Source organism: Aplidium turbinatum, chromosome 18, assembly GCF_918807975.1.
Source record: "Aplidium turbinatum chromosome 18, kaAplTurb1.1, whole genome shotgun sequence".
Lineage (NCBI taxonomy): Eukaryota > Metazoa > Chordata > Ascidiacea > Aplousobranchia > Polyclinidae > Aplidium > Aplidium turbinatum.
The window spans coordinates 8834327-9067345 of NC_137489.1; the positions used below are offsets into that span (position 1 = coordinate 8834327).

The 233019-nt window shown below is 37.3% G+C and overlaps 8 protein-coding genes, 1 long non-coding RNA gene and 1 pseudogene across 19 annotated transcripts; 4 read left to right on the forward strand and 6 right to left on the reverse strand.

Annotated features, from left to right (window-relative positions):
• Positions 1–439: 439 nt before the first annotated feature.
• LOC145787647 (zinc metalloproteinase-disintegrin-like NaMP) lies at positions 440–18136 on the reverse strand. 2 transcript variants are annotated; one of them, XM_082599431.1, is made up of 18 exons: positions 17978–18136; positions 17591–17733; positions 17319–17480; positions 16180–16262; positions 15366–15565; positions 14596–14687; positions 13485–13652; positions 12748–12924; positions 11723–11859; positions 11019–11207; positions 10316–10478; positions 7024–7138; positions 5192–5297; positions 4520–4712; positions 4163–4231; positions 3527–3818; positions 2251–2356; positions 440–647 (listed from the first exon to the last, which is right to left on the reverse strand). In XM_082599431.1, exons 1-18 carry the CDS (start codon positions 18069–18071, stop codon positions 623–625), a joined length of 2514 nt encoding a protein of 837 aa, XP_082455557.1. In that variant the 5' UTR covers positions 18072–18136; the 3' UTR covers positions 440–622. The 2 variants fall into 2 exon arrangements, with proteins under 2 accessions (XP_082455557.1, XP_082455558.1); XM_082599432.1 differs by lacking the exon at positions 10316–10478 and having other exon boundaries at positions 7020–7138.
• A 29-nt stretch (positions 18137–18165) lies between these two features.
• Positions 18166–49818, reverse strand: LOC145787648 (zinc metalloproteinase-disintegrin-like NaMP). 4 transcript variants are annotated; one of them, XR_014291423.1, is made up of 19 exons: positions 49664–49818; positions 49218–49360; positions 48265–48426; positions 46271–46353; positions 45867–46066; positions 44732–44823; positions 42903–43070; positions 42047–42223; positions 40872–41005; positions 40175–40363; positions 39521–39683; positions 30494–30608; positions 27494–27599; positions 26616–26805; positions 25394–25462; positions 23985–24237; positions 23686–23791; positions 22812–22962; positions 18166–22166 (listed from the first exon to the last, which is right to left on the reverse strand). XR_014291423.1 is itself a non-coding variant. In XM_082599435.1 (19 exons), exons 1-18 carry the CDS (start codon positions 49755–49757, stop codon positions 22911–22913), a joined length of 2496 nt encoding a protein of 831 aa, XP_082455561.1. In that variant the 5' UTR covers positions 49758–49818; the 3' UTR covers positions 18166–22166; positions 22907–22910. The 4 variants fall into 4 exon arrangements, 2 of the variants coding, with proteins under 2 accessions (XP_082455561.1, XP_082455559.1); XM_082599435.1 differs by having other exon boundaries at positions 22907–22962; XR_014291424.1 differs by lacking the exon at positions 42047–42223.
• LOC145787151 (zinc finger BED domain-containing protein 5-like) lies at positions 19706–20882 on the forward strand (annotated as a pseudogene).
• On the forward strand, positions 20976–21461 carry LOC145787649 (zinc finger BED domain-containing protein 5-like). The gene has a single exon (XM_082599436.1). The coding sequence runs from the start codon at positions 20976–20978 to the stop codon at positions 21459–21461; it is 486 nt and encodes a 161-aa protein (XP_082455562.1).
• A 6325-nt stretch (positions 49819–56143) lies between the features above and the next one.
• On the reverse strand, positions 56144–84586 carry LOC145787645 (zinc metalloproteinase-disintegrin-like batroxstatin-1). Of its 6 annotated transcripts, none has more exons than XR_014291422.1 (22): positions 84474–84586; positions 83072–83217; positions 80943–81049; positions 80322–80464; positions 79438–79599; positions 70540–70622; positions 70071–70270; positions 69218–69309; positions 68753–68920; positions 68230–68406; positions 67664–67797; positions 66111–66305; positions 65532–65694; positions 64219–64333; positions 63391–63490; positions 61543–61735; positions 60712–60783; positions 59639–59801; positions 59166–59273; positions 58923–59031; positions 57620–57870; positions 56144–56367 (listed from the first exon to the last, which is right to left on the reverse strand). XR_014291422.1 is itself a non-coding variant. In XM_082599427.1 (21 exons), the coding sequence occupies exons 2-21, from the start codon at positions 83176–83178 to the stop codon at positions 57735–57737; spliced, it is 2727 nt and encodes a 908-aa protein (XP_082455553.1). In that variant the 5' UTR covers positions 83179–83217; positions 84474–84586; the 3' UTR covers positions 56144–57734. The 6 variants fall into 6 exon arrangements, 4 of the variants coding, with proteins under 4 accessions (XP_082455553.1, XP_082455554.1, XP_082455556.1 ...); XR_014291421.1 differs by having other exon boundaries at positions 56144–57125; XM_082599427.1 differs by having other exon boundaries at positions 56144–57870.
• A 171-nt stretch (positions 84587–84757) lies between these two features.
• On the reverse strand, positions 84758–148887 carry LOC145787399 (disintegrin and metalloproteinase domain-containing protein 9-like). 2 transcript variants are annotated; one of them, XM_082599139.1, is made up of 21 exons: positions 148769–148887; positions 137256–137400; positions 127339–127475; positions 124604–124765; positions 124431–124513; positions 122004–122194; positions 121121–121209; positions 120292–120453; positions 114905–115081; positions 107966–108099; positions 107353–107541; positions 98096–98258; positions 97367–97481; positions 94232–94343; positions 92915–93113; positions 92241–92309; positions 91502–91613; positions 89651–89777; positions 89198–89337; positions 88517–88776; positions 84758–88098 (listed from the first exon to the last, which is right to left on the reverse strand). In XM_082599139.1, exons 2-21 carry the CDS (start codon positions 137335–137337, stop codon positions 87934–87936), a joined length of 2868 nt encoding a protein of 955 aa, XP_082455265.1. In that variant the 5' UTR covers positions 137338–137400; positions 148769–148887; the 3' UTR covers positions 84758–87933. The 2 variants fall into 2 exon arrangements, with proteins under 2 accessions (XP_082455265.1, XP_082455264.1); XM_082599138.1 differs by having other exon boundaries at positions 127339–127478.
• On the forward strand, positions 116274–118652 carry LOC145787846 (uncharacterized). The gene is made up of 4 exons (XR_014291457.1): positions 116274–116411; positions 116902–117021; positions 117343–117504; positions 118164–118652. It is a non-coding gene; the product is annotated as an uncharacterized LOC145787846 (long non-coding RNA).
• Positions 148888–153684: 4797 nt separating the features above from the next.
• LOC145787152 (zinc metalloproteinase-disintegrin-like berythractivase) lies at positions 153685–181193 on the reverse strand. Its single transcript, XM_082598881.1, has 20 exons — positions 181069–181193; positions 175272–175408; positions 174306–174467; positions 174138–174220; positions 171457–171656; positions 170363–170451; positions 169114–169275; positions 168594–168770; positions 167974–168113; positions 167299–167487; positions 166184–166346; positions 164262–164376; positions 162263–162374; positions 161462–161660; positions 160897–160965; positions 160189–160300; positions 159636–159762; positions 159155–159294; positions 158308–158567; positions 153685–157914 (listed from the first exon to the last, which is right to left on the reverse strand). The coding sequence occupies exons 1-20, from the start codon at positions 181148–181150 to the stop codon at positions 157753–157755; spliced, it is 2880 nt and encodes a 959-aa protein (XP_082455007.1). The 5' UTR covers positions 181151–181193; the 3' UTR covers positions 153685–157752.
• A 21452-nt stretch (positions 181194–202645) lies between these two features.
• Positions 202646–212729, forward strand: LOC145787408 (carbonic anhydrase-like). Its single transcript, XM_082599147.1, has 10 exons — positions 202646–202770; positions 203728–203791; positions 208075–208160; positions 208634–208739; positions 209277–209395; positions 209845–209937; positions 210217–210282; positions 210552–210606; positions 210747–210853; positions 211417–212729. Exons 1-10 carry the CDS (start codon positions 202663–202665, stop codon positions 211534–211536), a joined length of 924 nt encoding a protein of 307 aa, XP_082455273.1. The 5' UTR covers positions 202646–202662; the 3' UTR covers positions 211537–212729.
• A 5184-nt stretch (positions 212730–217913) lies between these two features.
• On the reverse strand, positions 217914–226522 carry LOC145787488 (GTP cyclohydrolase 1-like). Its single transcript, XM_082599238.1, has 6 exons — positions 226398–226522; positions 225668–225814; positions 224593–224702; positions 223600–223655; positions 219778–219894; positions 217914–218591 (listed from the first exon to the last, which is right to left on the reverse strand). Exons 1-6 carry the CDS (start codon positions 226483–226485, stop codon positions 218465–218467), a joined length of 645 nt encoding a protein of 214 aa, XP_082455364.1. The 5' UTR covers positions 226486–226522; the 3' UTR covers positions 217914–218464.
• Between the last annotated feature and the right edge of the window lie 6497 nt (positions 226523–233019).

Sequence of the window (233019 nt, forward strand, 5' to 3'; positions counted from 1 at the left end):
GGTGAGAATTGAATTCACGCCATCGAAATGACTAACTTTTAAAGTACGGTACCGTACCATAACGGATCTCCACTTCTGTTAGTATGTGCAGCGGGAGCCTAATAGTTCTAATCATAGAATCCTGGTTCGACTCCCGGCTCAAGCGGGTTGTTGAAAAACACCGCTTACCTCTATCCAGGGTGTAATAAAATGGGTGGAGAATGGAGATAGTTAGCCTACTGAAGGAAAGGCACCCGAGGGAAAGAAACTATAGCCACCTTACTTTCGTTAGTGCCGATGGCTTAGTACAATGAAAATCTTATCTTCTCGTGATGCTTGGATCAAGTATGGGACTCACAACCAGTCTGATAGCAGCCAGCAATTAAGTACGGTAAGTCAGTTTACTGCAAGCTCTAGTGGCAGGCCTACTTTTTATTACCGTACCTAAGACAGGCCCATGGACAGCTTTTTAAAATTTTATTTTTAAAACTCAGCAGCAACGATACTGTGATAAAAGGTAATCAGTGCAAGAATGAAACAATAATAAGCCTACACATTGCTAAAAAGTTACACTTAAAAACTGATGTGCTTCATAGTGGTTTAAGATTCCATGCGAGATTGAATTTAAGCTTCTCTTCGATCATCACGGATCTTGACGTCGAGAGGTTCTGAGAGTACAGTAAAGCAGTTAATAAAGTTCGAATGCTTACAGAACAAGTTGATTAATTTACCACTATGTTAATAACTATAAGTTGGATATGTTGCTGAGATGCATCTTTCAACAATGGAGCCTGTTTTCAGGCAGGGATGCATAGCTATTAGCTATGGAATAGAGGAAAAAACGAACAATTTTCTTAGTTTTGGGGTGGATAATGTTAATGTGAAATTTTCTATCTTTGTTAAAAGAAAGGAGGTATCCAACTTTCATGATGAGAATATCCACCGTGCCTGAGCATAAGATGGAAATCAGAAATCACCCTTATGGAAATGGACATTCATTGCACATCTCCCCCTATAACGGTGTCCGACGTTTTTTTCGTAAAGAGTTGTTCGTAAAACAATTGTTCGTAAACAATTGTTCGTAAACAATTGTTCGTAAACAATTGTTCGTAAAGTTAATTCTTCGTAAAACAATTCTTCGTAAAGCATTTCTTCGTCCGTGCAATTGACCGTAATACTAATTGTTCGTAAAACAGTTACAATTCTTTACGAACAATTAATTAGGGTAGCGTATATGCTAAAGATGTGACGTGCTGTAGACGAGCAGACAGAGTGTAGAGTCCCTGATTCACAATGGCAGCGAAAAGTGAAATCCAAAACTTTTGTATGGTGGCCAGCTTTACAAAGATTATAGTGCACTTAACGCACAAGGGCAAGAAACTACTTATTGAAAATTTGAGCATTTTCAAAGGAAATGTCCTGCACGAGTAACAACAAGGGCGCCGAAACAATTTTTGACTGAGGAGGGGGGGGGGCAGGATTATGAAAAAGGGTACTTTTGTTGCTGAAAGGCCAATTTTTTAAAACTTTTAAGATAAGATATAGCGATAATGCTCATCTATCAGCTCACTATCGAGTAATGATACAAGTGTCCGGTATACAAAGGACATCATGCTATTGCTATGTTATAATGATGTAACCTACTGTGTTGCAGAATTTATGCTGTGAATATTATTTTGAGCATTTGATTGAAAGCTTATGATTAACAATTTCAAAAATATTTTCATTGTCGAATATCTCGAAAACTAGAGCCAATTCGAAAAAACTAAGTGCATTTTCGGAGTCAGGGGCCTTGAAATACTTTAAAATGACTCTCATCTTTATTTGTGCCAACATTTTTTTGTTGGCCTGTGTTATATGTAGGCTAAAAGCGAATAGCAGAAATTGTTATATTGCAAAATGTGCAGTAGATTACATGACTTTAAAAGGGCACCATTGCCCCCTGTCCCTCCATGATGCTCCCCTGCCCCCGCTGCCGGCGCTCCTGAGTAACAACTGAAAATTTGTTCACAAACATTTGACCTATCACCTGTATACGAACAATTCACTATACGAACAATTGTTGTATACGAAAGAAATGATTAACGAAAAATTATTTTACGAAGAATTAATTTTTCGAACAACTTACTGTTTACGAACAATTCACCTATAACCCCCTATAACAGTGCAGGATCACTACGTCTATCTCTTTGTATTTTATTGTATGGCGGACGGCGGTAGGCTACAATTTAGGAATAACGTTTGTTTGATTTATTTTAATATAACTTTTACCTCGTTCTACAGGAATGGACTTTGATATACGTTAACACGCCTCCACCTAACGTTACAAGTGCACCAAATACGATGGACCCAGATATGATGGTGCTTCGTTGCCAAACTGATAATAAAAATACTGTAAGAGTTGTATCAAAATATACAATATTAGGCTACTACTGATAAGCCAATAAGAGATTCATGTTAAACTAATCAAAACATAAATACTAAATAGCCCAACATGTAGAATAGCCTACTAAACTCATGTTCTGCAAATGTTTCGAAAATTAAACTGTCATCTTCAGCGCTAAAAATGACAGTAGGCCTGTAGTTTTCGAAACTTACGCTGAACATGAGTTTACTATCAACAATTTGGGCTCTTTATATTTTGATTAGATTAACCAGACGTTCCAACCATTTTGCTCTTAAGTTTATGTTATTTTCAATTGGTAAATCGTCTCGTTTCAAATTCAAAGTGAAACAAAATTGGATTGAAATAAAGCGAAAAAATTAACCTTTTAAAATAAGATACTTGGTAGTCTAATAGGCACACAAACTGTCTTATATGAACATATTGCTGATGGACGCGTAAATTCGCTCGAGCAAATTTAACAAAACATTAAGTTTGAAAATCTTTAGTAAAATAACTTGTAATGGGTAGAAAGTCAACATATCCCTGACGATCTATTGAATGAACTTCGTCTCCCAGAGTTTAGAAATCACTGTTCTACACTACAGCAACATGCTTAACGCAACATCGCGTATGTGTTTGTGTATAAGCACATCTGCATATAATTTTGTTATTGGCACACTGTATGAAACTGCTGATCATCATAAATAGCGTCTGCAACACTTCAAATAAGAAGATTGTATGTGCATTTTTTCAGGTTATCCTAGCCTAATTTCAAACAGGTGGCAATTTCAGTTCAGTAGGCCATAGCCTTAAGAAGTACCGTAGGTATTTCTCTCTAGAGCAGTGTAGCCTACTGTACATAATCAAGAGAGGAATATAAGGCTACAGTCGCAGGGGCGCCACCCCACATTCCCACAATTGACGCGCGGCTTTAAGTGTCTAGCCAAAAACACAACCACATGCTCTTGAGCGCTGTCGAACTGGCGCCCTTTCGAACATCAAACTAGGGCCCTCACTTCTAGGCTATACAATTTCAGTTCACTGAACGAAAAACAAAACAATAATCTTGGTTTGTTTAAAAAATTCTGTACTGAGGTTATCGACTTTATGAGATAACATGTGATAAACCAATCTTCAATAAATCGCTTTATCTCTACTCACCAGAACTTGCAGATCCATTGTCGCTGTCTTTAAAATCTGTACCATTGTTGTCGTTTTCGCCATCTTTGGAGGATACATTAACGTCATTGGTTGCGTCACCTTCGTTATTATCATCGTTTGTGGTGTCTCCGGTTTTTCCATCTACGTCATCCTCTATATTTTCTTCTTTGTTTTTACTATCTACGGTTTCCGTTTGACTTCCATCACCTTTATTAGCCCCGTTGTCCACAGCTTTGCAGCCGGGTGACGAAAATCCAGCTGGACATTGACAATTTCCCAAAGTGTCACATTTCTGTAAAAATTGAAAAGTAGACTAAGTAGCCACCTATCACTAATCGTTCAATTAGATTATTTCTTCCGGCTAATGCTTGCTTTCTAGAATAGCACGATGTGCTTTTGAGAAAATAACTGATCATATAAGACAAATGGGCTACAAATCATACCATTTGTTACACCTGTAATCTTATTGTACTGTGTGCTGTTGCAATGGGCGCAAACTAAAAAAAGACAATTAGGCCTATTGTTATTGAACAAAAATTTAAGCTAAAATTGAATTTACGCAAGGCTGAGAGTGCTGTGGCTGCACTGCATAAAAACCTGAATATATTGAGCTAAAACCTTACGTTTCCAACTTACTTCATTTCCATTGCAAGAATCCGAGCACGTCAAAGGTTTTACTTGGCTACAAACTCCACTTTGGCAAACCTGAAAGTCATCAGAAAAATAAAACAAGCACCGAACAGTGTTAGTAAGTGTTGATACAAAAAAATGTGAAGAAGAAACAAAGTAAGTAAAAACAGAGTGAAACTGTTCACCAGGCATTTGATAAACGAAATGACTTACGTTCTTTTGGTTCTAATTACTATATTCTTCTAGGTTACTTCATGATGTTAAGGATGATGCCTAGCTTTTATTACTGACGTTTCGTCAGTCAGCACAGCCTTCAAAGTCACCATTTAACTGTTCAATACAAACTCGAAAAACTATAGTTACCTTTCCTGGACCACATTTCGTGCCACTTACAACTAGACCAGGCTCATCAATTGTCCCGATCGCTGAGCGTAATGTCTTGCATTTATAAACAACAGGATCGGTGCTTAGTTTGAGGTTGTTCAAAAAGAAACTTGCAGCAAACACTGGAAAATCACCTCCCCCAACACAAACAAGCTTTCCACAGATGGCATTTCTAAAACAATTAAACTTTTGATCAAAGAGTAATGAATAGAAGATGCAAAAGAAAGATTACCAAGCAGATCCAGCAAGTTCTTCAAGTTTCTGGATGGGAGTCGTTTGTTCGCACAAACAATCTGTCTAAAATTTAAATTCTGAAACAAAGTTTGCACTTTTGCTTTTCTGAAATGTCTGTTCTGAAATAACCAAGACATCGATAATAATTTACCACAATAAAACTTCGTCATTAAACTTTTCATTATTGTTTTTTGACTTCACTAGTAATCCAAAAGGGTGCATAATGTGATAAAATAATCAAAGAAGGAAAGACTGCCACACTAAATTCGCGAATTTCAGTTTGCTGTTCCAAAATAGACTGACGTCAGGAAACTTGATCGACGTCATCTGCTAAATCGGATCGCATGATTTTTTAAAAGTCTTGACTCAATAAAAGAGTTTGGAAGTCTTGATGTAACACTAACAAGAAAAACTCACGCCGCACTGCACTTGAGAAATGTCGATCCCGACTGACCGCAGTTGCCATTATCAGTCCCCGCCTTATTTATAGAATCGTAGCAAGCACTTGGACCAACTGTGGCCGCTGTACGTAAGATGATATATATAAGTGAATAAGGACCTTCTGATGATTCTCTTTTTAAGGTGAAATATATATTATTATCCCCTGACATAGCCGTACGAGACCAAACCATTTTGGGGGGACAGAACGTAAATTTGCCCAAACCTGCACGCTTTTATAGAAATTGCCCAAATATATCACCAGCTAGCTAGAATTTCTTACCCAAGTAATCAAGATAGAACAACTGAATTCATCTTTGAATATACCTTGCTTGTGCATTGCTCGATGCTTCTGCACTTTGACATGGTAGATAGGAGCAACATTTAGGAATATTATATACTTCAGCAGTAGCATTCTAAATGTTGGTGAAATTAACATGACACAGTTGCATATACAAACTAAATATTTATTTTTTATTTTGGGGCGCAACTGCATCATTTTAATTTGGGTAGTTTTATAAAAGTAACCAAACAAAGCTAAGCAACCCCACAACATTAACATTACATTTAACATGTACAGTATAACATTTTTTCGTTAAATGTTGTGGTGTTGCTTAGCTATGTCCGTTTATGGTTGAAAAAGTACTGTAACCTCTCCACCCGAATTGTTTTATAAAAGTATTCACCAGATTTATATAAATTCATATTTTGTAGTTGCCCAAATCAAGATGATGCATTTATGGATATTAGGCCTATGAAAAAAATTAAAGACTTTGTAAATTTGGATGCCGAGGCAACTGCATCATGCCAATTTGGGCAGTTTTATAAATAGACTATGATCAGATAATTTCATATTTTTTTGTTGCCCAAATCTAAACGATACAATTATGTAAATGGGAAAAATTAATGAATTTGTTCATTTTGGGGAAACGGCCTCACGCTAATTTGGGCAGTTGCATAAACAGACTAATCAGATAATGTCATGTTTTCAGCTGCCCAAATCAACACGATGCATTTGTGAAAATTAATAAAATTAGCTATATAGAAAATTTTGTGTTTTGATTTGGGCAGATTCATAAAAGTATTAGAGACATATTTTGGTGGCTGCCCAAATTGGCATGATGCAGTTGGTTAAATGCATTTCGTAGCCTACTACAGTTTGATCACCATACAATACATCAATACGGGTGTGCCAAATGAAAATTTTGCGGCGTATTTCTTGTGCAGATAAGAGGCTGTACCGTACTTAGTTTGATAGGTAAAAGATATTAATTTGTAGTTTTTCTTAATTCATGCAATTTTGAAGCTTTTCATATAGCAATTTTTGCCCTAATAATTGCAAGATTTTGCCCGAATTCGCGACGTTTTGAAACAACAGGGGGGGGGGGGCAGCTACCCCCCTGGCTCGTACGGCTATGTCCCCTGACATGTGCGTTTGAACTCATTATTACGAAACTGTAGCAACTCATTATGATTTAACAACCACATAGCTCAAATTCTAATTCACTTCACCGCGAGACAAATGAAGGCTGAAGACACAAACCAATAAAAATTACTGTAATTTCTATCGCTGGGTAGGCTACTATCAACTCCAGCAAACTTTTCCCAAAGACATCGCAAGGAAAAAAGTTTGAGAACCACTGCATAAACATTAGAACTCATGTCATGCAAAAACACTTTAATATATAGCCTACAGTAGTCGAAAGTAAAAGGTATCTTAAGACATTGTCAGTTGTTTTCACCGTGTTTAGTTTAAAAGCAATAATCTGGATTATAGCTGATAAATCTGTCAATAGCCTATAACTACCTACTTGGTCCCCAAATGGCCTGGCACTGTGATTCGTGGGTTCGACAGACTCCATCAGCGCAAAACGCTGTGTCATTTTGACAGGGAAGTCCGTTTTCCAAGTAAACGTTATCCGGGCACTGTAAGTAACCACAGAAAAAGTTTAAGTTAAAAAAATATTTTATGTCATGCTACTATTACGACAGCTCTACAACTGCTATTCCCAAGTTTGTGTTGAACGAAACAGCAGAGGAATAGCGAAAGCTTCGAGTTTAGCAGTGTGGGCACTACCTCTTCATCTAACGGTTAGACAACGGTAGCCTACTTCTCAGGATTGAGAATGAAACACTAAACTAGTGATCATACTGAATAAAGTTCATTCAGTTGAGGAATAAACTTCCTGTTTTGCAAATGAAAATGGAAGCAATGATAATTCAGCTTTTAGTGTGGGCAACTAAGCAAAGCACTCCAAGGACAAAGCTTCATTCACAGACACCTAAAAGATGGAATAATTTACAAGCCACAACAAGTGATAAGTTCGTCGTCTATCTCAAGTGACTATAGCCCTGCGTCATGGGTCAAACCATGGACTTCTTAATAGTAGGATCTGGACAGGAAACAGTGCATATACAGAGGCGCCAGAAGCGGGGGGTGGCAGAGGGGCGGATACCCCCATACCCTCAATTTTTCTGTGGATGGGGGCAGAGGAGGAAATGGTGCCCTTTTAAGGTCATGTAAGCTACTGTAGCCTACATTTTGCAATATAACAATTTCTGCTATTCACTTTTAGCCTAATTGTAATCTTTCATTATTTCCTCAAAATACTATTCACGACACAAAAGTCTGTATCACAGTAGGTTACATCATTACAACATAGCATGATGCCCTTCCGTGCCATTAATCTTTGTATACCGGACACGTATTAAATCATTACTCGATAATGAACATTATCGCTATCTTATCTTAAAACTTTAAAAAAATAGCCTTTCAGCAACAAAAGTGCCCTTTTTTCATAATCCTCCACCCCCCCAGTCAAAAATCGCTCCGGCGCCCCTGGGCATATACGAAAGCTTAGCAGAGCAAATTGTTTCATTTCCATGCGACAAATTTTTGAAAGTGATCATAAACTCCGAGCTATTTTTTTGTTGAAATATTCTGGAATTTCAATCACTAACATTGATGAAGCCTCCAAATCAAGCAGTGGTAGCCTACAAAGCTAGAAGAGGTGACATCTACATGGCATGTTACCCTGCAAGCTGAACTTCTTTTCAATGTCGCACCAACTGAAACTGGTGCAGTCATAATACATTACGTTACGGGCTACTGCTGTCAGTCGATAGTAAAGTCATACAAATGCAATTCCTGCAAAGAAGCGACTGTTGAAATTGTAGAAGAATTTAGAGAAAATCTTCCAGAACATATCAACTCCTTTTTTCGAGAAGTTTGTCGAGGCGGTCTCTGGCGACTAACTGAAAAAATATACAACATTGGCGTCCTTTGCTGGAAAATCGTTGCTGAGGTGTCACAGTCTGAAATGATGAACTTGTTTCTCTGCGGTTAAACCAACGAGAAATATTTAAAAAGCTTGTTTTATTAACTTTTTATGAAGAAACTCTTGTGCCACCTTTTTCAGTTCCAGCTATGTGCAACAGGAATCATAGCATTATTGAAGGAATCGCCGCACGCTTTTATAATTGCATGTGAAAAAATTTATGTCGAAAAATCACCGAAAAAGATGCGAATACTTCCAAAAGAAAATTAAAATGCTTTCGGCTAAGTAAAAAATGATAATCCGTACCAAAAAGTGTTATTTTGCAGCAGACTTGAAAGTTATTTATCAATTTGTCGTGTAAAATTTTTTCCGCACTTTGCGTGCCCACGTTTATTTTCATGCATCTTGTCTTCGAATCGAACCCAGTGCTACTGCTAATGAAAAATGCTCTTCCTCTTAAGTCTTAAACTTTAATGCAAACATCTGTATGCCAAACTTATTGAATTATTTAAGCTTACAGTTAAATTAACATAACATTGTACCCTACTATTTGACTTGCCAGGGAATCGAACGTAATTCACTAAATTTGAAACCAGCAGCACGATAATCCACAGAACGCCATCTTACTTTTCTTATATTAAATTTTTTCTATTGCATATGAATATTTGACTCTGCATTTCAACTTAGTGTGCGATAAACCTTTGGCCTCTGTTTGGTCACATCAGAAATTCAGTTTCCAGTCCAGATCCTACTATTAAGAAGTCTAGAGAAATAAAACATAGTAACTTTAGCGGGTTTAGCATACTTTATTTCACACAAAATATAACATAATTAAATAAAATAAACTCAAACGTTTTCGACACGTACGTGTGTCCTCATCAGGAATTAAATCTGCAATACATAAAATGAAAAATCGTAAGATAAATTTGACTATGCACTGTAACTGTAACGACACTCTGGACTGAAAGCACAAACTGAACAAATGATACGAGAATGATTGCGAGTAAATTATGCGATGGGAAACAGATCACGTGAGGTGTAGACTACAGGCATTGGACAAAACAATTAGAACACACACAAAAGGAACGATGAGCCACAGGCGAATAACTGCCGGTTGAGAGATGGATTGTTACGTTTGATTCTTAAGGCTTCCATGATCTTAGTCTGAAAATCAGATCTGCCTCGAGAGATGATTTTAAATTGGTCGATCGAGAGATGATTTTAAATTGGTCGATTTTGTGTGAAATAAAGTATGCTAAACCCGCTAAAGTTACTATGTTTTATTTCTCTATGGTTCAGCAAAGCAAACTCTCTACCAAAGCTTTATTAAGAAGTCCATGGACAAACTCTCTGCAACAAGTATATGGACAAAATTCTGTAGGTGGGTTTTGTGACCATGCTAATCAGTGGTCAACTGGTCATGTTATTCATATACGTTTTAAATCCTTTATGCTTCAGTCAGTGGCGCTGACCGGGTCCAGAGGGTCCTTTTCGACCCAGGCCCGGAATGATTTTAGAGCCCACAACCTTTCCACGGGGCCCGGGAACTTGAAGGAAACAGCCTATTCTTTGTATTTTGAGTGTTTTTCGAAGAAGTGCTTAATTTGGGGCCAGAAGATCATTGGTACCGGGCCAAAATTATCTTCTCAAAGGCCCTGGTTTTGGTTCCTCTTCTCTTCTTCTGGTGAGCGAAAATATTGTGCTTATTGCAATTATATAGTAGCCCACTCTAGTTTGTTCGGAGACGAAACCAAAAACAAATAAAATGATGGTGATAATATAATATCATAAAAAATCTAACTAACACATCAAACTGAACCCTTACGTCGGCAGATAGGCCAGTGCAAAGTTCTGGAAAATCACATTCGTTGCCCTTGGTTCCTCTGCACTCAGTACCAGCAGAGGTGTACTGACATTCTTTACAACAAAGCCCAAAGTCGCATGCAACTCCAGGTAAAAACTGGCAAGTAGATGCGTTGCAACAGAGACTAAAATGCAATGGGAAAGCGATAATCTGAGCAAAACTAGAAGCGATGTAGACCTACTGTATATCGTACAAGTTGCAACTACACAATGGTCTCCAAACGACAACCTGTTTAACGCAATCCAACGTAGTATTTCTAATGTGGTGCATTATGAAAGTTAAGGAGGCCGTCCAACATCTCGTATAGGGTTAAGGCGAAATAAGATGATAGTAAATCACAACTTTATGTTTTGTTGATTTAATTGTTGCAAAAATCTATTTTTAAATAAAATTTTACCACTTATAACTTTCAAACAACTTTTAACGATCAAGAAGTAAAAACAGAAAAGATAAGCGCAAAACTCATTAAAAATACAAAAAAATAAAAAATTGCTAGACCGAAAGCTTATCTTGGATGAAGCCAAGTTTGAATTTAAGACCCAAATTACACATAGGCCTACATGGGACTAACACATGATAGTCCTTTCCATTTGCTTTGTGTATGTGGTGAAAATCTTTAAAATAGACAATTGTAAGGCACGTGATAAAATCTAAGCAAATCTACCTTTTACAAAACTGTGGTGTTCCACAATCACATTCTTCGTTTTTTTCCACGATCCCATTTCCACATTGTGGTCCCAAGTATACCCGTGACGGAGAGGGAACGTTGTATAAACATTTTTGGGTGCCAGATTTCCGGTTTTGTTCTAAATAGCTCCGACTGCAATCGGACCAGTCTTTTTTTGGTTTCAATCTATTGAAGAGAATTGATTCGAAATTATGTCTTGGCAGCTGCAAGCAATAGCTACTTTAACGTGGGGGTCTCTTAGAAAGTGGCATGGAGTTGTTTTGTTAGGAGTATATAAACTCGTAAACACCAATTCGAAATGCTTGAAGGCCAAGGATATTATGTCGGAAAGAAGATGACATGGACAATGTGATAGAAATACAATATCCGCACTGTGATAGGGGAAAGAGGTGAGTGTGAAGTACTAAAAACGTGGTAAACTACTTAACAACTGATCGAAAGCTGAGAGAATCAAGTGTAAAAATCATTACATTTACAGTTGAGGTGTGAACTGAGCATCTTTAGACAATAATATAAACGACGATTGATGGCGAGTATTTGTGCTGCTTCATCCATCACTAGCTATATGAAAATAGGCGAATAAAATAAGAAGTAGTCAAAAGGAGCCTTTTCGTTTCCATTGCATTGCTTTTTATAATTTTTAATGAACTGCAACCCTAGCGATCTAAACTGCAACTTACCCGATTGCTGGGGCCATGATGCAATCAGCGTCTGTAGGGCAAGTGCACTGATCGGTGTCATGCATCAAGCCCAAGTTGTGCGCCATCTCATGAGCTACAGTGTTTGCAACATGAAGTACACCGTCGCTATCCGTGTCCTGTCTCAAAACAAAACATAATTTGATCAGTGAGACTCTCTACTACTGATGGTTGAAAACGTAATTTCTGCTATGTGTCTCACTACGAAAGTGATCCATGGTGCTTACGGGAAAACGAATTGGTGATTTTAAGAACTGAGAGAATGATGGTGAGGGCAATGTGTGGTGTGAAGCTAATGGACAAAAGAAATACCAAAGAACTTATGAACTTGATTGGGTTGAATGAGAATGTTGGTAATTTGACGAAGGCGAATGGAGTGAGGTGGTATGGGCATGTTTTGAGAAGGGATGAAGATGATGTTTTGAGAAGAGCGCTGGAGTTGCAAGAGGAGGGTCGTAGAAAACAAGGAAGACATAGAAAACGTGGAAAAGGCAAGTTGAGGAGGAAAGCAGCAAGGTGGGCTGGACAAGAGAGGACGCGTTAGACAGATCGATGTGGAGGCAAGGTGTGAAGGCGATTGCGGCACTTGGAGGTGAATCCGGCCACCCTCGGTAACGGAAACATCACCGGATTAAAACTGGACTACTACTACTACTACGGAAAGTAATAGTGCAATATATTTGAATCATCCCGCGGGCCGTATGTTGTGCAGGCCTGCTTTACAGACAATATCGTTCCAAGAAAAAAAGCTGAAACTTTATTCTGTCAGTCTCAGCGACCGGGCCTGCATTAGTGGTTCAAAGCTTCTATAGATGAAGTACAAGAAGTAAGGTTGAAGAGGGGTTCTCTCAATTCGAAGACGATTTTTCTCTGAAATCGATCAAAGAGCATGAAAAACTTTTCTACAAGTTTTATGATTTCACGAAGAAAAAATGTCCCGAAAGTGATTTTAAAATGAAACAATAACTTTTCAATGACTTGAAATGGAATGAACACTAGTTTTTTACCTCATTAACACCACAAGACGACTTGGTGCACATCGTGTCGACAGACGCCAAGCCTACCAGTGTTCCGTTAAAGAAACCTCCATGCAACAAATGCACGGTGTCAGCATAAACCCAAACAGAGGTTGACGGTTCTGTAGAACTTTGATTTTTTCGAAAATCTATTAAGTTGTTCAATGCCTGTAAAAAGTCAAGGATTATTGTCAGAGAAGTGGTTAAGCGGCCGAGTTCCGATAAACTCTGGGTCTCCGGCCGACGCTCCACGAACACTAGTTCGACACCTTTCCAGGGCACATGTCTTAGTAAGAGAATAAAATGCTTAAAGGTACACATAAAGATCTGTTTTCTTTTAATCCCATTGAAATGTTATGAACCTTCAACTACCAAACATGTAGGATTACGCCCAGACAGCCTTACTACAAAAATAGCAACAATTGTTTTTCATAGAAAATTTGTTGCAAAGCATTTGCATGTGACCATCTACGATAGGCCTACTGCAAGTTTTTTTAACATTGAAAAATGACGAAGTTTGCCATGATTGGTGTCAAAAAACAGCTTTTTTTTCTACCTCTTGCGTTTAGAATAAAAAAAGTTTTTTTACTATAAGTCAATAACTTAAATTAAGTAGGCCTAGCTCGGTTTTTGAAAAAAGCAACCCTTCAATTTGTCTATGAGGTTTGGCAAACAGGACAAATGAAAACAATACTAAGAAAGGCAATAAAACAAATTTTCGAACTCACATGATCAGCAATGCGTTCTACGTTTATTCTGTCTGCTTGAGACCAAACTTCAACACTAGAAAGCACGACTCTGATACCGGCACCTAACAATTGATAGAATCCGTCAACATAATTGGCAACTTCTTTTACATGAGATTCAATGACCGTTGAGTTTCCAAGTCTTGTAACCTAAAAAGTTAAAGACAAGTATCGAGTAGGCTAAGTACTTTGAACGGATGAAGTGAATTTAAAAGCTTGCAATAGAAAAACGCATGCTACTGTGGGTCTACAATTCCTCTTAGTTCACTAAAAAGTTTTTTTTTTAAGATGTGGTGTGCCTACTGTACATTCTTGCAATGTTAAGTCGAAATACAAAATTACCAAATCGCAATAAACCACAGTGAACAACAAACTATGACATGGATAACGAATGAAAAATAACATTTTTGGACGCTAAAGTATATGTTAGTGCAATTCAATGTTATTGTTAATCCTTTCGCATCCAACATCATTTTAAATTTATGCTCGTTAATGGGTGAGACAAAGCTTTGTTTTATAATAATAATAATGCTTGTTTTTATATAGCGCTGGGTCCATCGCAGAATGCGTTGCTCCTCAGCGCTTTATGAAACAGACAGTGTTAATGCAGACGTATAAAAGCGCAATTGAGTACGTTTTTACCCGAATCCATTCCATTGCTGAGTGCCAAGCAAAAATAAGACTGAGTACCGCTTTAAAAGGTCTTTGGTATGATCCGACAAGATATCGAACCCATGATTACCGATTACGGGGCAAACGCACCAACCACTAAGTTTCGTAACAAATTACCTCTACATTTATTGATCTCTTTCAAAATGCGTGTCACTAAGTAAAAAAAATTCAAGGTCATTGGAGAAAAAAAATTTGAAAGGTGTATGAGACATCAAGACCTGTAAGGAAACCCAACAAAACTGCTTGGATTCTTCGATCAAACTGCAGAAAAAATAACACTGGACGCCAAAGAGATAGAGCAGCATTCCTCACATTATCACATTTCATGCAAAATATCATTACACTTTACACCATTTCTGGTTTGCATATTCTTTCATGTTTACAACAATCAACGCTAAACAACCACCAGCACTTCACTCACAAGAGCAAAATCGACTACAAACAAAAGTTCAATGTATCTCTTTGGAAGAGTGGTATCACGATTCTTTCTTGATGATATTTCATCGGTAGATTCTGTGGAACAAGAATTCATACAAAAAGCGGAAAACACTTCAAACCAATTTAATTCAACACATGGATATAAATATTAAATCGAACCTATTCAGTCTTCAGACAATGTAAAATACAGTTAGAAAATGTTCAACGATAGCAGAAATTGCAAACAATCATCTTTTGAAACTAAGAATAACTCGATATTTAGGTTTTAGCTCAACATAGTCAGGTTTTCAAACACTACACTATGTAAAGAAATGAAGTGCATGGAGCAAACAGAGGATTGTTTGCTCTGTGGATGTGGTGCTATAGAAATGTTGTTATTACTATTATTATTACATGAGATGTAGGCTAAGTAATAAACAATACAAACAGTTTTATCCGCCAAGGACACATGTAGTAGTTGCTCGTTCAACGAGATTAATACTCTTAATTATTGACTTCAAGATCTTAGTTTGAAGGCTGGTTATATCTTACAAGTTACAATTAAAACCAAATAATCCCTTAGTGAAAAACTAGTTACATGTCAATGGTTTTACCATCATCAGAGCTTTTGATTATTGAAGGTTGTTTTTACGGGTTTTGCTGAGCATGTCCACCTCATGTGATAGATCCTTTTACGGAAGAGTATGACATCTGTCTCCAATTTTTACATGTTCAGTTTATTCGCAGCTTGAAAATGTTAATAAATGAAAGTACCTGGTGAGTGCTGCTTCAGGTTGTTAACAAATGAGTGAAGATCTGACTGAGAACCATTTTGTCCGCAAGTGCCATTTGGTTTGTTGCTTATCACATCTTTTGAACGATAAATGACGTGTGGGGTGTCTTGGTTTAGTTGGGCTGTCGTAACAGACAATGGTTCAAAGATGAAGAAATCGTCAGGTAGAATAATGCACCCCCTATAAGTAAAAAAAACGGAATTAGTCTCCAGCAAATGAAACGTAACTGCTAGCTGACTTGAAGAATTTTTATTTCGTATTTAAAGTAGACTAATAATATCTATGGAGAAAGATGTAGCATATCCAATATCCATAGCAAAAAAGATATATCATACTGTAGCTATTCTATGCCAGTTACACCGCCATACAGTAGCCGTTTACGTTTGTACGACAAATTCCGAGTGTGATAGTTTTTAGCTCTTATATCCCCTATTACTCAAAACGATAAATAAATGTAGACTATTGTACCAGTTACATCAAACTCAGCTCAATTACAAATAACTTAGATGAGTTATTTACTTATGACATTGCCAAATAATACGATGCTTCCTACAAGATTAAATTTCAGTATCAGGCGTTGATAAGAACAGAAACTGATAAGCTTTTTCTGAGGAATATCTATTGCTCAAAAGCTAATAGGACCCTGCACTGTTTCAACTATAAACTATGCTACACTTCCATGTACTTCAATCTACGACAAGTACTGAAAATAACTTGACAGTCAGAAACACCCCTTGCTTTTCCTTGCTACGCTACAATCAAACTTCACTGCACTAATCTAAATATCCACATACTTTAGTCCATGACAAGTACTCATGATAACTTGGCTGCCAGAAACATCTCTTATTTTTCCCTGGTAGTAGCAGTGATTTTGCTCCTGAAATTAAACAATTTTGAAACAATATATCATGGAAGGCTTAAAACATATTATAAGTAAATCTAAGTTTGAGAGGTTTGTGATAAACCTTGGCAGTTTTAATAAATCCTGCTTGGATTGTCGGTTTTTTTTTCTCTGGTATTTTGTGAGTTGTCGGAGTGGAAAGTTTTAAAACCCTTTGAGGACCGATGGGACATATGTGTCCCATGAAATTAGCCGATTACTCCCAAGCTAACTTTAAAAAATTTGCCACTGCTGATGTTCTAACGTAGTATTAGATATCTATGCTTAATTTTAGGATAGACATGCTTTTTAATTTTTTTTTTGCGTAGGTGTTGTTTATATGACATATGAAGTGTAAACAAACAAATTCTACATAAATATTTTTTTGGGGAAAATTAATGGTCCTCAAAGGGCTGGCTAAAGGCTAAAGAAGGTAGGCTAATGGTTTAACGCATGTTAACCCTTAGAAGGTTAGGCTCCTGGAGTCTTGCTCAGTTTGGGGGGGGGGGCTGTCGATTCTTCTTATGCTTTAGGAGTGATATCTCTGTTACTTTTTAAGGCACGGTTTCAAAATTTGGGATTCACTTTGTAAAATTATTCACACTGAGCATATCCAAAAATTAAAACTATGTGAATTTTAGAACTGCTCATATACGTTGAAATGTTGAGGTGACTTATGACTGTAATTGTAGCGTGAGTTTACACATTATTATTTGGTAGAGTAATGAAGAACATGCATTGCAATGTTGTGATTAAATTTTTTTTTTAATTTATTTTGATTAAAATTAATTACTTTCATCCAGCTGGTGGGAAAATTTTGAACAATAGAATATGAAGTATTTCAGAGGATGTGCTGAGAAATGCCTTATATCTCTCAATTTATAACCTTTATTCGCTCAAAATTTCAGCTCAATAGAGGTGAATAAAAGCAAGGAAAAATCAAGAAATCTCGTAGTCGCAGCCTCAGTAGTTTTAGAGATACAACTGTTGATACAAAAAAGTGGAATTGACAACCCCCCCAACCTTCAAAGGGTTAAGCCATTCGAAACTTACGTGAACGGTGGGTTTATGTACTGTGGATTTTCCAGTCCCTGAGATATCAATCACAGAGAATGATTGTGGAAGCAAAACCTGATTGATAGACGCATCAAGGTTGTGTGTTTTTCCTTGGAATTCAAAAGCAAAATACGCTATTTCAGCATGCAAGCCGATTTCCTGGAAACAATAGTTTTAAAATAAAGTCATAGAACTTCCGTATTCAGGCAATTGTAAACACTACAAAAAAACTATTATAGTGAAATTTTGCAAAAGTTCTTAAAACTTACGTTTGCTATTGCGGTTGAAACATTTGACTTCCTTCGCCTGTGCTGGTAATCTTCATACTGTCGAGGATGAAATACTTCGTATGTTTTTAAGGTTTGCAGTAAAGGATGATCGATTTTACTAGGTGACCACTGGTCAACCTGGCCTGGAACCAACAAGTATTTTAAACACAATTGAGATATTAACAATAATGCTACGTATGTAACAACACAGTTGTACGCAGCTTTTCTCGCTGAGACTATTCGTTTGAATTCGGGTATATCACTTAATCAACTTTTCTATCAGCATTAAGTTATTGTAGATTCAGTGAGTGGTTTTAATGCGTTTTTAACCAAGGTTAACTTTAAATTTCAAAACACTACTTTCTTGACTACTCAGCGACGGCTTACCTGTACTTGAATTAGTATATTGAAGATTTTCAAATGACAAACCTTTCCTGGCAAATGCCCATACAGCAGCAACAAGCACCGGCCATTGGTTCATAGTTAATGAAAAGAAATTCGCATTCTTAAACTCACTATCTAAAACTTAAACAGGAGGCAGAACATCTACAAAATGACAATATTTTTGCCTCGAATACTGGCTCTATCCGTGCATGCAAAACAAAAAGTAACTCATCACAGTGGGCTACTTCAACATACAGTAGGACTATTGTGTACAATTAGACAGTGCTGTTTTTATGACACTTATGACAGTGAGGTAAAATAAAGCAACAAAAAGTAAGAACAAGTATTTTCGGTAACAATGTCATGTCATCTTCCACATAAAACACATAGGATTTTCATCAACAACATGAAAGCTATAGCCTAATTATCATGCACAATGGCGTTCAAAAAGCAAATCAATTGATTCAAACGAAGGCAGCAGCAGGTTATCGATGGTAAGTAGAGGACCATGAGATTCGTTAGATTTGAGCGATTGATCTTTATATTACATTCATGGATGCTTTTAATCTGAAACGAGTGGGAACAATTTCTAGAAACGGAGAAAAATTACATACTTTTTTTAGAGGTTGGGTGGGTCATGTGACCAAGTGTCCCACTCCCCTAGACCCGCTACTGTTTGTACGATCAGTTTGAACAACATTAGTTCTAGAAATAAGCCTAGCCTCGCAGGAAAACATTAGAAATAGCATAAACTTATGCCTACATGAGGAAAATACAGAAACAACAAAGCGAAAAGTGATTCATCATACAAACAAAGGCAACTTTTTGGCGGATCGGCACAAACGTTGCCGATGTAAGAGGATAAAACCCGCCGATGTAATCTATTGGATATCAAGCTTCTGCAACAGTATTTTTTCAAATAATTATAATGGAAGAGCATTAAGCAGAGTAAAAATGAGTGGACCCCCTGTCCGAGGGTACAGAGAACGAATAAATTTCTACCAAACAAACAAGTGGCATGCATTTTAACGAAGACCAATTCCTATTGTACAACACGTTTTTATTTGGTAATTGGGTGTCCGGTAATTTCATCGTGGTAATATCGTCGTGGTAATTTCATCGCATGGTAATTACATCGCAGTATATCACATCGTCAGGTAATTACATCGCAGTATGAGAGCTGCGTAGGCTACCAGCTGCGTTCTTGCGTTATCTCACCAGCTGCGTTCTTGCCCAGCTGCGTTCTGCGGCTACCACCTACAAGGGTTAGGGCAGGGGTTCCCAACCGGTGGTACGCGTACCACTAGTGGTACGCGGGAGCTTTTCAGGTGGTACGCGAGCAGCTCTCCGTTGCATGCGATATGTAGTAGTATTGTCAAATAAAGTAGGCCTATTGCAACAATTGTTTAATTTTGAGTTTCTAAAATATGCGAACAACACTTTTATTTCTTTCCGTACTAAATTCTTTGCACTCAGTAAGCCACTTTTGTCGATCTTGCTCCCTGCTGTCATTGTTATTTATACAATTCTGCTGTGCGAACTTAATGGTGTCTGTGACGAAACTATTATGTGTGCAATGTGAATGGTGTCTGTGACGAAACTATTACGTGTGCAATGTAGTCTGTGCAATTGCAGAATTGCACAGACTACATTGCACATTCTGATGTTGGTTTTCCGACGTGTAGTGGCTGAATCCTGAACAGCATTACATTTTTGTCTAAATATTTGAAAATGTCGAAGCGAAAGTATAGCGCAGATTATATTAAGTATGGCTTTATTGCTATTCAACATCGTGGAGATAGCTTACCTCAGTGCGTGATCTGTATGAAAACCCTTTCAAATGCAGCTTTGAAACCAAGTTTGCTTAAGCGGCATCTTGAGTCCAATCATGCAGATAAGATGAATCGAGATAAGAGTTATTTTGAGCGACTTGGGGAGAACGTGAAGCGACAGCGCATGGATCCCACAGACCAGTTTAACCGAAATAATGCCGGAATTGTGAAGGCATCCTATGAAGTATCTCTTCTGGTGGCCCAAAACAAAAAAAGCTCATGTCATTGCGGAGTCACTTGTTTTGCCAGCAGCAAAGATATTAGTCAGAAACTTGATTGGAGAAGATTCAGTGGCAAAGTTGGATAGTGTATCGCTTTCTAACAATACTGTGAAACGACGCATCGAGGAAATGCCAGTTGATGTCACTGACCAAGTGATTGCAGGAGTAAGAGATTCGAAGTTTGGATTTGCCTTACAACTTGATGAATCCACAGATATCACAAACTGCTGCCAACTGCTTGTCTACGTCCGCTTTACACAGAACGATGCTGTAAAAACGGAATTATTGTTGAATCATGAGGTGTCCACTACATCAAAAGGAAAATATATTTTCAACACTTTAGATAATTTTTTCAAGGAAAATGAACTGGATTGGGGAAATTTTGTCGGATGTACGACAGATGGGGCTCCCTCTATGCTCGGTAGAAAGTCTGGATTTCAAGCCCATGTCAAAGCTGTGTCACCTCGCGTCATAAGTGTTCACTGTTTCATACACAGGTTTGCTCTTTGCACAAAGGTTCTTCCTGCAAAGTTGTTAATGTGCTTGAACAGGGTAGTCAAAATCGTAAATTTTGTTAAAACATCAGCTTTAAATACTCGATTGTTTAAAGTTCTTTGTGAAGATCTCGGCTCAGACCACACTTGTCTCCTCTATCACACAGAAGTGCGATGGCTCTCTCGAGGAAATACAACTAAGCGTCTTTTTGAAATGAGGAATGAATTACTTTTATTTTTCCAACAGAAAGACCATGAACTTCAAAACGATCTGGAAGACGAGGAATTCAATGCAAGATTGGCTTATTTGTCAGATATATTTGAAGCTTTCAATCATTTAAATCTGTCATTTCAAGGGTAAAACTGCACTGTCGTAAACTTTGTTTCAAAACTGGGAGCTTTTATCCGAAAGGTGGAATTATGGAGGAAAAATGTGGAAAACAAGCGCTATGGTATGTATAAATTTCTGTCAGCCCTTGAAATGGAAATCAGTGATGACTTTTCCAGAGAAATTACCCAGCACCTCTCGCTGCTAACTGCTGAATTGCAGCATTACTTTCCAGATATCACAAGCTGCCCATACATCACAGATCCTTTCTCAGTGGACCCAGCCGACCTACCTGTTGGTACAGGAGAACAAGAGGAACTGATAGACATGCAGGAGGATCAGACAGCAAAAAAACAACGCAAAGAATGTTCTGCAATAAACTTCTGGCTTAGTATGGCTTCTTCATACCCAACGCTAGCCTCCCACGCTATTCCACAACTACTGATTTTTCCTTCTACTTGGGAATGCGAGCAGGGATTTTCTATTCTTATGAACATCAAATCAAAAAATCGAAACCGACTAAGTGCCCCTGGACATGACTTCAGATGTGCTTTTAGCAAAGTTATGCCACGCATCGATCAACTGGTGAAAGATAAACAAAAATCTCATTAAATTTAGTTGTATTGTGTTTGTGTTTAGTTGTATCTTTTTCTTTGTTATTCTGATGCGTTCTGTGCTGTGTGGTGTAATGGACTCTGTGATATTTTGTTGGTAATTTTGCTACTTTCGCTGACTTTACATCCAGATTCATCATCTTGCAAATAATTTAATATTGGATCAAATTAGTTGTTCTGAAAATAGTGGTACGTGTCGACAATCCGTGGTGGCTAAGTGGTACGAGAACATAAAAAGGTTGGGAACCCCTGGGTTAGGGTTATGCGATGTAATTACAATGTCTGTCTTGCGATGTAATTACAATGTCTGTCTTGCGATGTAATTACAATGCGATGACAATGTATGCAATGTAATTACCATGTGATGAAATTACTGCGATGAAATTACCACGATGAAATTACCGCGATGAGATTACAGTGAATCGGTAATTGTAACCAAAATTAAGTTAGTCTATTGTAGGCTCGGAGTATAGGCCAACGTTGTTTTTTTTTACTAAAGACAAACCCCAGAGGCAGCTTTTTCAAAATTTATCAGAAACAATAATCAAAATGTAATCAGTGCAAAAATAAAACAATTATGCATGCTGCTAAAAAGTTACACATAAAAACCGATGTGCTTCACAGTAGTATAAGTATTAAGTTCCCATGCGGAATTGAATTTAAGCTACTCTTCGATCATCACTGGTTTTGACATTGAGAAGTTCTGAGAATACAGTAAAGCAGTTAATAAAGTTCGAATGCTGACAGAACAAATTCATTAACTCCAAATGCCTTGTCAGTTTAAGAAACGCAAATTATATGTAAAAGCAAATGCGAAAATGGCTGTTCGTAAAAATTATTGGTCTGACTACTTACTGTTTTCAGAAACGACTTGTGCATCGATACTTAGAAATCACTGCTAAGTTGCTCACCAATAGTAAATAGCCTACGAAAGGTTAAACGGAAATACGTAAGTTTGACGTTACTACGTATGTAACTTGACGTAAACACAAAACGTTAAACAAAAATACATAACTTTGACGTAAGTACGTACGTAACTTGACGTAAACATGAAACGTCGAACGAGAATACGTCACTGAAGTAAATACGAAACTTGTAATAAGCATAGGCCTATCATGTAAAATTTGCTTTCACAAAGCTTTGCAGCAGACTAAAGCTTATAGCATTGTTTCGGGAGAGAGTTCGACTTTTTGTACCACAGACAGGCAAGGCACAACAACACAACAGGGTTAGCCTAAGCATGATGGGGGCCTAAGTAAAGCCGAAAACGTTCGACTGTTAAAACTATTTGTACGTATGTAAAGCTTATAAGTTGGTTTAACAGCTGATAAAAGACCTACAAACTTACTTGATTTTTCTAGTCTTAAAATTATTTTGAAAACCAATGTTGGAAACTTTGCATTTGTGCTGCATCATAAACGTGTATTAGAAATGCTAGATTACGTTTTTATGTTTTTGCTCTTCTTGCAAGCCGCCGTTGTCGTCGTCGTTGTTGTCGCCTATGCAATTAAACTGGAATTAAACGTTATTTACCCATCACAAAACATTTTGTAAACTACAATGTGACAACGGTGTTGTTGAAACTAATCAGCTCGGCATCTTGTACCAATGAATAGAATATTTAGCAGTACAACGTGCTGCAAATTTGTAACATTGGGCTAAAAAGAATCCAGTGAAAATCTTTTTTTTGTTTCATTTTCTTCACACATATTCATCCTATTCCCCCAAAGTTCACCTACCTCCCCAAATTCAGCTTGCATATTTTCAATATATGCGCTACAAGGATAATAGGTATTTAAATAGCTTACTTGGACAGTGGATTATATTGGGAAAAAATGTTTACTGGAAAGGTAAAATTATCTTCCTTCATTGACCGAACGATCTCCTCTATATGAGCCTATATGATGGAAAGAAACTACTCCCAAGGATAGAAATTTGTGTTGTTTTAGGGTGAAAACATAGTAGTAGCCTACGATAATGTTATGCAGAAAGTTTCTATCTTTGTTGAAAGGAAGGAAAGATCCACCTTTTATGGCGGGAATATCCACCCTGCCCGAGTGTAGGGTGGAAATTAAAAATCACCCCTATGAAAGTGGACATTTGTTGCACATTTTCTCCATAACAATGCACGGTCATTACGTACTGTATGTCTCTTTGTAATTTTATTGTGCGGTGGTAGAACCAAGTACGTGTCTTTGATGTATTCCAACATAAGCTTTTACCTCGTTCTTCTACAGGATTGGACTTTGACATAAGTTAATCCGATTCCACCTAACGTTAGAAGTGTACCAACAGCTGTTCCAGCTATAATGCTAATCCGTTGCCAATCTAATAAGCAAAAAATGGTGTAAGTGACGATAAGTTGCATCAAGATACCCAATTTTAAACAAGTGGCAATTTCCGTTCACTGAACAAAAACATATCTTGGTTTGTTTCTAAAACTCCTACAGTTATCGACCTCATGAGATGACATGCGAAAAACCAGGCTTCAATATCAATAAATTGCTTTTTATTAACTTACCAAAATTTGCCACTCCATTGTCGCCGTCATCGGTAGGCCTATCTGTACTATCGTTGTCGTCTGCACCATCTTCGATGAACACATCAACGTCATCGACTGCGTCAATGTCATCGTTTGTCGTGGTTTTGTCGTTACTATCTACTGGTGTTACCGTTTGACCTCCATCACCTTTATTACCCCCGTTGTTCACAGCTTTGCAGCCGGGTGACGAAAATCCAGCTGGACATTGACAATTTCCCAAAGTGTCACATTTCTGTAAAAATTGAAAAGTAGCCACCTATCTCAAATCGTTCAATTCGGTTGTTCATCTAATTAGATACTTTAAATAATTTTTAAGCCAATTAAATTAGGACTTGTTTCGGCAGCAGTTTGTTTAAACATAATGTAATGGAAGACAGCTGCTTCAGTTTTTTGGACCTCACAAATACGCCAATCGTATTATGTCAGTTTTACTTTGCCCTATTCCACGCGTTGGAATCAGAACCACATTTTTCTTCAATTGCCTTGCTTGAACCAGGCATCGATAGCCGCGGATAAATTAGACCAAATATATCTATTATGTCATGTATGAATGATTGTTTCTGTCTTGTCGTTAAATTGTTTCAAATGAGTGTGGTTTGTTTGCCAGGTGCCCGCTTTTTAAAAATTTTACCAGTTAAAGAGAGATGCTCCAGCTTTTGCTGTCTTATTGCTTGGCCGAGAAATTTATATTGTCTGGTTTTAATACTTTTAAACAGAGATCTGGCTTGGTTCACTTGGTGTAAAATGTCTTTATTTGTCTTCTTTGCAAGCCATGAAATAAGTTGCATTCTTCCAAAGCAACACATCTCAAAAGCATTAATTTTTCAGCCATTTTTGTTGAGATATCCGGATTTCAGCAGCAAAAACAGCATAAATGTAGCAACTTAAAATTCTAAACCTTGTCTTAAAGGAGATACTTAAATTGCAAAGAATTGGTTTCATTTGTTGGAAGCTTGTTTTTGCTTGTGTTATCTTATGTTGACTTCTGTGTCGTCCGTTGCATCCCTATTCATCATTGTATCGAGGCATTTGAATTTTTAGACCCATTCAAGAATTGTTCCATAGCCTGATAAATTACAAATACGAGTTTCGGTTTCTTTTTTATAACCATTGTTTCGGTTTGGATATATTTTTTGTTTTTACAACATTTCAAACAAGAATGAACTGATGGGTTCTCATATTTTTGTAGGTTTTGTCCGCCTAAGATGTTTGCTTGCTATAATTGCATGCTCTTTTGAAAAAATAACTGATTAATCAAGACAAATCGTTTACTAATCAATCATATCACTGATGAATTTTTAAATAAAAGTTCAAGTGAAAAATGAATTCAAGTAAAGCCGCAGAGTGCTGTGGCTGCACTGCACGAAAACCTTACGCTTCCAACTTACTTCATTTCCATTGCAAGAATCCGAGCACGTCAAAGGTTTTACTTGGCTACAAACTCCACTTTGGCAAACCTGAAAGTTATCAGAAATAATAAAATAAGTACCGAAAAGTGTGTAGTAGGTCTTAGTACAAAAAGTACACTGAAGAAAATGCAAAGTAATTAAATTTAGTTCCTGCAAAAACGTCTACACAATAAATTGTCCACAAAAAGCCACATTTTATTGAAGAGGAGTTCTCTTTGAATCCTACCTTGCAAGAGCGTTTATACCTTTTAGTCAAATAAGGTTATGTCTGAATATGTCCGATAAAAGTTACAGGACCATTCTAAGCCGGTGTAACGGTCCAGGAGTGACCGCAGTCCAAGAGTTATCAGGGTTGCCAAATATAATTAATTTTTTTTTTTTATGAAAATAATTGAAATTCCTACTGCTCAAAAAGTTACATTGACAATTTTAAGCATTGGTTAATCTTAAATGAAAAGGTATGCATTAGCTTGAGAGCAACTAGTCAATTAAACTTAGTTGTAAATTTTTGTTTTTGTATTGCATTCGGAAGCGCCGGGCAGCATTGGTCATTTGTGGTCTGACGTTACTTCTAGACTGCCACGCTGCAGCAGCACGGTAACTTTTGGACCGCAGTAACTCCTGGACCGTTACACCAGTATATGCAGTATCTTTCCTCCAAATGCTTTTTAGGTTACATTTTCGGAAAAGAGCTATAGGCCTGATCCTTCCCTTTCACTGAATGCACTACAAAGCATTCTTGGCGGTGTAGGGTGGATCACGCCTGCTTTATTTCGGGCTCTATAACTGCTTCCAACCAGTCGGAAAATACAATCATTCACAAATTATCGCTCTTCTCCAATGGAGACGCCCAATGTAAGCAGTTTTCATACAAATTCAATTTTCTCTTGATTGTTGGTCAGTCACAGTTGTTTTAAGGCTGCCCCTTTACAGAGTAAAGGCTAATCCCGTTCGCATTAATGTTGGATGGCTGAAATTGAAACTTTCCATCAGTAGATTAGGATGCTCCTTGCTTAAACTTAAAACTATGATCAATGAACTGTGTCACGTGCAAATGGCCTGCAGTAGCTATAAGAAGAGCAGGCATTTTTTGCAGTTTTTACCCGTACGTTGAATCAATGTAAAATGACGGATTTTGCTGTCTGGGTAAAGTCACTATGGGCTATAATTGTTCAATAAAACCCCAAAAAAGTATAGTTACCTTTCCTGGACCACATTTTGTACCATTTATAACTAGACCGGGGTCATCAATTATCCCAAAATCTGAGCGTAATGTCTTGCAGCTATGGACGGCATTGTTGCTTAGTTTGACGTTGTTCGCAAAGAAATGGCCACCAACCACTGGGTCATCGGCTCCCCCAACACAAACAAGCTTTCCACAAATGGCATTTCTAGAACAATTAAACATTTGTGCTGCGTAATTTCTCAGTTATCATTTTGAGTGAGCTAGTTAAACAAGTTTCTCAAATGTTTAGATTTGACCATATTTTTGCTGTGATAGTGTATGATTCCTTAGTATTTCTTTTAGAATTTTTTTTTCTTATAGGCTTGAAAAGGGCTGTATGACTAGCCGAAAACGTTTGCTTATTGCTTTTTTGTTTTTATAATGTTAAATGTAGAGTTGTTGTTGAGTTATGTCGGTTTATAATTAAACATTTGATCACAAAAAAACAAAACAAAATTGATAAACGTTAGAGGACACAAAAGTAGATAACTAAGAGGACGAAGTGATTTTGTCATAGTCATAGGATTGTCACACGGACAATGAGCTATAGTATACCATCAGAGATACACAATGTCTTCTACGCCCGGGTAGGCTAAAAACAAAAGTTTTTTGACGCAGTTAATCAACAGTCAGCACTGATTAATAACAATATACAAAAGTGAGAATTTCCTAAGTTAGATGGTTCCACGTTTGTTGAGCTAAATCTTTTTTTAAGAGTTTGTTGTTCCAAAGTAGACTGACGTCAGAAAACTTGATCGACGTCATCTGCTAAATCGGATCGAATGATTTTTTGAAGTTTTGACTCAATAAAAGAGTTTGGAAGTCTTGATGTAACACTAACAAGAAAAACTCACGCTGCACTGCATTTGAGAAATGTCGATCCCGACTGACCGCAGTTGCCATTATTATTTCCCTCCGCGTTTACAGTTACGTAGCAAGCATTTGGACCAGTTGTGGCCGCTGCACATATGATATAAATAAACGGGTGAGTGTTTCAATATTATGAACATTTCATGCAAAAACACTTAGATTTACTCTACAGTATAGATCAGAGGTGGGCAAACTACGGCCCGCGGGCCGCATGCGGCCCGCAACAACTTTCTGTACGGCCCGCGAAAACCTGAAGCAATTACATAAAAAAATAATCCTAAAATTGCTTGAAAATTTTAATTACTACAATGACTTAATTAAACTTTTTCTTTATAAATTTCGTCTTGATAAAGATAAATTATAGTCTTTTTGTCGCATTGTAGTGGTTTGTTTCCCCAGCCACATAGTGATCTTGCATGAATGCATGGCTATTATTAGTGTCAAAGCAGCCATTGCTAAACAGTCGATGAGGCCTACGTCACAATCGAAGTTTCTGACTTCAGCCTGTCGCATCATGAAACTTTCTTTGTCGTTTTAGTCTTGGATCAAGGCCAAGACTCTTGGTGCTGGTAGAGAGAAAAGCGGCGATTGAGATAGTTTTTCTGATTATGTAAATTCGCTCACAGATGTATTCTGTTTAATTCGCTCAAAGTGCGTCTGGCGAAGTGTTATCTTGATGTGGGTTGTATTCAAATAAATAACTGAGACAAACATTTTTTTTAGATCTTTTATGTAATACATGTAGGCTACTGTATATAAAATCTCCTTTTCTTTCGTCACTTTAAAAATAAATAAAAGCTTGTGTTTTGACTAGTTTAGATTTGATGTTTTGGTTTATAATCTTAATTGTACTATACTGCGGCCCTCGAACAAATTCAGATTCTGAATGCGGCCCTCGAGATAAAAAGTTTGCCCACCCCTGGTATAGATTCATGGTAAAACATTTCTTTATTCATTATATCAGTTCTTTTCACTACGTCACAATTATTTAGTTCAGAAGACTGAAATTAACCAACATGTCGCACGATTCCATTAAATTACAAAACAACGCAGTCTGCGTTAGTGGTTATATTATATAGCGCAGTGTTTCTTAAACTATTTCGTTTTTTTCACCCCTACCTTCCACTGCTACAGTCCATTCACGCCAAAGAAATATTATTTTGAGCCCACAATAGTAATTTTCTCACTGTCTATTATATAGTAATTTTAGAGTTATGACACTTCAAATACCTTAGTCTAGGATAAAACTTAGGCTCAGAAAATGTCCCAATCGCAACTCTAATGTTTGTTTGTTTTTGTTTTTCGAAGAAAAGGTGTTGGTTTTTGTTACGTTTTGTTTCACATAGGCCTACTTTAGCAGCAAAAGTTTGCGATTTGAACAGATGTTTATCCTTTCCTTTAGATATTTGCTTTTAACGGGCCAATTCGTCAGCCTACCAACTGGTAAAGTTGTTTTTGTTTGTCGTATCCAGGCTTACGCCCGGTGATTGAAAATTTAGATTAAGTGGCTGGGAAGGCAAGAAAGTCAATCTTCGTGACCACCTTCAGGCATGCCTTTAAATGTCCTGCCAAAGACACAGCCGCATGCTCTTGAGCGGTGTCGAACCGGCACCCTTTCGAACGTCGTTCCAGGGCTTTCAACTCTCTGCAATGCAGCCGATTTGTAAAATTGATGACGATTCTATAACGTGTGCATGATCTAACTGACTAAAAAATCTTTGGGTTTGTAATTTATAACAACTGTGGGAGACAAAGGTATGATGACGATTGGATGCTGACTTTTGGCCAATAGAATCCAAGAGAGTCAATATTCTGGGATGATAAAAAGGGTAGTTGTCGTTTGACACAAAAATGAAACGACTGCACTATTCTCTTGAATTGGCCTGCCCCAATCTCGCACACTCTCAGAAAGAACAACAATGCCGAAATTGAAATGTTGCAGTTTACAAGAAATGATGGCAGTTCTTCATTATGTTTTGCCCTTGGTTTGTATGATTTCGTTGACGTCCAGGTATTCAAGGCTTCAAATTTCATGGAACGTGTTTCGACGAAATCAAAGCTATAATTCTCTGGACGTTTTTTTTTTCAGACAAGTTGATGTAAATCAGACTAGGCTTACGATACCTTTTCTAGTCCTTCTATAGCCAGAGAGAAAAGACTGGATCAACTTAACCCTATTCGGACTAACGGGTGGACGGGTTCCGTCCATACCTAAAACTTTCATCGATTACATAAAAGTTACTGGCTCAAATTAGCTGAAGTTTTATGACTTTTCCTAAAAATTATTCATCTTTGTTTTAGTAATAAAATGACATTTTTATGTGGTATAGTTGTTTAGTTATCAACAGTTTTTGACACCCTACTCCTAAAATTGCCAGGTCATCTGAAAAACTTTATCATCTTGTACAAGCAAGTTAGCAAACATTTGTATTGTTTTGTGCCTTCAAAGATTACTGCGTGACCTACATGACTACTGACCATTTCGGATTACATGCATGACTGGACCGTGTGCCTTTTACGAAGATAATAACGATTTCAGGAGATTATGGCGGAGACATCAGAAAAATTAAAAAAAAAATGACTACTTTTACCAAAAAAGCAATAGCAAATAACTGGTAGAGTATGTGTGTCCACTTAAAATTTTAACCAGTTTGTCAATAATTTTGCTTTAACTTTGCGAAAAAAGCAACCTCGTAACGTTTTTATATCAAAAGTTATTAGCAAATGAAAGTGTGGATGGAATAAGTCCACACGTCAGGCCATTACCTCACAAAAATAGCTTAGTCCGAATAGGGTTAAAAGGATTGCTCAGTAAAAACTACTGGTATCAAACATATCCAAAATCCATGCATCAAAATGTGATGACACAAACTGAGAAAATATATGTAAACTTGACTTATAAATGCAGGTTCCACGTAGAGTATATTTGAAAGGAAAAGTAGTAGGCTCAGCCTATTCAAAATTTTGTCAATATAAACACTTACTTGGTCCCCAAATGACCTGGCACTGTGCGTCGTGGTTATGACAGACTCCATCAGCGCAATACGCTGTGTCCTTTAGACAAGGAAGTCCGTTTTCAAAATAAGCGTTATCTGGGCACTATATGCAAAACAGAAGAGATTGAGGTTAAAACTGTTTTATGGAAAAACTACGATACCACTGCAACAGCTCTACAACAGTTACTGTATTATCAAGTTTGTGTTGAACGAAACCGCACAGGAATAGCACAAGTTTCAAGTTTTGTAGTTGAGCAGTGTGGGCTACCACCTTTTTCATCTAACTTTTCACTGTAGAGAATGAAACATTAAACCGATGATAATACTGAATGAAGTTCATTCAGCTGGGAAATAAATTTCTTGTTTTGCAAATAAAAAATTGAAACAACGATGGTTCAGCTTTTAGTGTGTGCAACTAAACAAAGCACTCCAAAGACAAAGCTCCATTCACCGTCACCTAAAAGATAGAATAATTTACAAACCACAACTACAGGCCTGCAGCAGTGGTCCTGCAACAAGAATGGACAAAATTATGTACGTGTGTTTTGTGGCCATAGCCGTACGAGCCAGGGGGGCAGTTGCCCCCTCCTGTTGTTTCAAAACGTCGCGAATTCGGGCAAAATCTTGCAATTATTAGGGCAAAATTGCTATATAAAAAGCTACAAAATTGCATGAATTAAGAAAAACTATAAATTAATATATTTTACCTATCAAACTAAGTACAGCCTCTTATTTGCACAAGAAATGTGCCACAAAATTTTCATTTGGCACACCCGTATTGATGTATTGTATTGCATGGTGATCAAACTGTAGTACGAAATGCATTCAACCAACTGCATCATGCCAATTTGGGCAGCCACCAAAATATGTCTCTAATACTTTTGTGAAACTGCCCAAATCAAAACACAAAATTTGCTATATAGCTAATTTTATTAGTTTTCACAAATGCATCGTGTTGATTTGGGCAGCTGAAAACATGAAATTATCTGATGAAACTGAATAGTCTGTTTATGCAACTGCCCAAATTAGCATGAGGCAGTTTCCCCAAAATCAACAAATTCATTAATTTTTCCCATTTACATAACTGTATGGTATAGATTTGGGCAACAAAAAAGTATAAAATTATCTGATCATAGTCTATTTATAAAACTGCCCAAATTGGCATGATGCATGTCTTTGGCATTGGCATGTCGGCAGCCGTGGCCGAGTGGTTAGCGCGTTGGGCTCGCAGTCGAGAGCCTGCATGTTCGATTCCAGCTACCCGCACTTGCTGTTGTTTCTCTGGGCAAGAAACTTTACGATAATTGCCTCTACCTAGTGATCGATTTCGAGTAATAGGTAGTACCAAATTTAAGTCATAAGTAGAGTAGACAACCGGAAACAGTCATTGCCGTCGGCTGCAGCGTGGGTCAGGTGTACGTCGGAAGGCGTACACCGATGCATAGCGCTCAAGTCCGCTTTCCCGCAATGCAGGATAAAGATAAACAAACAAACAAACAAACAGTTGCCTCGGCATCAAAATTTACAAAGTCTTTAATTTTTTTCATAATATCCATAAATGCATCATCTTGATTTGGGCAACTACAAAATATGAATTTATATAAATCTGGTGAACTTTTATAAAACAATTCGGGTGGAGAGGTTACAGTACTTTTTCAATCATAAACGGACATAGCTAAGCAACACCACAACATTTAACAAAAAAATGTTATACCTGTTAAATGTAATGTTAATGTTGTGGGGTTGCTTAGCTTTGTTTGATTACTTTTATAAAACTACTCAAACTAAAATGATGCAATTGCGCCCCCCCCCAAAAATAAAATATATATTTAGTTTGTTTATGCAACTGTGTCATGTTAATTTCACCAACATTTAAAATGCTACTGCTGAAATATATAATCTCAAACCAATCATAATATATTCATTTATTTCAAAGCTTTCCAAACTCAAAACCTGCCATGCAAGCTGGCAAAATATTTGTTTTGCAAGATCTTGTGTGAAACATGGCAGCTCCACCTTTTTTCATTAACATCTTGACTTCTGTTCTGTGGAGACAGATCCAGTTGTTTGCATTAACTTGACCTGCTTTTTCTGGTTGCAAAAAAATGTTGGCAAGCTGCATGCATAGAAAGTGTTTCTTGTGATGATGTAGAAAGCATATTTTTATAGTTTTTAGCTCAAGCATTCAACAGTTACTGCTGCACAGTGGCATGCATTTGTTATGTGTACCGTACGATAGTTTACTGCAGATGTATAGTCCCTTGGTTCTGATGTCAGCAGTTAGCAAGCGCCTGTAATACTGCAGAAATTTGACTATGAGAGCAACATACCTGTCACAATCAAGGTGCAATGCTTCGCGATGGCTTGCTTTGTATCTTCAACGAGCGTGTTATTTTCATTGTGGAATTCTGGTGCGTTGTGTTATTGTCGGTTATGACCTGAAGTAACCTCTGATGACGAAATCTGTATTATGTAACGTGTTTTCTGGAATCATTTTCCCTACGTGACCTTCTATAGACTTCTGTTGTTTACATTTAAATGCTACGTGACCGAACGATGGTTCTTTATGATGTAACCTTCTCGAAGTTATTGGACTGAACAGCCAACTATAAATAGTGGTGTAGTTTGTGTAATGTTTATTCTGAGATTCTGAGATTATTATTATGGGAGTTGTATTATGATGAGTTGGTGATGAGAGTTCATTATTGTAGTAGTAGCAGTTGTTAATAGACGCAAAGATTATTGTTGATCGAGAGTGGAAGTATTGAATACGAGTACTGTAAAGCAAAGTTGATGCTAATATAATTTCTGATTGAAATTAGAATCGTATGAGAAGCTGTGAGTGGATCACGTTAAACTCGATCAATAGTCGCAAGCATTGGAATCTATTGCTGTTTACTATTACTTTGATTAATTGTTGGAAGTGATGAACCATTCGTTGGAGTCCTTCAAGCGTTTTTATATATCATTTCACCAGTAGAACTATCCGTGAATTTAATTGACTGCTTTTCGGTTTGACCCATTAAACTACGTCATTGAATCTTTCCAAGTCTTTTTCCTGGTAAGAGATAGAAAGAAATCGTGACATTCTGGGGGCTCGTCCGGGAATAAACCGAAAAAATTTAACCGAAAAACCGAAGAATACCAAAGATTTATTGAAAGAATAATAAATTAATGTCAAGATGGCGGATACTGTCAAACATGAGATGATTGAAGACTTAGGGAGCATGGCTGAACGAATGGGGCTGACTGGTAATGAAAAGTCTCAGTTTGTGATGGAAGAGTATCACAAGATAATGGACCAAAAAGCTCAGCGAGAAGCTGACGAAAGAGAAGATAGAAGAGCTGCTCGTGAAATAAGGAAAGCAGAACTTGAAGCTGAAGCAGAGGAGAAGCGGGCGCAGCGCGAAGCTGAAGAAAAACAAGCTCAACGAGAAGCTGAAGAGAAACAAGCGCAGCGCGAAGCTGAAGCTGAAGAAAAACAAGCTCAACGAGAAGCTGAAGAGAAACAAGCGCAGCGCGAAGCTGAAGAAAAACGTGCTCAATGGCAGTACGAAACAGAAGCTGAAGAAAGAAGAGCGCAATATGAATTGGAAAAGTTAAAACTTGAATTAGAAAGACAAAAGCTGGACATTGGTGAGCGATCTAATTCTACTAATGATAATGCTCGAGATGTTATTTTGGCGCAAGTTAGACGTCCAGATTTGCCATCATTTGTTGAAGAAAAAGATGAGTTGGATAGTTATTTGTTAAGATTTGAAAGATATGCTACAATAGCCAAATTAGAGAAGTCGACGTGGGCTACCCAGCTAAGCATGTTATTATCGGGACAAGCTCTTGATGTATATTCAAGACTTTCGCAAGAAGAAGCCATGAACTACGACAGATTGAAGTTAGCTCTGTTAAAGCGATACAATTTTACCGAGCATGGATACCGTCAAAGATTCCGTGAGGCAAAGCCTGAAAAACACGAAAGTCCAGGTCAATTTATTGAACGTTTAAGAAACCTTTTGTTAAAATGGTTTGAACTTTCGGGGGCCGACCAATCATTGGACGGATTGGCAAACCTTATAGTTAAGGAACAATTCACAGATTCATGTTCAAAAGATCTGTCTGTTTATTTAATGGAGAGAAGTCCAAAGAATCTAGAAGAGATAGCCAGTGTGGCAGAACAGTACTTAGTTGCTCATGATGAGAAGTTGTCGACTGAAGAAACGTTGTCATGCGATAATGACGAGGAGCAAACAAATAATTTTAAAGGAGGTGCGGTTCCAAGAGAAGTACGTTGTTTTAATTGTAATGGCTTAGGTCATAAGTCTGTTAACTGACGGAGAAAGACTAACAGAAATCATCAGGAATCGAGAAAGTGGTGCAATCGTTGCAATAAGCAAGGACACGAAGCGAAGGAATGCAAGGACAAGTCGTTTTCCTTATCCAATCAGTCTGGAAAAGATAAAGACACGGACGTTTATCGAGGTGGTTGTGCGTTAATGATTCCTAAACCCACGCTTGAAAATGAGAGATCGGATGAAGATGATCAGTTGGAGAAGAAAACGGGAAAGAAGACAAAAGAAGATGCTTATAAAGAAATAAAACCTGAAGATTACCTACCAGTAGTGGATGGAACAGTTGGAAACAAAAAGGTAAAAGTTTTACGTGATTCTGGTTCTACGGGTATAATGGTGAGGAGAGATTTAGTAAATGACAATCAGTTAACGGGAAAAACTGGCCATGTGACAAGGATAGATACCACTTCAATCCAAGGACCGTTAGCGATGATATATATCGAAACTCCGTATTGTAGTGGGACTGTGAAAGCGTTATGTTTACAAAACTCTTTAGTTGATCTGATAATCGGAAATGTTTTTGAGAGAGATTCTGAAGTTACTTGTTATTCTTGTGGCAAGAATGGTCACTTTGCTCGAGATTGTTCTGTAGATAATCAGCAACGATCCCACGATGACGGATATTACGAGCGCGACGAACCGAGGAGAAGAGGCAGGCGACGACCATTTGGAGTTTGCTATAGATGCGGTAGACGCGGACACTTCGCCAGGGAGTGCGTTGCTGACGGCGGACATTCGGAAAATAGACGTTGCCGTGACAACCACTGCTACCGATGTGGGGAGATTGGACACATAGCCAGGAGCTGCCTTTTTGATGAAAAGGCTTGCTACAATTGTCATAAAGAAGGTCATCTCGCCAAGGACTGTCGGGAGAGGAGGTGTTTCCGATGTAAGAAGATGGGTCATCTCGCTCGCCGATGCACTGAAGATGTTGGGGACGTTGGAGACTTTCGCAGAAAACGTGACTATTGTTTTGAGAAAAGCTATCGTTGGTAGATCATGCAACGATAGACTTATGAGAACTGATTATTGAGTAATTAATTGTTTTATGGTGTGTTTTGTATTGATTGTGTTGTTATATTGTTTGCAACAATATTCTAAGGGGGGGCGTATGTCACAATCAAGGTGCAATGCTTCGCGATGGCTTGCTTTGTATCTTCAACGAGCGTGTTATTTTCATTGTGGAATTCTGGTGCGTTGTGTTATTGTCGGTTATGACCTGAAGTAACCTCTGATGACGAAATCTGTATTATGTAACGTGTTTTCTGGAATCATTTTCCCTACGTGACCTTCTATAGACTTCTGTTGTTTACATTTAAATGCTACGTGACCGAACGATGGTTCTTTATGATGTAACCTTCTCGAAGTTATTGGACTGAACAGCCAACTATAAATAGTGGTGTAGTTTGTGTAATGTTTATTCTGAGATTCTGAGATTATTATTATGGGAGTTGTATTATGATGAGTTGGTGATGAGAGTTCATTATTGTAGTAGTAGCAGTTGTTAATAGACGCAAAGATTATTGTTGATCGAGAGTGGAAGTATTGAATACGAGTACTGTAAAGCAAAGTTGATGCTAATATAATTTCTGATTGAAATTAGAATCGTATGAGAAGCTGTGAGTGGATCACGTTAAACTCGATCAATAGTCGCAAGCATTGGAATCTATTGCTGTTTACTATTACTTTGATTAATTGTTGGAAGTGATGAACCATTCGTTGGAGTCCTTCAAGCGTTTTTATATATCATTTCACCAGTAGAACTATCCGTGAATTTAATTGACTGCTTTTCGGTTTGACCCATTAAACTACGTCATTGAATCTTTCCAAGTCTTTTTCCTGGTAAGAGATAGAAAGAAATCGTGACAATACCTAAAACATTATATCTGGATGTGTATACCTATCTTAATTTCATTCAAAAAGATGCTTAATTAGGGTGAGACATCCTAGAATCTAAAGTAAAATGTGCAAACTTGGGTTTTATCATATTATCATGAGTGCATTTATATTGTCCAATTACAAATATAATCAATTTCAAAATTTCCTTTTAGAGAATGCTGGGTGTAATATTAGAAAATTAGGTAGGTATATTTTCTTGCCTGTAAGTGTAATTCTCATTATAGGATTCTTGTATGTATTCCTGCAGTAAATACAAACAACCATACAGTACATTTTAGTAAGTACTAATATATTTCCTGTTGCTGATTTTCCTGATATGATTTGTGTAATCATATAACTGCAGACAGGCTCCATTGTTTCAACTTTAAGGTCTATCAATCAGTGCACTTGGTCAATATAGGTCTAATTTTAACCAGTAGCCTACCTTATACTTTTTATACAGACTATTTAAGTGGGCTTGTTTTTTATTTGTGGTGTGTAAAACAATATTTGTTGCTCTTACCTACCATGCCAAAGTGCAGAAGCATCGAGCAATGCACAAGCAAGGTATCTTCAAAGATGAATTCAGTTGTTCTATCTTGATTACTTTGGTAAGAAACTCTAGCTAGCTGGTGATCTTGTTATGTTAGTTTTTCACTGTTATCATGCACCGCATACATTATATTTGGGCAATTTCTATAAAAGCGTGCAGATTTGGGCAAATTTACGTTCTGCCCCCCCCCCCCCAAATGGTTTGGTCTCGTACGGCTATGTTTGTGGCCATGTTATTCATGGACATTTTAAATCCCTTAATGTTTTGATTTTCCTTATCTTCTATTCTTCTTCTTGCGTTTGAGGCCGCCTCAGGTCACGTTGTTAAATCTAGGCACAGCAGCCAATGAATTGTGTGTTCATCGAGCGTTGTTAAGTTCACATATCTATCCTGGGGTCCGTATATATACAGGACATTGGTAGATAATGTGGTAGGAAATCTGAAAATCTGAGCCACATGCACAAGATGTTGAGTGGGCGAGGCCCCATTGAAGCATGTTGTTATTGAAACGGCCTACCCCAATCCGCAAGCAATTGAGCTTCACCTATTCTTTCAAAGGTAGTTCAGCTCCAGGTGGTGTACTGGTTTTGAAAAAGACTGCAAATTGAATTGGTCTCGTGACTTCTTTCCATTCACTGTTCCAAACTTCGAAAGTTGGAGTTGCAGGTAGCTGCAGCATGGTGGGGAAAAGTGTGTCGAGATTTCAAGCGCTAGGGCTTTTGGAAGTGTGAGTTTAAGACAATCTGGTTAAAGAGATGGTCATCGCTTGATAGAGCTTGCAAAACCAGACTACTTACGTGATTTTCCTTACGCAGACTAGCTGAGGCAATGCCTGTCTAGTAGTACCGGCAGAAAGTCATTGGGAGTTGGAAGCAAGCAACCAGTGATTATTCTCTTGGTGGTGTTGAGGGCAGTGTCAATTTTGTTGGTGTACGCCACGACACCAAGCGGAGAAATCCTATTTGGAGGTGCAGTAAACAAGTACAAGAGCACTTGTGCGGAGCGTGGAGGTACTAGCACCCCAGGATGTCCCAGCTAAGCATCTCAGCAAGTTGCTATCTCAGCGTGCTGATAACTTAGCGTGGAGGGCTTCAGCATGATGTTTGTAGGTAAATTGTCGGTCGAGCTTTAGTCCTAAGTAGGTGAGACACGGGTTGTGTGGGAGAGGGTCTTCGTTAAGAAAGACTGACAATTGGCGTGTGGATTCCATGTTGCAAAGGTCAAAGGGTGTGACAGTTGTCTTTGCCAGGCTCAATCTCAACCTCCACAACTTCAAATAATCTGCGATTTGGACCATCTCGTCTGTAAGTGCTTCCTCTACCACATGCCAATATTTGTCAGAATGGAGTAGTGCCAGATCATCAGCATAGCCGTACTGGCGTGACGTAATTTTTGGCATGTCACTGATGTAAATGGGAGGGGAGATAAACATGATCCTTGTGGAACACCGTTTCTTAAGCGGCGCGGCCTACTGCACTTCCCATCATTGGTTTTCAGCAAAAAGGTCCGCTTTTCCTGAATATTTGTGAGTGTTCCGGCGGGTCAATCGCCCTCTTAATTTGTAATTGTGATGAATTTTGTAACCTGGCTGGCTGATTTAAGTAACGTTGAATTTGCGTTGTTTCTTTGTTCTCCGTGACGTGGCTATAGCCTGATGACTAAGACGTTTCACCCTTCATTGTTGCTTTGCCGGGAGCCGTTGTGTCTAGAGACCATTTACCTTTTTGTGTTAACTCAGTATTGGTAAAGCAAGGGAGAGGAATGCCAGGACAACTTTGTGATATGTGTGTACTTTGGATTTGAGTTTAATCGTTGTGAAGAATCATAAGTGTGTGCAAAAATCAGGTTTTTATCCCGACTCAATTGATCGATTCAGACTCAATAAATCAAAACAAAAATAACGATTGCAAGTATGATTGAGGCAGACAGAGGAGGGATAGTAGGCAAGCAATAAACTCCTACTCTTGTAACCAGTGAGAAATCGCACTACATTTTTGTCGGGGATCATACGGAGGAATTTTAGTGCTAGCCCTTGGTGCCCCACAGTGTTATAAGCAGCAGTAAGGTCCACCAAGATCACTCCTGTTTTGTTGCCTTTCTCAAAACTTTCCTCAATAGTCAATGTCCTCGGTTAACTTGACAGCTTGATGAGTAGTACAGCGTCCGTGGAATCTTCTATTGATATATAAAATTATGATTTTAATAAAATATCGTAAGAAAATCAAATATAACTCTTACGTCGGCAGATTGGCCAGTACAATTTTCTGGAATATCACATTCGATGTCATTGGTTCCTCTGCACACAGTATCAGCAGAGGCATACTGGCACCCAGTGCAGCATTGTCCCACGTCGCATGCAGCTCCGGGTAGGAGCTTGCAAGTAGATGCGTCGCAACAAGCACTGATAGTAGAAAACGGTTAATCTTAGCAAGCATTGAAACCATAGGCCACCGCCTATGATACTCAATTTGCAACTACACAGTGGTCTCCAAACGACAAACCTATTCAAAACAATCCAATGTTGTATTTTTAAGCATTGTGAAAGTTAACGAGGCACAAATACCTCACAGCTGTTGTTGATTTAACCATTGCGAACTATTTAATTTCATCAAAATTGTCATTTTTTTACAACTTATATAAACTTCAAATTAACTTTTAATGATCATTCCAAGTGCAGAAAATGAAAGAAATTGCTCAAAACTAAAAAAAACATAAAATCGCTAGACTTACAGGTTACCTTGGATAAATTTAAGTTTGAATTTAGGATCTAAGTTGCACATACCCAGCATAACTCACGACAATCCTTCTGTTTACATTATCTATGCTTTAATGTGGTCAAAATCTTTAAAATAAACAATTGTACGGCACATGATAAAAGCTCAGCAAATCTACCTTTTACAAAGCTGTGGTGGCCCACAATCACATTCTTCGTTTTTCTCCACGATTCCATTTCCACATGCTAGCCCGAGGTATACCCGTGACGGAGAGGGAACGTTGTATAAACATCTTTGGGTGCCAGCATACCGTTTTTGTTCTAAATAATCACGACTGCAAGAGGACCAATCCTTTTTTGTTTTAGTTCTGTTGAAGACAATTGAATCGGAACTATGTCTTGGCAGCTGCAAGCATTAGCTACTTCCATATGGGGGTCTCTTAAAAAGTGATGTGGAGTTGTTTCAGTACTAAGCTCTTAAATATCAAATGAAACGCTTGAAGAGTATTGCGTTAGAGTAAAGATGACATGAACGATATAATTCGAAAATCTGCTCAGTGGTGGGAGGAGAGAGAGGTGAAAGTGCTAAAAAACGTATTTAAAACAGATGGAAAGCCTAGAGAAACAAACAGAGAACATACAACGTTTTCAGTTGACGGGTAAACCTGTCCTTTTTTAAAACCATATTTTAGATGGACCGATGAGAGGCATTTCTGTTGCTTCGTCTGTCACTAGACATGAGAGATACGTGAATAAGTTGGTAAGTAGTGAAGAGGAACCCTTCCGCATGATTCCATCGTCGACTTATAGAACAATTGGCTTTGTATGATTTGTAATGCACTGCAACCATAGCGATCTACACTAACTTCAACTTACCCGATTGCTGGGGCCATGATGCAATCAGCGTCTGTAGGGCAACTGCAGCTCGCCCTGTCATGATTCATACCCAAGTTGTGGCCAATCTCATGAGCTACAGCATTTGCAATATTAAATACATTGCTGTCCATGTCCTGTTTCAAAAAAAAAAACTCAATTGGTCAATGAGTTTATAGTTAAACGCATGATCAAACTGCCTCTTGGATTTTGTGCAAAGATTTCAACAACCAACATTCAAGAATAAACGGACACTAACATTTTGACACTGGTAAAAAGTAGAGTTTTAGTTGGGCAAATTTCTCTTGGCATCGATTTGTGATTATTCACGAGCACTTCAGCCCGGGACTACAAAGAAGGGAACTTCCGACTGAACAAATTTTGCTTCTGTCGTTGGGCTTTAAGAGGGTCGTTGTGCGCATGCGCGAACTTCTTAATGGGGTGTTCGATATTGGTTTGTCAGTTCAGTTGAAGACTGGAGCCTGGAAGTAAACTCATGAAGTGATGTAGTAGTCTAAGTTTGCTTTGCTTTAAAGGTAAGACAAGTGTGTAGAGTAATGGTGAGAAAGACTTGAACAAAAAGCAGTGTAGCAAGCAACATTATAAATGGTGATTTAGGCTAGGCTAAGCTTTTTGAGTTTTTTTTGACAGTTTAGCTGCAACTCCTGTGAGGCTATTGACAGAACATGTTTTTAACAATTTTGGCTGATCATCATATGATCATATCATCATCATCTGATGTATTCTACAAATTACCTCCAAACATATATGCTTTTCAGTGCTTATTGTATATTTGTACAACTTTTGTCAGAATTATCAGCAGTATGGTTAATATATACATTTAATGAAAATACATCAAGATATTATCTAAACATGAATAACGGTCTTTAACCACCGAGTATGTTGATTTTTGTTGAAACTTCATTCAAAAAATGAAAAAGGTATCAAAAAACAAAAAGGCCTCGGCAGCGGGAACTGCATTAGTGTTTCAAAACTAAAGTACAAGAATTTGCTTAAAAAGAGACTCTAGGTTTAGAGATGATTTTTTTTTCAAATTGAACAAAGAGCTTGAAAAACTTTTTAACATCTTTAACAATTTCATCAAAAATTAAGCTTCCAGAGACGTTTTGAAATGAACTAGTTAATGGTTTGAAAAGCAATAAAAACAAACTTTTTACCTCATTGACAGCGCAAGACGATGAGGTACACATCGTGGCGACAGGCGCATAGCCTGCGATCAAGTTTTTAAAGTAAGCACCATGCAACAAATGCACGGTATCAGCAAAAACCCACACAGAGTTTGAGGGTTCTGAAGCCATTAGATCATGTCGAAGGTCTATTAAGTTAAACAATGTCTGAAAATTAAAAGTCAAGTATCATTGGTAGAAAATTGGTCATGTACGTGGCCCAGTTCCGACAAACTTTGGTCAATGCTTCACGAAAGCTGGTTCGACATTTTAACAGTGTTTTAGTAAGAGGACAAACTGATTGGAAGTGCACATGAAAATTTTTGTTTCATTGCCATTCATTTACTATAAGTCTTCAACGACCATACACTGATATTACAAAAATAACAGCAATTATATCACACAGAAATCTTGTTGCAAACAAATAAACAAACCAACGTTTGCATGTGACCATCTGCAAACCGGCGAGTTTTGCAACATTTCAAAATGACGACGTTTGCCATAGCTGGCGTCAAAAAACAGCTTTTTAGCTCCTCTTTGCGTTTAAAAATACAGAAAAGTTGTTTACAGAAAGTCAATAATATGCCTAGACCAGTTTTTGAAAGAAAAAAATATTTAATTTATCAAAGAGGTTAAGCAAAAAGTACCAATAAATAAAATCCAACAATACTAAGAAAGAGCTTCGGTAGAGAGTGTCTTGTTGAACCATAGGTATACGAAGCCGAGCAACGTGATCAAGTTTAACATCTTCAACTTGAAGATGTTAAACTTGATCACGTTGCTCGGCTTCGTATGCCTATGGTTCAACAATACTAAGAAAATTAACAAAACAATTGCTCGAGCTCACCTCCTTAGCAACTCGTGATACGTTCATTCTGTTCGCTTGAGACCAAATTTCAACACCGGAAAGAACGACTCTGATACCGGCACCAAGTATTTGATAGGCTGCGTCAATATAATTGGCAAGTTCCTTTACATGAGATTCAACGGCCTTTGAGTTTCCAAGTCTTGTGACCTACAAAGATGAAGACAAACATAGGCTACTTTGAACGAAGAAAGTTTATTTAAAAGCTTGTTATAACAAACGTAGGCTACCGTATGTCTGCAAGATTCTCTAATCTCATTCTCAAAGTCATTTCTTTAAGTTCTCCCATTTTTTTGCTTCTGACGTGTAGGCTACTGTAGTTTACCTACTGTATACATTCCAGCAAGAATAAGATGAAACAAAAAATCGACCCATTGTAATATAACACACAAGACAACAAAATACAACGAGGCTGATAGACGAAAAGGACAGTTTTAGACGGTTGAAGTATGCTAGCGCAGTGGTTCCCAACCTATGGGTTACGAAGGGTTAAAATCAGGGACGTGCAGTCAGGGGAGGCAGGTGAGGCAGTGCCTCACCTGCCAACATCTGGCAAAGCAAAATTTATATCAAAGATATGGTTATCACAGAATAAATATTATTTGTTAAAAAGTAGTAAATATTGCACGTTTTTAAGTGCTTTTATTTGTGTGAATTGCTGTAGTCGTGCCCCCTTTCCCCCAAATTTTACGTTTCTACACCCAAACTGTGCTTTAATTTTTTTTGTTTCTGTGGCGATATTCATATCGAGCGTTCACGAGGTCAAAATCGTTGAAATACGCGAGGAGAGGCAACGCCAAGCTGTGCCTCACTTCAGATCAGAAAACTTCCATACACTGCATTATGCGTGCCTTTTTCTTTCGCAAAGTCGCTAGAAATCATCATGAACGATTTAGCTACGATTTGAGGCGCGCCTCAAATGTGACGTCACAGCTATGAAACCTTTTTCGTCAAGCTGGAATGCCCGCATAGTACGTGGTATGTGACTTCTTGCAGTGTAAAGGATTGTTTCTTATAAAATTTAACTAAAAAATGGAGGAAGATTTAGTATCAAATCTGAGAGATTTTTAAAAAATAAACTTTCAATCCAAAGTTGAAGTCATAAATAAAGGAAGAACAGTTCTAAATTTATAAGGTTTGCATCAGACGACTGAACAAAAAAAAATAATAACTTGCAACTTTCAAAGAGATTGCTACTCAAAAAAGAAGTGGCTATGCTTTAAAAATTGCCTTTTCTGCTTTCCCTGTCTCTTGTTTTTAATATCTAGTAATAATGTTAGGACTAAAGAAGGGTCTATACAACAAAGTCACAAATGTTTTAGTCCAAAAGAATAGGCGCATGGATTTTATTTTTAATAAATGTGAAAGCATGCTGCTAATTTTTTTGATTAGTATGATACCATTTTGGTTGTTAAAAAATTTTATTGTAAAAGTGACTTGAAAAAATTAGTGCCTCACCATCTAGGAACCTCACCGCACGTCACTGGTTAAAATATGAGTTATGCAAGGACAATCCAAATATGCCAAAATGAGATAGAAAAAAATAGATTGAAAAAATGGTAGCGTGCTAAATTTGTTTTTACAGGTTGCCCGTGTCTTGGATTGCAAAGTGTTTACCAAACTCAGATTTGGATCGCACTTAAAATAGTGTTTGGGAACCAATGTACTAAAGTACTTCTATTTCAAAAAGCAGCATTTTTTACATTTGAAGCAAGATATTATTACACTTTACATGATTTCTGGTTTGCATATTCCTTCATGTTTACAACAATGAAAGCTAAACAACCAGCAAGGTAAAACACTTCACTCACAAGAGCTAAATCGGCCACCAACAAAAGTTCAATGTATCTTTTTGGAAGAGTGGCATCACGCTTTTTTCTTGAAGCCGTTTTATCTGTAGATTCTATGAAGCATAATCGCATATAAAAAAAAAAGGGGGGCAGCACTACACACAAGGACACAAATAAATAAATGGAACCTATTTGGTCTTCAGAAATTTGTCAGAATTCTAAAGGTGTACCACAGAGATGTCAAGCCTTTTTTATAACATGGTTCACAAAAGAGTTCTCATATTTAAGCATAGCAGATAGAGGATGCTTGATTGTTAACACTTACGTTTGAAAATAAGGATTTGCATGAATATAAAGAACCAAACAAAACTATCGCAAATCTCTTTATGGTTTCAAACGAATTTGGCAGAAGTTTCACCTTGTATTGATTATACTTTCAGCATGGGATTAAACAGCAGGAAAGTCACAACCCTCCATCTCTGTTTTATTTCACTTTTATTTTAGATCACACTAATCCTAAGTAGCCAAACGGCGTGCAATCAAGGTTTGTACCAAAGAGTGTAACAATTTGCTAACAATTAAGCGCAGAATAGATTTGTTACATTATAAGCACCTATAGTTACTTGTGATAAACGCACCATTATGATTTTAGACTGTTTTGGGTTAGCAGTTCGCCATTCCTGGTAGCCTATACTGCAATTACAAAATATTCTAAGGATAGTAGAAATTGCGAACAATCATCTTTTGAAACCAAAAATAACTCGTTATCAGACAACAGGAACTGCAAACACTACAATGCTATGCAAAGAAATACATCACATCAGATGTAGACCAAGTAATACACAACACAAACAGTTAAAGCTATCACGTGCAGTATAATTGCTCATTCAAAGACATTGTATTTACGTTTAATTGTAGACTTCAAGATCAAGTTTAAAGGTTGGTTATATCTTACAAGCTATGAAATAAATCCAATAAGCCCTTAGTGAACAACCAATTACATTTGATTTTACATTTTCTGCGCGTGATGATTGTTGGGCTTGTTTTGCGGGTTTTATTGATCATTTGCACATCATGTGATCCTTTTACTTAACGACAAGTATGACAATTGCCATTTCCCATCTTTACGCAGCTTGAAAATATTAAAAGAAACTACCTGCTGAGTGTTGCTTTAGGTTGTTAACAAATGAGTGAAGGTCTGACTGAAAGCCATTTTGTCCGCAAGTGCCATTTGGTTTGTTGCTTATCACATCTTTTGAACGATAAATTACGTGTGGGGTGTCTCGGTTTGGTTGGGCTGTTGTAACAGACAATGGTTCAAAGATGAAGAAGTCGTCAGGTAGAATAATACACCCCCTAAGAAATTAAAAACGGAATTAGTTGATAAAACTGTTTCAAAACTGTTGATAAAACTGTTTTCATATACTATGCGACACCTTCACGCACTGTAGTCCATAACAAATAGGTCTTCTCATAACCACTTCTTGCTTATCTTTGCTATGCTACAACATTACGGTTGCACGCTACAAGCAAACTTCACTGCACTAGATATCCACATACTTTAGTCCATGACAAGTACTCATGATAACTTGGCTGCCAGGAACATCTCTTATTTTTCCCTGGTAGTAGCAGTGATTTTGCTCCTGAAATTAAAGTATTTAAACAGAAGAAAGTATCTTTAGTAGCCAAATGCCTTTCATAGTTAGACGACAAAAGTGATTTCCAATCATCCCACACTTCAAACCACTCTAAACTCGTTGTTACTGCAATTTTTCTGTGGCCAAACGAACTCTTCAACCTAGTAGCCAATAAGGCAGGGGTGTCCAAAGTCCGGCCCGCGGATCAAATCTGACCCCCGACACGTTTTTGTATGGCCGGCGCCTGTTGTTGCACAATGTGTTATTCTTCGCCTGCAGACACACAGAAATCATACCAACTTGTGTTTTTAAAATGTTAAGCAAGACAGCATTTTCTTACAGAATTGAGAAAAGCCCGGCGATAAAAGTTAGAATTACCATTGCTTCATAATTGCGAAATCAACCATTATTGTCCTGAAGAATATAGTGATGTGCAATACCCTGATACAATCGAGCATTCATTTATTTCCTTGCTAAGGAATTTAACGACCGTTTTCTGGATTTTGCCGCGCAATTGAAAAGGGCATCGCTATTCACTTCTTTCTGCGTGAACTCTGATGAGGTTCCTGAGTCCGGATAAGCTCCATTGCAACGTCGAGTGCCAACGCCGACAGCAGCATCTTTTCCTCGTGCTTTTTTACTATACCAGCCGGATAAAAAAAATTCCTGAAATGCGAACGTTTTGCAAAGAAAACGTTAAGCTTGTTCGACTCAACGTATTTGTGTGAGCGCTGAGCAGACGTTCTCGGTTACAGGCTCAACTTAAACAAGAACCACTTGAATCAAAACTGAACGACTCCCGCACACGTGATGTTTTACGCTTGATTTCTGGATGTTTTGATTTGTAAAAAAGCAGATTACTCAGCCACACTTACAACATCCGGTGATGTGTCTCATATAACAAGTCTATGGTTCATGTAACAAAATACTTGTATAATGCTTTGTCGTATACAATACTACTGTACATTGTTATGTAGTATATAAATATATATTATTATGCTATATTAATATGATATAATACTATATAATATATAACGGTGGGATGGCGCAGCGAGTAAGGCGCTCGCTTTCCAATCATGCAAACTTGGTTCGACTCCAGGCTTATGCTGGTTGTTGACAAACACCGCTCACCTCTACCCAGAGTGTAATAAATTGGGTGGGCGTAGTTGCTGAAGGAAAGGCGGCCGAGAGAAAGGAACTGGCCACCCCACTCTCGTTAGTGCCGAAGGCTTAGTATAATGAGAACCTTATCTTCTCATCCCCCGATGCTTGGATTCAAGTATAGGACTCACCTTTACCTTTATATATGTAATACAATATAAATACGCCCAGCACCTTTCTTCGTACAAAACAAGGTGATTAGAGATTGTTGGCCCGTGGGCACTCCCGTATTGTCAAATTTGGCCCACCTGGGGAAAAGTTTGGACACCCTTGCTAGGGTAATACCATGTAGCCTACGACTAAAAGTAGGTTACATGTTGTCACCCTTCACTGTCAGAACGTGACGACTCGTCAAAATTCTTTACTCATTCTCCAGCTAGCCTATTACGTAGGCTTACTACTATGCCTATGTTCAGGTTTTCAATTGTAACAAAATCGAAGAACCAAAAAAGTCTTAAAACTGATAATATTAATGAGCTACTGCATTTGAGATTGAATTTCTACCAAAGCTTAAGTTGATATTCTCAGACTGAACAATCAAGTTGTTAGTTTCCCATGATCAGTCTGCATTGCCAAGTAAAAAAGGATTACCGTATGATATGATTACTTTGGCAGTGTTAATAAACCACGAGAGTTGCTTAGAATTGTCACTTCTTTACTCATAGTAGCCTATTTATCAATTGAGTGTCGAAGTGGAAAGTTATAAGCACCCAAATGCTAAAGACGGTAACGCAAGTTAAGCAATTCGAAACTTACGTGAACGGTAGGTTTATGTACTCTGGATTTTCCAGTTCCTAAAATATCAATGACAGAGAATGATTGTGGAAGCAAAACTTGATTGATAGACGCATCAAGGTTGTGTGTTTTTCTTTGGAATTCAAAAGCAAAATACGCTATTTCAGCATGCAAGCCAATTTCCTGGTACAACGATCATAATAATAATAATAATGCTTTTTTATATAGCGCTGTATCCATCGCAGAATGTGTTGCTCCTCAGCGCTTTACAAAGCAGACAGTGTCAAGATCATATGTAAGACAAGCAGACAGATCATATGTAAAATAAAGTCATAGATTTTCTTACAGAATTCAGGCTCGGGTCTCGTCAAAAAAGGTTTCAAAAAAGTGTACCAAAGGCCAATATTTGTGTGACTTAGCCAATATACCACCAAACCGTAGCGACTTAACGCCAGATGCTCTTCAAATTTGTAGCACACGTGCTGAAACCGGGTCTGCTACTATTCGGTGAGTCCGATTCGGTGAGTCCGATTCGGTGAGTCTGATTCGGTGAGTTCCTAACCTCTAACCCTAACCTCTAACCCTAAAACGGCAATGATAATTAGGTTATGGTACCCAATAATTAAAAAAAAAAATTGAAAAATTCTTCCGTTAAGGGATCGGACTCACCGAAACGGGCCATTCCGGCTGAAACCTATAGTCCTTTATTTGCATAGTAATTATAGCACAAAAGTACCCAAAATCACAAAAAAAATATACTTCTGTTGACCAACGAATTAAGCCATAGGCTAAAATCATTACGCTTTGTACAAATGCGATCAAAAAAGTTATGATAATGTGTGGCAGAACCCGTTTCTGGGTCAAGTAGGCTACCAAAAATTAGTTTCCAACTTTTGATAGTCATTGGATTAAAGGCAGCTGGTGCATTCAAACTGCATGCGAGGATTCAAAAATAGAACGTTCTTAAAGCTTACGTTTGCTATTGCGGTTGAAACATTTGACTTTCTTCGCTTGTGCTGGTAATCTTCATACTGTCGAGGATGAAATACTTCGTATGTTGTTAAGGTTTGCAGTAAAGGATGATCGATTTTACTAGGTGACCACTGGTCAACCTGGCCTGGAATCAACAAGTATTTTGAACATAATTAAGATATTAACAAAAAAGCCACCTGGGCTGTATAACCTAGAAGGTGTAGGTTGCTTTTCTCACTCAGACTATTCATCTGAATTGGGTGTATCACTTATTTAACTTTTGTAACAGCATTATCATGTTTATACGATATCTCTGAAAAGTATTAAAGTAACAAAGTATATAAGCTAAGGTAAATTCACAGCAAAAAAGTTTTACAAAAACGTTTCTAGCCAAGGTGGGCTATAGATTTCTACACAAAGCTTTCTTGACTACTCAGCGACGGCTTACCTGTACTTGAATTAGTATATTGAAGATTTTCTAATGACAAACTTTCCCTGGCGAATGTCCATACAGCAGCAACAAGCACCGGCCATTGGTTCATGGTTAATAAAATAAAATTCGCATTATTAAACTCACTATCTAAAACTTAAACAGGAAGCAAAGCATCTAATGCAAGAAAAAGAACAAAAATGAAAATTTCGGATACTGACACTATACGTTTCATGCAAAACAAAAAATAACTTATCGCATTAGGTTACTTCAACATTAGGCTATTGTGTACATTCATTAGGCCACACTGCTGCAAAAGTAAGCAACAAAAATGTAAGAACAAATAGTTCGTTAACAACCGTCAGTGTCACATCATCATACACATAAAATACATGATATTTTTATCAACAACGTGAAAGCTGGCCTAATCATTTAAGAGGAAGAATGGCCATCAAAAAGCAGATTAATCGACTCGCATGAAAGTCAACGATATGGTAAGGAGAAGTGAGAGATAGATTGTGGGCCAGGTGTTTAATTAATCTGTGTATTACATTGTTTTGCATAAAAAATATAAGCAACATATATTGTGGCCTATATTGTGGCCTCTGTTTGGCTGAAAAGCTGGCCATTCTGAAGGCTGATAGTAACCATCTTCTGAACAAGCGTTCTGAATTGGTGGGTAAATGTCGCCATGGAAACAAATTTAACTCTTTCGCGCCCAGCGATTTTGCACGGTTTGACCGCAAAACCCAGCCATTTTCTCTTTTTTTTCTTTAACTTTAACGAGTTGACACGCGTAACACCGATTGTGTATTTTGACATGGAATATCTCATTGGAAAGATAATTTCAAGTTCTGACTATAAATGTTAGAACCTACTTTCCTAATACAACATATTTGAAGATACAGTGTTTTCAAAATGTGCACTTTTTTAACTTTTTTGTTTGTTGAAAATTTTGTGAAAATGAAGCATCTTACAAAAAAAATACTCCCACCTTTTCTGTAGAACCTAAAAAAGATTTTTTTTTTCAGTGGACTTCCTAATGATATGAAGTGTCAAGGAAAAATCAAACATGCCTTGTTCCTTTATATACATACTTTTATTTTAACTGTTGGTTAAAGTAAGCACACTTTGTCCAATTTGAGCATTTTTTTTTTTTGAAAAACACGAGAATATCAATAAAATAAGCATGTTACAAGGGACCAGTAAATTTATAGATATTTTGCTACAAACACAAAGTTTTATATCACGCATCAAACAGCATCATTTTAAAATGATGCTGGGCATTTCGCATTAAACCTCAGATCATTTTAAAATGATGCTGGGCGTTTCGCATTAAACCGCAAATCATTTTAAAATGATGCTGGGCGCGAAAGAGTTAAACTCAAGTACTTCAAAATAAAATAAATTCCTTTTAATTGCACAGGTTCTAAATTTAAATTTCATTTGATTTTTACAAGTTATAAATTTCAAACTAAATTTCATTTGATTTTTACAGGTTTTTATAAAAAATTAAATTTCATTTTGTTCAGGTTACTACAGGTTACTTTATCCTTATGGCATTTTGCTTCATTGTGATGTCACAGGTGTTGGCATCATTTTGCTTGGTTGCAAGCTGAACATTCTAATTGAGGCTTTGTAGTAACGGATGGAAGTAGCCCTTTGTAATTCTGAGGGTTTTTTTGCAAATTGGATTATGGTTATAATATTTAATATCTTTTCAGGAATTACAGGTTTAAAAGTTTTTTGCAGATTAAATTACAGTTAAAATATTTAATATCTCTTCAAGAATTACTGATTTATTGTTTTTGCATGTTTTTCAGATCTTCTGATGATTCGTTAAAGGTGAAACAGGCTGTTAAGGATTCAGATAGCAATAACTATATTTGATTTAATTCGCTCTGCTTTGCTTTTTTGCTTAGCATTGAGCACTTTTTGTAGTATTAATAGTTTTTATTGTTTTTTAAGCAACATATATATTTTGTGTTTTATTGTCATCCACAGTTAGCTTACAAGTGAATTAAATTCTAGCCTATCGCTTTGTCACTGTAAAATAGGCTATAGCAGTAGGATAGTTGTTACGAGCAATGAAATGCATATACTACAAAAACAAAAGAGATCTCAGGCAAAATCATCCCTCATCGAGATGCTATTTTTCGGCAGCCATGATATGTGTATTTGCAAGTCATGTCATTAGAGTAACCTAACAGTTTTACGATACGAAGTAGGTCGAAAGGCCAACCAACGGATAAAAAAACACAGAACACCATATATACCTTAAAAACATTTAACAAAACGATTAAAATCTAAGCGTGACCAACAACATAGCCCATTGATTCAACACACACCGTTACAATACACACCAATACACACAAAGTGATTTATACAGTATTTTAGGCTGCAAATCAACCACACGTAAGCCTACTTACACATAGGTAGGCCAATGGAAACATACAAACCATTGCATTATATCGCAGTGGAGTCAAAATGCACTCTTTCAAAAAAAATCATTCTCAAAAGTAGGCTACAAGCAGCAATAAACATTAAACCATAGGCAAGATCAACACAGTTCACGATATTAGAAAGTTACAGCTCAGTCAACGTACTTGAAATAATGTTAAACTCCACGAGGAATTACAGTGATCATTAGGGCAAGTTTTTGTTGCACTAAAAAAATGAGAAAGTTGCATTTATTTTTAACAAAAGTTGCAGTAAAAAGTTGCATTTATACACAAGCATTTCAAACATCAGTGGTTTACTCAAGCGATCTATTTACATATAACGCTAAATATTTCCAAACATTTTCTGGGGAGAAATGGCGATATTTTGCCAACAGTTTGTGCAGCATGCTAAAACTTCGTTCCGCATCAGTGCATGAAGTTGCTTGGCAATTTAACAATTTGGCATACAATTCTGGACTGATGTTTGGCCGGGTCATTTCTACAATTGCTTTTAGATCAGAATTCAGTTCGAATCTGTGAGCTAAATACAATTTTATTCCAGCTGGATCGCTGCCAAAATCAAATGTGTATCCTCTTTCATACGCTTGAGCGACGGTATATTTTGGGCTCTCTGCTCTTTGTATTTCATCAATGAGTTTAATATAACATTGATAAATTTCTCTTAGGCTTCTAGGAAGGCTTTCAGCTGCAACTGCTTTCTTTGCTTTCACCACTAACTGCCCTGTACCTTCGAAAGCATTAACTATCTCAAGAACTTGCGGAAAGTTTTTGGCATAGTATTCTGCTGCCTTCAGCCAACTTCCCCATCTGGTGACTACAGGTTGCGGGGGACTGTTGATTGCTGAAAACTTTCCTCTTCGATCTTTATTTTTCACCACTGAAGCTTTTACTGCGGCAATTAGCTTGTCAACATCCTCGTAGATAGCACGGATTCGTTCAGCTGCGTTATGCAAAGCATGAGCCACACAGGTTATGTGAAAGAGCCTGGGATACATTTGTTTAAGAACACGACCTGCTGCTGTCATGTACCTTGCGGCATCTGTGAGCAATAAAACAAAATTGTTTCTGTCTGTTTGGAGGGTGCGAATTGCATCATCTACGGCATGAATAACAGTTTGCTGATTTGGTGAAGCATCAATAATTTTACAATGCAACAGATAAGTTGTTTCTGGCTCTTCTATATCTCCCACTAGGGTGTTTACATATTTGCATCCTGAAAAATCGGCTTCATCCACGACTATGAAGATGACCTTATCTGAGAGAATTTTGCAAATTCGATCAACTTCCCATTTCCCCATATCATCGATTCGCTTTCGGCATGCTGACTCGGATGGAGCTTTTTGACCAAGATATTTGAACAGGGCCTGCAGATCAGGATTGTTAAGTTTGTAGAGGGGAATATCTGCTGAAAGGAAAGCACCTGTCACTTTGCCAACATAGTCATTCCAGTCAAAACTAGTTGTTGGTATGTTTAGTGGCTGCTGTCGTTGCTGCGATGTTGATGACAGACTTTTGTGGTGCTTTGTACTCTGACGATGTTTGTCTGCCGAAGATTTCCTGTCATGCGACACAGTTGTAGAGCATAGCGTACAGAATAGTTCTCCACGAGCAGTAACCATGAATTCCGCAGGGTAGCGTGCTACATAGGCTCGCACTTTGGAAAGTGACGATTGTGCTTCTTTTGGCATTCTTGTATAAATTTTACCAATTCTATTATCCACGAATTCTTTTAAACAATGTATCTAAAGATCAAAAGTTATTCTTTGTCAATTACTAACAGCTCGCAGAGCAACTTAAGGTAGCGGTAATCTAAAGTCGATTTTACTGACTGCTCTATTCCAAACACTGTCATCTTAATAGATATTATGGTTATTGTTTCTTACTTGCAAGATAACTAATGCTCTTTCATAAGCACACAGTTTAACTAACTAAGCTATACAACAACACTTGACCTGGAAAGACTAGACATGATCTATTTACTTTTGTGTGGGCTTGGCCAAAAGCCAAGTCATACTTTCACTTCTAATCGAGATTGGCAAGTGCTGTTCTTGGCTAAGGTTGTGCAACTTCTGCATTGCAAGCCACCTGTTGCGTCATAGATAACATTGAGACGCAGTTAATCCGTCACATAGCTCTTTGTTATGCAAATAAAGAAATTAGAACTATGCTTGAAATAGTTTTGTAGCATGTTTTTTAAGTCACACTTTACATGTTGCAAAATATTCATAAAAGTTGCAGTAAAAAGTTGCATGTAAAAAACAAAAAAGTTGCAAAAAGTTGCAATATAAAATTCCTGAAAACAGCTTAAAACATCGTATTATAAAAATTCTGAGTATTTCGGAAGCTGTTGGAAGCTGTAAAAAAAAGTTGCAAAAGTTGCAAAAACTTGCCTTAGTGATCATGAATGATTTAATTTGTGACCAAGGGTTTGATATTTGAGACTCGGTGATTCTGAAAATACAAAAGCAGACGGTTAGGTTTTAACCTTACTAAAACAATTTAACAAATTTAAGTGTTTGTACGTAAAACTTTGTAGCCTTTACAAATTTTATCAAAATTAATAAACCAGGCTATAGGCACAGACTAGAATAAACTAGACTAGGCACATGACTAGGAAACTGTGTTTCGCAAGCTGGTACAATTCCCTATTACCACAGCGAACTCGCAGCATAAGGCTAACACAGGTTGTTAATATCTACATTGTGAAGAAAGTTAATAAAGTTTGCATTCTCTTGTCATAATTGATTTTGAGGATAACTTACAACCAAAAATCCATTAGTTTACTTCGTTTCTTCTATTCTCGAAATTGTGCTAAAAATCCAATGCGAAGAACCTCGCAGGTGCAGTCATGCACGTGCTAGCAGTTTTGAAACCCATTTCGAAACCCTTGTGGTTGTTGATTGCCATCGTCGTTGTCGCGGTCGCTGCGTCTCCAATTGTACAAATCTGCTTGATGAGATAGTTTTCAAAATGTTTGACTCATATTGCTTGTTTTTTTTTCGTTTTGTCCATAAAACAAAATTAAAATGTCTGATCCCAAAACAGATGTTATTGCATGCAGGTAAATCCTAACTTGTCACTTTTTTGCTGGTAATTGGACTAAGGTAAAGTTAAAATCTGCCATTTCTTTACAATCCACTACTCGTAAGCCCACACGATTATGCTGTTACAGAAAAAAAAAAACAGTGGTATCAGAAGGCCAATAAATAAACAATGGTAGTCTACAAATAAGAAGTTTTGTTCTTTCTTTTGAACATTTTCAGGTCTGCAAAATTCATAATTCCTGACACAGTAGTAGCCTGAATGGCACAAGGCAACTATGAGCGTTTGGAGATGTAGTGTGTTTTAGGTTTCATTCAAGTGTTTCGAATCGAAAACAAAGCCGTACGTAATACTTTAGTTTTAAAATAATAGCAAACAAATTTTGGTCAAAACGTTTATTTGTTTAAAATATGCGCAGATGCACACAGGGCCGGATTTAGCTGATGGGGGGCCCGGGGCACTTTTAGATCGGGGGGCCCCCTGTAAAAAAAAATTTTGCGCCTACGGCGCGAAAACCCACCTCTGCGTCTACAGTAGCATCAATCCAGCACTGCACAGCATTTTGCAAAAACTTCAAAGGCTGAAAGGAAGAAAAAATAACACAAAATCACATTTTTTTCACGTAGGGGGGCCCTTCAAAAGTTGGGGGCCCGGGGCACCTGCCCCCCCCCCCCCCCCCCCCTAAATCCGGGCCTGGATGCACACGCGCTGGCTATATAGTTTTGATCTTCACATTACACAGTCGGTTTGTTTGTATTTCAAAGACTATTTCAATGGTCAAGATATAGCTTTATGCTACCAACTTTTTTCAGGATTCTCGGTCAGCTTACCCACCAAGACTTGTAAGTCTTTTATAATGAGAGTTTTCAAGTGATACAGCTTCCATGGCAGATGTTCCCAATGTGACAAAACCACGCTCGATCACTTCATTGTAAATACAATGAAATTACAATTATAAAAGTTCACTACTCAAGACTTAATCATTAAGCAAAACTTCTGAAAAGAAACGACAATATTAATACTTTGCATACCAGCAATAACTTCCTCGGGCGAAGCAAAACGCAACTGACGTATATAATTCAACGTCACATAGTGAACACTGAATGACGTAAAGGTGCACTTATTACAAAAAGAACAGAACAAACGCTTCCACAACGAATATGATAGTCCAAACTGGTCAGTTAAAAATCTCAATATGAGGGATAGCAGACCACATATCTGCATCATATTTTAAATAAAAGTTAAGGTGAAATACTGCTTCTAAAAATGTCGTCACAAAACTTCGCATAGTAAGTTACATTGAATTTCGAAGGTATACAATTCAATCATCACAGTGTACAATGAATTTGATTTTCTCAATCGTCTGCAGAAAAAAATAAGAACATTTGAATCCCTGATACATAGGGGTAAGCCTAAAATGATTTGATGAAAGTCCAACAATGAGAAGCCATTTGGTCTTTTCAATGTCTTGGATCCAATTGGAAGCCAGAAGTCATTTTAACTTGTCACAACCAACGACTTCGCCTATTGGTGTGGAAGCAACTGTTCTCTCTGATAGGTCTACATAATGTGCCTTTGCAAAACGCGGTGAAGTCAAAGATGGATTCTTGTATTCTGCTGTTTGGTTTATTTCTCTTTACATTCTCATCTTGTTTTTCACGGACGATGTTGCTGGTGAGCTTCGTGCTTGCAGCAACGACAAGTGTTTCAATTGCTATTGCATGAGCGCGTACGCTAAATTGTGCGCCTGACGGCGAGAGAGCTCCTTCATGTAACCGATGCTAAGTTTCGGTCACATAGCAAAAATTGTAGGAAGTGTGGGGTGACTTTGTTTGATATCATCCACAGAGTTTATAATACATTTATATACCGAAAATAACACTTAACTGGCTGTTCTCAAGAAACTTCCATTCTTTGGTGAATTGAAAGGTCAAAGGTACGTTGAAAAAGGGGACCTGTTCGCAAGGTTTTCATTCCTGCTTCAATTTAGCAGTAAATTAATAAGGGTCTGAAAACGCATTCCTTTTTGATCTCTAATAACAATGACTAAATCCACAGCGCTATACATTTTAAATCTTTTGAAGATTCGTTAGGTAGGCCTACTCATGTGCAAACCACTAATTTCTTAGATTTCGTCGAGTAACTGATATTTCACAAGCATACAAAACATTGTTTCCAATGCTCATCTTTAATACTCAACTGTAGGCTTGCAACTATTTTTGTTTTTACTTATCAATTTCAAGTATCTCCATTTCAAAATTTCTCTATAACGGTAATAAGCATTCCACAGTACACAGTGTTACAAAGTTGCAGCTAATAACAATAAAAATGTTATATTTTTATTAATTGTAACTCTACAACAGCTAAGGTATATTAGCGACAAGGCTGATTTTTACTTTTCATATCAAGTTTACCATGTCATCACATTATTACGCGACTTATTCTCACTGCGTTATGCAAGAAAGGATACAATTTGTACCAATTTTAAAGTCTTTGGTTTAACCCGACCTGCAATCGATCTCAGATCTACCAGCTCCACAACCGAATGCGATAACCACTTGGACACTGAACCGGTTAAATTGTAGTTAAGAATCAACCTTCTTCAGAATGGCGGAACTAAACTTGGCAAAAGAAAAAGTGGAAATAGCTGTCATAAATGATGCAGATGAAGAAGAAGTATCGTTCCTCATTAAGGATTTGACATTCAGATCCTCGATGGCTCTAAGAAAACAATACAACAATTAAATAGTAAAATTTACTAGCAACAAAACAGCTTCAAAAACCATTGGATTTCAAATTAACAAAACTCGTAATGCAGAATGAGACCATGTACCACCAGGCAGCTATTGAGAGATTTCTTGTGTTCTTCATGTGACTAGACCACAGTACCAATAGATGTATCTAGTCAACATTTAAACATCTTGTCATAGCTTACAGTTACAAAAAAACGGAAGTTGTTTTTGTTTTATAAAACTTGTAATGTTGTATTGAACCCTATACAGGAGGTCAAAGTTTAAGTTTACTCATCTAATTGAATTACCGATGCGACCTACCTAGACGCCATTGGTCTTTAGACTTAATATTGTATATGTATATTTTTTAAACATGGAAATTCTTCAAGAACTGAGCTCTGGTGACGTTTTATGAAGACGACATGAAAGCCGAAATCACTCAAACTTTTTTTGAATTTATTATTTTCTTGTACAAAGATTATGCCAAATTCTGTGTTTTAGCTTAGCTTCGTTTTGAGAAGTTACTGATAGAAAAGTTCGTCGATAACAAATTGAGGTTTACTGATATCGTTACAGTCAAGTTTCTTTAAATTTAAAAGTAAATAAATATCAGAGATAGCCTGTTTTTACTGAAAATTTCAAAACCTGCCCGTCTTGGCAAATACAACATTGTAATGAGTTGATTGATTGGTGTATTTTGTTGTGCAATTCCCTATTGAAAGGGCCACCATGACAAGGAAAGAAGACGACTTAAGTTAAATCGGAAAAGTGTTTTGAAAATATATGTAGCGTTGGGTTAATTATTACTAGAAAAAAAACTCATTAGTAAAAAAACAAAACTGAAACCGGAATTAAGAGCCATAAAAGCTTTCCAGTACCAGAAACTAACTTCTAGCATCCCATCTGCGCTCAGCAATTAGAAAACGTGTCCTTCGCAGAATTGTTATTTATCATAATGTTGAAGACCTTTGTAATTTCCATTTTATTGATTGATCTACATAGCAAAAGTGTTTCTAACCTTTATTTCAACATAACTTTTACCTTTTGTTTTTCCAGGCTTTCAGTTTGGGATATGTTAATAGGACGACTGCAGCTACAATTGGAAGTGCTACAATGACTGATACAGATGTAATGGTGAGCCGCCGCCAATCTGACAACACAAAATATTGTAAGTGTTTGATGAATTATAAAATTTTGCTTTTAGAATATTAAACAAAGCTGATACAAGAATTAAGACAATTTTTAAAATTCTTACTGGCTTTATCCATGCTGAACACCACTTACCAAAAGCACCCGATGTACTCTCATCGTCTTCAGTATCTTCACTGAACACATCAGTTGTGTTGTCTGTAAAATCTTCGCTGAACACATCAGTTGTGTTGTCTGTAACGTCTTCAATAAACACATCAGTCATATTGTTACGACTATCTTCAGTAAACATATCAGTTTTATTACTTGTACAGTACTATCTTCAATGAATGTATGAATTGTGTCGTTTGTAGCAGCTTCAATTACTCTATGAGTTTTGTCGTGTGTAGCAGCTTAAATTACTGTATGAGTTGTGTCGTATGCAGCATCTTCAATTACTGTATGAGTTGTGTCGTGTGTAGCAGCTTCAATTACTGTATGAGTTGTGTCGTGTGTAGCATCTTCAATTACTGTATGAGTTGTGTCGTGTGTAGCAGCTTCAATTACTGAATGAGTTGTGTCGTGTGTAGCATCTTCAAGAAACGCATTAGTTGTATTGTTGGTATCACCTGGAATAAATACATCAGTTGTGTTGCCTGAACCATCTTGACTGTATACAGCAGTTGTTTTGTTTCCATTTTCGTTGCCAATGCTACTTCGGTTGCTTTGTACTTTGCAGTCAGGTGGGGAAAATCCAGCATCACAGTGACAATTGTCCAAATTGTCGCACTTCTGTAACATTTGAAGAGTTGATCACCACATTGCAAATTTACCAGTATTGTTTATCACAATAATTCACTTTCAAGCAACTCTGAATTAAACTTGTTGCAATGTTGCATGCATTGAAACTGATAGAGAAAACTATAACACTGTATGTCGGATGGCGGCTGCTTTGAGATCTCAAGTCTTTTTACTGCTGTGCAAACTCTATTGAGTTAATACAAGCCAATTCCACGCGTCATAGCAACTCAAACTATGAGCGTTTGTTACAAAACAACCCACACAGCAAATCAACATTGTTTAAACATTATACATTTTTACAGACGTTGAATCAAGGTAAAAAGGTTGATTTTCTATGTGGCAAGTTGAAACAAACGTGCTATAAAGTTCAACATGAAATATAATTGCACTTCAATAGACATCCTGTGGCACTATAAAATCTGTATGTTGTGAAACAAAAATCGTACTTTGCATCCAAAGAAAAAACTTTTTCTGAGACCTCGAACATGATTTTTTGATGAAATATGACAAATAGGATTTCATTTTAAAGTTTTATTACAAACTTACAAAAAGTAAGTATATTTAGCAAGTTAGTTAATGAATACTTTAAATAATTTTAAACTAAAGTGAAAAATAAAAAGAACATTTTGTGTGTTCATGCTGCTGGTGCGGTCCCAGACAGCAAATTATGCTGTTTTACATTGATTCAATGTCTGCAGACGTTGAATCAATGTAAAATAACAATTTTGCTGTTGGGAGTGTTTTAAAATAGGAACCGGTGAAATGTCAGTAACAGGTGGTTCAAACGACAAGTGGTGTTTATTTTCCACTTGTTAACTTACTTTTTTTTAAACCAATCAAGTTAAAAAGAAAACCGTAAGTAGACAGACAAGGAATGAAAAGTCTCACAACCACAACTTACTCCATTTCCATTACAAGAAACTGATGAGCAATTGTTAGGCTTCAAGCGAAAGCAACCACCTTGCGAGCAAATCTGCAAGTTATCAAGTTGCTGAAGAGTTGGCATTACAAGTACATCACAAAAACGTAAAAAAAAAAACAATATAATAACAAACGCCATGCTTTCTATAGGACAGGTATGTTACAATCGATATGCGTTGCCCCATGGCAGGCTACATTATATGTTCTTTGAGCAAGTGTGTTAGATTATTGTGCCATTCTTACGAGGCGTTATTGCCCTAAAGTAGGCTAACCTTTAATTACGCCATTTTTATTGCGAAACTTGCTTCTAGAAGATTTTGCGTTCGTGCGATTCTCGAAACGTATTTGACTTGTTGACCAGAGAATGAGTTTTCTTGTGATGTAATATTACCATTGTTTCTGGAAGCTTCTGGTCAAAGCAAACTAGCTGTGCAAATAGCCGCGTGATTTGAGTATGATTTTGAGAGTTGTGTATTAGAAGTTGAGAAGTCGTAATGAAAAATATGCAGAAGACGAATGTAGAGTTCTAGCTGATATTCAATAGTTGGTAAAAGTGGAAGATTGACCTTTGTAAAGTTGCTATTGCAAGTGGTAGCATATATCTATTTTGAAGTCAACGAAAAAGTTTGCTGTATTTTTGAAAGCAATCAACAATCTCGAAAGTAGAACTGTTTGACATTTAATTGAATGTTCAACGTTTGATATCCCAATAAATTACATTATTAATCTTTCCAAAGTCTCTTTATGTGTATAAGACATAGAGCGAACTGTGACAACGTACTTCAGGAAAAGTTCAAGAAATTACGTTTACCTTGTTTGGACCACATTGTGCGCCTGTTTCAACGAGAAAACGGTTGTTAGTGACCCCGATAACTGACAGGGGTGTCTTGCATTGATACACACCGCTAGCTATTATTAGATTGGTAAAGAGAACACTTTCAATATCGAATCTCAATGGGCGGTCAGCTCCCCTAGTACACATCAGTTTTCCACACAACAGGTTTCTAAAAACAGAAAAAGAATAACTTTTGACAAATGCCACAATGGCGACAACACACACATGAACATCTGAATATCAAATATATTCTGCTTAGACAACTACGAAAATATTAAACTTTTCCTCAATATTTAAAATGCCTATTCAATATTCATGTATAAAGTTTCATTGCATATAACTTTTAAAGTTTCGACAGTCATTAGAAACCTTCGCTTTTTATAGGCAAGCATCAGCTTCAACAGGTGCTGGCTGCCGTCATTTTTACATTGCAAATAAAAGTCAATATGCGAAATTTTTATCATGCAAACGGATATCTTTATACACAGACTATGACAACATGCAAGCTTTAAATTTGACTGGAGGGCGATCTGCAACACATAGTAGCACTTAGAACCGTTTGTAGAATTTGATAAGCCTGAGTAGCAGTTGAAAAAGATAGTATTTGTATATAGTTAAGTGATTTTGAACAACCATTGTGCTATTGTTACCACGCAAATATTGAATTGAATTTTGGCACTTGTGCTGGTGGAAATCGGTTGAGAATCTGGCAACACTGATAAAAGGAAACCGTGTTATTGTTTTTAAAGTAAAAACAGGAGTTTTGCAGCGATTTGAGATTCAGTAAAGTAATCAGCAATTTGTTTCTAACAACTATAATTTCAAAGAGAAAAAATGTACATTTAACGAGTCCAAATCGAAATTACATCGGCCTCCAGTCATCATTCTACTTGTAGGTGCACACGTTGCCAAGGCCTGTGTATGTTGATCGCTATGGTCATGCGGTTTTCGAAGTGACCGGTTATTGGATATGCTTTACACAACTTTCTTTGCAAGGATAATTACTGATATTAAAACAAAATTGCAGTATGATCTTGGGTTAGAGTTATAAACTAACTAAAGGCAACTAAAGAAACTTCGAGTGACGTCATGACTACAGCTACCCGAAAAGACTCAGTAAAACCAAACCGCTTTGGCATTTGGACGCTTTAATAGCATTGATGGCAATGAGAGTTTTAATGTGGCTTTGCTGAACCAGCATCTTATGTATGTTGACCAGACCCCCATACCGCATAACACATCATCGATTAATGCTATATCTAATTGTCGAGATGAAATTTCAGTTATAATTTCAAAAGATTTGATGTTAAGCCAACCCAATGGTAACAACACCTAAGTGAAATAACATGACTGCTACTACGTCATACCAGAGTTGTTTTAATTACAATTGCAATTGAGACATTTGTTGAGTGTAATTGTAATTGCAAAAAACTTAGGTCCAAATTACAATTAGGCTACGTTTGATAAATTGCACGCACGATGTCAGTAGGCTTCTGTTGAGCCGCGAGTTGAGGTTTAAAAAGGACTTTTACATTGCAACCTAATCTTTATCTAATGCAATTCTACTTGTTTTTGATAAAATCAAAGTGAAAAAAATCATCGATGAACATATATGTTGAAACGTTTAATTTTTGTAATTGAAACGTGTAATTTCTGACATTTGAAAGTAATTGTAATTAAAAAATTTCAAAGCAATGTCATTGAAATGAAAACTGTGTAACTGTTCCAACTCTAGACAAGAAGTTGAAGCAAGAATAGACTTTCACTGTTTCAGGAGAATTCTACCAAATGTGGCAACATAAATCATTGAGCAGAACAACTCACTCTCGATTGCACCGCAAAAACACTCCTCCGACTTGGCCGCAATTGCCATTCCGATCTCCCAACTGATTTAAACGATAGCAAACTGGAGTTCCTTTGGCAGCTACGCACAAGATGACATGAGTAAGCCTTTGGTTTTTCATCAAAATGAGTAAAATTTCAAAAAGGTTTTAGTTGGCAATAAACTAAATTTTTAAAGCTTACTTTACCATGTCACAAGTACTTCAAGTTAATGGGCTTGGATAAGCCAAAATGTTGCCGCAATACAAACGCTAATTTAAAAAATTGACATCGTTTTTATTTATTAATAGTTATAATATTATTAATTATCATCATGACTCAGAATTTTAAGCAGGCTATACTGTATATTTTCGGTTACAGTAGTTGGAAAATCGATTTAAACCACAAGGTAGCCCCAAAGATAAAATATCCCGAACGAATCAAATCAGCAAAAGTAACCTACACAATCTGTGGAATTTTGTACAGAAACCCAAAAGCTCAACCGTATTAGTCACGAATCAGTCCTCTCATTGAAATAAGTTGGCATTCGTATTGCAACATCCTTTGTAATCATGGGTCCGATTTCAGATCTGTTCGGTTTTAAGTTGATCATCTCAGATAATTTTTCAAATGGATAGGTGTTTGGCTAATTTTACCTAATAAAACACGTTTTTCCCATTAAACCCGTTTTTTTTCGTACACAAAAAAACGTTTTTTCCTATAAAACCCCGGCTGAGTAATGTACGTGAATTGGATTTGCTATCTACGTTGAAGTTTTTAAGAAAAAGATAGAAATGCAAATTATATCTATAAAACCATGTGACCACTCACTCGGTCCCCACATTTTCTGACACTGGAAATCGTGGGTATAACAAAATCCTTTTATGCAGTAAGCCGTAGCATTTTGGCAAGGAATCCCATTTTTTAAATGCATGTCCTCGGGGCACTAATGCAATAACAAAAATGTTTAATTTTGAATTGAAAAAAGGATTGTAGAAAGTGTACAATGCCACGAATTTATTGATTATTATTATTATCTACAACCGTAGCTTTTTTCTTTATTTTGTGCTGAAAAAAAAAGAAAGAAAATAAATATTCATATGACATGTTTCAGGACATGAAGTTCATAGAAAAGCCTGTTCATCTAACAGCATTAAATTACATCATACTGTTACATTATACATTAAATTACATCATACATTAAATTACATTATACTGTTTTTATACTGTATACTATACTGTTAAACAGTTTGAATCAATGGGCCACAAACACAAGAGTTAAAATGAACGATTTTATAAGAATGACAAATGACAGAGAAGTTTGGAAGACCATGATTGCCAACGTCTGTATCAGATCAGGAAAATAATCATCATCATACTGTTTTGATACACGTCCTAAATTATCAAGCTGTCTACACGTTCATGGACCAGCCAAAACTAACTTTTAATAAACGCAAACAACGGCTTCATTACTTTAGAAATACACATGAAACAACAACACTTAACTTACAACACGCCAAAACACTTCTTCACAAAACTGTTCAGTCTTGATAATATTACGTTAAGTTTGTAGGTTCTGGATGTAAAACAACTGATCGTATGATAGTAATACACAATGTAGAGATAGAGAAATAAAACAAAGTAACTTCAGCGGGTTTAACATGATGTATTACATACACAAATATAACATAATTAAAATAAACTCAAACGTTTTCGACACGTACATGTGTCCTCATCAGGAATTACATATCTGCAATATAAATAAAATACAAATTGTAAGTCAAATTTACCTTACAATTTTCATTTTATTTATATTGCAGATATGTAATTCCTGATGAGGACACATGTACGTGTCGAAAACGTTTGAGTTTATTTTAATTATGTTATATTTGTGTATGTAATACATCATGTTAAACCCGCTGAAGTTACTTTGTTTTATTTCTCTATGGTTCAACAAAGCAAACTCTCTACAAAAGCTTTAACAATGTAGAGACTTCACAAAACTTAAAATCCTTAATATGAAAATCCACAAAAGAAACACGTCGACCATAAATGAGATCAAGTACTGAAGTAATCTACATAACATGAACTTTTTAGCAAATATAACTTTACCATAAATTGAATGTAATAATTAAATCTCTTACGTCAGCAGATAGGCCAGTACAATACTCTGGAAAATCGCATTCGTTGCCTTCGGTTCCTCTGCACTCAGTATCAGCAGAGGTGTACTGACACCCAATGCAGCATAGTCCCACGTCGCATTTAGCTCCGGGTAGGAGTTTACAAGTAGATGGGTCGCAACAAAAACTAAAAAATAATATATGTGAAAAACACATGCAAAACGAGTGAAATTTTTGCAAATTTCAGATAATCTTTTTTCACACAAGTATGCTTATTATTTTCTTGATGTTCATTAACAGATTGACAGACTTTAATAAATGGAAACATTAAAATTTACATTTTTTTTATTGATTTTCTTATTTTCTAGTCTGCTAGGATGATAGCCGTTGTTTTCATCAAAATTTTACTATTTAGGGTACTTAAAAATGTCAAACTAACTTCTAACATAGATTTGTAATGACACCAGTAAAGACTACAAAACTTTCAAGTCCAATGAGCATGAAAAGGCATTAAAAACTCGAAATTTGGACAAAGTTCTAACCATATGCATCAGATTTAAAAAAATATGGCACAAAATCCAATACACAAATAGAGGCCGGAACCTTTTACAAAACTCTGGTGTTCCACAATCACATTCTTCGTTTCCTTCTACGATGTCATTTCCGCACTCTGGCCCGAGATATACCCGTGACGGAGAGGGAACGTTATACAAACAGCTTTGGATGTGAGATTCCCGGTAATTTTCTAATACCCCTCGACTGCAGTTTGACCAATCTTTTATTGCTTTTGTCCGAGGTCTGTTGAAAATACCAGCACATAGGCCTACTTTTACGTGAATATTTCAGTCTCTCAGAGAACACAACCCAGAAAAACTAAATTGATTGACGAATTTCATTCCAAAAGTAGAGTTAAAAAATTAATAAACAATACAAGAATATTGAAAACATTTTTTTTTTAAATTCATATTTCAAATTGCTCACGAATGTTTTGCCCATAGATAGAATGATACAGCTGACTTATTCCTAACAATCAAGTTTAGTTCAGTTTAACACCACATTCGATTCAATGCACTATAGCAGAAAATAAAACATTACTTTAATTTATGTTGAACCTACAGTGTCGAGGCACGAAAAAATATGCGGTAACACATTTCTCTAAGTACCCCCATGAGATATTTTACTGTGTAGCTTACGGATATTGTTTATTTGGAACAAAATTAAATTTGTGAACAAAGGCGTTGAAGTCATCATCAACTGTGTTGTATAATTCCCAGTCAAGAAATGATTCATGCAATTTTGAGAGGTTACTTTTAACTGAACGGAACAAAAAGTCTATTTAAAAAAAACGGTGTTTTGTTTGTTAGGATAAGCTACTTAAACGTAATTTTGTCGAAAGGCTGGCAGTATAGTTAGAAACAAAAAGTAATGATGTCAGTAAACGCCCGTAGGTGTAGCCCAACATATATAGTGGTAGGCCTACTTCGTAACGAAAATTTATAGTTCTAAGTCATGTCATTTGCAGGCTCTTTAATGGCTAAAAAGTCCAATGCGCGACTAGCAGGCGCATGTCACGATATAACAGAATATAAGATGGGCCAATATAGTAACAATATATAATAAAAAGGTTCTGCTGGTAAAGACATTTCTGCACATGCTACCATTGAAACAAGTACTAAGTCGTCCATGTTTTCGGTCAAACAAGATGGCGAACAAGCAAGAGAATTGGCTTCATTTTCCGTAACTTCATGTGATCTCTCAATTATTATTATTCATACTCTGCTATCTAATTTCAATATGCAATCACATTTGAACAAATTTTATTTTCATGCTTTTCACTTCACTTTTTTCGCTTCACTTCACTTTTCTTTCACTTTACTTCTTCAACTTTTTCACTTCACTTGCGTTTCACTTCACTTTTCACTTCACAATGTCGGCTGCATAGCTGAGTGGTGAGAGCCTTGGAGCGGCAATCGAAAGGGCGCCGGTTCGACACCGCTCAAGAGCATGCGGCTGTGTCTTTGGCAGGACACTTAAAGGCATGCCTGAAGGTGGGCATGAAGATTGGCTTCCTTGCCTTCCCGTCCACTTAATCTAAATCTTCAACCACCGGGTGTAAGCCTGGATACGACAAACAAAAAAACTTCACTGCAACTCACCCAATAGATGCGGCCATAATGCAATGAGCGTCTGTAGGGCAGTCACATTGATCGGTGTCATGCAGGAAGCCGAAGTTGTGTCCCATTTCATGAGCTACAATAGTTGCTACACGAAAAGCATCGTTGCCTGGATCCTGTTTTCCAAACATGTGTAACTTGAATGAAAAGAATCTACAGGGCGTTTCAAAAAAATTTACATCATTGTAACCTACAGTCTTGTCATTTTGCCAATTATCGTTTATACGATGTCAAACTTTAACAGTATGTACAGATGGCCTACAACATGAAATTTTATCTTTTAAATTTCAGGCGTTTTTCTTTTTAGATGTATACAATAGCGTAGAAAAATCATTTTGTGTACTGGAGTATGCTAGAACACAGTCGAATATGACTGCAGCGCGTGTATTTGTGGAATGATTTGGAAGAAAAGGGCCAAATGGAACTGGACATGACATAAAAAGGTTCGAACAAGAAGGTTGCTTGTGCAGAATTTTTTGAATGATTTCACGAAAAAAAATCGAAAAAAGGTAATTTTTGCTTTTGGTATGAATGATGTTGTCATTTACCTCATTAACACCGCAGGATTGTACGGTGCACATCGTGCCGACAGGCGCCAGGCCTGCGGTCGTACCGTTGAAGGGAGCCCCATGCAACAAATGCACAGTATCAACATAAACCCAAGCAGAGGTTGACGGCTCTGAAGACATTTGATGTACTCGAAAAACAATTAAGTTATTCAATGTCTGAGAAATAGAAAGCAAAGCAATGTCAATAGAAAACAGAAACAAATACACTTGAAATTTATAGTAACAGTAAAAAAGATCAATTTTTATATGCGACAGTTGGTATATAGGCTACAACTTGGCACTGTTTTTGCTATCAAATAGACAACAAACAATATTGACGCCACATTATAAAAGTAAAGTAGGCTACAATAAAAGAAAACGTTTTTTTTTTTCATAACTAATCGACAGCTTCGGTGAAGTAGGCCTACTTGGTTTTTGAAACGACATTGATCTCGTTTGGGAATTCCAGCAAAAAATACAGTGGGCTGACAGTAAAAGCAACGATACAGGTTCTCCGACTTACAGTTGTGGCATCACTTGATATGTTTATTCTGTCTGCTTGGGACCAAACCTCAATACCAGAAAGCACAATTCTTATACCGACACCAAATATTTGATAGAATCCGTCAATATAATTGGCAAGTTCTTTCACATAAGACTCGATAACTGATGAGTTTCCGATTCTTGTGGCCTACCAAGGTAAACATAAAATAGATAAAAGAAAAAAGAATGACTAATTCCAAGGCAGAAAGTCAATCTACCACAGCTACGCCACAACAAACGAGAGGCAAACTGCATGCTTTCTTTTGCTAAGGACCTAAGGAGTTAAGGACCTTAGGTTCCTTAGGACCTAAGCAGCAGTTATGAAATAAGATTTTTACATCGTTGTTGACTTTCATGAGTTTCGTACTAACAACATATTACATAACCCAAGAATGCCTCAAAGTGCAAAAGCAATCACAGACGTACGCAAAGCAAAAATACTCACAAGAGCAAAATCGACCACCAACAAAAGCTCAACGTATCTCTTTGGAAGAGTGGCATTACGATTCTTGGTTGATATTGCTTTATTGGAAGTTGCTACACAAAAAATCCAACACATAAGTAAGAAAAAATCTAGCACGTAATAACAACATGTGGTTTATCTGCTTAGCAGTGTTATGATTGGAATAAAAATACTATAAAAAAGTTAATGTCTTCGGATCCCGTGAAACCCTCTGGAATAACTATCAAATAAATGCAAGCATTGAGCAAGGTTTCATTCCGTCCCCATTCGTGGTCATGGCATGGGTAGAATAAGATAAAGATTCAAGATTTTCTGAATTTTGGTTAAGTACGTTAAAGCAATGCAAACGCAACGTTTACTTGCCATTTACTGTAACACACCTCTGTCTAAAGTCTAAACAATACCGTTCCGTCAACGGTTTCAACAATACTGGGTTCTGTAAAGAAAACGCTTGAAACTGAACATAGTGATTGATTGATTGAATCTTTATCCTCGGACTGGGAAAGCTTCTTGCAGAGCTTAATCCTGGCAGTTTCGCATACTTGTAGACTAGAGGCTTTGAATCACTGACGCAGGCCCGGTCACCGAGATTGACAGAGTGAAGTTTCCGATTGTTGAAGTCTTGTTGCCGGGGAATTATTCCATCCATTAGATGCCGCTGAATGGAGAGCAGTCCTTAACGTGCGTTGCTCAAGCGCACACCCCAAGAGTCGAACCAGTGCCGCTTGATCTTGAAGCTTCTTCATTCCAGAAGTCACGCGCTAACCAATTGAGCTATCGGGGCGGACTAGTGCCTTGATTATCTTACATTATACAATCATAATAGCTAGCCTACCTCTAGAACGTGACTTTAGTTTGTCAAGAAATGTGTGAAAATCTGAATGGGAACCATTTTGTCCGCAAGTGGCATTTGGCTTGTTGCTCGTCATGTCTTGTGAACGATAAATCACGTGCTGTGTGGCTTGGTTAGGTTGGGCTGTTGTATCAGACAATGGTTCAAAAATAAAGGAGTCGTCAGGTAGTATAACACATCCCCTAAGAAGTTCAAAAGTATAGTTATGAATACAAGAAGATTGACAGCAAATAACGGAGAAACACTTATTTGTTGTTAACAGATGTAGGCTACAGGTAAAATTCCACAAACACAAATATATTTTTTGAAAGTTAATGCAATTCCTCAATTTAGTGATGTTTTCTGCACAATCTACAGCACACTTGAAATAGTAACATTGGCACTAAACATGGTTCGCTTGGTCACGCTAGCACAATTTCAACATCAGTAAGTTATGCTTTACTTGACCTACTTTAGTCCAAGACAAGTACTCATGATAACTTTGCTGTTCGAAACACCTCTTACTTCTCCCTGGTAGTAACAGTGATTTTGCTCCTAAAATTAAAGTACAAGCGTTTTCATTCTTGTGCCTTTGCTAGACCTATCTGGTGACTAAAAATTTAAATTAATCACACGGAAAGGCTAGGGTCCAATTGAGGCGTTCTTTTTCGAGCATTTGGTATCTTGCCAAATCAGACTTTCGTTAGAAACTATTATGATTGACAAAGCAAAGAGCCCACTTCCATTTGCAATGTTGTGGCTTATAGACTAGTACTTCATCCACCAGAATCCGTTATATTGAGAGCTGCCCTCAAACTTCGTCAGTCACTTGCAAAGGCCGGGAGATGCGAAGCATTGTTGTTTAATCTTAAGAGTTTCTTCATTCACATGTCATCAACTGACTCAAGAGAGTAGGGATAACATATATAGTTATTCCGTGTGATTTTATCCCAATCCAACCTTATGTAGGTGTTCCAGACAATTGTTCACCTAATCAAACGTCATATAAAAACCGTTCAAGTCTACTGAATATTACGTCATGGAAATTCCTAAAACATGTGCCAAAATTGCACCATCGTTCGTAAGACTTGTGTCAAACCTGTTTAAACCGGTTTAAACCTGTTTCAGTTTGAAACCTGTTTAAACATGAAATATTGCGTCACACTACTGCTGACGTGCCTTTGAGTTATCACAAATTTTTCTGATTCATTCTCGAAGTTGTTTGTTGGAAGTCGGTCGCACATTTAACTGGTTTATTTGGTGCTTGCTAGCTGGACAAATTCTCCGTCTTTTATCCAAGTAATCTGTATCGTAGTGACAGTTTTAGAGGTGTAAGGCGTTGCATCTCGATTTCGATAGCCGCGGGCTAATTTTACAGGAATACACTTATTGAATAGACGTTTCAAGGAGTGTTTCTTTTTCGGTCGAAACATACAGACGAACGGATTCGGGAATCTTATGTTACAATTTTCCCACGAAGAGATTATGGTTTACCGCTGTGACCATAAAAAATAAAAGACGAGTTCTTGTTAGCTGGTAGGCCAAGAAGCACTAGAAGCACACAAAAAATAAAAGACGAGTTCTTGTTAGCTGGTGGGCCAAGAAGCAGTTGAAGGCATAAAAAATAAAAGACGATTTTTGTTAGCTGGTAGGTCAAGAAGCACTTGAAGGCATAAAAAATAAACGACGTGTTTGTTGTCAGCTAGTGCAGAAGAACTACTTAGAAGTACAAGAAATAATAAAAGAAGATATGTTGGTTGGTAGTCTACACTCTTACAGAAGCAAAGAAAAGTAAAGACATTTCTTCTCAGTTTGGTACTGAAGAAAAAAAAATAACTTTGACATTCATTGGCAAGAAAGAAGATTAAAAGACAATCCATCTGTGCTTGTAGATTCAAGTGGAAGAATCCAAGCAAGTTTGTGGACTTTAGGACTTCATACCCGTACAGCTACGGTATCGTGCATTTAAATTCTTTTTTGTATTTTTACGGTCTTTGCAGTTAAGTTTTTTATAACTACTGTAGCCTAATAATTTTGTGTGTTTGTGTAACTTAATTTTTTTAATTGTTAATTTAGCCCCAACATTTAATATGTCTACACTCGGTGGCGACAAGGACTCGACCGCCGTAGACTCGACTGAGTTTAAGCCTGATGATGTTCTTTGCGGTCGGGCAGGCCATTCTGGGGAGGGACCCAGTAACGATGAGGCTAAGTCAGTTCGAGAGGCCCGGCATCTTAGAAGGGATATTTTGACTGAAATTGGGGAACTTTCTGTAGCCCTAGGTTCTTTGAGTGATAAGCAGGAACTGTTAATTTTTAGATCTAAGTTATCTACTTTAGAAGAGGAATTACGGCATTTCCATGCTCTTTTGACTAAAATCTTTAACTCTGCAATCTTGGCAGAACTTCGTGATAGGGTAGATCCCGAATTTAACTCGTTAAAAAATAACTTTGAACAAAAAGAAAGTGAGTTCTCAGATATGTTGGATGCTGACATACATCCTGAGGATAGCGCCTCAAATGTAAGCACTAGGATGTCTAGGACTTCGTCTCGGATAGTGGCACAAATTAACCTGCAGCTAAGACGAGAGGAGCTCCAGATACAAGCTGAGGCCGAAGCGAGAGCTGCTGAGGCTGCCGCGAGAGCTGAGGCTATTCGAGCTGAGGCTGCCGCGAGAGCTGAGGCCGAAGCGAGAGCAGCTGAGGCCGCCGCGAGAGCTGCTGAGTTCGCACTCAAAGACGCTCAGTTGAGGGCTGAACAACGTAAAGAGGTAGTTTTAGCTGAATATCGATCAGAGGTGGGCTCTCGGCGTAGCTCTAAGAAGGGCTCTTCTAGGCATTCCAGAAATGAACATCAATCGCAGTTTAATTTACATAACCTTTTCCAAACGCCCGTTCAACCTGTGAGTGGACCAGGGCAATCCACACGTTTTCCAGCTGTTTCAGGAGGTCTCGGGGCCGCGGCTAAGGGTCTTCCGAATGCTGTAGAGCCAAGGTCTGCGAATTACAACCGAACTCCTCCCCCAGAGCGTACAGGTCACGGGGCCGCCATTAGTAGTAATGCTTTGCCCCCTTCACAGTTTTCTGCGCCGCTAGGTTTTGATCGCCCAGCTACACGTAATTTGGGTGGTTGTGAGAGGCGTATCGCGTCTCCTGATTTTAACGTGTGTGAGGATCGTGATCGGGCTGTGCACGTGACTGAGCCCACTCAGCCCCTTAAGGGATATAGCTTGTCTTCTCCCGCTAAATCGAGTTCTCAACAGCAGGATTGCTTTTTTGAATACCAAAATAGTAGGACGTTTTTCGATAAGGCGGCCTTGATTGGTTACGATGGTAATAATATGCCATTTATCTTCTTTAAAAATCGTGTTACGGCCTTAATGGCAGCTTCGCCCTTTAAGGGGACTTGTTTGACTTTGTTACAAGCAGCTTGTGTTAGAACAGCTGCGCAAACGATTGCTAATTTGGTTTCTGACACCCCTGGCTTGTCAGAGGAAGACAGGATAGAAATGTCGTTAGCTCGCTTGTCCCAGCGTTTTGGGGTTCGTGGAGGTCTTTTTGCAGAACCGGAAATTAGAAAGTATCGCTATGGTAGCAAATTGACTTCGACCTCTTCCAGTGATCTGAAAGAGTTTAAAGATGAATTATCGCAGTGTTTGCTTTACGCGCAAGCTTATGGTCAGCGTGACAAATTGGAAGGACGTTTTGTTTTGGATTTGGCTAAGCGACTCCCGTTTGACGCTAAGCAGCGTTATCTTGACTTTTTAGGTGATCAGTATGGTGGCACTAATGAGCCTACTTTTCAGAGTTTGTTCGATTTTGTTGTACGAGAGGAAACGCGTAAGTCGACTGATTTTAGCATTATGCTAATGGGCGATTCTGGTGAGTCGCAGCATTTTAAAAAGTTTGGCAAAGGAAAATTGCCTTCATGTCCGGTTAGGCAGACGTCCGTAAAACCCCACGATGATGTGAAGTCAGGGAGTTCGCAGTACTCGACTGTTGTTGGCGCACCGCGCGGTGGTGAGGCTAGACGTAAAGACCTGCCGGCATGCATTTGTTGTTCGTCACGTGGTCAAGTTGAATATCATTTTTTGTCTAATTGTAAAGAATTTTTGCGCTTGACACCTAAAGATCGGAGAGATGTCATTGTGAAAGCTGGCAAATGAATGAATTGTTTGCGCCAGCATATGGTTAGAGATTGCGTTCATGCAAATAACTGTCGTAAGTGTGGGCCTAACAACGATAGGAAACACTATTTTCTTCTGCATGATTTTTATGTGACGTCACGTGATTCTCTGGATTCTTTTGGGAAAGATGATGCTCGTGCCAGAGTTCCTGTGCGTAATGTTAAGATTGGAAATGTTAAAGCAGCTTTTAACCGCGTTACTGCTGCTCGTGTTTTGAATCCAATGACTGGCAAATCGAAGTTGGTGTATTGTCAGCATGATCCTGGTTCGCAGTTGACGTTTGTTTCGAGTGATTTGGTGTGTGAACTTGATCTTAGACCGTACGATAAAGCGTCGTTTAAAATGGATACCCTGGCTGGTCAGAAACCTACTTGTGCTGACCTTGTCAAACTCAACATCCAGTCGTTAGAGACAGATGAACTGTTTTGTGATATAACTTCGGTGGTTAACCCAGCTTGGGCTGACGATGTTAAAACTTTACCGCATAAACAAGATTTAAATGGTTTCCGTCATTTTCATGACGTGAATATGTTTCATTTGAATGATTGTAGTACTGTAGATGTACTGATTGGCAACGACAACGCTTATTTGATGTGTGCAAATGAAGAGCGTGTTGGTGAAAATCGTAGTGAACCGCATGCTTTACTCACTCGTCTCGGCTGGTTGGCTTGTGGTGGTAGCCTAAGTCACCCTTAGATGAAAGCGTTGCTAACGTGTGCAGAGTGCAGACGTCTTCAGAGTCGGATGTCATCTCTGGCTTTCAGCGTAAAATTGAGTCTCGCGATATGGAAATAGCAGACCTGAATAAAGTCATTCAGGATTTGACCTTGCAAAATGAAACCTGTGAATTGTCTCGCAATGACATTTTGGCTAGAGAACTTGTTGAACCGAATATTGAGTTGAAAGATGGTCGATTTGAGATACCTGTTCCGTTGAAGGAAGATATTGATCTACCTAACAATTTTGTGTTGGCGTCAGATAGAGTTGCTGCTTTAAGGAAGAAGGCTTTAAAACAACCTGAACTTCGTGATTTCCTTACTGACACCATGAAAGATCTTAAATCAAATGGCTATATTGAGCGTACTGGTGAAGCAGGAAATGTCAAGGGATTTGAATGGTATTTACCATACTTTGTTACGTCACAATTAAAAAAGCGCATTGTTTACGATGGCAAGTCTGAATTTCGAGGAACTTGTGTTAATGATGTAATGTTTTCGGGTCCTGACTTGTTAAACCCTCTGGTAGATGTCTTGGCTAGATTTCGGCTTGGTAGATTTGGTCTCATGGCTGATGTGACTAAATGCTTCTTTCAAATAAAGTTACCTGAGTCGCAAAGGGATTTGTTTCGTATATTGTGGTTTGAAGATGATGACCTTGAAAATGGTAGGATGGTACCATTTCGTTTTTGTGTACACCCTTGGGGAATAAAGAGTAGCCCGTATATCGCTTGCTTGGCTATAAAGAAAATGATCGAGCAGAATCCCAGCAATGCTGGTGAATTGACTCTCTGCAATATTGCAATATTGACTCTCTGCAATATTGCACTCTGCAATATTGCAACTAATATGTACATTGTACATGGATGATTTTATATTTTTGGCTAATAGCTTAGAGGAAGCTCAGCAAATCACTCATGAATCAATTGCTTTGTTTGATAGCCGTGGGTTTAAACTTGGTAAGTGGAGTGCTAACAAGGAGGCTATGATTGTCTTGTCAAATTTGGATAATGAGATGCTTTCACCTTTGATTCGTGACATTGACTTTCAGACTGAAAATATGACTTTGCCATCAGCGAAGACATTGGGTTGTGTGTGGCAAACCGAGTCTGACGAGATGCGTATCGCATGTTCCTTAAAGCCCTTAGCTAAACACACGCGCCGAAGTATGCTCAGTCAGCTTGGACAAAATTTTGATCCGCTAGGCTTTGGAGCGCCATTTTTTCTAAAAGCACGCCTTATACTTCAGCAATTGGCGATAGACAAGTTTGATTGGGACACCGAGGTCCCTGATAGCTTTGTTAAAGAGTGCGAGTCGTGGCTTCGCTCTTTGGACCTGCTTAAGGATTTTTCGTTACCGAGATGGTATTTTGCAAACTCTGGTGTGTGCAGTCCGGATGATATTGTTTCATATCAATTGCATGGGTTTAGTGATGCTTCGAATCAAGCTTTCTCTTCTGTTGTTTACTTACGTAGACTGGTTAACGGAGTTCCGAGTGTGTCTTTCGTTCTGGGTAAATCTACCATTGTTGTAAAAAATCAGTTTTCTTGGCCGATAGCTAGGAAAGAGCTTGTTGCCGCTTTGAATACAGCAAGACTCGTGAAGCAGGCCTACGAGGCATTGAAGATGCCCGACTGCCTTAAGTATTTTTGGTGTGATTCTCGTACTGTGTTGCAGTGGGTTAAAAACCCTGATTTACGTTTGAATAAGTTTATTACGCGTCGAATTGAGCATATTTTATTGTTGTCTGGAGCCCAGGATTGGCGTTTTTGCCCTACTGATATGAACCCAGCTGATGTTGGCACACAGCCAAATCTTATTACAAAGAAGGAATTTCGAGAGTTGTGGTTGAATGGTTCTAGTCTTCTCTACCAGTGTGAGGAAATTCCATCTGTAGAAAATGCCACTCCAGTACCTGTCCATAGCCTATATCTTCGTGACGAAGAGGAGTCGCTTGACGTTGGACAGGGTGGCCTTCACAGATTGATCGAGGCCGCACCTTCTTTGTATGTTATGAAAAAGAGAATCGCTTATTTGGTTGCTTTTGTTGAATTTTTGTGCTGTAAAACGAGAAAGCGTAGCTTTGTGAAGCCAAAACTGGATGCATCTTATCTTAACAGTGCTTCAGAGTTGGCCGTGAAGTTTGTTCAGAAGAGCGTGTATGGCGATGTGGTACATTTAATGACCAAACGATCGCCGGATGCCCTTGAGGAAGTGATTTTGAACAAGCCTTCGAAGCACCCCTTCACTAGGCTTGTTGTACTGTCGCATCATAATGGAAATGCGCACTGTGGAGTACAGCACACTTTGTTGTCTACGCGACAGAAGTTTTGGATCGCTAATGGTAATGCCTCCGTGAAGAGGTATCTTAATGACTGTGGTGTATGCGCGATTGAGAAAGCTCGACCTATAAGGCAGCTCATGTCTGATTTACCTTTGTCTCGCACAACTGCGCATAGGAAACCCTTTTTTGATTGCGGCTTAGACTATCTTGGACCTTTAACTTTTGTTGAAGGTAGAAGTCACAAAAAAGCTTGGGGACTCTTGTTCACATGTATGGCATCTCGCGCTATTCATGTTGAGCTGGTTACGTCATTGTCGCTGAGTGATTTTTTACTTGCCTTTACAAGGTTTACAGATTTACGTGGGCAGGTTAATGCTATCTATTCCGACAATGGAAGTACCTTTCAGGCAGCATCTAAGAAGTTACCCGAGTTGATAGAATCAGCTGAATTTCACAACGCCCTGAGACAGAGAGAGATAAACTGGGAATTTATACCTCCGTATGCTCCGGCGCAAGGTGGCGCCTGGGAGGCAATGGTTAAACAATTTAAAATTGCATTTTTTCACATTTTGGACTCTTCAATTCGTAAGCCCAAATTTATTGAACTGCTTACGTACACAGGCAGTGCCGTTCGGATCGTGAACGAACGCCCTTTGGTACCTTTGAGTGACGACCCTAGGGATTTTACTGTCATCACCCCTGCCTCACTTTTGACCCCATACTTAGACCCATACTGTGCTGTTGGGCAACCACATGATCGTGACCAATTAAGAAGGGATTATCGGTTCAATTTGTCACTTTCTCATCAGTTTTGGAGTAAATGGATCGATTTTTACTTGCCAGGTCTTCAGGGCCGGAAAAAATGGCTAAAAATGGCCGAGAATTTGGAGCCTGGTCAACTTGTAGTGGTAGGTTCTCTCCAGGACATTGGTAAACGTGGGAAGTATCAACTTGGGAGGGTGCATGAGGTAGTTCCACAAATTAGGAAAGGGAAGCCTGTGGTTCGTAGAGCTAAAGTTGCCGTCTGCAACTATGATGAGAGTACGGGGAAAGTGAAAGTAGACTATGTGTTGAGGGATATTTCGTGTCCCGCCCCCGTAAAGAACACCTAAGTGTTAGGGTTTGAGCCTGGTTTTGTCTGCGGTGGCCGACACTTGTCTGAGCCCAGAACAGTCGGTTATTATCGCAACCATTGTATATAGCGTCATTTTTTGCGTGTACCTAATACCTATGGTACCAATTTCATGTATCGTCGTGTTTATTCTTATTGCTGTTCATTCTTTGCATGCCCTTTGTATTTGCGTATTAACTTAAACGTGAGTGATTCAAACAATTTGTGTATCATGTGTTTTTATTCATTGGCTCACAATTGTCGTCAATTCTTTTTTAGTTATGCCATGTCAGACTGTCATAACTAGGGGCCGCTATGTTCCAGACAATTGTTCACCTAATCAAACGTCATATAAAAACCGTTCAAGTCTACTGAATATTACGTCATGGAAATTCCTAAAACATGTGCTAAAATTGCACCATCGTTCGTAAGACTTGTGTCAAACCTGTTTAAACCGGTTTAAACCTGTTTCAGTTTGAAACCTGTTTAAACATGAAATATTGCGTCACACTACTGCTGACGTGCCTTTGAGTTATCACAAATTTTTCTGATTCATTCTCGAAGTTGTTTGTTGGAAGTCGGTCGCACATTTAACTGGTTTATTTGGTGCTTGCTAGCTGGACAAATTCTCCGTCTTTTATCCAAGTAATCTGTATCGTAGTGACAGTTTTTAGAGGTGTAAGGCGTTGCATCTCGATTTCGATAGCCGCGGGCTAATTTTACAGGAATACACTTATTGAATAGACGTTTCAAGGAGTGTTTCTTTTTCGGTCGATACATACAGACGAACGGATTCGGGAATCTTATGTTACAATTTTCCCACGAAGAGATTATGGTTTACCGCTGTGACCAGTAGGCTAAATGATTGGTAATTGTAGGCCAACTATACTTGCGATTTTCACTTATAAAAACATCAGCTTAAACTGTAAATACCGAGTCGTAGCATCATTGCTTAAACTTTCCGCTTTTTTATTCTTTATTAGACTACTTATGGCAAAATCGGAGTGGTCGATTTTGCAATTAGCAATAAAATTAAGGGACTTGATGCATTATAACTCAGTCCAAGCTTACATGTGCAGCAGGTTTGTGTACTTTTGATTCTCCAGTTTCTGAAATATCAGCAACAAAGAATGATTTTGGAAGCAAAACATCGTTGATGAACACATCGAGGTTGTACGTTTTCCCTTGGAATTCAAAAGCAAAATACGCCGCATCAGAATGCAAGCCTATTTCCTGGTCACAGAATAATGATTAAAAATGGAGTCACAAGATATTTATCCGCCACAAGATATGACTTAAGCCTTATCCTCTGACTGAGAAAGCATTTTTGAAACCTAAGCTTTAGCAGTTTTTACATACTTGTATAGAGCCTTTCAATCACTGACACAGGGTTAGCCACCAAGTTTGACACATTTGAAGTGTTGTTTCTGATAAACTTCTCTATCTCACGCAAATTCTCTTTAAAAAGTAGGCTATTAATGAAACACACACTCCGAGAAGTTGAACCATTCTTGCTTCAACTCACGATTTGTTTGTTCAGAAAGCTCGGTGTAGCCACCGAGGCATCAAACGAACGGAACTAGATCTATATCACAGCAACATAATTTTTTTCTGGCCATGCAGCCTATTTAATTCTTTGATTAGCAAACCCTCTGATCATTTCGATATTGCTCTCAGCTCGGACTACGATTCTGAAAAATAAGTAGACCTACAGTACATCGAATTCAAGATGCCCATTAAAAGAAAAGCTTGATACTGTTGGATCATATAACTTATTCAGTAACATCATTAGGCTGCTATACCGTAATGCATAGTTCTCACTGCTTCAATCTTTAGAAATACTTAACTACTTAACAATTGTAAATTTTCCTGCATGCTATTTTTGTAACTGCTAAGACTTCTAGCTAAAATGTCACTTGCAAAAACACAATCAAACATTAAATCTTAAGAGTTACATTTCGCATTTCAGTTGAAATATTCAATTTCCTTCGTTCGTGGCGATGATCTTCGTACTGACGAGGCTGAAAAACTTCATATGATCTCAAAGTTTCCAACAAAGGATGTTCAATGTTACTAGGTGACCTCAAGTCTACCTGGCCTGTAATTAATGTTTATCTCTCAAATGAACAAAAATGACACTGTTGTGAGATGGAAGGGTAGCCTACAATAAGGCTATCATCTTCTAATTGATCTAACATGTCTGAACGCTTTTCTTCGACATCATCCTGTCAAAACAAAGTGGCCATATAGGAGCTGTCGAATCTAGAACTGCTAATTACACTAGGTAGGCTAATAAAACTTTTGTTTAGTTACTGTTTTGGTGTCGTTTTGTGCACCGGTGTCAAAAGTTCAGTTATTTTTTTTATATCATTGATGCTTTTAGAGATATTCGTGATTTTTGAATTATCCGACACACACGTGGTGAAAAAGGTTGTTTCAAATTCGTAGGAGGTTGTCACTGCTTAGGCTAGTAACGTTTTCTTCTGGGTATTAAATGCAATAGGCTAAATACAGTATAAAAAAATGAATTACAAAGACGAACGTTCTGGAATATTTACTTGGATAGACTTACTCACCAAAACTTGTTCTTTTATAAAGTGGGTTTTCAGATGATACAACTTCCATGGCAAATGACATTGCAGCCAAGAGCACTGTCCATTGCTTCATTATTGTGTAAACTAAACTTTACAACTCATTATTTAGGCTAAGACTTAAACAGTAGGCAGAACTGGAAAGTAAAGAACTGCGGTCATCATATCCAAGCTTAGGCTACGTCCGGTGTTTGAAAATTTAAATTAAGTAGGCGAGGCTAGACTGTAATGCAACTAGGCAAGGAAGTCAATCTTCCTGTCCACCTTCAGGCGATGCCTTTAAATGTCCTGCCAAACACGCAGACGCAGCCACACGCTCGAGCGGTGTCGAACCGACGCCATTCTTCTGAATCTTATTCAAATATTTAGTACTTTATTCTTTTGGAATAAGATATCTACTAAAGAAGCCGCCGCTTTCACAGTGGCTAAAAGCTATACGGTATCAATAAGAGTTTCCAAACCTAACTGATTTTATCGACTTGTTAATGGGCCGATAAATAGGCTATAACTTATTATTATTTGTTGCAGTAATTTATCGACCTGAGTGGGTAAAGACAGCAGTGAGTGATCAACAATGAGAGAAAATACGTAGATCACGTTTGATGTAGGCCTAAGTGTTATAACCCAAAGCATAGTTTACAAGCTTTTTAACAAGTTATGTGCCGCGTTAACAAGTTTTAACAAGAGTCGCGGTTACTTCAAGTTCTTCTCTCGTGTTGTTATATATCAGGGCACCCGTCGATCAGCCACTGCCTGGTGTCATCGTCAAAGGAGATCAGACCCTCCATTCCACGAAGTGGTCGAAAATGAAACGACTTGATGAGGTAAGTCTAAAGAAACTGTGACCCAACTGGTTTTCAGACGTATATCCGAATACTTGACGAAGTGGAGATGTGCTGCTTGATCATTGTTCACACCACGCCTCATGGCACCACTGTTTACTACTCCACCAGAGGCAGCCAGAAGGTCGTGTGCAGCGCGTGCAAATAGCTTTCTTGATTTTAACCGCTGCTGTGAAGGTTTTGCCAGTGTGGTTGCATGTAACAGGTGGCCGGGGTTTAGGGATTTACTGCTTGGGGAAAGGATAGCACGCTGGCGCCCTAGTGTAGCTAGCTCAATGTCTGCAAGGGCAGGCAAACAGTCAGTTGGAGTTGGTAGGAGACATCCAGTGACAATTTTCAGGCGTTTGTTGATTGGCACATCGACAAGGTCAGTACGGGTGCTTCTGCACCAAGCAGCAGCACAGTATTCAGCAGGGGCGTAGACTAAACCACCTGTTCTTAGTACTAAGGGGCTAGCACCCCACCTTGTGCTTGCAAAACGTTTCAAACGTGCGGTGCGAGCTGAACTTTTCCGCGCAAGTGTTCAAGACGTTTGCAGTATGTAAGAAACTGGTCAAGTCGAACCCCAAGGTATGTGGGTGTGGCTTCAAAAGGAAGTGTCCGGCCGTTATTTTTTCTCTTTAAGTTTCTATTACATCAGTGGAAGGCAGAAGATAGCCTAGAATGTCCACATCCTTGGTCAAGGTGTTCTGTAGCCTACTGCTTCGATACCATTTGTGATGTGAATAAAGGGTGGTCAGGTCATCTGCCTACGTATTTATTAGAGGAAGTATTTGGAAGTTCATAGACATAAATGTTAAAAGTAAACTGCAACTGAAGTTAGGTTTTACTGTCTGTCTTGCACCACAGATTGTAGTTGTAGGCTACCATCGGGATTTAGTTGCAAGGGATTATCAAGGTTGAAATTTTTCATTTAGGTCTACACTAAGAATATTGATTGTGGACTCTCCATCTGGACTGGGCAGCACACATGTCACAGAGGAAATAAAACAGTCACATTCAAGGTGTAACAATTGTAAAATTATACGCTTATGATTTAAAAATTAAGGACTTAACAGGCCTACTCTGCATAAAACATAAATCTTTTAAAACTAAAAGTTCAACGTTATGATAGGCTACCACTGTATAAAAATAAAAGAATATTTCTCTCTACAAACAGGTAGGCCTACTGCGTAGCCTGTTTCCCGCTGAAATTATTATGCAAAGTAGGCCCTCATGGAATGCAAGCGAACATCCTGGTAAAACAATAACTTAAATAAGAGATTACATTACTTTTTTTTCAGATCCAAAGTGTTTGTTTTTTCGTTCCATAAACTGAAATATTTGACTCCTTCATTTGTGTTCAATATCTTCATACCGACTAGGCTCATACACTTCATATGATTTCAAGGTCTCCGACAAAGGATGATGCTACTGGTCTGCAATCAACAAGTCTTTCTCTAAAAGAGGATTAAGGCACCTGCAGCTAATAAGGCCCGCTAATTTTCAAAGCTCAATATTTTTCTAAATACTGCATAATTTTGAACGAAACTTGGAATGAGGATACTTTGGGTCTACCTAAACAACATATCTATGAAACAAGTTTCTAAGTAAAAGGGGTTGTAAAATATTTAAAAAAATCTCAAGCGGGCCTTATTAGATGCACGTGTTGTGAATAAGGCCCGGTTTGAATTAGCACCAAAAGTGATGGAAAATGTGTATTTTCACTATAACAACACCACAAAACAAGTTCTAATTGACAACACAGGCACATAACTAATAATTTTACACAGAGACAACTATTCCCTCCCCCGCCCCACGCTCCATTTTTTAAAAAAGCAACATGGTGTTTTTAGATATGGTAGGGATGATAAAGTATTTTGACTCTGAAATTATGATATTTCATTGCAATAACAAATTGGATTAATGGTGTAACAAGAATTGTTTAGGTCACTCAAGTCTTTAACCCTCACTTTCTTAACCAGGGGTGCACAACGTTACCCCAGGGGCCCATGGACCTCATTACCAAAATTAGCCTAGTCTGATCGTCATTATCAGTCTTGCTTTAATTAGAAAATAAGTTCAAATTTATTGGTTTTACTGCATTAGCATGCACATATCTTTCACATAAAATGCAAAAAAACGGAAGTCAAAGCGGTTTGTTAACTGCAAAACAGTCTAAAATATGTGAAAATTAATAAAACCACTCAATTTCAGTCCCCCCAAACTTCAACTTTCCGTAACTCAAAAAGTTCTCAACTTTAGGCTGTGAAACTTTACCAGTTAGTCTCAATTCACCATAGCAGCAATCAGAGCTTCCAATTTTGTTTAAAAGATTTGTAACAACGGAGATCCAGGGGGCGGGCCTTATTACTGGCCGGGCCTTATTAGCTGCAGGTGCCTTATCAAGGCGAATAAAATTGCTATTCTTGTAACATTTAATTTCTCCCTTTGCTTATTGAAGTTACAGCCGATACCTTAACTTTTGTAGCCTATAACTTCTTAACATTTGTAAAATTACTTCACTTTTCTCCTGTCAACTTCTTTTCAATCTGTGACTTCAATAAATAAAAAAACGCTATAGGCCTATCATGGTAAAAGAACAAAGCTAATACAATGCTTGTGAGATCACTTCCAGAATCAGAAAACAGCTTTTAAAAGCCAGATTTTTACTCATTTCTCTCAACTTACTCACCAAAGCTTGCATTTGTACAAGGGTTTTCAAACGATTAAACTTCCATGGCAAATGCTCACACTGCTGCTGACAGTTAGGCTTTAAAACTCTCTATTTAAGATTTAAACGAAAACATCTGAAATACAAAATGATAACGTTGATGCTTCTACCATTGGTGCTGTACTATTCTGTCAAGCAAAAACTATAAACAATATTCCCACATTAGTTAGTACATAATTATAACTATCGATGCTCTCCTACTGAAAACAAACGCAAGTTGTATATATTTCTGTTATGCTGCTCAGACTCCGAAAATCCCTAATTCGTACCCTGCTAAATGATGATATTTAACTACTATCGAAATTGTATGATGTTGCTTGTAAATTGTTGTAGTCTACAGTACAAGGAAGATTGATATCTACTCATTGTAGTAGTAAAGTGTCATCGTCCAAGCAATGTACTCTTGCACTGCCTATGCTTATGTTTGTAGTCTTTCCTTTATACGGTTTTTTGTTTCATGTAACTCCATATAGATGTGTAACATGTATGCACATCTCAAGCAACATAAATAACAATAATAATACTATAAAACGTAAAGATGAAAAAAAAATCGGCATTAACAAGCAATCGCAACAACAATATTCATCTTTTACGTCAACTTTCCATTGGTTTATTGTAACATAAAATTAGTGTTAAATAACAAATGTTTCTCAATGCAACTTGTCCAACGAAAAACAAAAATATTTTTAACTTGCAATTTAAATAATGAGATGATATTCTCGACCTAGAAAGTTTTAAACAGTTCTGAGAAACAAGGTAGAATTTATTAACATGAATTCAACGTTTACTGAAGTTGATGCGATGCAGTAAGCGAATATTTCGTTAGCTAGGTTCTGTTACATTTCACACAGGCTGGCATGCTTTGCCTGAAGCAAATGAAAATACGGAAAAACATCAAATAACAAAAAACAACATTGAGCGTTTAAAAGCAGTGATACGTGAAATGAACTATTGTTTCTACGATTTACTGATCTAATGCATATTTATATCATAACAGTAGGCTACTTGGTTTGTTTTATGATGACCAGATGTAACTGCTCCTGAAATAGATCATGATATACAGATGCTAAACACGTCGACCAGATATAATTTACACATTCTTAGATCAAGCACCAATCCTTCGCTGTTTGTAAACAGCTTTTTCTCCGAAACAGTGAATATTATCAACCCATGTTGTAGGGTACAAAAGCGTGCAGCACATTTTTTAGGTACCGTTTAGAATTTTGAACACGATAGAACAGTGCTTGCATTTTCGTTGATAGCAGGGTTAAAAATCTGATTGAAACAAAGAAATGGTTTTGTGAACATAAATTTTCATTTACAATCGAAAACAAAAACAAACAAAACAATCAAAGACATGGCGATTACATGAACAACACCTTGAACTTATGTGAACTTTGCTTAATGTTCAGTACCAAATTAAAAATTTTTGTATCGATATTTTCAAAGTTAAAATGAACTTAACTGTGATGTTAAATCAAGTTCAGGTAGCTGTGTAACGTGCCTGTTTGTTAACAGCAACATTTAGAATAGACCTACTGAGCAACTGAGTGTCGAACTCAAAAAGTCGGAAGTCCTTTCAGAGTGTGACAATAACATTCAGGAAACTCTGTTGATCATATTTTGCAATTTAGTGTGTAACAAGCAGTTGTTTGCCTTTTATCGGTTTGAGTGATTTATTTTCCAGCATCTCTAGTTGCGGAGCAATGCAAATCTTTTATTCATATGCTACGTTTGGCAAGCTTCAAACTGCGGATCAGTTGAATTTCATTTGCCCTTCAAATACGCACATTCATGTACAATCATAATAGCCTTGTTGGTTCTTTGTAAAACACCTTTTTTTTGGGATAAATGTTGTAAAATCACGGAGTTTTTACGTTTGTTGTAAGCCTTTTGAAAAGTGTTGGTGTGTCACAAGCTACAAACGGTTGAGAACCACTGCTCCATGCGGTCATTACAATATAATCCGCATGAAATAAGACAAGCTTTGAAAAGTATTTCAACAAAGCGAAAACGTAAACAGATGCCGTCAAACACTATTTGAGAATGCGTAACCTTGTTTGAACATGTCGAGTATAAAGCAAAATGCTTATGAGATGGATAATCATGCGAATGTAGAGTACATCTGAAGTGACGTATTTTCTACGTTACTGGCAAGCTGAATTTTAGGACAGTGCTAAAAATAAGTAGTACCTGGTGAGTTCTTTCGAGCATTAAAAACTTAACTGTGCTTGCGATAAACAAATAACATTTTTCACTGCTTGATGCCTTGCACATTGACTAAAAGCAATCTCATACAATTACACCAGCGAAACTCCTCATGAATCAATAACATCGAATAACAAGTAAACATCTAAAGCGCATTATTTAAACTGCATCGTATACATTTTTATAATATCTTTAACCTTTGAACTGAGCAAGTGATAGGCATTGCATGCAAGATGAATCCTTAGATAGAAGCGAAGGTAGCCATTAGTGACAAAAACAATACCGTAGGTCAACTCAGCTGAAGCCTTTCAGCAAAGAGAACTCAGGCAGTTAATATTTACAGTTAACACTATTTTCAATCAAGCAAACTTTCGTCAATGAGCTTAGTACAGCTTTAAAAGCAAACAAATCTTTACTCATTGAGTTTACAAAAGTTGATCATTATTACCTCATTTCAACTTCTGGTGACGATAAAACGATATAAAAATAGAAAATTTAGCAAACTTAAAACAGTTTTTCTCTTATGCAGTAGTTAAGGACTTACAGTCAAATTAACGAAAAAGGTAATTAATGTTTTTAGTTGACAAATAACAAGCAAGGAACCCTTTGGATACCAGAGGTAATAAACAAAAACAATTGAAACAATGATCAACGAAAAAAAAAAACGATTCATGATGATTCGATGGGAAGCGCATCTTGACGTTGACAGCTCATTTGAAACTGAGCAGGTGACGTCATGTCACGAACCGAAACACAAGAACCTAACCTTGTTAAATGCGGCGATCTTGCACACGAAACATTACTTCATAAACAACACTTCGACTGAAAGCTTACACGATGGTTTCGAAATCGGCTGAAAGATTGCTTAAAATAAAAGTGGATATTTGTTTGACTGCACGGCAAGACGGTTGACAATATTTGGAAACACAATAAAGAAACGAGATTTACAAGCAAGTGAAGACAGCCTTGCAGTCAAACCAAGCCGTCATACGACACCAATTTCTACAAAATTTTGATCTGAAGCAACAATAGCGCTTGCTTAGGAAATGGCAGTACCGAGAAAAAAACACTCCAGTTGTATTTCAAGACATTGTAGTATGGCACTCGAATAGAAAGATAAAGCTCTTCCTTGTTTAGAGTTAAAACTGATTTATCTGAAAACGTTAAAATGCTGAGATGAGCGCATGAAAATTCAAACAAAAAAGACCGGTTTCTATGTTGCAGCATTAAATTGCTTGACCCGTTGTAGAACTGAGGTTGATGATGAAGGTTCATCTGACTCGGAATCAGTGGTTAACACGGCACTATAGTAAGGCTGGAACAGAACAGACGATTCCGGCCATTTGGGTGAAGTAGGAGAAGTTCGAACGGAAATATTCTACAAAAAAAAGAAAAGCTTTCATGTAACTTATGAAGAAATGACGTCACGAAGAAAAAACCTGAAACGTTGAAGATGCAAGTCGAAGCGAGAACTGTTTCTCGCAATATGTGTAATGAAAGCTGTTGAGATATCATTGGCGGCTAGCGCCCTTGGGAGAGGGGTGTTAGAATTCGTCCTATTGCTATACAAACGATGAGGACAAAAATCATCTTTTGATGTCAAATGGTGGGAGAGGTTAAAGTAAAGTACTGACCCCATCCGATACTTGAACAACCTACAAACCTTTTTATCAGCTGAAAACAATACAATAGAACATTGTGTCATAACGAACCTTCCATTTTAACAAGAAATTTCACTCACTGACATTTAACAGAACAAAAGGTTTTTTAGCTGATAGTAATTAAAAAATTCAAACCTTTGATTTGTAAGCAAAAGGCGGGGGAGGTGCTGGGCGGGCTGGAATCTTTGGCTTTGATCTTATGGGAGGTTTCATTGGTGATGTTGGCTTTTGTACAAAACCAGGGTATGGTTTGACCGAGGATGGGGGTGGGGCAGGATATGAAGGCGTGAGGAGTGGTGCTGCTGGGGGCCAATACTTGGGGTTTGGTATGAAGTTCGATTTCGGAGCAGTAGGAGGGTTGAGTGGTCGGCTTGGTCTCGATTGGCCGGGGGGCTCTGAAACAAATCGTTGGTTTGAAGTTAAACTGACCTGACGTTAGATTCTCGGGACGACATAAAATAGATTTGTTGTTACGTTCTGTTGGAAACTTAGCAATTTGATTGCCAGACGTTTCGTCTTTGGACCAACCAAGTTGGGTTTTAGAATTCCCAAGACCACTTCAGACTGTGCTTACATTACCATAGTGTGACTCAATGTTTGAGTGAAAGGTTTGTTTTTGAAATGTGGTTTCTTAGCACATGGTTTTGAAAGACAACTAAGCATACAACGGTCATACATTTTCAAGTTTGAAAAGAACATACTAAAAAAAAACTACTGGGGTAAAAAAAGATTACAGCCATAAGCATTCACAATTTTTTGTTTTGTTGTAAAACGATAAATTTCTTTCATTCTCAAAAAATGTTGATTACTATTTACTTGGAACAATTGGCGCTGAATTAATATTACTGAATTTGACGTCAGGAACACTGCTTGAAGCTCTCGCAGTCAGTCTACCACCGGTATTCCTCCGCCTGGCAGCTCGCTTGTTTCGGCGCACGGCCTTCAGCCTTTCCTCTCTGAAGACGTGAAACGATTTGTTTAAGCAGACTTACTTCAAACATCAGTCACTTTTTCAAATATAATTAGCAATCAATTTATTTTTAACACAAATCATGGCAAAATGCAGGGTGAAGAAACCAGGGTGCACCGTTTAACATTAGTTCACAGCATTTAATGGCTATTCTATCATAAACGAAATGTGTTCAAAAAATTACGCTAAGATTTCGGTGCTGATCTCAACCCATGTATATTTTCAACAACACAAAAAGCACACAGCAGTCATACTCGTTAATAAACAATGTCCAAACGTATATGCACCATTCTACCAACCTATTTCTCTTCCATTTTTCAATTTCCATACTACCACCGCACCATCGATACCACACGTACGAACCTCCTCCCAGGACGATCGGGAAGACAACAAGGAACATCACCAAGAGCAAGATCACCTGAGTGCCTGTCGATGTTTACAATCGTCATCATTTCACTAAAAAGACTTAATGGAGTGCTACTCAACACTATGTGGGCAAAGACAAGACAAAAAGATATGTTTGAAAGTGATTCAATGCTTTTTCCCCCCATACGTGACTTATATTTTTCAGAGGTCATTGTAACCCAAGAACGTGCAATCAACGAAGCCACAATGCCAGAACAATTTTTTATCACTTCAAAACAATTTTCAGCAGTGAGCTAGATTGCATTTGATCATCAGTCTGTGACTATTCGGAGATACCCCAATTCGGAGACAGCCTTTTTCGAAGACGGCCGATTTGGTCATTTATTGAAAATCCAGCGATGGTTTCTGTTTATTTAGCAGTGGTTCCCAACCTGGGGTCGGTGAGAAAGCATTTGGAGGTCCGTGATTACCTTGATGAAATCACCTGGACGTTAAAGAAGACATGCGTGTTGCATTGTCAAAAACTCTACCATAGTTCAGTCGTTTAGTTCAGGAAAGGCAACAACAGCCCTCTCATTAAATTTGCTTACATTGAAAAAGTTTCGGCATGGCACTTTGGGTCACCTTAATATTCAAATACTGCTGACATTTCTTGAACAATTCATTCATTTTCTAATTTGAGCAACTGTTTAACCTGATATTTGCCGCAGGAGTCATAGCGGCAATGCAATATGACACAGTACAGTAGTTGAGTAGCATAATTATTACAATAGTCAATAGTATGTTATTTGAATTTCAGGCAAAATTTAGGTAGGGGTCCGCGGAATTAATGATTTGTCTAAAGGGGTCCGTGACAAAAAAAGGTTGGGAACCACTGACTGAGAATTTGTAGGGATCATATGGATGGGCGGTTTTTGTGTTTACCTTCCCATACCCAGGCAGACGATTCGAGTTATGTTGTAATTGTTTCACAGTGAGATAAATATAAATTAACCGATACCTTGCGGGTATATGTAGCAACAATCATTTTATAAATTAGGCAAGGGGTGTGCAAAACGTAACCCGCGGGACAAATGTGGCCAGCGAGCTTAAAGGTTTTGGCCCGCGGAAATGTTTAGATTTTAAATATTGTGTGGCCCGCTACACGATTTTCATTTATGTTTCAAGTTTGCAACGTTTAGCCAACATTATTTCTTGTTTGGCAACTCGATAAATTCAACCAGTGTGAAATTAGGCTAGCTAGAAGTGAGGTAGCGGCGTGGCATTTATTGCGCACACATTCGTCACAATATAGTAAACAACAGATACTTCCAGTGATCGCAAGTGCGGGCACTTGACAGCACAGTAGAATGGTTGGTTTCAAGGACATAGCCCAGTTGTGACGGAGCTGATGGTATGTCACCACACTTTGCCTACTTTGAGGCTACTTATGGATTTTACATAGTCATTACATAGTCTATCTATGTGTAAAACAGTTGTGGCCCGCGGACCAATATAATAGTTGATGTCACAGACGCTGTTTCTTTTCGACTGAGACCTTTGGCTGAGACTTTTCGGTCATTCTTTCAAAATCTCCAAAAAGAACTGTCTCCGAATCGGAGTCTCCGAAACGGGCCATTCCGTTCAATCATTGTCAGGTGAAGAATAATTTAAAATGTTTGTTTTGCGAAAATCGGTAGCAAAATTGATAAACTTCGACAAAGGAAGTGGCCTAAAACAGAATTCAGATGGGAAAATTACAATCTAAGAAACCTTTTGACCTCACTGCATTGGTGTGCACTCACTCATTCCTCCAGAGCTCGCTCCACTGTCCACACTCCCTCCATTTCCCGAGTTCTTGCAATAGGGAGGGGCGTAACCATAATCACAGTGGCAGTGGCCCAGGTTGTTGCATCTCTGCATTGAGGAAATCAAAAGCGTCAATTCGTACTTAACAAACTTTTTATTCGGTTTAAGATATCAAAATAAAGTGAAAAGTTAAGTTTTGCCAGAAAGGTTCTTAACATAAAGTTTTACTTACACTGAAAATTTTGTAAAAAGTGAAAATAGAAATTCAAATTTAAGAAAACTTGCATGATACTACACTGTGGACAATACATTGCAAGTTCTTCAATGCATGCTTCAAAAATTCTCTATTAATCAGAAACACTTTAGCAAATACCAAAACATTGCCTAGCTTAGATTTCTAAAAATGCTTTATTAGTGTAAAGATAAATATTAAAATTGATTAAAGAATAATTTAAGTTTTCAAAACACTGTTAATATTGTAACATTTACCACTTTCAACTTGATGTAAATTGTAGGTCAATAGAAAACATTCAGGACAACCATTTGGTTTGATAGCAATGTGGGTTGAGCTTGCGCATTCGGTGAAACAAACTCTTTGAAAAAATATCACAACTCTATGAAGTGTCATTTCTAATAAACAAAAGACTTTTAAAGATGTTGTTGGTACTATTGCCAACGTTGAAAACATGAAACAAATAGTAAGGTAGGGAATTTATACGTGTAACCTTTACATACCCCACGTCCATTACAGGATGATGAGCAAGTTAAATTGGCTGCATACCGACACTCGCCTTTGTAGCATATCTAAACAAAAGTGCGTCTTGTCTGGTAAACCATTCATCTCTAGCTTTATTAGTATGAAATTGTTGTCAATTTAAATCAAAATGTATTTTTATGTTAAATTAAAAGGATGCTAAACAGTGCTGTATAACCAATTTTGTTTTATCCTGTGTTTGTGGAAAAGATGAAGCACTCTCCATCAAAGCTTGAACCAATAATTATACCGCCATGCATGACAACATGGCAATGCTATAAGGCATGATGCATCGTCTTTCTAGACCATAAAATTTTACTTTTGTTTTGGCACAAACTTGAAAATGAGCTTTTAAATAACAAAATGAAGCTGAACACAGCAAAGAATATTCGTACGGAAAAGGAATCAAGTCAAACTTCAAAGATCAGCAATCACTTTTAAATGCCGCAATACTAACCAGTTACATTCGTTTAGGTTTCAACCAGTTATATATATTTGTTCTGGTTTCAACCAGTTGTATATATTTGTTCTGGTTTCAACCAGTTACATTCATTATGGTTTCAACCAGTTATAAACAAACGTAACTTTACGTGTTCAATTTGATCAATAGTGTTACCCTACTGGTAATTATTGAAAAAAAATATTTCGGATTTACCTTTTCAGGAACGCACATCGACCCGCTCCTAACCAAACCCGGGTCTTGCTCATCAGATGGGGTAACTTCAGAAGGGATTGTCTTGCACTCATATTTTTCTCCTTCAAAGGAAACATCATATGTAATTGAACCCCGGGAACTTCCTATCACCGGTCTGTCACTCCCACCGGAGCACAGTAGCTTGCCGCACCTGACATTCCTAGCAATAAAAGTGTCTTAAATAATCGATTTGTGAACTGTTGCGTTCAGTTAAGCCAAAACTAAGTAGGTAAGGTAGTTCCATAGGAGCTTTAGGGTATGAGAAAGTGGCCGTCAGCACTAACGAGAGTAGGGTAGCCAGTCCCTTCTCTCAGCCGCCTTTCCTTTACCAACTATGCCAACCAATTTATTATACCTTGGGTAGAGGTGAGCGGACCAGTTCAGTGGCCAAGTGGTTTCGCTTTGGGCTTTGGTGCTGATAGATCTGAGATCGATTCCAGGTCAGGTCAAACCAAAGACATTAAACACGATTGTGTTCTTTCTTGCATAACGCAGTGAGATGGTGTCGGGCATTAATGTGATGACATAGTAAACCTAATAAAAAAATTAAAAATGAGCCCCGTCGCTAAAAGACCTTAGCTGTTGTAGAGCGACAATAAATAAACCACAATATAATTATTACTCTTTGAGGTGAACGGTGTTCATTAACAACCAGCTTAAGCCGGATGTCCATGTCCAACAAGGTTCACATAATTGGAAAGCCAACGTCTTATCCAGTGGACCATCCAACCACAAAAAGTGAATCAAACAGAACTACACTTAGTTTTCTAATTAAGACTCAACTTGTTTTGACTGTTGTGAATTTGTTCGTTTTTAACTGGTATTGTGCTGTGCCTCTGGCTATAAAACCTTTCAAAGAACAACTTCATTTTTTACAATAAATTAATTTTACCGCATTTGCGAAATAATTTGCTGCACTGAACGTTGAAATACTGCTGCTTCGGAATACTCCATCAAAACATACAAATACCAACAAGTTCTTTATGAAGTAGTTTTAAATGTAACCTAAAGCAAAAGAATTGAAATATATAATCGTTGTTATCCTATTATTGAAGATCTGTATTTCAAATTTCACTTTGTAAAATATAATTCAACCTTATATCAAATTAATTATTGGAGCTGGTATACAAGTCTCCGCCATGATCATGAATGCTATGGCGTGAATATACGTCAAAGATTGGAAACGACTAAGATATACGGGTACAACTTTGATACAACATTAGTTTACATTGTAAGAGTGCATTACTTGGTGAACTTAGCACACTAAAACAAGCATACCGTTTATCGCATTTGAGAAAATCCGTTCTATTTGAGTTGCGACCGCAGTTACCGTTTTCATTTCCAAAAACATTGACCGTCTCGTAGCATAAATGTACACTGTTTGTTGCAGCTGTCAGAATAAAAACGAAAGTTACTACTACTATTACATTATTGTTATTGCTATTACGTTTATTACATTTATTGATGTAGGCTAGCTGGCCAGCATCAAATAATAACATAGTAATAGGCAAATTGGTACATTGCTTCGCTAGGTAATTTATAAATATGATAAAACTTTAAAGCACGACCAAGACATTACAGCGGAAGACCGGAAGTAGTTATATTATAGAAGACTACTAGGGGTGCCCAACTGCTCATAGTTTTGTAGCCACAGGCAGCATTTCGCTAGTCTTGGCGGGCCGTATTAAATTTTTCACTCATTTTTGTCCTTGAGGGCCTAAGCTTTAAGATTGTGTATATTGTAGGGAGACCAATCACGAAACGTTTTTGGTTGTATGTGCATTGTGCAACTTCAACTGCCTAACAAATATTATAGATTATGATTATGACGTAACAGAATGATTACAAACCAAGAGTCGAGCACGTGCTCATCTGTTACTTGGACTTCAGGCCTCGAAATTCGTTTTTGTTGACGGCGGACAAACGTGTCCGGTCTGAGCAGCTATCTCGGCGGACAAATTAAGTTTCACGGCGGACACACCAGTTTTAGCGTCGATCGTCATGCTTAATCACTTTATCTTGATAAATCTTCGCCATTTAAGAGCTATGGCTACGGTTTAGAAGTTTTGTTTTTTTTTAATTTCAGCGAAGGCTTTCATCAGACCACGAGGTGCGCTTGGAGAGTCAAAGCGCCGTGTAGCTGCAATACGCCGCATAACTGATTAACTTTCACCGAACAAGGTCGTGTGGATTTTTGCGTCACAATGCTCTGGGCACGAGTCGGAAAACTTCTACACTAGCGCTACTACTTTCTGCTGTGCAAAGTTTCACTAGGCATTTTTCTTTTCTTTAGGTATATTTTTGTGTGTTATGTGAGCGAAAGTGAATTTTCCAAGGGCCTTTTCTTTCTCACTGTACTACCAAAACTTAACAAATTTTGCTTCATCTTGCTGTAATAGCCTACTCGTATAATCTAATTTGGCAACCAACCTTTCCTTATCATTATTACTCGGAGATCAAAGCCAAACATTGTGACGTAAGACTTGAACTAAGTTGCGCGTGCTCCCATCGATTCTTAGCGAAAAATTCACCTTTGTTACGCTGATTTAATGTCATCAATCGTTAAAGCAACATAAAAATCGAAAGTTTTTCTGCTTGAAAGGAATCTAAGGAATACAGTATTCACATTTTCTAGATGCGCGCTAAAATGCGCGGAAAATTATATTCTCGCAATCGCAACAATTGTTCGTGCTATGCAATGACGATTTGTATCGCTAGTTCCTGTGTTATTTCTCGGCGGACAAATATGACCGATCTAGATAGTACTTCCGTGCTGTGCTGTGACGCGTGCTGTGACGGCGGACATGTCCGTCGTGAATATCGAGGCCTGGACTTGTTGGTCTTCATCGTCATCATGTGCAATCGTGCGCTCAAGCAAAAGGTTGGCTGTCATTTTCTTCCACACGTCACGTTCCTCAGCTTCTGCAATGCTTGACACGTCAACCCACTATTGTTCATCATCTCCCCAAGTTCGTCTCCTTCTTCCCACGCATCTTCCAACATACCTTCAAGAACCAATTGATGTAGGCTAGCTGACCTGCCGATCCTTTCCAAATTTGTCCTCCGAATTTCATCCTTTGATTTGCTAAAGTGTTTGCTCATCTGTCTTGTGCCGCAATTCTTTTTCAAATTACTTCATTTGTAATGTGTTTTTTCATATAATACTTCTGCTACTCTTCTGTAGCACTACAGTTGAAGGCTTTTTTATATGAATTTCTTTGGTGTAACTTAGTCCATGGCCACCTACAGATACGGCCTGATTTGTCACATTTTGCAGAAATTTCCAGGTTTTTCTAACTTTGGGCGAACATTTAAATAAATTTTTCTAAAAATTAGATTTTTACGCTTTCTTTATTCTTTTCCCCAGATGACACAATAGGTTTTAACATCCTTACATGTTGAAAAACAAAGAAAATTTGATTTTGTAGATTTTAGTCAGACTGTTAATTTTCAATAACAGTCTGATTTTGCGTTTTTCAACTTACTTTTTCTCATTTGCTACTGCTTCCCCAAGGCAACAAAAAAGTTTTTTGTCATTAGGAAACCGCAAAAAGTGAAAACATCTCAAAAAATGTCAGTTAAGCACTAGCAGTAGCTGTAATCAAAATCTGCAAAATATGACAAATCAGGCCGCATCTCCAGGTGGCCATGCTTAGTCCAACTTTCGCTTCCATATGACATAATTGATTTGATATAACATGATAATAAACTTAAGTCTCAATTGCATACCTATGCCTATAGTATATATGTTCTTAAAACTTCCTTACATCTCCAAAATGACGCGTTTGCACCACTGGTGCATCTTCCATCTTGCGTAATGAGAGACCAATTGTTCTCCTTACGGCTTGATTTTTATTTTTCTATTTTCATTGCTCGTTAATAAATGCCTTTATAATACTGTATTGTGTATTGGGCTACAAGTTTAGAAATTTATGCCGTTTCAACTACAAAAATTCAAAACAGTCCGAGAAATCTGTCCACAAGTACTAAGATTTCTTTATCATAAGCCATACAAGTACAACTTAACTAGGCTATGAGCTCAAACGGGGGCCGCAGATATTGTTCCAGAGGGAAGCGTGCGGCTCATGGGCTGCACTTTGGGCACCCCTGTGGAAGAGTGATAAGATTCGCTGTGTTCAAAAGCATTTAGAATTGTATTGGAGTCACAGTCATTCTGAATACTCATACACGCATATAAAAAATTGTTATTCAAGATGTAAAAACGAAGTCTATGCAGTGGCTGCGTGACAATTCTGAAGTTATACGCTGAAGAAGGTTTGATTAAGTTGTGAAGAAACTATCGTTGCAGATGAAAAAACTCTGGAATATTTTGTGGAAAGCAAACCATTTTTTTCAAAATGACAGATCACTAAATAATCCACATTGGTGTAAAATGATCAAACGATCGCTCACTTGGTCCCCAAATTGTCTGGCATTGCATGTCGTACGATAGACAAACTCCTTCCTGGCAGGTAGCTTCCTCATCACGACATGGCATGCCGTTTTCAAGAAACACATTGCTAGGGCACTGAAAGTTAACAGAAAAAGGGTAGAAATCCAGTCCAATGATTACAAATTTAAAAACATAGTAGTTCTTACATGAGTAATTTGTAAGTAGTCAGCTAGGTTACTTCCACTCAGCGTCATGGTGGGCTGCATAGCCAAGTGATGAGAGCTCTGGTACAGTACTCGAAAGGGCGCTGGTTCGACACTGCTCAAAAGCATGCGACTGTGGCTTTAGCAAGACACTTAATTAAAGGCTTTAAGATGGACACGAATATTGGCTCGCTTTCCTTTGCGTACACTTATTTAAATCTTTAAATACCGAACGTAATCCTGGATACGACAAAAAGCGGATATCCTTTGCAATGCTGCAGCTTGCGTTTGTTTCAGAATTTTAATAGCTGCATTTATACGAAGGATACTTGAGCGAAATCGTTTTGAAAATTGTCTTTCAACAGAGTAATTTTTCCGACTCAAATTTCAACGGCACTTAAGCATAGAATAGTGCTTTTTGCCTGCAAACAACATCAATGACAAGATATTGTGTCATTCAATTTTATCAATACAAACAATCAATTGCTAAAAACACGAAAATAGTTTTTATGAAAGGTGACCGCTTAATTTGTGCTTATTTCTTACATCTGGAGAATGGCCGGAGCAATATTCTGGTAAATCGCATTCGTTCCCACCAGTTCCTCTGCACTCACTACCAGACGATATGTACCGACACCCCCTGCAACACGATCCTCGGTCGCACTGAGCGTGAGCTAGCAGCTGGCATGTAGTTGCATTGCAGCAATTACTGGAAAAATGAAATGGAAATTGTCACGGTTTCTTTCTATCTCTTACCAGGAAAAAGACTTGGAAAGATTCAATGACGTAGTTTAATGGGTCAACCGAAAAGCAGTCAATTAAATGTCGAATAATTCTACTAGCGAAATGATAATCTGACTTCTTGAAGAACTTTAACGAACGGCTTCTCAAATAACTCTAATTTCTGCATCAACTACCGATCCACAACTCATAGCACAACTCTCATAACCAACTCAATAATAATCATCATAATAATCACCATAATAATAATCTCAGAATCATCATCAGAATAATCAGAATACAAACTACACCACTATTTATAGTTGGCTGTCCAGTCCAGTAACTTCGAGAAGGTTACATCATAAAGAACCATCGTTCGGTCACGTAGCATTTAAAAGGTAAACAACAGAAGTCTCTAGAAGGTCACGTTCGCAAGAAGATTCTTACATAATAACGATTTCGCAATCGGACATTTACTGATAAACAACCTTATGACGTCATGACAAACGACGCTCAGAAATCATGAAAAACAACAGAACCTTCTAGATTTGCATGCTTACAGATGATTCTAGAAATACGTTACATAATACAAATTTCTCAATCAGAGGTTACTTCAGGTCATAACCGATAATAACACATCGCTCAAGAATTCCATAATGAAAACAGCACATTCTGTCAAGACGCAAAGCAGCCCGACGCGAGGCTTTGCACATTGATTGTGACAGAAATCTTGGTCAAAAAGCTATTGAAAACTGCTGTGTTTCGGAGATTGCAACCTACCCAAACTACTGTAGTACTGTATATGGCTGGGGGAATGGCTTAACAGCGTAAACCAAGGGGTGCTCACAGTGCGGCCCGCAAAAACAATATCGTGGCCCTCATTTGGGTTCATAGCTTACTAAAATTATATTGCTTTCTAATAAAGAAACCCTATACTAGCCTATAATATACAATCTCAATAAAGCTAAGGCCGAATTTCAAACACAAAAATAAGTGAAAAATTTAATGCAGCCAGCCAAGACTCGAGAATAAGGAAATACGTCCAGTGGCTACTTGAACACTTCTGGTGGAAACACTAGTGCTCTCCAACCTGATATACTGTATGGCTAAGTATATACCAGATCACAAATGAAGTATACAACTGAGAAATACCAATCACTTCTGGGCTTCTAATACTTTTTGAATTTTAAATTCTGAGCGATTAGTTTTGAGTTGCTTCTTGTTCGGCTAAAGTTTGGCTATAGAATTATTTTTGGTCTGGCAACCCTGCGATATACTCAAAGTACAAAGTTCGGAAAACTTGTCAACTTTTTGAATTACTTTTGTGTGCTGTAAAGTTTAAACCTCCCTTGTTGCACTTGCAAGTGTTGATTATTGGCCTTTTTTACAACCGACAAAATAAAGGTTTTCTTTTTTTCTTCTAGGTTTGGAGGCTGTGTATTTTTAAGATATTGTCTTTCAAACACTGTTTCATGGATGCGTATTTTAAACCTTTTGATTTTTTCATCTTTTCCTTTTGTTGATGCCAAATTCGTGTGTTTACTTTATCGTTCTCGGCATGTTCGCGCCAGCAATAAAAAATAAAATCGAATCGACAAATGTTCTAAATGCAATAAGGGAATGACAAGCTGTTTGAGTTTTACTTTCCAAATTTTACAAACGTTTTGATGATATTACTTTGTTCCTCAATGTATGATGAAAGCAATAAAGGTGTTCAAAGCGCTGCTTTAGCAGCTAAACTTCATTCTAACGTCGTTTCAACATCGTGAAACGTTGCAAGGACATGAAATAACATTTGTAAAAGAGAGTTTAAAGGGAAACTAAGCGTAAGCCTACAAGAGAGAGCGAGAGAAACATCGTGAAACGTTGAAACGATATGAAATAAAGCGATAATTTTTCATACTAGAGGAAGTGGAAGAAAAAAAGGTTTGTTTAGGTCAAATTCTCTCGATTTTGTGTCTATCCATCAAAAATTTGCAAACTTGCGCATGTAGCAGTAGCCTATAGCACAGCGTTTCTCAACCTGGGGGTTGCGACCCCCAAGGGGGTCGCGAAGGTCATGTCATGGGGGTCGCAAAGATATTCATAAAAGTTTTTCTAAATCGCAAAAATCTCCGGATAAATGAAAAAATCTTTGCAGCAATCACTTTAGTATAGGCTACAGTAATGTCGTAGCAAGTGACTAATTGGTTGCACTGTTACGAAAGAGGACGCGTAGCTCGATTTTACGCCAATTTATCATCGTTTGTGCAAGTAGATAGAACGATATTTCTATGAGCTCAAAGAAAGAGATGCCGCATTTGAACGAAATCCGTTCTCTACTGCTTTGGATGTTGCTGATATTCCAGATGAATTACAAGACCAATTTTATGATCTTCAAAATGATTCTTCCGCATGTGACGTTTTTCATGAAATGCCACTCTCTCAGTTCTGGTGTGCTATGCGTCATAGGTGTACGGGAAGCATATTTTTTGGGGGTGCAAAAGAATTCTTGCCCAAATATAATCAACTGGCCTAAACAAAAGTACTACACATGTAAGAAAAAGCAATAATATAGCCTTAAAAAAACAGCATAAGGCATCAACTGACAAGGCTTCCACAAAGCCACTGGTATGATAAGTAGGACAGTGGCGGTAGGACAGTGGCAGCCTACGGTAGGACAGTGGCTGTGCCAGAAAAAAAATTTGGGGGGGGGGCAAATATTTGATGAAATGATGAGAACAACAAAGTGTTTGATTAAGCCATCGCCACCTGATGTGCAGTGGCGTATCCTGGTGGGTTGAGCAAGGGAAGCAATAAAGGTGGTGGGGGGGTTAGAGCGTGCCGAAGGCACGCGTATTCTAGAGGAGTCCGGGGGCATGCTCCCCCGGAACATTTTTGCAAATTTAAACTCAAATAATGGATTATAGCGCTTTCTGGAAACACTTTTAGGGTAATATTTGTATGAAATTTATTAGCAGAAAAACAGCTATTAACTTATTAAAGGTAGCTCTTACACACGAACGGGCAAAAACTGATTAGGCTAAAATTAGAAAACACCAAAAACTCAGCTACCCAAAAACTCAATAAATAGCCTACACAAAAACCCAACAGAGTAAGCCATTCTGAAATTGATCCACAAATTAGTTAAAAGAAACGTGAATCGCGTAAGTTTTGCGCGATTTACGATTTGCAAAATTTATTGGTGTCTTTCTGTGTGTCTAAAACAAATCCTTGGGGGTGTTAATAGCCAGATGTCTTGGAAAACTTTATAAATTTCTACAAATTTTGTTTACTATATTTTCAACAAAGGGCTCAACCTCGGAATCCAATTTTTGAAAAATTTGGGGGGGCATGGCCCCTTTTGCCCCCCCTCCTGGCTACGCCTATGCAGTACGGTATACCATTATAGGCTATGCAAATTTGCAAAACAACAAATTCATCAAAAGACAATTGAAGGGAGTAATTGACGCTACACTAACGAACCAGTAGAATGCTGTAGCCTACTACCAGTACATGGCTCTAAACCTGCAAAACTGAACTAGAAAGTATTGATTAGTGGTAGACTGGTGGTATAGGCTACACAAATTTAAAAGAAGTATTTGTTTCGCCCACTTCGCTGTCCAAATATATCTATAATGCGATTGACATCCACTTTATTTCTTGTTGGTCTTTCCAAGTGCAACAAAGCTAAATTTGACAGTTGTGTTTGGCCCATTGTTGATCTCAGATATGTTTTCAGTCGTCGTAATCCGGAAAAAGAACTCTCAGCTGAAGATGAAGTTGCAGGAACTGTTGCTAGAATTTTTGCAGCTTTGGCAAAGTGGGGCATAGTTTTATTTAATCCATTTGAAATCAGGAATTTTGTACATTGTAGGCTACAGCAGTTTTGATTTCTCTGTTGCGAGTGAGTTGGTGAAAAAGTTGATATTCTGATTCCAGGAAATCCTGTTCCACGGTGTAGAATTCAGATATCAACTTCAAGCTTTGTTGGTTGGCATTATTTGTATCTTCCGAAAATTCTCCTTTTGAAGACTAAGGAGGATAGATAGGTGTGAAATCTTGCCCAAATATGAAAAATTGCCCAAATTCTCGACAGATTGGAGGTGCGATTTCACCCCCTGCACCTCCGGCTCTACACCTATGCTATGCGTAAATCATACCCACAACTATCAACTAGCTTTTCGAATATTACCGCACTACCATTTGCTACGGATAAGGCGGTGGGATGGCGCAACGGATAAGGCGTTGGCTTTCAAATTATGCAAACCTGGTTCGACTCCCGGCTTCAGCTGGTTGTTGAAAAACACCGCTCACCTCTACCCAGGGTGTAATAAATTGGGTGGGCGTAGTTGCTGAAGTAAAGGCGGCCGAGAGAAAGGAACTGGCCACCCTACTCTCCTTAGTGCCGAAGGCTTAGTATAATGAGAACCTTATCTTCTCATTCCCCAAAGCTCAGTATCTGAGTTTGGGACCTTTACCTTACCATTTGCTACAACATACCTCTGTGAAAGTGGATTTTCAGCTCTTGTCCATGTCAAAACGAAGGCAAGACATCGAAAGAAAGTTGAAGATGATATGAGGTTGGCGTTATCAAGCACTCAACCACTAATTTCGAAGTTGGCTTAGCAGTTGCAGAGTCAACCGTCGCATTAAAAGTTGTGACATTCAGCAGTTCTTTGAAATTTATTGAATGTTCTTTAAATGTTATTGAAATGTATTTTTGTGGTAATTTGTATATCTATAGAAAACATAGCAGGAAGGGGGTCGCAGGCTGAATTAAATATCTAAAAGGGGTCATGAACCACAAAAGGTTGAGAAACACTGCTATAGCACCTGTCAAGGCCACAAACCCAGCCAGTGTTGGGCACGATAACTCATTTTTCAGTTAAGCGATAACGATAATTATCGTACTGCTACATTTTATCGTAACGCAACGATAATCATAACTGATATAATAACGATAAACGATAAATCAAAAAAAAGTTAGCGATAACGATAAACAATAAAATTATCGCCGATAATGTCCGATAACGATAATTTTTTTTCTTGATTAGCGCTGCCCCAATGCCCCATTCCATGCAGTACGAACTGTTTTCATCAACATGACGAAAAATCGAACATAATATACTGTAAAGGGACAAAACATTTTGTAAGTTATGCATGAATAGAATCGCAACAGAAGCAGTGGGTATCGAATCTTCAACCTCTTGATCCAGAATCAAACTACTGAGGTAACCGCCGTGCTTACATAGCCGTACGAGCCAGGAGGGCAGCTGCCCCCCCTGTTGTTTCAAATCGTCGCTAATTCGGGCAAAATCTTGAAATTATTAGGGCAAAAATTGCTATATAAAAAGCTACAAAATTGCATGAATTAAGAAAAACTATAAATTAATATCTTTTACCTATCAAACTAAGTACAGTCTCTTATTTACACAATAAATGTGCCGCAAAATTTTAATTTGGCACACCCGTATTGATGTAAGTTATTGTATTGCATGGTGATCAAACTGTAGTACGAAATGCATTTAACTAACTGCATCATGCCAATTTGGGCAGCCACCAAAATATGTCTCTAATACTTTTGTGAAACTGCCCAAATCAAAACGCAAAATTTGCTATATAGCTAATTTTATTAATTTTCACAAATGCATCGTGTTGATATGGGCAGCTGAAAACATGAAATTATTTGATGAAACTGATTAGTCTGTTTATGCAACTGCCCAAATTAGCGTGAGGCAGTTTCCTCAAAATGAACAAATTCATTAATTTTTCCCATTTACATAACTGTATCGTTTAGATTTGGGCAACAAAAAATATTAAATTATCTGATTATAATCTATTTATAAAACTGCCCAAATTGGCATGATGCAGTTGCCTCGGCATCAAAATTTACAAATTTTTTCATTTTTTTCATAATATCCATAAATGCATCATTTTGATTTGGGCAACTACAAAATATGAATTTATATAAATCTAGTGAATAGCCTACTTTTATAAAAACAATTCGGGTGGGGAGGTCACAGTACTTTTTCAACCATAAACAGACATAGCTAAGCAACACCACAACATTTAACAAAACCATGTTATACCTGTTAAAAGTAATGTTGTGGTGTTGCTTAGCTTTGTTTGGTTACTTTAATAAAAGGTTCTGCTACTATTCGACGAGTTCCTTATTCGGCGAGAGCCTTGTTTGGCGAGTTCCCTATTCGGCGATTTTTTGAAAATCCAACATCCTACGTCACCGTCTGTATGCAAACTTAGAATATATTAAACTTAGTTATTTTTGTCATCAAATTACCTAGCCTAACTATATTTTTAGAAGTAGTGCTGCCAGACCTTTTTATTTTTTGTACTTAAATTCGTATCATCAAAACTACTTTAATTGATTGAACAAGGTTTATTTGAACAGAAGTAGTATGTCTGTGTTTTATTACATTTAATTATAACTTCTCTATTGTTACGTACTTTTTTCTGAATCCGCATGGTCACCCTGAGCCGGTTTCCTGCAATGTTTATTTTTCTGAGTCTTTTATGACATCACAAATGAATATTTAAGTGGCGTTGTTCATTATTTGTGGTGTGGTAAAACAATATTTGTTACTCCTACTTACCATGCCAAAGTGCAGAAGCATCGAGCAATGCACAAGCAAGGTATCTTCAAAGATGAATTCAATTGTTCTATCTTGATTACTTTGATAAGAAATTCTAGCTAGGTGGTGATCAGTGGCGTAGCCAGGGGGGGGTTGGGTATTGCAAAGAGCGAGTTTTGCCATTACCAAACATTCAAATATCTCAGCCAGGAATTAGCAACAAGAAAACAGAAAATTGTAGCTTTATTTCCGAAAAATGCCGAAGAAAACATGATCTTATCCTTTTGCTATGCCACCGGACAGCACCATTTTACAGGAATATTCATAACCACATTTTTGTTGAAAATACTCTCAGAATGCACCAAACTCAAAGTAATTTTTCAAAATTTTCTGGGGGAGACCCCCCGCTGCTGGGTGTCGCTGTCGCCGCAAGCGAAACACGCCGTCAAAACCCCCCCCCTTTCAAAATTACTGGCTACGCCACTGCTGGTGATCTTGTTAGCTATATGTTAGTTTTTCACTGTAATCATGCACCACATACATTATATTTGGGAAATTTCAATAAAAGCGTGCACATTTGGGAAAATTTACGTTCTGCCCCCCCAAAATGGTTTGGTCTCGTACGGCTATGCGTGCTTATAATTATAATATACCTTCAGACACCAGTTGGATGCTTTCCAAACTTTGTATTTTGCTTTCTGCTTAAAGGGCTGTTTACAGCAAAGTCTGCAATAATTGAAAAAATTCCAAAAAACGCAAAATGCTTGAAAATTTATAAGTAATCTTAAGCGTTATTGGTAGTAAAAATGTGCATACAGTGAAACCCATCAAGCTTGTCAAATTAGTCGTGTTTATTTTAGAAAAATAACATAGTTATCGTAATTTACTGATAATTTTAGATAATCTTTTTGTTTTCTTTGTGAACACTATCATTAAAGCAATGGCAGAACGCTGAGTTGTTGAAAGAAGAATTACAATATAGGCACTGTATTAGTGGGAATAAAAATGTTTGATTGAGGTAGGCTATGTCGCATAGGTAAATGAGAAAGGTATTTAGCATAATTTTACCACGGAACTCGATGCGCCTATTGTCAAGCAAAAACTACTACAAGATGCAAAAAATGTGATGTCGGTCTGCATGTCAAATGCTTCAAGCAATATCATTATCCGCAATGACTTGTTTCAGTGATGTTGTGTTACTTTGCTAATTTTCATCTTCATATTTTTTTAACTTTCATTTCAATAAAATGCTCGATGACAATAATGTCACGACAAGACATGAACAAGACATTTTCCATTTATCACTTTGAGCGATAAGTAAAACGTAATAACGCTTACGCATTACGCACAAGAAACTGATGAAATTTGATAACGGATTTGCCTAGCGTCCTATATATATAGGACGGCTTTCTTCTTAAAAAGTACAAACATAATTAGGAAAAAAATAATTGTGATATGTTTTTTAGGTCATAATTATGCAATATTTAAATTTTCCGAAATTTTTTTTAAGTACTTTCACTTTCGGCACAAATGGGTTAACTTTTTAAGTTAAATGACAATTACGCATTTGGTTATTATTACTTTTCATGGTCTTTCCACTTGTGTGTTGAAACTGTTGATCCGAAATAAAATTTATCTGCGATTATCGGCGATAATCAAATATTGCCTTTGGCGATAACGATAAACGATAACTGAAAAAATAATGGAGCGATAACGATAGGCGATAAAAATTTATCGCCGATAATTATCGCCGGTAAATTATCGCCCATAATGCCCATCACTGGATCCAGCTATAAGTCAAATAGCAGCATTAGGCTTGTCGCGTTATTGAAAACCTGGGAGTGTAGCAGACTGCACGAAAGTAAGTCATTATTGGATGTAGTTAAAGGGACAGGAAGGCACTACCCAGTATCCAGTATCATAGTTGCAGGCGTGTCTAAGAACAGGACGGGGCACGCAAGACGTCATCCTGCTGCATCTTATGCTTCCCCAATTGTCCCGACCCTATCTTGCCATTGATTTTAAAGCTTGAGACGATGGAGTAAGATTGGAGTCCTTCCTTACTTATAACAAAATCACGTGCAACTCATGTTTCTGGATCGAGAAGTCCTATGGCGATGGAGGCATCATTATCATAACGTTGCGTCAAAACATACCGCTGAAGTGTGACAAAATTTGAAGTATTTACCAGACTGAGGACATGAATCCTAGTTTGTGACCATTTCGTAATTTAAAATGAGGCTTCTTGTAGCAATAAGCATAATTTCATAAACGATGACTAGACGACACAAAGCCTTACAGGCAAAACTCAAATCTAGCTACAATTCGTGAATTGCTGAGGTTACAACATCCCAGCATAGTTTCATGAGAGTTTCTATAACATTAACGCAACATCCCGTTTTATTTGAATTTGAGCACTTACAATTCTTATCAGAGGCTGCATAGAGTACTCACCACTCAGCCATCACAAAACAAAGCCGCAACAGTTGAAACTCAATGTTCTCAACTCACCTTTGACAATTCTCAGGAACGCCGCAATCGCATTCTTCTCCTTCTTCGATAATCTCATTTCCGCATTTTGCTCCGCCATATATACGCGACCGAGGGGGAACGTTCACTAAGCAGTTTAGTATGCCCAGGCGAGAGCTTTGAATCAAGTAATCTCGACTGCATTCAGTCCACTCCCGAATCTCAGAAAATCTGTGGAAGAGGCAAACAATGCCTTGCAAGTCACATGATAAGGTTGAATGGTGAGTGACCACGCAGAAGAAATTTATTAGAAATAATGGTTACACTATCTCTACAAAAAATACAAATACAAAATAATTTGTTAAAATGTCACTTAGCCCTCAATGAACAAATTAGCCTCCTGAACAAGTTAGTAGTGTCCGATTGTCGGAATATAGGCTCACTTGCAAGATACTCTCATAGTTCAGTTTATTTTACGCCATAAGAGCGTATCTTGAAGACTGGCGAAGCAGCAAATGACACCCCTGGGATAAGAAAGGAATGTGAGATTGATCGTTTAGGGTTATATGGATAAGCCAAAAACCTCCACGTATGTCATATGATATCTAAACGGGTGGTTCTAAAAAAATCAGTAAAATGTGTAGTTGTAACTAACCCACTTGTAGGATTCATGATGCAATCGGCAGATGCAGGACAATCACAGTCCGTGGTATCATGGCTCATCCCCAAGTTGTGACCCATTTCATGCGCCACAGTGGCTGCTGTCTTCATGACATTTTGAGTTGTGTCCTGGCAGTGTCAATAAATGCTGTAACGTTTTGCCTAAATTGCTGAATCATACAAGTAACCACGTTTGCATTCGCACAGCATTACTTGGCAGTTGAAGACTTTACTTGCAAGTTAAAAGTTTTTTTACGGGTGTTTCGAAAAACAAAGCTGCTGCCATCACACACACCATTTCTCCGATCACAATGAAACTATTATTGTAAGATATAAAGCGTAAAGATCGAGAGTAGTGACTAGTGATTTACTCTGCGTGCATGACACCTGTCATGAAATGACAGAGCAGCTCCAGCTGATTTGCACAATAAGATTGGTTAAATGTTTTCAACGTTTCCACCATGTGTGAACGCTGATTGGAAAATGCTTCATTGGATATTATCTGTCGTTCTTGTGTAGTTACTATGGACAAAGTTTTGTTTGCAATAAAAGTGTAATATTAGTAGTGGGCTAATATTAGTGAGTGGGCTATACAGTACATGGGTCAAAAATACTTTTTTTGTTAGTTTTCACTGGGGACAGTTTTTTTCTATTCCATTTAACCTATCTCAACATAAAGTGACAACATTTTTGATCTTGTATCCAAGAAAAAAGCGTGCCGAGCAAAAATCGAAAATGGCCGCTATTTTTCATGAAAAATCACATTTTTAGCCATAACTATGCTATTTTGGGGTTGTTTTCACTGGTTCTGGTGTCCAACCCTATGTTTGTGGGGTCAGGCCATCTGTTAGTGCATATCAGAAAAGCCACTGACGATTAGAGGTTGACTTAATACTAAATTTTACCAAATTTATCATTTTTTCACCTTTATTGGGTTATTTCTTTAAACACAGTTTCAATTTTAGCCTATAGGGGTATTGATTAAAATGTAACATGGTTTTCTCCGAGAAAAGACTTAAGTTCCTGAAACTGTCACAGTGACGGTCTGTTGCTCCATAGTGTCCTGAATGTTATCAGTGCCAGGTGGTCGCTGCCAAGTTTCATCTCCTGTGCCAGCACGCGTCAGATAGTCCACTCGAAATGTTCCACCCCCATTATTGTCAAGGGAAAACCCAGCGTACCATCTTTTGTTTTCTCCCACATCCCTAAGTGACTGGTTTGGCTGGAACACCAGGCCTTCCTTATCCTGACTCGCTGCCTTTTTAGCTCCTGTAAGTGTTTGCATTATTTCCTCTTCACAAGGGAAGACCACTGCTTCCTCAACTTGGAAATCACCTCCAAGGAGTACAGTGAGGTTCTCAATCATGTCCTCTTGGGATACCTTGTTGACCTGGTAAAGATCGCTGCTGACATCTGCATCATGTTGGTGGGTGACTCTCTGATATTGGATTTCTTGCCTTAAGAATGTCTTTAGCTCAGGTGGCGTTTTAGAAACAAGAGTTTTTACTTCATGGACAGATGTGAAAGGCCCCCCACGTTTTTTTCATTTCACAAGTATGGACATGTGATAAGGAGGGAGGAAGGAAATTTTCTTAGAAAGGCACTAGATCTAAAGGTGGATGGGAAGAGGAAACGCGGTTTGTCCAAGAAGAACGTGGAAACAACAAGTGAAGGATGAGTTTAAAAAAGTCGGACTGAAGGAGGAAGATGCAAGGGACAGGGTGAAATGGAGAAAAAGGATTAAAACAATTGCTGCGCGGAAACAATCGGCCACCCCCACTAGTGGGCAACAAACCGACGATGGATTATGATGATGATGACAAGGAGTTGGTAAATAAAATCACTCGCTCTCACTTTCTTTTGTAAATTCTCTTTCAACCTTTTCTTTTTCTTCTCTTTCTGCTTGTTGCTCCAGGTCACCTCCATTAAATCTAGTTGTGAGAATAGTAGTGGTTGACGGCTAAACTTCATTGATTTGTTTTTATTATAGGCTAGCTACAGGGGTGAGCAGAGTTGTTCAAAGAAAGAGTCGCTTGTGAATAAACCATTAACACCAGCGAGCCGCAAACTCAGTTGACACAAAATAACATAACAGCAATTGAAACACAATAATTGCTCAATGCTCATCCATATCAATTTTGTACTTGACTCGCTATTCTCTGAAAACTTGGACGATAAGTTGTAAATGCTGTTCGAATTAATTCTTCCAAGTGTTCATTTTTCAAGGTTGCACGATGTTTTGATTTTACAAAGTTCATTGCAGAGAATAAAGATTAACAATAAGTCGTAGTAAAAACAGAAATGAGTCGTGCACTGGTCTTTTTGAATTCTGGATATTTATTCTCTGGAACCTGCAGATTTTTTCAAATACTAATATTAATTAATTTAGTTTTTCTGCTAGCTAGCCAGATATTGAAGAAACTGATAGCGAATCATTCCCAACCCCAACGTTGGTGTGTTCTACTACAAATTGCGTTCATTTTATCCGTTTGATAACTTGATGAAGTTAGGTAAAAGTACGGTACCGAATATTCATAAAGCACAACTTGTAAAGTTGTGAATGAACCTCAAAACTTCAGTTCAGACTGCTAAGTGCTAAGCAGCGCCAGCACAGCACGTAAAAATAAATCATACCTATAGCCTAATTCTTGGTCTCAAAATTTCATTGTAATCATGCTTATAGGCTCAATAATACTTTAATGTTAATTTTCGCTGCTTCTTCCAATTGTTGCTGACTAATCGCAAAATGAGTCAGGAGAGGCACAATGTTCACAATTCCATTGTTTTACGATGATTACACAAAAAGAGAGACTAGTTTTTGATCTTTGTATTGTATTGGGCGCATATTAGATTTTGAAGAAAGTGTAAGACACAAACTTTAATTTTTACCAACCGATTTTCGCCCTATCAATGTGGTGCCCATGACTCGAGCCATGCCTACCATACCTTAGGTACACCACTGTTTGGTTGACAGCGCGAGTTAACATATTTATAAAGGATAAGCTTAATTTTTTGTAATATTACGATTCAATACAAGAGCCACAAAATTTATGTTGTCGAGCCGCAGTTTACCCACCGTTGGCTAGCATAAGGTCATCTTTGATCCTTTTTGCCTTGAACATCCTGTTTGAGTGTTTGGCCGATTGTGAAGCAAGATAACCAAACTTGGCCAAGTGCTGAATTCAAATGGTTTGTGTCGGCAAGTTTTTGGTTGGTCGAATGCCAGTGTATGGAGAAGAGTTGCTCGAGCAGCACTAAGATCAACATCCCAATACTTACGCTGGCACTGCAGTTCTACTTTTCTAGCCTGGATGCACAATTGCACATCTCTAAGAAGATGGTCGAGATCGCTTTGTGGAGCATTGTCTTCCATTTTCACATGTGTCCAACTGTCCATTCTACATAGTAGTCCCGTAGGGTGTGTACTGTGTATCTTTTTTCAACAAGGTCACTGCAGGGCTGTAGGATATCAATTAACAAATCCTGGTTTGCTCGTTGGCATTGTTACTTGGTATGTAAAAAATGCAAGTGCTTTGAATCCTGCTATGATGAAATCATTCTCAAGGTAAATTTTACAAGATACAACAAGATTATTACGCAGTGTCTTGGCAAGTAACTGCTTCATGTATGAATGTAATCATAGACTGGCCTGCCTGATATGCAAGTCGGGTAAAATGTCGCTCTTTGTAGAGGCTAAACGACTTATACTCCAGCTTCCTCTAAAATCAAATCAAAATGTACTGCTAAAGATGCGGGTCTGCTACTATTCGGCGAGTCCGATTCGACTAGTCCGATTCGGCGAGTTCCCTATTCGGTGAGAGCCTTTTTCGGCGAGTGCCCTATTCGGCGAGTTTTTGAAATTTTTAAAAGGAAATTATTGGGTACCGTAGCCTAATTATAATTGCCGTTTTTACATTGTTTTAACGTCGCTAAACGTTGAAATCGTGCAGAAAGGAATAAAAATAAAATGTTTGAACTATTAAATTAAAATTCGTCATGTCAGTTCAGTTGTTTTTATTTCTGACCATCATATGAAAAACAATACACGTCAACATAGCAAAGGTAGAAGCGACAAAACGCGAACGTTAAAACGTGCTTGAATTCGTCATGTCAGATCAGTTGTTTTTATTTCTGATCATGATATCAAAAACAATACACGTCAACATAGCAAAGGTGTAGAAAAAGGTAGAAGCGACAAAACGCGAACGTTAAAACGTGCTTGTGACCGAAGTAAGTTATTGAGTTGAAAGAAATTTGGCACGAAAATGTTACAAAAAAAAATCATGTTTATGTCTATAAGTTAGTACTTTTGAATAGTTAAATGATTAGTTTGGATCAACAAATGTGTGGCCTACAGCTTGGATTGAAAGGAAATTATCGGGTACCGTAGCCTAGTTATCCCAACCAGCAAAAATTTGTTCCAAGAACACAGTTCATTTTTACATTGTAGTAACACAATGAAAAGGCTAACCAAATGTGTGGCCTATCGTGTTAACGTCGCTAAACGTTGAAATCGTGTAGAAAAGGGAGCTTTTGCTGACTAGGATACTTTGAAACTTTCACAGAAGCCTTTCGATTTGTTCCAAGAACCCAGTTAACCTAACAGTACATTTTTACATTGTAGTAACAGAATGAAAAGGCTAACTAAATGTGTGGCCTACAGCTTGGATTGAAAGGAAATTATCGGGTACCGTAGCCTAGTTATCCCGACCAGCAAAAATTGCCGTTTTTACATCGTTTTAACGTCGCTAAATGTTGAAATCGTGTAGAAAAGAGAACTTTGCTGACTAGGATACGTTGTGTTGTAAAATTAGGTTTAGTCTACATTATGTTCTTACGTTCTGGTTTCCTTGCCTAGAGCGCTTCACGTTGATTGTTTTCTCAGTTCGCGTTCAGTTCTCAGGTTAGCGTCCAGTTCTCAGTTTTCTCATTGTGTGAAACAGATCTACTTTGTTCGCTTTATATTTAAGGATTGTGTTTTGTAGGTACACTTCGTTTCTTAGTTTTTTAAAACTCAATAAATGGATGTTACACGTTGAAGCTGAGAAACATTCACAGAAGCCTTAAGATTTGTTCCAAGAACCCATTTAGCATAACATTTGATTTGTACATTGATTCAACGTCTGGGTCTGAATACATTATCTTAAAAATGCAACGTATCGTAGGGCTTCTGTGAATGTTTCTCAGTTTCAACGTATCCTAGTCAGCAAAGTTCTCTTTTCTATACGATTTCAACGACGTTTAGCGACGTTAAAACGATAGGCCACACATTTGGTTAGCCTTTTCATTCTGTTACTACAATGTAAAAATGAACTGTTAGGTTAACTGGGTTCTTGGAACAAATTTTTGCTGGTCGGGATAACTAGGCTACGGTACCCGATAATTTCCTTTCAATCTAAGCTGTAGGTCACACATTTGTTGATCCAAACTAATCATTTTAACTATTCAAAAGTACTAACTTATAGACATAAACATGATTTTTTTTTGTAACATTTTCTTGGTTTTATTTTTCTTTCATATCTTAAATTTTTCTGAAGGTGTTGCGACCGTGCCAAATTTCTTTCAACTCAATAACTTACTTCGGTCACAAGCACATTTTAACGTTCGCGTTTTGTCGCTTCTACCTTTTTCTACACCTTTGCTAAAAATTTCAAAAACTCGCCGAATAGGGCACTCGCCGAAAAAGGCTCTCGCCGAATAGGGAACTCGCCGAATCGGACTAGTCGAATCGGACTCGCCGAATCGGACTCGCCGAAACGGGCCATTCCGTAAAGATGCTGTCTTGCCATTGCCCTCATGGGCTAAGAGCTTTATAAGAGCTGCCAGAATAGTTTCAACCACAGATTTTTTCCGGAGCTAGGCCTGCAATGCTGGCTCTCTCTTTACAATGAGTTTACGAAGACCAATTTTGTTTTCGAGAGCAGCCATAGCTGTGAGATTGTCTGTATCAAACCGTTCACATGTACCTATGGGACTTACAAAGAAAATGATATGGCACATGCTTTAATGCCAGTTGTTCTGCAACACATATCTCAATCTTGAGATTTTTGCTTGCAGGTGCTGTCGTGAGGGCATCAATCTGCTCCCAAAGACGGAGGCTACTGCAGTCCAGCGAGGGTCATTGGCAGCTACCTGTAGTCTCTTCATCGTCTCAACAATAAGGGCAACTATTTGGTCTCTATCTTCAAAGGCAAAGAAGAGAGGACGTAGAGAGATCATTTTACATTCAGTGTACTGTACCCATCATTAAAAAAATTTAAGATGAGAATCACCGAAGTAGGATAGACGCCAATCACCGTCTATTATCCTACTTCTCTGTGTAGTGTCAAAGTGTAGTTACTTTTGTTGTGGGCTTGTTATTTACAAGGGCATTTGCAGCTGCTACGGTACTTCCTGACAGAGTGCCTTTTTGTGTTTGAAGTTTTTTATTGATTTAGCTAAAGGCAGGACAATTTCATACAGTTTGTAGTCCGCTGATGCTTGGAAAAAAAACACGAAATACGTTTAAAAAAGTGGGTAATATTGTCAAACTATGTCATAACTCTACACATGAAAGTTAAAACCTACTTATTATTGCTTAAACAGATTGCCTGACCCCACAAACATGGGGTAAAACACCACAACCAGGTAAAAATACCCTAAAATGACCAAATTATGGTTAAAAATGTGATTTTTCAGGGAAAATGGCAGCCATTTTGAATTTTTGCCCTGCACACCTTTTTCTTGGAACTTAGACCAAAAATTTTGTCATTTTATGTTGAGATAGGTTAAATGGAACACAAAAAACTGTCCCTAAAGCAAAACTAAAAATTGCCCATTTATAGCCCACTGCTAATATTAGGATAACAATTATGAGACCGTGAGAAGCATATGAGAAGCAACTTTAACAAAAAACTTAAAACCATTAAACACAAAGTGATTAAATCGCATGTACCTCATTAACGCCAACAGAGCGAATGGTACACATAGTGCCGATCCATGCTCTACCTATAGTAGTCCCGTCGAAGTCTTTACCAATCAAGAAATGAACACTATCAGCATAAACCCAGGGTGAAGATCTCGGCTCAGTGGCGGCTCGTTGTTGACGATAATCTCGGAACTGACGCAATGACTGGCAACAAAAAAGATGCCACGAAGTTAATAGATCAGTGTCATAAATTTGTACATTGTACGTCACAATCACAACCAAGCAGTTATATTCAGCACAAACCACGAAAGAGGCGTTACGGTTTCTAAGAATTTATGAGTGCAATGTAATTATACAACAGAGCAAACATTATCTTGCCGTGCTAGATGATAATGCACGCACAACACAAGTCAGGTGATCTGATTACAATGCAGTGGTTCCCAACCTTGTTCAGACTAAGAGCATTCCTCCCTTTGCTGATTATAAAACTTTTCAGTCTCCCTCTACTGCCCAAGGTGGACAGAATAGATGAAATAGTGAAGCTTCGTTTTTTAAGATCACTCAGATTGTACTGTATATTGTAAGTGTGAGTAAAGTAGACTACCATTTTAAAGTGCTACTGCACGATGACTTTGACCGCACTTTATCTGAAAGAGCATGTTTCAATCTATAAATACCAACCTCGCCCTTACTTTTTAAGGCTATAATTATCTCAATAAAAATTATCAAAACTATGGTTTTCCACGCGCTTGTATTTTTGGCCACGTTCCGCCTGCATTGCGCAACACGCAGATTATGACGTCAGTTGGAGTCAGTCAGATCGAAGCGACAACTGGTTTTACAAGTCTTTTACTAGTTTTAGTTTAGCTAGTTGTGTTTGTCCTAGACCTAGAGGAAGGAAGTTTTTTTTCGCTGCTTCGATCTTGTTGCACGTGCTTTTTATGTGAAGACAGGTAGTATAGGCTCTTTTTGAAAAAAATAAGCCAGGTGTGTTGACTTATCCATTGAAATTGTTGGTGAAGGGACAGACCAAAGCTGTCATAGGCCATGCAAGGTAAAGTACGGTACATCTTAACCAATGTTATGTGACATTCTTGTAAGCTTCAAGTCTTTAGTTCAAATATATAAAACTTTTAAAACAAAACATTTCTCTTGCAACTTCGTTTCTTAGATTATTGTAGTTCTGAGCCAAACATTTAAAATGGTGAAAATTTGCTCTATCTATCACACAAAATTTGTTTCTGGTGCAAAGGTGACATTTTTTGCCTTTCCTAACGATTAACGTTTGCGAATTAACTGGTGCAAGTTTGCTCATCAAGTCCGCAAATGGAATAGACCCTTCCCTACCAGTCTTATCTGCTCAAATCACTTTCTTGAGCAGGATTTTGAAGTTAATATGGGATTTTGCAAACGTTACATTCTGAAGAAATCTGCTGTTCCCACCATAAAATGTACTTCTGCTACCGGTACGTCTGATGCTACTGCATCTAAGCTGGATAGAGATCATCGAATGCAAAAGCGGACAATAGTGAAGGTTTGTAGTTACACAATAGAAGCTATAGAAATAGGCTGCATATCCTATGTAATGTTTTTAGGCCTACTTGTTTTAAATTTTATGAACATACAATGTGCCATCTGCTCAAAACGATTAAGTAGTTATGTAATACCGGTACCACTGTTATTATATAGTCTAATTACAACAGATCACAACCTTGCAAAACAGCAAGGTTGCAAAACTTACTGTGTTGCTTACGGTCGGTACTTACTTTGACATAACACCTTTTATCTCTCAATTGGGATTAACAACTTTTGGCTCAGAATATGTGGCTTAGCAATTTTTTATACAAATTTGATGTCCAGATTGTTTTCTTTCCTAACTTTTACAGAATGTAGCTAGTGGGATTCATAATCTGATCATAATTCAATGTTGCCCAAACTACAATTGTGCTACCCAGGTCTTCATATGTGTTCAGGAGGTGCGTAAGACATACAGTAATCTGATATTAATTGTCAATTTTTTGTAGGCCATGAATGATGAAATGGGTGCGGGTTCGACCAAGAAAAGTAAAACCACTGCATCTCAACAAGCTGTGCCGTCTGCTGCTGAAGATCCCATTGACGTTGCTATGCATGATGAGATGACAGTATGTAGCCTTGCATTGTTGTATTGATGAACCAACATAATTAATATAGGCTACAGGTTCAATCTAATGTGCTGCTTGTATTCAGTTACGGGTGATGTCCTCCTCTTTTATCTCTGGTGGTGGCCGAGGGGTTTATCGTTCAATCATATTTCATTCTTTTTTTGTAAATTACCCAGTAGTCAAAATCACCGCATAATGCTGTTGCATTAATCTCTTATGTACAATTCAAGTGCATCTAATACTGGCATGGTACCAATTTCAAAACGTTATAATCTTCAATGGTTGTTAATAAAGCAAAGTGTACTTTACAATACATATTAGGTATTGGAGGTTGCGGAATGCGGATGTTGACAAACAAATGGTTAGCTGCGAGTTTTCAAGTGAGTCATTCGGATGTTTCCACCCGGTGTGAAACAGCATCTTTCCAATCCAAGGCTTGTCAGGTTTCATTAAAACAGGAGCAGACTACAAAGCGATCTGTTGGTGAGTCACATCAATAAGTGCTTATCTGCTATCTTTTTTTTAAAGTTTGATTGATTCTGCAGTCAATGTTAAAATGTTTCTTTTTGCTTATTTACAACTACTCATAACAGTCTATTGTGCCACTACTACAGCATTAGTTGTCAACAGGTACCCAAACGTGGTTTGGACGAAATACCGTGGGCACGAACACTGAAACAATGTTGCTTTCCGGTCTGGTTAAGCCAGTTGCATCTTCTACCCCACTTAAAAATAAAGATGCATCTGCTCATTCTTCATTTTTCTATCTGTCGTCTGAATATGAACTATCCGAGAAGTCGTGGGACACAACAATTGAAGGGCAGCAATATTTGAAATAAAATAGTCAAAAAGATTGGTGGAGTATTGTAGAGTTACCTTAGTAGTGTAACAATTGCATGTTATAACCGGCATATCTAGTATGCTCTTAAAACATATCCATTTGCATATGGGTGGAACCAGTATATGAAGTATATTCCTTCATTGCCTTGTAGGCTATTAGGTTTACATTTCTATTGACATCTCTTTTTCTTATGAGTGCGTTCACTTGAGCTTGTTTAGTGTTCATTGTTCAACAGCCTTTCAAGAGCTGGTTGCGTAATTGTTCCATTCATTATTAAACGACTTGCTGTTACATTTCCCAGGCAATTCAGGCTGGTCGCCTATAGGCAGGTGCTGGAGTGGCTGTTGGATGGAGAAGTTCTGGGCAAGTCCAACAGAGTCGTGCTGCCATCCTGCATTGTGTCATTTATCCGCAGAAAGTATCCCAGTGACGATGGAGACTATGCTAGGTTCCAAAGACCAGTGTTAACATTTTAGTCTTGATTTAACCTGGTTTATTGCAACCGTTTCGTTTATTTTTATTTTTCGATTTGGTGTTTTTTGGTTTGGTTTGTTTTCGATTTGTGTGTCGTAATGTGATTTGTCATCAGTATTGTATGTTGGTTTATCCTTTTACTTTATTTCTGCTTCAATTTGGCTTATTCTAGTCTTTTTTTAGCTTCATCTAGATTATTTTTATAGAACGGAGATGTCAACACCGCCGAAGACAGTCCCAATGAATGCTAAAGCGTTATCGCATGATAGTCGACTGTACTATGTCCTGCAATACCGTACAATACAACATAATAATAATGTTATGGTTTTATTTATTGTCGCTCTACAACAGCTAAGGTCTTTTAGCGACAGGGCTCATTTTTAATTTGTATCAGGTTTACGATGTTATCACATTATTACCCGACTCATTCTCACTGCGCTATGCAGGATAGAACACAATCGGTACCGTTTTTAAAGTCTTTGGTTTGACCCGACCTGGAATCGATCTCAGATCTACCAGCACCAGAGCCGAAGGCAAAACCACTCGGCCACTGAGCTGGTGTACAATACAACATATTTTCGATATAACCAAGTTTGGCTGTTGTAATCTACGAAACTAGCCTTCGGCGATGGGCTTCGCAAACCACTCCTGGCACACAAGCATGAACAACTAAATTTGTATAATGCTGGCTGAAAGATGCGTCTTCACTATGGATGCCTTATAAATTTGCGCATTCAGTAGCAACCAAGCCTATCTCGGCTAGTTTGGTCTCGACTCCAACTGACGTCATATCGCTAGGTGGCGTTGACGAGTTTGCTACTTCCAGGTAGCGTGAGAGAAAAGCGCTAGAGAGCGTGCGAAAAGGGTCGGTTTCTCGACTGTGGGCCTCAATTGTAAGGAAGTGAGTTATTCAACAGGTTCCAGATGTCTTGGCAATGGATTCTAGCCTATGTTAATTCAATCGTGCAGTTGCACTTTAATTCACCCTTTAGTTGTGTACTTATGTTGTTGCATTTTGGAATAAACCACTACAAATATAGTTACTATGGTTTTTCGAACTACGTAGCATTGCTTATTAAAATGGTATTATGGAGTGTAAGGGGTAAACGTGTCACGAAGCTTGTGCGATTCAGTTATCATTTTGAGTGAGCTAGTTAAGCAATTTTTCAAATGTTTAGATTGGACCATATTTTTTGCTGTGATACTGTATGATACTTATAGCATTTCTTTAAAAAAAATCATTTTTCTTATAGACTTGAAAAGGGCTATGAATAGCCGAAAACGTTTGCTTATTGTTTTTATAATCTTAAATGTAGTGTTGTTGCTGAGTTATGTCTGTTTATGGTTTCTTAAACAGGTTCAAAAATTTAAACCATATTGTTTTAATCGCCACGCAAAACACTTAGATTAGAAAAATAAATAAAAGAATTCTGAAATCATCTCTTAACTTTCATTCACAAAACCAATGTGGTAGATATCATAGTCCACTGCATACATTACAAAGTGACATCATCACCATATGTTCGGGCATGCCCGGACATCATCAACAGTCAACACAGTTTCTGCAAACATCCCTGTCCATCATCAAATATGAAAGTTCATGTCTCTGTACTCCAATGTCTTGTTCTAACTGACAAAGAAAGGTTTTTGCATTTTCCTAATGCCATAGTTTGCTGCAGATTCCAAAGAAGAATATTACTAATTTCCTGTTGACTTCTAAAGCAGTGACCCGCGATATACGGTAATAAATTAAAAGAGCCGATGTCAATTTAAAAATCTATATACTGAACAGACTGTAGCCTAGTAGTAACGAATAACTTTGCCATAAAATATGTAATATTCCTTCTAGGTTGGGATTTGGGAACCACTGTTGCAACATATACTTCAATAAAACTTTTAAAAACAAGTTTATCAGCGACTAAAAATGTTGTAACAAAATGTCAATTTCCACTTACTTTGTGTGAATCGCTGGAAACTTCAAACAGATTTTTATGTGACCAAATTTCAACGTCCGACAATACAACTCTAATGTCTAATTTTTGATACAAGCCGTCAACGTAGTTGGCAAGTTCTATTACGTGGGACTGAATGGCCATTGGGTCACCAAGTCTCTCAGCCTAAGATGGAATAAATAGAAGTCAGGGATGAAAATTCGACATGTTGAATTTAGTAATGCGTGGAATCGCATTCAGTAGTCAAAAAAGAGGCAGCGATTTAAATACTTTCAAAATTTATCGTGTATTTCAGACGATCACACACACATATGAAATATCAACCTGTCAGCTGCGGTTATGCTTATATGTTGTGAATGACAGTCTACAAAGTTCGTTTGTGCTATTGGCACCTTCAGCCTGAATCACAACGTGGCACGAACAAAACACAAAGTGGACCAAGAAAAAAGTTAGCACGACAGAGAAACCAGCTTCAGCTTCTTTTGAGAGCACGATAGAAGAGTGTAAGTAGGCTATGGCTAATTTATCAAACTAATTGACGAATAGACAAGACATACGACAAGTGATATATATAAGTACAAAAGTGACTAGTTACATAAGGCAGCGTATTTCATTTTATAAAAAGACCTTCCATAAAAATCCTTAATGGATGTCATTTGGTGTGGAAACTAATTCAGTTTTTCTTAATTTACTTTATCAGATATCGGTTGCGTTTGCTTTCTCTGAGAGTGGTTCTGTTGATTTCATGATCAACAAAACATAAAATCCAATTTAACATTTATGAGAGAACAAGCAAAACCTGAGGTGAAAGGAAAAAATCAGTGAAGCTTACAAGAGCATTGTCCACAACGAGCATAAGTTCAACAAATTTTCTTTCATTCAAAATGTCGCGTTTCATCCTTGTGTGCTCGCCGAAGAGACCTAAAGACAGCATTAAATCAGTCGGCCTTCGATAGCGCACAATACGAATGCATAGAGGGCCTACTGAATGCCCGAGGTACTCCACAAAATCAAACAGCGACAGTTATTCTTTCACATGGTGGTGATGAATATTCAAAACTCAATGGACGTATGAAAGGACCACTCTTAGTGGTTACGCTTGCGCAGTCTACTGTGTTTGACAACTTAGCTGCTTCAAGTACCGGTACTTAGTTTTAAAACACAAAGAACGGCTTAACGTAGTTGTAATACAAAATTCCAACTATTCTTGCAGCACTAGCATGACTGACAGGCAAACCTTTAAAAGCAGGGTTGCCAAACCGAAAATGTATAAACGCTCCATTTTTTGATAAAAAAAAATCTTTAAACTATTGAAACTACCGTACCGGTACCGTAAATATTTTGCAACAGTGGACTAACAGGTGGCGCAAACACAGTAATATATATATATGATATATAATCTGTATTGCTTGTTGTATATATGATACATATATATACCGTACTCTACAATAAGGACATTCCGATTTAGCAAGTAAATGTACAACGATGGTTATAGATAAACAAGCAATACAGATCATTCACAACGAATAAATTGGACACTCTACCGGGAAAGGTCATCGGAGTACGACAGGCTCCGAAGGTAGTTGTGCTTCTGTCACATGTACAAATAACTACGACCACGAAGAAAAATGAAAACACTGTTCTAAACACGACACAATGGATTCTGTTTGAATATGACATCACACGAAAAACACTTAATGTTTTCGCATTGGTACCTGCTGCATCTTGGTTCAAGTTGTTGACGAATGAGTGAAGGTCAGATGGAGAATCTTGTTGTCCGCAAGTGCCATTTGGTTTGTCACTTATAACATCTTTTGAACGATAAATAACGTGAGGAGCATGTTGCGTGGTTGTGTTGAACAATGGTTCAAAGATGAGAAAGTCGTCGGGGAGTATGATGCAACCTCTGAAAAACGTATAAAAAAAAATAGACATGAAAACTTAATTGCACAATGCACATTGCTTTTGTGGAAACAATACTCAATAGGCTGCGATACTAACGAGCCCAGCCTCATGGGCGAAACACGGTATCTATCGCTGTCACTCTTGCTATGGCTGGCGTGGAAGCTATACCGTTATGGTTAGCGAATCGCAACTGCTCGCTGTACTACTAGACTTGTGCTGAAAGCCGGGAAGAACGCTCCTTTCTTCACAATCTTCTACTTATCGTACATTTTTAGACCTATCAAAGGCGTTTGACAGTGTCGACCACAAAATACAAATATAAAAACTTCAACATTATACTACAATCTATAGCGTTCGGGGCACTGTTCTACAGTGTTCTAAAGCTGATGCAAAGTTACCTTACAAATTACAATCATACTCAGGGCTCCACATTACCTCTCTTCTTTCTGATGTATATATATACATTAATGACTTTCCTTTAGTATCTAATTTTTATACCACACTATTTGCTGAGGACGCATATCTAGCCTTACAAGGTAAGGACTTGGATTCATGGCAAGAAGAATCTAATTCTGAGTTACATAAAGTTGATGCCTGGCTAAGAATGAACTGTCGTTGAATTATTCAAAAACCACTCATATATTAATCAAAAAATACTAAAACGTGCGGTAGAATCTGCCATTGGTCTGTATGTCAACCAAACCAACATAGAAATATCAAGAGTAACCAAATATCAGGAAGTTAGGACCAAAATGGTTGGAACGCCTGGTTAATCTAATCAAAAAATAACATGTAGATACTAAACTCATGTCCAATAAACAAACGTTTCGAAAACTATACTGTCTTCATCTTCAGTAGTACTATATATATATAAATGTTTATTATATTTATCAATGTTTTCATTTTTTTTGGAAAACTTGGCCGTCGGAAAGGAGTTTTGGTAAGCTATGCTTGGTCGCCGGAAAGATAAAGGAGCTTAGAGGCCTGAATCACTATACTGCATACCTACAGTAAACAGCATTTTCGACAACCCTTCTCATGACTTTGACGTAAATTTTCAATAAGTGCAATATATTGTTACAATGCTCAATCCTGTTGTGTTGTTGTGCCTGTGGTACAAAAAGCGAACTCTCTCGAAATCGTAATGAATGACGAAACAACGCAAGGTGGATAACTCAAAAATGTAAAATCTCTGCAATTGAATTAATTAATGTATTAGTTACGGTACTTGAAATAATGGCTAATTTCATTTATCAACACAATGGCGTTGGATGCAATTTAAAAAAATAAATGCAATAAAAACGTGGGCTACCTAATCCTATCGTCCTCACGGCAACAGATACAAAAAAGGCACAAAGAAGTGCCATTGCCTACCGACGGTTTCAGTTATACGTCGCTTTAAGTCAGAAGACGTTAAAATGATAATATAATAACCTTTATCAGCCGAGTTAGCATATATGTCAAAACAGTGTTGATAGAAACTGAAACAAGATTTACATTTCATATAACTGGTTGAAAATGTGAAATGAACATTTTTGACTTCATAAGTGAAACTAGCACAAACAACGATGAACCATTTGAAATGGAGAAATAATATTGGGAAAATTTGGGGAAGAAGCAATTTTGATGCAGTATAAATGCATGACTGACAACGCAGTATACTGTAATTGAATTAAAACAGGGGTCGGCAATCTTTTTCCACCAAAGAGCCATTCTACGTCAGTTTCCAGCCGATATGACCAATGACCAGCTAAGAGCCACAAAAGTAACAAACGTACTTCGTGGTATTTCCGTAAATATAAATCAGAACAATAGTTTTGTGGACATGTGAAGCTGAGATAGATCAACAACTAAAGGTTTAATTGGAAAGGCTAAGGTGTTTTTTTCTTTCTTCTTTGAACTCGCTGAAGCTTTTACCAAATGCAATATGCATTGCAGTAATTGCATGCTGCAAAACTTCAGTGTACGTCATTACCGGTAGGCTACCGTTTTGTTTAAACTTCATAAAATAGGAGAAATGAGAAAGCGCACCTTTTTGTAAGACTGTAAGTCGTGGAACATACCGTCAAGCCAACATTTTGCAATGCCAGAGTGTTTCCAAACCCTTCTTTCAATAGAAATTTCATGTTGCATAAACACTGCAATACTTCACAATATGCTACTTCATAGCTGCAACATATTCCTCAGAAAGCATAATTTCAAGTTAAAAGTAAAATTTGACGAAAACCAGCACTTACTTCAGTCCATGACAAGTGCTCATTATAACTTGACTGCCCTGAACCCCTCTCACATGACCTTGATAGTAGCAATGGTTTCGTTCCTGAAAGTATATATATACCAACAGTTAGACGAAAAATTTAAGTGCAGTTTTACAACTCACTTATAAAAACGTTCTACAACATGGGCTTGCCTGTATTGCTGGCTTGTGAATCTGCAATTTCCCTGTTTCTGAAAATGTTGCCACATTAAATGAGTGAGGTAGCAGCTCTTCATTGATGGAAACATCCAATATAAAAGTTTTGCCTTCGAATTCAATTGTAAAAAATGTCTGTGCAACATGCAAGCCAGGTTTCTGTTGATATAAAATACAGTTAGCAACCAGGCTGAAATTGTCCCAAAGCAAATGTAAATGTTTTTAAAAAATAATATTTACTCAGACTATTCTTAAATTACAACGGCGTGAATGAGCGAATTCTGCTTTTGTACATAGTTTGAGTACCGTACAGTATAAGTAAACTATCACACATATTTATTCTTGGATTAAATGATTATAATTATGTTAATCAAAGTTTTACTTTTTAATCTATCTACAACTGCATGTTTAATATTAATGGATTGTTTTTTATGATTAACCTTCGGCTTTTTCCATATTATCAAATTAGATTAGAACATAATTTAAAAGTTAAATCAAATATGATATAGTTATTACTATCTAAACCCTTGACAGCCTGTTTCACCTAAAGGAGGATCATCAGAACGAGCACTCCCCAAACGAGCACTTCCGTCGACTGAAATCAAGACACCCATTTGTGCCAGCCGCTCAACTTCTGATCATAAATGATCAGAAGTGGAGATCATAAATGGAGTTCTGAATGGAAGTCAACCGCCACCAGACTCTATTCGTTCATCCCCGGCGCCGAATCACGCCCCATCGGTCTAACACTACCAAGACAGGCATGGGTGCGCCTCAATCGTCTCCGTACGGGCGTAGGGCTTTTCCGCTCAACCATGCACCAATGGGGAATGGCCTCTTCCTCCTCCTGTGAATGTGGTGCCAAGGAACAGACCACAGACCACATCATCAATGACTGCTCCATCTTCAAGCCACCTAACGAAGTGGAAGGTCTGCATGTCATGGATGATGAAACCAAAGACTGGTTGCTCTCTAGTAGCCTTCCAGTGTAGTCCGGGAACATCGTGAATCTGGGGTGGTAAAAGGATAGACCCTCGGCTACAGACGCTCACACGACGACGACGACAATCAGAAGGTCCTTATTTTGAATATTTGAATTCATATTTAATTATTCAAATCATCATCATTTTGTTCCTTCCTCGTATGGAGGGTTGGATACAATGCGCCATTGTTCTCGACCATGAGCTGTGCGTACTACACAGTGCACATTCATAAGTTAATTTTGTCCATTTTGTGATGTTTGTTGTCCAAATCATTCTTGGTCTGCCTTTACTTCTTTTACCATTTATCTTCCCTTCTATTAATGATCTTTGTAATGAATTTTGCCTTATTGTGTGTCCAAAATACTTCAATTTTCTTCTTTTGACTGTTTGTAAGAGCATTTTGCTTGAATTGAATTTGGAGAGTACTTCATCGTTAGTGATCTTTTGTTTCCATGAAATTTTTAACATTTGCCTGTACATGTCCAGAGCTCGAAGGCATCGATCCGTTTCTCCATTTTTTGTGACATTGTCCAAGTTTCGGAATTGTATAATAGGGTCGACCAAATATAGCATTTTAATATCCTGAGACGAGTTGATAAATTTAAACGTTGATTGGTTAAAATATTTTTTATTTTTCCAAATGTAGTTTTTGCAATTTCTATCCGTCTAAGAATTTCATGGTCACACCTCCCATCTTCAGTTATTAAATGACCAAGATATGAAAAAGATTTTACTTTTTGTATAATTTCGTTGTCAATTATAATTTGGAGTACTGAAGTGTCTGGTGATTTTGAGATTATCATTGATTTGGTCTTTTTAGCGTTAATTTTCATATTAAATTCTTTACCAATTGAGTTAACATTGTCCAATATTTCTTGAAGATCTTCTTGTGATTCAGCCAACAGAACAGTATCATCAGCATAGCGTAAATTTGTTATATTCAAGCCACCAACTTTTAATCCTCTCATATCATCAATGGATCGAAAAATCATTTCTGTATATAAATTAAAAAGACATGGAGAAAGTACACATCCTTGGCGTACTCCACGCTTGATATCAATTCCTTTAGACAAATCTTTTTCCATGCGAATAAATGCTTTTTGATTCCAGTACAAATTGATAATAAAACGTAAGTCTTTGCCATTCATACCAATATTGGACAAACAATAAATCAGTTTCTCATGGTTAACTCTATCAAATGCTTTCTCATAATCAATAAAACATGCATATTGCATATACATCTTTATTTACTGCATTGTAACTCTCACAAATTATTCTGAAGTTAAGTATACCCTATTACCCTCTCGTGTTCCTTTACCAGTTATAAATCCACTTTGAGTCATGCTAACCTCATTCTCAATAGATTTTCGATTTCTTAATAAAATTACTCTCAACAAAATTTTTTCAAATAGATTCTATTCAAATAGATTTTGAATAGATTCTATTGAATAATATTCAAATAGATTCTATTCAAATAGATTTTCAAATTCAAATAGATTCTATTAATAAGTATATGTGATTTAATTTGCTCTGCTTTGCTTTTTGCTTGGCATTGAGCACTTTTTGTAGTATTAATAGTTTTCATTGTTTAATTTAAAAGTTAAATAGACGTAATCACTTTTTGTTGAACTTAGATTGATGCAATGAAGTTAAATCTGAGTACCGTATGGTCTGAAAAATGTATCATACTTTTGTTACAACATAATGTTATTACTCAACTCATACGATGGTACTGCATGTATTACTTACATTTGGAACTTCTGTAGAGAGGTGTATTTTTTTTCTTTCATGAAAATAATCCACATATTGAGAAGGCTTGAACATTTCATATTTTTTCAAAGTGCTCAAGATGGGATGATAAACATTCCTTTCTGATTTTATTGAATCTGCTAAATACAATTGATAGGAACTTGTGTGAAAACAGGCTAGTAACATAGGCATACCGTATCACCACTATAGAATGTGCCAATACCGGTACTCAAAGATCAAACTGCGTTTGGTTTCAAAGACTTAAAGATTGCATGTTTTGCATACACAATTAATTCCAAATTTAAAAAAAAACATAAAAAATTGAATACAATCTTTATTGTTAAAGTTGCAAGAACTTCCTGATCGCGTGCATGCAGACTAGAAGCAGAATAGCCCGTGTTGGAGAATCTAGTTCGAAGAGGCCGATTTGGAGACAGACTTTTTTGGAAAAAAAAAATTCGGTGATTTCTTGAAAAAGCAGCGACGGCTTGTGTTTATTTAGAGAATTTGTATCCGATTTCACAGTCTGCTACTGTATTTGGAGAATCTAACTCAGAAAAATCTCAGTTTGAAAAAAGCTTTTGTCGGAGAATTTTAAAATGACACAGCACTGGCATTTGTTTATTCAAAGAAATTAGCTTATGTTATACTTATACATAATATAATAGAGGTTAAATAAGTAAAGTGTCAGCGAAAAAGTCTCAACTTAAGTCTCAGCAAGAAAAAAAAACAAACAGTTATCAAATGTTAAACTGCCTTCGAAACTACTGTGCCGGTAGGCCATGTTAGGACGGCTTCGACAAGTCAACATTTTTCCATTATGTATATATTTAAAATGTTTTTCTCCAACAAGGCAAAGTATGAGCATCGCTGTCGACCTATAAAAACTTGAAGACTAGCTCTCACCTATGTGGAAAGCAGTGCAATTAAATACAACTGCAATTATGTTTTAAGTCCTTGTTTGCGTTGTTCATGTCTGAGTGAACGCAAAAACACGGGTGCAGTGCAACCTAGTTCTTACCCTGAACCTGGGGGGTTTTTTTCGGTCATTTATCGGTCATTGACCGATTTTTTAGCAAAATGTCCAAAAAAAATATAGTCAATTCAGTCAAAATGTCCGAACAAATATGTATATATATATAGTCAATTCGGTCAAAATGTCAGAAAACATATGTACGCGCTCAAATCGATTTCAGTGATTGCAAAGAAGCTTCTTGCGCCACTGTACGATTTTTTGTCAATCGGAAATACAAGCAGGCCTCGAAATTCACGGCGGACACCGCGGACATGTCCGCCGTCACAGCATGTGATGTCCGCGGGAGGTACCATCTAGATCGGTCATATTTGTCCGCCGAGAAATGACACAAGAACTGGCGATACAAACCGTCATTGCATAGCACGAACAATTGTTCCGAGAATATACGGTAATTTCCCGCGCATTTAGCGCGCATCTAGAAAATGTGAATACTGTATCCTTTAGCCTCCATTCAAGGAGGAAAACTTTCGATATTTACCTTGCTTCAACGATTGAATCAGCATAACAAAGGTGAATTCTTCGTTAAGAAACAATGGGAGTAAGGGCACGAATCAGCGCAACTTTGTTCAAGATTTACATCACAATTTACGCTTTGATCTTCGAGTAATATTGTTAAGGCAAGGTTGGTTACAAAATTAGATTAGCCTATACGAGTAATCTATTACAGCAAGATGCAGCAAATTTGTTAAGTTTTGGTACCTATTACAGTAAGAAAGAAAAGGCCTAGGGAAAGTTCACTTTCGCTCACATGACACGCAAAAATAAACTTAAAGAAAAGAGCCTGTGAAACTTTGTACAACAGAAAATACTAGCGTTAGTGTAGAAGCTTTCCGACTCGTGCCCAGAGCATTGTGACGCAAGAAGCCACACGACCTCGTTCGGTGGAAGTTAATCAGTTATGCGACGTATTGAGCAGCTACACGGCGCTTTGACTCTTCAAGCGCACGCAGTTGGTCTGATGAAAGCCTTTTAGTGACTTCGCTGAAATTTTTAAAAGCCTTCAAAACTGTAGCTATAGTTCTCAAATGGCGAAGAATTATCAAGATAAAGTGATTAAGCATGACGATCGACGCTAAAACTGGTGTGTCCGCCGTGAGACTTAATTTGTCCGCCGAGATAGCTGCTCAGACCGGACACGTTTGTCCGCCGTCAACAAAAACGAATTTCGAGGCCTGTACAAGACATAGACTTAGTGTTTAAACGTTGATCCAATGTCTTATTATATGTGATAACGCAAATACAGAAGTCAGTCTTCGAAATTAGCGTGGACATTCGGCAATTGCTGACGCAGATGCGTGAATGGCGCATTAGCAATGGCAATAAAAATGCTGAGGCCACAGGAGCGCTTGTAAGGACCGAAAGATTACAAAAAAAATAATTTTCTTGGACTACACCAGACTCTTACTATTGCTGGATGTTTTATTTGGGTTACTTCCTACTTCGCCGGCGCTTAGACAGTATAGACACGTGCCCAGCTGGGAGAATTGAATCTTTTATAAAAAAAATATCACCCTATTTGCATTGATTCAACGATAGTAGACGTCAAATTAGTCTAAGCATCTACTCCTTATCGCGCCTCGCGACTTTGTGTGGCTCGCAGTGTCCCAATTATGCCGAAATTATGTTAGTGTAAACGTAAATCAAGGCAATCTTTTCGCGAGGAGCTATTAATTTGTTATCGGTACCTGGTTGAGCAATTAACATTATTTTATGATAATTTAACGTCACCAGATGTCGAATTAATGTACAACAAACGTAAACTTCTTATTAGGTACTGTTGTTACGCAATATAACCCGCAGAGAAAATTAAATCGATTTGTGTTGCCTTGAACATTGAATCAACCCAAAATTAACTTACTTTTCCCCCGTGAGTTATATAACGTGAATTACCGTGCGTATCACGTTGCTCGCTTTATCGCTAGTTTTGGTATTATTACATCACAACAAATCAAACAGTGCGGTCGTGATAGACTACTCTAGTATATTTTTCGCTTCTCGCTTTACATGTTTTGGTACAATTTTTTCGTAATAAACGTTCACATGCAATTGCCGAGGCAATTTCATCTTTTGCCGTTTGGCCTCGACAATGTTTTTGCAAAAGTAAAAATATGCTAATTTTGAAGACTGGAAGTAATGTTTGTCTGTTCTACAGTAACTTTTCTCATATAAAACACTACAACGTTTCTCAGCGAAACTTAATGTTGTAGCTAGTCAGGAAGTGCAAATTTTCGTTTGTATCAGCTACTTCAAAGGAAATATTACCATCAGAAAAAATGACCGAAATAAATAAAAAATGACCAAATTTTTTCAAGTCATTTCGGACAAATGACCGAAAAGTCTCAGCGAAAAAAAAACCCAGCCCTGAACAGTTTGTACCCTCAGTTCGTAACCTAAATAGATCGAGATAAAAAATTCAAAAAAGCCGAAGTTGCTGTTTGGAGTTTCCGCAAACAAACAAACTGAAGAGATCAATAGAAAAAAATAGAACAAAGCCTAAGTCGCTGATCGCAGTTTCCGTTTTTCCCAGTTTCCGCATACATTTTAAAATTTAGTTAAACTACCATTCAACGTTTTATAGGCAGAGAAAACTTTTTCTCGAACCGTAGAAAATTTCATTGTCAGATCACCGCTTCAATGCGTGATGGAAATCTACAGATAAATCTGCATCAGGCATTGCAGAGTGCAAAAAACAGTGTTGCAGAACGCGTTTTCGAATATTAAATTCTCATCAGTGCAACTACGTTTATGAACGCAATAACAACGGTTAAATTTAAACTCAATACAATACATTACAAACATTATAAGGACATATTCTCAGTGTTCAATTGAATATTAATAAATCCAGAGACATCAGAAAATCACTTCCCGCATGCAATTCCAGACCGACATTACTCGCTTAAGGTTTTTTTTGTTAAAACAAACTTAATGTTCAAAGCAAAAAAGCCATCACAATGAACATCTACCGAAGTATACTAATTTACAGTACTTAAATAAGCACTGAAAATTAATAGACGGTATTGTTATTAATATCAATTCAATATGATTTCAGTGATTATAATACAATGTAATACAGTAGCGTATCCAATTAATTAGCGACGACCTTCTAAAGTACACGTTAATTCGAACAGAAATAAGAATTTATCAAAAGTCTCAGTCATTTTAGAAAGATTTTACCACCGGTTACAGGACCATCTTTGCTTGTTTCCTTGACAGAGTCAACTCTGATTGATCATATACGCCTTGGAGAATAGCTAGTTGAGAAAATTCAGATAACATGAAACCAAGGAACTTTCAGAAATCATTAGTTAAACTACCATTCAACGTTTTATAGGCAGAGAAAACTTTTTCTCGAACCGTAGAAAATTTCATTGTCAGATCACCGCTTCAATGCGTGATGGAAATCTACAGATAAATCTGCACCAGGCATTGCAGAGTGCAAAAAACAGTGTTGCAGAACGCGTTTTCGAATATTAAATTCTCATCAGTGCAACTACGTTTATGAACGCAATAACAACGGTTAAATTTAAACTCAATACAATACATTACAAACATTATAAGGACATATTCTCAGTGTTCAATTGAATATTAATAAATCCAGAGACATCAGAAAATCACTTCCCGCATGCAATTCCAGACCGACATTACTCGCTTAAGGTTTTTTTTGTTAAAACAAACTTAATGTTCAAAGCAAAAAAGCCATCACAATGAACATCTACCGAAGTATACTAATTTACAGTACTTAAATAAGCACTGAAAATTAATAGACGGTATTGTTATTAATATCAATTCAATATGATTTCAGTGATTATAATACAATGTAATACAGTAGCGTATCCAATTAATTAGCGACGACCTTCTAAAGTACACGTTAATTCGAACAGAAATAAGAATTTATCAAAAGTCTCAGTCATTTTAGAAAGATTTTACCACCGGTTACAGGACCATCTTTGCTTGTTTCCTTGACAGAGTCAACTCTGATTGATCATATACGCCTTGGAGAATAGCTAGTTGAGAAAATTCAGATAACATGAAACCAAGGAACTTTCAGAAATCATTAGTTAAACTACCATTCAACGTTTTATAGGCAGAGAAAACTTTTTCTCGAACCGTAGAAAATTTCATTGTCAGATCACCGCTTCAATGCGTGATGGAAATCTACAGATAAATCTGCACCAGGCATTGCAGAGTGCAAAAAACAGTGTTGCAGAACGCGTTTTCGAATATTAAATTCTCATCAGTGCAACTACGTTTATGAACGCAATAACAACGGGTAAATTTAAACTCAATACAATACATTACAAACATTATAAGGACATATTCTCAGTGTTCAATTGAATATTAATAAATCCAGAGACATCAGAAAATCACTTCCCGCATGCAATTCCAGACCGACATTACTCGCTTAAGGTTTTTTTTGTTAAAACAAACTTAATGTTCAAAGCAAAAAAGCCATCACAATGAACATCTACCGAAGTATACTAATTCACAGTACTTAAATAAGCACTGAAAATTAATAGACGGTATTGTTATTAATATCAATTCAATATGATTTCAGTGATTATAATACAATGTAATACAGTAGCGTATCCAATTAATTAGCGACGACCTTCTAAAGTACACGTTAATTCGAACAGAAATAAGAATTTATCAAAAGTCTCAGTCATTTTAGAAAGATTTTACCACCGGTTACAGGACCATCTTTGCTTGTTTCCTTGACAGAGTCAACTCTGATTGATCATATACGCCTTGGAGAATAGCTAGTTGAGAAAATTCAGATAACATGAAACCAAGGAACTTTCAGAAATCATTAGTTAAACTACCATTCAACGTTTTATAGGCAGAGAAAACTTTTTCTCGAACCGTAGAAAATTTCATTGTCAGATCACCGCTTCAATGCGTGATGGAAATCTACAGATAAATCTGCATCAGGCATTGCAGAGTGCAAAAAACAGTGTTGCAGAACGCGTTTTCGAATATTAAATTCTCATCAGTGCAACTACGTTTATGAACGCAATAACAACGGTTAAATTTAAACTCAATACAATATCATACATTACAAACATTATAAGGACATATTCTCAGTGTTCAATTGAATATTAATAAATCCAGAGACATCAGAAAATCACTTCCCGCATGCAATTCCAGACCGACATTACTCGCTTAAGGTTTTTTTTGTTAAAACAAACTTAATGTTCAAAGCAAAAAAGCCATCACAATGAACATCTACCGAAGTATACTAATTTACAGTACTTAAATAAGCACTGAAAATTAATAGACGGTATTGTTATTAATATCAATTCAATATGATTTCAGTGATTATAATACAATGTAATACAGTAGCGTATCCAATTAATTAGCGACGACCTTCTAAAGTACACGTTAATTCGAACAGAAATAAGAATTTATCAAAAGTCTCAGTCATTTTAGAAAGATTTTACCACCGGTTACAGGACCATCTTTGCTTGTTTCCTTGACAGAGTCAACTCTGATTGATCATATACGCCTTGGAGAATAGCTAGTTGAGAAAATTCAGATAACATGAAACCAAGGAACTTTCAGAAATCATTAGTTAAACTACCATTCAACGTTTTATAGGCAGAGAAAACTTTTTCTCGAACCGTAGAAAATTTCATTGTCAGATCACCGCTTCAATGCGTGATGGAAATCTACAGATAAATCTGCATCAGGCATCAGGCAAGGACATATTCTCAGTGTTCAATTGAATATTAATAAATCCAGAGACATCAGATTAGCTATTCTCCAAGGCGTATATGATCAATCAGAGTTGAGTCTGTCAAGGAAACAAGCAAAGATGGTCCTGTAACCGGTGGTAAAATCTTTCTAAAATGACTGAGACTTTTGATAAATTCTTATTTCTGTTCGAATTAACGTGTACTTTAGAAGGTCGTCGCTAATTAATTGGATACGCTACTGTATTACATTGTATTATAATCACTGAAATCATATTGAATTGATATTAATAACAATACCGTCTATTAATTTTCAGTGCTTATTTAAGTACTGTAAATTAGTATACTTCGGTAGATGTTCATTGTGATGGCTTTTTTGCTTTGAACATTAAGTTTGTTTTAACAAAAAAAAACCTTAAGCGAGTAATGTCGGTCTGGAATTGCATGCGGGAAGTGATTTTCTGATGTCTCTGGATTTATTAATATTCAATTGAACACTGAGAATATGTCCTTATAATGTTTGTAATGTATTGTATTGAGTTTAAATTTAACCGTTGTTATTGCGTTCATAAACGTAGTTGCACTGATGAGAATTTAATATTCGAAAACGCGTTCTGCAACACTGTTTTTTGCACTCTGCAATGCCTGATGCAGATTTATCTGTAGATTTCCATCACGCATTGAAGCGGTGATCTGACAATGAAATTTTCTACGGTTCGAGAAAAAGTTTTCTCTGCCTATAAAACGTTGAATGGTAGTTTAACTAATGATTTCTGAAAGTTCCTTGGTTTCATGTTATCTGAATTTTCTCAACTAGCTATTCTCCAAGGCGTATATGATCAATCAGAGTTGACTCTGTCAAGGAAACAAGCAAAGATGGTCCTGTAACCGGTGGTAAAATCTTTCTAAAATGACTGAGACTTTTGATAAATTCTTATTTCTGTTCGAATTAACGTGTACTTTAGAAGGTCGTCGCTAATTAATTGGATACGCTACTGTATTACATTGTATTATAATCACTGAAATCATATTGAATTGATATTAATAACAATACCGTCTATTAATTTTCAGTGCTTATTTAAGTACTGTAAATTAGTATACTTCGGTAGATGTTCATTGTGATGGCTTTTTTGCTTTGAACATTAAGTTTGTTTTAACAAAAAAAAACCTTAAGCGAGTAATGTCGGTCTGGAATTGCATGCGGGAAGTGATTTTCTGATGTCTCTGGATTTATTAATATTCAATTGAACACTGAGAATATGTCCTTATAATGTTTGTAATGTATTGTATTGAGTTTAAATTTAACCGTTGTTATTGCGTTCATAAACGTAGTTGCACTGATGAGAATTTAATATTCGAAAACGCGTTCTGCAACACTGTTTTTTGCACTCTGCAATGCCTGATGCAGATTTATCTGTAGATTTCCATCACGCATTGAAGCGGTGATCTGACAATGAAATTTTCTACGGTTCGAGAAAAAGTTTTCTCTGCCTATAAAACGTTGAATGGTAGTTTAACTAATGATTTCTGAAAGTTTCTTGGTTTCATGTTATCTGAATTTTAAAATTTCCGGTAATGATCTTAAGAGTTTGCCGAAGTCGCTGATTGCAGTTTCCGCAAACATTTTAGAAGGGTTAGGGTTAGGAAAAGATCGAGAGAAAAAATTAAAAAAAGCCGAAGTTGCTGATTGTAGTTTCCACAAACACACAAACTGAAAAGATCGAGAGAAAAAAATAGAGCAAAGCCTAAGTCGCTGATTGCAGTTTCCGTTTTTCCTCAGTTTCCGCAAATATTTTTAAATTTCCGGTAATGATCCTAAGAGTTTGCCGAGGTTGCTGATTGCAGTTACCGCAAACATTTTAAAAGGGTTAGTGTTGAGATCGGAGTTTCCGCAAACATTTTAAAATTTCCGGTAATGATCCTGAAAGTTTTTGTTTGTTTGTGGAAAATGCGATCAGCGACTTCGGCTTTGTGCTATTTTTTCTCTCGATCTTTTCAGAGGGAAAATCTTAAAATGTTTACCGAAACTGCGATCAGCAACTTCGGCTTTTTTTAATTTTTTCTCTCGACCTTTTCAGGGTACGAACTGTTCAGGGTACGAACTAGATTGCATCCCAAAAACACGATATCAATCAACAAATCGTTTTGAACACAACTTTTTAATGGATTGTTTGTTTTGGCTGTGGGATGTGAGAATGCAACCGTGAGAAAAAAGCCTCTAAAAATTTGCAAACAAATGATATGGGAAATAATTCATTAGTTATATAAAATGCTACAAAATTAAAAAGTTCCAAAAAAAAGTTTGCAGGTTGCAGGTGTATAGTTGGAAAAAGCCCCGATAGCTTAATTGGTTAGCGCGACACTTCTGGAACGAAGAAGCTTCAAGATCAAGCGGCACTGGTTCGACTCTCAGGGTGTGCACTTGAGCAACGCACGTTAAGGACTGCTCTCCATTCAGCGGCATCTAATGGATGGAATAATTCCCCGGCAACAAGACTTCAACAATCGGAAACTTCACTCTGTCAATCTCGGTGACCGGGCCTGCGTCAGTGATTCAAACCCTCTACAAGTACGCGAAACTGCCAGGATTAAGCTCTGCAAGAAGCTTTCCCAGTCCGAGGATAAAGATTCAATCAATCAATCACTATGTTCAGTTTCAAGCGTTTTCTTTACAGAACTCAGTATTGTTGAAACCGTTGACGGAACGGTATTGTTTAGACTTTAGACAGAGGTGTGTTACAGTAAATGGCAAGTAAACGTTGCGTTTGCATTGCTTTAACGTACTTAACCAAACTTCAGAAAATCTTGAATCTTTATCTTATTCTACCCATGCAATGACCACGAATGGGGACGGAATGAAACCTTGCTCAATGCTTGCATTTATTTGATAGTTATTCCAGAGGGTTTCACGGGATCCGAAGACATTAACTTTTTTATAGTATTTTTATTCCAATCATAACATGGTTTGCTTGGTGGCAAAGCTTGTGCATATAGATCATTATGTACTGCATATTCATTATATTTTGCACATTATATATTAAATGTTTTATTTTCATGGTGGAATAGATATGTTTACATAATCAATAGTTTAACCAGAACAATAGATGAACCAATTAGGAGACCATAGGCTCAGAGACTATAGTTACCATATATGGTGATCGTAAACACTGAAGTATTTATAAGGTACTCACCCAAACTGCCATGTTCTTGGAATGACAAAGTTTCCATTACCATTGCACACACAATGACAAATCTAAGAAAGCCATACTTCATTTTTATGAGCTACCGGTTGGCCAGCCGAGTTCAACTACAGGCTCGTGGAAGTGCTGTCAGATGCTGGAATGGTAATTCCATGTCAGATCATCCAGAAAATTTTGTAAAGTTTGCTATGATCATTAATTTTCGTGATTTTTTGTAGTTTTGTAGAGATTCACACACTGATGCTAGAGATTTTTTTGTTTTTTAAATTAGACCACATTTGACGAAGTTATGAGCGTTTGAAACATGGTCTATTTTGTGATCGCTCAACCGTGAAATTTCATAAAATATAGCATAGTCAACTTTAAACCCTGGTATCTCAGTCTTGGTTTAACAAATATCATTTATTTTTGGCAGTTTTATACTTTGACCTGTACTTGACAAGTTAGTATAGTCAAAAAAATATTGAACAACATTAATTCACTTAACCGGAACAAAACATAATGAACGTCGTTGAAAATTACTGCAGCGGAACGGTGTGGTTTTTTGCTAATATCACTTTGCTGCCAACTCCGATTTTGACAAATGAGGTGTCATATGAAAGATTTTGGTGAGAGGAATCTGAATCTAAAAGATCTTCTTGTTTATTAATGTTTATCTTACAATTATGCCACCTGGAAAAAACATACACTAAAAAGTAAAAATTGTACTAAAATTATCATTTTTACAATTAACATTGTATAAAAAACACAGTTAATACTATGATCAGAGATGTACGTATGCGCCGCAAATTCTACGCCGCATACATGCGGCGTAGACTTTTTGTTTGCGCTAACGCTTGCGGCCACATTTTTTTGGATAGTTTGCGCTTGAGGATGCGCCGTAAAGTTTTCGCGGTTTTTTAGCGCATAGCGTCAACGCATACTTTTTAATGTCTTAGTTGTTGTTTGCAATTTTTTTGTCAAACTGCAAAATGTTAACGTCTTGCAATTGTTCTAGTGTTGTGTCACAGTGTCATCTATTGTTCAGTCAGCTGGAGTTTGTTTGTATATCGCACAACTGCCTTTGGCGCTAGAGTCCCACGTGGAGACTGAAGTCTTGCAGAAAAAAAGAAAGAATTAGTTAAAACAACTTAGGCCTACTGAGAAATTACTTAGTAAATTACGGGTCAAAACAGGAATGTAATGTAAGCAAGCAAGTAGGTAGGTTGGTAATGCCGCTCCATGTAAAATGTAAACAATGACTTGGCTTCGTAGTGTGAAGTTTTTTTAGTCAAGCAGTGTTGAAGGTGTTTGTAAGCAATTGTGAGCACTTTAATTTATATTAGTTAAGTCTTGCATTTTGGGGCAAATCAGAAACTTCTCAGGCAATGAGCAGTGCAGCCTATGTATCTAAACAAACTCAAATATTTGGTCTCCGACCGTGATTGCTTGCATGATGTTGTACTCTGTATGTTATATGTAGTACATTACTTTGCCGATTATTCTTGTTGTAGGCTAGGCTATGTAGCGTAGACTGCGTAGTAATGTGTAGGCCTACATACAGTAGGCTATCAAGCTAAGGTAATTTTTACTTGACAATTTATACATTCTGTTGCGTAAGTATGTAATTATATATGTTTTGTAACTTGATGAGCAGTTTAGCAAAACATGCATCCAGGGGCCAATTGTGAGAGGCTTTTGAGTAGCCTACTGCTAATAACACTAGTAATGCTAACTATCCCTGAATGCTAATAACAAAGAGTTGTGCAGTTCAGAATCTAAACTTGCTTGTGTCTGGCAGTTTTGTCTTTCATTAATCCACTTTTTAAAAATCTTATCAGAAAAAAGCATAGAGCTTACTGAGAGAATTATGGCATTAAAAGCAATATTAGTCTTATTCAAACGGAATTATTTTAAAAAGATTGTTTTTTATAATGGATTTTTAGGGAGCGACAGTTAGTATAATACTAGAATTTTCTTGATAGGCATATGCTACAGTTTCTTACACTACACTATTGTATTCAGGGAATAACTTACGGTAATACTAATCTCCAAGTGAAATGGAGCATGATAATACAAATCCATGGCCCTACATAGAAAAGTATTTTAAGCTCTTCTTCGAAAGGCAAAAACTTATATTTTCAATGCCAGATGTGCCTTCCGGCCAAAAAGATAATTTCTTGTGACGAGAAATCGCGAAGTGGCTTGAAAAGTGTGTTGTTTCGAGTGGTCTATACCGTGTGAATGTTTGGCACCTAGCAAACAAAATGAGTATGCGCTAGAGTATGCGCTAACGCTGACGCCGCCAACTTTTTTTACAAGTTGCGTTGACGCATGCGGCGTATAGTTTTTCGAACGTTTGCGTTTGCGCTGACGGCGTCAATATTTTTTGTATGCGCGCACATCACTGACTATGATCATAGGCGCCGACTTTTATTTTTGCACGGGGTGGCGAATACAGTAGCACAATATGGCAACCTAAACACTTTCAAACTGCATGTTTTTGTTTGATTTTTACTAAGCGTGTTTCGTAGATGCAATTGTCTTTTCACACCTGATTTGTAGCTCGATAATTTACAAAGCAACTTTAAAACAAAGCACAGGAGGTATGTCGTGAATTTGATTGTTACGTTGCTGCTCTGACTTACTGACACTGCTCTGACACAAAGTATTTTTGCGAACAGCAGCTCTGTCAATCCAACTGTTAATCAACTGGTCAAGTTATAACCGTGAAGCTTCAGCTTGATAAACATTTAAAATTAGGATGTGGTTCAATCGCTGTTGCGTCATGGTAGATCGCAAGTAGGTTAAAAATTTAAAAAAAAGATTTTTGAGGGAGGCAATGGAAAGATCGTATTTTATTGATTAATAAATCCCATTGTAAACCTAACAAATGTAACCATAGGCGCCGGGTTTTGAAAATTGCCGGGGGGGCAAACTTTCTAGCCGACTGATTGCTTACATTCAAAATGCTGATGTTTGTTTGTCAGCATTGATGTTTTTTTGCGTCTATATGCCATTGTATATCGTCAAGCTTTATAATGTAGGCTCAGGCCTCGAAATTCACGGCGGACATCGGACATGTCCGCCGTCACAGCATGTGATGTCCGCGGGAAGTACCATCTAGATCCGTCATATTTGTCCGCCGAGAAATAACACAGGAACTAGCGATACAAATCAACATTGCATAGCACGAACAATTGTTGCGATAATATAATTTCCAGCGCATCTAGAAAATGTGAATACTGTATCCCTTAGCTTCCATTCAAGGAGGAAAACTTTCGATTTTTATATTGCTTCAACAATTGATGACATTGAATCAGAGTAACAAAGGTGAATTCTTCGCTAAGAATCGATAGGAGTACGGGTACTTCTACTACACTAATCACGCGCAATTTAGTTCAAGTTTTACGTCACAATGTCTGGCTTTGATCTCCGAGTAATAATGATACGGCAAGGTTGGTTACTAAATTAGATTATACGAGTAGGCTATTACATGAAGATGCAACAAAATTTGTTAAGTTTTGGTATTACAGTGAGTCTGTATGAAAGAAAAGACCCAAGGAAAATTCACGTTCGCTCACATGACACGCAAAAATAAACTTAAAGAAAAAAGCCTGTGAAACTTTGCACAGCAGAAAATAGTAGCGTTGGTGTAGAAATTTTCTGACTCCTGCCCAGAGCATTGTGACGCAATAAGCCACACGACCTCGTTCGGTGGAAGTTAATCGGTTATGTGACGTATTGACCAGCTACACGGCGCTTTGACTCTTCAAGCGCAAGTCGTTGGCCTGAAGAAAGCCTTTCAGAGTGACTTTACTGAATTTTTAAAAAGCCTTCTAAAACCGTAGTTATTATATAGTTCTGAAATGGCGAAGAATTATCAAGATAAAGTGATTAAGCATGACGATCGACGGCTAAAACTGGTGTGTCAGCTGTGAGACTTAATTTGTCCGCCGAGATAGCTGCTCAGACCGGACACGTTTGTCCGCCGTCAACAAAAACGAATTTCGAGGCCTGTAGGCTACTTCAAATTATATGCTGGTCACTTTGAACTTTAGCTCTTAATACGCGTCTCGCGTAGATACTAAACTGAGCAAACAGCAAACCGCACCTCGTTATTGACACTCCCAAGAAAAAACAAAGCAGAAGAAATCAAGAAAAACGTTTTTCAATCATTGTTAATATGCTTCAACGGCACCATGCTGGCGTTTATCAGCTACCGTACTTCTGTTTCTTTTGTTATCTTAGGAGCAGCGCTATTGTTGCAACAAGTAGATCATTTAATTGAGATCGATCCGCAATGAAGCTCAAACCAACGCAAATCTGAACTTAGAAACATTTGATTTAGGATTTTTTTTAAATAATTTGCGGGGAGGCAGCCACCCCAAGCTAAATTCACGGGGGGGCGGCGCCCCCCCGCCCCCCTGGAGTCGGCGCCTATGAATGTAACAATGACTTATGACAAGTAACAAATAAAACGATCGCAACAACAACAAGGAAAAAACTCGTAGCCACGTGTTGCGTAATCTCACGTAACTTGCTTGTTACGCGAGTATCATGCTTGTGACAAAAACAATCATTTTCTTCGCAATACTGTATTGGTTACCCTCTTGCTTTACGTTGACTTGAAGCGAAAACCAATGATCAAAAAAAGATTTAAACTAGTAGTGGGCTATACTGGGGTGATTTTGACTTTTTTCAAGTAACACAACAGAACTAGAGTTTAAAAGGTGCCTATGGACATACCTAGGAACGTGCAAAAAAAAATTTTTGATTTCGTTCAAATTCCGGATGGAGTCCGGACTTTATGTGAAAAATACAAAATGGCCGCCATACAAATTGACAAATCTGCAATAAATCTGCTTCCAGTCAAGCTTTTGAGCTGATTTTGGTGTCAAAAGAAGCAGAAAATTGAGCCTGTTACTTTAAAAGAGCAACAAAACGCCCAGCATGCTTGGATGTTCTCTAAAACTTTGAAACTATTATATTTTGGTCAATATTTTTTATAATTTTTTCACGTTTGTTGGTGCAACGTGAGATTACTGGTTGCATCCAAGAATAATAATGACAATTTCAACACTATATACACATAACTTGTTACCGGTATATGAAATTCACATAAAAATGTCATGAAATACACTAGATATTTGATAAACATTTATACACTTTAGTAACGACACAATTGTCGTCACACCTTGGAACACCCATTCCGTCTCTACTGTGACAGGGATGATTTGAACAGGATTTACATCCTGAATGTCATCTCTTTTTGGTCTCTTCCACATGGTATTGTTGGTAGTGGTCACATTCTACAGTGCCATCATCGTTTAAATGGCAGACCCTTGCCAAAAACCACTGACGTTGATTGTTTTCTCCGTCCCACACCACAGCCACATTTGTTCCTATAGGGTATTCTTTATGGAGTTCAGGAATTGCTGCTGCAATACACATTTTCACTGGTTGATCTGTGTCACCAGAGGAAGTTGCAGAAGTAGAGGTTAAGATGGCATATACCTCATCTTCTGTTGGGAAGATGGTCCCAACATCCTCATCCTCAGTTCCAAGAATGACAGCTAGGTTCAGCAGCATGGTATCTACATTCAAGCTGTTTACTTTGTAGAGGCTGGGATTTGCCTGGCTGTCGCGTGGATGAATCATCCGTTGGTACTGGATCTCCATCCGGAGAATTTTTTTCAGCGTGGATGGTGATGCTGTTGGAAGAGCTCAGAGCTCTTCTACTTTTGTAATTGGCCCTCCATGTACCTTACATTGATCCACCAAGTGGTTGAGGAAATCTCCCTCCTTCCTGCTCTTTTTCATGCATTCCTTCAGTTTAGTTTTCATCAATTCTTTCTGTGTCTTTGTCCATGCAATCTCCATTTCATCTAACTTTTTCATCACTTTGCGGATGCAAGCTCACTGTTAATTGGTGCATCTTTAGCAAACATAAGATCATCTCTTATTCGTTTTGCTTTGCTATAAAGCAGCGGCTGAAATCAAGACGCCCCTTTGTGCCTGCCGCACAACAACTACTTAAGAACGCAGAAGAACTTGGTTTAAGTGCGGCACACTGGACGAACCATATGTGGAACACGGAGTGGCAAAACCACACCTCCACGCTCCGTGACTTCATACCCGACGCCGATCCCCGTCCACCAGGGATGTCCCTCGCAAGGCTTGCGTGGGTCAGGCTTAACCGCCTGCGAACTGGCGTTGGCCGCTTTCGTTCGGAAATGCACAAGTGGGGCCTGGCTCCTTCATCAGAATGCGAGTGTGGTGCCACTGAACAGACTGCAGACCATGTCATCCATCACTGCCTAATCCACCGGCCTCCACACGGTGCGCATGGTCTGAGGGTCCTGGACAACGAGACTGCTGAGTGGCTGAAGATTTCCTGCCCTCCAATCTAGCCTGGAAAGATCGCTCATACGCCATCATTCGTTTTGCTTTGAAGTATCTATTTGAATGTGCTGCTGACAGTCCTGCAAGGTTTCCGAATCGGGCTAAGTATCTTTCTGCAAGCAAGTTCTCTGTGGGGAGGTTTACCCTCATTTCTTCAGTTAGTGCATGGATTCTTGTACTCCTCTCACTAGGCTATTCTCTGTCTCGTCTTCCCAATACTCTCTTTCGCATTGCATCTTCAGGCCAAGCGCACTCTGCTTGGCCATAGCAGTAATTAAGTAGTGGTCGAGGTCTGTTGTGGGGCTGTGTGATTCAGCATTCACATGCTTCCAGGGAACGTGGAACTCAGACAGGGTTTCAAGATTAGCCCTCTCAAGATCATTATGTAGTTTAGGAAGGATCCTGACGAGGTCGGGTTGTTGGCAACGCTCTACCATGTTAAGGTAAGGCATTGTCACTTTGTGACAGAAGTGAGACAATGCTTTTAGTGATGCCACAATGAACTCATTCTCCAGGTAAAGGGAACAGGCTCTGACAAGGAGGTTATTCTTGCTAGTTCTGGATAGCATCTTCTTGAAATGGAGAACACAATCAACCAACGCACCAGCAGTGTGACCCAATCTTGTGAATCTGCGGTCTTCATAGAGCGAGAAGGATTTGTGAGTACCACTCTCCTCCAACACCAGGCTAAACTCGTCTGCCATGGAAGTAGTCTTGCCATCACCACCCCTAGCCACAAGCTTCACTAGAGCTGGGACAACAACTGAGGCGACAATTGACTTGCCTACTCAAAGGTATGACTTCAGTCTCGGCTCTCGTTTTTTTTTGAAGAATTTGACATGCAATTTCTAATAACTCAAATCTAAAAGTCTGAAATGAAGTAAAATGTGAAAATTTTTGAAGAATTTGAAAAGCTTCAAAAGGCACTTTTTTTCCATGTTTTGTAGTTCCCATACACACTAAGTGTTTATTGTTCTTTTGCACTAACAGGCTCAACTTTCTGCTTCTTTTGACACCAAAATCAGCCCAAAAGCTTGACAGGAAGCAGATTTATTGCAGATTCGTCAATTTGTATGGCGACCATTTTGTATTTTTCACATAAAGTCCGGACTCCATCCGGAATTTGCACGAAATCAAAAAAATTTTTTTAAACATTCCTAGGTATGTCCACAAGCACCTTTTAAACTCTAGTTCTGTTGTTTTTGAAAAATCACCCCAGTATAGCCCACTGCTATTTAAACGTCCGTTCAAATTACATTTATTTGCAGTAAGTAATGTAACCAAAACGGGGTGGCTGCCACCCCGCCACAACGGTTATGGGGTGGCGTGGCCACCTCGTAACCCCGTAAGTCGGCGCCAGTGATTATGATGTTACTATTAAATGTTGTAAAATGCAAATCTAAAGCTCAAGAAATTGATTAGTAGTCTTAACCCTACTCCAGGTTTTTTTTGGACCCAACCAAAGGCATGGGAGGGATTTTTTGCCCTCCCCTTAAGAAAAAGCTTAATATCTCGATTTCTACTTAACTTAAGGTCATGAAACTTTGTAAAATATTTTCTAGCAGGCCTCGAAATTCCGGCGGTCATGGCGGACATGACCTCCGGAATGACCTCGAATGTCCGCCGAAGCCGACTCATTGGTCGGTCATAAATGACCGCCGCAAAATTCTTAGAGATAGTAGAGCTAGATGCAGCAAAAAATAGAGCTAATGCAGCAAAAATATATTTTAAATTTGAATTGTTACAATTGTTTGTTTAACGCGAACAAATACGGAGCTGAAACAATAATAGTACGGGCAATTGCTTTAAAGATCACATTAGAGTAGCCTACCGTAGCGTGATTAACGAGCTGATGGCAAAAGTAGCCATTTTTACATCATTTCAACGCCTTGCAATGTTGCCTTAAAATAAAGTTGTCTGAACTTTTCGGTAGGATATGTATTCTAATTTTAACAATGAGGATTATTGCGTTACATTGATCGTTTGTTAAAAAGAAACGTCACAGAGAAGCAAGTCTCAGCTGGGTTCCGCACGTGCTTAGGCGAATGTGGCGACCGTATCCACGCTGATACTGATAGAAATAGAATATCTGCACAGAAGGGAGTGTGTTAGACTAACACTATTGTGTTAGTTAGTTAACACTAACACTATTGAGGGCTAACACTATTGAGTCACTGATGCGCATTTGTCTGGACGGTCCTGAGCTGGAGATTTACGATCCCGCGCCGGCAGTAGGCCTAATCGCTTGGCACAACGATTCTATAACGCGAAAACCACGGAATAAGTGATCGTAGTTGCTTTTGTAATAAGGAAATTTGGATTGTTGTTTTCAATTGTGTTTATTGCGTCGTTACACGACTGTCATTAACGCACTGATTTATTTGCAAGCAATCTGCTCCAGTATACTTCAGGGCCGGTTAATTAAGCCATAAACTATTGCAGAGTTATTCTGTTGTAGAAAATCTTCTACAAACACGACTACCGTACACAATACTGTAGTGTGATTTTGTGCAAAATCTACATGCAAAAATATGTCCGGTTGAGATATTAAATGTCCGCTGAAAGGGCCAGTCCGGTAGGACATGCTTGACCGCCGGAAAAAAGTACAAATTTCAAGGCTTGTTCTAGGATATTGTTTCCTTGGAAGAAACTTATCTACTCTAGAACCTTATTTCAATACAATAAAGAACATAGGCTTACACAATAAGATATACATATACATGACTTTTGTGCATTTTCAAGAGTAGGCTAGTGACTATTTTTGATGACGTCATTTGACCCCAAGTACAAAATTTAACCCCATTTGACCCCTAGTACAAACAATTTTGTTCACAAAAAGTTTTCCAAGTAAAAGTTGGGAAGCTACACTGAGAATCAGACAGAAATATCTACATAAAAGTGCCAAAAAATTGGTTTGTGTACTGGGGGGAGGGGCGAAAAGCCTCCCTGCCTGGACTAGGGCTTAAATAATGGTGTTGTATTGTATTATATTATTGATATGCATAACAAAACTGACAAAGTACATGTCACAATATATAGCCCAAAAATCAAAATAAGAACAGTAGTACGCCATAAATAAATAAAACATTGAAATGATATTGAATCAGGCCAGACACAGGTAAGCTACTCATTTATACTTCTGTATTAAATTCAAGCCAACTACTTCTTATGTTTTCCATTGATCTTTCACTTGCATGATACTGGCCACATGACGTTGATAATATTGGTGCGTCAATTACATTCAAAATGTGAGCAAAGGGAACCCATGCTCTGTCAGCAAATTGAGGCCAGTGGAATGAGCGAGATGGGCCATTGGGTGCCATAAAATTAACAAATGCATCCTCCTGATTCTCGTCCATATCTTCAACCATTCCAATACCATTTATCATCGTATGTTGCTGCAATATATTTTCCAATTGTTACTTTGATTTTTGTTGTTGCTTTTTCTGATATTGTGTGATCAATGTTTAGTCCAACAATTAAGGCATAGCTGTTGTCACTGCTTATTCGCTTCATTCCGATCTTGGAGTCTTCCAGTGGATCATCAATCATCAGTCGTTATCTCCGCCTGCGGCAGATTGCGCATCAGCATGGCTCATTTGCTTCCAAGAGTGGCGATTTTGAGCCAACTCGCCCAGTGTCGTCAAGTTGAGTCCGGTCCATGATTGAATGTTGTCTTGCCATCGTTTTGGTTGTCTGCCACGTTTTCTTTTTCCTTCTACTTTGCCTTCTGTGCAAACTTTGCTGATTCCGAATTGTGATCTTTTAGTGTGGCCGAACAGTTTTAAAACTTTTGATTTTATTGCAATTGGATGTAGTTTTGTCATGGTTAGAAGATCTTCTATTTTCGTGTGATCAAGTAACCTTTTGTTGGTCATGCTTCTCATGATGTGATTTTGGAAGGTAGTGAGTTTTTTCATTGTTGATGATGTCCAATTTACGCATTCTAGACCGTACAGCACAACTGGTAAAACGTAAGTGTTGAAAATTTTTGCTTTCAGTATGATTGGGAGTCTATTTGGATGTTAGAATCTTTTTGTTCTTTCCAGTGGATGGAAACAGTGAAATCTATGGGTACCTTTTATTGTGGTTGATTTTATGTACCTCTCTTCCATTTCTCTATGCGAGGCTGGGGTTATACCCATGATCCCTCACTTGTGACTGCGGACACCCTTGGTAAAACCATGGAACATCTTTTGGAATGCCCAAACCTGAAATCAAAGTGCAGTGGACAAGACCTGGAAGATTTGAGTTCAACAGCAGAGCAAGTGCCTGCGTGATGCTTTGGGCATCAATTGTTTGACACACGAAAAGAAGAATATAGCTGTCTATAGTATATGCAGTGTAGATAGTGTAATACAGGGTTGTAATTTTTATCCTAGTACTCTTGTAATTTGTAAAGGAATTCGAAAGTTGATTATGACATTGCTCAACCAAGCCAATGTTTCGTCTAAGATTTTGACTAACGTCCAAGAGCACACCATTTCACGTTTAGAGGGAGGACTAAACCAAGCTCCTTTTTTAATGCTAAAAGTTTGAGTGAAGTTTTCTACATAAAATAATAATATATTAACGCTGTAGTGGAACTGTATTTTTCAGTTCTTACATGCACAATAATTGTAAAACCAATATAAAAATGAAAAAGTATATAAGGAATATGATACAATTTTTACATTTTACTGTATGTTTTTTCCAGATGGCATAATTGTAAGATAAACATTAATAAACAAGAAGATCTTTTGGATTCAGATTCCTCTCACCAAGATCTTTCATATGACACCTCATTTGTCAAAATCGGAGTTGGCAGCACAGTGATATTAGCAAAAAACCATACCGTTCCGCTTCAGTAATTTTCAACGACGTTCATTATGTTTTGTTCCGGTTAAGTGATTTAATGTTGTTCAATATTTTTTTGACTATACTAACTTGTCAAGTGCAGGTCAAAGTATAAAACTGCCAAAAATAAATGATATTTGTTGAATCAAATCTGACTTACAAACGTTTAAAGTTAGTTGTGGAATATTTTTATGAAATTTCACGATTGAGCAAACACCAAATTAGCCATAATTTAAACACCTATAACTTGGTTATATGTGGTCCGATTTCAAAAAAATTTTTACCTTTGAAATCAGAGTGAAGATTTCTTTAAACACACAAAGTAGCAACTTATTTGGCGGCTATGCCAAACTGGCCTGGATGATTTGACATGGAATTACCCGGAAGCTACTAGTCATTAAACAGTATTTGGAATTTCACAAGACTGCACACAATTTTATCAGATATTTAAAGCACCCTACATAAAAATACAAATAGCTTTTGATGAACAAGACAAAAGTGAAAGAAATATATAAAACTTGAATGTTCGGTCACAGATTAGGCCTATATTTATACATCAAAAGATCCCAACTAGAAAAGTTAGTTTTGCTTTGAAAAGGGCAGCTTTTAGGCTACTGTACTCTAATAGTTAATATGCATTCAAATTCAGACTTGTCCGGCCGTAAAATTAACGCGAGCACGAGTCCAAACCTACCCAATAAATCCCTGTCAATGCTAACTGTCTATAACTATAAAATAAGTAGCATCACCACTTTATGGATGCAATGTTGGGCACAAGCGACCTTTCTGGCATCAGCACTATCGGAGTAGTCACTATAGAACAGCAAGCATTGTGTTTTGCTATCCATACAGGTGTAGACTCCACACTAGCTATCAAGACTTCTTCTGGAGCTGGTACGGTATATGATACAATGCTGTTTTTCTTTGAAACTTTACTTGATATAACTTATCACCAGATTTCTACAAAAACATCAGTGTAGCCTATCAGGCATTTGTTGATTTAGATCTCATTCTAATTTAGTTTTGATAGTTTAGGTTTTTGAATCTTTAGTATTGGACTGGCAAAGCCTTGACGCAGGGCTGATTACTGAGATAGACAAAGTAAAGTTTTTGATTGTGTTGAAGAGTGGTTGCTGGGACAATATTCCATGCATTAGGTGCCATTAAATGGAGAGCAGCTTTTAGAATGCATTGCTCAAGCACACACCCCGAGAGTCAAACCAACACCCTTCGATTTTGAAGCTTCTACGTTCATGAAGTTATGCGCTAACCAACTGAGCTATCGAAGCGGGATGGAATGTACATCAAAATCATTAATACCCTAGTGAATACAGTCCATTCTGTCTCAGTCAAACTACACTAGCTTGCTGCTATTAATGCTGTTTCAACCACTGAAAAGTTATTGCCCAAACCAATGCATACCGCAGTTCATTTGCAAAGCCAAAGCTTGTAAACAAATAACATGTCAGAAGCAGAGCTGCCAGAGCCTAAAAACTTTTCAAGAAAAAACAGGTTTCAAACCAGCTAAAAATCCCAAAACCAGTAGCCTACAGTAACATTTTTTGCAAGTAGCCCTAAAATTACTCAAAGCATATAGCCATTTTACGTAAACTAAACTGATCAAAACGCTTGGAAAAACAAGCTTCGTTCATCTTTGTGGGTTTCGTTTGTCGCCTGCGGCTTGGTTTCACAGAACTCACCCTAACGTGGTCTGAGTGATTACTGATGCACCTGATTATCGTACACTCTGTAAATCTCAGCACTCAATATTTCACTCAAGTTAATCGTAAAATCATTGTTTTAAACGCATAAGTAACATTTTCAAAAGAACCCAAAATAAACGCCACTCACCGAATCGAAAAATAAAACGCCAGGCAAGGTTAAAAGGACTCAGAAGCTAACGCCACACAGCAATTGTTGTCAGATTCATGGTCAAGAGCGCTAATTTTCCATCCTGGCTTTGAATGCACTGCAAATCTTTTGCTAAACGAGTTCTAGAAAAGAATTTCTTGCGAAAAAGACTTGAAAATGCTTTTCTTATGGAAGTTGAATAAAAAAAATTCACAAAAGTTTGTCTGGTTCCAAGATTAAAAACCATGACTCCGTCTCCAGATATCTCTAAATGTCACTCTTTCTATTTTCCGCTGTATTTTTATCGCACTGGCTGCCGTTTTCCATGCGCAAGCTGGTTGCAAATTTCTTCAGCTACGCATTGCTGTATTTGTTCTCTTTTTGTTTCACTGCTACGAGCAGTCATTCGCGAGAGATCAAGAGTGCCGTTTGTTTATCTGCTTTGTGATTTCTTTTGGAACTTTGTAGCAGAGGAAAGAGGCTGTGTGTTGAGGATTTTGGATTGACCTGTTGATAGACGGAACCAAAAGTTCTTACATTTCTGCAGTTTTAGACTTTGTTATTTATGGAGGTTTAAAAGTGTTCTTTTATAGTAAAAAATGGCGCTGAAAACTGATCCCGTTGAATTGCTGTTCGAAAATAGGATCGAATGCATTGCGCTAGCCTACATCACATAATTCACCAAGAAGCGCTTGCCGAAAGAAAATGATGGTTACCATGCAAAGTATTGTCAAAAAGGTAGGGGCAGTAGCCTACATTACAAAAAAGTTAGTCTATTTCGGGGTGGCATCCTAATTCATTCACAAGGGATCGAATATTCGTGTCGTTTTTGAAGGAGATCGAAGCTGACTTGATTGACGGTTAGGCTAAGTATCAAACGGTTAAGCGCAGGACAACGTTCAAATATTTTTTAGCAGCGTAAATATATATATAGTTTTTGTAATCTTGATAAGATTGCAGTGCTTAATTACACACCATTGACATACTGCTGGACAGAAATGCTCAGTGGTGCAGTGATGTCATGAACACAAAAATCTGTCTACAGCTCGCACTGCAAATGCAGCCTATGCCTGTACACTAGGGTGTTTCATTTTTTCACCATTTTTGAAATTCAAAATGCCTGGGGTCCCATCTGGTGGTATTTGGGGTAAAAAGTTTACACCCCAAATTTTTTTCAATTATGACGTCATATTGAGGTGGTCCACGAGGTTTGAAATTTTTGGGCTTCAAAATCTCGAAATTTGGCCGTATCTCCGGAACCGCTCATCATAGATCGACAAAATTAGTATCAAAATGCGCAGAAGGGTCGGTTTCCTATACCTGATGTAAAGAATATTAAGGTCTATCTGCTTCAAAAAAAAAGTTATTTCAAAAAATCTGATTTTCGGTGTATTTTCTCCTGATGAACAGAGATCAGGTGATCAAGATAAAAGTTTTTCTGTATTTTTCTATCTTGGTAGCTGCTATTGCGTAATAATAGTCCTTGTTCGTTTTGCAAGAGATGAAATGGTAATTTGAAGGTACCGGTATTACAGTACTATTATAATATTAATGTAACTGTTGAGGAAGAGGTAGGCTATGCTGCTCACCTGCTTTAGATTAAGTGTCATTATGGCATTAAGGTCAGGTATTAGTAAGTTGATGCAAAACTTCAAGGTATTGGAGATAAATGTGCTTCCCCTGAATTCAGACATAGTCAGTCACTATTTTTACTTGAGGAAGAAAGTAGCCGAAACTAATCCTGAGTTTTTTAAGAAAATACCTCATTTCCAAAATGTAAAAGATGAACTGCTGAAAGATGTAGTTGGCATATGGAACAAAGCTGGTCTTCCAGTGCTTAGCAAACAGAGAAACCTAGCACTTCTAGCATACAATCTGCCAAAGCATCGGCACTACTATGTTTGAAACAGAGAAAAAGAAATGAAGTAGCTAGATGTCTACACAGTAGCGAAAGCGACTCTGATGGTGACATGAATTGGGAAGATGATAAGGAATACGAGCCTCTGAAACCAGCTGTTTGGGGAAAAGTGTACAAGAAAGTATATTATTTTTCCATAAATGATAGAAGTTGTGTACTTGCTGATCGTAGGATGACTTCGGTACCCCAGCAGTCAGATCTTATGAGGTCGGTTCTTGGAAAAGATCAAGTAGCTGCAATGCTGCATCACCTTCGACAGTATACCGCCAACGACAAAAAAACGAGAGAAAAATCTCTGATGGAAAGTGAGAACCTTCTCAACTCAGCTTCTGCCATGCAGTTATGTTATGATGGGCGCGTTGTCGATAAAATAGATCGATACGTTTTCTTGGGCCAACTTGTTGATGATAATGGCATGAAGCACGAAAGTGTGCTTGCTGTTAAATCTTTTCCTAAAAGTGTGTTGGTCACTGCAGAACTGATTTTTGGCACCATCATCCAGGAGGCTTGCAGAGTTCACCTATCCCAAGTATATTCAGTCATGGCTGATACGACTGCTCTCAACACGGAAAAAAGTCCGGAGTCAATACTCGACTGGTCAATTATTTTAATAATGAAGTTGGTCATGATATTCATACCCTTTAATGCATGTTCTACATAAACGAAATATATCTTTCCCATGTCATTTCTTTTGTGGACGGTGCCAAGAAGAGTCCCGGAGCAATGCAACATGAGGCTTTGCTTAACCAGATAGCAAGACTAGGCAAGCCCAGTACTGAAACCTTAACACCAACTATTATTCCGCAATAACAGCTTCTCAGAGTGCAAAAATACAGAAAAACTTTTATCTTGATCACCTGATCTCTGTTCATCAGGAGAAAATACACCGAAAATCAGATTTTTTGTAATAACTTTTTTTCTGAAGCAGATAGACCTTAATATTCTCTACATCAGGTATAGGAAACCGACCCTTCTGCGCATTTTGATATTAATTTTGTCGATCTATGATGAGCGGTTCCGGAGATACGGCCAAATTTCGAGATTTTGAGGCCCAAAAATTTCAAACCTCGTGGACCACCTCAATATGACGTCATAATTGAAAAAAATTTGGGGTGTAAACTTTTTTCCCCAAATACCACCAGATGGGACCCCAGGCATTTTGAATTTCAAAAATGGTGAAAAAATGAAACACCCTACTGTACACTGTACAGTGTACACTGCACCGCAAAAAAATCTGAAATCATCACAGCGCTTACACAACACATGTGCATGTGGTCAAATAGTGGTCCATTGCTTCATTGCTTTTGTGTAGGCTTAAAAACTCACTAAGATTTAAACAGGAGGAAAACATCTGAAATACAAAATGATAATGTTGATGCTTTGGCGCTGTACTATTCTGGCAAAGCAAAAACTACAAACAATATTCTCACATCAGTTAGTGCATATATTATAAAATGTAAGAAAAATGGAAGAAAATTTCAGCAATAACAAGCAATAAGTAATAACATTTCATCTTCTACATCCACGTAACATTAGTTTAACGTAACATAAAATTAGTGTTAAAAACAAACGTTTCTCAATGCAACTTGTCCAGCGAAAACAAAAATATGACTAGCGATAAGCAATGCTGATAAGAATATATCAACTTAAATAATGAGATGGTATTCTTGGGAGTTTTAATACATAGGTTGACTTTATCAACATCAATTAAACGTTTTTTGAGGTTAATGTGAGAGAACATTTTAGGAGCTAGGTTATATTACGTTTTTTTTTTATCTCCACTTGCTCCAGGCACACTTTGCCTGGAGCAAGTGGAAATATAAAAAGAATACAAAAAAAATCAAGAACTTTCATCATCATAATCCATCGTCGGCTTGTTCCCCACTAGTGGGGTTGGCCGATCATTAATGTAAGCCGAACTTTAATGTAACCAAATGTTTTTACAGTAAAATTCGACTAATTCGTCAGTTCGCCTTATTCGTCATATGTTTGTCGATCCGACAGAAGTCGATATAGTTTCGACCTGTTTGCATAGTTCGTCAGTTCTATTAATTCATAACTTTTTTTTATCCCCTTGAGATAATGAATTAGGCGAATTTTATTGTATAAATAAAAGTTGTTTTGATCGGATATTTGGGCAGTATCATGGAAGAAAACACAATAGGCCGAGGTTACTAATTGTCAATCGCGGACAAACGTGCTCGTCTAATTTTTTGCGATCCAAAAGAAATATATATATCGTCATGTACTAAAAACGACTTCACTAAATTGAAAAAGTCGGTCAAGTGATTAACGAATTGCATTAAATGAGAAAATGGTGGAATATATATGTTGTTTTCACAATAACATAAAAATAAGTAACGTCGGTTACATGAAAGCTATCAAACCATGCTCTGTTCAACATCACTAGAATGTTGCTACACATGACTGATATGGTGACGTAAAAACAGAAACAGAACGATATATGTGAGGAAGAAATACAAAATATTATAAAGCATTCAAACGTTTATTACATATACATATCGTAACTGATGACCTCATTTTAATAACTTATGAAAATGCATCATTGACAAATTGGGAAACAATACCTTCACTGCAGAATACATACTTGGAGCATTTAAAATAAATGATACGTGGAATGAACTATTGTTTCTACGATTAATAGTCTAATGCATATTTATATCCTAACAGTACTTGGATTGTTCTCTCATGACCAAATATAACTGGATCTGAAATATACCGTGATATAAAAACGGCATGCTGAACACGTCGACTAGAAATAATTTACACATTCTTTCAAGCACCAACAAACAACCATTCGGTGTTTAAAAACAGTTACTCTTCTGAAGCAGTAAATATTATCAGCATATTTTCAGGGTGCAGTTTAGATTTTTGAACAAAATGAAGAAGTGTTTGCACTTTCGTTCATTGCAAGAGTGAAAACATGATTTTAACAAAAAAAAGTTTTTGTGAACATTAATTTTCACTTGTAAAAAAAAAACAATCGAAGAAATGGTGATCACATGCAACTACACCACGTTTGCAATAAAACACTTAAATACAAAACATTGCGTGTCAGCGGTAGCCAGCTTAACTGTGGTGTTAAATCAAATTCATGTAGCTGTGTAACGTGCCTGTTTGTTAATAGCAACATATAGAATAGACCTAAGCAACTGAGTGTCGAACTCAAAAAGTTGGAAGTCCTTTCAGAGTGTGACAATAACATTCAGGAAACTCTGCTTATGAAATGTTGTAATTCGTTTGTCTTTTGTTCGTTTTACGTAATTTATTCTCCAGCATCTTTAGTTTCAGTACAATGAACGTGTTATTCACATGCTACGTTTGACAAGCTTCTGAAGACCAGTTGGATTTGATTTGCCTTTCAAATACACACATTCATGCACAATCACATAGTCTGGTAAGTTCTTTGTAAAACGTATGGTTTTTGGGATAAATGTTGTAAAATCACGGAGTTTTTACGTTTGTTGTAAGCCTTTTGAAAAGTGTTGGTGTGTCACAAGCTACAAACGGTTGAGAACCACTGCTCCATGCGGTCATTACAAAAGAATGCGCATGAAATATGGATAACTTCAAAAACTATTTGTTAACGAACACACATACAAAGTGACTTATTTGCTATTTCGATAGGCAAGCTGCTATTTAAGACAGTGCTAGAAAACGAGCAGAGCAGTTTTTTTTCCAGCAGCAGCAAAAATTAAAAGCTGAACAACTGTTCCTGCAATAAACAAAAACATCTTTCACTGCGAACTACTTGAGACCTTGCACGTTGAAAGACAAACTAATAAAAATTACACCAACGAAACTCATACCTCAATAACATCTAACTACAAGTTCACATCTGAAGCGCTTTAATTAAACTGCATTGTAGATATTTCTAGGATATTCTCCACCCATTAATCAAGCAAGTGCTTGGCGTTGCATATCAGAAACATAATAATCTTCAGATAGAAGTGCAGGTAGACTATTGACAAAAACAATAGGTCAACGCAGTCGAAGTTTTTTTTAGCAAAGAGAACTCGGGAAGCTAATTTTTACAGGTGATATATGTTTCAATTTAGAAAGCTTTCGTCAATGAGTTAAGTAAAGCTTCAAAAGCAAAAAATCTTTACCCAGCTTACAAAGATTTATCATTTTTACATCATTTCAACTTTTGGTGACGATAAAACGATATCAAAATAGAAAGTTTTGAAAACTTAACTTTTTCCTACACATTCGTTGTGAACTATAGCGATCTACTGTATATACACAGGATTTGACAGCGTGCGCGAACTGGAGATCTGACTTAAGGCCAATGTAATTTTGATTTTGCAATTTAAGCTAAAATTACTTTATACCTCTGTGAAATGATAGTTTTGAGAATTCAAATTGCCAAAGTGTGATCACTGAATCTCAAAACACTCCAAAACTCTTAATAAAACGTTAAAAAAATGACACATTTTCTCTTTTACCAGTGTTGCCAAATATTTTTTGGATTTCCAGCACAAGTGCTAAAATCTACTCCGTTATTTGAATAGTAACAATATCACAGAAGTAACTTAAAATCACACAAAGTATACACAAAGACTATATTTATTAATTAAAACTCAAACTATCAACTTGTACTAGCGATTTTGGCTACTAACAGATTGGTCTTCAGTCTAATTTTCAGCCGAATGTTGTCATGGCCTGGGTATAAAGGTCGCCATGTTGTGAACTTAAAATCCAATTGACGAAAAAGATAGTTTATTTCATCTAATAACGATATATAACAAGCAAGGAACCCTTTGGATACCTGAAGCAATAAACAAAAAGCAACAACAACGAGAACGATCTTCGGAAAAAATGGAAAGGTTGGGAAGCGCATCTTGACGTTGACAGCTCATTCGAAACTGAGCAGATGACGTCATGTCACGAACCGAAACACAAGAACCTAACCTTGTTAAATGCGGCGATCTTGCACACGAAACGCTACTTCATAAACAACACTTCGACTGAAAGCTTACACGATGGTTTCGAAGTCGGCTGAAAGATTGCTTAAAATAAAAGTGGATATTTGTTTGACTGCACGACAGGATTGTTCACGATAGTTGGAAACACCCCAGACGGCATAATCCGTCACTTTTATTGATTCAACGTCTGCAGGCGTTGAATCAATGTAAAATTGGCGGATTTTGCTGTCTGGGACAATGAAGAAACGAGAGCTACAAGTAAACGAAAAAATGGCATATTGTTAATATATAGCATGTTAGTCAAACCAAGGCAGTCACACGACCCAATTCCTGCAAAGTTTCAACCAAAAACTATTGTGCTAGATTGAGGAAATATAGCATCGCGATAAAAAAAAAACACTCCAGTTGTGTTTCAAGACATAATTGTGGTATGGCACTCAAATGGAAAAATCAAGCTCTTCCCTGTTTGGATTCAAAACTGAGCTGTAGGAAAACGTTACAATGCTGAGTGCTTAGGTGTGCGAAAGAAAATAAAAACAAAAAAACGTTTCTATGTTGCAGCATCAAACTTCTTGGCCCGTTGTAAAACTGACGTTGACGAAGGTTCATCTGATTCGGAATCAGTGGTCAACACGGCACTGTAGTAAGGCTGGGACAGAACAGACGATGCTGGCCATTTTGGTGAAGTAGGAGGAGCTCGAACAGAATTATTCTACAAAAATTAAAGCTTTCATGTAACTTATAAAGCACTGACAACACAATGAAAAAAATCTTAAAAGCTGAAAATGCCAGTCGAAGCAGTGAGAACTGTTTCTCGCTGATATGTAATGAAAGGAGTTGTTCAAATATCATGACGCCCTTGGGGGAAGGGCTTGTCAAAATTTGTCGTATTGTGATATAAAATATGAGAACAAAGAACATACTTTAATGTGAAATGGCAGATGGAGATCAACGTAAAGAACTGGCGCCATCTGATAGTTGAACAACTCCTAAATGTTTTTTTCAGCTGAGAATACTACGATAGAACATTCTGTCATAATGACCTTTTATTTCAACAAAGAAATTCTTTACGTCTTTTAGTTGAAAATAATTGAAACCCACAAACCTTTGTTTTATTAGCAGAAGGCGGGGGAGGTGCTGAGCGGGCCGGAGTAGTTGGTTTTGATCTTATGGGAGGTTTTATGAATGGTGATGGCTTCTGTGCATACCCAGGGGACGGTTTGAGCGCGGATGGGGGTGGGGCAGGATATGAGGGCTTGAGGGGTGGTGGTGCCACGGGCCGATACTGTCGATTTGGTGTGACATTCGGTTTCGGAGCAGTAGGAAGGTTGGGTGGTCGGCTTGGTCTCGGTTGGCCGGGGGGCTCTGAAACACATCGTTGATTTAGTAGAAATACCTGTTTATTCCTATCACAATAAAAACCTGTTTATTTCCATTACGGTGTGCACTGACGCAGCCACACTTGTGTAGCAAAAACTCCATAACAAAGTTGTTTTATGAACTTCGTGTGATACACTCTGCTTCTCTCTTTCTACAATAAACACAGTTTGCCAAGTTTTTTTTTTCATTTCATTGAATATCTTCAGAGATTGGATTGGTGTAAAAAGAACCGATTTTGCAAGCTGGGAAGTTGAACTTACTCGATGTTAGAGTCTCGGGAACGATATACGATATTTCAGATGTTGTGCTTGATTTGAAACTTAACAACTTTGTTTAACTATACCCCAGACAGCAAAAGCCGTCAAGTTTTACATTGATTCAAAGTCTGCAGACGTGGAATCAGTGTAAAAATAACAGGTTTTGCTTTCTGGATTTACAAAAGGAAAAAGGACGATGTCTATCAGTCTTTCTAATGCTTAACGAATGCTGCATGATTACAGTTAAAAGTTCACAATTTCTTTTGTTTTGTTATAAAAATGATCATCACTAAAATTTTGATTATTAATATTTACTTGCAACAATTGGAGCTGAATTGATATTACTGAACCCAACATCAGGAACATTGCTTGAAACTCTCGTAGTCGGTCCTCCAACTGCATTTTTGCCCCTGGCAGCTCGCTTGTTTCGGCGTACGGCCTTCAGCCTTTCCTCTCTGAAGACGAGAAACGATTTGGTTAAACAGACTTACTTCAAATATCAGTCACTAATAAATATAGCTTCTTTCAGCAAACAGCAATCGATTTATTTATCAAGAAAATTCTGTGTATTCCAAAAAGTAGAGCAGAGAAACCAGCGTGCAACATTTAACATTATTTTACAGAAATTAATGACTATTCTATCATAAACGAAAGGTTTTCAAAAAATAACACTAAGATTTCGGTGGGGATCTCTACACATTTATATTTTCAACAACACAAAAAACGTACAGTAGTCTTCTTCGTAAAAACCAAGTTAAATAACCACAAATTCATGGATATGCATCATTCTACCAACCTATTTTTCTTCCACTGTCCAATTTCCTTTCTTCCACCGCACCACCGATACCACACGTACGAACCTCCTCCCAGGACGATCGGGAAGACAACAAGGAACATCACCAAGAGCAAGATCACCTGAGTGCCTGTCGATGTTTACAATCATCATCATTCCACTGAGATAAAAACTTAATGGTTTTGCAAACTGGCGAGTAAGGAGTGCTACTCAACACTGTGTGGGCAATAACAAGACAATAAAATATGTCTGAAAATGATTCAATGCTTTTTATGTATCCCTGACATCTACTGCTAACAGTCACTTACAATAGCAAACGTCATTGTAACCCAAGAACATACAATCAACGAAGTCACCAAACAAAAACGATAATTCAAAACAGTTTTCAGCAGTGAGCAGATTACATCCAATCACCGTCAGGTAGAGAATAACTTAAAATATTTGTTTTGCGAAGCTCGGTAGCAAAAAGGGAAATTTGGCAAAAGAAGTTGCCCAAAAGCATTGTTCAGGTAGAATATTACAAACAAAGAAACTTTTTCAACGCAAGTGCACTCACTCATTGCCCCAGAGCTCGCTCCACTGTCCACACTCCCTCCATTTCCCGAGTTCTTGCAATAGGGAGGGGCGTAACCATAATCACAGTGGCAGTGGCCCAGGTTGTTGCATCTCTGCATTGAGGAAATCAAAAGCGTCAATTTGTACTTAACAAACTTTTTATTCGGTTTAAGAAATCAAAATAAGGTGAAAATTTAAGTTTTGTCTGGAAGGTTCTTAACATAAAGTTTTACATACACTGAAAATTTTGTGAAAAGTGAAAATAGAAATTCACATTTAAGAAAACTTGCATGATACTAATTGTAGACAATTCATTGCAGGGATGCAATGGATGTTTTAAAAATACTAAAAATTGCCTAGGTTAGATCTCCGAAAATACTTTGTCAGTTCAAGAATAAATATTAAAATTAATTAAAGAATAATTTAAGTTTTCAAAACATTAGTAATATTGTAACATTTAGCACTTTCCACTTTATGTAATTCATATGTCAATAAACGTTGGGAACAATCATTTAATTTGATGGGATAGCAATGTGGGTTGAGCTTGCGCATTCGGTGAAACAAACTCTTTGAAAAAATATCACAACTCTATGAAGTGTCATTTCTAATAAACAAAGGAGTTTTAAAGATGTTGTTGATACTATTGCCAACGTTGAAAACATGTAACAAATAGAAAGGTAGGGAATTTATACGTGTAACTTTTACATACCCCACGTCCATTACAGGATGATGAGCAAGTTAAATTGGCTGCATACCGACACTCGCCTTTGTAGCATATCTAAACAAAAGTGCGTCTTGTCTGGTAAATCAATTCATCTCTTGCTATAGCATGAAATTGTTGTCAGTTGAAGTCAAAATGCATTTTTATGTTAAATTAAAAGGATGCTAAACAGTGCTGTATAACCAATTTTGTTTTATCCTGTGTTTGTGAGTACGATAAAACACTCTCCATCAAAGCCTTAACCTATAATTATACTGCCATGCATGACAACATGGCAATGCTATAAAGCATGATGCGTCTTTCTAGACAACAAAGTTTTACTCCAGCTTTGGCATAACTTGGAAAATGAGCTTCTTTAAAGAAAACGAAAATGACGCTAAACACGACTAAGCAAATTCAAGTCCAACTTCAATCATCAGCACTCACTTTGAGATTCTGCTTCACCAACCAAAGTTACATTCATTCTGATTCAACCGGTTACAAATAAATGCATTCAGTTTGGTCAACAGTGTAATTCGACTGGTGATTATGAAATAAACAAATTGAAATTTACCTTCCCAGGAGCGCACATCGACCCGCTCCTAACCAAGCCTGGGTCTTGCTCATCAGATGGAGTAATTTCAGAAGGGATTGTCTTGCACTCATATTTTTCACTTCCCAAGGTAACCCTGTTTAAAAACGCTCCTCGGGAACCTCCTATTAATGGTCTACTGCTGCCACCGGAGCACAGTAGTTTGCCGCACTTAACATCCCTGGTAATGAAAGTGTCTTAAATAATCGAGTTGTGAACTGTTGCGGTCAATCAAGCCAAAATTAAGTAAACGTGCATAAAACATGGTTATACAGAACTACAATATCACAATGCTTAGTTTTCTTATTAAAACGTACTTAACTTGCTTTAACTATCGTCAATTGTTTGTTTTGAACTGGCATTATGTTGTGCCATCATGCTGTTTTGTTATGAAAACTTTTTACCAACAATGTCAATTTTAACAGTAAACCAACTTCACAGCAGTTGCGAAGCAATTTGAAATACTGCTACTCCGGAATACTCCATCAAAACATGCAAATACCAAGAAGTACTTTATGAAATAGTTCTAAATGTAACCCAGAGAAAAAAGAATTGAAATATTTAATCGTTTCAGTCCTGTTATTGATCTGTATTTCAAGTTCCAATTTATTTAAATTTCATGCAATGTCATAGTTTTCATATCACAACCTTAATTGAACGCTTCAGTGACAAAAAGGTAGATATTGTGGCAACAACCGACACATGTTCGATAATACAGGCACAACTTCGATATAACATCAGTTTACATTGAGCCAATAGAACTTGGCAAGTGTTCAAACATACCGCTCATGGCATTTGAGAAAACCCGTCCTGGCTGAATTGCGACCGCAGTTGCCGTTTTCATCTCCTAAGTTATTGACCGTCTCGTAGCATACATGTGCACCGCTTGTTGCAGCTGTCAAGATAAAAATGAAAGTTACTACTACTCTCGCCTAGGGATGGGCAAAATAGAATACCGAATATAGAATAACCGGTTGTAGAGTCTAACCGGTTTCAAAATGCATATGAAATCGGATAATTGAAACCGCTTTAACGATCTACTTCGTACTAGTCCGTTTGATCGCAACGAATTCGCTGCAGCGAAAGTAGAATTGTTTATCAATTCAGTGCGATGCGGCGTCGGAAAAACGCACGAGTTTCATTGTTCGCATTAAAGAGATCTTTCTTGTCAAGCGCTTTGTAGTCCTCACAGTCTTGCGGAAGTGTGGTACGAAACAGCTTAATCCGCTTTCAGGATTTTTCTCTATTTCGGTACCACAAACCTAAGTTGTTTCTGGTAGAATACAACAGTCGACTTGCCTTCGCTAAGGGAACGTTCCTTCGAGGGGGAGGGGAGGGTTTATGTTACGTTGGCGTCACATCGGGGGGGAGGGGGTTCAAGCAAAACGTTATGTAACGCTTTCGATTACTGAATGGTAGTTTTTTGTGCTGAATTCGTAGTGAAAAAGCGTTACATGGGGGAGGGGGGAGTCAAAAATTCGGAAAAAAAGCGTTACGTAATATTTGAACGTTCCCTAAGCTACCCAACATTGTGGGCTCCCACTCTCGTATGCAGGGCAACGTCGACCACAGGGTGTGCGAATTAGCGACCCTCCTTGCTGAAGTACGTACGGGGGCTTTGTCTTAGCTCTTTTACTGTACTGCCGCAGAGCAAGGGGGGGGGGGCATTTTTTTTTTAGGGGGGCCAAAAAAATTTAAATGGACAAAATCATTATAATTGTAGCTGTTGCTCGAGAATGTTGGGGTTTTGCCAGGGGGGCAACAATTTTTAGGTGGGGGGGCAACAATTTTTAGGTGGGGGGGCGAGGCCCCCCGGCTGGCTACGGGCCTGTAATACCGTACATGCCAGTACAGTGACATGGACGACTTGTTGAGCTGTGGGATTGAAGATGCTGCTTGCAGTAGTGAAGATGAATCAGCAAATTTGGCTTCCCCTGCTTCAGAAATAGATACATATCTCACGTTGTTGAAAGCATTCACTACATCTCTTCAAAACGCCCTTGTTTGATGGAAAGCAAAACAAAAACCAATTTTCTTGTTTCTGTCAGTTAGTTTCAAAATATTTTTGTGTACCTGCTACATCTGCTTCTTTAGAGAGATGTTTTTCAAGTGCAGGTTTAACTGCCACCAAGTTGAGATCTCGTTTGACTGGTGAAAGTTACACTGCGACAAGCAATTTTTGTGATGTTCATTGTTTTTGTAAAGTCATAAAAATCATTAAAATGTGTCGATGGTAAAAACTGTCAATTATTCTAGAATACATATCTGTATTCTATATTCGGTTTCAGTATTCTAGAATATTCTAGAATAGCTAATTATTCTATTTTGCCCATCCCTACTCTCGCCAGCATCAAATGATAACAGAGTAATAGGCGAATCGGTACGTTGCTTCGCTAGGTAATTAATAAATTATTATTGATAAAGCTCTAAGGCCAGATCAAGAAATTAAACCAAAAGTAGTTATAGCAAAGTGGCAAGATTCGCTGTACAGTATTCAAAAGCATTTTGAAATGTATTGGAGACACAGTCATTCTGAATACTCATTACTCATACACGCCATCCATATAAAAAAATTCTTTTAAGGTGAAAAAGCGAGGTCTATACAGCAGCTGAGTGACAATTCTGAAAGTTATGTGCTGAAGAAGGTTTAATTAAGTTGTGAAGAAACTATTGTTGCAGATGAAAAAACTCTGGAATACTTTTACAAAAGCAAACCATTTTTTCAAAATGACAGATAAATGTACAATGCATAGTAGTGTAAAATGATCAAACGATCACTCACTTGGTCCCCAAATTGTCTGGCATTGCATGTCGTACGATAGACAGACTCCTTCCTGGCAGGTGGCTTCCTCATCACGACATGGCATGCCGTTTTCAAGAAACACATTGCTAGGGCACTGAAAGTTAACAGAAAAAAAAAATAGAAATCCAGCACAGTGATTAAAAAGTTAAAAACATAGAAGCTAGGTTAGGTTACACCAACTCAGCGAATATCTTTTGTAAAGATGCGCCTTGCGCTTGCTTTAGAATAATTGTAATAACTAATATTTAAATTTATACAGAGAATGCTGGAGCGAAATCGTTTTGAAACTTTTTTTTTAATAGAGCGTGGATACCTGGCGATGCGGCGGATGTGTCACTTATTTTAGATTTTCACGACTGTTGCTGTCTGACCGGAACTTTCTAAAAATGAGATTTTTTCCACTTTTTGCTGACTCGTATTGATATAAAAGCCTTTTGTTGCATTCGGGAAGCAGTAAACAAGAAAGAAAAGTAATTAAAAAAAACGTCAAATCAGACTGTTCAGTGAATCAAATTGTGTTTGCTTTTCAGGGGCCACATACTATGCTCTTCGTACGAACATTCCTAAGCCGTTCGTGTTTACATATTTTCTTCGGGAAGTTTTGTGCGACTACTTTAAAACATAAAGATTTTAATTTTAACAAAATGTTTTACTAACAGTCAAAATTTCCCTAAAACAATTCACGAATAAAAAATAAAACACGATTCAAGTGTTTTTGACAAAACAAAATCTAAATCTTCGTGTTCGTCTTTGTAAGTTTTGTTCGTATCTTTGGAGCGCAAAAGTTTTTTACGAATAAAAAAAAACGTCATTTACTAGAAAGTAATTATGACAATTACATTTAAAACAATGATTATTATTGGCCTACTCAAGAACAAGCATGATTATAAATGGCCTACTCAACAAGAATGCTTTCTAAAATTTTGCTAAAACGTATTGCATAAATTTACAGTTCTTTTTTAGCCAGCCTAGCAATCAAACAAGTTATAAATGTCATAAACAATGAAAATGTTCCGAAAACAGCTTTCCGAAAACGCATAGACGTAGTAGCCTGCAGTGGTTACTATTGTTGCTGAAAATTATGAGTTTCCAACTTCCGCTTATTTCTTGTATTTCTACATCGTAATATCTTTCACCAAAAAAATAACAGGGTATAAAGTGCCTTTGCAAATCTAATAAATTTTCTTGCTTTGATATCCTAAAAACTGCAATAGAGAGCAAGCATGCTTGGGTCTAGCTAAACTTTACTTGTAAAAAATCTTCGTGAAAGTTACGAATGGTCTTGCCCAATCGTAAAAATCCACAAAGTTCCTTTCTTACGAAGATTTTCGAAAAATTATGACGTACAAACAAGTCTTCCTAGGGACGCAGATGTCTTCGTAGGTACACAATAATTTTTGTGCGAACAAAAAAATATTCGTACGAACAAAAATATCTTCACACGAATATTCGTAAGTTTTCGTAACGAAGACCATAGTACACCAAATTGCCGAATCACAAATATTCGTGTTCGTACAAAGAGCATAGTATGTGGCCCCTGGTGAATGGTGATGCTAAAACCTATTATGTCATCTGGGGAAAACAAAAAAGACGTTAAAACATTAATTTTAGAAAGTTCCATTCAGGCAGTTACCAAAATTTGAAAAGTCTGCGGAATGTAACAAATCAGGCCGTATCTTTAGGTAGCCATGAATAAAGTAATTTTTAAGACTTAAGTTTCGGCGAAAGTTTAACTTAACATAGAACAGTGCTTCTTGCCTGCAAACAGCATCAATGATAAAACATTGTGTCATACATTGTTATCAATACAAACAATCAGTTGCTAAAAAGACTAAAATAGTTAATATTATGAAAAGTGAGCGCTTAATTTGTGCAAAAGCAAATGCTCTGAAATTTCTTACATCTGGAGAATGACCGGAGCAATATTCTGGTAAATCGCATTGGTTGCCGTCAGTACCTCTGCATTCACTACCAGACGATATGTACCGACACCCACTGCAACACGATCCTCGGTCGCACTGAGCATTAGCTAGCAGCTGGCATGACGTAGCATTGCAGCATTTACTGGAAAAAGTAAGTGATGGTGATAGCTTAATGGTGTAAAAGTGGAAATTTCGGTCAAAAAGCTATGGACAACTGCGGTTTTTTGGAGCTGGCTGTCCACCCAAACTAAGTGTTTGAAAGGTGGGAATAGCTTAATGGTGCAAACAAGAGGGCACCAAAAAGCGCAAATAACGTCGGTCTGAGAAAGCCTCTTTTAAATTCCAACGCTTTTGCGTATTTGAAATTGTAGAAGCTTTGAACAACTAACGTAGGTCCTAGTTACTGTCGTTGGGAGCTCAAAGTTTCTACTTGTAGGTATGTTTTGTGCATAAATTGTTCTAGGAGGAAAGTTGCGCTACAAGTTGATGTCTAAATGCACACAGACTGAGAGTTAAATCATCGTAGACGTAGCTTAATTTTCAAACTGACAAAAAATACCGCTCGTTTAATCTTGTTTGTGAATAAATCAAACACTACCAAGAAGTTAATGATTAAGCCTAATTATGTCAAATTGTTTGTTATTGGAAAAGAGTATTTTCTATTCAGAAAAAAACACGTACAGCAACTTCAAATCAAAAAACAAACACGACCTAAGGTGGAGTAAATCTTAAAAAAGCAAAGTTCTTTCAAAACATTAGAAACGAATTCCAGTGTTTCAACTTGTCGAAATCTTAATACAGGCTTTTTGTAGCAATCAGCACTGTCTCATATGATACAACCCAGATAACAAGTCTTTCACTTTCAATTTGAGCTTGGACATTCAAAAACATCCAGTTGAAAATTTTTATCAAAGGATTTGAATAACGAAGGATTTGAATGACATTTACAAGGCACCAAATGGAATGCATGGTATAGCAGCACTGGACGAAGCTACACTCACCTGGCTTTCCATCATCTGCCCTGAAAGTTGAACAATCCTGTCTCATATGAAAGAATAAGAAGAAAGCGAAAAGTCACAATGCTTCCAATTCACCTTTGACAATTCTCAGGAACGCCGCAATCGCATTCTTCTCCTTCTTCAATGATGTCATTTCCACATTTCGCACCGCCATATATACGCGACCGAGGAGGAACGTTCACCAAGCAGTTTTGTATGCCCAGGCGAGAGCTTTGTTTCAAGTAATCTCGACTGCAGTCACTCCAAGCCCGATTATCAGAAAATCTGAGAAAGAAATGAGTAATGCTTTGCATGTCATATGATGAGATTAAAATGGTGGGTGGAAAGGGAAAAAGAAATTATTATAAATAAAAGCCTACAGTATTTCTAAGGCTCTCAGACCAACATTACGAACGCAAAACAAAATTATTCATTTAAATGTCACTTAGCACTCCACGGATTAGTCCCCTGAACAAGTGAATTGTGTCTGCTTGACGAAACATCGGAATAAAGGGTGATTAGTGATTACCACTTGCAACACATTGTAATAGTTTATTTTACACCAAAAGAGTGTATCATGTTTTTTTTTTAAACTTGTAGGACTGGCACATGCACATAACACCCTTGAGATGGGAGGGAGTGGGAGATTCATCATAGTGCGTTATGATATATAAGTTGGCCAAAAACGCCACGTATGTTAATAGGATACCTGTGAAGGTGATTGTAAAATAAAGCTACAAAATGTGTGGGTGATCTAAACTTGTCACTAACCCAGATCGAGAAGCCATGATGCAATCTGAAGCAGAAGGTGCGGGACACTCACAGTCCGTGGTATCGTGACGCATCCCGAAGTTGTGACCCATTTCATGCGTCACAGTGGCTGCTGTGCTCAATACGTTTCTACTTGTGTCCTGGCAATGTTAAGAAATGGTGTAAAATTTTTGCCCAAATTGCTGAATCATGCAACCAGTAACCACTAACCACGTGTGCATTCGTACTTAACATTGTTTTACATTTACAAACGCATAGGCTTATCTGTGATTTAAAAGTTTTCTTATGGTTGTTCCGAAAAACTAAATTGCGACCATCACAATAAAACTATTGCAGTAGGATGTAATGCATTTGGCCGAGAGTAGTAATTTACTGTGCGTCCGTGATAGCTGTCATGAAATGACAGAGCACTTCCAGCTGATTTCACAATAAAACTGGTTACGCGTTTTCAACATTTCCATCATGTGACATCCGTGACGTCATACATTAAAACGCTGATTGGAAAATGCTTGATTAGGTATTTACAACCATATATATAAGGATAAAAAATTATGAGCAAGCAAGTTAGCAGAAAATTTAAAACATACAAAAACAACAAAATAATAGAATTTCGCATTTACCTGATTCACGCCTCCAGAGCGAAAGCTACACATTGTTCCAACCGATGCCATGCCTATAGTTGTTCCGTCAAAGCTTTTACCAAACAACAAATGAATATTATCAGCGTAAACCCAGGGTGAGGACGGCTGCTCAGTGGCGGCTCGCTGTTGACGGTAATTGAGAAACTGATCCAATGCCTGGCAGTAAAAAAAATGCCGTGAAGTCGCTTGGTCAATGTGACAAGATTGTATATTGTACGTCACAACTAAGCAGTAACATTCAGCACAAACGACGAATAGACGTTGCGGTTTCAAAGAATTTATGAGTGCGAAATAATTGTACAACAAAGCAAGCATTAACAATGTACCTTGCCGTACTAGATGATAATGTACGACGCAAGTCCGGTGGTCCGATTCTAAAGTACACTTTTATTAAACTTTTACAAACAAAATTCCAAAACAAAACTTCGTTCCTAAACTTTTACAAACAAGTTGCATCACAAACCAAGAATGTTCTAACAAAATGTCAAGTTCCACTTACTGTGCTTGCATCGCTGGATATTTCAAACTGATTTCCACGTGACCAAATTTCAACGTCCGATAATACAACTCTAATGCCTAATTTTCGATAAAAGCCGTCAACGTAGTTGGCAAGTTCTATTACGTGGGACCGAATTGCCACTGGGTCGCCAAGTCTTTCAGCCTGAGATGAAAAAATATTAAGTCAGGGACTAAAAATTAAATGTATTAACTTATTAATGCACGGAATCTCATTCGGTACTCGAGAAAGAGGCAGGAAGATAGTGACATTTAAAAATATTTTGTTTCTAGGAGTCTATCGTGTACTTTTATACGGTCGAGCACACACGTACGGTATACCAAATATTAACCTGTCAACCGTGGTTATGTTAAAATATTTCGCATGACAATCTACAAAGGTCGTTTGTGCAATTGCAGCTTTAGTTTTGAGTCATAACTCGGCACAAACCAAACACAAAGAAAATCGAACAAGAAAATGATAGTAGCAGGAAGGAAATCATGTAGGCACGACAGAAAAGCTAGCTTCAGCTTCTTCTGAGAGCAAGCAGAAAGAGTGTAAATGTGGCTAATTTATCAAACTAATAGAGGATTACATGTGACGTTTGGCTTCGATCACCGCAAGCCCGCGCAAGAAACTAAATTAGTCTCGCGCTTGCCTTCACATGATCTCACATTTTTTGTAAGTTACACGTTTCATTTTTTGACTACGTTGAGCAAAAATTCATCAGTTTAGATTGGTTAAGGTAAAGTTGGTCGTTTTTTTTGTTTGTCACTAAAGTTAAAAAAAAAAAAGAAATAAAACAGAAGTTGCACGATAGTTTCTATATACAGGTATTTTCATAGCAAGAAAACTTAATACAAAGAAAATAGAGAAGAACAAGTCCGTTCGCGCACATACACACAAGTTACAACAAGTAATACAGGCATTATAAGTACAAAGGTGACTGACATAAGGCAGGCAGCGTAAACAAAAATCACTTTAAAAGTTGAACTAGATTTCATTTTATGAAAAGATATTTCATAAAAATCCTCACTGGGTCTGAACTTGTGTAGGAACTGATCCACCTTTTTTCAATACTTTATCAGGTACACGTTATATTCTAAATAGGTTGAAATCAACCCTCTCTCAAGGTGTGTTGATTTCAGCATTAATAAAACACAATATCCAACTTTAACATTTACAAAGAAAGCAACCAATAGCTGCCCATATTCATACAGTAAGCTAAAAGACAAAAATCAGTGAAGCTTACGAAAGCATTGTCCACAACGAGCATAAATTCAACAAATTTTCTTTCATTCGAAATGTCGCGTTTCATTCTGATGGCCGCGCCAAAAAGACCTAAAGACAACAGAAAATCAGTCGGCTTTCGATAGAAAGCAAATAGCCTCAGTAGAACTCGGTTAATCCGGATTCGGTTAATCCGGATCTTCGCCTAATCCGGATGAAACTGGAAGTACAAATGAGTTAGGTTTGATAGAACCGTCATCGGTTAATCCGGATCTTCGCCTAATCCGGATGGAATCGCCGGTCAAATCGAATCCGGATTAACCGAGTTCTACTGTATTTTTATTAACGTCTTGACCATAACAAACAGCGGAAGTTGTTCTATTTCACCGGGTTTGCTGACTTTTGAAAACTCAATGGACGTCTGCAAGGACCACTCTCATCCGGTTAAGCAGTCTACTGTGAGATAAAGCTGAGAGAACCTTTGCGTACCATAGCTTTAAAACACAAAAAACAGCTTAACGTAACTGTAATGCAAAATATCAACGTAGGCGACCTTTCAAATCAGGGTTGCTAAACAGAAAATGCATAGGCCTAAACGTTCCATTTTTTGATGACACAATCTTCAAACCATTGTTAAAATTTCGTCATTAAGAATTGTAACAGGACTTTATGAACACTCTGTACAATTATTTTAGTGGGATTAACATAGTGCTGCAAATACATACAGTAATACGACTGTACACTAAGTTGTAAATTATTTTGTACATAAAACAAGAACATTTTAGATTAGCAAGTAAGTGTACAACGATAGTTTGCTACATGATTCAATTTTGGTAAAGTCCTTCAAACTCAGCACATTTTACATAGAAAAAAAATTCAAAATCAGCGTTTTCAAATCAATAGATAAACCTACTACTGACAATTAAGATCAGTCACGACGAATAAATTAGAAACTCTACTGGAATAGGTCATCGGAGTACGACCGCCAAAGGCAGTTATGCTTCTGTCACACGTAGAACGATCACGAAAACAAAAACACTGCTCTAAACGCGACACAATGGATTCGGCTTCACGATGACATCACACGAAAAACATTTAACGTTTTTGCATTGGTACCTGCTGCATCTTGGTGCAAGTTGTTGACGAATGAGTGAAGGTCAGATGGAGAATCTTGTTGTCCACAAGTGCCATTTGGTTTGTCACTTATAACATCTTTTGAACGATAAATAACGTGCGGAACATGTTGGTAGCGTTGCGTGGTTGTGTTGAGCAATGGTTCAAAGATGAGAAAGTCGTCGGGGAGAATGATGCAACCTCTGAAAAAAGTAAAAAAAATAGACATGAAAAATCACTTGCACTTTGCTTTCGTTTTTCTCTTTCCATGTTACTGCGGAAGTTGGCAAAGTGTGATACTTTTTTTTAACAACAAGCGAGATAAGTCAATACCTGAAATGTTTAAAAATAAATTGTAAAAATAAAGCCTTGAATGTTTTCTTTGTTATTAAAATTTTTCTGACTTGGATAGAAAATAAAAATGCAACTCATCCAACAAAGAAGTCACAGACGGCCGACAGTTAAACGTCGGGAAACAAAGTGAAAAAATAGAAAACTAAAACAAGCGAGATGTCTCACTTTAAGAAAACGTTTTACCCGGTAGGTTATATAAGCAAGGTACACCACAATTTTGATTTTTGTGTAGCTGCAGGGTGGCCAGACATTGGTAGATGTGGGAGGCAACGTCTGTGCTTCCGCTAGCCTTGTAGCTTCGTCGTACGAACGAAAGTTTGCGGTTTTAATTGTATAGTCACTTCAAGCGACAATTGATTCTTATTTATTGATGGTTTGTAAAATACGCAAATGACGCTTCACCGTTTCACCAATCAATCAATCACGTTTCACCGCATTCTTCACCAGTATAGGACTGGGTAACCGCAATAAAAACCCAATTAACTTTGCGCAAGTTGGAGAAAGCGCGATCAATTCGATCACTTAGTCACTGCGGAAACACTATGATTGCCAATTACTGCTTGGGCGGGCAGTCGTGTTAACACTTCCAAGGTCAATAGAAAGTCATTATGTAGGATCATCAAAACAAGCACGGTACATTGTTGCATGCATGGCAGCGACGTGCTGTATGTACGAAATCACCAACAAACCTTTCTCAAAACTTTGACGTAAATTGTCAACATATTCAATATATTCTTAGTATGCTCAATCCTATTGTGTTGTTGTGCCATGCCTGTCGTGAGTGTGGTGTAAGAAAGCAGGGTCTGCTACTATTCGGTGAGTTCGATTCGGTGAGTCCGATTCGGTGAGTTCCTAACCTCTAACCCTACCCCCTAACCCTAAAACGGCAATGATAATTAGGCTACGATACCCAATAATTAAAAAAAAAATTGGAAAAATCCCCCGTTAAGGGATCGGACTCACCGAAACGGGCCATTCCGAAGAAAGCAAACTCTCAAACTATATGTACTAATGAAAAGCAAAGCTAATGACAAGCAAAGCCAACAAATTATACTAATGAAATTGTTGACAAACAACGCAAGATTGATAAGTCAAAAACGTAAAATCACTGTCATTGAATCATAATTGCCCGTCTTTTTAAAGCATTACCTGAAATAATGGTTCGTTGTATTCACAAACACAATGGCGATAGCTGCAATATTGGAAAAAAAATACTCAATGGAAACGTGAGCCACCTAAACCCATCCTCCACAGCGCAACAAATACAATAAAGCACGAAAGAAATGTCAATTGTCATTGCTTACCAACGTTTTCAGTTGTACGTCGTTTTAACGTCAGCAGACAAAAAATAATAACGCTTGTCAGGCGTGTTGACATTTTTTAAAAAGGTGTCGTGTGACAAGGAAGCTGAATCATAAGCTACAAATGACGGAAGTGGTTTACTCGCACAACGCATGTACTCGGTCAACATCGGCTAGTAACCTATTGAGTAATTTTCACAATTCTTTTCCGAGTGCAAATCACGGCAGAATCATGCATGGGGATTTTTTCCATGCAGTCTCGTATGTTAAAAACAAAAAAGCTTGATATTCATTAATTAATTCGCCTGGTAAAAATATGAAATTTTTGACTTTCACACTCCACAGTTGAGCCAACACAAATTGAAATGACCATAGACATTAGACAATTTGAAACGGATAAATCTATGGAGAAATGATGCAGTGTTGCGTAAAATTGGGAAAAAAGCTCACCTTTGCTGTACAGTACACTATAATAAATGTCTGACAATCTCACATCAGAGCAAATTGGATTAAAATGACATAATAAACCAAACTGCTGTAAATCCTAAGGAAGCAAGTAAACTACGTTAAGAACCCCTGACTTGACTGTAATAATAACCAAACGCTAGAATTCCTTCAGGTTTCAAAGAGCTTATTAAATTAATTATAGTTTAGGTGAACAGCAATTTAACAAAGAATAGAGTCAACTTTTAGTTGTTTTTTCTTAGTTTTTTTACGTTTCTTTTCAATCAGAAATTGAGTAATAGAATAAGATCCAATTAGTTCCACACTGACAAAACAAGCAAGAAACTTTATTCGACAATTGACATTTGGAAGCAAGTCAAGATTCCTCTGTGCCCTGGCCTTCTGCATACACCACATATAATATGCATATATTGTTCGTGCATCTTGGAATGCGAGAACGATTTCAACAAAAAAGTGATGTTAAATAACCACTGCAATACTTTACAATATGCTACTTTATATGGCAGCAACATATTTCTAAAAAACACAATTCCAAGCTTAAATTACCTGAACACTGATACTTACTTCAGTCCATGACAAGTGCTCATTATAACTTGGCTGCCCTGAACCCCTCTCACATGGCCTTGATAGTAGCAATGGTTTCGTTCCTGAAAGTATACACCAACAGTGAGCCGAAAATTTAAGTGCAGTTTTACAACTCACTTATAAAAATGTTCTACAACATGGGCTTGCCTGTATTGCTGGCTTGTGAAACTGCAATTTTCCTGTTTCTGAAAATGTTGCCACATTAAATGAGTGAGGTAGCAGCTCTTCATTGATGGAAACATCCAATATAAAAGTTTTGCCTTCGAACTCAATTGTAAAAAATGTCTGTGCAACATGCAAGCCAGGTTTCTGTTGATATAAAATACAGTTAGCAACCACTTTGATATTGTCCAAAGCAAATGTGGGATTGTGGGCTCCGTGTTTTCAAAAAGTATATACTCCAATTCTTAGACTACAATTATACAGTTGAGCGAATTTTGTTATTGTAAATAATTTGAGCACGGTATAATAAAAACTTTATATATACTACATCTTTTTTAATGATTAAATAATTAATTATTAAAGATAGGCTACTACTTTTCACTTCCACTAGGACTAAATGGTAAATTGTGGCACTATTTTACTTCATTGCATAAAAATATTTTAAAAAATTGGGCTTATATATACTATTGAATGGAATTTAGTTTTATAAAGCAGACTTTTAGTTAGACTAAATAAGGCTTAGCAATTAACCAGGCATATTAACTGTGGGCTTAAAATTTAAAACTGCTGTATTTGCATTCACTACATCTACATGTAAATGCTTCATCAAAACAACGGTTTCTAAATTAATTGCATCTTTCTATTGCACCATTGGATCTCTGGGTGTTGCTTGTCATGCCATTGGCACAAAATCCTGCATTCCTCATCTACCTTCAACTATATTTCTAATATTAATATGTTTTTTTCTATTAGTGACTAATAGTGTATCTTCAACATTCTTCATATTATCAAATACAATTTGTATTTTAAAGTTTGAATATAATGCAGTGCTTCACCAGACTTAAACTTGAAGTTAAACTTAGACATGGTCAATAAAACGTACTGGTACTGGTCTAACAGCCTGCACTTGTTATAACATTATTATATAGTAGTACAACATATACTACTTACATTTTGAATTTCTGTAGAGAGGTGTCTCTTTTTTCTTTCATGAAAATAATCCTCATATTGAGAAGGCTTAAACATTTCATATTTTTTTAAAGTGCTCAAGACCGGATGATAAACATTCCTTTCTGATTTTATTGAATCTGCAAAGTACAATTGATAAACACTTGTATTTTGTCTCGATGTGAACATCTGTATATTGTTCCAACATTAGAGAATGTTCTACAATTCAGAAATCAAATCTCACCACTCAGGTACGTGGCCGAACCCGAAAGGCATGCCTGAATGTGGACACGAAGATTAAAGTGTGAGTTGGCATTTTAAGTTGTTGTCAGTCATTCAATAATGGTTTCCAAATATTGACAAGTATTATTTTTGTTGTGATGGTCAAAAATAAAAACCAAACTAGTGTAAAAAATGCTGCAAAAAAGCTAAGGTTGCAAAAAAAATATGCAATTTACATCTGAAAGAAGTATTTAGACACCTCAGTGAAATTAAAAAGTTAGAAACAAGTGTGATCAAAAAACAATGGGTGCATCCATAGGCGTCATTTCAGGGGTGCGAAGGGTGCTTGAGCACCCCAAAATGAAAATCTGAATTAACAACATAAATGCGAGAGCACCCCTGGGTCTTGGTTTGCATACAAAATACACCGATTCAAATGGAAATTTGCATTTTTTGCTTAATTGCTAAATAACGTTTTTTTTCTTTCTTGAAAGTCGTTTCACCAAAGCGCATTATTTTCAGTGTTTTACATTTGTGTGTGGCACGCAGCGCCACTAGGGTGGCCAAAAAAAATTGAAATTTTTTCTTTTTGTTTGCACACCCTCTCATTTGAGGAGGATTCATGAGAAAATGACACTGTGAAAATTTGAAGTGAATCTGACAAGAGGAAGTGCTCTCCCACCGACCTCTAAATTTGCTTTCTTTGTCATAATTCCTTGAATATGTGACGTAATTCTTTTTTGACTTATCTCTACATTGCAGTTGCAGCATTGTGTTAACCATTGTTTTACTCTGAATTTATGATATAATAAGTGTTTTCACATGCAGAAAAACAGAAATAATGCACAAAATAGATCACATTAACAAGCGTTTGGTATGAAATTAAATGCACTAAACTTTAGCGAAAACCGCATAAAAGTACGTTCACCAGTCACGGTCGCAACGCTTCAGGTGACAACACATTACCCAGAAAAAGCAACAAAAATGTTTGTAAAGAGTCAAGCCACTGATTTTATTTAATGGAGCTGTTGGCATGCTGGCTTTTACTTGCACTTGTTGGAAGCAGCTTCTGTGGTGCTCGACCACCTGATAGAGGAGCTGGCGCTGTTGTTCATTTTCCGTAAGGACTTCATTGAAGTCAGTAGCTAATTTGACTGCCCAGTGCCCGCTCTGCACAATCATTGACGACTTTAAGATCATGGCATGCAAGAAATAGCAACCTTTGATTAAATGCCTGTTGCACGACAGTGATAGCTCCAGTGTGGATTCTCGTATTGCTTGATGTCGCGTCAAAACAAAGTGCAGCTAAATGCTCTGCTACAACTTGTGTATGAATTCCACTACTTTTTGGCCCATTAATGATCTCGTTCCAACAAGCAGCTTCTGAATGCCAAGCAGTATCTCAACATGCATACCAGAAACTACAATGGCCAAAGAGTCGCACTTTGTGCCATTGGCATTAGTCAAATGTTTACCATGAAAATGAGCGAAAAGTGGAACTGTTGGTTTAAATTTTTGCCGCACTGCAGCTGCCAGGCTTTCACGTGAGGCGTTTCAAGCATTCATGACAGAGGAATGTGACATTGTCAATTCATTTATATCAATTCCAGCTGCAGCAAGAGCAGGAGTGACGATCATCGTTGCTTGACGACATCTTGACTTGTCGATGTTATAGTTCTGTTCAGTGCTGCATTAAACAGTAAATTCGATAATGCAGCGTTTTGGTAATGGCTGCTCCTACTGGGTTTTCTTTTGTTTTGGTGTTATTTGGATTTACGGTGCAAACAGTGGGTCACTGGAAGAATCTTCATCATCTGCTGATCATTTTCAGATGAGAAAGCAGCAGCACTTGATGGTACTGGATCAATGCGATTTCTGTTGCGTCTCTGTTCATCATCTTTGCGCTTTCTATACTTTGCAGCAGCTTGCCGATGCATTGGGTCCTCTGTTGTCATCAGTATCTGTCATGCACCACATTGGTCTATCAAAAACTGGCAGTCTTCTGGTATTGTTGTGCGGCATTCCCAGTTAGCATGTGCAATATCAAATAATGCACAAGCTCTGGGTGAAGTCAGCTTCTGAGGTCAGCTGGGAAGCTGGATTTCGCCTCCCTTTGTGCTTTGATTCTCCTATATGCTCTTGATGGATGCGCTTTAGTTTGGTAACAACGTGAGTCTTTGCAGTGGTAGCGATATTAGCTTTCACTCACAAAAACTGTACTGCAAGCAAGTGGCAGTGTAACCTGATTGATCTTCATCTCGTAGTAGAGGTGGTGAAGAACCACACCCCATACAGGCAGCTGACATGGCTCCTCAAGAGAGTCAGAGTGGGTGTCCATTTGTTGACTCTCTTGAGGGCCATGTCAGCTGCCTGTATGGGGTGTGGTTCTTCGCCGTCTCTACTACGAGATGAAGGTCAATAAGATTACACTGCCACTTGCGTGCAGTACAGTTGCAGATGAAGTAATATTAACTACTACCATCTATGCCACTTTTTGGTTTGCAGCACCTTCATCAATATCTGCCCCTACAAATGACCTAGCAATGCTACAGCTCACAGAGGATTATAAAGAGGTTGACAATGCAATTTCTCAAGTGGCAGAAAAAAGTTGAGGTTGCGCTTGTGGTACTTCAGTGAGGATCTTGCTGCACTGCCTTTATTCAGTGATAATAACACAGATGTTGAAAAGAAGGCAATCGTTAATGCTCTTAAGAAAGATCCATTTCCCAAAGATGTTCGTCGTGTTGCCCCAAACAAAATTGTCAAGTTTTAACGTCTCTGGCACAGTTTGTAACACAGCGTTCACTTAACCTTTTCGAGTCACTGCTTCTGTCGACACATGGCGTGACCGTGATGATTATAAAGAAGCATGCAAAGTTTGGCGTCATCTCAAAGCCGTCAATGATTGTGCAGAGCGGGCAGTAAAATTAGCTACTGACTTCAATGAAGTCCTGACAAAAAATGAACAACAGCTCCAGCTTCTCCATCAAGTGGTCGAGCACCACAGGAAGCTGCTTCCAACAAGTGCAATAAAGTCAACCAATGGCTTGACTCTTTACAAACATTTCTCTTGCAATTTCTGGGCAATGTGTTGTCACCTGAAGCGTTGCGATCGTGACTGGTGAACGTACTTTTATGCGGTTTTCGCTAAAGTTTAGTGCATTTAATTTCATACCAAACGCTTGTTAATGTGATCTATTTTGCGTATTATTTCTGTTTTTCTGCATGTGGAAACACTTATTATATCATAAATTCAGAGTAAAACAATGGTTAACACAAAAATGCTGCAACTGCAATGTAGAGATAAGTCAAAAAAGAATTACGTCACATATTCAAAAAATTTTGACAAATTATGCCAAAGAAAGCAAACTTTGAGGTCGGTGGGAGAGCACTTCCTCTTGTTGGATTCACTTCAAATTTTCACAGTGTCATTTTTTCATGAATCCTCCTAAAATGAGAGGGTGTGCAAACAAAAATAAAAAATTTCAATTTTTTTTGGCCACCCTAAGCGCCACACATATCAAAGGCAGACATGATTGTACTATTGCGTAACAATTAAGCACAAACACGCGCACTGCGTCAAGAAGTGCCGTTCGAGAGAAAACAATTTGTCTGGCTCGAAGAAAATTGCTGTTTTCTACTCAAACGTCTACAAAAACATTCTGCAAACGGCGTCAGATGCAATCGTTAGCCGTTTCCCTTGTTCATCATACCGAATGGCAGACTTGCTACGAGAGCTGCTAGAGAATCCCACAATGAAAGAAGCCGATGTTACGAAAGTAAGCCAATTTTATGATGGTGATTGGGAACGCAAGGATTTGCTGCGTGAACGCAAACAGTGGTTCGCTTGTTGCAAACGTGACGGTGATGTTGTGACAGTGAATACTCTACGTCAGAAATTCATTGCACAGCCGTCAATGGTCGATATAATGCCAAATATATATGCAGCTTTGGTAACTTACATTGTTATGCCGACTTCTTCCTGTGAAGCCGAACGTTCCTTTTCGTTATTACGGCGCTTGAAGACCTACCTTCGCAGCACTCAAACGCAACAACGACTGAACAATTTGGCCGTTATAGGTAGGGTAGTCATCGCGAATTGGCGGAGAAATTAAACATGGAAGAACTTGTCACGGAGTTTGTTTCCAAGACAACGACCCGCAGAAACAAATTTGGATGTAATTAATTTATAGCAAGCCGCATTATAAGGCAGACGTGAACAAATTAAAGTCGAATATATTTCAATATTCAATGTAAGATCACTTTCGCCTCGCATGTAATACTTGTTTTCATTTCTATCTGATCGTTTGACACACCGCTGCAGTCTATTCGATTACACATACGACAAAATTATCTTTTATGTTGATTCGACGTTTCATGACGTAGGCTAAACATGGTTGAATTTACTATTAGATTGAGTCATTTGTTTTAACATTTTCCATCGGTCAGGTTTTCAATTGATTAGCCTATATTGACAATTTTCATAAGATAACTTAGAGTTAGAGCACCCCTAATTTCGACAAATTTTTAAAAAAAATTACGCCAATGGGTGCATCCATTACAAAACAACAACTAAAAACTTCCTAGTTGCTTGCCTAACAGCCAGACAAGGCTACTGAGAGTAGACCTGAGGTTTTGGTGTAAATATTTGCACGCTTCAAGTGAACTCACTTTTAAGTGAGTGTTCTGGCAAAGCTGTTTGTACTGGAGTGTATTTTTTCTCGCTTAAGTGTCAGTAAGCAGCACTAAGTACGATTATCATAAATAAACAAAAAGTTAAGCTTAATTAAGCAACAAACAGTCGTGGGCAACACTAAAAGGTGGAAATACGGAAACGCGAAAATAAGCCGAAATAACTTTAGAATTAAAACAGTCATAGTATTTAATGATCTCACAATTGCTTCTAAATAATATCTTTCAATGATATTTCAGCATAAGAAAATGTTTGGTATTGAGTTGTGACTAAAAATCGCATTTCTGCCTTTTTCCTCTTTCAATAAATTCCATTAAATTTCGAAAATTACTCCAATAACTGTGGAATTAAAACAGTCAAAGTATTTAATGACCTCACAATTGCTTCTAAACAATATCTTTCAGTGATATTGTAACATAAAAGTAGGTTTTGTGGTGACTTGTGGCTAAATATCGCATTTCCGCCTTTTTCATTTCAATAAATTCCATTAAATTTCGAAATTTACTCCAATAACTGTGGAATTAAAACAGTCAAAGTATTTAATGACCTCACAATTGCTTCTGAACAATATCTTTCAATGATATTTCAACATGAAAGTAGGTTCGGTGGTGAGCTGTTGTTAAAAATCGCATTTCCGCCTTTTTCCATGTTGCAACATTTCATTCTTTCATGATGAAGTTATCGCTATGTTAAACAATATGGACGCCAAGATCGTATTTCCGCGTTTTCTACATCGGCATTAAATCGCTACTTCTGCTGACAATACGCCATTTCACGACCGGCTTATTTCCGAGCTTCTGCATTTCCACCTTTTAGTGTTGCCGAACAGTCGTCGTGTAAATGCGCCTTCAAAAATTGAATATTTTGAATTTACAAGGTACTCACCAAAACTACTAAATTCCTGGAATGACAAACTTTCCCATATCATGGCACACACAATAATAATTCCAAGATAACTATACTTCATTTTTATGAGCTAACCGTGCTCACAATTTTACAGTAAAATTTTGTGAAAACTGTGTAAGAAAGTGTGTGAATTGAATTAATACAAGAATTTCATTTAATGCTTTGCTGAGAAGCTTACCTCAAAATTTTAGAAACTTAATAGGCTGGATTTTGTAAATTTCATTTCTCATTTTAATGTTGCACAGTTTGCGACAAAAGTCCACTATCCTAATTGTAGGTAGTAACATCACTTGGTATTGAAAAGGTCTGCTCCTTTACCTTAACTGTTAAGTGCCGACTTTGTACATGAAGAAATTTCATGTTAAGTGGCACTGGTTTGGCTCTTGGGGTAGGCCTATAAGCTTTAGCAATGTATTTCAGGAGTGTTCTTTGTTAAACAGCACTTATCGGATAGAATAATTCACAAATGCAATCCACAAAACTTTTCATTAGGCTTTCATTTATTACTACATGTGTGTTTCTCTTTGTTTTTGCTTTATTTTTTGCTGTTTGTTTTAACCTTTCAAAGTTTTGCCACCTTTTCCCGTTCATTACCGTAACGTGCTGGTTGGCCTACCATATAACAACTATTGTAGTTAGTAGTTTTTTTTTTCAGCCCAGACACGTTAATGATGAAAACTAAAATGAATGAATAACAACACTTCAACAACAACGAAAATTTTCACTCTTATCAATCGCAGTAACCAGTCCTGTTTCAGTGGTTCAAAGCCTCTTCAAGTATGTGAAACTATCAGGAATACCGTAACCTATCAAAGACTTTATTAGGATAAAGATTTAAACCAAAATAAATAAACTGTTCCTCAATTCTACCGTACTTCAAAAAAAAAAACTACGTAAAACAGAACAACTTTTAGAATGCTGTACATACAAGTGCAGACTAAAGTCATAAACTTTTGAGTAAACATTGCACTTTTTCTTAGCTAGCTTTTCCACTGCATTAGCACACACAAGCAAAAGATTCAAGCTATGCCTGCCGCCTGCAGCAGCCATCAACTTAGCTCCAGCGTTGCCAAGTGTATCTAAAGTTTCCAGCTCAATTAAATCTAAAAACTACCCCAACAGTATCCCAATCAAAACAGATCCAAAATTCTCCAAAAAATTAAATAAAAAATGGAATTTTTAAGAAAAAATGGTTTTTATTGCTTAAAAGTTGCTTTAAAACAAAACGAAACGAATAACCAGCCTACGATGGTCTTGAACACATCTCTGCTAAATTTATTACGTATTTTATTCAAAACATGTGATCGAACTACTTGTTTGAGGAAATCTAATGTCATTTTTATACGTTGTTACAAATTACAATTACGTATTGAGACGTTTTTGCAACATTATCAATCAGCATGAGTAGTTTAATCGTATTGTTCTTTTGCTCCATTGCATCATTGTCAGTTCACAATATTTTGTTTTGCTGATAGGGCATATAGGCCCGATTTCGCTTATTCTACAAAATAGAAATAGTAGACTCTTATTGCTGCGAGCGCTTTGTTCATATTTTAATTATTTTTTTATTCGCAATATCTTAACTGAGTAGGCTACCACTCACTTGTACTAAGTACACCTAGGCCTCACCGATTGAATGTTTTTTATAAGGCATTTTTTTGGGCTATGCACCAGTGAGCTTCAGGCACTCTAGGTTGGTGATTTATTGAAATGGATTTTGGTAGTTATCCCTTTTTATTCACTTGGAGCAATCACTGTTGTATAGCCTAAAGTTTTAGTGGAAAATACCTAACTTATCATTTCACGTTCGTTATTGCTTTTAATTGCCACGAGCGGCATTATGGCATTGCCGCAACCATGCCTCAACTTTACAACTGATTATCACTTGTGGTGTTGATTTGTGATGTGGGAATGACTGGTAGCCTACCTGACTTAGATAGGCAACTTTATTGATAAAAACGCAAAAATGATTTCCTAAGCCATTTGCGGCGAGGTTGTTCCATACTTCTTTGGCGCCCCCTAAAATTTTGCCCTAAATCCGCCACTGCCGGTACCCTCTGGTTTTCCAAACAGAGTGCCTAACTGCCTATGCTATCCTTACTGATTCCTAATGCATAATGTTCTGCAAGAATTACCCATGTTATCTATTGAACTTCAGCCTCGAAGTACGACTTTACCTAGAGCCGAACTTTTATTAAAAAGGCAATACGATTTATTGAGAGTTTCAAGGAAAATCCGGAAGAAAAAACACAGTTGGCTTTAGCAGCGAAGAATAATTTGATGTTCAGAAATATTCCTCTGATACAGAATTCTGAAATGGTGCCAATTAACGCGAATCAATTTATTCAGAGGAAGACGGACTATATAGGATTAGGGTAGCATACAAGGGCGCGGGAAGTAGGGGTGCTCAAGGGCCTGCAGCCCCCCCTAGAGCTAATACAGCCCCCCTGGAATTTTCGATAATTGCTTCAGCCCCCCCCCCTAGAAAATTCTGACAATTTAAGGTACATAACGTTGTAAAGGAGGTGAGGCTTGTTGCCGATGCCCACTTCGTTTAAACAGTTGCAGTTGTAATTCGTGAATCGTCTAAACGTAAATATTTATTCATGTCGCTTTTTGGTACCGATGAAGTTGCCTGCAATTTGCTGGGTTTGTGTCCTACTCGTTGGTGCGTTCGTGCTTCTGCCCTCGCTCGTGTTGTTAAGTGCTACCCTACTCTGTTGCAATGTCTGACAGACGTGACAGAAGATAGTGCAATGAGAGGAGACGCACGTACAAAGATATTCGGCTTGGTAAAACAAGCACGCACGATGCGACCTTATTTTGCGATTACCTGCAGCGGTAAAGTTTTTCAGGCTGCAGAAGCCGTCGCAAGGTAGCTCCAAAACAAGAAGATCTCTGCTTCTACAGCTTTAGAATCCATCACCATTCTCCACAAACAGATCAAAAATCTCAAAAAATATAAATCCGTTTACAAGCCTATGGAAGCAGCGAACGTCTTTACGTCTGCTAATAACCTAAAGACGCCAAAAGATCCCGGAGTGAGCAAAACTCCAGTAAGATTTCGAAACACAGAGGAATCGGATGCTTTGTCGTCTGCGGGAGAAGGAGCGTGGAAACGGCAATACACTAAAGCCCTTAATTTGGTTCAAGCTGAGCTTGATCGAAGATTCAACCAGGCGGATCTGCTTACAGCAGCCAACAGAGAGAAGGCCCTTCTGAGCTGTGCAAACGGTGACGAAAGGTCTGATACTGAGATCAGCTTACCCGATGCCATCAGAATAATCTCCTAAAAACGCAACTTACCTTGCTCAGCGATGTTGTAAGTGGAAAAATCGCAAACTCCGTTAAAAAGGTTGCTGAGATACTATAGCAACTAAACCTCCAAGCACTAGATCTTTTCAAAGAAACGCGGAAATTCGTGGAGCTCCGTTTTTGCCTCCCGATTTCAGCTGCATCATCAGAACGTTCTTTTTCTGCTCTAAACGCCTGAAAACATGCTTGAGAAGCTCAATGACACAAAAAAGACTTACTCATCTTGCGTTGATGCATGTCCGGCTGCGTAGTCGTCGGCATTCGTCGGCTGCGTAGCCGAGTGGTGAGAACGTCTGTGCGACGTTCGAAAGGACGTGGGTTCGACACCGCTCCAAAGCACGCGTTTGTGTCTCGGCGAAAGACACTTAAAGGTAAGCCAAAATAAGGAGAGCAGCTGACTCGAAAACTATATGTCACTTCGCTGCTTCCTGTCGTATCGCATTTGTGATTGCAGTGTACTCCCAGCTAGAAAGCTACGTATATTACACGTTGATTTTTGGTTGATTTTAGGTAGTATGGTATCTTAGGTAGAATTCAGGTGTTATTAAGGAGTTTGTGTACACCAACACAAATTCACTAGTTTAAAAAACATTTTTTTAGAGACATATTTTAGCTATCATTTAGTATGACTAGTGTGTAAATATGATTCTAGAAGTTTTATCAGGGATTATTTTTTGAATATAACTCTTGCAAAAATAGCACGTGTTTTTCACATATATTACACGTGTTCAAAATCCTATGATTATTTGACTAATTTTTAAGGTATATAAGGTAAAATCACATCCAGAAGAGGGCATACAAAAGAGAAAAAATGTTTACCCGAGCAGAAGGATGTTTTATCGGAATTTTTTATATTTTGATTATATGTTGTTTCCACGTGTATTGCACGTTTCCATCTGTTGAAAAGTAACACGTGTTTTCCACGTATATTAAACGTGTTGAAGTTCTTTCGTTCATTTGGGCAATTTTTAATCTGTGTTAGGTAAAACTACCTCCCAAGGACGGTATAAACAGAAAGAATTCTCCACTCAAGTGGATTGGTGTCAACCACACTCCTCCGCATTTTTTAGGATATAAGTTAGATTATGTGTTTTTGTAGGTGTCTTTACACGTTTTTATTACGTTATGTAAAAAGGAAACTTCATGACATTTTTTAGTCGCAAATTAATGTGATCTTTTAACGATAGTTCTTAGTGTAAATTTAAGTGGTCTCGCTTACTGATATTAAACAATTACTTACTAAGGTTTGGTACGGTAGCCACTTTAACAAGTCGAAATTCTGCCACTAAAAATGACTAGAATGAAACCGCCAACCAATCATAAGCTCCGGTTTAAGTGACGTAAAAATGGCGAAAAGAAGTTGATAGAAAGCAAATTAAGTGATGGGTTTTTTGTCAGCTGGTTGGCTTAGGGGTTTTGTCAGCTGGTTGGCTTTCATTGACGCGGGTTCGATTCCCACCACTGCTATTGCTCTTTTTCTTCTCTAATTCCAAATAAAGTTCAAAACAAGCGTTAACTCTCCGAATGAGTGCTAGAAGGGTCACAATTGGACAGTAGCCTCTTATAACAATATGTGTTATACAAATGTGTTAAATAAATACAAATGTGTTAAATTGTTGATTTCAGATACGGTACGCGGAAATTAGGTAGAATGTGGGTGTAAAAACACGTAAAATCCACCACCAAATATACGTGTAATACACGTGAAATAGTGTCGACACTTATACGTGAAAATTAACGTATAATACACGACCCAAGGAACTTAGAATCTACGTGTCAAATACGAGGAAATTAGGTGTAATGCGGGCGTAAAACACGTAAAATCCACCACCAAATATACGTGTAATGCACGTGAAATAGTGTCTACACATATGCGTGTATTATACGTGAAAATTAACGTATAATACACGACCCAAGGTACGTAGAATCTACGTGTCAGATACGAGGAAATTAGGTGTAATGCGGGTGTAAAACACGTAAAATCCACCACCAAATATACGTGGAAAACACGTGTATTAGTGTTGTCAGATACGAGGAAATTAGGTGTAACGCGGGCGTAAAACACGTAAAATCCACCACCAAATATACGTGTAATGCACGTGAAATAGTGTCTACACATATGCGTGTATTATACGTGAAAATTAACGTATAATACACGACCCAAGGTACGTAGAATCTACGTGTAATACACGTGAAATTTCTAGCTGGGCTGTATGTTATCGCAATGAGCGCAAATAAAAACATGATTATGTCCACTAAAACACTGTCGATGTCAAAGAACTCATGACACAGTTTATAGAAAAAACACTTGAGCGAAAAACACTCTTCGGAAGCGTATTTCATATTGATTTCCTGAACAGCTGCTTTGTTGTTACCGTTCTTCATTTGCTACAATAACAAAGTGTGATTTGGCGTCGATTTTTGCACAGGAAGGGACCGAATTCCTACAACCCGCTTTTAAAGTTCACCTGCATAAGGGGGGTCTGGGGGGCGAAGCCCCCCAGAAGCTGACAACACTACGGAATCTTCGGCCCCCACTAGAGAAAAATAGTTCCCGCGCCACTGGTAGCCTACGTCTTGATTCAGAGCATTGTTAGCAGAATGCAAATGAGACTTTGCACTAATGCCGACACTGACAATGGTCATGGTCAGCTAGCTTACTAGTTGATATTGCTAACTTACAGTAGCCTACGGTACAACCTGAAAAAATGATAGAAGGAAATTTGCGTCATGGAGAAGCAGAGGTGAGAAAAATTTGTAAACGCTTTTACATTGATGAAATACAGTCAATCCAAGGATTAAGAAACTTTCATGAAAAAGTTGAAATTGTGCCCAATAATTTGAAGTCGCTCTGGACAGCTATTTCAACTTTACCTCGTTCGACAGCAGATTGTGAACTTGGTTTCAGTTTAATGAACAATATTATCACAGGTTTAAGAGCACCTTTGCTCATTGATAAATGTGAGCTGTTTGATGTTTATTAGGCTAATTGCAGTTGACCACCTGTGGCTCAAATTACCGCTAAAAATATGGAAGATCCTGGCTGCTAAACCACCGATCAGCTAAAGATACTAAATCCCAAATTTGTAAAGAGGATAAAGATGTAGATTCCTCTCGGCAGGCTGTTTGGGATGTAGCCTATTCATAGAAAAATAAACAATTTGGTAGGCTACCTCTCGTCCAATTCTGATGTTGATAATTCATGTTATGGTAGAATAAAGATTAGTATTTTGCAAGTTGTGTATTATTTATCATTTTGAAAAATCTGGCAGTAGGCTATATAGGCTACCCTGTGCTTTTTTTATGAATACAGCACTGGGTACATCTAGGTAAATCTGAAATTGTCTTCATAAGTTCACAGACTCTATAAAATACCTGGGTGTATTTATTGAGAGTTCTCTCAGATGAAAATGATATTTCAAGGCAAGTAGGCCTACGCTCTCAGTAGCCTACTGTGCTGCAAACAATGCAAAATCTCATTTTTCTAAATGCTCACCAGCTGTAAAAAACATTGTCTTTCGTTCTTATTGTAGGCTATGTCGTTTTACGCATCCCAGTTGTGGAACAAGTTTAAATCTTCTAGTATAAAACGATTACGTGTCGCTTACAATGATTCTTTCAGAATATTGCACAATTTGCCTCGTTATGTCAGTGCCCGTGAATATCAAGTAATGAAATAGAATGTGGCGCTCGAGAGTTCTTTTTCTCTGACGTAGGCCTACCGCGCGTCACTTCACTGATGTCAAGTCAGATTCTGGAATATTGTCTGTGGCGCTCGAGAGCTATTTTCTCTGACGTAACGAGCTTCACTTCACTGACGTCAAGTCGGATTCTAGAACCTTCCTCTCCAATTAACAAATACCGCGTGCTCTCGGAATGCAGTCTTGTAATCAATTTGTGCATTAGGCTACGCCTAAAATCGCATTTCTACTGTACTCCATCGACACGTAGATCTAGGTACCATTGTGTTGCGTTATATGGTCGCGTGTAGAGTTTGCAATGCTGGTGGCTGCGCCTTTTCAATCAAAATTACAGTTCTTTTTAAGGAACTGAAACCATGATTCCTAATGTTAATGTCAACGAAAACGAAAAGCTAAAATTTTATTTTGCAATCAAGAGACAAATGTAAAATGGAAGTGAAAACGAAGTTCTTCAATTCCGAAATTAAAATTAAAGTTCTCTTCTTTGAAATGGCAGCAATGGCCGAGTGGTTAGCGCGTTGGGCTCACAGTCGAGAGCCTGCATGTTCGACTCCAGCCACCCGCACTTGCTGTTGTTTCTCTAGGCAAGAAACTTTACGATAATTGCCTCTACCCAGTGATCGATTCGGAGTAATGGGTAGTACCAAATTTAAGTCATAAGTAGAGTAGACAACCGGAAACAGACATTGCCGTCGGCTGCAGCGTGGGTCAGGTGTATGTCGGAAGGCGTACACCGATACATAGCGCTCAAGTCCGCTTTCCCGCAATGCAGGATAAAGATAAACAAACAAAACAAACAAACAAACAAAATTGAGTTAGTGATGCAGAACGACAGTATGCTGAACTAAGTCTTGGTGGTGGAGTTATTTAGTCGTTCGGTGTTTTCATTTTTGGTGTGTTCGGATTCTGTTCTTTGGAAGTTAGAAGTCAAGTTAATAAACAACTTAATCGTGAAGAGCTCTACTTGTGATCAAGCGTTACTCCGTGAAGTTCAGTCGATAAACAGTACAGTAGAGAAGACGACTTCGTGTCCCGGTCATTCCTCGCCAGTTATGCCTAGGAATGTCGCCGTCTTGCTGATGGCTGTAGCCTGTATATGAGCGCGATTGCTGACTAGCAGCGTCAGCTACAATAACAACGTTTGATGCTTTGTTGAGGAAAAACATGTTTTCGTTTATTAACCATTGCATACACTCCTCAAATCGCTTTATATCGGACCTTATGTCATCTGATTGTTTTTATTGTTCTGAATACTTACTCTTCCAACGATCATTGTATGTAAATTTGCAGCAGTAGATATTTAATGAGCCCTTAAACTGGCGACATCCAAAGTGGCTCTCTGCGAAACTGCCAAAAATAATCTCTCAAAGAAAAAAGAATCTTTCTTAGTGCGAACATGAAGATTCCCACAAGCAATCAATCAATTCACAAACAATAGGCTAATAAGTTAGGTCTACTTAAAGAACAAGCTGAAATGGCATTCTGTTTATTTCGGTAACTGGGTGACCTTACAAATGTGGATTAAGCTCTCAAAGAAGATTTTTTATTTCGAATTCAAAGCTTCCCATAGTCAGTCAGTCAGTTTAAACAAAAACCCACATGAATTTATTTCTAAATAGGCCTACTCTATTTAAATAGATTCAGAAAAAAATTTTCCACATTTTTTTAGAAAAAAAGTATGTTTGGTTGCTTTTGCTTTTTTTCATACCGACTAACTTACTATATCGCAATCGATTAAGCGACCGTCCTTGCAAAATGTAAACAAATAGGCGAGATCAGTGATTCCGAACTGGAGTTCCTGCCTTCGTGGACTAATTGCGGTACGCAAGGCAGCTTCAAAAGGTCTGCAACAAAAGGCCCTTGATATTATATTAGTGATTTTTATTCGACATTTTGTGTGTTGTAAAAACGCTACGTACGCATATAAATTCCCAACGTATCCACTCTCGGGTTGTACGGTTGAGCAATGAGCAACGCACTGCAATGACATCTTTTTATTCAGCGGCACCTACTGGAGGAAATAATTTGCAGACAACAGGAGTACAGGACAACACTACAATAACCAGAAACCTAAACTTTGTCAATCTCTCTAAACGAGCTTATGCAACTGTTTCAAAGCCTCTGCAACAGGGATTCCAAGAGGTGAGTGATTTCTTGGGAGTTTGCTGACGATTTTTAAAAAGTTCCTGACCACTCAAAGAAAATGTAGTTTCCCAAATATGGAACATCTTTTCTCCAAAAAATACAAAAGTTTAAACTTAAATACCGTGAGCCTAACTAATTGAATAAACAAATAAATCAAGTTAGAGGTTTTTAGAGCTACTTTTCTTACTAGTAAAAACATTTCTGTTTCCTCCAAGAGATTTATTTTAGGGTAGAAAATTGGGATAAGAAGAACCTGAAGTTTTTACCACCGTACCGTAGGCTATTTGTTTATAACAAACTTTATAGCCTAACGAGGTTGGTTTAGATGTCAATGTCTTTTATAAAACAAAAATTTTGTTTTAAGAGCGTATGAGTGGTAGACAAACTGGAACAAATTACCATGATGGTTTAGCCTAAGTCGCTAGGGCCATGGGGTTTACCCTTTATCAGTCCAAGGTGATGATGTTTTCCAAACTACACGTTGGAGAGCTGCCAAGCTCTCCTTCGTAAAGTTTATTAAAAAAACAAACTGCGAACAGAACCTCTGCTTCGACTTTCTATTGGTGCTTTGAATTGCGATGCAATTAACAGGATTCAACTCAATTTTTATTTTTTAAAAGCCGCAAGGTGTTATTGGTGAGCCGCAAGAGTTTGGCCACCCTTGCCATAAAAAAGTTGCCGATTTCGCAAATAGACCGGGCCGTAGAGAAAATATTTTGAGCCGGTCTAAATGATATATTGGAGTCTCTATAACAGCATGACAAAACAGCCCTCCCCACCAAAAAAAAAGATTTCTCTCAAGTAAAGAGAAAGCAAAATGCTGACCAATTTGTTGAATAAAACGTCAAATAGCTCATTAACAAAAAACAGAAAAGGTTTATAAAACAAAATCGTCTCGATGCAATCATGCAAATATTCAGTAGGCCAGTAAAAGAATATGACGTGTTTTCTTTACACTCCCGGGCGGCCTAGATAGGTTCCAGGTCGCTAAAATCATTTTGGGTTAGGGGCTAAAAATAGGCTAACTTAAATGCCCACTCCTTACAGCGATACTTTACCTAGAGACTGGAGAGTACTTTGCACTACATTATCAAATCGATCTGAGAGGTCTGCGGCCAACATTTCGTCATACAAATGCCACAGTTTTGACGCAAATATTTGAGATAACATAGCTTGACCCTAGCTCTATAGCGTTTACATTTCTCTTACCAGTATTACCAACGAAGTGTTTTTCCCGCCTTTTTTGTTGTTTTCAAGAGATTACGCCCTTACTCAGCTTATCTCACAAACAGTGCGTCGTCTTCGAATATATACCTCAGTAAATATCCGAAAAGAAATAAAAAAAGATCTACAGTATACTGTAAATTCTATATGCTTATTTCATGTAGTATCTGAAAATAACTGTCTCTAGAGGTCTAACTTTTAAAACTCAATGGTAGTTTGTTGCTGATTTGCCGTCGAATAACCAGTTGTCAACGTAAACCAGTTTTCAACGCTTACGTTTTGAGTTTATTAGTTGCTATTGCGTAGGCTATTGACGCTCAGTCTACCATGTCAAATAAATGTTCTATATAGGCCTGAGGTTTATATTCAACCTTGGTGGAAATTTATAGCCTTTGTCACGTGCAAAAGAATTTCCTGTGCGTCTGTTTCATGAAGTCAAAGCTTATGTTGTTCTAAAAAAAGCTTCAAGCGCTGTCAAGGAAGACGCAAACGGCAATGTAATTGTGTGAAATAGCTTGATGTGTTCTGCAGGCTGATTGGAGATGTTCATATGAGATGAATTTTACTTTAGAATGCAAGTGTTCTGAGAAGATTGTTACAATTCTGTTAATTTTCTGTTCAGCATGCATTGAAATGTTAGTGAGCGATTTAGCTACAAGCTCAGCAAAAACTGCAGTAAACTTTGTTTGCAGAATGTCATATGGTAGTTCGGGAAAGAAAGCAATTCTTTCATCGCCTAGCTACATTGAAAAAAATTGTTGCTGAGAGTAGACTGCAGCTTTGCCGGATGAGATATTAATTAACAATTTACTACATGTATGGCTTACGACGGAGTGCGTGATAATTTTCGCTTTCAGATATAGCTTATAGCTAATCAGTCCGAAGCTAAGTAAATACAATGATGAAGTTAAGTTTATTCAAGCCGCCAGTGTGCAAACAACCAAATGGCTTATATTTTTACCCTAACTATAATTTAATTTCTATGGCTTTCGTGCCCGGTGCAAAGTCATTATTGACATTACTGGGCAGTTGTGTAAATATCTTGAGCTATAGAGAATTTTTGCTGAAGAAGACTAGTTAAGATTGAAAAGTTAAACTGGTGTAGTAAGCTTATTGCCACAGGATTAAGGCACGGAAGCACGTAACTTACCTTTCGCCCAAGGCCCAGCTAAAAGCATTGGTTTTGTCTAGCTCTATGAACGTAGATACAATATTATCATCAATAACATTGATTCAATGTCGAGATAACTAAAGTAATCAGTTTCAATGTAGGCTACATACAAGAAGCAACTTCATCAGCACCAAACGGAAGTATTTGTTCAGATAAGCTTAGGCCTGCGAGAAAACTTGTGGCAGTACTACATTGTAAGTCAAGACGTAGATCTTGCAGAAATAAGATATACAATGTGTACTTTCCACGCATTTATCGCACAGCAGTATCATAAAACTAGCAAAACGATTTTATCAAGGTTGATTCACTTCTGCAGTAATTATCGCCATTGTCAACTTGCTACATTCTTAGTCGTGTTTGCTTTGCGAATGAACAACGATTGTACAGTTTCCCATAGGCTACGACCGCCTACTTCGATTTTCTTTTTTTTTATATAAATTTTTTCTTGTTAAAAGATTAATAATTTCCTTGTCTTGTTTAATGCAGTAGGCCTACAGTAGCTATACTTAAAAATTAAAATTAGAAAATACTTAGAAATTTTGAGAAAGGCCTATCATACAAATTTTGTTTCATTTTGGTGTAAAATAATTTTTTTTTTGAAACCTTCTATTGGAGTTGGTTTAAAGGTTGTGATTGGTTCAATTTAGAGTTGCAATTGCTCTGACAGAAGCTAAACCTTGTAGATCCTATGTAAATAAAGCTACATTTAGCTTGAAAGTAGAAAAGAAGAATTGAATTAAGTTACAACCGTTTGTCAAATTTATTGTCCATATAAATTTGTTAACACTATCTAAACCAGCATTTCTTAAACTGGGGGTAAATTTCCTCGTGTTGTGGGGTAAATGAGCTATCAATCAAAATATCCACATCAGTTGACGGGACAGAAAAATTGTGCCAGCTGTAGGTAGGGGAGATGTGGGACCAATGAAACAAAATGGGTATTTTTTCCGTTGTCGCGCGTGATTTTGGCAGTACAGGGCTACTTAAGCGTTTGAGGGAAGCACATCTTCTTACTGTATTTATGCATAGCTAAGGCTTCGGATTGGACCACAGATTAAAAAATTATTTCACTTTTTAAAAGTTCACTTTTTTGTATCATTGGTCCCACCTGGGTGGGACCTTTGCAACACACCATTGGGACCAATGAGACAGGTTTACTACTTACACGAAAACTGTACTTTTTCTGAAGAAAGATTGCATTTCGTGTAAAACCAAAGAACAAGACGTTTCTAGAACGAACATGGACAGATGGAAGAACGAACAAGCTGATTCAATACAAAATTGTTTAAACAGTAACAGTTGGCTGGGGAGGGGTCGTCACAGACAGCAATGTGATATTGTGACAAGTTTATTGCAAATTTCAAAACACCAGACAAGCGTTTCGTTTTGGCAACAGAGGTTGGGTCTGGCAGAAGACATACAATATCACAATGAGACACATAAGCCACATTTTCATTTCCTGGGAACACAAAACAATCCTTCATTTTGTCCGATGTTTTCTCAATTTAGTTTTAAAAACTCCATTTCATAGTCATTATCTTGATCAGGTCCATGTGCAAGCCGGCCGATGAAATGTTTAAATTTAACATCTGCATTTGCATGAACTTTGGCCACTACATAGGTTCCAGCAGAAAGACAATCAGGAATTATGTTTTGCAATGCATTTTCTTTACATGAAACATCACTGGTATCGGTGCAAACACTCTCAACGTCAGTTTCTAGATGAACTTCCACAACACTGCTTGTGTTAGATTCTGAAGATTTTCACAACTGATTTACGTTTTCGTGATTTTTTCTTTCTTCCTTTTGCAACTGCTTTTGGATATGGCCGTATTGAAGATAACAAAATCGAATCATTTTTTTGTAAGGAAGCTGAGGTACAAGGCTCAGTTTCTCCTGTTTGGTGATGCTCATCAGAAGTTACAGAATTCTCACATTGTAGGCTACGTTTCCAGAAATACCTAGATTGATTTGGAGAAATTCATAAATTTAATGAAGTGTGACAACACTTCAGAAAATGGCTCATTTTTCATCCATCCTTCAAGTATCTGCCAAGAGTGGTATGATCAAATTTATGTTTTTTGGCAGCTTTTCTCACAGATAAGTTATATTAAACAATGTCATGCAAAGCATTATTTGAAGCTTCATTTGAAAAATTCCTTTTTAAGCCTTCGGATGGCTTTAACATAGGCATTTTCTGCAAAAAATACTTTCAAATTCAGACAGGGACCTTTGAGACATGGTCTCAATTAACAGTGTCTCAAAGCTCCCCCATCTCAAAAACTTTGAATTAAACGATAGTTTCACAAAACTCGACTTATTATTTCTCATAAAGCCTACCAATCTTGTAAAATACCTTCCTACGTAGTACATGAAAAACTTAGCATTTGCTATAATAAACACTTGAACATAATATTGAAAGTTTTCCAGAAGTACTACATTTTACTTTTGCCTGCCAAAAACATACTTTTGTCTCTCATTTCTGCATTTGCAACAACCTAACTTTCAAACCTCGTGGCAAAGAAGGTTTATGTAATCTCGTTCCAATAACTATCAAAAAAAAAGTTAATTTTTAGTAGGGATCAAAAACGAGCTGTGTTGTATTGGTCCCCTTGTATCATTGGTCCCACATCTCCCCTATTGGTAGCCTATTGTAGATATCGTTTCACTGCTTGAATGGAGATGATCCCAATCAAAACTAGAAGGATGACATCATCAGCTATCTTCAAAACTTGCAGGAGGAGTTTGAACGATATTTTCCCGAAATAAATACTGGCAGCATTTTGATGAAAGTAGTGAGAAATCCTTTTGTATGTAAACTGAAAGATGTTCCTGCAGCAACCCAAGAAAAATTTATAGAATTAACAAACAATTCTTTTGCAAAAGATGAGTTTCACTCTTGCAACCTAGAAAAGAAAAGTTTTTAAAATATAACATTGCTATCAAAGGATAGGTGTTCAACGGTTCAAGCTCTGAATGTTCTGGTCACGTTTTCTTCAACTTACCTATGCGAATGCGGCTTCTCTGCATTGCTTAGCCTACTATCAAATCTAAACCAAGAAACCAACTTCATGTTGAATCCGATATTTGTTGTGCATTATCTCCTACTTTACCAGACATTGAACAACTCGTTGCCAAAAAGTAAGGGCAGCCGTCGCATTGAATATAACTGATGTAATTTGTTTCGTTTTTTCAATAAATGAGCACAATTTTATCTATTGGGGGTAAATGTGATATTCATCTTTGTTAACCTTATCTGTAGCGACACGGGGTTTTATGAGAACGCCCCACTCTTGTAGTGAAATATTTCACAGAAGAAAATATGCTAGAAATGTGAAATTTCTTGACTTATAGTTTTTGTTCTTGGCGAATTTTCTAAACCTACACTGGTAATTTTTCTACCTTCTTGGCCTTCACAATAAGCATTTCGTCTCAGGTGGCTAGACATTTTCGTGCAATGCTAGATAGGCTACGGTATAGCCTATATAATTTAATGCAAGTGCAACATAAATGTTAGTGCAATTACTTTGAAATGTAAAAACGCCCAAAAATGCCTTATATTTATGAGCAAAAGTAATTTTTGTTTAGTTTAGCATTACTCCCCAGCTAGAAAGCTACGTATATTACACGTTGATTTTTGGTTGATTTTAGGTAGTATGGTATCTTAGGTAGAATTCAGGTGTTATTAAGGAGTTTGTGTACACCAACAAAAATTCACTGTTTAAAAAACATTTTTTTAGAGACATATTTTAGCTATCATTTAGTATGACTAGTGTGTAAATATGATTCTAGAAGTTTTATCAGGGATTATTTTGTGAATATAACTCTTGCAAAAATAACACGTGTTTTCCACGTATATTACACGTGTTCAAAATCCTATGATTATTTGACTAATTTTTAAGGTAGATAAGGTAAAATCACATCCAGAAGAGGGCATACAAAAGAGAAAAAATGTTTACCCCAGCAGAAGGATGTTTTACCGGAATTTTTTGTATGTTGATTATATGTTGTTTCCACGTGTATTGCACGTTTCCATCTGTTGAAAAGTAACACGTGTTTTCCACGTATATTAAACGTGTTGAAGTTCTTTCGTTCATTTGAGCAATTTTTAATCTGTGTTAGGTAAAACTACCTCCCAAGGACGGTATAAACAGAAAGAATTCTCCACTCAAGTGGATTGGTGTCAACCACGCTCCTCCGCATTTTTTAGGATATAAGTTAGATTATGTGTTTTTGTAGGTGTCTTTACACGTTTTTATTACGTTATGTAAAAAGGAAACTTCATGACATTTTTTAGTCGCAAATTAATGTGATCTTTTAACTATAGTTCTTAGTGTAAATTTAAGTGGTCTCGCTTACTGATATTAAACAATTACTTACTAAGGTTTGGTACGATAGCCACTTTAACAAGTCGAAATTCTGCCACTAAAAATGACTAGAATGAAACCGCCAACCAACCATAAGCTCCGGTTTAAGTGACGTAAAAATGGCGAAAAGAAGATGATAGAAAGCAAATTAATTGATGGTTTTTTTGTCAGCTGGTTGGCTTAGGGGTTAAGGTTAGGGCTAGAAAGTAGTCATTTCATTGACGCGGGTTCGATTCCCACCACTGCTATTTCTCTTTTTCTTCTCTAATTCCAAATAAAGTTCAAAACAAGCATTAACTCTCCGAATGAGTGCTAGAAGGGTCACAATTGGAGTGTAGCCTCTTATAACAATATGTGTTATACAAATGTGTTAAATAACTACAAATGTGTTAAATTGTTGATTTCAGATACGGTACGCGGAAATTAGATAGAATGTGGGTGTAAAAACACGTAAAATCCACCACCAAATATACGTGTAATACACGTGAAATAGTGTCGACACTTATACGTGTATTATACGTGAAAATTAACCTATAATACACGACCCAAGGAACGTAGAATCTACGTGTCAGATACAAGGAAATTAGGTGTAATGCGGGTGTAAAACACGTAAAATCCACCACCAAATATACGTGTAATACACGTGAAATAGTGTGGACACTTATACGTGTATTATACGTGAAAATTAACGTATAATACACGACCCAAGGAACGTAGAATCTACGTGTCACATACGAGGAAATTAGGTGTAATGCGGGTGTAAAACACGTAAAATCCACCACCAAATATACGTGTAATACACGTGAAATAGTGTCGACACATATGCGTGTATTATACGTGAAAATTAACGTATAATACACGACCCAAGGAACGTAGAATCTACGTGTCAGATAAGAGGAAATTAGATGTAATGCGGGTGTAAAACACGTAAAATCCACCACCAAATATACGTGTAATACACGTGAAATAGTGTCGACACATATGCGTGTATTATACGTGAAAATTAACGTATAATACACGACCCAAGGTACATAGAATCTACGTGTCAGATACGAGGAAATTAGGTGTAATGCGGGTGTAAAACACGTAAAATCCACCACCAAATATACGTGGAAAACACGTGTATTAGTGTTGTCAGATACGAGGAAATTAGGTGTAATGCGGGCGTAAAACACGTAAAATCCACCACCAAATATACGTGTAATACACGTGAAATAGTGTCGACACATATGCGTGTATTATACGTGAAAATTAACGTATAATACACGACCCAAGGTACGTAGAATCTACGTGTAATACACGTGAAATTTCTAGCTGGGTAGATCTATGTTATAATTCAAATATTTCAATTTTGAAGCTATTTTCGGGAAAGTAGAATAAAAACCATATTTCTGACGTCTTTTTATCTCAAACACTTTATTTCAATAAATTGGTAGGGTAAAAATCTAATTTTTATACGCACAATATGCCGGCTATTACCTTGTAAAATATTTTGGCTCTGTGATTTTCATAGTTCCGTTATTAGCGATTAATTAGCACGGGGCTAAGAACCCTTGACAGCCTGTTTCACCTATAAACGGATCATCAGAAGGTTCTTATTCAAATAGAATCTTTTTGAAATAAAATAAAGATTCTATTTGAATTTATTAATTCTATAAAGATTCTATCTGAATAAGAACCTTCTGATGATCCGTTTAGGTGAAACAGGATGTCAAGGGTTTAGTTTAGATAGATAGTAATAACTAGATTTGATTTAATTCGCTCTGCTTTGCTTTTTTGATTAGCATTGAGCACTTTTTGTAGTATTAATAGCTTTCATTGTTTTAAATTTGTTAAAATTGTTAACTTTTAGGCCGAGGTGATATGACGTCACATTAATCAATTAGGTCATAATTAAATCAGCTGAGCCTACTGCAGCATTGCAGCCTTGTTAAACGTTCCAATATTAAGCCAACTGTATTGACTTGTAAAATTTCATTCAGATTTGCTTTCGGCTATAAACTTGGATTTGCGACTTGGAGTAGACTATAGTAGGATATCTGATAATAAACGTCTCATCCGAATAGCAATAGTTTGTCTGAGACTATCCTGTACTGTTTCATTGGAGTTTACTTAAAGGTAGGTTCATAGATAGTAGACTAGCTAATATAGATTTAATTGGAAACTACTTTATTCTGGGCTTATCGATAATTGGATTATTCAGTTCACTGGTGCATTTTGAATTCCATTGCTAATTAGGCTACTTTCTAAAACACTTGGCTTCCTACAATCAATTATATTGACAATTAAATTAACGCATGTGATGTAGGCTGTGGTTGCGTAACGCAATATTGCATTGTTTTCTGAAATAATTTTTTCCTCAGGCCTAAATTAAGTAAAAGTAACAAATTGTTAAAGTTGTCTACCTTAGCCTCCTTATTTCTGGTGACTCATTAGCCAGTGGTTTAGCCTACTGTTCACTTGCTTCAGCAACTTTTGAGCACAGGGCACAGCCATTTGAAACATGTCATGGCAATTTACCAAGTATATATAGTCATTGGTCACCCATTGTTATATAAAATACTTTAATATTCAAGCAGCTTTCTATCAGCCTCACGTAAAAATTAAACAACTGCAAAATCCCCAATCACTTAGTTTCAACACTTTTTCTCCACTAATCGGCTTTAAAAATACTTTTGGTGCGGTAACTTCAAAGTGATCAGTAAAAAAAAGTGTCTTTATTCTATTTTGAGACTTTTTTTCCCTTTTTTTTTATATAAATTTTGAAAAATTAGATTTAAAAAAAGGCTTTTACCTTCAGGCGCCGGTCCTGCTAGTCTAGACTTTTAGTGCAGCCTTGACGTTTTTTTTCAGTTTTCTGGAGCCTCAAAACATTCCCAATATTGATTTTTTACCTTTCTATCGTAAAATTTTCTCAAATTGAATGAAGTTTTTCATTTGGCAACATTGTTTTAATTTAGAAAATTGTTGAAGCTTTATTAAAGTTGCCCAATGCCCGTAGCGTATGAGAAAAAGAGAAAAACCTTTTATTTTGTATGTTGCAAGAATAGTACGGTATAAATATAAACAATATGAATAAAATAGCATAAAAACATCTTAAATTTGGATAGATTTATTATAAAAACACTGGTCATGCATGAATCCATAAAATGAAAACTTAAAAAATTCAACAACGCATTCAGTTGTTTTCAGTTAAATTTTGTCGCGTTTTGTAGCTTCTATCTTTTTCTCAACCTTTGCTGTGTTGACGTGTATTGTTTTTGATATGATGGTCAGAAATAAAAACAACTGATTTGAACTTTGCATATCAAGCTATTTTTATTTTTTCGAATTGGGTTTCTTCTGTTTGCACAAATTTTAAACTCCATATCCGGATCTTGTTTTTCAAGAAAACACCAAAATTTCTAATCTGGCTCTTCTTTAATTTTTACTCATTTCAAGTGGGAGCAAGCCATTCTTACTATTTCTAGACGGGGAGTTTTTTCTAGTTTGGGGATATTTGAAGTTCTTTGGGAAATGAATAAAGTTTGGAATTTGGTAAATTTCGTCCCCGATTTCGAGGTACGGTAGCCTACCTGAAATAAAGTCAGCACTCAGACAGTTAATTTTTTTTTTTTTTTTGAAGCTGTAATACAGTTCCTAAAAGTGACGTCAGAACCGGCGCTTGAGAAGGAAAAACAGCTTCTGACTAAGCTAAACAATTTTTTATAACTTATTTTGGAGTCGACAAAAACAAAAGTAAACTCAAAGCCAACTTGCAGCAGAAATAGCCGACACTCGCTCTTTGGAAAGCAGCTGCTAGGAAATCTATTTGGCGGCATCTGGCAACGCTGGATGATTTGATGTTGTTTACTTGTTTTCGGTGATTGTAGAAAACGGAGATAAACTACCGTAGGACTTTGTTTGTTTGTTTGTTTATCTTTATCCTGCATTGCGGGAAAGCGGACTTGAGCGCTATGCATCAGTGTACGCCTTCCGACATACACCTGACCCACGCTGCAGCCGACGGCAATGTCTGTTTCCGGTTGTCTACTCTACTTATGACTTAAATTTGGTACTACCCATTACTCGAAATCGATCACTAGGTAGAGGCAATTATCGTAAAGTTTCTTGCCCAGAGAAACAACAGCAAGTGCGGGTGGCTGGAGTCGAACATGCAGGCTCTCGACTGCGAGCCCAACGCGCTAACCACTCGGCCACGGCTGCCGATTTGTTACAAACTGGAATGTACCGGTACTTTTTTTTGTTTTGACAGTTGAGAGTTTGATACTAATCAATTGGTTTAGTTACCATAAGCTTTAAATGAGAGTATTAGACAAGCTGAAAGTTGATGTAGTAGCCAATAGGGTCTTGTAAAGCTTCAGTTTGAACCAAACATTGTTTTGAAGCCAAGATGCGATGTTTTGGTGTTATTATATTTGTAACACCTGTAAACGAACTATGGTTTAGTTAATTTTAGTCTAGTCCAAGTGAAACACCATAGGCTAGGTCAAGGTTACTACTAGGAGATTGCATATTAAGCTAGTCTTTAAAACATATAACATGTCTGCCTTGATAGCTCAGTTGGAATAATTCCCTGGCAACAACACTTCAACGATCGAAAACTTTACTCTGTCAATCTCCGTAACCGACCATGCGTCAAAAGTATGCAAAACAACCAGGAAAACCTATCAAGGCTTTGTCAGTCCAAGGATAAAAATTCAAAACCAAACCAATTCCACTACTGTTGTTACCTTGTTATGAGCAGGTTGCAATGTGACCCAATGTTTTGTCAAACCGCAGCTTATTGAATGGCGATTTATCACGGATAAATTAGTTTTCTAGACACCACCATTTTTAAATAACAGCGGTTATATTTACCACACTAATGTTGCCAACTTGCCGTATAAATAATTTTGCTCTAATTTGGGAAACTTTAATGCTGTTAAACTAAATAAAAACTTGTAATTTGAAAAATTTTGAAGTTTTTAGTAAAGAACAAAACTTTAACTGTAACCTTCACTCTAAACTTGGAAACACCTGCTATGAAACAATGCTTTTTAGTCATAGCCTTAGCAACTAATTAATACATATAATATAGCCACTTTGTTTTTAAAAATATGGGTAAACTTAAGATTATACCATGTAGTAGGCTATAATTTTAAAGTAAGGTTAAAATTTAGAAAGTTTTTATAATTTCTACAGCTTTCACAATGAATGTTGCTAGATAAAGAATTCTATCCTGGTAATTCAAGAACACTTTAAAGTCGTTAAAGACAAAGACTTGTTATTTGATCCTGGGCAGAGTAAATTTAACCTGGAATTTTTCCAGACATGAAAATTTCTCCAAATTCAAACAAAAAAGTTAACTGGTCAATCTGCAATGAATCAAAGCTCATTGATAGCACACCATGGCAAAAGCCACTGTAAATATAGCCACTTTGTAAAATTTAAAGTTTTGTATGCTTGTGCCTTAAAGCTATCAAATTTGAAAAATCAGTCATAGGTACATAGCCTGCATGCAAAAAATCAGTTGTTTTTAGATTGATAGCTTACAATCGTAAAGAGTTTGTAGGCAACAAACAAGAATGTAAAGGTTATAAACATTATTAGCAATGTAACTGTGTGTGTTTATATTACTTTAAAACAGCCCTCATTTGAATACAATACTATGTTAAAAAATTTGACTAGAAGTCTTTCCAAAAGCACATATCCTACTTTTCCTTCAAGTGCATCTGCTGGTCAGGTTTCATTGACACGAAGCATCAAACTACAAAATGTAAGATGAACTGGATATAATACATTTTTGCAACCAGTCCTCTGATACTTTAGTATAAATGATCAAGCTAAATTTGTACATGCTTGTAATTTTTTCTGTTTGCTTTTGTTTGGTATTGTTTAATGTTTATCATAAGGAAAGTTCTGGTAATAAAAAATGCACCAGTTTCTATCGCAGTAGCTATGTTTTTTGTAAATGGTTTTGTTTACATGTTTAAAAGCAATGCTAGTGCTCAATTGCTCATATATAAACTTTATAGCTCGACATATGTAAATGTGTTTGTGTAGCTTATTATATGTAGAGTATTATATTGCCTTTAGCAGTATTGCCATAATGTAGTTTTATGCATAAAATCAACCCTGTTGCAGCCTATAACTCAGTTGAAGCGTTGCTTGCTTTTCTAACTTGAAACAATTTGTCTTTCTAACTTGAAACAACAATTTCGAAACTTTCAGAAATATAATTTTTAGGAACTAGGCTAACTAACTCAACTTTGTAAGGGTTAAAAGTATATATACATTCTGACTTTTCAACCTGTGCTTGTTATTGTTGCTGCAATGGGTGTAGAATTTATGCATTGCTGTTGCATTTAAGGATTTATCATGACATTACCTTAATATCTTTCATGTATCGGTACATACAACTTGCCACCCACCCTTCTGTTTGCAGTTTATGTTGCAAATATGCAAAGTTTGAAACAAGTGCTGCTTTGTATTTGCTGAATCATTATAATATCTTTGCTTGTAGTTCTGCAGTCTTCATGATCATTACAGCAAATAATACAAAAAAAGCTTTTGATTTTGACTTGACCAACCCAAAAACAACAGCCTTCTTATTTAAGTTGTCAACAATGTATATACTTGTTGGACTATTCAAAAGTAATCTTTCTTTTTCCAAGTTTACATTATAATAGTCCTTAAATATGAAAAAAATAATAAAAACTGTGTAATTTTTTAGGGAGTTCAACATACAAACAAGATGGCTGAACATGCCCAGTGGGGGTACCACCAGCCAGCAGTTAGTAAGTTACTTTAATTGTAATTATGAAACACTATCATATGAGCTGTTAACATACAAGCATAACATAGCCTACTTATATAATTAATTATAGAGCTCGACCGATATCACTTTTTCAGGCCGATACCGACATACGATATTTATAAAAATTTTAGACCGATACCGATATATATCGGCCGATATATATCAGCTACAAAAAATTAGTTACCAACAAAGTTATTAAGCAACAAACCAGTCCAAGAAAGTTTATGCATTAGTTACTGTAATGGAAGAATCATTCTTAACACTAATTACAGAAAAACACCAAACAAAAAAGAAACAACCCAGGCCTCAAAATGCGTTTTTGCTGACGACGGACAAACTTGTCCGGTCGGAATTCTTCGCCATTTAAGAGCTATGGCTATGGTTTGGAAGGCTTTTTAAAATTTCAGCAAAGGCTTTCATCAGATCAATGAGGTTCGTTTGGAGAGTCAAAGCGCCATGTAGCTGCAATACGCCGTATAACTGATTAACTTCCACCGAACGAGGTCGTGTGGCTTCTTGCGTCACAATGCTCTGGGCACGGGTCGGAAAACTTCTACAATGACGCTGCTATTTTCTTCTGTGCAAAGTTTCACTAGGCTTTTTTCTCTGGGTTTATTTTTGCATGTCATGTGAGCGAAAGTTAATTTTCCCTGGGCCTTTCTTACTGAAATACCAAAACATGACAAATTTTGCTGCATCTTGCTGTGATGGCCTACTCGTATGATCTAATTTTGTAACGAATCTTGCCTTATCAATAGGGTGTACCAAAAAAACCTTACTTTCACTGATCTTGCTGTTGGCTGGCAAAAAGTTGTGTTTGGGGTCAAAACTAATGCTAATATAAAAAATTTTAAATTTCATTGTTGTTTGACGCCTATTTTCTTTACGTTTCCATGGAAACAACCCAAATTTAAAAAAAATAGCATAACTTGAAAACCACTATAGTTAGAAAGCTGTAATAAACACCAAAATTTCCAGAATACCAATATTCCTATTAGTGTTTCATACATTTTATTGGTCTAGGTAATGTAGTTTTTTAGATATTTCCTAAAATAGCGTTTTTGTAAAAAAATCTTGATAATTTACTCTAAAAATTATTATTTTATACAAATTTTTGCTATAGCTGGCTAAAGTGGCAATGTAACAATCACACAATAGTCTGGCAATGTAAACAAAAAATTAAAGTACTTGACTAAACACTTAAATTACCGGTATACAGTAAGCAATACTATTTTACTTCCTTTGACAATGCTCAAGACAAAAGGTGTAGCCTACCAGTGGTCCGGTACCTGTGTAGCCGTAATGCGATATGCAATGTTTTACACATCATAGGGGAGACCAGGGCAATACGAACCACAAAAACTCCGGATGCTCTCTTTTGCTCCCTAATTTATCTAGATTTATGAAATTTTCAGGTTGCATAGTCTTTAACATTGTCTATAACATATCACAAGCACAATTCACTATATTCTCAAAAATTTGAATTATTGCAGTTTTTCATAAACCTGGGGTATTATGAACCTTGCCGGGGCATTATGAACCAATAAACAACTTTCCATAAAATGCTTCAAAGCAGTGATTATCAACCTGGAAATTTGTAGAGTGGGGTTAAGAAGATTTTTAGGAACTTCTTGCCTTTCAAGTTTAACTATTTGCATTATTTGAATAGGAAAAGCCGAATTTGTGAGGTTCCAATGCAGTCAGCAAGTCTTCACTTGCGTAGTAATCTACACAACTGGTCTCCTAACAACGATGGTTGTGTAGTTTGCATGCAAACTTAGCAATGGATTCAGTGAAAAAAATCATGACCTACCACTGGTAAATAAAACTAGCACACAAAATTTATTTTTACATTTTTCAAAGGCATGCAGATTATGAAATCACAACAGTTCACTCAGTCACATAGGTTAATGTTCAGTTTACTTAATCAGTTAATTTCATGTGCAGTGTTGAAATGGCATTCAAATCGGATTGAGCCAAATGTTCTGGTTGTCTGCCCTGTGTAGGTGGAATAAGGGAGAACCTGCTTGATTTGGCCAGTTCCTACATATTTCATATCACCAGATGGGGGCTTCTTGAAATTGAATGTTCACTTTTGCGGTATAAACCATCTGGTTCATAATACCCCGGCTAGAGTGTTCTTATTCAAGCTATTGCCTAACAAAATGAAATCAACATAAAGCTTAAAATCAGTTTGCATCAGTACTTCATAACTATAATCTATCCCTGAATAAAAATCTAGATTTCTAGAGTCCCTGTACTAAGCATGGCAGGCCTACCAAAATGGATAACTGAATTTACTTTTGACCTCTAAAACTACATTTTTCCAGTTCTACTGAGAACAATTAACTGCTGACCAAAAATGATGGTACCAAAAAAAGCATGGTGATCCTGTAATTAAAATATGCAAATGAGATCTTAGGATTTCCAACAGTTTTCTAGAAAATGGCCTGGTTCATAATACCCCGTGGTTCATAATACCCCGGTCCCCCCTATCAATGAAACTCAATGTTGCTTGATTTGTAGTTTTTACAAATACAGTTTCATTCCTTTTTTAGTGACTCTTTTTGATGATGTGGCTTGTTTTTCTCTCAATCCTTTAATAATCTTTAAAATGTTTTGTTTTGCTGTAGCATTTCGGGTGAGTTTGTTATAAAATTCAGTAAGAAGACCCAATGCTCGTTCAGATGCATCATTGACAACTGGGATTGCTTTGATTATATATATTTTTTACCTTTAAGGCAGTAGATTTTTGTGCCAAAACTTGGGATTAGCTGTTAAAAAACTTGTATCTAATTTGAGCAAATTGAACAAAGTCCATGAGTCTTTTCCTATAAGGTTGTGGAGTTGAGTTTGTTGTTGAAGAACTGGCATTTGCTGGATTTTGGAAGTTTACTTGATTTAAATGCTCCATCATACTTTAAAAGTTCTCTAGCCATTTCCTGTTTTTGAGTGAAGGAAGCATGATCGCTGAATAGTGCAAAAATAACTAGGCGCTCAGAAAGGTACCACAAATGTTTATCAAACTTTGTCAAATACGCTGAAAGTTATTTCAATAAAAAGTGGAGGTATAGTTGCAGAATATTTTTGTATCTCTTTCATATCATTCCTCGACTGGCAATGTAGTTTTAAATCATTGATTGGAGAATCAAGAGAATTGGATGCAGTAAACCAAGGCTCTATATGACATAATACCAGACTGCCAGAGATGAGATTTCATTCAATGTTGCTTCAGATACCAGATTTAACTTCAGCAATTGTGATTTGTGATAAGCAATAGACTATTGTGTGATTGTTACATTGCCACTTTAGCCAGCTATAGCAAAAATTTATATAAAATAATAATTTTTAGAGTAAATTATCAAGATTTTTTTACAAAAACGCTATTTTAGGAAATATCTAAAAAACTACATTACCTAGACCAATAAAATGTATGAAACACTAATAGGAATATTGGTATTCTGGAAATTTTGGTGTTTATTACAGCTTTCTAACTATAGTGGTTTTCAAGTTACGCTATTTTTTTAAATTTGGGTTGTTTCCATGGAAACGTAAAGAAAATAGGCGTCAAACAACAATGAAATTTAAAAATTTTTATATTAGCATTAGTTTTGACCCCAAACACAACTTTTTGCCAGCCAACAGCAAGATCAGTGAAAGTAAGGTTTTTTTGGTACACCCTACTTATCAATATCACTCGGAAATCAAAGCCAGACATTGTGACGTAAGACTTGAAATAAGTTGCGCGTGATTAGTGTAGAAGTACACCGGTACTCCCATCGATTCTTAGCAAAAAATTCACCTTTGTTACACTGATTCAATGTCATCAATCGTTGAAGCAACGTAAAACTCGAAAGTTTTCCTGCTTGAATGGAAGCTAAGGGATACAGTATTAACATTTTCTAGATGCGCGCACTAGAATGGGCTGGAAATTAAATTCTCACAACGATTGTTCGTGCTATGAAAGCACGTTTGAGCAACTTGGGTTTCTTCTAAAGGCATGTATGGCTGGTTTTGAGTGTGCTTTTGCTGGCCGATGTTTATCGGCGAAAAATAGCCGATACAATATATCGGCTACATCTGATATCGGCCGATACATATCGGCTGACCGATATATCGGTCAAGCTCTAATTAATTATGCACACTTTTTTATAAATTCTATAAAATAATAAAATATGTGTAAAGTTTTTATCCTTAAAACATGAAATAATTCAAAACGGCAAAGTATATAATATAGTACTTAGCTACTTATGTTTTGTTTAGCTCCTGAAAAATGGTCAACACTTTATCCCATAGCCAATGGCAAGAGACAATCACCAATTGATATCAAAGAAAAGGATCTGGAAAAAGTATGATATATTTTGCAATTTTCATGCTATCTGAGTATCTGTTAAGCTTTTACAGTTTTCTGGCTCACGATACATGTCATAAAAGTAATTCTGGCTAATAAAGGGAAGTAAATTATTTTCAAATAGCTTCTAAGGTCAGTCTCATCAATTATCATAAAAGGTTTTGCTAAAAGTAAATGTTTGGTTTGCAATTAAAGTGAAGTGCTTATTAATTAAAATATTTGCTTTCACAAAACATTTACATATATTGTATACAACTTACTTAAAACACTAAGAGGCAAAGGTGTGTCTTTCAAAGATCTATTGCAATAGCACTTGACCCCTTTACTTTATGTACAATGAGTGATATTATGATCTCAAATCAATTAAAATCAAACCTTGCATATTTGTAGACAGTATCTGCGGTGCGATGATAGCATTGATCTCTAATGAAACGACATAGTTTCATATTTCTCAAAACGTTTATTATTTAGAATTCTGACCTCAAAACCATCCATTTGGACTATGCTCCTAATGATATCACTCATTTGAACAACAATGGTTATTCTGTCACCTTCGTTGCAGATGGAGCAAACTCCAGTGAGTAATCCATCTATATTTTATGTATATATATGTCAGAGTTGTTGTAATATTATATAGGTTTTAGATTCTTTTTTAAGGTTCAAGATAGCTTTTTAGTAGGCCTATAATTCTACTTTGCCAGTACAAGAGAAAACGGTCTGTATTTTTTTACTATCCTTTTCAAGTTGAGAAGCGATCTTCCTGGCGTCAGCACTACCTGACTAGTGACTACTCACTATAGAACAGCGAGCATTGTGTTTCGCTAACCATACCGGTGTAGCCTCCACACTAGCCATCAAGACTTTTCTCAAAAACATGTGTTTCTCGGCAGTCGAGTGTAGCAAGAACTCAGCGATAGGCGTTAGACACGTAAGTTTTTCTTTTCAAGGTAAAAATTTAGTAAATTGCCTTTTGAGAAATTGTGGTCTATGGCTTTGGGCTCAGACACCGCACAACATGTAAGAAGACTCCGAGATATTTAGGGGCTGCTAATTTACTGTTTTATTTATCTTTTTAATTGAATAAGAATGCTTAGTTCATATAAGTGTATTACAGAATTGACCGGGGCTGGTTTGGCCGGAGAATTTCGATTGCTTCAGTTTCATTTCCATTGGGGTGCTGAAGATTCTCGTGGTTCTGAGCACACCTTGAATGGAAAAGAGTTTGCAGCTGAGGTAGTTGTTTTGACAATTTGACTTGAATACTGTGCTATTTGTGGAAAAGATTTATGAGCAATCTTTTTTCGCGTTGCTTCGTTCCATGCTTTCTTTATGATTTATACAGGTCTTTAATCTTTTTGCTCTCGTTTACCCCTTGCTGAATGAAATTATCAAGATAATTTTACTCTTCAGCTTTTTTTAGCTCAAGATTTTTGGTATCATTTTTTTACCAAACTATCTTCCTTGATAAATGGAACTTGCCTTTAGGGAATAAAGTTACCCCCTAGTTGTGAACCCTTGGTCTGTATTGCACTGTCAGATGCATTTTATTGTTGCGCAATAGAAGAACCTCTTGTTTGTATGAAACTGTTGTCATTCCCAGCCATCTATGAAGCAATTGCTGGTCTCGGCTCGGGCTATTGCACAGTTAAAGCACACAAGCTTGGAAAAGTTATTCATTCCAGGTCCATTTGGTTCACCTGAACACGGCTTACCCTTCGTTCAATGACGCTCTTGCACACGGAGATGGGTTGTGCGTGATTGGAGCATTTCTTGAAGTGAGTGATACAATACTACAAATCAAGAGACAACGTATTGAAAGCATAGTGTACTGCACTGGCGTATATATATTATATACAATACGGTACTAGTTTGTTAACTGTTTGTTTAGAACTCTAGATGCCTGTCCAATGCTCATTATGAACTATCTAATGTTTTGACGTTTTCATTGCAATGTAATCATTTTTTTACAAAAGAAAGTTTAAAGTTAGAGAATTTGTGATGTACATGTCGTTGCAAATAAAAAGGTGTTTGATTGACATTATTACTTCTTCCAGGCAGACGACACTGGAGCGGAGAGTTACGACAGGGTTGCTGAGCTAATATCAAATGTCAAGTATAAGGTACGCTTCAGAAAGAGTTAGTATCTTTCGTGTGCTGTGGAAAGTCATGTACTCATAAAAAAAAACTATCTGATTGTGACATTCAAAACGGTTTTTGTATGGATGTAGCAATTAGTGATCTATCTCCTAAGTTCTATGGACTCGAGTTGGCGACCAACTGCTGTGTGGAAAGTTACATTCACAAATACATAAGCGCGTACTCGTGAATGTCATGTCACTTTGAAAAGCGTTGTCAACAGTAACTCGCAGTGGCGTTTTTCGTTATACAGGGAGACAATCATAAATTTGAAGGAGGTTTTGACGCAAGAACTCTTTTACCTCAAGGTATGTTGTTTGTCGACCCATCACGATGGGTCTGGAATTATCGAAATTTGACTTTCAATATTTTTACTGGGTGGCCTGACGTTCGTTTTTTAAGCTTACAGCGCCACTGTGCATCGAGTTGATATCAAAAAATTTTTCAGATCACAGTTCATTTGCTAGTTATGAGGGTTCATTGACAACGCCTCCGCTGTCCGAATGCGTTCAGTGGATCAATCTCATCAAGCCGGTCAAGATATCTAGAAAGAATGTAAGGCTTTGCTTACTCTTATGTTTCATGAATTTAAATATGTTTCAGCTTATATTTCGTTGTTATCTCACTCTAAGACTGTGTTTGAAGTTCTCTAGTAGTAAACTGATGGAGGAGATCTGTCTGACTATCTGAGCGGCTACTATGCTGCGACGATCCTTTGTCCATAACTAACTAAATTTTCTAAGACTGTGATGAAACTGGAGCATTATTTTGTCAACTAGGGCTTACTCGTCAAATTTTGCACTCAGTTACGTTGTTCTAATCAATTTGCTGTGTCATTGTTACTGAGTGCCATCTTATGACAACAAAGTTAAGTTGGTTTATTTAGAGAATGCACGAAGTTGTATAACAAGTCCTTAATCCATTTTAAGTAGGCCCTGGCTTTGTTATTTTTTGTTGCTAGCAAATGTTCGGTCATGGTTCGGTAACCAAAAGGCCAAACTTCAAAAATGCCAATGTTAAAAAAGCCATCTCAAGACAAATACTTTATTGGTTTTAAAAGTTTCCTTAACTCTGCTGTCTGGGCTACTGCCGCTCACCTGTTTGTTTCATCATGGCAGCTGGAAGTCTTCAGGTCGCTACACGCCTGCGAGAAAGGGAGTGGGAAGAATTGCATTGTGGATAACTACAGGCCGGTGCAGCACTTGCACGACCGCAAATTGTGTTGTTTTGCTGCTTAAATAAAACTGCTGGATTTCCGATGTGTTTTTACTAAAAATTTAACGTTTAATTTACGTGAAAATATGCCATGCATTAACGCAGTGAGCTGCTGTAATATTTGTTTGTAAACTGCCAAAACAGTCATTCACTATATTGCGTGCCATGTTAATTACCGCTAACAATCTTGGGTGAGGCTTTATCGAGCCAACTTTCAACGCGGATTAGTAAGGTCCAGGTTCTTCAATCTTAACAAACTAGATTTAGGCTACCTATATTGCAAATAATCTGACGTGTGCTTGTACGTGTCTTAATTCCTGTAGCGAGCTATAGAGTGCGCTTTCAGTGCTACTATGAAATCTTATTAAAGCGCCTTAGCAGGGTAGTGTGTTGCTTTATTACAAGTAGAATTTTTCATATTTTTGAAAACTTGAAAATAATAAACTGTATTGCGAAAAAATATATATACACAAATAATAAGGAAAGTGTAAAACCTTAACTGAACAAAAAATCTATTCTCGCAATCTGCGTCTTGTTCATTTTTCGTATTAGATGAAAATCACATGTCGTACTGAGAGCATTTGCAGGCTTTGCATTGCTGATTTAAAGATTGAAATATAAAGTAGGTTTCTTCACAAGGTAGATTTAAACGATCTGTCTTAGCCTAATGCTGCGAGTTTGCTGTGGCAATAGTAAGTTGCGCAAGCTTTCGGAACACAGTTCCCTAGTCATGTGCTATGATGATCTACTCATGTGCTATGATGATCGTTTAAATCTACCTTGTGAAGTAAGCTACGATCATGCTGCTAAAAGCGAAACTCAATCAATTGCATAAAGTAGGTTTGCCTGACTCTTAAATGTACTGCACATATTTCACTTGGTATTTTGAGATTCCAAGAACTCAATAATTTGGCTTACAAAACCAAAAATGATAACTTATGCCGAGATATTTTGCAGTAGCACAATTTGTAAATTTCGAGAATTTTTTTCTTTGCAAATTGGAAATGGTCGCTGATTTCTAGTACAATTTAAATGCGGAGGCGTTAATGATTTCTTGGCCGCTTATAATCGTTTGTATTTAAAATATATATCATTTTGTTATTATGACGTTGCTGTTGCTTACACATGATACTGAAATTTAATCGAACTGCTTGTGCCTGTTTGAATTATGTTTTTGATTATTGCTGCTTTGAAACATGACTAAAATGATGTTTTTCTTGTTGGTGTATGAAAGTAGAGAAATGTATCAAGTAGATACCTACAGTCAGGGCTGATGAGAAGATAATTTGGGCTCAATATCTATGAGATCCTCGTGCTTGCAAATTATGACACTTCTAAGAAAAACGCATCATATCCAAAGAATACTCGGTTTTATCAAGTTTTGTGTCCAAAAGTACCTAATAACGAAATAGTGACCGCTACATATTAAAGACGTTCAAGGGTGAAGAGTTTAAATTCGTATTCAAATCTTTCTCTATTTTGCTTCAAAGAAGCCTGGTCTTCATTCTGAAACGTCAGGGTCAATCAGTTGACCGCTGCAACTCCTCGATTTCTCTCTGTCGTTGGCATCTTCAATTTTAAAGTTTTAAATCACCAAATCTATATCAACGCGGCGTGTTCACATTTGCACCGAAGCTTAGCTTCGACAACTTACGGGATATTTCTTCGGGGATTAAGTAGCGGCAGTTTCATTTGGAGTTTCACACTTGAAGCTTGTTTATCTTTTAGCCAGTTTTTAAATATATTTCTTCGTTGATAAACTTGCGAGCACCGAGTCATCTGTCAGGCAAGGAAGGTCATGCAACTCCCAAACTTGATTTGACTACAGATGAGCTGCCAAACCAAGGTAGATCCAACCCCGGCATCGCGCTTTATCTTACATGTAGGGGATTTAGTGAGAGTAGGCCTATGTCCCCGTATTCATTCAATAGCTCATGCAACGCAAGTGAGCACACCCACAAAAGCTGAGCCAATTAATGTAGAAGCGCTGCTGTACAACAAACAATTTGCAACCATCGAAGTGCACCAATGATACCTAAGAAATAAAGAAGACTTTCGTATAATCAATAAGTTACTACAAGATTAACCCATGAAAACAATCTTACCCCAATTGGCAACTACAAGAAATGAAGTTATTGGTTTGAACTTTTTCAAAAATAGCCTCTGAAAAGGTTATTCCTGACAGCTTCGTATACTTGTAGAAACTTTAAGCGAAGAATCCGCAAGATCAAGCGAAGCTGGTTCGACTCTCAGGCTGTGCACTTGAGCAACGCATTTCAACTCAAAAACAACTCTCCATTTAGCGCTACCTAGTGGATGAAATAATAAAATAATCATGCTTTTATTTGCACCCATTGCAATAATTCACACAATCAGTATTCCAATTAGAAGAGAAAAATTCACTTTGTCAATCTCGGTAATCTGGTCTGCGTTAATGGTTCAAAGCCCCAATCAAGCGGTGCACGGTCGTTTGGTCGACAGACATTTGGTCGACAGGACGTTTGGTCGACAGGACGTTAGGTCGACAGAACGATTCATTTTTGGGTTAGGGTTAGAGTCAGGGTTAGATTAGGGTTATGGTTAGTTAACTAACCCTAACCCTAAAATAAATCGTTCTGTCGACCTAACGTCCTGTCGACCAAACGTCCTGTCGACCAAATGTCTGTCGACCAAACGTCCTGTCGACCAAATGACCGGGTACCAATCAAGCAATCCTTTCAATAGCATTGTTATGTAACTAAAGCTTGAAAACATTTATGTGGCCTAGCCTACGTTCACTGTTGTTGGATAGCTAAGTAAGTAGTCGAAACACTTCACGCCTTTCAAACTTTAACAAGATGCTATGTTTCAATGGAGTTTTACCATGGAATCAAATACTAAAAGAAACATTTTACAATAATTGTTTCAAGAATTTGTCCAATATAGCCTAATCACTTAACACTTTGCTCCTCAAAGGGAGGCCAGATTTGGCCCCCCCCTCATATTTCCGTTGATTACTTGAAGCACAGTAACGCCATGCACTTGGTTTTTCTTGACTTTTCCTAAAATTGCCAGGCGGATCTGATGATACTAAATTTGATGCTAAAAGTTGTGTAGTTTTCTTGTAAATTCAAGATTTTGGTGAATTTTTGATATTTCTAGCTCACTTCCAGCAAAGCGTGAAATGGATTACATTGCGATAACAAGCCATGAGCTCATAATTGCTTCGTGCATCGATATGCGCGAGCAGAGAGAAACGTCCTCTTGTTTTCCTTTGTTTGGTTTGACCTCAATAACACAAAGCACGTTATTTCTAATGCTACAAAAAGAAGCCAGTGGTCACAAAGTTGTTAATTAGAAACAATAATAGCAAACGTTTTTTGCGTTATCAGCTTTACGAAGAAAAGCAATCTATGATCAATGTAGGCCACAAACTATTCAAAACAGTTGTTTCAACCAGCAAATATCCATTGACGAATAAAAAGCGTTACAATAAGAAATCTTCCCTTAGGTAGTGAGTAGTGACATGAAAAACCTGGTTTCGAAATAAATGTTCTATGGAAATACTCTCATTGGCAAAACTTTCCATTGGGAAAATGTATCACTTCAAATGCTTTTGGAAGAAGCTGAAAAAATGGCGTTTTTGCAAACAGTAATTGTGAGATACAGTATGCTCAAAATTATGAGATCACGTAGCAGCTTACTCGATGACTACATGTCCCTTCGCGGCTTTATGTCGCCTACGCTTACTTGTTATGTGTTGCATTTTTGTTCGACGGTGCACTGTGTATTGTTCCAAAGAGCGCAAAATAAAGATGATAATGTCTTCACTACAAAATATTTTGTATTGTAGACTAGGCATAATGCTCGGCGTCACATCAGACAAACAACAAATCGGCTTTCTTGATCATTGATTCAACATCTGAATACGTTGCGCCAATGTATAAGAGGCCGGCTATTGTGAAAACCCGCCATTTATAAACGATCTGATTATTCCTAAAGTGGGATAAACCAATGGATCAAAGAATGAAAAAACAATGCTGAGAAAACTAAATCTAAGTGACGAACAATACCGATGTCTTCATTTATTTTGGAAAAATGCTGCCTAAACTTATCAACAAAAAATACCGAAAAAAACGGCAGGTTTCCCGAAAGCAGAATTTGCTCGACTTTGGCATGAATTTAGTCAGACAGCTAATAAATCCACACATACAATAACGGCCACTCAACGGCTATAATATTCATAATCAACCTGGTTCTGGGCGGTTTGTGTAACAGTTCAGGGGAAGACACTACTTGAAATGGTGCACAACACAAAAGATTTTCAATGTTGATGGTGGATTTCTAAAAACCGGTGTGGATTGTGCTGCACAGTGACTTCAAGTTTAGGGCAGAAAAGGCACAAAAATATCAAGATAAAAACAAAGACCTTGTGGGAAATTTGTGGGAATCATAACACGATGCAAATACCATAAACGCGTAGTTTGCATGCTGCTCTAAGCTGGCCGGTAACCACAAAGGTAGACAACAAAGGCAGTTTATAACTAGATAACAGCGTAATAAACATTATAAATACGTAACCCGACAGTTTTCTTTTACAAACGTTTTACGTCTAACAGTAAAATTTCCGCAAAATTTTTGTGAAGCGTTTACAAACCATGGTTATGTGAAATTATTCATCATTATTATTTTTACTTTTCGGATGTTGTAAAACGTCATCAGAAAAAATCACAAAAAAAACATTTCATTACTTCAATGTAGTAGGCCTAAGAATTTTTTATAGAATTGTAGCCACGTTTTATCAACCAAGAAGCCATTTTTTGGCAATATGAAGTTATACAAAATAATTTGCAATACTACAAATGTTTGAAAAGAATCTAGGAAGTCTTCTCACAATCTAGCACAAAATGATTGTGTTTATTGTACCTCTGCAATATTTTTTATGACAAATTTTGAAGCTTCGTTATAATCATTTTTATCTTTCAAGTCATAAGTCCATTTTTTTTGGCCAGAAATTATAATCGCTGCTTTGCTCTTGTATCGCTTCGTCGCGTTTACGCGTATTTTTTGTGTTCCAAACAATAACGACCAAGTCAGCAATTCAGTCTTTTTACATTGATTCAACATTTGTAAACGTTAAATTAATGTAGATCTGCTGACTGTGGGTTTATTTCACATTTCCTTTGTTTACCCATGTTCCTCACTTTGCTGTTGCATTGTTTCGACGTTGGCGGACTAAAAATGCATTTTCAAATTGATTGACACACAATAAAAAGTGAACTTCGAACTTAGCTTTGTTGATGTAAATGCTGTATTTTTAGTGGATGTAATTCATGAGTTATGTTTATAAACACCCGTAAGCCAAATGACTTATGATGTAGCCGGCATGATATTTGTGATGCGACTTGACACAAATCCACAATTCCAAAAGCGCCTAATTTGAACTTAGAAATTTCAGATAATTTCAACAGCTTGTTCAATTGTCTTCTCTCTACTAAAAATATTCATACTACAAACTCAATTGTAGACCTAAAATACACAAACGAACATGTAAACAGCTATTCAAGTAAGCCAAGGTGTTACTTATGAGAAGTTTGGTTCCATAAAACAAGAAGCTGGCCATGGGTTTCGCAAAGCATTAGTTCAGGACAAAAATATAAAACAACGCAGTTTTGTTTTTTTCAAATTCATGTAACAATGTTACTCTGTAACTATTTTATAATTAATGAGTAGCCTACAATAAGATTTGCTCGCATAAATCTTTATCGACGCAATGAGTCCGCACACCGCACACACACTTCGTGCGGTTGATCGAGTTCTTTGTCCTTTAGAATTTTGCATGAAATCGGATTAGCACGGTTAATTAAAGGCGGCAAGTTAAATCAAAATTGTCGTTTTTGGGTATCTTTGCAAAAGTTGAAATATCAAGTTTCACATATAAAATTTTAGAATAATGACTTTTCAAACTTATAGACAAATGATTTTTTTTCACACCAGTGCAACTTCTGTTGAAATAGCACCAGCGGATCACACGTAACAGCTGATTGAATTTGATCCAAAAACGGCCCCCCCTTGAGCAGTTAACTTCCAAAAAAACGTTGAAAAGCAAAGGGTTAACATATCGTTTGCTTATCTCCTTGCACAGCTTTTATGTTGCCTTGTTTTGCCATGTACGATATCGGCATTAGGCCATGTATTAACTTATCTGTGTTTTCTACCGGTAGCCTATTATTATTAATGTTCCTAATTATTGGTGGTTTGTTTAGATGTTTGGGTGGCAATTGACTTTGGTGACCTTTTTGCCATCCTTGTGGGAATTATTTGTGTTTTTGTATATTTTTGTTGATTCGCCAACAGAACAAAGCAAACTGAACTGAACTCTATGGTTCAGTTTTATAAACGCCCAATAAAAAGCAACGATGGTACGAGTTTTGGGGTTCGGTGCCCGCTTGACAGCAACGCATGTCATAAATTCTATCTATAAACTCTATTATCAGCTGTATTTAGCGGCATTTATTTAATGTAGCAATTTCCAAAAAAAATCTTCAACAAGCGGAAATTTCACCCTGTCAATTTCAGCGTCACGGCGTAGGCTACGACAGTTGTTCAAAACTTCGTTGATCATGCGAACCTATGGGTTGCTTCGGAAGAGCTTTCTCCGTCCGACGATAAAAAACATACAATAAATCAATGTCTCCGAAACTTTGCTCAAATTTAGTCTTCAGGCCTTTCATCAAGAATTCATAGACAATAAAGTGAACGCATTGCATGTAAAGATACTTTTGCTAAAATAATATAGCCTAGCCAAAAAGTGAAAGTTCCTATGCAAGAACTCTTTATCTTTGCTATCTGTACGGTAGCGTCTGTGGTAAAAGGCATCATATACTTTTTTCTGTAGCCTAAATAAATATCTCTTCTTAAGTGTAGCCTGTAGGCTACATATTGCACTGAAGATGAAGAGGAGTGCCTTGATCATCTTCGGGTTAAGGTTAAAAACTCTTCTCTAGTTTTCGGGTCATCTCTGAACACTCCTAACATACAACTTGTCAATGTCTTTGAATTCGGTTTTTCTACACCTCTCATCACCATGCACATATGCCTGCAATGAATATACGATTAGCCTATGTAGCCCACGGTGCTTCACGTAAAGGCGATCCACATACTGCATAGAGTCTAACCCAGTGGTTCTCAAACTGGGGTCCGCGGTCCTTTTGGGGTCCGCGAGACAATTTTCTGGGTCCGCGAAGCACCTTCCGGCAAAATTAACACGATCCCGAAGAAAAAATTTTTGTAGGAAGTAAAAATTTTCAGGCAACTTATTTTCCAAACCAAACTTAACAGATATATTTTAGTAAGCTGGTTTGTCATCCTTCCACACAGTTTTTTAAGCCCGGCCTTTCGTTTGATTGTGATAGCCTTTGTTTCGTTTCTATCGACTTTGTGACATCAAGGACTGCATAGTGGTGACGTACTTTTACAACAGTCGTGTTTACCAGATCAAGAACAGAATTACGAATTATACTTGACTAAAAAGGGGTTAGGCGAAGTTTATTAAGGCTGGTTATTTTTTACTGATTAAGTTTTGAATTGAATGCATTTTCGAACTTATAGCTTTTTTAGCCTCAGTCAAACTCAAATTAGCCTAAAATTAAGAACTTTTTCACTTTACTAATTGAATTTTTAAGTTAAATTTGAGTACAAAAAGTGAAAATGGTTCAGCCTCGAAAAAAATTAAGATTCAATGATTCCTATGTTCAATTTGGTTTCACTGCGATACATTCTGGAGGAGAAAAAAAAGCCGCAGTGCGTGCTGTGCTGTAAAGTTTTAGCAAGTTCTGCTCTAGAACCTAGCAGGCTGAAAAGACATTTGGTAACACATCAAGATCATATTGAACCAAACGGAACCTAACATAGAACTGATAACACCCAAGCAGATGCACCCATTTTATTGACGTGTGCATTTTTAATTGCATATAACAAATAAACTATTAATCATTTGCCGTTTTTGCGCTAATTTGCCTTAAGTTTTGGAGGACCGAGAGTCGTTGAAAAAATCGCAGGGGGACCGTTCAACAATTTTTTTGAAAAAGTTTGAGAACCGCTGGTCTAACCAGAGCTAGGAGGGAAAATATTTTGACAACAGAAAAAATCTGTTGATTTGAATTGAAACTTTGAAACACGTTTGCTTAGAATAGCCTTAAAATCGAATATAAAATTCACAGTCTGTAGCTTACTGTACAACAGTATAGGCTAAGCTTTACAATTTACATGCAAAATCGACTCACGACGCTTCGATGATAACTGCGACACCGTTTGGTTCAAGGACATCAACGAGAGCTTGAGCTATTTGTTTCGTCAGCCTTTCCTGAACTTGTAGGCGTCGACTATACATTTCAACTATCCTGAAAATCAAAAGTTTTATTCTAAAAAATGCGAACATATCCATAAGAAAGAGTTGTAGGCTAAGTCTCAATATATGGTCTGAGTCTATGTTAACTACCTTATTATTTACGCTAGATGTCAGTGAAATGATGCTATATGAAATGAAGTACTTCAACCTTGGACAGTTTATAGAACTTCTACAACCAGCTAGCCTACATTTTGACCACTTATATAGCGAGAACAAATCAATGTGTACGCCGTCAAGATGAATCAATTAGTGATTCTACTGATTGTTTTTACTGTTCGATGTCTTTTATAACCGAACAGAATATCAAAACAGTGACTTTGCTTTTTAAGGCAACAATAGGCCTAGGCCTACTAGTAAAAAAAAACTTTTTTTTTCAACTTTTTTTAGTTTAAAAGATAGAAAATTTTATGAGGATTTTGAATACCGATATGCAAAAATTTTACTGAATTTAAATTGCATTTTAAAAAAATTTTGAATGGTCTTACCGTAGCCTAGTATTACCCTAGGTACAGCTTGCATAACTAAAAGATCTATCATTCTATCCTATCAATTCCCTTTTCATATTCAATTTTAAAAGTAGATCTAAGAAACTTGTTGGAGACTAATCATACAAACTTTCAAAAAGATAAAAATTTCTCCCCATATGATCACTTTGTATTGTAATCTGTGATTGATCACACAGTAATCAATCACTTTGTATTGGAAAATTACATTTCTGCATTTGTTTTTCTGTTAGTAGCCTATACTATGCTATAGCCTACACATGCAATAAAGTGGTGTTTTTTTGAACAAAAAATATATCTGCAATAAAGCTGCTTTTTTTTGAACAAAAAATATATCTACTCAATCATCTTCAAATATGAAGGAAATGTTTGAACCCATTTAAACACCATTCGTCATAGCACACGACTAGGGAACTGTGTTCCGGAAGCTAGTGCAATTCCCTATTACCACAGCGAACTCGCAGCATCAGGCTAAAACAGGTCGTTAAAATCTACATTGTGAAATATTAGCTGTATACTGTAGCTTAACAGCTTACTATCTACCCTACGCAGGGCCTCCGAGAGAAGTCAGCACTGGTCGGAAAACAACACGAAAAATGAGCCCCATAATATTTTTTAGCAAATATTGCATTGCATGTTCGTGTTGAGCTGAAATTAGCCTACTTTCCTCAGCATGAAAAGAACTTTGTTCAATGTAAAAATCATCAATAATTAATCACTGGATTACACTTGCAGCAAAAATGCCATTGAGGCAAACTATTTTGTCTAGAAAGCTTTGTCAACACACAATAGGCCGACAGCAAGACGGACTATATAGTCCGTCTTGGCCGACAGGCAACGAAAATAGTTCAACCAAGCATTTAATTCAGGAGTGTCCAAACTTTTTCTCACGCGAGTCAGATTTGATAATAAGTGTTCGCGGGCCAACAGCCACAATAATTTTTCTGAAAACTGCAAGTTGAATTAATATGATTTTTATGTGTCTGCAGGCCAAAAATAGCACATTGTACAACAACAGGTGCGGGCCATACAAAAACGTCTCGTGGGCCGGAGTTGGCCCGCGGGCCGGACTTTGGACATCCCTGATTTAATTCAACCCTTTCTGGACTTTTTGCAATGCAAAGTTACGGATCACAGCATCAAATGATAAAATTTTGCGACGTCTGAATTGATGCACAACATGTATAGTTAGGCTTTTCAATCGGTTTTGAGTCATAGGCCTACTGGAGCGCAAACATTTCTTTACAAATTTCAGTAATTGCTAAAACCACGTTCTCAAAGCACAACCGTTGGAGGTAGCTACCGGAACACAAAAAAAATCATAACAAAACTATTTGGAGAAACCTTTCGAAAGTTGCAATCAATGATTTCTTGTGTAGAGATTATGGGGTGGTTCGTTCTGGTTTGCAGCTGAAGTTTGCTGTGTGGCTTTCTGTCAAAAGTACTAACTCATCCAAAATGTCTTGAAAAATGTCATTGTTGTAGCCTACAAATGGTTTAAATTTGTTCCACATGCCGGCAACTGCACAACAGACATACGATGAAGTTTTCATGGAACTTCAAACTCATCGACGATATGTTTAAGTTTGTTCATACATTTGTCAATTCCAACAACTATCGAATCTTTTGCAATGTACGGTAGAATACATTTCCTTCGAATGATTCAGCTAGTTAAGTGGAGTTATAAAAGCGTTCTGTCCTCAGGAAAACAAAGTCATTTTCTTTTAAATTTATAATTGCCACTGCAACTTTAGCTTGCGAGTAGTAGCCTACTCTTCTCAGCTTTCTCTTACTTAGATTACATCTTTCTTTAATTTCATTAAATTCATCAGTGAATGTTGTTTAGGACCGTAATTCACATAATGCAAAGCAGTCACAAATTTAAAACTGCTAGTTGTAGGCTACTTTAGCATTGACTCAGCTTCCGATCGAGCTCTTGTTGGTTCCAACTTGATGCATTTAAGAAACGTCTTTAGAGCTTCAATTGCAAAAGGGTGATGTAAAGCATTTGGGTTTGACTGCACCACGCCTTGATTATCCTCTCGAAGTCAATTTTCTTTGCAAGATGATAGGACAGCTTTCTTTACATTTTTCAGAAATTTTCCTCTGACTGGGCTATAACTTTAAAGATGCCACAAGCTTACATATAATCAATTACTCCAAAAATGATAAGACATTTGAACAACGCTGTCTGTAGGCAACATTATGAATTTCAACTAGATTTAAGCAACAACATCCATAAACAAAAAACTCAAATAAAGAAAAAACTCACTACCTTCCAAAATCACATCATGAGAAGCATGACCAACAAAAGGCTACTTGACCACACGAAAACAGAAGTTTTTTTAACTATGACAAAATTACATCCAATTGCAGCAATAAGTTAATAAAATTAAAAGTTTTAAAACTGTTCGGCCACACTAAAAGATCACAATTCGGAATCAGCAAAGTTTGCACAGAAGGAAAAGTAGAAGGAAAATGAAAACGTGGCAGACAACCAAAACGATGGCAAGACAACATCCAATCATGGACCGGACTCAACTTGGCGACACTGGGCGAGCTGGCTCAAAATCGCCACTCTTGGAAGCAAATAACTCATGTTGATGCGCAATCTGCTGCAGGCGGAGATAATGACTGATGATGATTCATAAACAAAAAATATACAGGATTTACTTTCTTTACTCGTGCTTGGAATGATACCTTTAACTTTCTCAGATAACTTATGTTGGATACAACATCCTATGCCTGGCCAACGCAGATTTTGAAGTTAAGGTTCAGTTGTCAAGCAAAAATACTTCCAGCTTAGCTAAAACAGCGCCAATTTTCAAGTTGAAACTATCAATACAATCGAAGCCGTTCAGTGATACAGAAATCATTTTAGCTTCAGATTTTACGTCTTGAAGCTGTTCAACATCGCCTACCTTAACACGAAAATGATTTGTTCTTGATGAGAAGCATCGAGAGTGACACTTACAATGATTGAGAAATACTTGGAACTACGCACTTCATTTAAGAATTTGTTGATTATTTAGTTGATACATTTTTACTTTAGTACTAAAAATGGGCCCCCCTCAAAAGTGAAACAAAAAACTACTCGTTTTTCCTTCACAATGTTTTGCTAGGGGGGAAACTGGCCCGACTTCCCCCCCTCTCGGAGCCACTGACCCTACGTATGCAAAAGCAGACTGTGTTACCTGGCCAGTTTGCTAATTCCAATCACACGTTTGTTTGGAATGTATCCAACAGCCACCTGCAAAAATAACGCAAAACACACACTTCAGATGACGTAATCTGCATAACGTAGCCTACTTGCATCATAGGTAGCTGGCAAGTAGCACGAAGAGGTTCTGAGGTATTGTATAGGTATAAGGTTATATGCAGAAAGTATTTAAAAATTGGTTTTAAATAAACAAGGATTAAAGTGCAAACTGTTTACCCAGCAAGCAGTTCAGCATAATTTCACTACCGATATTACGTAAGCATATTTGCCAATCTCCGTAACCGGCAAGGCTTTGCCAGTTCAAAACCAAACCAAAAATCAAATAAAATTACATAAATAATGTCACAAGTCACAATTTTATGTTGTTATATGTAGTCTAGTAGGACTTGACCGAAAATATGCAATATGTATGCCGTTTCAATCGGTAAATTACAAAATATGGACCCAATAATGCTTATAGTCAAGAAAATGCTTGGTGTCAGATAACTTCTAAGGGAAAACGTAAATCGCAGGTTAGGCCTACCGTAGTAATTTTTTATGAAATGATAACACTTATTTAAAAGTTTTTTCTATGCAAAAAAGTTTATTTATTTGTCTAATTGTTGAATACAGTAAAACAAAATGTTGTTAAAAATTTCCGCATATAGGCTAGTGCAAAGATTTTAGATCATTGGAATGCGAAACTAAATCAGCTTTTGGCTAAACGGTACTGCAATAGAAGAGTAACGTATTTTTTTCTGATTTATTTTTTATAGGTTATATTACAGTAGAGCAGTGAAATTGGTTTTTAGTAATTTAAGATCTGTCATTGAAAGAAAACTCTTAACGAGACCGAACAAATTGTTAAATCGACAATTGACCCTTCTAATGTTGCTGGAAAACCTGAGCTGCCCGCCCTGTCATATAATGTCTCTAATAGCCTACAATGCAGTTCCTGTGACATTTTGCAAGCAGCTATAGCACTTACAGATCCAGTAAAAGGCACTAAGTGATGTTCACACAAGGAAAACATTTCGATGTTTTTAACAACAACAATTTCATCATGATCCACATCAAAGATGGCTTCGTTGACGATTTCTGTAAGAAAAAAAGCTGACTGTGAATTAATGTCACGCAACATTTTATTCAAAGTGTTTGCTTCCATGGCAAATTACACATTTAAACAATTTAATGAGATTTTGTAATTTTTGTTATAATTTTATTCGTGGGATTTGCGTTTTTTTTGCCTAGGCCAGGGGTCACCAAACTACGGCCCGCGGGCCAGAACCGGCCAACGAACTGATTTCATCCCGCCGCCACGTGCTGCGGAACAGCTGCTTTGTCTTTTTGTGTAATAGAGACTTCTTTGTTAAAATTGTTCGTTCTGATAGTTCGTTGTTGTATGTTGAACTTGTACATGTTTCCACCAGGCAGCCTACATGTTGGTGTTCTGTTTTTATCATTAGGCCACCACAAATGGGGACAGTCTAGGCCAAATTTGGAAAGATGTAATGTTATTTCAAGAGCACTATGCCCTGTAGTGTGTCACAACAGGGGATAACTTTTCCAGCAATCTTTCGATTTTCATCACAACTTTGCTATTCCACCACTGAATTTGTTATCTATTGTTCTCAATTCAAGGCAATGGGGATTCTAAATAGTTGTATATCTTTTCGCAATTCTCAAAAGTTTGGTGACCCCTGGCCTAGGCTATACCTCATTTTATGTTTTTACCTATTTTCAATAAAAACAGTGGAAAAACATAGGCTATATGTACATGTTGCAAGTAGCAGAAAATACGTTCAGATAATTTTAGTAATTTTTTCAAAAAAAATTAACTAATCAAATCTACCATTAAATTAATAAAAGATAATCGATAATTATTTTCACAAATTCTCACAGGATAACGGAATCCTTTTAACGACAAATCACGGAAAACCCAACCACTTATTGTATTTGTTTCATCACCAATTTGTTCCAAGTTAGCTAAGATCTAGCCTAAAGCATAAACAAAAAAAAGTTTCTCGTAGATTTCACATGTTTCAAAGTAAAAGCTTACATACCGTCCAGCGATTCTGTGTATCCCTTTGTGAAATAAAGCATTGCCTTGGCTGCTCGAGCTGGAGTTTTCACTAATCCTTGCCTGCTGGGATCCTCACCAACTTCATGAATTATGGTTTTGAATGCATCTTCCATAAGTGTTACTCTGGCTAAACAAAAAAGATATGATTCAACATAATCTGATGCTCTGATTGAAGTGTTATGCAAGAAGAATTAGTGGATACTTTAAGAAAGTAACTGTGAAAGTAGGCATATTTTATTTTAAAATTTCGATTGATCAACTAAACTCATATTAGTCATATATTAATCCCATCCGTGAGTTCTTTCTGTTTTATGAAAGGCACTTTTCCTCTATTTTTTGCGCTAACGCTTGTGACTTTACCACAATATTTGTTGTTGTTGTTAGGTTATTTAATTTACCACTAGCAAGATGCCGTAAAACTTAACCTAAAAGTCTCATGAAAACGATTGTAGATTTTTAGCCACGTGACTTTTCTGTAAATCGATATGTGTTACAGTGTAAGTTTTTTTTACAGCCATGACAAAACACTTCTCTTAAGTTTTTTATCCCAACCTTTATAATGGAAAATAACTCTGTAAAAAATCTCTTTTTCGTGGAGGTCATAAAATATTTGACGCAGTATTTCAGCATTGCTTATCATGACAAAAAGTTTTACAAGCTTGTCATTTCTTATGCATCTTAACCACAGATTCAATACAAACTTCTCTTACATTTAGTGTTGTCATTTGTGTCAACCCTTTTTTCCACTTGCTTTGTGGTGTCACCTTTACTTGATATGGCCATTCTAGAAACGTCCATTTTTATATACACAGTGAGTGTCCTTAGGACTGATTTTATACCTGTTATATTAAGAATTTTTTTTAAAAGTAGGCAAGGAAGCAAGAAATGTTAGACCTATGCCTGTACATTAAGAATTTAAGCTTATACTATTGTGACTTCAACATCCTTTCTGATGCAAACTGAATTTTGACATTTATAGTTCAACTTTACCTCATCACAACGGTTCTATTACTTTAAATTGATGCTTGCTTTATATTAAAATATTTATTGAGTGGTAAAAATACGCTTAATAATACCACATAGCCTAATATCTTTTTCTGAAAAGCTGCTTCATTTGTCGTTAGTCACCTGCTTTAATAACGTCACTAGCATCTGGAAACCGTGTGGTTTGCCAAAATAAAATCAATATGATCGGATTTTGGATTCACATTCAGTATTTTATTTTGTGTGGAAATTAGATTGTCTTTAAAGATTTTAAATGAAAGTGCATTTAGGTTTCGTATTGTTGACTTTTCTGAAACATTAGCGATATCTCTGCAACATGGTTTATATATCCCATAATCGTGGTTTGAGTAAACGTTTCACGGGACACTTTCACCCAATCCCTACCCCCGCTTTTTTCAGTCATTCAAATTATGTTTTAACATGATTGGACACAAAGTTTACATAACCACTTCACTCTAGACATGACATTATTTTCAACTGTAACAAAACTGTTGGATTGGTCCATCAATGTCGCAAATTTAAAGTTTTGACTTCTCCATGCATGCGGTTGTACAATACACAAATTAAATTTGTTGGACAAGTGAAATATTTAGGTATACTGATTGATGATACCATCAGTGATGACGCAGATATTAAAAGGCAAGTGCGATCTCTTTATGTCGCTGCCAATCAGCTTAGGTCCAAGTTTGGAAATTGCTCTACCGAAGTTAAAAATGTAATGTACCAATCATATTGTATGCCAATGTATGGTTCGCAACTATGGTGTAACTATAAATCTTCTACTTTAAATCGCATACGAGTTGCTTACAACGACTCGTACAGAATTATCCACAAGTTGTCGAGATGCGACAGTGCTAGAGTGTATCAGGTACAGAACGACGTGTTAACATTTGATGCTCTATTAAGAAAAAATTGCTATGCATTTGTAGAACGTTGCAAAAGATCAATTAATCCACTTTTGCGCAATGTTATGTCTTCTGATTACTACTTTAATTCTACATTTTATATTCACTACAACAGTATTTTGTACGTTGTTTGATGTAGCCTGCTTGATGTTGTGTTAGTCTGATATTTTGTGTGATGACTGTTAAAAATTTGAATTCTATGGACTTTGAGTCTGATTGCAAATAAATAACTTAACTTGAGCAATTGAGCATACTGGTTCAAGATACTGTAAGCTACAGTAAACAGCAAAATAAAACATAGCAAGAAAAAAAGGCTTATAGGTAAATTGTTCGCAAACAGTTGTTCGTAAAACAATTGTTCGTAAATAGTTGTTCGTAAAATTAAATCTTCGTAAAACAATTTCTTCGTGTACATCAATTCTTCGTATAGGTGAATTGTTCGTCAGCAGGTGACACGTCAATTGTTCGTAAACAATTTTTCGCAACAGCAAGGTTTGTGTTAAAATTTCCGATGAAGGAGCATAATGCAAATTTTCCTGAATAACCAAGTTGCGACGACATAAAATAATAAGTACAATGAAAAAGCACATTTTTTGTATTTATTCAAATACAGCAATTGTCTGTGTTTAGCAATTCTTCGCTTACATTACCAATACTACTTTAAGTTCTACTTTAACTTCGAACAAATTGTTCACCAGCCAAGTTTAGTATGAACTATTGTGTGTAATTCCACGCAAGTAATCACAAATTTCATCATCTTGAAAGTCTTGACGCCAAGTTTAGAGACTCTAGTTAGTCTTTGGTGACTGCTGTCCTTTTCATGCTCTGCACGCTAGGCAGTTTTGCTGCCGTGGCTTGACTGATTCCAATAGTCTCTGCTGAGACTAGGGAACTTTAACGAGGCATCACGACTGTATTTTGCTGCAAAACGAATGTTTTCGATGACCTTTGCTGCTTCGACATGTCCAGCATCTCCAGCATGATTGTGCTCACCTCTGGATCGTACAATGGCTGCCATAGCAGTTGTTACTTGTGCAGGACATTTCTTTTGAAAATGCTCACATTTCCAATAAGTAGTTGCTTTCCCTTGTGCGTTAAGTGCACTATAATCTTTGTAATAAAGGTGGCCACCATACAAAAGTTTTGGCTTTCCTTTTTCACTGCGCACAAACTGTAATGCCATTCTGAATCAGGGACTCTACAGTACAGCCTAACAGTTTACACTCTGTCTGCTCGTTTACAGCACGTCTTAAGTGCAATTAGCACATCTCTAGCATACCCTAATTCAGGGTGGTCCAAGACTGCGAACATGAAGGGCCACATTAAGGTTTGAGAAAAACTTCACGGGCCGCAGCCCGCATAGTGACAAGGGATAACGGGTTGTAGAAAGGTTGTTAAATAAAAACTTAACTAGGTTGCGATTTTGAACTTCTTTTCTATAGATTTCGATCTGTTTTAGCTACATTCTTACTGTTCGCAGGCTATGAACAGTAACAAATCTTGTCGCTGACAAAATACAGTTGCAATGAAAGGACTGAGTTTGCTGTTCTGATCGACCTAATGTTCTGCTGCACGCCTAACTCAATTTTTAATCTCTGCTTGCGACTCAAAAAGTGATTTTCAGCTAGTAAAAAAGATACGATACATAACACGTCAACAAATTAGCAAATCAAAACAATTTATTGTTTTTTGCTTTTGCATATAGTGTCGATCTCTGGTTTAAATTCAGTGGTCGACAGAGGTAAGCACGCATCCAGGGTTTCATCAGCCATTCTGTTCCGTGTGTCGCTTTTTAATCGCTTAATAACGAAGAAAGTGCTAACAACAAAAGCAAAATATCAACGCACGTTTGTGTCGTCACAAACCGACATTGTTTCCTCATAGTTACCTATTGACCCGATTATGCGCGACTTATTTAGGGTTATGGCGAATGTAATGTATTTATAAAACGTAGGTGTATTTTTAAACCTTGGATTTAGCACTGATACTTCCGGCATGCACAAAGTGTTCGCGCGCACAAAAGCTTCACGCGGGCCGCATGCGGCCCGCGTGCTAGAGTTTGGACCACCCTGCCCTAATTAATAACTGCTTTACAAACAATTGTAATTGTTTCACGAACAATTGTTTGCGAACAATATTGCAAGCATGAAGAAATGCTTTACGAAGAATTGTGTTACGAAGAATTAACTTTACGAACAATCGTGTTACGAACAACTGTTTACAAAAAAACGTCGGATACCGAAAAAAAGATACATCATAGGTCTGTGCAGGTTCTTTTTTAACTAATCTCAAGATGTTTGACATACTGATAAGTTTTTCGTTTAAGCTTCTATTTATTTTACTCTTTCTTGGGACCTGATGTTATATTTTCATAGCCCCAAGGCAGCAGCATTGTACACTATTTACTGCACTAACCTATTAGGAGGCCTATAACAAACGAGCACCCAATCTTTGATTGGATCATCTGAGAGGCAGAGACCTTCTACTTCCTTTCTCCTAATAAGTGATCTCATGATTTTAAGCTGATGGGATAAATGTAAATAACACACTGTATTAGGTTATTTATACTCATCATTACAGAAACAACGAGCGGTTTGAATATGCGCGTCTGATCAAGCTCAAAAAAATCAACAGCTGTTGCCTACAGCTCCATTCTTCACACAGTTAACTGTCAATAACTAGACAAGCAAACATAATTGCTATTGTGACGCCCACATGTCGCCTAGAGCGCACATGTGAATCTTGTATAGTTCGATTAGCGTAATTTACTGAAGTTGACTTAATCGGGGTTTGAGTTCTTTGTTCAAATTGTTCGTGAGTCCTGATTATTACCCTGGCTTAACTTTTCTGGACAAGGCTACAACACATATTATATTATACATTGATTATTATAATTATTTTAATACATTGAAATAGTCTGACACAAAGTAGTTAGGACCAGCCATATAAGCATGTGTCGATGCCTGCCGCGCATCTGAGTTGGTCTAGATGAAAATCCAACTGAATTCTGGTGAGCAAACACCTGCTCATATGTCTGGTTCAGCCAATGAAAACACTCGATTTTGTCCACATAGGCTAGACACTTTTTCGACCAATAAGATAATTGCAGCTGCTACAGTTTATATATTTTATCATTCTGAAACTAAGCATTTTTATCCGACTGTCATAACATTCTGTGGTGAATCGTGTATGGTCCGATGTGTTTACTGAAGCTTCGACATATTTTTCCGGAGCATCAACAATATTTTCAGTACCGTAAGCCACCATTTGTTTATGAAACACATCTGTTTATGTTTAGCCATTAGTTTATGTTAACACATTAGTTTGTGTTTATGAAGATACAATGAGTACGGTAGCTGATGATATGGGGTTGTTAAACTATCAGTAGTTTGAACACAGTTTATCATGTCCTCATCTACGAGACACTGAAAGTGAGAAATTTTCTCTGTTTACTATCAAGCCTCAAGCCATTTACGATGTCGTAACTACATACTTGTCTGACTAACTGTAATCAATTGCGTAAACATTTTCTTCACTCCCACCTATAGGACACACGTACTCGTTGCCTTAATTCTGATTTTCTGGTTGGTTTTGAAAGTTGTTAAATCTCGAAGAACATGAAAGCAAAATATCATGTCAGCCAACAACCCTTGTTTATTTTTAGCACTATACAATGGTTTGCGTTAAAAAATTGAGACTTAAACCAACCTGCTTCTGTAGTTGACGCGGTATCTCAAATATATTTTTATTGCTTATTGTCTTCTTTTCAAATAGGCTATGATCAAATTTGCTCCACTGCATAATTTTTTTATATTTTGTATCAAGAGCAGGTTCTTTTGCCTGTTCCAACTTCTTTAATTGAAGAACCCTCGAGAGTAATTTTTCATAAATTAGTGTCATAGGCATACGGTAGGTTCAAGAAAAGGAAGTTTTTTTGTAGTTTCAAAAATATGCTACCCTACTGCATTCTTACAACTCGACCAATAAGTAGGCTCAAAAACCAACCAGGTAAAAAGCTGCTATAGAAAATTGCTTTAAGCTCAAAGGCTCGGGAAGGTCTTTGTTTCTTCACTTTTTTTTCAAAAGAAGGGAAGAGTGTGTTTGAAATGCATATAATGTTTGCCAAAAATTAATTGGCTGTTGAGCAGCTAACTTTTATAACAACAAAACACGTCTATCGCAACACTAACACAGAACTCTCAACAAAACCAACAAAGCTTCTGACTTCATGTAACAATTCAACATTAGAGAGGAAGTAGGCTATCCTTCTGTCATGCCATGAACCAGCTCAACTAACATTGACTAAAGCGCTGAATTGAGTAAGTTACCAAAAATAACATAGACCACCTCGTCATGCATCATCTTTACAGGCGCGGATTTATGGGGGAGCCCAGGGGGGCAATGAAATTTTGTGAGAAATTGTTGAAATTGTATGTTTCTGCATCAATGGTTTGATATGCTTCTACAGCTGATATTAGTTTCACGACGGACTTAACTTATCCCGGGAGGGGAGAGGGGAATCATTTTTTGTTATTATTATGGTTAAAATTATCCATCGATCAGACTCCGTTATTTTCTTTCATACAACTTCAAATACATTTTAATACCAACATTTGTTGGAGCTGACTCAGCTGAAACCAATGCTGAACCAAATGACGTCAGTTGAAACAATCTGAAACCTTGAATGGCTGTTTTATAGTTTTCATTATAATTTCCATCAATTACCGTAGCCTATATGCCTGCAAACATACAAATATCCAATTGGTCATGGACACTGCATACAGGGTTTTAAACCAGATTTCAAGTTTGAGCTACTTTGCATGCTTAGCAATTTTTTATTCCAGCAAAATTTATTTTATAAACATTCACAATTCATGAAAATGGTTGTTTTAATGTCTATTTTGTAGCATCTCGTATATGCCGTAGTATCCTTGTTCATATCTGTTTTATCTTCTTTTTTTTTTAATTGATTTTCAAATTTTCTGCCTCCCCGCCCCGAAAAAAACTGTTAGATCCGCGCCTGTCTTTGACCTTCCCTTTAACCGTAGGTTAAGTTACCATACTTGTGCTGCAGGACAGCACTCACGTAAAATATGCTCCTACTTAGGGACATCATCTCGTAGCTAACAACCAGAAAAATCTTTTTATATTAATCGTTGCAAATGTCCAAAATATTTACTACAATCGCAACCTTACCCTCCACATACGGAACTCACTCCAGGAAAACTTTTAAGTAAGAAAAGAAAAAAGGCAATTGAAGATTTGAATGATGTTTTCTTGTAGTCACAAAAAAATAATAAACTGTACTGTAGTTAGCGACAGATTAAGCCACGCTGAGGTAGAACATACCAATCATGCACTTATTTACTTATTTTTATAGATTTACTGCTATTGTTTTCTACTGCAATTCATGCTACAGCTT

Bases quoted from the DNA above. Each gene is read 5' to 3' on its own strand.
- LOC145787649 (XM_082599436.1), top strand. From the start codon at position 20,976: ATGTATAAATTTCTGTCAGCCCTTGAAATGGAAATCAGTGATGACTTT.
- LOC145787399 (XM_082599138.1), bottom strand. From the start codon at position 137,337: ATGAAGTATGGCTTTCTTAGATTTGTCATTGTGTGTGCAATGGTAATG. The intron at 108,100-114,904 runs GTACATGCGATT...TGACACTGCCAG, and splicing joins GCTCTGTTGGCGTTAATGAG to GACACAACTCAAAATGTCAT. The intron at 97,482-98,095 runs GTAAGAAATAAG...GTTAACTTTCAG, and splicing joins GCTCCGGCCATTCTCCAGAT to TGCCCTAGCAATGTGTTTCT.
- LOC145787152 (XM_082598881.1), bottom strand. From the start codon at position 181,150: ATGAAGTATAGTTATCTTGGAATTATTATTGTGTGTGCCATGATATGG. The intron at 175,409-181,068 runs GTGAGTACCTTG...TGTACTTTGCAG, and splicing joins CCAGGAATTTAGTAGTTTTG to ATTCAATAAAATCAGAAAGG. The intron at 169,276-170,362 runs GTAAGCTTCACT...TTTTCATCTCAG, and splicing joins TCGTTGTGGACAATGCTTTC to GCTGAAAGACTTGGCGACCC.
- LOC145787645 (XM_082599427.1), bottom strand. From the start codon at position 83,178: ATGAAGTGTATGAGCCTAGTCGGTATGAAGATATTGAACACAAATGAA. The intron at 64,334-65,531 runs GTAAGAGATTTA...TTATTGCATTAG, and splicing joins GTACTGGCCTATCTGCTGAC to TGCCCCGAGGACATGCATTT. The intron at 59,032-59,165 runs GTAAGTGGTGTT...TTGTGTTGTCAG, and splicing joins GAGTACATCGGGTGCTTTTG to ATTGGCGGCGGCTCACCATT.
- LOC145787648 (XM_082599435.1), bottom strand. From the start codon at position 49,757: ATGAACCAATGGCCGGTGCTTGTTGCTGCTGTATGGACATTCGCCAGG. The intron at 43,071-44,731 runs GTGAGTGAAGTG...TCATCTTTGTAG, and splicing joins TGGTGGCCGATTTAGCTCTT to GTCACAAGACTTGGAAACTC. The intron at 23,792-23,984 runs GTAAGTTAATAA...TTTGCTTATTAG, and splicing joins CAATGGAGTGGCAAATTTTG to ATTGGCAACGGATTAGCATT.
- LOC145787647 (XM_082599431.1), bottom strand. From the start codon at position 18,071: ATGAACCAATGGCCGGTGCTTGTTGCTGCTGTATGGGCATTTGCCAGG. The intron at 12,925-13,484 runs GTGAGTTCGAAA...GACTTTTTACAG, and splicing joins TAGAACGCATTGCTGATCAT to GCATTGAACAACTTAATAGA. The intron at 4,713-5,191 runs GTGAGTTTTTCT...TAATTGTTTTAG, and splicing joins TTTCTCAAGTGCAGTGCGGC to AAATGCCATCTGTGGAAAGC.
- LOC145787408 (XM_082599147.1), top strand. From the start codon at position 202,663: ATGTTAAAAAATTTGACTAGAAGTCTTTCCAAAAGCACATATCCTACT. The intron at 203,792-208,074 runs GTAAGTTACTTT...TGTTTTGTTTAG, and splicing joins GTACCACCAGCCAGCAGTTA to CTCCTGAAAAATGGTCAACA. The intron at 209,396-209,844 runs GTAGTTGTTTTG...TATTCATTCCAG, and splicing joins GAAAAGAGTTTGCAGCTGAG to GTCCATTTGGTTCACCTGAA.
- LOC145787488 (XM_082599238.1), bottom strand. From the start codon at position 226,485: ATGGACGTTTCTAGAATGGCCATATCAAGTAAAGGTGACACCACAAAG. The intron at 224,703-225,667 runs GTATGTAAGCTT...TTTTTCTTACAG, and splicing joins ATACACAGAATCGCTGGACG to AAATCGTCAACGAAGCCATC. The intron at 219,895-223,599 runs GTAACACAGTCT...TTTGATTTTCAG, and splicing joins GGAATTAGCAAACTGGCCAG to GATAGTTGAAATGTATAGTC.